The sequence below is a fragment of the Lissotriton helveticus genome, chromosome 7, assembly GCF_964261635.1.
Source record: "Lissotriton helveticus chromosome 7, aLisHel1.1, whole genome shotgun sequence".
Classification (NCBI taxonomy): Eukaryota; Metazoa; Chordata; class Amphibia; order Caudata; family Salamandridae; genus Lissotriton; species Lissotriton helveticus.
This window is the reverse complement of record NC_136068.1, coordinates 1,461,073,948-1,461,362,305: the sequence shown is the minus strand read 5'-3', so window position 1 is coordinate 1,461,362,305 and position 288,358 is coordinate 1,461,073,948. Positions and strand designations below refer to the sequence as shown.

Below are 288,358 nucleotides of genomic sequence, written 5' to 3'. Positions count from 1 at the left end.
GATGGACAACTTGGGTTTCGCTCCCAAGTTAATATAGTACTGGGTATCTGTTTCACCTTACTGCGTATGTTGCGTAACATTTTATATTTTCTGTCCTTTACCGCAAGACAATAAGTGGTTCAAGCCCTGATCACAGTGTATTTGGATTACAGGAATGGACTTTATTCAGGCCTTCCGAACTATCTGATTGATAGACTGCAAGTGATTCAGAACGCAGCTCCATGAACAATTTTTGGGCTTCTCCGCAGTGCCCACGTATCGTGGTTTCTTCTCGATGTTCCCTGGCTTTCGATCAGGATTAGAATCAGTTTTAAGATCTTGCTTCTTACTCAAAAAGTATTGCATTGAACTGGCCCAGGCTACCTGCATGCTAGAGTTGAGTTCTACGTGCCCCATAGAAACCTTCGTTCTGCCAACTTATGTCTTGCAAAAGTCCAGCGGTTTAGGAAGGCAAGGTCAGGGGGCAGATCCTTCTCTGTCTAAGGCCCTTCTCGCTGGAATAAACTTCCCTTGGAGTTTAGATGCATCGGAAAACCCCCCTCTTTTGGAAAAAACGAAAAACGCGGCTCTTCCCTAAATCGTATGCCCGTATGTCTCTTCATCCTTTGGCTTTCCCCTCCTTCTGCATTAGCATTAGGACACCAATTGGAGTAACAGTTGCGCTCTATAATCACCTTCCATACATACATACATACATACATACAACAAAGCCATCCAATCATGAGCAACGGGTTAACCCAAAGCCCACTCTGAATATATTTCATGCACTGAAAACAGCACATACAGACCAATAATCCCAAAATCAGTTTATTACAAAATATACATGAAAATAATGAAAAGTGATCATCAAGAAAGAGTATCCTTTCCATCAAAACTTTTCAAACTGGGTGACTGAAAATCTGCACACCTTGCCTGGCTTCTGAAGGGGCAGCAGTTAACCAGTCGCAGTCTATCAATCCTTGCAGTACTCAAAAAATAGATTGTGACTACATAGGTGTCATACCTAAGTTTGAATATGGACCTGAGACAGTCAGTCAAAAGCAATAGCGCGCAAGTGCACTGAGAGCATGTGCTTGGGCTCGTTCATATCAGATCTCCCCTGCACATGCACAGACTTACAGCCTGATTCATCAAGCCGATTTGCGCTCGCAAAGGGCCAGAATCTGAGAATCTGGCCCTTTGCGAGCGCAATTTTTGCATTTGGGATTCATCATCCCAAATGCAAAAATCGGTAATTGCTAATTCGCTAAATTGCGAGGAATTACATTTAAGGAATCTCTATTTGAGATTCCTTAAATGCAATTCATCAACCATTTTTAAATTGCTAATTCGCAATTTCGGCCCGCTATTTACCGAGAGGTCAGACCTCTCGGTAAATAGCAAAAACGTAGAAAAATGCTTCTATAAGCATTTTTCTAAGTTGCATGTTGCACACACACATGTCCTTTGGACATGTGTGTGCGCAACACCTGTTTCAATTTGCATTTAAGGGGTGCTACAGGGTGTCCTTTGGACACCCCTGGCACCCTTTAAATCGCTATCTTATTTGCGAGTAGCAAATTGCTAATCGCAAATAAGGAATACTCCCCATTCATTCCTATGGGCCTTTTGGCCCATAGGAATGAATGGGGAGTTATTCCTTATTTGCGATTATCAATTTGCTACTCGCAAATAAGGAAGGTGTAGGAATCGCTATTTATTTAGCAATTCCTACATGAATACCGTTTTGCGAGTCCTTAATAGCGATTCGCTATGAATCGCTATTAGGGGCTCGCAAAACGGCCCGTTGATGAATAAGGCTGATACTCTTCTATGTGATAGGCTGCGCTGTTCTCACTCTAAATACACTGGTTACCTAACCGAGAACCATTCCCATTACTCACCCATACACCAAGGATAAACAGGCCCACAACAGCCACTCTTGCATCCCATTCAGACCCATAAACTCTAAGGGCCTCATTTATGAAAAGTGACGTATCGCTGCATGAAAACAGCAATGCGTCACTTTTCACTGCGCCCTCCTTGCGACACCAATGATGCGTCATATTTACAGTATGACGCATCATTGTGCAAGGAGTTACAGATACGTCAATATTTCTGACGTATCGGTAGGCGCAAAAGTGACACATTGCTGGGGCGTGTCACAAAAGTGACGCACCTCCAGCAATGTGTCCTTTCACATGGGGACATTGTGAAAAAATGGTTGGGAAGATGTATGGTCAGCTGCAACTAAAATAATGGTATGAAATCGTGCTTCATAAACCATTAAAACCATCAGTCACTTTGATTAAAAAATGGAGTCTGGTGGATGGCAAAGGGAAACATTCAGGTTCGGACTCAACCCCCTGCATCATAGGTATCCTGCCTGACCCACAGATTGCCCAATGCTTGAACAAGTATTGACCATCTTGTCTTTAATTTACCACAAGGTAACTGATAATGGAGAGTGATTGTAACACTTAGTTCAACCATGTGTTAGCGTAATATGTCAGTCTTACTATGTACTGCCCCTGGGAGAGATGACTTTCAGGGAATTCTGAAAGATCAAGCTCAACTTGAGCCCTAATATCTAGCAAATCCTCTTAATGTTTAAGACATATTCTACTCACCTCCTCATTTCTTCCCCATGTCTACTTCACAATAATGTTACACCACAAAAGCAACACAGCACTCCTCTCACTGTCAAACACCATCTCCAACACATACACATGCAGACCCATCAAAATGCCTTCTTAGCATGCTGGATGAGGAACACGATACAGAACAGTGAGGGATAAAAGTTAGATTTCCCCTACACGAGGAGTATCAGACATATATATAGTATGTTAGCATGATGTATCTACATATCCTCTTATGTTTAATATTCACATTGCATTACCTCTATCTGTTTTAGCTAGTAGGAAAAGGTTTATTCTGTCCATTTGTTCTATATTAATAGAGTAGGCCGAGAATCATACAGACGCCATCTTTTCTTTGCCTGTGTCAGACACGAACTATGATCACGTGTTACTCTGCAGTAGTTGTCCGGTACCAGTTCACTGATAGCAGCTGAAAGTAAACTGTTCTCCCTCTGTCCTGGGACTCAAGGTCGCATCTGGCTTTGGGTGCGATAAGCACATTCCTGAGGTGCCTTGCCTACTCTCCCGGGCACCAGGACGAAAGGGAGCCACCCCTCCTGACCTCCCCAGTAATAACTTAGCAAGGCTTTGAACTAATCATGTGTGCTATATATTGTCCTTCCTCGGGGCCCAAGAGCCAAGTGGTGTTTTTTCCATTTACAGTGACTTCATGTGTTGAACTGGAAGTATATATATGTAGTTTTGAATGTGAACCAGCAGTCGTCTTCGCGCGCCTGATGGGTGAGGGTTGGAGAGGCTCCTCTATAGAGTATTTTACATAATAAACTAATGAACTTTCTTTACTACCAACTGACTGGTTATTTGGTAAAGGTACTGGGGCTATTGGTAGGTGTAGCTCCTTATGTTATTTTTATGGTATGTCAGTTGGTGACTCCGGTGGGACTCCGCGATAGGGTCGTCCTCCTTTAAACGGGTAGAAAGGACAAAGAAAGGGGACCTCTGGTCGAGTGGGTGGACTGACCGAAAATTCTGACTTACTCCGCATTCGCGATCAGGGAGCTCCAGCAGCTAGTGACCCTTCGCCGGAGTCCTATGGGCGTAACCCGGGAGATGACCGTGTTGGTCTTCAGGAGTTGGCAGTGGAGAATACCCAATTGTATCTGCGTGCACCAGGTGAGTGAATTGTTTTTCTGTGGCACGCGCTGTTGAGCAGTGCTTTTTTGAAACAGTTAACTGTATTGGATTTGGTGGTCGGTGTACCATGGAGAACTTTGGGGGTCTGACAGGGCAGCTTTGTGGCTGCACGGGTAGATGTTCCACGGACTTGTTTTGTGAATATTAGAGACATCGATCGGACGCCTTGGTGTGGCTTGTGTGGTCTCAGAAAGGCCCGTGGTTGAACCTGGGTAGCATTTGGGACATATCTGAAGTGACGCTAAGGCAGCTGGTTTAGCCAGAATAGTCCTGAGGGTGAACCAGGAAGGCTTTGGGATGGTCTGTAGGACAGTCTGTTGTTAATACCTGTCCTACGGTCTCTTGGTAGTCTTTTGGACTGCTTGATTTTGTTATCTGTTGGTCTGGAATCTGAATTGATTAGTTCTCCATGAACGGGTGTCAACGGGCTCCGTTCCTTTGTTTGGAAAAGGCATGTCGTTGTATGTATTGTTTCGCCCGCGTTTGATTATGAGAATGAGTGAAAATTTTGAGAGTGTATGAACATGGCCATGTTTGAAAGACTGTTTTCCTGAATGAGACCTCACTGTTAACAATAATTATTTAATGTTTAACTAAATTATGTTTCGGATGTTGTTGTCGCCGAAAGGGCACACGTTTGGATGAAAGTCAGCCTGCCCCGCCTGAGGGCAGCCCAAGTTATGATATGTATGTTAAACATGGTATTTCAATTCTATTTGTTAGGGCGTGGTAATGCACTCACTGTTCAGTAAATTGTATATTTAGTTTCTCCTTATTTCATATGTGTCGTTGGTGCATAGGTAGGTACCCTACTGAGCTGATTAGGGTATATGAATACAATGTCAGACATGCGTTTCCTGTGTACACAGAAATCACTCCTGCCTTGCACTCCTTTACTTTTCATTCAATTATTACTCCATAGTTTCAAACCGCTGTTTGTAAATTTTATTGTCATTTGCAAACTTTTTCTTTGTAGCGAGTTATTTTCAATTAGTACTTTTCATAATCCTTGTTTTATACAATTTCTTTTGGTTTTATATTAAGTCCCAATGCATTTCAAGCAATCTGCTCTTCATCAGGGGATTATTTTTCTGAAAATATAATACATCGTATTGAGTACTAGGTCGTTATACCATCTATATTCTGAAACAAAAACAAATATTTGTGCATGTACTTGCTCATGTCCATTATATCATCCACATTAATAAACAGTATTCCAAAAAAACAATGTTCAAATATCCCATTGTGTGTAAATTTCATGTGTGTAGCACCTTATATCCCTTCCCATTTAAATGCATGTGTTGCACTAACCTCGATGAATTCATTTTGAAGTCTCAAACTGTCAACTGTGAAAGGGAATAAAAACCTTCAGTAAATCGCTCCTTCACTGTAAGTCTAACCTGAATCAATTCACAGAGTTTAAAAACCCTGTCCTTACCCGGTACGTGGTGCGTGTGTTCCCTCCTCGCTACCTCGGCGTTCGTCGTTCTATCTATTCGTTTCTATGGTCTCTATCTATGCTCCCGCTCACGTCACAACGTGACTGTGCGTATGTTGTTTACACAAATTTAAAGGGACCCCTCTGTTGTCACTGCGCTACCTGCGTGTACTCTTGGGGTAAAAAATATAATAAATAACGTACTATATAAATGAATGTATGTAGAGTGTGAACTAAATAAAACCATTACTTAAAGTTGAAAACTGGGTAAGTTTCACGTATTAATGCAAATATACACGTATTAATGCAAATATACATATCAAATTCGGACCCCAGATTAATAGTTACTTTGGAATGTCTTTATAGAAAACAATTCAAATCAATCCGTTCATTTAGTCCTTTTGGCTGCATGATGGATAAAAAATTAATCTAAAATACTTCCCTTCGTAACAAATGGGCGTTGTTATCTCTTGCTGGAATGGTACCAACTGTTTCAAGTATGCAATATTTCAACTGGCTTGCGTTGTGATTGGCTTGATTGAAGTGGACCGCCACCCATTCTGTTTAATGCGCTATGGCATAAATATACTAAAGACAATGTGGAACTACAATGGCCCTTAAGCGGGTCCTTTGATGAGAAAAAGATACATTTCTTACAGGATCGATTATTTTCTAAGCGATGTCGGCAGGCAATGTTTGATTCTTTAAACATGTGGCAGAAGGAAGCGAAGCGTAGACGTATCAGGGAGGAAAAGTTATGTAAAATGAAAGGAGGTCAGCTGACCCTACTCCCTCCCGTGATCTGGGGGATCTTGGCGCACAAAGGTTATTTACTCGTTCAGCGGTAGGACTAGAAGAAAAACAGATGATTGCGAATCAGTCATCCCAGTTGATGCGCAATCCTGTCTGAACTTTAGCTGATGTATGGAGTTCACTTCGAGATTATGAGCCCATCATACAGCAGCATGCCCTAGAGCACATGGCCATACATCTTATTTCTCTATGGGAGCAGTGTTTTCGGAAGGGAAGGCCCCACAAGTGATGTATGATATACAGGACCGGGCTCATAAGTCTGAATTAGGACTACAGGAAGTGTACAGGAACGTCAAGGTTTTATTGTATTATCGAGGACAGATGCACTTGAAATGTCCAACCTGGGACTCCCAGCACCCTATGTGGGAAGTCCATCCTATCTTCCATCCTGAAATACCGGAATTAAGAAACAATCAGAATGTAGTAACTAGACCTCGTGTGGAGGCACGATTTCAAGAGCAATGGGTTTATACCCCTTGGAAAAGGAGCGAAGTCCTTTCGCTAAAATCACAACTGCCCGACCCCTGAAAAAACCCTACGGCTTACTACAAAGAGCTTACAGAAGCGGCCTCCTCAGCTGTTATGACCCTAGCTGACATAGAGCTATTTTTGGGTTACTAGTCCCCGTTGGCGTGTGTCGTCAGGTGCATTAATTTTATATTTTTATTTTACCGTTAATAACCTCACTGTGACACATTACTTATTTATTATTATTTTTTTTTGTTGCATGTAAACTTTCATCACGTTCACTTTTGCCCACGTCGTCTAAAATAGAGTCACCCAGCGTCGTCATACCACCGACCCACAGCTACCTTGACATCACACTTGGTTAAGTCTTAGATTGTATGAAGAGGTTTTCAGAGAGAAGATCGATTCTGATCTTGGAAGTAATACAGTGAGCAGTTGATTGGTCCAATACGCGGGAATCGTTCACGTGACCCGAGAGGAGAGAGGAAGTTCAACCGCATTTGTTGTGCCTGTCACGCTCTAGTTGTTGACCGCCGGTAAGACAGGAAAGCTACACCCCGATTGGTTAAAACACTGAGTTCACGATACGTAAAGACGACAGTCTCGTCCGTGTACACAAACTTTTGGCAATAGCAGCGTGAGTTGATACGGCAGAGGAGTCAGTCGGAGGAGCATTTAAGGTATGTGTTGAGTTTAGCGGTTTGTCGATTAGTATTGTGTGAGAATAGATTCACTCAGTTCATGTTTTTGATGTTTCTTGTAGAAACGACAAAGTTCAGCATTTTTCAACGAGGGTGAGTTCAGCCGCCTTTAATTACCATGAGCATCATTTTTTTAGTTTGTTTTTCTGCATTAGCACGATGTCGGTCTATACATATTCTTTGTATTCTAGAAAACGGTTTGAGCCACGATACGTGGAGGGTAAGCGCCATTGATATTCACATTAACCACGTGATAAGAGGTGGAGGTTTTAAGTTTGAGCACCTACACGCAAAATTCAAACCTGTTGGTCCCCCATTTGCCGGATTGTTTTCTAAAACACCTGTTTGATCTGTTTAGATTTCAAGCCCCGGCATTCAATTGAAAAATGAAATTAATAATCTGTTATGTCTGCTTATTATTCTAACTCTGCTGTCAGATGTGTAAATAGTTGAAATAACCCAGAATGATGTTTTCAATGTATTGAATTGAAATAATGTGTTAAACTTTACTTGATTTTGAAAAAGAAATTTGAATAAGAATTGAAAATTAAAAACTAAAACAGTTTTGCAACAGTGCACAGTGGTCGGGTGTGATTTCACTCGAGGTAGGTAGGTTCAGTTTCTGGCATGTGAGGACAAACGAGCTACCACTGTTGCACGCAGAGAATATTTGGAAAAGTTAAAAAACTGAACATTTAAAAAGCTTTAAATTCAATGTGTGCTTCTCCGCAATATTCATCATTGTCAGGTGCATGACCAGGACCATGCCGCAGAGTTGGGCGGGACTTGGAATCAGATTAAAGATTGGGATAAGGATTGAAAGCCTAGTGATAAACCGAAACCAGTACTATTGGCTTTACCTGGTCGGATTATTACCTACATGCATTCCTTAATTCAACCCCGTAAGGTAGATTGGAACAAATTGACAGCATGTAAGCAGAAGAAGGACGAAAGTGTTTCGGATTTCGTCACTAGATTTGAGGGTGTATTCATTGACTTTAGTGGGCTAGATTTGTCAGTGGAGGGTGGTATACGATTATTTGTTAATCGTTTCGTGACAAATCTGATGCCAGAAGTCTCCGCGCGGCTACAAGCCACTGAGAGTACTTGGACTACTTCTACACCTTCGGTCATACTTATACAAGGATGCGTCCTGGCACCCATACTTTTTAACTTATTTTTATCAGACTTTCCTGAAGCCTTAAATAAGGTAAACTCTCATGCCCCCAAATTAGCTGGGTTCCTGCTGACAAATCTTCTTTACACCGATGACGTGGTTCTTCTAAGTAAAACAAAGATTGGCCTGCAAAGACTCCTGGACGCTACCTCCGAATATTCAAATAAGAACGAGCTTCTGATACATAACAAGAAAACAAAAACCTTGGCGGTACGTTCAGGAAGGCCAAGGAAGCCGGCTTGGGTCCTAAATCATGAAAGTATTGTAGAATCCAACTGCCACAAGTACCTAGGTGTTCTCTTCAACAACGGAAGATACAAAACCCACTTAGAAGAACCAAAAAAAAGAAGGGTGCTGCGCTGGCTTTTGCAATTAATTCTATTCATAAGAAGTTACTCAGCCCAACTTTTGCTCCAACAATGCAGGCAGCACAGGCAAAAGTAATTCCTACACTAACTTACGGGAGTGAGGTCCTAAAAGGATTGGATAGTGGCCAATTAGACAAAATTATTGCAAAAATCTATAGAACAGTGTTCAAGCTACCCACACAAACGTCACCAGCCCAAATTAGGCTGGAACTGGGCATTTGTAACAAATCACTGGCCAGATCAATGAGTTTCTTAATGTACTGTCACAAATTGAGGTCGTCGAAGGAAGGCAGCCTAGCGCAACATCTATGGTCTTGCCTTAACACGAAACTATGCCATGCAGTGGATGAATACCAGGCAAGAGGTCCAAAAACTCTAGACTTGAATGAAGTTTGAAACTTTCAAATCAGTCATAATGAATTTAAAAGGCTAGCAAAAATAAGCGTAAAAAAACTCTCTTAACTGGAAGACAAGGCACGTCTAGCAAAAAGAAGCCACGGCTGGATAACCCTGCAATCATACATCCAGCTGACACCTCAGAGGTACCTAACCCTGCCCTTTACAGCACGTACCAAATTAAGTTTTTTTAAATTGAAAATGGGAGTTATCAACTTGTCGTGTCATCTGCCTAAATGAAAAAGAGACCATGGCCAGGAACCCTGTCGACTTTGTGGAAACCATAAGGAAGACATAATACATATCCTATGCCTTTGTCCAAACCTGTTGAAGGAAAGACGGTCCCTCTTACGGAAAGGCTGGAACTTCAACGAGGTCAGATCATGCAGAGCCGCAGTATTGGCCTGCTTTGACCCACGGAACACCAATTTAAACTGTGCTTTAGTAAAGTTTATGGATCGAGCTGTAACAAAACTAGGGGAGGGGACCCAAGCATAGGATCCTTCATAAGAACAACAGTTTGGCAAGCCCCCCCTGCAGTCACCCAGAAAAGGACAACCTGTTAGAGCCATCATAACAACTGAATAAAGGGGCTGGGCACCCAGGCTGGACTACTATAGGACAAAAAAAAGGGGGGGGCTGAGGTTTTTACTACAAGAACTTGGTCTTCCACTTTCTTTTAATACGTACATTTCAATCTTTTGTAACTTGCAAAGGTTTTTTAAGTCATGCAATAAAGTTTCTATAACTTCGGTCATACTGAGTATGGCTCAGTATTACGAACATAGGGAAAAAGAGAGTAAGGATAAGACAGAAAAGAAAGCAAAGGATCTTAAGACACGAGTGTTGTTACAGCAAGTCATCAGGGGATGAGGCAGAGAGAGAGGAGGTAGAGGGTTCGTCCCGAGGGGGGTGGGAACTGGACGAGGCAGAGGACCAGCTGTTGCTTTGGGAATACACCAATACGCTTACTGTAAACAGGAAGAGCATTGGCGATCTAAGTGTCCACTATTGTTGGCTCAGAATGGGGCAGTAAGAGGGAGAGGAAGAGGTCGAGGTGGTGTGGATCGAAGTGATATGCGGAGAGAGGAGGCAAGGCATGGCGAATCCGAGAAGAATTATTTTAATAATCCGAGAGTTAGGCAGTACTATAACGAAGACTGTGTTATTAATGGGACCGAAGGGTATGCTTACACATAGGACAGCCAAGGACAGAGTGGGGACCAGGTGTCAGTGCCCATTGATCAGCAGGGCCCTTATGTGCAAGGGTGATTGATGGGGACATCTGAACATTTTCTAGTTTATACGGGTGCGATGAATGGTTCTATTTCTCGTTCACTGGTCCCAGGTGCTGCACTGTCCGGGCAGAATAATGTTTCGCAGGATTTTCTGGAATTCCGGTGGCGAGCCCCATTTCTAAACCTATGCCGTTTACAATTGGTCCAGTCACTGTGGACTCTCCGTTTTTGTTGACTTCACATTGCGGGGAAAATCTATTAGGGTTGGATTTGTTAAAGAAGTTGCATGCAAAGATTCATTGTTCCCCTGACGGTGTTTATCGTACTATACAACCCCCTGGTAAACACACGTTGCAGTGTTTTGCTAAAAATGAACCCCTCCCTCCTGAGCTTGCTGCTATCCCAGCGACACTGTGGGCCACCGGAGATACAGATGTAGGATTATTAAAAGATTCCGTCTGATTCTAATACTTTGAAACAAAATGCTCGTTTACCACGTATACCTCAATACAAAATTTCACCGGCTGGTGAGAAGGCTCTACTCTCTATTATACAAGATTTGATCGACAAGGGTGTGGTGGAAGAAACCGCTGCCAATGTATGCAACAGTCCCATTCTGCCGATTTTGAAAAAGGCCCCTGTTGGAAGCGACCCTGACCATGTTGATGCTTACCGTTTTGTAATTGACCTGCGAGAAAGTAATAAAATAGTGGTGTCGCAGTACCCTTTGGTTTCTGACATCACTACTATTCTCACTATGATCCCTCCCACTGCTAAGTATTTCTCCGTTATTGATTTGAAGAATACTTTCTTTAGCATTCCGATTCACCCTGATAGCTGTCATATTTTCGGCTTCTCCTTATCTGGTCGCAGCTTCCGGTTTTGTCGCGCTCCCCAGGGGAACACCGAGAGTCCTAGTATTTATAGTCAGGCTTTGAAAGCATTGTTGGATGATTTGACCCTGTCCCCTGGTAATGTGCTCTTACAGTACGTTGATGATCTGTTGGTGGCTTCTGAGACTGAAGAGGGTTGTAAGGGCGCCACTGTTAAATTATTGTCTCATTTGGCTGTAATATTGTCGACAGGAGGTGACCTACCTTGGTCATCTACTGTCGAAAGAGGGGAGGAGACTAACCCCTGAGCGTGTGACTACCATTTCTAAGATGTCTGTACCTCTTATTCAGGGTGATGTTCGTGAATTTCTCGGCATACCTTCTTACTGTCGCCAATGGATTCCTAATTTCTCTCTTCTAACTAAACCTCTCCTGTACTTAACCACTAAAGATGTGTATGAACCTCTACTGATGAGTGTCAGAAAGCTTTTGATTCTTTAAATTCTGCGCTTTGCTCTGCACCCGTGCTGGGTACTCCTGACTACCAAAAACCTTTTGTGCTTTATGTGCACAAGGTGGACGGTTGCTCGCTTTCTGTATTAATACAAGGATTTGATGGTAAGCAAAGACCTTGTGCCTATTTCTCGGCGGTGTTGGATAACGTCGCCAGAGCGCTTCCTAGCTGTTTAAGGGCAACTGCTGCAGTCACAGTGGCCATTCGACTGTCGGAAGGGCTCGTTCTGAATACTGACCTCAAAGTGATGGTACTACACGCTGTGGATACATTACTGAACAAAACGAAGACCCAGTACCTTACGAGTGCGCGTCTTACAGGGTACGAATTGACTTTGTTTGCTCCCCATATTACAATTAAGCGGTGTGCCACTCTGAATCATGCAACGTTACTACGAATAATAATGTACATGATTGTATATTTCGGACAGAGGAAGAGACCAAGGGATGGGTAGACCTCACAGACATTCCTCTATCTGACCCCCAAGGGGAATTGTATGTGGATGGCTCTTGTTTCAAGTTACCAGATCAAGACCACAGCTGCATATGCGATTACGACTCTCTGCACTGTAGTTGAGGCTTCTCGAGTACCTTATCAGTCAGCACAGGCAGCTGAGTTGGTAGCATTGCTCCGGGCCCGTGAGTTAAGTGAAGGATTGAGAGTAAATATTTACACAGATAGCCAATACGCTTTTGGCGTGGCTCATAGTTTTAGCCGGCTGTGGGCGGAGAGGGGTTTTCTTACTTCCCATGGTCAGAGAATACAACATGGCCCTTTGATTCTACAATTATTGACCGCATAGACTAGATGAGATCATGTTCTCTTTGAATCAAATCAAAGAAGAACCCCAAGCACTCAATGATCGTTTTGCGAGACAACCATGGGGAACTAAAGCTATAAGACACCCCAAATCTGGCTGGCCCAGGAGCCAACCCACAACTAATACGACTCTCCATTGCCCCTTTTGGTCCTCAGTCCCCTCCTACAATAACTCATCCCGACCAATTAGAAGCACCAATCCGCTTTCAGAGAGTGAATTACTCTCCCTGTTGAGCACTTATGAACCCACCCACATGAAGACACCCACACCCGCATCATCGTTGATCCCTACTATTCCCCCCATCCCCATAGGACCATTAAACCTAACTCTAGAGGGGTTTGAAACAGCAACCTTAGAAGAATCCCTATCACTCAGGAACCCTCCTCAACCATCAGCACGCCCAAACTCAAAAGTATTCTCCTAAACTGCAGATCTGCCGTTAGACATGCAGCGGACATAGCTGATCTCATCCTCACACGTGAACCAGACCTGATAATGCTAACTGAAACCTGGCTGAAGGAATCCTCCGCACCAATCATTGACATTTTAGTACCACCCAATTACAACATCATCAGACTAGACCGAGACAGAGCTGACAAGTCGGGGGAAGGCATTGCCTGCATTCATCGTAACAATATCTCAATAAACAGAGCCATTTACCCATCATTCCAGTCTTGCGAATACATGTGCCTTTACGTCACTAGCAAGGGCAATCCTGTCTGCTCTCTGCACATCATCTATCACCCACCAGGCGAGAACCCCACCATCACCGAGCACCTCATGGACATGGTATCCTCAAACACTGGGCGACAAAATACCCAAATTTTGCTCGGAGACTTCAATCTCCATAGGGATTATCTAAACGATACAGCGGTGAACAGTCTCAAGAATTTCCTAGATGACCTAGACCTAACGCAATTCTGCAACATCCCAACACACGACAAAGGTTCGATCCTGAACTTAATAATCTCTAAAACAGACTCCATTCAGCTAGAATTGACCCAACCTTGCGACTGGTCAGACCATCACATCATCAACTTCTCCATTAATGAAACGGTGAAACTGATCTCAGCTCAATCCACAAGACCAAAGGTGTGGAAAAAAGACCTGAAAAAACTCAACCCTAACACCTTGCCTCCCTCATGTCACAACTTACTGTTGCCCCCCGCAGGATCTGCCAAAGTACATGATCTCACCGATCACTACCTCTCGGCCATGACATCAATAATAAACGAGGTAATACCTCTGCAAGTAAAAAGAGTCTCTACGAAAGATTCAAAACCTTGGTACAACGGTATTCTCAACGAGGACAGGCGTTCACTCAGAACTTCAGAACGTGCCTGGAGGTCGATATCATCTGCCAACCACCTCAAGATTCTCAGAACAAAGAGAAACGCATATTACCGAAAGATCAAGCGCACCAAAGCCGACTTTTTCAGCCTTCAACTTGACCAGGCAAGAAATCGTCCCAAAAAACACGTTGAACTGATCAAAACCCAATCCAAGGAGACACCTCATCGTCCAGAAGGTATAGAATGCCCGCAGCCAAATTGTGAAGAATTCTCCACCTTCTTCACCGTGAAGACTGACACCATCAGGAACGACCTCCTTAAGGATCTAACCTTATACGCGAGACCGAATGCCCAAACCCCTCCGACGTCCCGAACCGCGTCATGCCAAAGCCCATCAAAGACCAACCCAAAAAATAATGCAGACTGGTCATCATTTACCTCTTACTCTGAAGATGCCATAGGCAATATACTCTGTGCATTGAATCCCGCTTACCACTTCTCTGACCCGCTTCCAGCAAACGCAGTCAAAGACCTTACTCCACTGCTGCTACCGCTTTGATCCAAGATCATTAACAGTTCACTTCAACAGGGGTGCATCCCAGATACCCTCAAAGTAGGCCAGGTTTCACCCATTCTAAAGAAACCCACGGCAGACCCCGCGGATCTAAACAACTACCGCCCCATCTCCAATATCCCTACCTTAGTCAAGTTGCTGGAAAAATGTGTGCATCTTCAGCTAACTAATCATATTGATCACTTTAACCTTCTCAACAAACACCAATCAGGTTTCCGGGTAGGCCATAGTACGGAATCAGCCATGACACACATTATTGACGATACGCTGCAAATACTTGATCAAAACAGATCATGTTTACTCATCCTACTTGACCTCTCCTCTGCCTTCGATACTGTCAAGCATGAGAACCTGCTAGACCTCCTGAAACACAGAATGGGCATATCTGGGACAGTGCTAAGCTGGTTCACTTCATTTCTCCAAAATCGGACACAACAATTCAAAGTCAATAACACCCTGTCCAAGCCTGTCCCAGTATCTTTGGGAGTCACGCAAGGATCGGCACTATCCCCAACATTGTTTAATCTCTTCTTGGAACCTCTCACCGAAATTCTACAATCCTCTAACGTGCAATATCACATGTATGCAGACGACACACAACTATACCTCAAGATCCACACCCTAGAGGATATCAAACAACTTTATACAGCGCTTACGATTACCCAAACCAGACTGGCAGAAAATCATCTCAAATTGAATGCCCTAAAGACTGAATTCTTACTAATAGCTCCTGCGGCCCAAATCCCCAAAATGCAAGAATGGATCAAACATATTACGGCATTCAATGTTCAACCTACCACCGTGGACTCAGCTAAGACATTAGGAATAACCTTAGACAGTAACCTCAACATGCAAAAACATATCAGCAGTGCCACAAAGGGAGCAAACATCCAGATAAACACACTGAGAAAACTGAAACCCTTCCTACCACACAATGAATTCAAGCAAGCAGTACAGGCTCTGGTTATTCCTAGAGTGGAATACGGATGTGTCTCTCTCTGTGGCCTACCCAAAGCATCAACTGCACCACTAAGGGCATCGATCAACACCGCAGCAAGACTCATAACTGTGTCTCAATGCAGCTCCCCCATCTCCCCGCACCTACAATCCCTGAACTGGCTACCCACGGAGGCTAGAATTCAACTGAAAATTGTGTGCATGACGCACAGAGCCATGCATCAAAAGACACCAAGCTACCTGGCACAGATATTGACGATCTCTGGTGGATCCATATCTTCAAGAAATGCAGAAAAATTACTACTGAAACCACAAAAATTACATAAGAAAAAAACTTATAACAGATGCTTCTCTGGGATGGCGCCCGGAATATGGAAGCCTTACCCCCAGAAACCAGACTTAACCTATCCACTACCTCTTTTAAAAAGGAAGTAAAATCCATCCTCCTGGCCAAATTCACATGAATATGGTCTTTTGAAACCCTGTGACGAGATACACAAGCGCACTCAACCACAAGACATTTGGATGATACATCTTACTATGCCGCTTTTACAATATGTTTTGTACATATGTGTGGATATGTTATATTTCATGTATAAGTAACTTTTAATGGTTGTATAGCACTCTGATATCCGTCAGGATCTTGTTCGCGCTCTATAAAACTTTCAAAATAAAATAAATAAAATAAAATAAAATAAAATAAAAATTGACATTACCAGAAAAGGTGGCTGTAGTTAAATGCAGTGCACATAAGACAGTGGTGGATGCAGTAGGTGAGGGTAATGCTTTTGCTGATCAGATAGCTAAAGAAACTGCAAAATCTAAAATGTCTTCAATGTTCGTAACCACTTCTGCGCTAGGTGGGTGGTGGAGAGGGAGATGTTTGACAACACTATGCAGAGTGTCCGGGAGATACAGAAAGAAGCTACTCCTGCTGAACTGGCTCTTTGGGAAAAAGTGGGGAGATTAGATGAAAATGCTTGCTGGGTTGACTTAACTGAGAAACAGCGGTGGTTGTTGCCCAATGCATTAGTGAACGCTGTAGTGACCATGGCACATGGCTCAGCACAGATTGGGGCGAAGGGCATTTGTTCACTTTTAGACCCTGTGTGGAATAACCCTAATCTCCCGAGGACTGCTGCTCATTTGGTTCAATACTGCATGGTTTGTTTACGACATAATCCCGGGGGCAGGGAACCTGTTCTTAGTGGAAATTTTGCACCGCCCTCTCTACCTTTCCAGGTGCTCCATATGGATTATATCCAACTAGAACGTGTGAATAATCTAAAGTATGTTCTGGTTGTGGTGTGTGCCTTCAGTAAATGGGTGGAGGCCTACCCGACTAAAGAAAACATGCTCTGGCAACAGCAAAGGCTCTGATAAAGGAGTACTTCCCATGCTACGGATTGCCTTGGGTGATCTGGAGTGATAACGGGGTGCACTTTAATGCAGATCTTATCAGTCATGTTTGTAATGGGTTGCAAATTAAGCAGAAATTCCATGCGGCTCGACACCCTCAGGCTGCTGGACTGGTTGAGAAGTATAATGGAATACTGAAATTAAAGCTGGCAAAGATTCAAGAGAGTACTGGGTTAAGGTGGCCAGATGCTTTACCATTAGCATTGATGTCAATACGAGTTACCCTTCATTCCCGATCTGGCTTGTCCCCTTATGAAGTCATCTTTGGGTGCCCTGCCAATGTTTGGGGTGTCCCGAGACCCAGACCGTTTCATGATATTGAATATCCTATGATGACAGATTATCTGTATGCTTTGACTAAAGATCTTCGTTCCATTCATCAACAGGGTTCAGCAGTATTGCAGCCCCTGCCGGAGGGTCTCGGACATCGTTTGGTGCCAGGACAGTGGGTCCTGGTCCGCAATTATCAGCAGAAATCCAGCTTGGACCCTCGTTGGCCCCATCAGATTCTACTGGTTACGCGGACAGCAGTGAAGGTGTACGGAAAGAGGCATTGGATCCATGTCTCTCACGTCAAAAAGCTGCTCCTCCCGCTTCCTTATGATCAGCAAAACCAGGAAGGAATTTTGACCCAGGAGAGTGAAAGAGCCCCTCGCTTTGTCCCTTTTTCAAATGCCCTGGGAGTTGGAGAAGGGCAAGGAGAAGGAGCACTGGGCTCGGAAGGGGTTTTGTCATTTGCATCAGTGATCGCCCCAGATTCTGTTGCCCCTACAGTTGAACGAAAGGCTTGTGATATTCCTGTGGCAACGGATTCACCATCCTCTGTTTTGTTCTCTGATCAGGAAACATCTGGCCATGTTCGATTTAATCTGCGGCCCAGAAAACGACACGGTACCCCAAGTGAAGATGGTAGGAGATAAGGAGGAGTAATAGGGTTTGTCAGAAACATTTCTGGGGTACTAAGCAAGACACTGGACTGAACACATTGAGATCTGGTAATCTTATTGTATCTGATGCACAATGTGAAGAGTTGGCCTGTTTCTTTGTAGACAAAGTCAAAGGGATCTATAATTCCCTAATGTCAGATGGACCTATTGCAAATTCCAATCTGGCGGGTCCTGCTGACTTACCTTTTGCACTACAATGTTTACCATCTATTGAGCAAACTGAGATGGACTCCCTGATAAAAAAAATAAAGTCAGGCTCCCCGGAAGATCCTACCAAGCCAGAATTGTTCAGACTATTCCAGGATCCTATTTTGCGGGAAGGACTGAAATTAATTAACAACTCACTTCAGTCGGCCATCATTCCTTCATCCTGGAAACATGCTAAAGTGGTTCCCCTTTTAAAAAAACCTTCATTAGACTCCACCAGACCGGACAGCTATAGACCCATCTCCTTGCTTCCCTACCTTTCCAAGGTGATGGAGGCCCATGTAAACTCCATTCTGACTACATATTTAGAGTCGAATGGAGTTCTGGATGAATCCCAGAATGGATTTCGTGCTAAACATAGCACGGAGTCTGCTCTGTTAGCTGTCACGGAACATCTGAGGGAGGGGCAGGACCAGGGTATGACATCGGCCCTGGTCCTGCTGGATTTGAGTGCGGCCTTTGATACGGTCTCCCACAGGATCCTGCTTGCAAGACTGTGGGAGATCGGAGTCAGGTAGAGAGCCTTGGAATGGTTCGCGTCGTTTTTATCTGACCGCTCCTTCCAAGTGCATGCCCCGCCGTACTCATCCAGCATACATCCCCTGGAGTGTGGAGTCCCGCAGGGCTCCGCGCTCAGCCCCACACTGTTTAATGTGTATGTCCGCCCCCTGGCCATGTTGGCTCGGGATCGTAACATCAAATTACAGTCTTACGCGGATGACGCACAACTCATCTTCACCTTTTCTAAGAACATAGGGGCCGACCAAGCGAAGTTCCAGGAAGACATCTTGGCCATATCGAATTGGTTGGCACAGAATTATCTCCAGCTAAACTCTTCTAAAACGGAGATACTTCTGGTAGGTAAAGACACTCAGAAATGGGATGAACACTGGTGGCCTCCAACTTTGGGCCTCCCCTCTGCCCCCAAAGAGGTTGTCAAAAACCTGGGCGTGATGTTGGACAACTCACTCTCCATGAAAATCCACGCTAAGAGAGTGGCAGGCACCTGCTATGGTCGCCTACGCTCTCTGAAACCTATTCTTGGCTTCTTTGAGCCCTGTATCCGTCAGATTATAATCCAGGCTTTAGTCTTATCCCATCTAGACTACTGCAATGTTCTTATGCTGGGTCCTAATCAGGCAGTGAAACACAGGTTGCAGAGAGCGCAGAATGCCGCAGCTCGCATTCTATTTGGGCTACCAAAAAAATGCCATATCTCGCCTATTCTTCACCGGCTACATTGGTTACCGGTTAAACAACTCATCCAGTTTAAGAGCCTATGTCTTACCCATAAAATCTTGTATGGCACTGGTCCGCAAACCCTGCAGGGACTCTGTTCCTTTTATGTCCCTACGCGTGCCCTCAGATCGGCTGATCTATCTCTGGCACGCATGATCAAGATCCATAGATGCAGAGCAGGCGGTCGCGCTTTTAGGTATTTGGCGCCGAAGCTGTGGAACTCGATCCCGTTTAGGGTTCGGGCCACTTCTAACCACTTTCTGTTCCGCAAACAAATTAAAACCTGGCTGTTCTCCTCCATTTAACTTTTCCTCTGTTGTGCTGCTTGGTCTCTAGGTATGTCCGCAGCGCTGGAACGCCCCATTGCTGGGGTAGCCATGCGCTATACAAGCAGATTTAACATAACATAACAGTCGCGAACATTTGTTTGCTCTGTTCAGAAAGAAAGACTGAATTTCCTGTTAAAAAGGGCCCAGATTGTGTTTTCTTCAAGGGTTTTGTGAAACCATAACTCCAACGTGAAAATCTGCTTTGGTTTTTCTTTGTAATGAACGATAGGAGCCTGCCTGTGAGGCTCTAGACGGACACAGGAAAGAAGCACCCTCTGGCAGGTTGGACTGCATTGCCCAAGTTTATTTTTGGACTTTTAGCTAGTATTGCACCACGTTATTACCCAGTGTATATGCCTGTCTTTTCCAGTTGGACACAGCACGTTAAAATTGCGTTTGTGGTCACGATAGCTATTTTGTTTATAATATTAATGAGTGTGTTTATATATTTATAATTTCGCCACCCTATGCATACTGTCTTATGTACCACTGTCCCGCCTCCAGAACATATATTCTATACCTTAGCCCCACATAAGGAAAGACACCATCAGACTTATACGAAGAATGTATTTGTTGAAATGCTTCATCAAACACACAGTGCTACGAATACTACGAGCTGTTGGGTTTGTGGCCTTCTGCCCTCTGGTATGCACAAACATGATCTATTTATCTCTTTGCCCCTGTCTTATTTAGGAAGTTGTGAAGCACGGTTTAAGTTACTCTCTATGATCTATATGCATTATACAGTGGACACTCAAAGAACTCTGAGGACTACCAGATGATTTTAGCATATATAGAGGTACACCAAGGATTTGACCCGAAGGGAAATGATGGGGAGGGGTTCTTAGGTACGAATGCGTGTATCAATTTGTATATTGAACATGAAAATAATCTCCTGGTTAAAAAATGAAATCCTGGATTTGGTAGAATTCAATTTCACCCTGTATTTTCAACAATTTAAGGAAAGAAATGTTACAGATGATAGAGCAATTCCAGTGCCTATATTAAACAGTACCTCTGCATTTTGTGTTCAGGGAGCAGGGTACATATCGGTAGGAGAAAGTTGTTGTAATTACACCTATCGGTTACGTACTTTTAGTAGCCCCCCATTGTTGACTCCCCTAATGTATATTTTGTCTGTGGAGAAAATGCTTATACCTGGCTTCCTCGCGGCTTGGTCAGCCGTTGTTATTTGTCTTTCTTGTATCCTCCAGTTTATAGAGCCCCTTCTAATTATCACAAGGATCATCAATTAGACAAACGGAATCTGCCACTCGCCAGGAATAAGAGAGAGATAGATACAACTGACAAAGATCAAACAGATACTCCTGAACAGCATTTTATTGACATTGTAAAAGGGGTATTTCCTATTTGGGGACCTATCATCACTAGTAAGGAAGTACGGCGCCTGTCCAGAGTAGTCGAAAGAGTGATCAATACCACTGCAGCTATATCGACCAATTTAACTGTAGAGATTCAAGCGACGAGACTCGTTTTGCTTCGGAATTGAATGGTTTTAGACATCATTCTGTCTGACCGAGGAGGAGCTTGCCGCGTGATTGGCAGTTCCTGTTGTGTATATATCCCTGACTCTGCCCCCTCTGTTCATCTGGCCATTCAAAATTTACATTGTTTGGCATCTGAAGTACACGCAGAGACTGGTACCTGGTAACTATCTGGTTGGTTTTGTGTTGTCCAACTGGGGATAGAAAATTCTGATGGTACTGGCGGGTATAGTCGGTATCATATTCACCTGTTGCCTTTGCATTCAATGTGGGCCTGCATGCTGCTCTTACTGTGCTACTAAACTCACCTCCTCTGTGACTAGCCCTTCCCCAGCAGCGGTAAAAGCCCAATTAGTTCAATAAGAAATAAAAGATATGATGCAGTTTGATAAAGGGATCTTTGAAGATTGAAACAATTTCTAGTTAGCTACATCATGCTAAAAGGGCTGTTCTGAGGGATAAAAGTTAGATTTCCCCTACACGAGGAGTATCAGGCATATATATATTGTGTTAGCATGATGTATCTATATATCCTCTTATGTTTAATATTCACATTGCATAACCTCTATCTGTTTTAGCTAGTAGGAAAAGTTTTATTCTGTCTGTTTGTTCAATATTAATAGAGTAGGCCGAGAATCATACAGACGCCATCTTTTCTTTGCCTGTGTCAGACACGAGCTGTGATCATGTGTTACTCTGCAGTAGTTGTCGGGTACCAGTTCATTTGAGTTACTGAGAGCAACTGAAAGTAAACTGCTCTCCCTCTGACCTGGGACTCAAAGTCGCATCTGGCTTTGGGTGCAATAAGCGCATTCCTGGAGATGCCGTGCCTACTCTCCCGGGCACCAGGACGAAAGGGAGTCACCCCTCCTGACCTTCCCAGTAATAACTTAGCAAGGCTTTGAACTAATCATGTGTGCCATATGTGGTACTTCCTCGGGGCCCAAGAGCCAAGAGGTGTTTTTCCCTTTACAGTGACTTCATGTGTTGAACTGAAAGTATATATGTGTAGTTTTGAATGTGAGCTAGCAGTCGTCTCCGCGCACCTGATGGGTGAGGGTTGGAGAGGCTCCTCTATAGAGTATTTTGCATAATAAACGATTGAACTTTCTTCACTGCCAACTGACTGGTTATTTGGTAATGGTATTGGGGCTATTGGTAGGTATAGCTCCCTATGTTATTTTTATGGTACGTCAACAGCTACACGATTGCTATCCTAATACAGCTAATAACAGCACTAAAAACACACCTGCTACAAACCCACACAATACTGATCACTCTCCTACCAAACAAAGTCCCACTATCACCAAAGGCCACTCACTAAACTGTCTACTAATAAATGCTCGATCCCTCTCTAAAAACAAGCATCACATCTACGACCTTCTCACCGATGCAAAACCAGACATACTATTCATAACCTAATCATGGTTGGGAGAAGATATGGCTCCAGTTCTGCATGAAGACATTCCTCTAGGCTATCAGATAATCACCCAAAATCGTAGAGCCAAAAAAGGAGGTGGTCTAGCTGTTGTATTCAGGCAAACAATACATATCACTAAAATTGACAACATCTCCATAAAGAATTGTGAGGCTCTTCTAACAAGATGCAATCCTACACCGTCTTCCTCCTGTAACTTCCTGCTCCTTTAGAGACCTCCACCTAGCAAGGCAACATTCCCAGACGCACTTCTAGACACAGTTTAAAACCTGATAACAATATACTCCAACCTATGCGTTCTGGGTGACCTTAACATTTGGTTTGATAAACCCAATATGGCCCATCAAAAAACTATAATCACTGGCCTAGACGCATTGAACCTGCATCAGATTGTCCACAATCCGACACACACCGGAGGACATATCCTAGATGTAATTTTTGCTAATACTGAACTAGTTACCTTTCAAACTATAACTCCAGTCACATGGTCAGACCACCACTTGCTTGCCTTCCAACATAAAACGCTAAGCGACTCACCTAAAACTACCTTACATCCATCCACCTATCGGCCGTGGAACAAACTCAATTTGGAACACTTGGAAACACAACTAACATCCAGTACAAATCACGAAAGCATAAATTCTGTTCAAAATATATATGAGTGGCTACAGGAAGCTTTTGACATCCTGATACCACTCAAAATCACGCAACAGAAAAAAAGAAAAAAAGCACCTTGGAGAAACATAGAAATAAAAGACATAAAACAACAAATTAGAAAGCTGCAACGTGCCTGGCTCAAAGCAAACGCCAAACAAGACAAACTTCACCTACAGAAAATTAACAGATTATACAAGTCTGCAATCAAAAAAGCTAAGAAAAGGTACTATTCAGACAGAATTCAAAACGCTAAATGTGCAAATAAAGAATTCTATAAAATACTCAATGAATTTCACAAACCAAATTGCCTAGAAGGAACTCATCCTGTTACTCAAGATTTCACAGACAAACTGGCAAATCATTACACGGACAAAGCAGGCACATTGGAATCGTTCTTAAAACAGACACAAAGCACTAGCAATAACCCTTGTACAAAACAACTATCCAAGAATGCTCTAATCAACCCTCTACATTCCTTCCAACACATCTCACACGATGAATTTATGGACCTGGTCAAAGCAAGCAGGCCTGCCGGCAGCCCTTCTGACAGGGGTCATAAACTTTCAAGACAATTCTTTTAACAACCTCTGCTGCCACTCCAGTAAGAAGAATCATCAACGATTCCTTAACTACTGGAATTTTTCCAGCAGAACTCAAAAAGTCATACATACGCCCTTTACTGAAGAAAACAAACTTGGACCTGCTGAACCCTAACAACTACAGACCCATTACAAATGGACCGTTCCTGGGCAAACTGATAGAAAGAGCGGCGTTCGCCCAGATGTCACAATTCATTGAAGAGAATTACATACTTTCAGACTTCCAAACAGGATTCCGTTTGGGAAGAGGCACTGAATCTGCCCTCCTTGCCATCTGGGAGGACCTAAAGAATACAGTTGACCGCAACGGAGTTTCTGCGCTACTCCTCTTGGACCTCTCAGCTGCCTTTGACACGGTTGACCATGACACTCTGAAACAAAGACTCTATGAAGCCGGCATAGAGAGAACTGCTTTAGACTGTATAGTGTCCTACCTTCGAAACAGAACTAATGTCATCCATACCCCACCTTTCTCGTCCAAACCATACTCCACAAAAGCAGGGGTCCCTCAAGGTACTATCATCTCGCCCATGCTTTTCTACATCTAAATTAAGTCATTACCAGTACTGATCAATAAATTTCACCTCACGTACTATAACTATGCAGATGACACACAAATACTCCTTCAACTGGAATGCCCCAAAGACATTGGAAAATCACCAATTTTCAGCTGTCTCAGAGTACTGGATCAGTGGATGACCTGGAGCCATCTCAAATTGAATGCTTCAAAAACTGAAATACTCATGTGTGGCGATTGGAAACATTACAACCCGCTTGCCACATGGCCTGATGAACTGGGATCCCTGCCTAAGGTATCGAAGGATGTAAGAAACCTCGGAATGACCATGGACTCCAAGCTGTCGATGAATGTCCAAGTGGATAAACTAGCAAGATCATGCTTTGCTACTATAAAAACGCTGCAACGAATTTTCCCTCATTTGGGATTTCCACACAAGGTCCAAGCTACCATCTCCCTTGTTCTGTCCAAACTCGATTACGCCAATAGCGTCTACCACGGATCACCTTTAACGACCCTGAAAAGACGACAACTGATTCAGAACTCGGCTGCCAGACTACACTTGCATATCAAACCGTGAGACCACATCTCCCCTGCCTTGAAAGCCCTGCATTGGTTACCCATTGCCAGAAGATCCACGTTCAAGCTGGTTCAAGCGGCTTTGTATCGCCCACAAAGCAATACATGGAATGGGACCGCTCTTCATCAGGAATAAAATCACAAAACTCATTCAACAAAGGAACCTCCGCTCTAAATGAGAATCTCACCTCAAAATACCACCATACAAGAAAAAACCATGGGTGGCACATCCTTCTCTGTTCAAGCAGCCAAACTATGGAACTCTTTACCCCCCAACAAAAGGTACACCGACAACCACCTTATCTTCAGAAAACTACTCAAGATTTGCCTCTTCCCCACATAAGCACCATAAGCAAACAGAAATTTACAGCATATCCCTCTGTATACAAGCAGTTTTTTTTCACTATAGATATGTACCTATCTTTGTGTATTACTTTGCATAAACATGTAAAATAATTATGTTGGTGAGAGAAAAATAATAGTAAATAAATAAAAATCATCTTTGGTCTACATGTACATACCTCCAATGTGAATCTATGTACCTTCCATGTACTTGGTTCTGTGTGTCTGTTACTTTTCTCCTGAAAAAGCATATCCAACGCACTACCCTATTTCTCATTCTGTGCCTCTATCAATATCTTTAATCTACATATACTTACCTCCTTTATGTATCTATATACTTTCAATGTAATGATGGCTCTATATATTTATCACTTTCTTCTAATTTAGCATTTCCAATGCACTACCGTATTTCTCAGGGTATAGTTCGCTCAATATATCTTCTAGCCCAACCTTCTGACTCATCTCAAACTTCTTCTACTACTTCTTCTAATGCACTACCCTATCTTTCATCCTATACTTCTATCAATATATCCTCTACATCCACTCTCTGAGTTATCCCAAACCCCATACCACTACTATGTTTGCCAAAAGAACCCTTTCTAAACTCTCTCCTACTCTACCCCTCCTTACATCATCTGACACCTCTTTTACTATACTGATCCCCTAAAACAAACCTTTCTAAACTCTTTCCTCTGAGTCATCCCCTCCAAAACTACGTTTTACTCATCCAAAAGCCTCCTCCTATATGTAAGACCTAAAAAAATAAAAAAATAAAAATCTTTCACTCTTTTATCCCTCCACTATCCTTTTCAAATGAAATTAACAGACTAACGTGTTCACTTCTCAAATTCCATATTAAATTATACTAATATACTACCTCAATAACTGAATAACATATCCACTACTCAAATTACTTCATTTTTTTTTACTATACTAATTTTCAACAGTAATCCTTTATGGGTTCCGGCACGGCGTGCTACTCGCCATGAAAGCGATTCAACACACATCAGGGGTAACAAGTGCTATATGAATGCAAACCTTTCTTCCCCTTTTATCCCTCCACTATCCTTCTCACTCCAAGTAACTGACTAATATACACCACTGAAATTAATTCATATTTCACCATATTAATTCACCACTAATCCTTTGTAGGCTTCCTGAATAGCGTGCGTCAACAAGCTCTATACAAATACAAACCTTTGTCCTCCTCTATCCTTCTGCTATCATTCCAAATCCAAATAACTGACTAACCTATCCACCACTTAAAATGTACTTGCATGGTTCACTATACTAATTCAACACTAATCCTCTATGGGTCCCGGAGTAGCGTGCTACTCGCCGAAAAAGCGCTTCGACACCTCATCAGGGGTAGTAAGCACTATATAAATGCAATTACAATACAAATACAATACAATCTGTTTCGAACATGTTACTGATCAATTAAACAACAGTAAAACTTTAACCCATTACCCTCTCAAAATGACCCACAAGCCCTAGAAATTGTGTTGATGCATTACACTATTGAGTATGCCAGAAATAAAAGTGCATGTCTTACTGTGACTCTGTGGGGTACCTACAAAGTCTCATAGTAGAGATAATCTAAGTTTCATCCATCAAGAGACAGAAGGAAAAGAACATTCCATAAATTGCTTTGTAAAGAAGCAATCCCCAGAAAAGGACATCGAAACCAACTTGAATATTGTACTAAAAAATCTAAAGAAATTAAACGTTGAATTCAACAAACTGTGTACTTTGACCATCCTGTTCTCAAAATAAATGCAAAATACCAGGAATCAGATCAGTCTGACTCTCTGTGAACTGCGTAAAGACTGATAAAATTAGATCAACCTGTCTTTGATCAAGGATAAGCAGACACCCCACTGTTGAGAGATCAGGATATTATATTTTTTTAGAGTTCTATAAGGATCTGTACACCAGTGACCATGTAAATAATGGCAAGATAATCCTCTGTATTCCTTTCATCTTAACTCATTGGGTAGATCTTTAAGAGTATCCAATCAAGAACAGATTAAATCTGGATTTCTATGGTCTGTCAACACCGATCACAACCTGAGAAATCCTATCTAAGCTGAAGAACATGAAGAAAGGTCACCCTTCTACTTCCGATTACAATGCAACAGAATTCTGCGTCATGTTTTAGAATATTCTTCTTCTTTATACAGCCATAAAATTGACCTAATTTTACAAAAAATACCATAAATATGCTTATACGAAGATGAACTGCTCAGTCAAAACTAACATCTTATATCTCTAATCAATTTTTACCACAAAAAATGTCTTCACACCCAAAGCCTGTCTAGCATGACCAGACCAAACAGGTTTTGGAGAGCCTAGCGCCAAATCATGCACAATCAGCAATTACACCCTTTGTAACCAGGATACAATATCTCCCATGCTCAGCCTGACTTCTTGGCAGCATGGTGGTCTGCACCATACAATACCTAACTTTAGTGTAAAAGAAAACAGAGGTCCATTCTTAAACACAAAGTAAAAGAACCAATCCCTGCACTCAGTGCTACCCCTCCTGCTCCTCCAGTTGTTGCCATATAGTTCTGGAGGGGAGACTGACTCAAAAATATTTAGCTAAGGGGGTTTCAGAGAAAAAGGTTTGAAGATCTCTGATGTAAGTGATTCCATTACCTGTGTCAGTCTTTTTCTCCCATCTTGTCACATCGCATTTAGAGACGTTTTAAGGCATGGACAAAGTGGACTCTGGCCCAGGGCCCCTGCCTTTAAGGTGGCCCCCTCATGGAGCCAAGTCTGTTCTGTGAGTCTTTCCCTGATGACCTTGAATACTACTTAAATAGATTGTTTTAAATACTGTTTCCTTTAACTCATTTTTAAAGTGGTTAATGTGTGGGAGTCATAACAGCCATTTTACAGAGAAATGTTGTTTTTATGTGTTATGTAATATGAATTAAAAAGTTTAATTTTGACCAAAAAAGGACCTTACATATGAGAAATTAAAGGGCATCACAGAGATTATTTGCAGTAGTATAATAATCACTGAATGTATATAATAATAACTTCCCTTAAGATAATGGTTACAAGGTAATCCCACACCGTACTAACAAAGGTGTGAGTTCACTTTAGACCAAGGACTCAATGTACCAATATAACAGAAAGGAATACCACAGCACTCTATAACAAAATTGTTAGACCTGACATCATTGGCGTGAGACTCCCTTCTATTTTTGATGGATTGCCTCCTCTGTTTTTATATGTTTTTGGTTTTATGTTTTGGGCACTGTGCCACTGCTAATCAGTGCCACAGTGCAAGTGCTCCCTATGTTAAATTTATGTACTAATTGGTTATTCCATGATTGGGTTATTTGATTTATCTGTCAGCCCCTAGTATAGTGCACCATGTGTGCTCAGGGCTTGTAAATCAAATGCTGCTGGTGGGCTTGCAGCACTGGTTGTGCCACCCACAGAAGCAGCTTGTAAAATGTGTCTCACGCCTGCCATTGCAAGGCCTGTGTGCAGTCTAGCACTACCATGTCGACTTGGCCAAGTACACCCACTTGCCAGTCCCTAAACCTTCCCTTTGCTTCATATTAGACACCCCTATGGTAGGCCCTAGGGCATGGGTTTTGTAAGTATAAGGTAGAACATGCTCTGATGTGTGTAGCATGTTCTAACAGTGAACTACAGCCATTTTCGTTTCTCACTATTGAAGGCTACCTGTTCTCATAGGCCAGAATGGGCAGTTAGATTATTACATTCTTATAATCCTAACTTACCCAGGGAACATGGTAGAAATTCGACTTTAATATGCCTGAACTCAGAATAATGAAATACATATTTTAGTAAAGTTTGTTTTAATATTCTGTGTTTGAAAATACCACTTTTAGAAAGTAGGTATTTTCTTGCCTATCTATCCAGGCCTGCCTCTGCTGGGTTATGTATTCCTTGTCTGGGTTTGTGAGTGACAGGGCTGGGGGATTCCAGGAGACAGGCTGGGGCAGCCCGGTGGTGAATAGAGAGATCTGCATCTAGATGGGATGGAGGAGTTGCACCTGGGACTTGAATAGGGCTGGGTCTTCCCTCTATAATGCTGGCTCCACCCCCTTTGGCTTGTCTGATGTCTCTGCCCTGCACTGTGAAAGGAGAAGAGGAATCATGTCAACAGAGTGCTCCAGAGCTGTATCTTCCCTCCCCTGTGCTGGCTCCACTTCCTGTGGGGCGGCTGATGTCTCTGACCTGCACAGTAAAAGGTAGAAGAGAGTCATGTAAACAAAGTGCCCAGGAACTGGTTTGGACTAGGCAGAGGCCTCTCTGCCTTCAGAGAACAAGGGATTTTGGGGTATAAATATTGGGACCCTGATCCCAAGAAATTAGATCCCTTCTGGAACAAGAAACCTTTCTGCCAAGGAGAAGAACCAACAAAGCTGCAGGAGTTTGGACTGCCCCTCTGCCAGTGTGCTGTTTGCTTGGTTGGCCTGCAGTGGTTGCTTCATTGCCAAGGGAAAGGAGAAGGAACTTTGTAAGGACTCTCATCTACAGAATATTCTCCAAGGGCTTGAACTGTGCTTGCATCCTGCTGAAGTCTCAGGGACAAAAGACTTCACCTCCAGCTCACTCCTGAATTTCCTTGCTGGGAATTCTGACTCCAGTCACTTGTGTGCCACTGGGAGCTGGAAGCGCAACACATCGAGAAGAAGCGTGTTGTGGCCGCAGCTGAAATCGTCACATCGCCGGAGAAGCGAGTCTTCGCCTGCATCTCCCTGGAAGCGTGTGTTCATCGAAGCTGCCTGCTGTCGCATCACCGGAGAAGTGTGACGCCATCATGAGAGTCGCCATTGCATCACCGGAGAAGCGTGTCGCAGGGCCTGTCGCGGCTCCAAAGTACAGAGTCGTCGCAAGGCTGCCAGGGCGGCATCACATCGTCATCGCCGCGTCAAGGGCGCCATCTTCTCGCATCGCAACCGGATCATTGCATCACATCAAGGCGCCATCTTAGGCACCGCAACGGGCCCGTAGGCCAAGAATCCACACATCACCTCCACCGGTAAGGCTCATGGCGAGTCCCCTATTCTGCGCAAGCATTGTGGCAGGACGCAACCGTTCCCCCGGATCATGGAACCGACGCATCTCCCCTTTTGCGAGCCTTTTGTTTACTTTGCATTACGCATCCAGGTACTTTGTTGAGAACTTTGTCGCATTTAACAGCAACTTGAACTAAGCAACTTTAATCATCTTTTAAGTAATCTTAAGTGTAGTATTGTGGATTTTTGGCGTTTGTGGTCTTGTGTTAAGTCTATATAAAGAATACTTATTTTTATAAAACCTGTGTTGTGTCCATCTGTAGTGTTATCACTGTATTACTGTGTTATATTCACAAATGCTTAACATACTGCCTCTGAGATAAGCCTGTCTGCCCGTGCCAAGCTACCAAGTGGGTGAGCAGGGGTTATTAAGGAGTGTAATCCCCTTATCCTGACTTAGAGTAAGGGTCCCTATTTGGACAAAGGTGAATACCAATGCCAACTAGAGACCCCCACATCTAACATTGGTGGTCAGCGGTGAGGATTTGTACTTTGCATTTGTGTTTCATATACAAAGATTGGTGTACACTACTAGTGAGTGCAGACCAAACGCGACTACATACTTTTTTTTAAGAATATTTTTCCTTGGACTGTTAGTTTTTCCTGAAAACTCCCAATTCTTACTACCATGAGTAAAACAGTATCTTTTGCATCTATGGATCTTGATTTTGAGGAAGAGAGGTTGGAAACCTACACTGTGAAACAGTTCAAGTATCTCTGCAGGAAATTGAAAGTTGCTACACCAGGCATTTCTAAAAAGGAAGACTACCAAGAGGCGCTGAGGGCCTGGGTAAAAGCAAGAAATGTCCCTGATCTTGTGGTGGAGCCAGTTGGGGATGCAGATGGGCAAATTGATAGGCCAGTGTTTCCAGCCAGGGGAGGGGTGCCGTCCCCTCCTGGCAGCAGCATCTCTTCCAAAGACCTGTCCCCCAGACAGCTGGAAGACAGGGAGAGAAATAGGACACTGAAGCTGGAGTTGGCTAAGCTTAAGATGGAGGGTCAGAGGGAAACAGAGAATAACACGTTGTCTTTGGAAAGAGAGAAAATTAGAATGGAGCATGAAAGGATGTTGAGGGAGTGTGAGATCAAGGCCAAGGGTTTAGAAATCCATCCCTCTGCTGGCAGCGCACCATCTGTGCCTTCAGAAGGCAGGGTACATATTCCCAAGGATGTCATCAAAGATTTTCACAAAGGTGAAGATATTGGTCAGTGGTTTGCAGCCTATGAGATAGCAATGTTGGCCCACCGGGTCCCTGAGAAGGATTGGGGTGCGGGGTTGTGGGGCCGCTTTCTGACTGAGGGGAGGGATACTTTGTTAGACCTCCCCAGTGAGCATAGGATGTTTTATCACCACATGAAAGCAGCACTGATAGCTAGGTAAGGTTTAACTCCAGAGCTCTGTAGACAGAGGTTCAGAAATTGTAAGAAACTGGAGGGAACCACTTGGGTAGAATATGTGTCTTTCTTTTGCAGCACTATGGATGGTTGGGTGAGGGGTAGCAATGTGGATAATTTTCAAGCTCTCAATGATTTGATTGATAGGGAGAACTTATCCGCTAATTGTTTTCCAGAGCTACACCAGCACCTTATTGATAGCAAGTTGACTAACCCTAGAAAACTTGCTGAGGAGGTGGACCGCTGGATCAGTACCAGGGTCCACAAGGGTATTGTGGGAGACTCCGCCAAAGGTGGGCAGGGTCCCCAGCAGAAGAGTGCGGGGGACAAGGGTAAACAGAGGGAGTTCCAGAAAGGGTCCCAAAGTAATTCCCAAGGGAACCAAGGTAAGGGTTCCCAGCCTCCCCCTGAGAAGAAGTCAGGACCCCCGACAGGTAAACCTGTTCATAGGGGGCCTGTTACCTTCTTTCAGTGTAAGAAGGTAGGACACTGTTGGTATGATCCCCAGTGTCCCCAAAAGGGACAGTATGTACCACCCCGTGCACTACCCCGTCAGATGGCCAGTGTAGCCCTGGGTGGGGAGGAGATGGTTGCCCAAGGTGGGTGGGGTCCCGCAGAAATGTCCCTTGACTCACTAGGAGACTTTGAGATGGTCCCTAAAACTCAGCTGCCTGAGAACACTAACAAATACAGGCAGTGGGTGACCATCAATGGCCATAGAGTGGAGGTTCTGAGAGACACAGGAGCAAGTGTGACAGCTGTCAAGTGTCACTTGGTATCTGAAGAGCAGACAGTCCCACATGCATTCTTCCCAGGTGTTGCCGCTGACAACATAGAGAGCCATTGCAAGGTGGCTCAAGTTCCCTTTGAGTGGGGGGGTTTCTGGTACTCTTCAAGTAGCTGTGAGGTCATCCATGCCTGTTGATTGTATGTTAGGCAATGATTTAGAAAGTTTCCCTTGGGTTAAGGTGGAGAGGAAGGCGCATTTAGAGATGTTGGGTCTGCCTGAGTGGGCTTGTGTGACCACTCGGTCTATGGCATCTAAGGGTGTTCAAGAGACCCTGGAGCCTGAAAGTATGGCCCAGGGACCTGCCTTAAAGAGAAGAGGTAGGGGCAGCCGGAAACCAGCCCCCATTTTTCCGACAGTCCAGGAGGTGGCAGACCTTGAGGGGGCTGTCCTGGAACCCACTGGTGAGCAACTTTCTGAACTGGGGAACCTACCTGAGCTGACTCATTGGCAGCAAGAGGGGGGTCCCTCCAGGGAGGAATTTTGTGAAGAGCAGAAGAAGTGCCCTTCTCTTGTAGGTTTGAGGCAACAGGCCACAAACCAGGCAGCAGGTGATCAGTCTGGATCAGATTGGATCTACTGGGAGAATGGTCTCCTGTATAGCGAGCCTAAGGTGCTGAGCCTGGGTCAGCCCGTGTGCTAGTGGTACCCCAGCGCTTCAGAGCCTTCCTACTGGGTTTGGCTCATGATGTTCCTTTAGCTGGTCATCTGGGGCAGAACAAGACCTTTGACAGGCTTGTCTCCCACTTTTATTGGCCCCAGATGCGGAAGAGTTCAGATACCCACTGTAGGACCTGTCAAACTTGCCAGGCATGTGGGAAAAGTGGAAGGAGGCACAAGGCCCCTCTCCAACCTTCCCCTGTCGTCAGTATCCCCTTTGAACGGGTGGGCATTGACATTGTGGGGCCACTGGACCCCAAGACAGCCGTGAGCAACAGGCTTATCCTGGTCTTGGTGGACCATGCTACCCGGTACCCGGAAGCCATTTCACTCAGGACAGTGATGGCCCCCATGGTGGGACGTGCTCTGATGGGGATCTTCTCCCGTGTGGGGTTCCCGAGAGAGGTTGTGTCTGACCGAGGTACAAACTTAATTTGCAATTATATGAAGTCTCTGTGGAAGGAGTGTGGTGTTACCTACAAGTTCACCACTCCTTACCACCCCCACGGTAATGGGCTGGTTGAAAGATTCAACCGGACCCTTAAGGGCATGATCATGGGTCTTGAAGAACCAATGAGGCGTAAGTGGGACGTCCTCTTGCCATACCTTCTGTTAGCCTACCGCGAGGTGCCACAAAAGTCTCTAGGGTTCAGCCCCTTTGAGCTTTTGTGTGGTCACCAAGAGGACCATTGAGCTTGGTCAAGGAAGGCTGGGAGCAATCTCCCAGGAAACCTCCCCAGGATGTATATAGTAACATGCTTGCTTTCAGGAACCAGACTCGGCGTTTCAGAGATCTCGCTCAGGAGAATCTGGAAGCCAGGCAGGAAGAGATGAAGCGGTGGTACGATCAGAATGTCACTCTGATTGAGCTTCAACCTGGACAGAAAGTTTTTGTCATGGCCCCTGTGGAGCCTTGTGCGCTCCAGGACAGGTGGACCGGTCCATATGAGGTGGTGGAGCGCAAGAGTGATGTCATCTATCGGGTGAACTTGTAGTCTCCCAGGAACCCCTTGAAGGTCCTGCATGTTAACTGCCTGAAGCCCCACTTAGAAAGGTCCGAGGTTGGCATGCTCGTATCGACAGATGATGGAATGGAGGAGGAGACCAAGCCTCTTCCTGACCTCCTGTCTGCAACAGAGCTAGATGGGTCAATGGATGGTGTCAGCCTCTCTGCCACACTGACCCCTGATCAGCAGCAAGATTGTCGGCAGCTGTTGGGGCAATTCTCTGATCTATTTTCCTTGGTTCCTGGTGTCACAGAGTGGTGCGTCCACTGGAGACAATCCTCCTGTGAAGCCAAGGCTTACAGAGTGACTGACCAGGTTAGGGCTTACATTAAGGAGGAAATCTCCAAGATGCTTGCTTTGTGGGTCATTGAGACCTCCAACAGTCCTTGGGCAAGCCCAGTGGTCTTGGCCCCAAAGGCTGCCTCTCCTGTGGCCACACCTGAACTCCGGTTCTGTGTGGACTGCATAGGGCTCAATTCAGTCATCAGGACTGATGCACAACCCATCCCCAGAGCTCATGAGCTCATTGATCGGTTAGGGGCTGCACGGTACCTCAGCACGTTTGATTTGACATCTGGGTACTGGCAGATCGCCTTGACTGATGGGGCTAATGTGAGGACGGCATTCTCGACACCAGATGGGCACTACCAATTCCGGGTTATGCCCTTTGGGAAGAAGAATGCCCCTGCCACCTTTCAGAGGTTGGTCAACCAGGTGTTGGCTGGACTGGAGGATTTCAGTGCCGCCTACCTGGATGACATTGCAGTGTTCAGCGCCAGTTGAGAAGAACATTTGCAGCACCTCTGGGAAGTGTTGATGGCACTGCGCAAAGCAGGCCTCACTATCAAGGCGAGTAAGTGCCAGATCGGGCAGGGTTCCATGGTGTACTTGGGTCACCAAGTAGGAAGCGTCCAGGTGGCGCCCCTACAACCCAAGATTGATACCATCCTGGCATGGGAACCTCCAAAGACTCAGGCACAGGTGAGAGCCTTTTTAGGACTCACGGGGTACTACAGGAGGTTTGCCAAGGGGTATGGCAACATTGCAGCCATAGAAAGTGAACTGGACTGACATCTGTCAGAAGGCTTTTGACGCCCTGAAAACTGCCATGTGCACAGTACCCGTGCTTCAGGCGCCCAACTTCTCAAAATAATTCATTGTACAGACAGACGCTTCAGAGCATGGTGTGGGGGCTGTTCTATCACAGATTAATGAAGAGGACCAAGACCAACCTGTAGCCTTCATCATTATGTGGTTACTTCCACAGGAACAGAGGTGGAGTACAATTGAGCGTGAGGCATTTTCTGTGGTTTGGGCACTGAAGAAGTTGAGACTATACTTTTTGGGACTCACTTCTGGGTTCAGACCTACCACAGGCCCCTCAGATGGCTGATGCAGATGAGGGGTGAGACCCAAAGTTGTTGAGGTGGTCCATCTCCCTACAGGGTATGGACTTTACAATGGAACACTGCCCTGGAACAACGCTGAGGGTCTGTCCAGATTTTTCCACCTTAGTGAAGAGAACTCCTAAGGGCAAGGGTAGTTCTCCCCACATTTCAGTTGGAGGGGACACGTGTTAGACCTGACATCATTGGCGTGTGTCTCCCTTCCATTTTTGACGGATTGCCTCCTCTGTTTTGATATGTTTTTGCTGGTTTTATGTTTTGGGCACTGTACCACTGCTAATCAGTGCCACAGTGCAAGTGCTCCCTATGTTAAATGTATGTACTAATTGGTTATTCCATGATTGGGTTATTTGATTTATCTGTCAGCCCCTAGTATAGTGCACCATCGGTCTATATGAGCCTAAATCCTCCACTGGTTTGCCCTTTTTAGGCAAAACAACAATATTAGTTCTGTTCCACGATGTGGGCGCATCCCCTCCCTGCATTATTCCATTAATTAGTTCAAGAAGTACTGGAGTCAATACATCCCTGAATATTTTATAAAACTCAAGCGGGATGGTGTACTCATCCACTGCTTTGCCGCTGGGCAAAGCCCCGATTGCTACGTTTAATTCCTCAAGATCAGCATTACTTTCTAGCCCCAAAGTTTGAGACACATCCAGAGCATGTAGTACGCTCTCTTGTAAATAATCCATAGCCATTTTTTGATTAAAACTTTCTGATTCCTTTTATAGATTGGCATAAAAGACCCTAAATTACTCTACTATGTCTTGAGGTTTCATATAGGTTACACCATCCACGCCATTGATTTTCTTGATATGAGACTTAGCCCTCTGGTCAGCAAGTTGGTAAACCAATACTCGTCCCACCATCTCTCCATACTCATACTGTTTCGATCTGGATTTAAGATAATTATTAGCGACTTTGTCCTTCAGCCTTCTACTAAGCTTCGCTCTTACATCAATAATTTGAGCATATATAAGCTGTTCACCAGTATCCTTCAAAGCTATTGCACAAGCTTGTTGCTGTTCTAGCTCGATATATAGCCTATGTTCATTTCTGAACTGGCTACTATTAAATCGATTCTGCTTAACTATATACTGAAAAGTAGCCCCTCTCACACATGCTTTTAAGCAGTCCCATACCATTGCAAGAGATGCAGTGTGGAGATTATTTACTATGTATTCCTTCAGGACCTCTTGCATATAAATTACAAAATCAGGATTGCTTAGAAGATGCCTAGGAAGTGAGAATTCCCTAGCTTGCTCTTCCCTAGACAACCCAAGGTGTACAGTAAGCATAATGGGATTGTGGTCCAAAGTTACCTTAGGACATAAAACCATAGAAGCATTAGCCAACAACACAAGATTAGTAAAAATCATGTCAATTCTAGAGTATTGTTTGTGGGGATGAGAGAAAAAAGTAAACCCAGGCGTTGTAGGGAACAATGTCCTCCAAGCATCCTCCAGCTGATGAATATGCAATAAGTCTCGTATGGCTGCCCTCACCTGAACCATTCTATCTCTAACAGATGTATTTGTAGTGTCAATTTTTTTGTGTAGGATGCAATTGCTATCTCACATTACAATAAGATCACCAGCCCATTCAAGCAGTTCAGAATTTAAGTAAGAAATAACCTCAGGGCAATCAACATTAGGACCATAGACCATACATACTGTCACCTTACATCCAAGAATTGAAAGCTGAGCAATTGCCCATCTACCCCTGCAGTTGGCACGCGTACATAAAACCGTATTTTTGGAATATTTATCCTTCAGAAACGCAACCCCACATATAGATGCCATCTGCGATGTGCAGACAATCAAATCGTAGCCAAGCTGTTTAATAATTTCTATCTTTACAGGTCATGTGAGTTTCAGCCAGTCCTATTATTTGGGGCTTAAATCCTTTAAGCTCTTCGGCTACCAATCGCCTTTTACTGGCCGGATTCAGTCCACAAACATTCCAACTCATAATTTTACACTTGACATTACACAAATTCTTAACTGCCGAGTCGTACTCTATCCATAAACACAAAAGTAATTTTTCCCCAAGTCTATGCTCACTACTATGTTTATACCATTTCTGTGCTATTTGGACTGTGCGTGACTAATCAGTCCCCTCCTTCCCCCCAAAACAACCACCCCACCCGTTTCTTGGAAAAGGAATCACCCCCTTATAGGCTGTCCTAGGCTGACAGCAAGCGAAGGACGTCATGACCACCCCCCCAGAAACCCTCACCAAGCCCCCACACCATGCCACCTCCATCCAACCCCACCCGGTAAACAGAGAAGAAACCTCCTCTAGAAAGAACAAAGTATTTGCCCACTATAAAACGCCAAAAAACCGAGAGAGAAAAAAAGCAACACTACACTATAGGTCAAAAGAAGAAACATTTTTCTCACATCCCGAATGGCATTGTCTGTCAACCCCCCATACACATCAAGCCAAGATGGTGTACAGGCCAAGCATCAGGGGTTGATTGCCAATTAGCCAGTGCCTTTTTTTCCTCCTGCTCATTAACAAAAAAATATGAGCGACCATCTTTAATAATTTCAAGCCGAGCAGGCTCCTGTAAAAAAAACTATGTGCAAACAGACTTAAATGAGTCCATGAGTTGGCGAAACTGCCATTGCTTAGCCATGGTTGACTTACAAAGATCAGACATCACATAAATTGATATAGAATCTACTTTAACAGGAGCCGTCGGCCGAGCCTTAAAAAAAAATAGCCTGACGGAGCAGGAAATTGACAAAAATACCAGGATAGGCCAAGCAAAATTTGCTTTAGCTTGAGAGCTCAGTGAAAGAAATAATGGAAGACGATGTGCACTTTGGACTTGTGTGTCCACATCCCAGTCTTCTAAGTGAGGGAAGGCCTTCTGTAACAGGTCAATGACAAATGCTCGGGGGACGGAGCCTTACTTTCCTTCAGGGACCCCAAAAATCCTCAGATTTTGGTGGCGCTGCCGATTTTCAAGATCATCGATTTTATACTGCATAGTGGCCAACTGTGACTCCTGTGAAGTAACCATCTTGACCGTATGAGTATTGCCTCCTCCACGAATGATGCCCGTTGTTGCAGGTCAGAGACCTCAGCTGCTAAGTGGGAGACCTTGGCAGTTACCTCGGAAAGTGCTTGTTTGATTTCGGTACAATCCACCCTTGCCTGTTGATAGTAAGCTTGTGCTTCAGCTCTCTGGACATTGAGAGCCTGCATAATACTGGAAAGTGATGGCTCGTTGCCCTCTCCGTCCCTTCCCATCAAGTGATTCAGCTCAGAATTAGGCCCTAATCCAGCTTCTTCAGTAGGCAATTTTCCATAGGTGGAAGAAAGAGGCCCAAACGCTACAGGTGGAGTACTAAATACAGCGGGTAACAATCCCCTAGGATAGGGACGCTCCTCACACAAAGACTTTTGACCAGAGTCAGTACCTGCTCCAGGAGCCAAGATTTGCACGCTGTCCGAATTGTGCAAGCCAGCAAAGGCCATATCAGGATTTCTAGTTGGCTGAGGGGCTGTGGGGGTAGTAGCTGAAGTAGTAGCCATCAAATCTGGCGAGGCGGAGACTGCCACAGCCCCCTGTGTACCCGTATTGGATAATTTAGAGACAATTGATCTTACTTCGCCCTTTGCTGACACCCATTTCCGTAGCGGGCTCACCCCGGGCCGATCTTAGTAGAGCTTGATGCTCCCTTCAATCGTCCCAGTGCCTCTGAAATCTGAGCCTTTGTGCCGACGCCATTCCCACGGCCTCTGCCACCCTTTCCAGTTTGACCTGATTTAGGGCCTTTTCCTTTTGGTGTTCTCCCCCCTCAGGAGTATTATCCCTGGGACTACACGCAGCGTCATTGTTGTTGCTGAAACTAAAATTAACACTGTCCTGACCTGATGAAAGGTAGTTGATAGGGGAGTCCGAGCCATTCCCTGGCTCCATTGTTAAACATTGCAGGGATTTGTTAGCATAAGCTTAAAGCCATTTTGTATTTCTGGCAGCCATCTTGTTTGCCATGTGCTGCCACGTGCTCGCCATGTGCTCTGTCCTCCCTCAGTGTTGACTGCTCTTGTAATCTGCCTAGAAACGAACTATATTTAGCATCTTCCACCTTCGCACATGCTCAGTAGGGCCTAGCTAGTAGAATGCACCTGCTCTTCTTGTAGAACTGTCAGGCTATTTTTGCTGCTGTATGGAGAAGTAACTCTCCTCCCACTTTGTTGAGCAAGCAGATCTTGTGTACCCATATTAGGCATTTTGCATACTTACATGTGCCAGGACTGCCCCTTGGTCTTATTCTGACTATGTAACCCTAAGCATATATAAGACCTCTATTTTCTGTACTCCTCAGACTGCCTCATTCAGTTGCTAAGGCTCAGACTGCCTCATTCAGTTGCTAAGGCTTCTGTGTGACGTAGTCTCCCTCATTTGAGGTTAATAAAGATGTTACTTTTATATTTCAGCTTCAGTGCCAATTTCTTCTTTGTTGGTTTAAAAGGACCAAGTATCAGTGGGACCCCTGAGAAGGTTTCTATTTTCTACACCATCACTGCGTTCATCACCCCCTTGCCGCTGCCGGTTTCATCGCCTATCAAACCGCTACCATTCTCGCCCAAACCAGTCTCCTGCAGGGTGCTATTTGAACGGACAGGAGAGCCTTCATTGTTCACCCCCTTGGATTGCAAAATACAGTCTGAATGGATTGCGAAATACAGTCTGAAATAGGAAGAGGTAAAGGGCCAGCTGAGTCGCCATCGACACCGGGTAGGAGGGGTAGAGGTTTATCAGAAACAAAATCCACCAGGCTCACTGCCACAGAAGAGGCACCCGATGTAGGACTGATGACAGAGTCCTCTGTGTCCCCCTAGCCCTCATTAACTGCAGAATTAAGAACTTCAGCCATCTGGGCGCGGGGGATAGCTGACTCTGATCCACAGGAGCGGAGCAGGGCTGTAGCCTTCCCTGAGCGTAGCAATTTTAGAATATGCTTCTCCACCTGAGGGTCGATTAGACAGCCAGACGTATTGTTGCTTATTGGAGCTCTCCTAAGCATTGCACCATCATTGACAGCCGCATCAGTTTCAGAAATGTTCTGACCGTCCACCAGTTCCACTATTTCTGGAAGACCTCCACCTTCTTCCTGAGCCTCAACCCGCCCCCGGCGAGTACCTCGTGGAGGAGCTATCACTTTAATCTTTACCTTGGACTGAGATGCAGTTCCCAGCACCCAATTGATTTCTACCTCGCCAGTAACACCGCTGCGAGAGTCCCCAGAATAGCGAGAGTGCCCGTATCTGCAGAGGTGCCCTGGCTGTAAGTCACCTTGCTATGCGGCCGCTGTAAACCGCACAGCTGACGCGGGTAAACCGACACATCCGTCATTTACGAGGCACGGAGAGGAGGTGGGTACAGCTGAGTGACGGCGTACATGCCCAACCCCAGGTAATTTCTCCGCCTTCGTCTTGCTTCAATACTCTGCATTTCACTTTTCAAACACATTTTTTTAGTCGATAATGTGTTCGCGCTGCCGTCCGTCACAGCTTCTTTACCGCCGGGGTGAGAGGAGAGGCATTAAGGCGGACAGGTGGAGACCTTAGGAGAGAGCAGAAAGACGCCCTTCAGTGGCGGAGGCAATCCGCCATCTGCGGCTGGCAGAGGCACCCACAGGGGGCCACTAGAGAGGTCAGCTCTCTAGTGTCGCCTGGGCACCCCATACCCCCTGCCCCCTCAGGGGCAGGGACTCTGGTTGGAGTCCCCCCCCTCCAGCCTCGTAGCGGTGCATAGGGGGCATCACTTCCTGGGCGCTTCGGACTTGGGGGAGGGTATATATCCCTCCCCCACCATTTTGGCGATCTCTTTGATCGCTGTACACGCCGTCTTCGGGTCGTGCTGCGCTGTGCCTTTGGGTCATGCCCTGTATATTGCAAGCAAGGTTAGCGCTGCCCTACCCTTTCCCTCTGCCCCCGCCCTCCATCAGTGTCCCCGATGCCGGCCAGGGCTTGTAGGGAACACCGTCCCGGTATCCCAAACCGGATGAGGCCCTCAGAGTTAAGCACACTGGTGGGGTTGCTGTGAGGGACCTCAATGAGAGCAGAGTTGGAGAGGGGGTTACATGCGTTCTGCGGCAGGCCGGGCAGCCTGGTCCCAGCCAGCCTTGGAGCATTCAAGCTCCGCTTGCTTCCATCCAGGTCAGGCCCAGCCTCGGCATCCGTATGACCACAGTGGCCGTCTGGCCAGGGGCAGCTGGCAGACAACGGGCCTGGTGGGAGGCGGCTCACTCCAGCTACCCCAGCGTCGAAGCAGGACTACCCCCCTCTCACCGCACATGCCTCGGCTATCATTATCGGCCAAGCGAGCGGCGCTAGACCAGGGTGTGGGCGCTGTATGCCAGCCAGGTCTGCAGGGCAATTCAGTTAGAGGCTGCGTCTTCTCTCGGATTAGGTCCTGCAGGTATTGGTGGCTGCTTGCTTACATGCACCATTACAGGTGGATTAGGTGCAGGTCAGGCGGGTGCCACAGCTGGCTCCTCCCCTGATACGGAGGACCTTCGGCCCTGGGAACAGGCCGTGCAGCACACCACCAATCGCAAAGCATTTAGCAGGAGGGGGGGCAGCATCACAATGGCTTGGGCCCTCTGGGATGCCGCCACCACTTGGGAGTTGTGCTGAGTTGGAGGGCGAGTGGGGCATGCGAGGGGGAGGGTGGCAAGGGCGTGGCTCTCCTTCTCCCCCCGTGCGGCTATCACTGACTGGTGATACTCGATGTGTCCTCAAGCTGCGGGGGGGGGGCCTCTCGCAGCACCAGAGGCTCGAGTTTTTGTACGGGTGGGCCTGAGGTGTGTCACGGCGGGCGTGGGAGGCTAGTGCCAGTGCTCGGTTATTGGCGGTAGCGGAGCGAAGTGCGACGGTTTTCGTGTGGGGATGGTGGCGCTGAAGGACCCCAGGGTGACCGAGGCGCTGCAGCTTCTGGGAGAGGCGGGCCGCGGCCCGATCTCAAGGTAAGGCCGCCGCGGCACGCTGCCAACGGCGCCGCAGCAGCGGTACTGGCCTGTGAGCCGCCGCGGTCTCGACCGTGGCTGGCTCCAAGTAGCGGGAGGGGGGAGCGGAGGAGCCAGGGGCGGGGGGGCACGTGGTAAGGATGCGTGGCGGAAGAAGGCACGAGGAGGGGCTGAGGGAACAGGCGAGGGGGCCCAAAGAAGGCACTTGTTTTTGTGGAGGGGCGGGAGGGAGGGGGGAGGCTTCTGGGGGGACCGGGGGAGAGAGGATGGCCCAATATTTGGATCCAGGGGTGGGAGGGTAAAGGGGGGGATGCGGGCCCTGGGGGTCAGGAGATGGCGGTGGAGTGGGGTGTGGTAGGTGGCGGCATGGTACTGGGGGCAGGGGGAGGTGCTGGGGCAGCTGGTGGGGGGTCGGGCGCTGAGGGAGAAGTAGTGGTCCCCCGGGAGGAGCAGGGGGGGTCCTAGGCGGGGGGGAAGGAGGACGTTGGGGGGGGCGGCTCCCCGCGGTTAATTGAGGAGTCTGAGCCGGAGGAGGTGGGTGGTGGGTGGGTGGAGGGGGGAGGGTGGGGACACCGAGCTGGACTGTGGGTCGTCTTCATCAGAGGAGGGAGGGGGCGTAGTGGGCCCGAGCAGGTCTCCGTCGCCGGGGCGGGCGCTGATGGGGAGGGGTGGTGGGAGGAGCCAGGCCGGGAGGTGCGGGGGTGGTGTTCCAGGGGGGAGTGGCGGAGAAGGGTGGGGAGACGGGGGAGTGGCAGGGGGAGCTGGCGTGGGCACGGGGGGTGTGGGGCCTAGTTGGGGGGTGGGTGGGCCGGTGGGCTGGGACTGGGAGGGGGGATGGGGTCATGTGGGCGTGGGGATCCCGGCGCGGCGAGGTGGTCACTCGGCGGGATGGGGGCGGGGGGCACCGTGGGGATGGGGGGGTGGTATGGCGTGGGGAGGGGGGTGCGTGGGGGGGAGTGCGGGTTTTTCCACCCCGGCATGCTAGACTCCACCTTTTGTCCTTGGCAGGAGCTGTTAGCGAGGCGCTCGGGTGAGCAGCATGCTGCTCCGCACCACCGAGAGGATGGGCCGACTCTGCCTAGTACGGGCAGTCGAGCTCCAGCGAGGGACCTGGCAGGTGACCGCAACGGACGGATGCGGGAGATGTCTCCGCCGCCCCCCCCCGAAGGGTTGCTACGGCCGCCGGGGGCAGAGGGATGCTTGTGGATGCGCATACTTCTTCTTTTGGTGCGAGTGTGGCAGATGGGCAAGGGGGGAGTGGATTTGGTTGACTTGATGCGGGTGTGTAGGGAGAAGGCGAGGTTGAGCCACCAGGAACCCCTTGGGGGTGGCCGTGGGTGCGTGGATGGTGGCGACGGGGAGTCTGAGGAGGAGGGGGAGATCCGGGAGGAGGGGGGTGAGTAATTTTGTTGGCAGTGTGTTACAGTTGCCGGCACGGCAGGACGCGCCCAGAGGGACGGCCCCCTCAGCTCCTCTGGTTAGGCAGCGGGATCCGGTGAGGACGCCGACCTTGATGCCAGGTAAGGTGGGAAACGGAGCGGGGAGTGGCAAGCGGCGCTGCGTGCAGGTTTCGGTGGGGACAGGTTCAGGGGGGAAAGACGGGTGGCGGCTAGTGAGAGGTAGGTAGTACGTGCAGGACGCATGAGTAGGTACAGACGGCGCGGCGGTTGGTGGCGACCGATCAGGCGTGTTTGGCAGGTCAGTGGCAGTCGGCACAAAAGACACGACGGGAGGGGGGAAGGAGAGTTGTGTTGTGCCGGTGCGTAAGTTGCCGTACATGGAGCTGACTAAGCCGCTGGGAGCGCACCTTTCGCTAGCGACGAAGGAGAAGATATGGAAAGGGGAGTACATCGACATCCTGAAGCTACTGCACAGGGAGTTGACGTCAAAGGAGGGGTCTAAGGAGGAGGAGGAGGAATTGGCTAGACGTCCGAAGGTGCCCCTGATGCTGGACAACTGGTCGGCGGCTTTCCTCATATACGCAAGTGTGTATTGTGAGAAGTTTCCGGATCGGTCAGTCACGCTTTTCAAATACATGGATGTGCTGCGGAGAGCACAGGTGACCTACGGCGGGTTCGCGTGGTCACACTATGACGAGGATTTCCGGGCGCACATGGCAGCCGACCTGGAGGCGCAATGGGGGGAGCTGGACTCGGACTTATACCAGCAGACGAAGGGCGGGGCCAAGTTCGGCCACACCATCAATAATGCCAGCGGTTTGCCACTGGTGCCGACCCCCTTTGCGGCCCGCCCCACCTGTGGGGGGGTGGGGCAGGGTGAGTCTAGCGGCCAGGCCACGGTCGGGGCTTGCTGGGACTTCAATAAAGGAACGTGCGGGCGGTCGGTGTGCCGTTTCCGGCACGAGTGCTCAAAATGCAGGCGGCGTCACCCAGTGGTGCGTTGCTGGGGGGTCGGGGGCCCCCCGGGGCAGCAGTCTGCCCAAGGAAGTGCACAATCTAGGGGGGGCAAGATGGCGGGCGGGGGGGAGGCAGAGAGGTGGAGCCGGAGCTTTGGGAAAGGCTTGTACGCCGGTTAAGCTAGAGCGGATGGAGCCCTGGTTGGCGGCATATCCGCGGGCGGAGGATGCTGCGGTGCTGCGGCGCGGTTTTCGGGAGTGCTTTCGGTTGGGCTATGAGGACCCCCGGATTCCTCGCTGGGCGGACAATCTGAAGTCAGTGAATGCGCACAAGGACATCGTGCGGGAGAAGCTGTTCAAGGAGGTCAGGGAGGGCAGGATGGCGGGCCCCTTCTCGGAGCCACCGCTGCCGGGCTTGATCATCTCCCCCATTGGGGTGTTGCCCAAGAAGGAGGCGGGGCAATTCCGGCTGATACAACACCTGTCTTGGCCGGAGGGGGAGTGGGTGAACGACTACATTTCAGCAGACTTGTCATCGGTAAACTACTCGTCGGTTGATGTGGCGCGGATGCTCGTGTCAGCGGCGGGGAGGGGCACTCTGATGGCAAAATGTGATGTCAAGTCGGCTTTCCGATTACTCCCGGTCCACCCAGCAGATCACCAGTTACTGGTGATTCAGTTTGATGGTCTCATTTTCGTGGGCAAGGTGCTGCCTATGGGGTGCTCCATCTCGTGTGCGTTGTTTGAGCGCTTCAGTTCCTTCCTGCAGTGGGTTTTTTCCAGGCGCACAGGTTCGGAGTCAGTGATGCACTACCTGGATGACTTTTTCCTGGTGGGGCGGCCGGGTGCGGCGGACTGCCAGCGGCAGCTGGACGGTTTGGCCAGGCTGATGGGGGATTTTGGTGTTCCCCTGGCGCCAGAGAAGACGCACGGTCCCAGTACGGTGTTGTCCTTTCTCGGTATTGAGCTCGACTCGGTCGCCATGGAAGCACGCCTACCGGAGGATAAGAGGTCGGCTATGTTGGCCTTAGTGGATGGAATGCTGGCAAAGAGGAAGTGACGGTGCGGGAGGTGCAGGTGTTGTTGGGGCATCTGAATTTTGCTTGTCGAGAGGTACGGGCGTGCCGAACGTTCTGCCGGCGGTTGGGTTTGGCGTTGTCCGGTTTGACCTTACCTCATTACCATGTGCGCCTGTCGGTGGGGATGAAGAAGGATCTGTGCATGTGGTAAGCGTTCCTGGGACATTTCCAGGGGGTGCCCATGGCACCGGCGGAGGACTGGGAGTGGGACGTCACCCTGTACTCTGATGCGCGGGCGGCGGTGGTTTCGGTCTGTACTGGGATGGAAAATGGTGCGCGGAGTAGTGGCCGGCGCAGTGGCAAGCGGGGGGCGGAGCATTGCCTTTTTGGAATTGTTTCCGTGGTGGTGGCGGTGTCGGTATGGTCGGCGGAGATGGCGCACAAGCGAGTGTTGTTTCGGGTGGACAACATGTCCGTCGTGCAGGTTGTGAACAGACAGTCGGCACGGGACCCGTAGGTGCTGAAGTTGATGAGGGTGTTTGTGCTGCGTTGTTTGGAGAATGACATCCTGTTTCATGCGCGCCACGTCCCCGGGGTGGACAATGACATTGTGGATGTTTTGTCTCGTTCACAGTGGCAGAGATTCCATGGGCTAGCCACGGCAGCGGAAGAAGTCAAGACGCCGGTCCCTGTGGTCGGTGGGCGAGGCCGGGTCTTTCAGCTTGTGAAGGCGTCGGTAGCAGTCTCTACTTGGAAGGCATATGAGCAAGCCTGGGAGGAATTCCTTCTGTCTGGCACGGTAAGGTGAGGGGACCGGTGGCAGCACGAGGAGCAGGTTGTGAGGTTCCTGTTGGCGCTTATGGCCAAGGGTTTGTCGCAGGTGACGATTGCGGGCAAGCTGTCGCCGGTGGCGTTCATGGGGAAGCTGTGGTGGGGGTACCCCCCGTCGGCGGGGGAACTGGGGACCCAATTGCTGGAGGGGTGGGAGAGGGGTGCAAAAGTGCTGTTGCGGCGACCCATCACGGTGGTTTTACTGGAGGGGGTCATTGGTGCGTTGCCAGCGGTGTGTAAGGATGGGGGCGAGACAGTGTTGTTTTCCACCCTGATGTCCTGGCTGTTTTTTGGAGCGTTCCGAGTGTCGGAGTTGGTGGGCGAGAGAGGGGGGCAGGGGGTGTTGTGGGAGGATGTGGAATTGCGAGCGCGGGAGGTGGCGGTGCACTTGCGTCGCTCTAAGACGGACCAACAGGGGGTGGGGACTTGGGTGGTGTTGGGCCCAGGCGGTCAGGAGGGGGTGTGTCCCGCGGCGTGGGGGAGGAGGCTGGTGGCGAGCCGGTGTGTAGGGGATGGGGAGGTTTTTGGTTGAGGTATGTATGTATGTATGTATGTATAGATATTTTTGTATAGCGCTTGCTGTCACCCAACGGGCATCCTGGCGCTCAGATAATCATGACATACAAGATGTTACCAGCCTCCGAAAAAAAATCTAGTGCAGTATTCTGGGAAATAAGTGGGTTTTCAGGTTTTTCTTAAAGGAGGAAAGATCAGTCATTGACCTCAGGTCGAGAGGGAGAGAGTTCCACAGATTTGCTGCGGTAAACCTGAAAGCCCGACCTCCCATCCTGGAGCGCCTGATCTTAGGAACTGATACCAAGTAGGCAGAGGCTGACCGAAGTGGTCTGCCTGGAATGTACCAGGAAAAGAGATTCTGCAGTGGGAGTGGGTCTTGACCATGAAGAGCCCGAAACACCAAACACAGGGCTTTAAAATCAATACGCTGCAGAACTGGCAGCCAGTGCAAGTCTTTGAGCGCCTCAGCAGAAGAGTCCAGACGGCGGCGTGACAGTGCAAGTTTTGCAGCAAAGTTCTGCACACGTTGTAGTTTCCCCAGTAAAGTGACAGGTGCCCCCAAAAGCAGTGCGTTGCAGTAGTCGAGACGGCTTAATATAATGCTTCGCACTACTTCTGGTCTGGCATGAGAAGGAAGCAAGGGTAGAATCTTCCGCAGCGAGCAGAGCAGTGCCATACAAGTGGCTACTGTTTTGTTCACTGCTACCTCTAGTTGTAAGTTAGAGCTGAACATTACACCCAGATTACGTACTGACTCAGCAGGGGAGTCAGTTCCTTGGAAATCAGGGGGCCAGAAGTCCGATGGTAGAGGCCTGGGGGTGCGGTCCAAAGAGCAGTGTAACACCTTAGTTTTCATGCTGTTGATTTGCAGGGAGTTGTTACCTAGCCATGCTGCCGCGGTACTCATACATCGATGAAACACCTCCTGGGAAACCGCCTTCTTGCCTTCAAAAGAGAAGACAAGCTGTGTGTCGTCTGCATAGTTGGTGACCGTTATGCCAAAAGATGTTATTAACGAGATCAGGGGACGGAGGTAAAGATTAAATAAAATGGACTGATGGAAGACCCCTGTGGTACACCTTGCCCCACCTTCCTGCTATTAGAATTGAAAGGTGGCAGGGATACCATCTGGTACCTATGATCGAGATAGGATACCAACCACTGTAGGGCAAGTCCAGAAACTCCAACCTCCGCCAACCTCCTGATCAGGATTGTATGGCTAACCGTGTCGAACGCGGCCGACATGTCAAGCAGCACTAAAAAGGCTGATTGACCCTGGTCGGCCCGCGTTCGCAGGTCATCAAGAACGGTCACCAGAGCCGACTCTGTCCCATGCGCTGGTCTGAAGCCAAACTGGGCCATATCCAAGCGCTCGGTGGACTCAAAAAAATTAGAAAGGTGCCTTGTGGCCAGTTTCTCCAGAATTTTAACTGGGAAAGGCAGTAGGGAGATCGGCCTGTAGTTTACTGGTGGCGGCGGCAGAGTGATGGCGACTCAGGCATTGTGGGTTCTGCGGCACGCCCTGCAATACATGGGTGAGGACCCACTGGCTTTCGGGACGCATTCCTTTGGATCGGGGCAGCGACGGAGGTGGCACGGAGGGGGTGGGGGAAGGAGGAGATACAGAGGCTGGGGAGATGGAAGTCGGACTGCTACTTGACGTAAGTGAGGATGCGGAAGGCAGATGGGGGGGGTTTGAATTGACTTTCACCTTCTGATATGTGTGTCTTTGCAGGTGCTGTGGCGGGGCCGGAGGTGGCAGTTTTGAATGTGTACATTGTGGGACACTCATTTGTCAAACGGGCAGAACAGGCTGAGTGGGACAGACATCGGAAACTCAATTTGGGACGGGATGAAAGATTGTATCGTTGTCATTGGAGGGGAAAGGGGGGTAGGCGTTGGCATGAGTTAATGCCTTTGTTGAATACAATGGTCAGGGGGGGTGTGTGCCCGGATGTGGTGGTGATACATTCGGGCGAAAATGACCTGGTGCAATGTAAGGGGCTGACATTGGTCAAGCAAATGAAGAGGGACCTGAGGAAAATCAAAAAGCAATGGCCGGGCTGCTACGTGATTTGGTCCGAGTTTATCCCCAGGCGGGTGTGGAGGGGAGCAGAGCGCCCAGGGGCTATTAACAGGGCTAGTAGGAAAATTAACAGGGGGATGAAGGGATTTCTGTGCCAAGGAAGGGGTAGGTAGGATGGAGCACCGGAGTGAGTTACGGGGCGGTCTATTTTTTCAGGGAGGATGGGGTTCTCCTATCTAGGTATGGCATGGAATTGTACATAGTGCAGTTGAAGGAGGCGTTGGATGGAGCGTAGGGGGTGCTCAGGTACCCTAAGGGGCAGGAGTCCTATGGGGGGTCGAAAGTCGTTAAGCGGCTTTCGAGTGGCGCTTTCCTAATAAGAAAGGGGGGTATTTGCAGGAGGCCTGGGGCTGTATCGGTAGGTGGGGGTTGAGGTCATTGAGGTCACTGAGGTCATTGCAGTTTGGTGTGTAGGGGGGTAGGTTGCAGAGTGGATGTTTGTATTTCGGTTGCAATGTTGGGGATCCATTTAGGGGTGGGGGCGGGGGGCTGTCAGGCAGTTGTTATTAGTGAGCATTAGTTTTGTTCGGCACAGGCCAGGTGCGTGTTGTTCAGGGTGCACCTGATTCCAATAAAGCGGCCTTTATCACACTATTCTGGTGTCTGTGTCAGTGCTTCCCCCCACCCCCCACCTACTGGTGTGTCCCAACGGGGATTCGGGGGGCAGCCGACCAGCGGGAGGCTTGCCCTCCCGTGGAAGTTTGGGGCAGTGGGGGGGGGGGTCTGAGGAGCACTGCGGGCTTTACGTTTTTGGGCTGGTTGGGCTGGGTGGGCTGGTTGGGCTCCTTGTTGGGCTCGTTTTGGGCTGGTCCGCTATATAACCGGACATTTTGTGTCACTGCCCACCGTTTGTGGTACAGTGACACAGCAGCCGGGTGCATTAAGGCTCGAGTTTTTGTCCCTCCCTCCCTCCCTCCCTGGGTTTTTTGGGGGGGTTTTTTGCAGGGGGTTTTCTGTTGGGATTGGTCTGATGGGGGGTTTTGTTGGCTGATGGTGCACTGGGACGGTAAGGTGTCAGGAGTTGTGGTGTCGCTAGAACAGGTGCTGGTACTTGGTGGCGCTTTCCTAATAAGAAAGGGGGGTATTTGCAGGAGGCCTGGGGCTGTATCGGTAGGTGGGGGTTGAGGTCATTGAGGTCACTGAGGTCATTGCAGTTTGGTGTGTAGGGGGGTAGGTTGCAGAGTGGATGTTTGTATTTCAGTTGCAATGTTGGGGATCCATTTAGGGGTGGGGGTGGGGGGCTGTCAGGCAGTTGTTATTAGTGAGCATTAGTTTTGTTCGGCACAGGCCAGGTGGGTGTTGTTCAGGGTGCACCTGATTCCAATAAAGTGGCCTTTATCACACTATTCTGGTGTCTGTGTCAGTGCTCCCCCCCCCCCACCTACTGGTGTGCCCCAATACACAATTGAGGCTCCGTGCGGCATTCGGTGCCTGCGCGTGGGGCAGGGTTGCGACTCTTGAGCCGAGCCCCCCAATTGTTCACGCTCAGGCTAGGTGTGCTGGGCCTCGATCTTCACATTTAAATGCTTGTTACTTCTGCCAGCAACACACGGACAGAGCATTTGGGCTGGCGCTCATTTGCATTGCATACCGGGCTTGCACATGTGGGATAAATTATGATCATAAAGCCTTTTATAATGGTCACCATTTTCCACTTGAATGGCTGGTGTTGTATTGCAAAAAAAAAAAGAAAAATCTAGACATTTCAGTGATGGCTATGCTTTCCGGTCCTTCCTTGGCCCGGGTGCCCTGGCCGCCGATTGCAGGCAGGCACCTGGGACGCCACATGCCCCAAACCCGGTCCTCTTTGGGGTTTGATTTTTTAGCGGGGGTCTGGCGGAGAAGAGACAAGTCTGCGTTGTGTATCTGCCTCCCCCACGGCACTTGGTGCATGGAGCTTCCCTGCAAGTAGGTGTCTGCCAGGATGTGTCCCCCCGGGCGCCCTGCTGCGGCGAACAGACAGCAGAGGGTGTGCACACTGCGGAATGTGCCTGGCATCGGCAGGAGTCGGGGGGGTGTGAATCAGGGTTGGTTACAGCGGCGGTGGGACCGATTGATCTCCCCTCTTCCTGCAACGCTCCCACTGCCACTGATCAGGAACAGATTCACACATGCAGGGATGTGATGTGAACAAAGGGTTTGGCACAAGACAAGACACATGTTGTAGCCGGAGTCAGGATTGCATCCCAATTCGAGCGATGCCTATTTGTCCATGCTATCACCATCCATTGACAAAGCCAACAGTCCTGACTAGTTGTATGTATGTTTTTCCCTGTTAAATCTTACCGGGATGCGATGAAAGAAACAGCCACATACAAGTAGGGCGGCACACTAGCCAAGCACAGACTCGTAGTTCATGAGTTCTACGCCACGCCTGTTTGTACATTGGCCACGCCCCCCTTAAGAGACCCCCCCTGTGTTTTCATTCCACTAAACCCTGAGCTGCACTAATAATTACATAAACAGCAAGAGGGAACAGTTAGCTCCTTACCTGCCGGTCGGGTTAGCGCAACCAAAACTGAGACAGCTAATGTTGCTCTGCCTATCGGTGAGGATCCTTCCATTCCTCTCACTCAGCAGTGTCGGTCTGGCCTCACCAGCAGTGCCGGGGGTAGGACATGCCCACTCATGGGTCACTTGCGCCAGTAGTTTTCATGCAGTCAGTGCGCTAATTTTACATAAGTAATGGCAAGTTTATCAATTTGGCAGAGGGTACATCGTCATTGAGGGATATTTGCACAAGTTTCCAGGCCTCCCGTGCCATGCTTCCAGTGCGGTCCAAACGGCAAGGGAGGGGGGGGGCCAGGCAATAGTTTGCAGTGGTGAGTATGGATGAATAATGTATGAATGAATAAATAAATGCGCCCTGGGTGGGTCACCCGGGACTAGAGCATTTGTGCCACAGTATTTGCGGTATGGCTCACAGTAGCCCTGGCAAATTTTCGTCAGGTCAACACTTCCCATTCCCACCACAGTGTTTGGAATTCACCAGTCGCCTCTGAGTCAGGGGCTCTTGTTTGGTAGTCTACAGCAGCCTCTGTAATGGATATCGATTAACAGTGTGAGCCTGGCCCGCCCCTATCCAATCCACATCTCCAGCTCATGCAACTTGTGCTCCTGGGCAGTGTCTCAAATTGGATCTGCCTGGCCTGCCCACCAGCTCTATAGCAGATGTACCTTACACTCCTGGGCAGCTTCTAGATGGGAGAGCATCGTGTGCTGCTTGTGATCATGCGACACGCTGCATCCCACACAAATGGGCTCCTGCTCATCTTCTCAGAACACTTTCAGTGTTCTTCGTGTTTTCTGCACAGGTGCTGCAACATGGAATTCTTGAAAAAAGTGCTCTTACAAGAGCACCTTTAATATATCTCCCAGCAGGCATGATGGCTCCGGGAGAGGGATCCTTGGAATGCCCGGGGCATGCCGCGCTGTTACAAGGGAGAATGCAGTTGTCAGCCAGGACCAGGCATCGCCCGCATACGTGGTCCCAGGGGGCTCGTGCTGTTCCACAGCACTGGAGGTGCCTTAGTGAGGTTGCACTTCCCAATAATATAACATTTATGGAATAGGTGCATGGATGCATCAGATCATTGCTCGGTGGTACAGTTAAATAGTGTTTTAGTAGAGCTTCATACTACACTGCCATAATTTCTTTGTGTTGCTCTCTCAATTAAAACAACTCTATTCAGTAAACTTGGCAAATTGGAAGGCTGAGCCACCCCAAGCTCCCCAGTTAAGAAATCTTGAGTGTACTGAATGATAAGCGTAAGGTTACTTTTCGAGCGCCACTGCTTTTCGATGCAGACGCCTCAACTGTAATTCATTGTTCCGGCAGATGGGGCCAGGGTTTTAGGTTAGCTCTGCACATGGCCGCCAGCCCTGACCTCCGGTCGTTGCGCCGCAGGCAGCTGCTTTCATTGATAACAGAAGTGCGCACATATTACAAATTAGGTTTGAACACGGGCAGCACTCTCGCATCCATATCCAGCCTAGTGTTATTTTCTAATGGTTCTGGGGCGTAGTTCGTTAACATCTTCCAAGCAGACTTTGCTAAACCACGTCCTGAGAGGTTTTGCCCCAGTAATTTTGGGGCACGCCTGATCCGGTATTTACATGGGGGTACAAAGAGCAGCGCGGTCCCAGAGCTATGGCTCCAGATCTGGGTGGTCTACCTGCTATTGTGTTGAAGGGTGCCTGGGTTCTGGAAGAGCATGAATGCTGCACTGTGACACAGACCCATTTATCTTGACGCCTACCTCATGACGGCTCGATGGGTCTTGGCTAAATATTCCCTACGGTGGACCGCTGTAATTTAAGGTCTATTACACCTGCCTCCAGCTGTAGGATGAGTTATAAGATGTGTCATTTACACATTTACTAAGGGTGTACTCACGGTGATGGGTTTAGGTGTCATCATCTGAATTTATCTTATAAGGCATTTAACACTTTGGACTTCACAGGCTCGATCAGTTGGAAGCGGCTGAGCGTAAGGATAGCCAAATTTTGAAGTGTATGCTTGGGTATGTCTGCTATATGCAGGCCCGATAAGTTTTGTTGAATATACATTTAGGCCAGCATTGGGCTGAGTTGACTACCACTTGCATTGGGCGTCGCAAACGGAAACTAATTAACAGCATTTTTTAGTCAAGAATTTATTAAGCCTATTTGGTGTTGTAGCCAGCGTTTTTGTGCGCGTGTTTTGGACCACGACTGCTGTTTTGGGCGGGGCGGCCAGTTTAAACCGCTGTAGGCACCAGCTGCAACATGGAATGATGACTAGGTCAAGTAAGTTCAATGTTTTAATCCTTCCATCTGCTTAACATGAGCTCAAGAATCATACCAAGTTTAGCCAGTGTTTTCTTCGCAAGTCAAGTTGGGCATCATCCTGTATATGGAAGTGAAGGTTGCGAGGCTGATTGATTAAGCGACTGTGTGCTTGGGTGTATGCAAGCTCCAAATTTGACAACTCCTTCCCGGTCCCGGGGGTACCAGTTAGCCCTGGGCTTAGGGTTGTCGCTCAAATACGTGCAGCAAGGGCCCGGTAATGCGCCAGCTTCCCATAGCACAACAGCTCAAACAGTTTTCAGTGTGTTGCCTCTGTAAGTTATTATCAGTCACAATTCCAAGGCTTTCCCCGGTAGTGAGAAATCCACACCTACACCATCCACAGCATTAGAGTACCTCCCCTACACCAGGTATAGGTGCACGGCCTGGGGTGCCATTCCTTTGGGGTTGGGATGTTCAGTGTAAACCTCGGTGTCCTGTTTGGCGCCTGAGTGGCGTGCGCTGTGAGAAGTCTGTTTCGTATTATTGCATTGAGCGAAGATTTCGCTGCTTGGCCAACAAGGTCCTTTGGCGACCAGGCGTTATGCATGTGGCCCTTCTCAATGTCTATTGATGAATGTGCTACTGATGACAAATGGCAAAATGGTTGTCGGTTCTGGCCGGGGTTCTGCAAGCATGGTTTCATTTTCCTCACCTAATACTTGTGCATTATCAGCCATGAAGATAAGTATACTTCAAGGTGCTCTGCTCACACTAAAGTGGGCCAAGATCACACAAGGCACAGGATGAGTGCGGTGTCAGTCATACATGGCAAACTATGGGAAATATGCCAGAGGTAGAGAATATGACATCACAGACTTGATCAGTGATATCATGGTTCATCTTTTGTCCCAATATAGACAAAAGTTATGGGCAGGCTCTGTTTTGCAAAGTATAGTTATTTTGTCTCCGCATGTGCCTCTTTCGCCGTACAACAAGGTCAATTTTGTCTCCAACGCTGGGGTTGTGCGCCGCTATTTCGTTTACAAAGGGCTCCCGCTTTCTGGTTTCAGCATCTGGCTTATGAGCAGGTGACCTGTCTGGCTGTTGCGGAAGTGGATTAGTGTAGTGGTCCCAATTGCGGTTTAGCTTCCCACTTATTGAAGGGAGACACTTAATGCAATGTTCAACATGTTAAGGTGACAGTCCCACCAGTTCAGAATGGATGCATTTTCAATATGCTACGCAGCAAAGCTAGAATTGTGGCTTCCGTTATCTTATGCAACTAACTAACATTGTGAAAGCCTATGGTAATGGAGCCAGAAGTAGGTGTACTGTGGTTTTGTAGTATATATCCAGAGGCAATGTCAGAAGCCACAAAGTAGCAGTCAGCCTTTGACACTAGAGTATTGAGTCCACAGTCCTTAGGAATCATTCAGCATTCCTTCAATCCAAATAAGTGCTGTTGGCAATACATCAGCGAGTGGGTAACATACACTGGTTACCAGCGACAGCATGCCCTGGGGGCACGCATGCTTTACAAAAACACAGCTGCAACGAGTGGGGTATCAAGTTGCAAAAACCAGTAAATAGGTTGAATATCTGTCTTTCTGGACCTACAGCTGGGTGGTGCCGGTCTCATTGAGGGGTACGCCCAGGTGAAAATTGTGTGCTTCTTAAGGTTCTCATGACCAATACGATTTGGGGTAGCACACCAAGGTGATTGCTTAATGTCATCCTGGGCCTCATTTACACAGCCCAGTAGGAGCGTTACAGCTGGATGGAGCCAGTCCCATTTAGAGGAACACCCGGGGGAAAATGGTGTTCTCCTTAAGGTTCCCATGACCTAGGCGGAGTGTGGCATCTCCCACATCAAATGCTAGGCACCATATTACAGACAGTGCACCATGTATCGAATCATACAGATTCTCTAAGCGGGTACGACTAGGGGGCTTCACCAGAGGGAGCAGAGCGGGCAAAATTCCCATAAGGAATAAGGGATGCAGGGCAAGTGCTGGAGGGCAGCCTTGCTCATTGTCTCATACACCTACTTATGGACATTCCTGTGCACCTTGATTTAGCGAGCAAAGGGACTGTGCCAAGGTTAAGTATAATCCTTTTCTCCCTAATAGCCGAATTAGCCAAGCGGGGGTAGGAGCGGTCTCCTAGCCGGTGAGCTGCTGTCCCAGAGATGGGAGACACGTGTCCAGACACACACAGTGCTAGAAGGACGGCAGCTAGTATGATCAGCAAATAGGTGGGGCATTGTGACCCAGGGTGTCTGAAACTGTCCCGCCCAGAGTTGCGGCGGGGCTGAGTCATGTGACGCAGTGGAACTTTCCCGCGTGCGGTGAATAGTGCTTGGCACAATTTCATGGGCCAAAAGGGCTTTTTGTTTCATCAGACACTAGCTGATCCAAGTGAACATCAAGGGCGCAATGCTTAAATCAGACAGATTCTCTAAGCTGGTATGCCTAGGGGGTTCCACCATTGAGGGAACAGAACTGGCAAATTCCCATAAGGAATAAGGGATACATGGCAAGGCAAAGTGCTACAATGACTGCAGCTAGGTGAGATCAGCACATAGATGGGGCAATGTGAGCCATGATGTCTGTATTCGTCCCGTCCAGAGTTGGCACGGGGCTGAGGCATGTGATGCAGTGAACTTTCCTGCATGAGGGTGAAGACTTCTTGGCACAACTTCACAGGCCAGAAGTGCCTTTTGTTTCATCAGACACTAGCTGACCCTGGCTAACGTCAAGGGCTATTGGGATATAGATGGGGTCATCTGTAACCAGTAGGGATGGTTCTCTTTCATCTAGATTTGCAGGAGGCTATAGACAGGAGAGGTTGCGGGTAAGACTATAGCTGTTTTGGAGAGGGGCTCTGGCGGCGACGGTGGCTGCCTCCAGAGCTGTGGCGGAGTTACAGGGCGATCTGCAAGCAAAGGGGTACAGAAGGGTACCTCTGCGCGGCACCATGGTGGGTGCCAGAGCCAAATGCGAGGAGACTCATGGGAGGGTCCTTGAAGCCGTGTCGGTGCCCCGCTAGACGTTCGGGCAGTTGTGGGCCTGAACAACCGGGGGGTTTGCTATGTGACACTATGCCCTGAAAGGGGCGTGAGTAATGTACCAACGGTCACGTGATCCGGGAGAGGATCACTAGTAAGGGCAGCATAGGCGGGGTTCGCCCCAGTGCTGCCTGGCTCATCAGGCAGGCAGGTGGCCCAGTTGCTTGCCTGCCCTTGAATCACCTGTAAGATAACCCACCTATTACATAATGGTGTATGTAATAAACCTGCAGCCACTTTACCCAAGCCAAAAATGTGTTGTGTGTTTATTTATGGGAAATGTATATTATGTTGGGAAGGTGGAAAAGGATGCCAATGGCGATACTATGCAGCTGGCCGAGGCACCCACAGGGGGCCACTGGAGAGTTTAGCTCTCTAGTGTCACCTGGGAACCCCATACCCCCGCCCCCTTCAGGGGCAGGGACTCTCGTTGGAGTCCCCCTCCTCTCCAGCCTTGTAGCGGGGCACAGGGGGCGTCATTTCCTGGGCGCCCAGGACTTGTGGGAGGGTATATATCCCTCCCCCATCATTTTGGCGATCTCTTTGATCGCTGTACACGCCGTCTCCCTCCCTACCGCTTACCCAGCGTGGTGGTGGCAGGAAGGGGGCAGAGAATATTGTAATGTTTTCCTTTTTCATTGCAGGCGGAGTTATAGGGCGATCTGGAAGCAAAGGGGTACAGAAGGGTACCTCTGCGCGGCACTATGGTGGGTGCCAGAGCCAAATTCAAGAAGCCTCATGGGAGGGTCCTTGAAACCGTGTCGGCGCCCCGCTAGTCCTTTGGGCGGTTGTGGGCCTGAACAACCGGGGGGTTTGCTATGTGACGCTATGCCCTGAAAGGGGCGTGAGTAATGTACCAACGGTCACGTGATCTGGGAGAGGATCACTAGTAAGGGCAGCATAGGCGGGGTTCGCCCCAGTGCTGCCTGGCTCATCAGGCGGGCAGGCAGCCCAGTTGGTTGCCTGCCCTTGGATCGTCCATAACGGTGTATGTAATAAACCTGCAGCCACTTTACCCAAACCAAAAATGTGTTGTGTGTTTATTTATGGGAAATGTAATTATGTTGGGGTGGTGGAAAAGGATGCCAATGGCGATACTATTCCCTATCCCTAAATACATTAGATGTAAATACATTTAGAATTAGGACCCGTGTGCCAGTGCACTGTGACCCGGCCAAAGAGGGCATGAAAGAGCTAAAATTGGATTACACACTCTTCAGAGACGATGTGGCCTAAGGGTCAGACTTGCAAACTTTATATCTGGGGAACCATGTTCGAGTCTAGGGTCGGCTCAACAGCTGATGATTCTGGGCAAATCACTTAAGCTCCCCGTGCCTATCAAATAATGAATGTGCGCTTGTGTAACGTAACTGGTGCTCATGTAAAGTGCTCCAATACCTTCGGGTCGAGTTCCGCTATATAAATATGCAAAAGAAAAGCTTTTTCGAACAAGGGCCCCTAAAATACATTTGGCCCAAGACCTCCACAATCCTTACAATGTCCCTGATCTTCCCTTTGAGGGCTGAGTTTACCACAAATAGGACTGTGATTTGACTCAGACTCGCAGTTACCCGCTGATTCATGGACGCAATTATAAACCTCATCTAACAGACATTGGGGCATATTATCAACAAATAGCGATATTTATCGCTAAGTAGGGTTAGCGGCAAGTTTTTTATCGCCGCGCATCACGGAATTTTATCGCTGAGATAACGTGCTATTAGCAACGTTTCTCTCAAAAGCGATAAAATTCCCAGCGATAGCGGCAAAATCCGTGAATATCGCTGAGAATACAGCGATATTCACGCATTACCGCTAACAGGGTCTTAGCCATTATATCCACCTCCCATTGGATATAATGGCTAAGAACTGGTCTGAGCAGGTGTTGGTTTTTGGAGATATTCGCGCTTAGCGCAAATATTTCCATCGCTACGCCTGTGTTGGTAATAGGTGTTAGCAATGTTAGCGACTGCTTTCAGTCGCTAACAGGTTGGGTACGCCCACTTTGCATGTCATTACCGATAAATATCGCTGACATGCAAAGTGGGCCCCAAACCGCTCGCTATCGCCTACAAGCTGTCGGTAACTACTGTTAGCGCCAGCTTGCTAATAGGGCGATAGTATTATCGCCACTTAGCGGCAGAAAACGCCCGCCAAAGCGGCAAAAATTGCCTATCGCCCCCCTTGATAATATGCCCCTGAGTCCCAACTGCATCATTCTCCTGGCTCAGAGGATGGTGAATGGTTATCAGCCCCTGTGTGTTTTCACTTGCGTAACTCCATGGTTTTAGATTTATACTCGTTTTCATTCTCTTTTGGGAAATACTAAAACAAACTATAAAGACAACAGCTTTAAACTATTTTTGCAGAAGTGATTGAACAAAAAAATTCTCAAGTTGGGTACACGCAGGAGTGTTGGAATATTCATCAGTCCTACAGCCTGTTTGGAAACACTCACAATCCGCTACTAACTTTAGCTGAGAGAAAAGGGGATGTTGGAGCCGTGACCTCCGCTGCAGCTCCTCATTTTAAAATGTTAATTTCGTATTTCGCAATTGCCTGACGTGAGAAGAACTAACTCCCCACCCCCGTTGGGTGCTTTGTTTAGGGGGTTGTGTCATTCATATACAGCCTGGTACTCAGCCGCAGGAGCGAGAATTGGTGTCTCATGTACAGACGCGTGTAAGGGTCAATCTCTGCTGCATTACAGCGCAGCCGAACCTCCGTTTGGAAGATGTCGAGCGGTTCCATGTACGATAACTTGCAGTACAAAGACACGAGTATCTACTCTGTCGTGGATGAATCGGTAGCCAAGAAGGCGGAAAAAGGTAAGATACTGCTGTTTCTATTATTTTATTGTTACTTTTCTTTACTTCTCCTAGTTTAAATTATGCTAATAAATTGTCTAAGAATAAGAAGCAAAAGATAACATACACAACAAAACATAACAATAGACTTAAACACAACAAAACACAATGCATGGCTGGGCAATAAGAGGACATGGAAAAGCACGGTGCATGGAGGTAATTATTAAAACAGTTTTTCAATGGCAAAAAAACTAGGCAGGAGCCGAGTTGAGCTTGCTGCACATATTGATGTCAGGGGATCTGACAGGGCTTTTGAGTGATACCTAAAAGGAATGAGGTGTATCAAATATCTACCACAGCACTGGTGAAGGTCGTAGTAGTTGGTGGTGTGACTAACAGTTTTGCCACTCCCAGGCCAACACCATTATTCAGGTATTTCAAATGTAGCTGTGTTACTGATTGAAATGTTCCCTACCTGGCAGACAACCCTGTACCCCTGCCCGGATTAACCCAACTACTTGTGATACTAGTGCCCTGATTTTTGTTGGCCCAGTCAGCACGTTAATCTAGTGAGTGCACTGAGGCGAGGTCAGTCCATAGTGATTCCAAAGTCTAGAACCTGTTCTATGGCCTTGAAAGGACCCACCATGGGGGCCTGTATTTCTGACATGGGACTAAAGACAAGGCCTTAGTAGTGGCAGTATGTCAATCGTTTTGTGAATTGATAGTGCTGAGCAGACCTATTTCTGTTTCAGGGGGAGTGCAGCCTACTGGCACTACTCATGTAAACTTCGGCTGAGATGTTCCACCCAGATCCTTGCGTTGGCATTCCTTATATCTGTTGAGTGTTTATATGTAAAGTGCGGATGCAGTAAAACTCCATGTTATTGTGAGAGTCGAATTACTGGGACCACCGTGAGCCTTTTTGGATTCCGCTTGGTGTGGCATGGCACAATATGGAGGAAGGGATAAAGTTCCCCAGACAGTGAAAGTGTAATGCCTATATTCCTGCAGCTGAAGAGAGGAGCCCCAGACAATGAAGTGAGGAAGTATGGAGACAGGGCTACGCTTAGATATTCTATGAGGACCTTTTAGCAATGAATTGCTGAATAGTTCTCCCTAATTATTGCCATTTGGTGGATGATAACGTGGGGATGAGAGGGTGAGGGGTACAGCAGATTCTGTTAAAGATAAGGAAGTTTCTAAGCAGGGAATTGCCCTTTTGTCTTTCCCTTATTGATGCTTCAGGAAAGCTAAAGATATCCAGGTGCAGGGTTTTCATACTTAATTCTGCTCATGTTTGGGAATACTCTTGCCTGGATCCACCTCATCATTACCTGCTGTGAGGGACATCACCCTGCACAAAGGCTGCCTCTAGTATAGCTAGAAAATAAAATACATATATATATATTGGCCCCACAACTTCAGACAGTGTATATACATCCCCTGTCTGGAAAATTATTATAAAGTTGATGTTCAAACCATCCCACCTTTGGCCAGTCCAAGGTCTTCTTTACCAAATGACTGCTCCGCTACACAGAGTATCCGAAGAGCGGCTGTGATACAGGGCTCATGCCTGCATAAGAACCATTCTCCAGAGGTGAGGCAGCACCACTTGAAGTCTGTATAACTCGTTGGAGAAGCTTGGGGCCTGTCTAGTGCTTAGAGGCATGCCCGGAGAGTGAAGGAGAGTGCTTGGTCCTTCAGCAGGATTTCCTGTCTAGGAGGATAAAACGAGTGATGTTTTTGGTGTGTGGAATGGTGCACAGTCAAAATATCGAATTTTTAATATCGAATAGCAATAATATCGAGTAAAAAATATAGAATAGACATAATATCGACTAGACAGAATATAGACTACCAAAATATCGAATAGAATAGTATTAATATCGAATAGAATAGCATTAATATCGAATCAAAAATATAGAACGGACAAAATATCGAATGGACAGAATATAGACAACAAAATTATCGAATTTTAGGTAAGTAAGTTATTATTATTTTTATTTCTTGTGTTATATAATTCTGTAGCGGGTTTTGGGTTTATAGGGGAATAGGGTGGGAAGTAATTTAATTATAATTAATTAAATATATTATTTTATTTATTGGTATTTGTTTTGAATTAATTGTTAATTAATTATTAATTGGTAATTAATTAAAATATAATTGGTAATTATTTTTAATTGATTAATTGTTAAATATGTTAATGTTAGTAATTTATTTTCTGTAGCGGGTTGTGGGTTTATAGAGGAATAGGGTGGGAAGTAATTTAATTATAATTAATTAAATATGTTAATTTATTTATTGGTATATATTTTGTATTAATTGTTAATTAACAGGTAATTAATTAATTAATTAATAAAAAAATATAATTGGTAATTAATTTTAACTGATTAATTGATAAATATGTTATTTTTTGTAATTTATTTTCAGTAGACTACCAAAATATCGAATAGAATAGTATTAATATCGAATAGAATAGCATTAATATCGAATCAAAAATATAGAATGGACAAAATATCGAATGGACAGAATATAGACAGCAAAAATATAGAATTTTAGGTAAGTAAGTTATTATTATTTTTAATTTTTGTGTAATATAATTCTGTAGCGGGTTGTAGGTTTATAGAGGAATAGGGTGGAAAGTAATTTTATTGTGATTAATTAAATATGTTAATTTCTTTATTGGTATTTATTTTGAATTAATTGTTAATTAATTATTATTTGGTAATTAATTAAAATATAATTGGTAATTAATTTTAATTGATTATTTGATCAATGTGTTAATTGTAGTCATTTATTTTTTGTAGCAGGTTGTGGGTTTAGAGCGGAATAGGGTGGGTAGTAATTTAATTATAATTAGTTAAATATGTTAATTTATTTATTGGTATTTATTTTGAATGAATTGTTAATTAATTATTAATTGGTAATTAATTAAAATATAATTGTTAATTAATTTTAAATAATTGATTAATTGATAATTATGTTAATTTATTTAATTTATTTTCTGTAGTGGGTTGTGGGTTTATAGGGGAATAGGGTGGGAAGTAATTTAATTGTAAGTAATTACATTTTTTAATTTTTTTTATCTAATTGTTAATTATTTTTAAATTGTTAATTAATTTAATGTTAATTGGTAAATAATTTGTATTAGTAGGTAAATATTAATAAAAAATAAATTTTATTTTTATTTATAATTGATTAATTAATATAATATATAAAAATGTTAATTATTTTAATTAATTTGTAATTGGTATTAATATTTATTATATTTTTATTTGTATATGAAATATTTACTTTCCCTAATGTTGCATTCCTTACTGTTGGACTCTCTGGAGTGGGAATAGTAATTTTTACCCCTACGCTATCCAACGCTTTCCCTTCTGTTGTACTCACTGGAGTGGGAATAGTAATTTAAACCCCTACGCTATCCAACGCTTTCCCTACTATTGCACTCACTGGACTGGAAATAGTAATTTTTACCCCTACACTATCCAACGCTTTCCCTACTGTTGCGCTCTCTGGAGTGTGAATAGTAATTTTTACCCCTACGCTATCCAACGTTTTCCCTACTGTTGCACTCTCTGGAGTGGGAATGGTAATTTAAACCCCTACGCTATCCAGCGCTTTCCCTACTGTTGCACTCACTGGAGTGGGACTAGTCTTTTAAACCCCTACGCTATCCAACGTTTTCCCTACTGTTGCACTCACTGGAGTGGAAATAGTAATTTAAACCCCTACGCTATCCAACGCTTTCCCTACTGTTGCACTCTCTGGAGTGGGAATAGTAATTTTTACCCCTACGCTAGCCAACGCTTTCCCTACTGTTGCACTCTCTGGAGTGGGAATAGTAATTTTTACCCCTACGCTATCCAACGCTTTCCCTACTGTTGCACTTACTGGAGTGGTAATAGTAAATGTAACCCTCTCGCTATCCTACGGTAAAAATATTGTATATGTTTTGTTAATAATATGTATATATATATATATATATATATATAAAGCTCAGCCTCAAAAGTAATCCAACTCCAAAGAACTGCACTCGTGGAACCAAACAGCTTAGCAGTGCTCACGCCAAATTTTAATCACAAATCGTTAACAGACGCGTTTCAGCTTACGCCTTCCTCAGTGTCAACTGCTCTGTGAGGACGCGCCGTGGATATAGCAGAAAACAATCATCAACATAGTTGATGGACTCGCTCAAAAATAACGGGCGCGCCATCTTGGAACATGTTAAATACAGTTCAACATTAGGTACTGTTTGCCCATGTGGAAACAAAACAAAACAACATCTATCTCGCCGTGGATCGGCGTGGTACCCCGTCTATGCACATCCGGGGTTGATGTTTAGTGCTCAAAAATAAGCCCCAAATTAAAGTTTCCAGAGTCCATCCTACCATGCATTGGTAAATCTCATGTTCAAAGAATCTCCGGTGCCCAATATATATACAGTGTCCCCAAGAAAATGCCAAACCAAACCCAGACCCAACGCTGCTGTATATACAAAGTTTCCAGTATGTCTATATGTTTCATCTTATTTACTTTCCCAAATGGACCGCCAATTCCTCCCCATGGTTCAATCCCCTGGGGGCCTTTGTCATAAGGTCGATTATGTACCTTGACTCCAAACGTCTCAATGTCCTTAATCTATCCCCTCCTCTTGGATTCTCAGGTACAAAATCCAGGCCAAAATATTGTAATTTGGTCCTGTCCCTTTGGTGAACCTGGTCAAAATGTCTCGCCACCGGATATGCGGGATCCACTTTCTCTATGGCCCTTTGATGCTCGAGTACCCTGATCTTAAGTTGGTGAATCGTGCTTCCAATATATTTCAATCCGCAAGGGCAGATTAGGCAATACACTGCATAGTTAGTACTGCAGGTTAGAAATCTTTTGATGGACTTGGTAATGCCTGCTCCTGGGATGTCATATGTGCGTACTCTCTTGCATCCCACGCAGGCCTTGCATTTACCGCAAGGGAAAAACCCCCCCATCTCTGCAATTTTGCCTGTTCTCGGTGTCACACTTTTAAGATGGCTTCTCACCAAGGAGTCTCGCAGTGATCTTGCTTTCCGGTACGTGATCAGGGGTTTTGTTGGGATATCATCTTTGAGTATTGGGTCTGTCCCCAGAATATGCCAGTTCTTTTGCATAATCTTTCTCAATTCCATGGAGTCACTGGTGTATGGAGTGATTAGGCGGAATTTGCCCTCCTTTTTAGTTTGGTCATTTGGTGCTTTTGTTTTCAGGAGATCTTCCCTTTTCATTTTTCTCACTCTTTTCAGATTTTTCTCCAGAGTTGCTGGATCGTATCCTCTCCTGGTGAACCTTTCTACGCAACCTGCTGCTGCCGTCTCAAAGTCAATTTCTCTGCTGCTGTTTCTCTTCATCCTAAGCAATTCCCCGTACGGGATGCTCTGTATTAGCCTCTTTGGATGATTGCTGTCGGCTCGCAGGATGGAGTTGCCTGCTGTTACCTTGCGGTACAGTGACGTGTGCAACTCGTTATTCATTATTTCCACCCTCAGGTCCAGATACTCAGCTGTAGTCGGGCTTATGGTCCCTGAGAGGTGTAGGTTGCAGTTATTGTCGTTCAGGATTGTTATATATTGTTGTGCCCCCTCCATCGTCCCTTGCCACACGATGTCTGATAAGTTAACTACAGTGAGGTCGTCCACAGTGGTTTTGTTCATTTTTTGCTGGGTTTCCTTCTGTTCTTCCACTTCTGTGCTTTTCCTCTTCCCGCCTCCCCCTGCTCTCCTTGTTCTTCTCCTCCCCCGGTTTCTGGTGGCTTGTTCTTGCCGCCCCACAGCTTAAATCCTATGTGAAGGATACCAAAGACTTTCTAACTAAAGTAACTGAAGTCTCATGGGATCCAACATACCTAATGATTGTGTTAGATATAACTAGTTTATACACTAATATCAAGCACGATCTAGGGTTGGTGGCAATGGAACATTTTCTGAACAAGAGACCAGCTAGATTTGCTCTGCACAATCGCATGTTGCTGGAATTCATAGAACTGTGCTTAACGAGCAACAATTTTCTGTTTAAAGATCAGCTGTATACCCAAGTCTCGGGGACCGCGATGGGCACCTGCTTTGCTCCCAGCTACGCGAACTTGTTCGTGGGCTGGTGGGAGGAGCGGGTGCCCATGGTCCTTCAGATTGAGGGGCAGGAAATGGAGAGAGTAATACGGTGGTTCAGGTACATCGATGACCTCTTCATCGTGTGGCAAGGGACGATGGAGGGGGCACAACAATATATAACAATCCTGAACGACAATAACTGCAACCTACACCTCTCAGGGACCATAAGCCCGACTACAGCTGAGTATCTGGACCTGAGGGTGGAAATAATGAATAACGAGTTGCACACGTCACTGTACCGCAAGGTAACAGCAGGCAACTCTATCCTGCGAGCCGACAGCAATCATCCAAAGAGGCTAATACAGAGCATCCCGTACGGGGAATTGCTTAGGATGAAGAGAAACAGCAGCAGAGAAATTGACTTTGAGACGGCAGCAGCAGGTTGCGTAGAAAGGTTCACCAGGAGAGGATACGATCCAGCAACTCTGGAGAAAAATCTGAAAAGAGTGAGAAAAATGAAAAGGGAAGATCTCCTGAAAACAAAAGCACCAAATGACCAAACTAAAAAGGAGGGCAAATTCCGCCTAATCACTCCATACACCAGTGACTCCATGGAATTGAGAAAGATTATGCAAAAGAACTGGCATATTCTGGGGACAGACCCAATACTCAAAGATGATATCCCAACAAAACCCCTGATCACGTACCGGAAAGCAAGATCACTGCGAGACTCCTTGGTGAGAAGCCATCTTAAAAGTGTGACACCGAGAACAGGCAAAATTGCAGAGATGGGGGGTTTTTTCCCTTGCGGTAAATGCAAGGCCTGCGTGGGATGCAAGAGAGTACGCACATATGACATCCCAGGAGCAGGCATTACCAAGTCCATCAAAAGATTTCTAACCTGCAGTACTAACTATGCAGTGTATTGCCTAATCTGCCCTTGCGGATTGAAATATATTGGAAGCACGATTCACCAACTTAAGATCAGGGTACTCGAGCATCAAAGGGCCATAGAGAAAGTGGATCCCGCATATCCGGTGGCGAGACATTTTGACCAGGTTCACCAAAGGGACAGGACCAAATTACAATATTTTGGCCTGGATTTTGTACCTGAGAATCCAAGAGGAGGGGATAGATTAAGGACATTGAGACGTTTGGAGTCAAGGTACATAATCGACCTTATGACAAAGGCCCCCAGGGGATTGAACCATGGGGAGGAATTGGCGGTCCATTTGGGAAAGTAAATAAGATGAAACATATAGACATACTGGAAACTTTGTATATACAGCAGCGTTGGGTCTGGGTTTGGTTTGGCATTTTCTTGGGGACACTGTATATATATTGGGCACCGGAGATTCTTTGAACATGAGATTTACCAATGCATGGTAGGATGGACTCTGGAAACTTTAATTTGGGGCTTATTTTTGAGCACTAAACATCAACCCCGGATGTGCATAGACGGGGTACCACGCCGATCCACGGCGAGATAGATGTTGTTTTGTTTTGTTTCCACATGGGCAAACAGTACCTAATGTTGAACTGTATTTAACATGTTCCAAGATGGCGCGCCCGTTATTTTTGAGCGAGTCCATCAACTATGTTGATGATTGTTTTCTGCTATATCCACGGCGCGTCCTCACAGAGCAGTTGACACTGAGGAAGGCGTAAGCTGAAACGCGTCTGTTAACGATTTGTGATTAAAATTTGGCGTGAGCACTGCTAAGCTGTTTGGTTCCACGAGTGCAGTTCTTTGGAGTTGGATTACTTTTGAGGCTGAGCTTTATGTGAATGCGGGTACCCATTACCGCATACTGCACCCGCCCGCGAGTGCCCCGACTTTCCAGTGGGACAGGGAGCGCCATATATATATATATATATATATATATATTTAAAAAAAAATTAAGTTACATTAATTCTTTATTAATTTTAGGTTTATTTAAGTATTTTAAGTATGTTTAAATTAATTATATTTATTATTATATTAATTTTAAATTACTTTTAAGACATTTAAAAAATTGGATATTTTGACTGTCTATATTTTTTACAATCGATATTTTGGAGTCGATATTTTTGTACTTACCTGTTTGTAGATAGGAAGTCGATATTCTGGCATTCTATATTTTCTCCACGATATTTTGGCAGGTCGATATTTTGCTCCTCGATATTCTGTCAGTGATCCCAAGTTGAATGGAATCACTCAGCTTGCTATTTGTAGTTCATGGGGAAACAACCTCAGAATTGCCAGCCTGACACTCATCATCTTCACTGTGAACTAGGAGACTTGTTCTGTCATAGTCGAGCTGTGGACTGAGACGTCATCAACACTGTATCAGGGGAAGCCCCACCGATGTTCCACCGCTGCAACTGCCTAAGACAGATGGCTGCTGAACTGGCCCTGCCATGCTCTTTTTTTCAGCAATGTGAATTGAGAGACACACGTTATAGTGCAAGGTTGGTCCTGCTGACAGAGATGGAACTTGAGTGCCCACAAAGGATGCTCTGAACAGACAGGGAAATCACAAATGAGAGACAGAGATTGTGTTTGACACTGGAACCGCACATTGCGAGATGTAATTATTGACAATACATACTCTAGCAAGATACACACTGAACTGACCTACGGGTCCTCAACTTGAGAGATTGTCCACCTAAAGCCAAATAGTGAGCTTTCATCTGGGCTGATTATTTCCCTAGATTTCCTTGCATTATGAGTTCACAGTAGTAGGTTGCGTGTTGAAGCCATTGGCTGTGCTATATAGCTCAGAAGAGTTGGAACTGCCAACACTGAATTAAGACACTATGATTGATGCAGGAACTAGAACCATTGGTTTTAGCCCATTTTTTTTCTAACATCAACACTGGCTGTACAATGTGATATTGAATATCTTGTTTGACTGTTGAGTTCTGAGTCTTTGCTGCCATTCAACTTCCCTGAAAAGCTCTTGACATCTCGCCATTGCTACCTTAAGAGTTAAGTGTGTAAATGGTGTACTTGACCCAGTTTGCAGATCCATAATAGGAGACACTCCAGGACACCAGTGGCACACAACCCATCGCCATAGCTGTCACCCAGTAGCCCCAGCCTACAGTGTGGACCCCCTTTGGGGTCTGACACAGATAGATGACAAAGGCGTTTTGCAAACTATAGAGACACAAAACCCTGGCAACTCACACAGATGATGCGAGCAATACTCTTCCATACAGAACTCCACTTCCCAAGGTTCACTGGTGGTCCCATACACATAAAAAGAGGCAAAGGCTTTACTGCTCATCTCAAGAAAACCCAAACTAGCACTCTCGTAAAGCAAGAAAACGCAAGCACTCTTGTACCAGCTAACTCTCATAAAATCACATACAAGTCTCAATTACCTTTTCCACATCAAATGTTTTCAGTCCACCTTCAATTGTTTATGCCATAATAGATCTGCAGCCAGATGCTGCATTGAAATTGCATGTTTTTTCTCCAGTCTCACAACATTGACTTTCTATGCCTGACAACAACTTGGCTTTCTGACTCTGACAAGCCTGTACATGACTCCAGATGCCCTTTTTTTTTTGCCATTCTCGATGATCTGGAAATTAAATGAGGTGGAAGGGTTGAAATTACAGGCTGTCTTCAACTGAGGGATTCTGAGTGACATCAAACAAAAAACAAGAGCAAAGCTGAAGCTGTCTATGATGTCACTCAAAACCCTGAGGTCATAAACATGCCTATAAATCACTTTTCATCCATCTATATTTTTTTGTCATATAAAGCCCCCAAATTCATCTGCCCTTCTTTTTGGCTGCTACACAGGGACATAGTAGTAAAGAAGGAGCCATCCAAAACATGGCCTCTCTACCATTTCTCCAAAAAGTACCTAGTCTCCTGCCACTCACCCACCACTCTCTGTGTTCTCTCTTCAGATGCTTTCTAGTGCTGCTCTGACAGACTCATGCCCACTCAGAGTTGCCTGGGATCCCTTCATCACATAGCAACGATTAGTAACAGTTTTTGTTAACAACTGTGGCTATGTCATAGCAGTGAGTTACAGGATTTGAATCAGTTATTCAGACTAGCGGCTCTCTACCAGAGCAATACATACCAACTCCTTTAACTTCTTCCTGGGTGACTTCAACTTACATTGGAGAGATGAGTCTTTTTCTGCGGTGTCACATTCATCCCTCTTACTGATCAACAAACTCCTACAAAATGTGGTCTACACTGGCACAGGAGACGGGCTCTATCCTCACTCTCCGCATAAGCAGGAAACGACTCATCTAGAATCATCCTCTGATACTAGGTTTACCACTTTCTAGTTGGTTTCTCACTGTTCTACACCGGAACGTCCAGCTGCAGGTAAACAAAGAAACCTAGGTTCTGGGTCAGGAATTTCTTCCATATTGACAAATCCCTACTAAGAAGGAAAGCAACCTCAAAGCTAATGCACTCACAGAATGATACTGACACTACCTAGCTAGCAGAGAACTGCAACTCAGGCATGTTGAATTTGCAAATGAACGCTCCCACCTTAAAATAAAAAAACTAAACGTGTCGTCAAATAATTCACAAGGCTATGCATGAGGGCTCTGCAACATTCCCAGCATTCAAACCAATCATCTCCAGAGGCTCCCGCTTTCTCTAAAGTACAGACTATCTACAACTGGAAACTCCATCATTCAGAAAAGTCTGAAACCGGGCAGAAAGCTTTCTCAGGGAAAGCTTCCAAAATAAGGAATGCAGTTTATATCTCTCTAATGAGTCCTTCAAAACAGACCTAAATGTTTATCTCTTCCAACATAATCTCCCTTTATAATGGATGCTTACCCGTTACACAGAACATTGTCAGAAATGGTCCATTTAAACTTCCATCTGAAAGCTAACAGTGTTTTGTTTATCTCTAGTGTTCACACTATTGTCTTTCATGCTCGCATTAATTATATGGGCTGTGTTGCTGATGTAATGTACTACGGTACAGTGTTATGACTATATTGCTTATGTTGTCTACATTTCTGTTACTGTTCCCGTGATGCATATGTAAAACACTCTGATGCCCAGGGGGGCCTTGTTGGCACTATACATGTATTCACAAATAAATAAATATTAGATGTTGGATAATGATGCCTTAAAATATTTTCCATAGATGCTAAAGAATACAAAAGGAAGATTGTTATCTGGAAGGTAGCCACAACCATTGCATCCTTTTTCGTTATTCTGCTTATCATACTTGGATTTACCTTCTACTTCATAAAATGTAAGTACCTACCAAGCAGTTCTAAAGTAAATAATTCAAAATGTAGCATGCCATCTCTCGTAAGCAAAAACTACTGGTTTTATCTAGTCCGGCTCTGCCACTAACTATACGTTTACATCAGTTGCCAGCCCTCTCGGTTAATGAAACGCTAACTCTAGCGCTGGCAAAAGCTGCACATTTTGCACATCACGCATTTTAATGGAACAGTTAGGTACGAACTTTAAATCGGTTGCCTATATCTTATTTATTTTTTTATAAACCATTGCCATTTTTGCACACTCAACTTGTGGGGTTGAATGTAATGCCCCACAGAACAGAGAACAAGAACTATGGGGCTCATTAAAAGTAACTTTATTTAAGTTATAATTATCAAGGGGAGAGTCTGTCTACTCGGCAGTCTCTCGTTAGCGCCGCTTTGCTCACGCACCGCGCGTTACGCCCCCATCGCGATACCTCGCCTGGGTCTCTTGACTACGGGGAGCTATACAGCATACTACACATCTTCCCTCTTAACAATAATGAACAACTGAAGCTGTGCCCACAGGCGTGGGGGAAGAACAAGAAAGAGAGAGCGAGAGAGAGAGAGAGAGAGAAAGAGAGAGAGAGAAAGTGAGAGAGAAAGAGAGAGAAAGAAAGAGATGGCTTCACAACTGAAAGTCACTGATGTGTTTCGGTAGCTTCACCACACAACCCCTTCGGGTGTGCATTCTGGTCTCTTGCTCTTTTCTTCCGCAGGGTCCGTATGGCCCTATGTCTTCTTCTTCATCTCTCTGGCAGGTGTTAAGTTGTCTCACCCAGGATGCACCTATCATCGGCGTCCTGGCTGGGCAGATCCGGTGTTGTTTGTCCAGGTGCTTGTCCCTCCATGCTGGCTGGTCCGGTCTCACTCATATGGTCTGTAGGGGGTGCAGCCGCTCCCGTTACGTTGGGGCTTTCCTCCGCTTTGCTGTCGCCCATGCCCCATGCAGGATCTTGTTGCACTTGGCCATTCCAGATTGGGACCAGACCTTACCATCATTCAACAAGGCAGAGCAGGTGTAAGCTTCCACCACCCGCAGGGGCTCACTGAGTTTGCTGTCTCCTTTGAGTCCTGATTGACCCTTCTTGACTCGGACCCATTCTCCTTCTGCCAATGAGGTGTCCCGCACCTGGTTCCTTTTGTCATAATGTGCTTTGTAGATGCTTTGTGCCTTCGCTATGTTGCTGCGGACAATGACTGGAGACCATTTGCTCTGAAGTCTCATTGTCATCCATGCTGTGTTGTCCCTGGTGAAGGGTTCTCTGCCTCTTAAGATCTTAGCTGTAGCCTGTCAAGGTGGGAGTGATGTGGTATGCCCATACTGTGCTCCTGACCTCGGATTCCCAGTTCTTTCCAGCGCCTATGGCAGCTTGGATCAAGCTCATTATTACATGGTTGAAACGTTCCACTTGGCTGTTACCCGCTGGGTGGTAACCGGGGTGTGCTTCGTCCGGATTCCATTTCGATTGGTGAAGGCCGTCCATTTGGTCGACGTGAACTGGGAACCATTGCTGCTGGTGATGGACTTTTGGATGCCCTCCCTCAGGAAGATGTTGGCGAGGAAGGTGATGATGGCATCGGAGTCTACTGAGTTGCAAATCTCCACTTCTGGCAACTTGGAATAGCGGTCCACGATGACAATGAGGTGTTTTGGTGTCCCCCAGGTGTCCAGTATAGGGCCAACAATGTTGATGGATAGGTCATCCCAGGGGTTGTTGGGAGTGGAGAACTCTCCCATGGGGGGCCTCATGGTGACCAGGGTTTTGTCCGCTTTGGCGCAGTTGTCGCAGTCCCTCACAAACCTTTCCACTTGTATGTCCATGGCTGGCCACCAGTAAAGTGGTTTTATCTACCTTTTGGCTTTCATGATGCCCAGTTAGCCTTCATGGTTGATGTGCAGAATGCGGTCGTGCAGCGCCTTCGGGGGCACCACCTTGTCCCCTCGTAGCAGGAAAACTGAATCTTCCAATGGAGAGTTTGTCGCGGCGTTCCCAGTATTTTCTGAGGTTCCTCTCGATGTGCCTCTTTTCCGGCCAGCCTTGTGTGACATATGTCTTGACCCGGGAGAGTTCCGTATCTTGCTTGTTGGCTTCTGCCCAGTCTTGGGCACAGACGTGTGCTCATGATCCGTCATGAAGGCGACACTGTACTCTTCCCACTTCGATGACATGACGGGGGCTTCCCTAGCTGCTGCTCAACTCAGAAAGTCCGCCACTCTGTTCTGCGGGCCCGGGATGTATTCCACATCATAGACAAAGTCCAACAGACCCGATGTCAATTTAGCGATGCGTGTTGTCGCAGGCACATTGCCGCTGGATGTAAGAACCTTAATCAGGGGTTTGTGATCGGTGGCGAGTGTGAATTTTGACCCCCAGAGATAATTTCTCCATTGCCCAGATGACTGCTAGCATTTCCTTCTCAATGACACTGTACTTCTCTTCACTGGGGGTGAGGGATCGTGACGCATACCCCACAGTTGTCTCGGGCCATCGGACGCCTTCTGGGAGAAGACCACTCCCAGCCCTTTGTCACTAGCGTCCGTGGCGAGGATGCTGGACGCAGCACCGTCGAACCAATGTAAAGGAACAGCCCGGCAGATGTCCTGTTTGATGGCTGAGAATTCTGCTTCCGTTTCCTCCGACCAGACGAAATTGTTCCTTTCCTTGAGCAGTTGGCGGAGGTTGTGTGTCTTCTTCGTAAAGTTCCTGACAAACTTACCATAGAACTCCGCCAGGCCCAGGAATGAGCGAACGTTGTCGTTGGTTGTCGGAGATGGGGCTGAAATGATGGTCTCCACATTCGCTGATTTGGGGTGATGCCCGTGTCGCTGATTTCGTGCCACAGATATGTGACCTTGCGGAGACCGAATTTGCATTTCTCTAATTTGGCCGTGGGGCATTTGCTGCCAGCGTGTGTAAAACGGTGTGTAGAATGTCGTCGTGTTCAGCTTTGAATTTCCCCATGACGAGGATTTCGTCTTGAAAGTAGAGGACACCGTAGACCCCTTGGAACAGATTGTGCATACGTTTTTGGAAGACAGCCACTGCAGAGGCAAGCCCGAAGGGCATGCTTCTGAACCTGTAGCACCAAAGGGTGTAATGAAGGATGTAAGTTTTCGGCATGTCGGGTGGAGTGACACTTGGTGGTAAGCGGCTTTGAGGTCGATGGTAGAGAACCATTTGATACCTTTGGTCTGGGCGAGCAATTCGTTGATTTTTGGTAACGGAAATTCTTCCACAATGACATTCTTATTTTGTTCGTGAACAACGATACAGAGGCGGATCTTCCCGCTTGGTTTGCGCGCCACCAGAGAGGTGCGAGCCATTCGGTGCATTCTATCGGTTTGATGATGCCGCTGTCTTCTAGGTGCTTGAGTTCTAGATGTACCACTTCACGGAAGTTAAACTGGATGTTCCGGACTTTGTGGGCGACAGGTATCGCTCCTTCTTCTAGGACGATCTTGTGGGAGAACTTGCACATCTTCCCAATCTGCTCGCTGAAGACAGGGGGGAACTCTGCTTGGAGTGAGGATGACGTGAGTGTGTCATCATCAGAAGCATTTGCGTGTCGCTGCCGGGGTTGAGCTGAATCCCAAGAGCCTCCTGGGCACCCCAACCTAGGACTGACGGGCCCTTTTTAGCCATGTACAATTTCGCTGTGGTGTGCTGTCCTTTGAATTCAAACGGGAGCTGCCGAAAACCTACCACGGGGATGCTTTCCCCTGTGTAAGTGACTGGATGGACATCCGTGGGTGCAGATGATCGCCCACCACTCGTCGCGAAGTCTCAATCCCAAATCTGTTTCTGGATGATGGTGGAGGGCGAGCCTGAATCCACCACCATGACAACGTAGACGCCACCTATGGACAATTTCCAGGAGGGTTCCTTCCATGTAGGACCACCCCCTAGGCCCAGAATGTGGTCTTCGATACACAGGATATTATCCGGGTCTGATGGCTCCGCCCCCTCCTGGTCATCAGAGATGTCTTGGATGTATATGACCGCTGAGTTTCTGGGCCTCTGACGGCAAACCTTGCAGAAGTGTCCTGTGATGTTGCAGAAGGAGCACTTGATGTGGAACGCCGGGCATATTTTGTCGTTACCCAAGTGGGAGTGCCTGCCGCATCTGTAACAGGCACCTTGTTTCCCCGGAGGGGCGCAACTGGGACCTCTGTTCCTGGACGTAGATTGGCTGGGGGAGACTGAGTCCTCGCGGTCTTCGGCGAAGGAACCTTGCGGTCGGAGATCTTGCACACTGTGGCTTGTGGTGCAGTGTCTTTCTTGGCTGCAAGTGCGCATCGTTTGGATAATTCCGCACGTTTCACGATCGCGATGATCTCAGGAAGGGGTGCTTCGTCGCTTACCCAGAGCTTTTCCTGGACACTCGTGTGGGTGGAGTGCATGATTGTTTGATCCCGTATGAGGTCATCGTGCAGGTTGCCGAACTTGCAGTTAATGGCTGGCTTCTTGAGGGCCACCACATAGTCCTCCACTGACTCTCCTTCAGCCTGCTTCCGTTGGAAGAAGTTGTAACGGTCTAGGGCCGTGCATATCATGGGCTGGTAATGGCTGTCCAGATCTTGGAGGGCATGTTGGTATACATCGTTGTCGGTGGAGGCCCTGGTCTTTTTTACCAGCTGTAAACACGCAATCCCTCTGGTCCCAAATTATGTAGTAGGATCTTCTTCCTCCGCTTGCTTGAGAATTCCTCTTCGCCCTCGTCCTCCAACACTGAGAGGTAATTCATGAAGTACCCCTTCCAATCGGTCCGCTTTATGGCTGGTTCCCCGGGCTTAGGCAGGAAGGACACGGGGTTGGTTAAGGAGAAGGTCAGGGCACACATGGTGCATGTGAAGAGGACTGCAGTGGTGCTTAACAGCACCTGTAGGGCCCGGATGACACAACTGGCGGTCCTGAGGGCGGGGCGGCCCTGTGTGGGCTTGGAGGGCGCTGCTACCAGGGTCGCAGGCTGGCACGTGTCAGTGCGGGAGACCACGGTGAGGCTTTGTGGTTCCTGGCCGCAAGAAGGGAGATCTGGATCCTATAGGGTGAGTGTCCCATGTTTGATGCTGCCCGCCAATGGTGCACCGTGAGGGTGGCGCACGCCAATCTGTCCACAGGTGAGGGGGGAAGCACGTGAAAGCAGACCTGGGGGCAGGCTCACTGCACACGGCCTCAAAATGCAGCTGTGGCTCCCTTGGTACTGCAGCCTATAGGTGGCTGCCTGTGGCGATTGTGCTGTGAGGTGCAGAGGCAGGTATCCTGTCAGCACGGGCTCAGTGGTGACTGCCCTTGGGCGCATGGCCTTGTAATGACCTACTCTTCCGTATGTTTTGGTGCTTCTGTCAGTCACCAGGCCATTACTTACCACATCCTTTCTCAGGATCCAGAAAGACACCACATTTCACAATACTTACCCAAGAAAGGAATAAACTCTGACAACAAAAAGACCATTGCAGAGTAGCTCGCAAATAACAACAACTCACAACACCTCCCCATCCGAGAGGGTATGCAGCAAATCACAACACCTCCCCATCCGAGAAGGTACACAGCGCATGCTCCTCCTAGCAATGTATTGAATAGAATAATTAGAATTTAGACATCCCTGCTGGGAGCCAATTTCCCTTCCGTATCAACAATTACCCATTAGAGGGGAATCCCCCATCCCTCTGTAAGTACTTGGTAAAAAAGGGGCCTGACCTTCCTTCACAAGGAATAAAGACAAATTATATACTCCAAGGATCCTTTATTACATGATAATAGAATGACAAGGAAGAATACATAACTAAATATCACAGTAAACATTTGTAGCAATCACCAACACATACATATAGAACCTGAAAATAAAAGCATAGTTAGATAAAGTTAGATATACATGGAACACCTCACCATGATCTTAGGCATCTTTTCATCTGAAAGTCAATAGAACACCAGTGCACCTCCAAGATTGTCACTTTGATCCTTTCGCTATTTATAGCGTTTTACTGTTAGTCCATATCCTTGAAAGAACAACGGTGGGTGTTCCGTCTGGGCACTCATACCGATGGCCTGAATGATGATGTCCCCTGGGGCCAACTGACCAGTTAATTACAATGCCCCCACAGTAATTCATCGACCCTTATAATTAATAGGCCCCTAGCAATAATCAAGCGGCCGACTGACATGCCCCCCCAACTCCTTGGATCTCGTCCAGCTGGTTTAAACCTTAACTAATTGCAAATAGCGTTACTAACCCAGCCTTCTTAAATTTCGGAAGGATCTGAAAACTTACCTTTTCAACTAATCTTTTCTCCTTTCTCCTTAGTATGACGGTACATAGCGCTACGAGGCCTCCGGGTTGTTTGCGCTTTATAAAACCCGATTAATAATAATAATAATAATAAATAAGAGCACGTTATAGGCCCTCATATCGCGACTCAAGTCCTTATAACGATCATTTTGAAATACATCACTGCCCAACCACACTTGGTAGAATTATTCCAATACGCATGCCTTTTGAAATACACAGCGCAGCATGCAGCTCCAGAATGCAGACACCTCACAAACGCGCATGCGCTTCCCAAACGACTAGAACGCTGTAAACTCCAGCTACCGCATGCATGCGCAAGCCACGGATCTTTTGCGCATGCGCCCTCCAACGACAAGAACGCTGTAAACCCCAGCTACCGCACGCATGCGCAAGCCACAGATCTTTCGCGCATGCGTCCTCTAATCCTTGACAGCCACACCTGGCATTTCTCCTACGCTATCCGCATCACCGGACATACCATATATGGTGTGTCTACTAATTGAACGGATTACCCATGTATGGGCATTAGGTATGTCCGACAATTAGCCTATGACTACAGAACCATTTAGGGAATCGTAGCATAAATAGCGCGCGGCAGCCATCCCTAGTCAATACCAGCGGAGCAGCGTGTGGGGTAGCACGGAGGCGAACTTGTCCCGAGTCTGTGAGTATTGGTTAACAGAAACACCATTTCCCATCCAAAAAAGTGAGTAAAAAACTGAAAACGATCCTTTGTCCCTTTAGATTGCAAAAATAGCAATCAACCCCAGACGTCCCAGAATGCTCATGAAGCAAGACATCATTTCACAATGAGTATGACCAACATGTTTCAAACAACTTTTTGTGTGTTCATCTATGTTGTGTGTTTTGTCTGTCTTTTTCCTTTACAGGGCTAATATGCAATGTGGTGCTCCAGGTGACTGCACCTGTATGAGCCACCCTACTGAGGGTAACCATATTAATTTTCCTCTTTGTAGGTCATGCAAATGCATGGTCACAAACCGCTGTAGGCACATCATAGCCTTTATTTTAGTATTAAGTCACTGTATATAGTCTCGCACTTTTTGGTTATTTACACAATTTATAGAAATACGTGAGTAAGGTGGGAAAGTTGTGCCCTTGTCCTGAAGAAGGAGCACACGCTCCGAAACATGTCGACGCACACCAGAGGTACTGTCCATAGTCACGACAGTTAGCTACCTCACTCTGCACTTCTTTTAATAGTACCAGCCCAGGGTTGTGAATAAAGTTTTTTCCTATACACCCACGAGCCAGGTACTTTTTAAACCTTCACCATACCCCACCACTCACATTTAAATACCCCTACCACTTGCATCACACACACCACACATAGTCCAACCTTTAGTGCTCCCACGTAGTCGTAGGTCGCAGCACGCCGCATCCCGTTAGAGGGGTGCGAAGACCCCGATGATGAAGCATGACACCAAGGGGCCTGTTGGTGTGTGAGGGGTATTTTACAAAACACTGTGTGTCCCCACACTTGTGGTAGACACCCTTCCCTTTCCACTGTGAGTAGGATTCCTTTTGTTTATGTAACAGTCCATATCCTTGGTCAGAAGCCACTTCCAAAAACCACACGGTGTAGGAACTTCAAGCTTTTATTTTTCAAATGCTATGATCCACAGCCGACGCGCATTTCGCCCCCTTCGGGCTTTCTCAAGGCTTTTTATGGTATCATATCTTATGTCAATTCCTGTATCAATGCAAGGTTTGTACAAAACCCACTAATAAGTCTTTGTCCAGTTAATCTTAGCCTGAACAGTCGTGATGTAATTGCACAATCTCTTTAATCATTTCAGTTACATAGTGTGGCCAGTCTGTTTTCCAGTAACAACATTATTATTCTGGAGCCATGATAAGTTCCCAGTTAATCTCAATATTCACAGAAGTCCGTCCTGAATACCGTCCCTGCAATCCGGCGGCACCAACTTCAGCGTTTCCTATCTCTGTTCCACAAACACAACTGCACGTCTGCACCGTGATGTATCATCAGACCGCCAAAACCACCAGACCAGCATCTCATCCTCTCTCGGCCCCCCTTTCTCTAATATAAATGTAAATGTAAATGTCATGGTACTTATAGAGCGCACTGTCACCAGACGGTCACCTATTCGGCTTCCTGGTGCTGATACTCACACCGCTGTGGAACCCCTCCTGGCTTTCCCTGTGAAGTGTCCACTCCTGGGCACCCCCAGGGTGAAGCCAGGCATCCTTAGCGCTGTTGGGGCCGGTGTGGAGGCTAAGCAAGCTATTGCCCAGAGTTGCAGTGTGGGGCCCGTGATTAGAATAGGCACCGAGGCGAGAATTAACAGGTCCGGGTAAATTGAGCCTGAGACCCCACCGAGGCAGGAATCGAACCCTGGTCCCTGGCCAGAACTCTGCATCAGGGTCTGCCGCTCTAACCATTGAGCCACACTCCTCCACACAATATAGAATGCAGCTCTCCATCGAAGTTTCTAGCAAACTCGGCCTACCGTTCTCACTGGATTCCTGTACCACCTCGTACCAAGACAGCACAACAAGCAGCTGGCCAAGCATTTTGCAATGAATCCGGCATCGAGTGAGCACATTCCTCTGATAAGGACCGGTCCTCTCTGGTTCACTGCTGGTGAACAACACAAGGAAACTAAAATATAACCTTTCACCTAAAGAGGCGCAGAAGATGGCTGCAGTTTAGAATATGGAGTTGCCCAAGCATAGGCCTCTACTACGTGGAAAATAGAGTGATATTAGACCACGTCAAAGCCATAGGCTAAAGTCATAATTCACCTAACTCAAATAACACTATGCACTTAATCCCTCAGTATCCACTATGGAGCACATGTGTGCACCATCACCTACAACACTGCAGCTCGACAACCCATACCTTCTATTCTTTGGCAAGATTATTCTACTGAAAAACAGCAAGAGTATAGAACCGAAGAGAAATAGGCATATGCAAGACCATCCTACATTAAGGCTAAGGTAACATAGCACACTAAAGCCAGTACACAATGGTGATTGAGGGTCATCACAGGACATCAGACCACTAAAGTGGCTCATTCACTACAGGCTTGCAGTATGAGTATGGCGTGGGTCACGTGGTGTCCACCGTGCGCCGAGATGCATGCCGAGATTGAAGCGCCGAACAGGGCACCGCACTGGAAGGAGCGCTGCAGCATCTCAGCAGGGGGAAGCCGCTATGAGCGGGGACACTGAGGAGCGCGCCAGTAGCACTCAGCCTCGCCTGAAGTGAGCACCGGCTCTCCCCTACCTGTCCGCCGCCGGGCCGTAACCCTGGCAGCCTCGCCACTGTGGGGTTGGATGTAATGCCCCACGGAACAGAGAACAAGAACTATGGGACTCATTAAACATAACTTTATTTAAGTTATAATTATCAAGGGGAGAGTCGGTCTACTCGGCAGTCTCTCGTAATCGCCGTTCTGCTAACGCCCCCGCGTCACGCCCCCATCGTGATACCTCGCTTGGGTCACGTGACTACGGGGAGCTAGACCGCATACTACACAACTCCCTCTAATATTCTAAGCGTCACAAAAGAATGTGTGAGTTTCATCCAGTATATATGCACAACTAAAAAAGAAGAGTGGGTAAGGACCCCTAGCAGGTTTTCTCTGCTCTTGGCCATCGAATCATCCCTGCACTTGGCACTTTCCACGGCACACCCCTGCACCTGTCCTTCCCTGGTCGGAATCACTTTGCTGCGAAGTATGCAACCAATTAGGTCAATTATGTTTGTTCAGCAACTAATCTCATGCCTTTAAATTACCAGTTTAATTTTTTTTATTCAGAATGGTTTTAGGGGGCTATGCTTTATGTCTGTCTGTATTTCAAACCGTGATTTTTATCTTGATTTAAACTGTCACCACAAAAATGTGTTTTGTGACATACATTTGTAATGGTTTTAATAAACTGTACAAAAAAACATTTACTTACTTACTTTACTTATTGGGTTTATCATGCTTTAAAAATGTAGGACTTGGGAATCAATTTCTCTGATGACCGGCATGGTTACAATGGCCAATTAATGGGACTGTTATGGTATAAAATATTCTAGGAATTTGGCACCTTCACATGAGCATGTTAGCTTATTTGATGCCTTTACCCAATAAATCAGAGCATTGACAGTATTAAAAATACTCACGAATGCTATTAGAGTCGGTTTCCTTCAGCTATTGGAACATTTATCTTGTGACAGTCTATGTGGTCTTTCTCAATGAAAGATATTGAAATTAGATACTATTCTCTCTACCACTTTGACTGGCGGCCCCCGAGTCTGGTGTCCTTGACAAGCCAAGGAACTCTTGTATTTGAGCAGGAGTTCAGGCAGGGTTTTGTCGATTAAATGGAAGCCTAGGCGATTAAGAAGATTTGCAATATAATCAAGCTTTTCGCAAAGTAAGAGAGGGCATTAAGCTATGAAAAGAATGCCATCTAGGCAGCTAACAAGCTGAAACCTGCGGGTGCAGAGATGGTCTAAGCATGGAGGCAACAGAGAATGGAAGGAAACAGAACTGTCTTATCTACTAAGCGCAAAATGTAAGAAATATTTTGATCAGGACTGAGAAAGGTTCAAATAGCACAGAAATGCGACATATTTACAATAGTATGTTGCATTCCTGTGCTCTCCCCTGCACTGGCGCGCAAACAGCTGCCAATGCGCCGGTGCATGCACCCTTGCACCATGGTGCAAGGATGCCCGAGTCATGGGGAGATTGTTGTTGTGCAGGAAGCGGCACCTTCCAGCACAAAAACAATCACTACAGGCATTTTTTCTCTGTCAATGCATGCTGTAGAATGCAGCACGCATTGAAAGTGGAACAAGCATTGGCATAGCCAATTGGACTCGCTTTTGGGACCTTATAAGTATTTAGTTATGCAGCACAATATCCTCGGTGCAACAACATCAAATGTTGCATGGCTAAACACTTATAAGGTCCCAAAGGCGAGACCTATTGGCTAGGCCAATGCTTGTTTCTGTCTCTCACCACCAAGCTTATCCTAGCAGTAATGGACAGAAAAAAACATAACACACTGTCTTCTGCAGAGTGGGCGGTGTGATGGCTTTACCTCTATTCTGTCAAAGTAAGCTTTCCGTCAAAGGAGCCAATGGAGACACCGTCAACGGAAAGCTTACCGTTTGCCCATCTCAAAATTAGGCAGGACAAGAGTTTGGCAGACGTTTGCAATGGAGTACCCCATCTGCCAAATTCTAAATCAGCCCCTAAGTGACAAACAAGGAGAATCTGCATTTTTCATAATTATAGCCATTACCTTTGCTATGCAGAGTAGCCTGGTCAACTCTGCAGGTTTCCAGTAAATAATTTTACATAAGGCACTCCTCGTTTTTATTGACATCAGTAGTAGTCCTGTGAGGTCAACCTTTGTAAATTTACCATGAAACTGAGCCCAGGCACTAATTATAAGCCTAACAAAAATCAGCTGAGCAGACTGGTGCAGGCAGACTGATATTAGGTGCTAACCCCAACAACATGTTTCCCTGGATCCAGATACAGTTCATAGGTTACTGTACTGTTATGCTGCAGTTGTATAGTATACAGTCAATAGGAGGCCAGTGCAGTGCCCTTAGGTAGTCCAGGTTATAATTTTTCAAATGTTTCCATTCCAGATCATAGTTCCTCTTTCAGATCTTTTTAACTAATGAACAGAGGGGTAGCTGAAGATGGCAGAGCTGTATGAGAGGTTAGCAACGAAAGGGCAATCCAGTGTAGAAAAAAAAGTCCAGCCCTGCATCACTGAGAATCACTTAGAATAGGGATTTAAGAACATTGCTTTGTTTGATGTCAGCTAGCGTTTTGAGATGCATTGAGACATCATTCACTGGAGAGCCCCTTGAAGTTCTTTGACAGTCTTGAAGTCTTTAGTTCTTTACTTTAGAACAAAGGTCTTCAAACTGTGGGGGGCCCCCCCCTGGGGTGGGTGTGTGGGGGGCGTGGATGGGTTCCCAGGGGGGCGCGAATACCTCTGCAGATGCATGTAAATGAAGATGGCCTGGAAGTGTGGCAATCTTTAAATGCCGCATTTCCAGGCAGTCTTCATTTATTCCAGAGTACAGTGAGGGCAGGGGTCGGTGAATGTGCTGGCAGGGTCAAGGAGGTTTCCTAAAAAGAAATCTGGTGAGTGCGAGGCACAGTGCACGCAGTGCGCGCCACTTATCAAGTCATCCCTGATGGCTCTGAGGCGCACAGATTTTATCGCAGACAGGTGCCGTGGTTCAGTCAAAGCCCTCTGCCCTGGTAACACTGCAATGCATACCATTGTATGCATCGTATTTCCAGTTGAGGATCATATAGCAGTGACCGGTCTTGCAAGCTGTTGGGACAGAATGTTGAGCTATGTCAGTCAAGCTATGAATTCAGAAATGTGATAGACAGAAACCCCCACGATACAGGGTTCAGGCACCACTCAAACAGCAAAACAGCTCAAATGGGGATTATCACTGGCGTCTTTTGTATACGAGAGGAGCCATGTGCAAGTGGGCGCTGCTGCATGGGAGTTTCTGTCAGATGTTTGCATTTCATACACATAAGAACAGATGTAAGTAAGTGTTTTGTGTTTTCCCAGTAAAGGTCAGGCATTTGAAAAAGTTAAAGCTATTGGCCTCATAAATTGTAATGTTTGCTATTTACTTTTTGGGTCGGTAGTGAAGTGATTGTTTAAGGAACAAAGTGCATGTGATTCTATATTATTAGAATTAGTTGGGGCCTTAAGGAGTTGGGGGGTGGAGGGCTATGAAGACAGGAAGAGGAGGAAGGTGGACAGAGGTTTAGGTGGAAAAAGATGAGGCATGAGGTAGAATAGTAAGATGAATTGAACATGTTATGGATGGGAAAGGAAAATAGAAAATTGCAAGAGGTTATGGAAATCAAAAATGGAAGACGGTTGGTAGGTATGTCATATGTACACTATGAGAGCAACAGGGGAATAAATGAGCGAATGTGGGGTTAATGCAGATAAATGTCCATGCAGCATAGACCTGTACATTATTATTATTATTATTTGTGCAGTTTTATATAGCGCGTAGTTACCCTGGAGCATCCCAGCGCTTTTCAGAACAGAAGTAGTGGTCGCGAGCAATCAGGGTCAGCAGTTAACAAAAAGGTGTGTTTTCAAATGCTTGCGAAAATGAAGGAGGCAGGTTTCAGAACGCAAGCTTAGGGGGAGTGAGTTCCAGAGCACGGCGATATTCACAGAAAATCTTATTCCCCCTGTGAGGGCCTTTTTAACTTTCGGGGTCTTAAGCAGGTGTTTTTGATCCGAACGTAGGGTTCTGCTGGCCTTATAAGGTGTAACTAAACTTTACAGGACAGGAGGACCTGTACCCTGCAAACTTTTGTGCGCAAGACAAAGGGATTTAAATTTCACCCTTTCGCGCACTGGTAATCAGTGCAAAGCCCTCAATGCCGGTTTTGCCGACCGTGACATGGGGATGTTTTTAAGTACTCGTGCTGCAGCATTTTTAATTTGTTGTAGTTTATTCAAAGTTGCCTCCGGGGCACCCAGATAAATAGCATTGCTATAATCCAGTCTTGATATAATCAGCCCCTGAATTAAAAGCTTCTGAGATAGCGAAGGAAGAAGGGGCAGCACTTTGCGCACAGACCGGAGAAGGCCAAAGCAGACACCTGCCATTTTAGTAGCCTGGGTCCTGAAGGAGAGATCTTGCTCCAACCAGATCCCCAGACTCTTAATCACCTCCTTAGGATTCGGAGGTGAGCCCAAACAGCTGGGCCAGACCGTCGCGGGGAGTGGGGATCCTTTATGCCCCAACAGCATAATTTCGGTCTTTGAGCCGTTCAGCTTTAATGCTGACTCACCCATCCATGTGTGAACTTTGGACAGGCAGGAGTACAGCTGGTCGGGACTTTCAGTGGCCTGGGAAAGGGCAAACAACAACTGCGTATCGTCGGTGTAACTCACGATTTTGATGTTATAAGGAGCAACCACATCCTCCAAGGGGGCCATATACACATTAAACAATGTGGGACTCAAGGAGGAGCCCTGCAGTACCCCACAATGGAGGTGGATAGATGCCGAACGTGCGCTACCTTCCCATACCTGATAGGTCCGGTCACTGAGAAAAGATCGAAGCCATTTCAGTGCCTTCCCCGTCACCCCGACCTCTGACACTCGCTGAAGTAGCACTTGATGATTAACAGTGTCAAAGGCTGCACTGAGGTCCAGGAGGATCACGGCCACTGATCCTCCTGAATCTAAAATGCTCCTTGCTTCCTCAACGACTGCCAGTAGGGCGGTGTCCGTGCCTTGGCCTGGACGAAATCCAGTTTGCGAACTTCTCAGTAGGCCATTGGACTCCAGAAAGTTGGATAGGTGAAAATTCACCAACTTTTCCGTGATTTTGCTAAGCCAAGGCAGTAGAGAGATGGGCCTATAGTTCGCCATGTCAAGGCGATCTAGGTTGGGGTTTTTTAGGAGAGCTTTTACTACTGCTTCCTTCCAGCTCGGCGGAACCACACCAGACCCCAATGAGGCATTGACTAAATCGGTTAAAGGTTTAGCAATGGAGGAGGCGACCTGTTTTAAAATCCTCATGGGAACTAAATCCCGAGGAGAACCACTCTTGACAGACGCCAAGGCTTTAAGAACCTCATCCATCGATACTGGTCCAAAAGTTTCTAGACTGTCCGGGGGTCTCCCTACCAAACTGCTAGGCTCTGCTCTCATGGTAATCTGGGGCAGGGTATTTAAAATCTTTACTATTTTTGTATGAAAATAGTCTGCCAAGTCTTTACATTTTCCTTCTACATGTGTGTTTCTCAAAAGGAACAACTACAAGAAATCATCTTTAGTAGTCTACTGGCCTTAATGTTACTTTCAATGTCCCCATGTTGTTAGTTTGCTTGTTAAAGTTGCTGACGTCAAAGGATGTTGTTTTCTTTTCCTTGTCCCTACTGTTTCAGTGGGGACACTTTGCTCATTTTTTATTATGTTCAGTGAATCAAGTGTTTCATGTGTCTGTTATTGTGCACTAAGGAAATTGATATATTTTCTCAAAAACACATATGGTGGACATATTCGTGACTCATTGTGGACAGCATTAATTGCATCTGGCGGCTAATTAGGTCTTTCAGTATTTTAATTTTTTTCTGAATGGTACCTAGGAGTGCCATTATTTTGTTAGAGTTCCAGTACCTACTGAGGCACAAGTGTTGTAAATACTGTTTATTTAGCCCTGTGATTAATTGTTTGCGGGGGAGGGTGTCTGCCCCTAAACATAGCCATGTCCCTCCCGCTCCCCCAAATTCATAAACAAAGTTTTGGAGGGGGGCCCGACCTCAAAACATTTTGCTTAAGGGGGGTTCAGAGCAAAAATGTTTGAAGACCTCTGCTTTAGAATAACACCCAACATGAAAGACCAACCACAGTAGAAGCAACTTAACCTTAAAGCAGCCACCTAAACAGTCCTCATCAGGAACATGGCACTTCCCCAAAGAAGGCAACAAGCACCGCAGGAGTTTCAACTTACTCCTGCTGTTGTCTGTAGGAGTTGGGCACATGATATGCATTGAACACCTATTTTACCCTACTCTCAATTAGGAAGAAAGTTCATTGCTACATGGAATCAGCCATTCTAACAATCGCCTGAGGGGTTAAACTCCAGAACTTGCCTGATGGACACATGACCTGTTGGAGTTAAGACTTAAAGCCACCATTGCCTGTGGTAGTCCAGCCTATCACCGAAGGAGGCACCCATGATAGTTCTCACCTGTAGTAGGTTAGCCCACTACTATCCATTCTTGCCTGCCGTTTTGGGACGGAAGTTCATTTCTGGTATGAAGCGCCAACTGCTGTTCTCAAATGCAGCACACTAGAAAAAACGCTTTCCACACCACGTCTAGAGAAAATGTGCATATTCCTTGAACAACAAAACACTCACTTCAACCTTCATTTACATGAAACTCGCCATCCTTTGTGCAAAAAATTACAACTTCATCTACAGAAGATTGGCACATACTTTAAGACGAAAAAAACACTCCAACTTTCACCAATAGGCAGTGCTTGAAATGGAAAAACAGAAGTGCAGGTACTCTGTGCCAGAGTACCTGCTTGTTTCTGATTAGTTCAGGTACTCTCAAATTAAAAGTATTGCATTATTATTGAGAAGCGCAGGTACTCTCCCTCTCAAAATAAAAAAAGTGCTGGTACTTAGTACCGGATAGTACCGGCCCATTAAAAGCACTGCCAATAGGAGACAAATATCAACTGGAGGAAAATACTCTCCATGTCTTCACTGTAGGAGGCAAGAGTATACATTGGGGGAAGCACCCACTCTATCTCTTGATGGTAGCAAGACCGTTAGAGAATCATTCAGTTCATCCCAGGCTTCTCAGATGTTTTTTGTGAGACATGGAGCAAAACGTGACGTGACCTCTTTTAGCACTTCTGTTTTGCAATGTGCCAGAGCACCTGTTTCTAGCGATTAAAAACAAAAAGTACTCAAGACAAAGAGAAAACATAGTCTTTGCCGCCATTCAGTTAACGGGCCACGTAAGCTACCTCTTTATCATTAAAAGCGGCACGCTTGCAATCAGCTAAAAAGCTTAAAAAACTGTAAATACCTCTTTCTGCAGCAGCGGAGTACCCTAGAAAGGGGGGATGGCATAGCATAATGTAACCCATCCTCCTCTCCCACTGTGACACACCAGCATCATCCTCAAGTGAACGAGTCAAACAGAATTCAAAAATAACTGTAGGTGAGAAGGTTGAGGGTGACTGATGAAAGATCTATCAAACACAATCTACACTCATGCCTCATCATCACTTACTCACTTGCATGATAATGATTGGTTTGGCAGTGGTGAGTACTGCTCAATGCTTGTCTAAAACAGGAGGGATGCAGAAAGGAAGACAACGATATTTTTCAATCCCTCCAATCTAACAGGTACGCTAATGACATCATTGTATGACAGCAACCTAAAGCAATGCACACCTCTATATCCCGTAGGTAAATAGCCTACGTCAAGTTTTGCAAACTGGATGAGGAAATAAAACCTGGAATCTCGAGTAGGGTTAAAGAATAAACACCTAATTCCGGAAGAAAAGAAAATCATTCAGAAACAGAAAATGAAAGGCGTCCCCAGCTGCTGGTCTTCGGCTCACAGTCCCTCGCGCCGACCTCTCCTTGGAACAAATCCAGTATAATCTGTAATCTAGAGCAGTCGGAAGGGGAAAGAGCGGCGCTCGGTGAGAAACACTGCCTTCTGACCCGGGGAGCCAGGCGCGGCAGAAGTGACCCTGGCTCGAGCATGCAGTCTGGGGGAGCCGGACAGACAAGTCAATAGAAGAAGGAAAGGTATCTTATCACTGCCAAGCCGCAGTTCACCGGGCCATCTGCACATCTCTAGCATCTCCAAATAAAAGACCACGGCTTCCACTCAGGCGTGTGGGAGCTGAGGCGGATGTGTGTGGTGTGGAGTACAGATCGCTCCTCGGTTAGAGCTGTAACTGCTGCTCGGGGGAACAGGATTCAAGTCACAGAATAGAAAACACTGACCGCGCGACGACCCCGTGCTTGTCATCAAAGACGGCCGGGGCGTCAGCTGTTCACGGAACCATGCGCTTACAGGGGCTCGTTCCGAGCCTGCTGTCCGACTGCAGCGGGCACCTGGCCTTCGGCGTTCCTCTGGCTTTCACAGGGATCACCCCGCTACCACTGACCCACCACTGAATAAAATAACAAGCTGATGGGCACGAATGGGTGTTGTGTGCGAGTGTGTGAAAGTTGAAAGTGAAAGAGATCAGGAACAACATTGGAGAGGTGGAGCGAGGCGCGTGTGCTTGTGCGCCTAATAGCAAGCTGGTGGCCGCCTTTGGTAGCACTTTATAAACCAGCTTACTAAATGTCTCGCCAGACCAGCGCATGCACTGGCTCTAGAGAGACCTAAAAAATGAGGAGAAATTAAAACATTTCTCCTCGTTGCGCCTAGCTACGCCACCCCTAGGATAGCGTAGAATTCTAACACATTTCCAGATTTACGATTCCTCGTAAACCTGGAAATGTGTCAGGTTTCATGGGTTTTGCATAGGAACACTCACAGCAACACCCATGGAACGCCCTTTCACGCAAAGTGTTACATGTAAAGGGATTTACAAGGACAGGAAAAGTCACGCATGGTAGCTTTTCCTGTCCTTGTACATATGGGGCAGTGAAATGCGCCACCGATGAGTCCCGAAAAGTGAACCACTGGTGGCACAAGGGACCAGGCACACAACACCCATTGGACTCAAAGGGCTTTAGACCCACACCCCTTCCCCCCCCCCCGTTGTGTGTGGCAGTCCGGGATGAGACAGCTTCCCGGGCACACACACAGCCACACCCGAGCACTTCACAGGACTTTAAAAGACCATTTGCATGTTAACGAGGTCTTGCTGTTGTTTCACCCCTTCTAAGAGCCCCTGCAGCTCCACTCTGCATGTTGCTTAAAGATTCAGCCCTCCTCCCGCGAAATTTGGCTCTAGTTGCGCCTCTGAAAGGGATTTGTATTTCTGCCCCAAAGTGTTTAGTATCAATTATATCATCAGTGATATGTAATTTTCTATTGCTGGTTGCATTTAAAAGGGAATTGTCATATAACATGCATTTCTGGGTCTTCATCAAAACCCACCCTTCAGTAAGAAACGATGCACACACCTATAACAAAGATCATTGGTGTATGTGTGCTTAGGTTTAGCTTACACACATAAACAGCCTTTTTATGTGTGCATCATCACTTTTTGAATTTACAGCAGTAAACACAACGATATTTCTGTACTTTGGATTGCCCTGTGAGTTTGTGGGATTCACCACTGGGACACATATTAAGTCTCTGCGCAAAGTCGAAGTTTAAAAGTTAGCAAGTGTGTTTGCATCTGCTTGGTGATTTTTGTGTGAACAAATATACACATACGCAAATGGAATTCACAAATTTCCAGGGGTGCCATTCGAAACCTACCATTGCCAAATGTATCGAGAGTAAACCTATTAAACCTTTGATAATTCCATAAATTCTTCAATGTACTGCCATGCAAGGCTGCAAATATCCAGACGTCAATGTATGCATTTTCTTGTGACTCGGACCCACAGACACATATGTTTCTAATTATATAACATGCAAAGAGCACAGGAGGAGAACTTCAAAAAAAGTGCTGAAGGTAAATATTCAGCGTCTTTACTGAAGAGCTGTTAGACTTGACATTCTCAGGTGCTAAAGGGCTTGTACTCTCGCCCTAAAACATGGCACTATTTGCCTGCATCTATTTGGCATATTTAATTTACATGCAAGTCTCTAATAAATGGTACATCATGTACCTAGGGCCTGTAAACTAAAAGCCATTAGTGGGCCTTCAGCACTCCTTGTGCCACCCACTAAAGTGCTGGTAAAACATGTCTCAGGCCTGCCTCCACAGCCTGTGGTGTAGTTTTAAATTACCATTTAATTTTGTCCTAGCAAAATAAGCCTCTTGGCAGGCCTAAACCTTCCTGTTTATTACTTCTAAGTCTCCCCTATGGGCAGGGTGCATGGAAATTAAAAAGAAGGACATGCACTTAGGTTTTACATGTTCTGGCATTGAAACCCCCCCAAAATCGTTTGCCCTGTGGCAAAGCTGGCTGTCCCCTAGAAAGGCACTGTGTCAAATCATAACACCATATAATGCTTAACCTCTGTTTGGAAGTAGCTAGAAAATGTGTTCAAGAACTCATTTAAATAGAAACCTAAAAATCCAACTTAGTTAAGTTGGATTTTGCATTAGTATTTTAAAAATGGCACTTTTAGGAAGATGTAATTTTCCTGCCTAATACAAAATGTCTTTCTGCTAGTGTTCAGTGCCACCTGCCTCCTGTGGTGGGATGTGTATTACTCCCAGCCAGTGGACAGAGGGCTTGAGTGTGGGGGGGAGGATTGTTACATGGACAGGATGGCCTGGCCTGGTTGTGTCCATTCCTTCCCTGAGCTTCAAATATAGTCTACCCTGCTACTGGGCGATGTGGCTCGCACCTAAGGCTGTCTTCCTTTTTTCTTCATAACCAGCCTGCCTCCAAAATCAGTGGGATGGGGAGCAACACAAGAACTGGTTTGAAGTGCCCACAAGCTAGGGTATGCCCATTATCATAGAAACATCTGTGGGTGGGCACAAGAAGCTGTGCACAGGGGAAGAAAGGTTCTGCCATTTTGGCTTTAGGTAGAGAGGGGAACTGTGGGATAGTTTATAGTACAACACACAGGAGGATTTGCAAAAGGTGGTAGGGTCAACCCTAGGAACTTTTAACCTATTGGCTATAGAGTGGCCAACAGTTTCCCCTCACCCAAAGGCTAGTTTTGGGCAGAAATGTGGCACCCCAGTATCCGCTTCAGAACACCTCTCGATGTGCTGAAGACAGAAGGACTGCATATGCTGTTGTGACATGTGAGGAGACCTCTGGGGGCTAAACCTACACTTACTTGTATCCAGGACTGATATGTGGACTTCAAGGGTCAGTTGCAGGGCCGGACTGGCTACTGTGCGTTTTTTGCTGGGATGGCAGTGTGGGGTCAAGTTTCACTGCGGAGGGGCTCATTTTGTTGCTGGGGAGCTGCCCACGCTTCTAAATAAACAATGCAAAACAGATAGTTTTAAATCATACTTTTTTAACATTTCTTTTGCATTGTTAATTAAGGAAAGCCCAGTAGCCAGTCTAGCCCTAGCCAGTTGGCTGATCTCCTGTTGAGCTGTAAGTACACAAAATCTGCAGGAACACCTCTTTCCTAAAGAGTCCATCTGACCAGTTCTAACTGGACCTCCCATGGATCCTTCTTGTGGCTTTTATTGGGGTGAGTCCTCAATCCTACATAGTGTCCCTAAGGTACTTAGGTCTTAGATAAGTGTGGCAATATTGCTGCTAGGATTCAACCTGCTGGTCCGCACCACTAAAAGAGACATGACTTTCAGAAAAGATTCTAAGTCCGAACAAAGAGGGCATCACCGAGAGCAACACCGAGTCGAAGCCAATCGAAGTCGAGTTTTTCCTGGGCATGAATGCTGGACTTCATTAACATGGAGCTTTCCAGCCTCGTCAAACCGCTGTAGTTGAACTTCAACTCGGCTCCAGCTTCCAGCTTGCTACACCAACAACTCATCAGGGACCACCATGGCCCTGGAAAAATTTCTACGTATGAATGTAACTCTTTCACATGGTTCGACCTGCGCTACATCGCAGTTGGCCTTTATGTTTGACCTTATAACGGTCTAGCACGACAAGTTGCCCATGATTAACGCTTTCTGCTTTTTTGGCTCCAAAATTTAATTCAACCTTTTAAAATTCATTTCTCAGGTACCCCTATTAACTTTATGTTGTTTTGGTCTCTTTTTGAACATTAAAATATTCTAAATTTTTATAAATTGGAGTAAGGTTTTTATTGAGTTTTATTTTCTAGTTTTTAACTGCTTTGATACACTTAAATGCCTTACACATTTTCTTGAGTTACGCCTGTCTGGTGTATGCCATATCTACTAAGGGCAGAGGCTCTACAAAGGGCAGAGCTCAGGTTTAAATTACCGAAACCTTTCTCAGAAATCTTTACTGGAGCTAACAAGAATAGTGACATTATTAGTTGAGGAAGATTATCATCCACCCCAATTATAATCCACTTTGCCACAGTGTGCCATTCACATTGTTCTTGGGACAGTGGGTCAGCACACTTCAGCCATTTACTTACTTCACTATGAGTGTTGGCTTCTTTACTTTCACAAGAACACATCAACACACAAAGCAGTTCCCTTCATTCAAACATTTTTGTGTTTTAAGCTTTTTTCTGCATGATAAGGGCGCCACAGCTTCCCCAACAATAGAGTTTTATATAAACCATGCCAAAGCATGACAGCGCCAAAAGGCTGGCGGCAGACACCAGATCGATTGGCTTTGACAATGCTTGTTGTCTATATTTCCCTCTCTCTGTGCCTTTCCCAATTTTAATTCTTATATTATTGTTTCCTGCAGTGTGCATGCCAGCCCATGGCCCTCATCCTATTTCCTGGCACTCTTCTTTATAAGGAGTGTGTCTGCAGGCCTGTACACAGAGGAGGAGCATAAAAAACGAGCTGGTGTTTAACTAAAACGAGCTGGTGTTTAACTAGAACCCAGTTCACCAGCCCATCGGTCCTTGTCAGCCACCGCTTAAGCTGCTGGAGTGGGGGGTTTCCGGCTCAACTTTACTACGCAGCTTGTTTCACAGCCCCCTCACTCACGCTGCCCACCATGGGATGTGATCACAGCCACAGGAAGCGGTTCAATGCATCGTGCCTCGGTTCTATGTGCTAGCACGAGACACACTGATTGCTCAACAGGCAGTGGCGAGATGTGTTGTAATCGGCTGTTTTCAGGAATTTGCAGGCGCTTTTCTTGTGATCTGCAAACCCAACCTTTTTTTTACAGTTTTGACGGTTTCACAATAGTGATGTAAAACTCGTTAGGCATTATGCTAAAAAAAACTGCCCCAGGGTGCTTGATAAGACCAATTAAGGGTGCGGCGTTGACGTATTGGTTAAATAAATGTGGGGACTGTTTTACATGGGTAAGTACTAAGGGGCAGATTTATGAAGGCCTTGCGCCGCCGGTGCGTCATTTTTAACATGGGAAAAAGTGACGCACCGGCGGCGCAAGGCCTTCATAAATCTGCCCCTAAGTATCTTCATTTCTATAAAATCGAAGAGCATTTGAACTTCTCAACGAGGATAAAATACCTTCAACGAGAAAGTACCTGTATTTTTAGTTGCAGTCAGGGATTGTGAGCACCTGTATTTTTATTTCCATTTCAAGCACTGACTGTCGGGACAAGATGGCGGCTGCGTGGGCTGGAGATCTGCACGTTAGGATGGCCGCACCTCTTAGAATCACGCGAAATATTTAAAACTCATTAGGAGCGGAACATCTCAAGAAGGCAGTTTATATTTCCTTTTGGTTCTCTTCAGTGAAACGGGTCATCTGTTGAATGTTTCACAACTGGAGCGCAAGATGTAAGCCTACTTACTTGCCTCTGATGAACCATTCTGAGAAATCATAAGGGCTTCCAGTCGCTGTGCCCATTCAATCCTTAGCCTCTCCATTGAGGGATCAACATGGAGTGCAGGCTCTTCACACTGTCTGATAAATCCTTGGGTTCGCTAATTTACCAACGTATTGACTGTTTGTTTATATAATAAGTTAGGACCCCTCTGAGGAATGAGACTGTGATCAATGAGTTTAAATCACTCACCTCTGTCGAGGGGGTCAAAGTTCAAAGAATGAAAGTTCAGGCTGCTGTATTCCTGTTCACTCAAACCCTGGCCTCTCTGTTCAGAGCTCCCTAGTCTCTAAGGAATCAGAGTAGAGATAGGATCGGCACCATCCAGTCACTGGCCTGTGGGTTGAGAGCTGTCGCCTTTCTGAATGACCAAAGTGCAGTATAGGATCTGTGCTACTTCACTCCCTAACATGTCTCTTGCCAAAGACAACACCTCTAAGGGATCACAGTAGAGTCCAGCCTGTATGTCCAATTAATTGAAAGGCACTCTGCCCATGTAATCATTGGTCCCTCTGTTCAGATGCATCTTATCTTCAGATGATCATAGTGGAGTTCAGGTTCTGTGCACATTAACTGCCTTACCTCTAATCAATCCTTGGACAATAATGCATTTTAAGGTAGAGTATAGATAAATACCAGGAATTACCTATGAACTATTCAGCAATATGTATTGTACAGAAATCAACGGGATGAACTTGTAAGTTCACTCTCTGGTATTCAAACCTATAGGTTACCTACACAATCCTGAAGGAAGCTCTTAAAGTGGTGGATGAGATGGTGAGAACTCTAACAAAACAATGGAAGTTCATACATCAGGACCCTTGCATCCCCCAGCATCATTGCACAGACTTCTATCAACAGCTGTACAAATTAAGTCTTTTATTACTTTATGGTTCCTTTGGTGTTGCATTTGTACCACATGCATTTCTATTAAGAAAGCCTTGCTGCCTAAGCCACGTTACCAAGGGGTAAGAAAAGTAAACCTCACTGAAACCCTACTCTTTCCCCATTAGCTTTACAATCAGATGTCCCACAGTCAGCACAAGATTTGTTTACAATGCAGTTAATGAGTCACATATTTTTATATAAGCGGCCTTTTTGAGAGTTAAATAATATGAGAAGGCCAAATCAAAAACTCTGCAAAGCTCTAATTTTCTACTCTCTAAATCAGGAGCATCGCTTGTAGGAGTCTAATTTGCAAACGGTGTCTTTTTCTACGAGACTGAGGGCCCGATGTACGACCGTTTTTTGCAGTTGCAAAGAACATTTTAGCCCCTTTGCGACAGCAAAATATGTCAGACCAATGTACCAAACCTATTTTGTGAGTCGCTAATCAATTAGTAACTCGCAAAATAGAGTTAGCGACTCGCTGTAAGGAAGGGGCGAGCCGAAGGAGTCCCCTCCTAATAGCGACTCCAAAACCTATGTATGAATGCTTTGCAACCACTCTTGCGGTCGCAAAACACTCGCAGTTTACTAACCTCCTCAGAAGGGTGGTAATCCACTCGCAAACAAAAGGGGTTCCCAGGGGCCCTTTCCCCTTTGGGAATGGATGCTCAAATATTTTTTTAAGAGCAGGCAGTGATCCCAGGGACCACTGCCTGGCCTTAAAAAATTAACCAAAATGTTTCATTTTTATTTTTTAAATGCATCCCGTTTTCCTTTAACCCCTTCGGCGCTGATGACGAGTTGCGCCGCTCGCACGCTGATGACGTGCTGAGCTCGTCATGTAACGCGGCTTTTGAAAAAAAGCCGCGTAGCGCAAAAATTGCCGCAGCGGTCATGCGGTTAAGGAAAACTGGCTGCATTTAAAAAAAAAAAAACCTGCTTTATTTACAAAGCAGTCCCAGACATGGTGGTCTGCTGACCCCAACAGGCCACCATCCCTGGGAGTGCCAGTCATTCCCAAATGGGTCGCAAATTGTGACAGCCTCATTAATATTCATGAGGCATGCAAATTGCGACCCCATTGGGAATCGCAAACAGTGTCTGGGACACTGTTGTACATTGGAATTTGCGACCCATGAATTGCGACTCACAATTTGCCGCAATTTGCGAGTCATAAATTCCAATGGTCGTACATCTGGCCCTGAATGCTTTTCTCACAAATCAATTAACTATGTCATGAATTGAATTATATTTGTAACATACATTTTTTTATAAAAACTGCAAAAAAATCTACTTTCTTGTCAAAATGCATATGTTAAAAATCTCTAGTTTTAATTTTTGAACGAATGCATTTTCCTAAGCCTGTGCCACTGTTATGCACCAACGTATAACCCATCACCTGGGCCTTGTATTACAGAAGGGCGGCAGTTCCCAGGTCTGTGCTGTGGCACACCTTTAAGTGGGTGTGCTATTTACAGACTGGAACAGTTTGCCCGTCCTCATATTTTAAGTGGGGGCAGGGATCCTGATGCAGGCAGGTGCTCTGAGTAACTGAACCCACCTGCAGAGGGATGCCACCAGTGTCCGTAGGACTCCTATACTTCCCTTCCAAAAAGACTGTGCATTACCTCTATGTTGCAAACAGTTATTGTGCCTCCCGATAGCTCCTTTGCATCCGTAATATAACATGGGTGTAAGGGAAAAGTGTACCCTCATTTGCATGGGGCCCCACCACCATAAAATTGCGGAATACCCACTCATCACTATTGAGCTAGATAAAAATGTAGAATGGCACACTCCATATTATAGAAGGAGTTGCACAAGCATTTGTGGCCCTTCACTAATATCAAAGTGCCTCAGGGGCACCTAAAGTATGATTAGACACTCATTGTGCCCGCTGGGCACGTTTTTTTTCAACACAGCCTCTCACAAGGACTAAAAAGTTTGACCAGATGTCTTTTGAATATAAACTACAGATATTATATTTGCTGTCACAATCTGCTTCATAAAGTATATGAACATATTCTGTCTCTGTAGGCAAGAAGTCGGACCGCACAGGAATACAAGAGTTAAATGTGGATATTTGTATCAAGACTGGCATCCAAAATGGTAACTGACTGGTAATTTACTAACTAATTAACTGTTTGTTTATATAATATGTTAGGACTGCTCTGTCAACTTCCCAGCCCCAGAACTCACATTGTCTTTTCTGCTCAAAACTTTAAGAAAGTAGTTGTTGTCTTTGCCTATTGTCACATACTATGAATTCTTACAACCTGACAGTCTTGATGCCACATTTTATGCCTGCCATGTTTCTCACAGTCTCCAACTTTCTATGCAGATTTACACTCATCTTACATACACCTGCTTACGAATATCTCATTTCTTGACACATTGTACAGCACAAATCCTGCTGCCAGTAACCAGTGCAGCTTCTGCACTCACTACATTATTTTATGTTATGTTAATTCGATTTGTAGAGCATACCATCACCCTAGAGGTAATACTTGCGCTGAGCAGGTGTGAGTCGTATCAAACCCAGGGCCTAATGGGACTACTCAAAAGTCAGGTCTTCAGCTTCCGGCGGTATTCAAGAAGTAAAGAGGAGGCTGTTATGTGTAGTGGCAGGTTGTTCCACACTTTAGGAGCGATGGAGGAGAAGGTTAGACCACTGGATCTGTTTTTCTGTATGTGTGAGATGTGCACATGAAAGAGACAGTCCATAGAAGGTGTCTGGAAGGTTTGTGAATGTAGATATGATTGTTGAGGTAGATTGAAACTCAGTACAGTTACGGGGACGACTGCCACGGAGAACCACGTCTCCGGGTAGTCACAGGTGACTCATGGTCCTGCCCCCAGGAATAGCGGAGTGTACCTGACGGCGTTTCCGGCTGACGGCGTTCTTGCTGCTCTGAAGTGTTCTGGCGTTCTGGCTGCTCCGAGTCCGTGTCCTCCCGGTTTTTTGAGGGCATACTGGCATGCTATGTTGGTGGCGGGACTCCACGTGGCGGCTCTGTAGAGCGGAGATGACTGAGGAGAGTTCTCGGACAGCGTCTTTTCATTTGCTTTGCGGGCCTGTTTCGCGCTAACGAAATCGGACACAGCTGGCGGAGCAGGTCCAATAGAGACAAGGCATTTTGGCCCCTCGCGGAACCCTTCAGGCAAAATTGGAGTTATCGGAGCACAGTGTTGGAGAGGTGGTGCCCGGTGCCTGAAAGGAGGATTCGGAGGAGGTAGAGGTGAGGAGGCAGCGATAGAATTGTGAACAAAAATCTGCGGGCGAAAAACAGGTAGGCAGGCAGACCCTTTTCAACCTTTCACAGCCAGGGTTGGGAAGCCGGAGTTGGAGACGGAGGTAGTGGAGGCTGAGAGCTGGTTGGGGGAAAAAACGGGCAGAGAATAAAATGGAGGGGCGAGTTGGTCGGTGGCCCTACAATCAAGCAGACCAAGCAATATAAGCTCCCAATTGGCCATTTATATGCCGGAGACTCCAGAGATGGGGAAGCTGCAGAACACTCGCCTCGCCAAGGCTAAGGCGTGGCGGCTCTTAGCAAAAGAGGCAAGAGAGGCTAAGAAAGCAGCCCGCTCAGCTGGACTAGAAACCACCCCCGCTTCATATTATGGACTTTACAGCTGAGAGCTCCGAGGGAGAAGTGGAGAATGAGAGCCCAGACGCAATCACTCAGCAGTCAATACTCCCGGAGAAGAATTTCAGTAAAGGTTCAAGTAAAGTCCCAATCACTATGAACGATCCAGAGGTTAAGAAATTCCCACTGTTTTTAGAAAAAACCTACTCTGCAAGCTTCCCCGTCTAGTTCTAACTTGGCTACTCAGATTACTAAGAGCACTCTGAAAGATAAAGAAAATGGTGGTGCGGCAGTGAGACAAGAGAGTCCGAGCTCAAGTCCAAAAGGGGTAATAGACAATTCGGATTGTGTTATCCATACTGTTTCTCCCAATCAGCTGGCCTCTCGCAACCTAAATAAAGAGACTGCCCGTATTTCTATTAATCAAAGTGGGGAGCTTGGGGTCAGTCTGTCGAATTCAGGGCATGGGCAACTTAGTGAGCAACAGGCCGACTCTAGGAAGAATTATGGGTCTGCCCCGACAACTTTAAACCAGCTATTGTCCCGCCAGCAGGAGGATGCAGCAGTAGAGGAATTGAGAACTCCGCCTTCTGCCATGCCTCTGCCTCTACCTCTGCCTTTGTCTACCCTTAATGCCAATACTGATTCCAATATATTACTGGACTCTACGGGAGACTTTCAAATGGGTGTTGAGGATATGCTCAACTTGATCCTAGATGAGGTACGGGACTTGAAAAGGACTCAGAAAGCTGAATTGGCCTCCCTTAGCCTACGGTTGGAGAAACTCGAAAATACAATGGGGAGTTTCCCTATTAAGCTTCAAGAGGCTGAGGAGCGAATCTCTGCCTTAGAGGATCAATTATCGGCTGTAATGAGAGAGGTCAAAATCGCCACTGAAAGTAAGCGGGCATTGGAAGGCAAAATGGAAGACTAGGAGAACCATTCTCGAAGATCAAATCTCTGCTTAGTTGGGGTACCCGAGGGTCTGGAAGGGTCTCAAACCCTGAGCTGGGTTAATACTTTCATAAAACAAAGGGTCATTCCGGACTTTCAAGGAGACCTCACGATTACAAGAGCCCACCGTGTCCCAGCTCAACCCTTTCCTAATTCAACACTTCCGCGGATGATTTTGATCAATTTTGCAGATTTCGCATCAAAGAGGCAGTTTTAACAAAAGCTATCCAACAAAGGCAATTCCCGGTTAATGAGACCTGCAAATGTCGAATTTTCTCTGACATGTCTGCCTCTGCGGCTCGCCGCCGCAAAGAATTTGTTAAAATGTTGCAATTATTCAAGGTGAAGGGGGCGCAAGCGTCAATCGCTCAACAATCTAAGTTGAGAGTCCTGGTGAAGGGGAAGTTTTTTATGTTCACAGAGGTAACCGAGGCACAGGGGCTTCTGGATGAGATTTCTCTGAACACTAAAGGCTAGAATAGTTAAGCACCAGGACAATACGTTTACTCAGCCTGTTTAAAATCCCGGGGATGGTGGTAAAGGTGATATGGCCCCCCGTTCTAGAGATATATGAAATAGATATGGTTTGTCTAGGTATTAGGTCGGGTAGACTGAGTAGTAGTTCGGATTGTTAGATCAGCATGTTAAGTGTCAAGGGGAGCAGGTGGCCTACATTTCTGGGGGGGACTGGAGTTGAGATCACCAGGGTGTAACAACATGACACCCGAATTGAGTGGGGGGAGGGGAAAGTGGAAGGTGTGGTGGAGGGTTGGAAGACCACTTTTCTGGGGGCGGGGTGGTGTGCCAAAGGGGGTGAGAAGGGTAGGGAGTGTTTTGCAAAAGGGGAAAAATGAAACTGGTTGTTTGCTAATATTCTATTGATTTTTCTCATTTGTGTCGTTAGGAGAGTCACTAGTGTTCATATATGGCTAATATGTCAGCTTTGAAAATTATATCTTTTAATGTTAACGGGCTCAATAACAAAAGAAAGATGCGTGCAATTGAAGCATGGTTAAAAACAGAAAATCCAGGGGTAATTCTTTTGCAAGAAACCCATATCTCAACCATAAAAAATTCTGAATTCTCCATGTTTAGAACATGGGCAGCCTGTAGGGGGGTTTCATCTTCTTCAGCCTCCCATCGAGGGACCGCTATATTTATAAATAAGAGCCTACAAGCAGAATATATTGATTCGGGAAAGGATCCATCAGGGAGGTGGTGTTGGGCCTCCTATTCATTTAGATCAAACCCGTGTCCTCTCACATTTGTCAGCTTTTATGCACCAGTTGAGGATAATCCGAAAGCTTATGAGGAACTTTTTTTAGCAGTGGCTAAAATACCGGGAGACCTAATTGTAGGAGGGGATTTTAATATTTTGATGAATCCTCGGATAGATTCCACAGTACAGGGGAAGAGGCAGGCAAAGCCAAGATCTCTTAAAATCCTGAAGAATTATGAAGCTTTATTAAATATACAGGATCCATGGCGATCAGTATTTCCTACTCAACGGAAATATACGTGTGGATCTGGTCGGTTTTGTTCTTCCTCCCGTATTGATTTTTTTTTTGGTCTCTCAGGGGTTAGATTTTTTTCAACAAAAATTTTTCGTCAATGCATTTTTGGATCATGCTATGTTGACACTAGAAATCCATCTGGGGTAGGTCAAAGGTCACCCACACGCTGGTTCTTTAATAAGTTATATCTAACAGATAAGGAGTGGGTGAAGTTTATGGATGCTGAGATTAGACAATTCTTAATCCAGAACACTCTGTCTGCTGCCCCTCATATCGTTTGGGACTCTCTCAAAGCATATGTACGGGGCTAATAATAGGTAGAGACGCGGCCATATCAAAGAAAGCTAGGCTGGAGAAGTTAAAACTTGAAGACAAGATTCATGCCGTTAACGAGATATTTTTAAGGGATCCCTCTGTCTCTAGTAAAAACATCTTGAACAGGCCAAACGTGAGCTTTGCTCCGTGTACAACACTCAGAATGAGATATTTTTTCAACCCTTTCAACAGAAAGTGTATGAGGAAAACAATTTCACTGGTAGGCTGCTGGCTTGGCAAGCTAAAGAGCAGGTTGCCGCAAATCAAATTAAGGCATTGAAATGCCCTTTGACAGCAGTTCCTACGGAAGATCCAGGAAAAATTGGGGCCATTATGATGTCCCACTATGAGTCTATTTACGGCAAACTCCGAAGGGTCGATGATCAACTACTCGCAAATTTCCTTCGGGAAAATCCATCTCCCACTTTGTCAGAAACCGATAAAGAATCTATGGCAAGTACTTTTTCATTGATAGAATTGGAGGAAGTTGTAAAGAGTTTGGCGAATGGTAAGGCCTGTGGTCCAGATGGACTACCCGCAGAATTTTTTAAGGTTTTCTTTGACGCATTGGCATAATTTTTTTTAGCCCTAATTAATTCTTTAGTAGAGGGAGGGCTAGTCCCAGAATCTTTTAGGCAGGGGAATATTGTCAGCTTTCCAAAGAAAGGCAAGGATAAGATGAACTCTAATTCGTACCGTCCAATTACGTTGTTGAATTCGGATTATAAAATTGTCACAAAATTGTTATCTCTAAGGTTTAATAGACAACCACCACAGTTGACCCACAACTACCAAAACGGGTTTTTGGCTGGTGGACAATTGGCCACCTATACGCACTTTCTTGTAGAAGCTCTGGACTATTTTGAGGTTCAGAAGCTCCCGGCACTCGGGCTATTATTAGACGCTGAGAAAGCCTTTGACCTGGTGGTCTGGGAGACATTATTCCAGATTCTACATTCTTTTAATATCCCACGGTCATTGATTCTTCTTATTCAGAGCTTGTACGACAATGCGGTGGCCAATGTCATTATTAATTCCGAAGTGGTAGGGTCGATAAAGATCAAGCGAGGCACAAGGCAAGGGTTCCCCTTGTCGCCCGTGTTATTTGCTTTTTTTATCGAACCCCTTGCAATAGCCATTCGGAACTGTGCTGATATCCACCCTCCAATTCCAGCAATGCTCCACGCAGATGACATCATGCTTTTAATTAAGCCAGCCGTAGAGGTACAAACTAAGGTCTTCAAATTGTTTGAGGACTTTGAAGCTTTAGGGGGATACCGAATAAACAGAGCCAAGACAGAAGTGATACAATGTGGGATGGCGTCTACAAATATGCACCCCGATATTCAGTGCTCTCTTAATTCCAACCCAAAGAGATACTTGGGGATATTTTTCTCCAATTTGATAGACGATTTATATAAATTGAACTTTGTCCCTCTAATGAAGAAAGTGGAAGGGCTGTTCTCCCAATGGAACCTGCTCCCTTTGTCCATAGTGGGACGTGTGGCCTTAATTAAAATGTCAGTTTTACCGTTATTTAATTTTCTTTTTGCTTCAACTCCGTGCACTTTAACAGGCTCTTTCTTTTCTCAGGTTGAGTCAATGTTTACAGCCTTTATTTGGGCAAAAAAAAAACACGCCTAGCACTTAGCACTTTATATGAAGATTTGGACTATGGTGGCTTAGCACTCCCCAATCTTAAAAGTTATTATGATGCGTACTTTGCACAATATTTATCTAGGTTTAAGCCCCCACTGCAAGTACATTTTTTTTGTAATATTTTTATGAATTTTATATGTAATGAGAGCCAAATTCACTCTCCTCTGCTAATGGTTGGATCACCAAAGTTGGTTCGATATAAGAGTTTGCAATGGCTTCATAAACGACGTCAGGCTTTTAAAAAAAATATTCAATTCCAGTGATTAACTCAGCATCCTCATTTGAAGAAATCCTTCCCCGTCGAGGTGTTAGACAACCTACACACCTGGCATCAAAATGGGCGGCAGCGGGGTATGTTAGAATCTCAGATTTTGTAAGGAATGGTAACTGGGTGTCCGTAGAAGAAATACGTCAATTATTGGTTAATGATTTTATTCTGATAAATTCCTATGGCACTTTATATAAATACTTTGTTGAAATAAATGTTACCTCCCTTATGGCCCCAAATCAACCGATGGAGGATCTTCTAGTTATAGCATCAGATAGGAAGCCAGGTGCCTGGAAGAAATATATAGCCTCTCTAAGGGGGTTAGATCTTGAACCCAAAGCCATTAGGAAATGGTTAGAGCATGAGAACTGTGAAATCTCCCCCCATATTTGGTCCACCATCAATAGACTAAATTTTAGTTCGCTAAGAGGGGCAAATTGGCGCAGGATGCTATTTTTCAGTAAATGGCTGTTATATCGAACCCCTGCCGCCATTGCAAAAATGTACACCCTCAGTCCTCTCAATGCTTTCGTTGCTTGGATTATCCATCTGCCAACTGGTCACATATCATGCTCTGTTGCCCAAAAATCAATGTTTATTGGGCAGAGGTGTTTCTTTATTTGGATAAAGAATGTAATATACAGCTGGAAGTAAACAACAGATTAATTTTATTTGGCTTTGATCCAGATCTCCCTTTTACAGATTCGATGACTAGATTTCTATATATAGCTATGGCAATCGCAAGGTCACTGATATTGCAAAAATGGCGTTCAGACTCAATTCCGTTAGACTTGGAGTGGGGTCAGAAGATGAGATGGGTGAAGAAAAGTGAATACACCTATGCGGCAAGAATTGTGGGGACTTAGGAAATTAAATAAAGTATGGGGGAATAACTTTGATTAATAGCCGAGGTGATGTTTGAATATGTTGCTATATTGCGGTGGGCGGAAAGAGATTTTAGATCATCAGGTCATTAGAGTATTGTGTTAATGTTTACAGGGGAGTTTTTTTTTAGTGTGGTGTATTACATGCTGCTTCTGGCTAAACTTTTTTATGGAATGTTAAATAGGTTTAGGTTTAGGATGTGGGGAATTTATAGTGACTGTGCTTCTGATGTATATTCTTAAAATAGATTTTTATTACTGTTTTTTGTATGATATGATAACGCAATATGTGAATGTTTATGTCTGACAAACTCCAGCTTCAATAAAAATAATTTATAAAAAAGAAAATGATTGTTGAGGTATGCTGGACCAGTGTTACATAGTGCCTTAATAGTGTGGGTGAGAAGTTTGAATTGTGCTCATTTCTGCATTGGGATCCAGTGTAGCTCCTTCAGGTATGGTGTGATGTGATTGTGACGTCGGATGTTGACAGTGATTCTAGCCACTGAGTTCTGAATGATGTGCAGCGTTCTGGTGAGTTTTTTGTTGATCACGCCATAGGGGGTGTTCCCACAGTCCAGCTAGCTTGCTACCAAGGCATGTGTAACGGTTTTCCGCATCTTCAGCATCTTCAGGGAATGGAAGTGTGAGGCGGTGACAGCGTTGACTTGGGCCTTCATGTTGAGTCTACATTCAATGATATTCCTAAAGTTGTTGTCATGGGTGGTTGGGGTGGTGGTCGGTCCTGGCTTTGGTGGCCACCAGTTGGAGTCTCACAGTGAAGTGCTCTTCCTGAAGATCACAATTTCGTCTCATCAGTGTTTACCTTCAGACAGTTGGTGTTCATCCAGTGGGCAATTTCAGTCAAGCAGACATTGAATTGATCCAGGTACTGAGAATCTTGTTCATGAGGGAGAGAATGAGGTGCATGTCTTCAGTGTAGGAGAGGACAGTGATAATGTAAAAGTGGATGAGGTTGGCTAGGTCATGTATGCATTGAAGAATTTAGGCACATGGAGGATCCTGGTGGAACCCGGCAGAGGAGGCTGCGGTCGTCCGAGGTGTACAGTGCCAGGCTGATTGATTGGGACCTTTCAGGAAGGAACAGGTCCATCCAAGTGTGTGTTCTTGCATTCAAATAGTGTTTAGACATTGTTTAGGATGGGGTGGGAGACCATGTCAAATGCTGCGGAGAGATCCAGGAGTATGAGGGACACTGTGTCTCCTTCATCCAGAGTCATGTAGATGTCATCTGTAGTGGCCATGAGGGCAACTTTCATGCTGTGGTTAGGTCTGAAACCAAACTGAGTGGTGTTGAGGAGTTGTTGGTCACTGAGTTATTCAGTAAGGCACCTGTTGATGGCTTTCTCTAAGGTCTTCTTGCCTGGGAATTGTAGCAGGGAGAACAGTCTGTAGTTGATGAGTGTTTAATAGTCTGCAAATGGTTTCTTCAGCAGTGGGAGGACAGCTGTGTGTTTCCAAGCATCTGGAAAGGTTGCTGAACAGGTGGAGGCATTAATAATGGGTGTGAGCTGATGAGTTTCAGTCCTCTGGAGTAGGCATGATTGGGGCAGGGTTCCAATGGGGCCTCTGAGGGGATGGACATAACAGTAGACGTTGTTTCTTCTGTGGTGATTATGGGCCATGTTGTAAGCAGTGGTTCTTTGGATGAGATCGGGAGGTCGGGTCTGGCTGTGGGTCGAAGTTGCTGTAATGTCGGCAAATTTGTTCCTGAAGAATTGATAGAGATTGTGATCAAGTTGAAAGCGGTCGCTAGTGAGATGAGGGCCTTCACGATGGTGAAGTTTTCTTTGCTTCTGTTGGTGCTGCTATCAATGCATTCTGCCAAAGTGGTAAGTTTGGTGGTCCGAATCATTGGGTAGTAGTGTCTCAGGGTGGATTTGAACTTCCTCCTGTCTGCATTGTCCTGGCTCATCCCCATTTGCACTCCAGTTCTTTGCAGGGGTGTTTCATCAGACTGACTTCATCCATGCACCAAATGGCCTCGGGTCTAGATCTTGTTGTATTCCTGTGTTTGAGGGGAGCCAAGAAGGAGGTGTTCCAATTTTTGAATTTCTTGATGGATTTGGGGAGGATGGTGCTGTGTTAAGGTCAATAGATGTTGAGAGCGGTGTTACAGTTCTTGTCAGTAATGCTGTTCTACTTTCTGTGGACTGGTCTGGGGATAGTGAAAGTGCATAGAACTTGATGAGCACGTGGTCTGTCCAGGAGCCTGGTGTGGGCTGGTTTATTTGGATGCTCTTAAATGTGGTGAAAATAAGTGCAGGAGAACTACAATCGTCTCTTGGATACCACCCCATCCAGAGCACACACCTCAAAGAGACGTCAACTAGTCATCTTTAGCATTGTCCAGAGCCCCCTCACGCATCTCCATTCTACTATTGACTCTTGTACATGTTTGTACTCTCAGCGACTGTGAGATTGCTTTATAATAGAGAAATCGTAGAGAAAACAGAATAGACTGTCTTTATGTTACAAGCATAGAAATTTCTTCCACCTATATTTCCTACTATTTGTGGGAAAGTCATTGTTTATGAGACATAGATTCATGTAATCTCTGAATATGTGTTATATTATATATTTTAACAAAGTGCTTCATGCTAACTCTCTCATTACGACGAGTGGATGCTCAAACACCTGTCCGTGCAGGTGTTGCAATTATAATAAGAGATGATTAAAGTTATTTATCTACCACAAAATATACCAGTCCATTGTCATTTATTAGGCTGATAAATAACATATTGCTCACAAAGCAATTTGTAAATATGGCCTAGGTGTTTAGCTTCATTTTTTCATCAATTTATGGCAGCTTTAGGAAGTGGTGTATAAGGAACAATAGTAATTTTCTCTTGTTCATGCAGTGTTAGGCAAGTGGGGAAAGTCAGACTGGAACACACATGACTTTGCCCAGGCAACTCACCTACCTGATCACATTAGCAGGCTGTCTGTGTTCTTGTATGACATGCTAAAAGACAGAAACTGTGCTCATTGACACCTGACTGCCATTCAGGAGAAGCCAAAGGTACCACATGCTACTCCTTTTTTGCTCTTTTGCTCTTGAGTATCCCTGGTGTATGACTCTGGGATTATGAGAGCAGGGGGATATAAAGCAAACATGACTCTAAAAGGTGTGATTACTTGCTACATTTCCACTGATTCCTCCTCTCAAAGCCAATCATCAGCAAATTTGAGGGTACTGAGGTGCTAAGAGTGAGGCAAGGATCAATCAAGTGATGTCATCAGTGGTAAAATAGTGTGTGATGTCACTCACTACCTCTGGGTTTTTGATTAATCAAGAAGGTACATATTCATGTGGTATTTCTATAGCACATACCAGATCAAAGGCAACGGAATACTGGACAGGGTGAAAGTAAAACAGAAAATCAATGAGCAGTTGTGGACAGTTGATGTATTGTTATGTCGTGCTCTCTAAGGAGGTGGATTTTTAAGGCTTTCCTAAATTGGCGCAGGATTGGGCTGGTCCTGATGCATTTGGGATGTTGTTTCAGATCCTGGAATCATAGATGGAAAAGGCATACTGCCTTGTATTTTTCTTTTTAAACTTCTTAGCCTGCAATCTGATGATGTCATGGCTGTTGGTGTGCCAAGAACCAACAGAGCCTGGGTGTCTGTCTGAAAGATATTTCATGATGGCTGCTAGTTTTGGGTTTGGTGCAGGCTGGAAAAGTACGCCGATTGACGTCCTTCTCAGTGGTCTTGGTAGAGACTTAAATAACATAACATAATGTAGATTTGTAAAGTGCACAACTTATTTAGAAGCCGAGGAATCAATGTTTTTGCGATGGTGGAGCCTTGGCTGTGTCGCCCATCAAAAAAAACTGCCCCAGAGGCATACTGACATACCAGCTTCAGAGGCCTACAGGTAGTTTAAAGGCTTGCTCTATTTAGAAATTTAGTAAAAGGGCTGCCTTTGACGCAGCGTAACTCCATAAAATACCTAGAAATCATCACCACACTTCCCTATATACACCTGCAGTTTGTCGATATTACCATGGTTTTATTTCAAGAAACATTTAAAACACCCCACCATTTGTTGTTAATGGATCCACTAGTAAAAGTTAACTAATGGACAACAAGACCAGCTTAATTCTCCATTTATTTCATTTTTATCTTTAGATTTAAATCTCCTAGCATGATCTCACTTTTTCAAAGTCCTTGCACCATAGGAAAGTCTGGCAGCATGTCGGGGTGAAAAGATAAAATCGGAAAGCAAGCATCTTTTCATACTTCGAAACGTTCTCTTTTATACCCTTTTTCACTAACTTATCTATCTAAAAATTGAAACTTTTGTGGTTTTGGACTTCTCTGATTGGTCAAATCACAGGGTGGATGAGTATAATCTCATCACCTTATTGTTAGCTTCTCCGCAAAATCATCGTTATAATAGAAAAATAATTGTCTCTTAGAAACTTCTTCCACTTGTAAATGTAAATATCCTTTAAGTAGTTAGTTGTACTGATTTTCTCACATACACGATGCTGACATTCAAATTTGCTGGCACCAACTCAAGGACCATGCCACATTGTCCTTGACCCTTTCTGCACAGGCTGGTCTCGCTTTCTAGAGTTCAGTCACGCATGCGTACATCATCGCAAACTCGGAGTCGCAGACAACTTCCAGTTTCAAGTAGGCCGCATAGACAACAATGGGAACTATTACAGAAACAAACACAAATAAACGTTAATATTCAAAATATAGCCCTTCTGTTTAATCCCCTCCCATTCTAAAGTAACCCAATTAGTTATTACCTAGCAAATTAAGAAACATATAAGCATGGTTTACTCACCATTCTCCATCATTTATGCCACAATTAGACAAACTAAAAGCACATTCATGCAATTCTTGGGTAAATTATAACAAATACGCATCAATTAATATGGCGACTTCACTTAATTAGTAAGTTATGATTCGCAACATAAGCAAATTATTATCCGACATGTATTTGTGAGTGTGCATTCTATTCTATGTTGGTTATTTTTAAAACCACACAATTAATTCATGTTACTGTTATGAAGAAGCAATTTCACAAGGGGTATACACATTTTTTTGTTGTTTTTTTTTGTTTCCAACCTCGCTCCATCAACTCCCTCCTTTGGTGATTTATCACCAAATAATTCAAAAAATGTTGTCAATTTTTATCTCAACCTGTTTCAAATTCTTTTAGTTAGTATAAGTTACACTATAGTTTCCTCTATCTTCTTTCTGTCTTGGTAAAGTTTCTCTTTGTACTCTTCCATTTCAATATCACCTTTTTCACGTTCCCTTTCTTGTTTTTCTTCAATCACTTCCTTTAAAGATCTTTTGATATTCCTCCTTTTTATAAGTTTACAACCTAATCTTAAAACTAAAGTCACTACTATTATCATTGTTACTGGAATTAGTATTTTCCCTATAATAGATCTACCTATTTCATAAAACCAATTTTTAACTGCTGAAAACATTCTACTAAGTTTCTCAAGAACACCATCAACCTCCAGTGGTTCAATTTCTTTATGCAACTCTGTAAGATTTGTAATTTATCTTTCAATGTTTTGACTTTTGTCTTGAATATAAGTACAACCATCTTGTACCTTTAAAATTCTGCAAACTCCTCCTTCTTTTGCCAAAATTATGTCAAGAGCAAGTCGATTTTGCATCACCATAGCTCCCATGGCAACCATTTCAGCGTTTACCATTAAAAATCCACCAGCTGTATCCATTGATAAAGGATCCACTATCGTTGACAATTTCCGAATTCTGTTTGCATTAAAGGCTATACCCAATATCAATGCTCCAAAAACATCACCTATTATTTCTAACACTCTTTCTCTTCTTCTACGACTTAAAGATTTACCTATCTCGTGAATTCTATTAGTTCCTCTATCTACATGGAATATTTTAGGAAAGACCAGGCCAACATAACATGAACCAGTGATCGGCCAACTTACAATATGCTCTATTCCCACACACAAAATAGATACCAGGATTAACTGGGCCATTACCTCCTTTAAATCCCCAACCCCCTTTTATAATATATGTATCTTCGCATTGACTTGCTCCCACAAAATAGTTATCATACACAGTTTTATCTCTTCGAATACATAATTTCCCTAACAATGGTGTATCTATTTCTATAGCCACATTCACATTATGTCCTTCTATATTTTCATCCTCAAATGTCCACATTGTAGATTTAGTTTGCTTTACTTTTTCTCTTCTTTTGTACTGATTTCTCCTTTCCTCAACCATGTCCAAAAAGGCTTTCTCATTATTTCTCATTTTACAAGTCAAATTATGTTTAAACGCATAATCATGAGTTAATTCTTGCATTTCCAAAAAATATTCTCCAAAAACCTTTGCTTGTTTAATTTGATTTAAAACCACTTGGATGCTAAGGTACCTGATAATCTTCCATGTAATTTCCATTGAAATCAATGGAAACTCCATGACGAGTTACCCTTGTCATTAGCATCCAAGTGGTTAACTCAGGTACAATTTTCAATTTTGCAAATACATAATCAGAATTTGAATAATAATAATTTTCCCCGCTCTCCCGTTTTGTCTCTGTGCGGAGCTACAGGGGTTTGGTTTGGCGCTGACCCGGCTGTCACCACCAGTTCTTTCCGGTCCCGGTCGGCCAGCTGAGCAGGGGGCACAAGCATTGCAAAGACAGTTGCGGGCAGGCAGAGCACCGGAGTTGGAGCAAGCCCGAGCCGAGCACTCCTAGGCCGCCTAAGTTCGAGCCGGTCAACAAAAGAAGGTTTTGGGTCCTATCACTGACCAGCCTGGACCTCAACAATCGCTAAACAGAACACAGTGGCTAGTCAGGTTTGCTTTGTAACTTATTTAGACCCCACCCAGCCTATCTGTGCTGCGTGAGCCACAAGTTTGTTCAGAAATTATTTTTTTTCCTTTTTGATATTAGTTTCATTGATTTTTCATATGACATGAAAGGCACATTTATCAAACAGTTAAATCAACATACAGACATTAATGTGCGCAATATATACAAGTGAAGAATTAATTCAAGTGACAAAATGATTCACAATAGATGCTCCAAATTCAAGACACCAAGAGCAAGGTTACTATATACAATGCATATTGAAACATACAAAACATTTCATAAAAAGAAACAGTCCTTTGAATTGTATACCAATGGATAGGCGGGAACAGAAATATAATTCAAACTGCCTGCCTATCTCCAAAGACCTGTGGTGAGGTGTTTTAAGGATTGGACAGCTGGGGCAAAAACAGTGGTGTTACTTATTCCCCAGCTGCACCCTTCTTCCTTATCACAGGCTCGAGCCGGAGCAGAGTCAGGGCGTGCCTTGCTGCGACCGCCCATTGCTTCATCGTCTCAGGTTGAACCAGCGGCGGTATCAGGCGAGCAGGCAGCAGGTGGTGAGAGTGTGAGTACCTGGTAGTTTCGCAGAGGCACGGTGACCTGCCTTGCACGCCGTGCAAGCCTTGCACTATCTTTCATCTTTCCTTTCATCTTGCCGCCAGCTCTGCTGAACCACCAGCTCCCTGCCAACCGCCCCCCTGAATTCCATCATGAGGCGGAATTAACTACACTACAGGGGGGATTGCGCATAAGTACGCCCAAGGCCCGAAGCACGACCAAGACACAAGACACATGGCGGCCTACAGGGCAAACCTTTAAGGCTGTAAAGGCGCCAATCCAACTGCCTCCCGTGATCAAAGAACAAACCAAAGATAAACAAAGGGAGTCTCTGCAATTGTGCAACTCTAATGGGGTTCTTTTGCTGCCTTTGTTGGGGACTTACCTGCCGCCACTGCCTCTCCTGACCAGGTCTGAGTGGACTTCAACGCCAAACCTGCACCATACGCTGCTCCCGCCCCCAGGACTACACTTCCCAGCATTCCCTGTTTGGCGCACGTTCACACGTCACAGGGTAGAGCTAGGAGGCACCCGTTAGAGACAGGAGGAGGCAGGGCTGGGCCACCCCCCCTTTATGTGATATTTTGAACTTCTCTGGCCTACTTGGGACATGGTCAGTCGTTTTTTGACTTTATATTTTATTTTGTAGTGTTCCACATATTTATAATTTTGTGTTCTATAACTTACCAAGCTGCCATGAGTAAAGGTTATCGCAAGGGGGCAGGTGTTCCGGGAGTCGTAGGTACCTTGGACGCGTTTCTCACGCCAGCCGAGTCAGTTTTAATACATGAGATAGAGCTTACGGAATGGAGTCTCTCTTTAGATCCCAGCTGCGCCTCTTCCAAAGCCCTTCTACCAGGCCCTTTACTTATTGAAGTTATACCATCTGTCTCTGCTTTGCCAGTAGTTTCTGAGTCTTCACCTTCCCAACCTAATGATATATCTAATACACCACCTCCTCTACCCCCCCGTGCTAAGATTATCACGCGCCAACAAAGATCTGTGCAAACAAAGGATGGGGAGGGCACAAAACCAAACAAAAAAAGGAAAGCGTGTGCATTGCCTCAAACTACACACCAGGCTAGCAAAGTGGTTAAAACCAGAGGGACAGCTTGGGGTAATAAGGGTAGTCCCCATATAGCTATGGCCTAAGGGGATGTATGACGTTACAACGCAGGCTATTACAAAGCCTGCCTTTACAACGCGGTTTTTACATCGCAATCCATTACCAACGCATAGCGCTTTGGGGTGCTGGATAGTGAAAAGTTTAATTTACTATTCCAACACCAGTCCCCGTGGACACTAGGGAAGGTGTTGGATAGTAAATTAAACTTATTCCCTATCCTATAGCGCCCCCCAGCACAATGCGTTGTAATGGTTTGCGTTGTAATGACCGCGTTGTAATGGTAGTGCGTTGTAAAAGTTTCGTTGTAAAGGTTGTTCACCGGCCTCAGGTACTCTGAGTTCAGCAGGTGGTAGCAACCAGTCTAACATTCGACAGATGCCTAATGATTTTGAGGATTGCATTATAGCAAAATTTGAAGAGAAATTTGCAGCCTTGCTTTATCCCTTAATTACTAAACTGTCTGGCATTGATCTAAGACTGCCCAAGATAGAGCAGCACCTTCTTTCCCTGAAGCCCCCATTGCCTAATGGAAACTCTGGCGGTCTAACCGAACCAGGATCAGCAATGAAGCTCACAACAAATTTGCCCATTGAGACTGGCCGCTGAGCAAATGCTGTAGTGTCGGCTCCTGCCGTTAATGTTTGTAGTGTACTGACTACTACAGCTAAGTCTGGCCCCAGGAGGGAATTTGAAGGGCGACAAAATCAGGGAATGCCACAGGGCGGCTTAGTGAGCCCGAGTGATTCCCTAAATTTACTGCCCGAAGCCACGCCTTACACAATTATACTATCCAACATGCCAGTCCTTCTTCTGGGGGATGAGGAGCATTGGTCTTCTCTTAGGAGACTGATACTCCTGAGGCGGAAAGCCGGGAGCACGAATCTTGTGTGTTTTAAAATTTGAGTGTCACATTATTCTCTGTTTTTTAATCACTTACCCTCTGCTCCCTTAAAGCTGTTGCTTGCAGACTTTCACTCGCCCAGACTACGCCGCGCAGCGGATTTAGCGTTGCCACGGCTGCTAGTACCTGGACACTCTTGGCGCCATTTCCGGCGCTTGCCGTGACCACGCCCCTTTTCGAGGCCACGCCCCCTTCTGAGCCCCTTTAAAGGCGCTGATTTCGAACGCCTGGGCAGATAGACTGATACTCCTGAGGCGGAAAGCCGGGAGCACGAATCTTGTGTGTTTTAAAATTTGAGTGTCACATTATTCTCTGTTTTTTTAATCACTTACCCTCTGCTCCCTTAAAGCTGTTGCTTGCAGACTTTCACTCGCCCAGACTACGCCGCGCAGCGGATTTAGCGTTGCCACGGCTGCTAGTACCGGGACACTCTTGGCGCCATTTCCGGCGCTTGTCGTGACCAGGCCCCTTTTCGAGGCCACGCCCCCTTCTGAGCCCCTTTAAAGGCGCTGACTTCGAACGCCTGGGCAGATAGACTGATACTCCTGAGGCGGAAAGCCGGGAGCACGAATCTTGTGTGTTTTAAAATTTGAGTGTCACATTATTCTCTGTTTTTTAATCACTTACCCTCTGCTCCCTTAAAGCTGTTGCTTGCAGACTTTCACTCGCCCAGACTACGCCGCGCAGCGGATTTAGCGTTGCCACGGCTGCTAGTACCGGGACACTCTTGGCGCCATTTCCGGCGCTTGCCGTGACCACGCCCCTTTTCGAGGCCACGCCCCCTTCTGAGCCCCTTTAAAGGCGCTGATTTCGAACGCCTGGGCAGATAGACTGATACTCCTGAGGCGGAAAGCCGGGAGCACGAATCTTGTGTGTTTTAAAATTTGAGTGTCACATTATTCTCTGTTTTTTTAATCACTTACCCTCTGCTCCCTTAAAGCTGTTGCTTGCAGACTTTCACTCGCCCAGACTACGCCGCACAGCGGATTTAGCGTTGCACGGCTGCTAGTACCGGGACACTCTTGGCGCCATTTCCGGCGCTTGTCGTGACCACGCCCCTTTTCGAGACCACGCCCCCTTCCGAGCCCCTTTAAAGGCGCTGACTTCGAACGCCTGGGCAGATAGACTGATACTCCTGAGGCGGAAAGCCGGGAGCACGAATCTTGTGTGTTTTAAAATTTGAGTGTCACATTATTCTCTGTTTTTTTAATCACTTACCCTCTGCTCCCTTAAAGCTGTTGCTTGCAGACTTTCACTCGCCCAGACTACGCCGCGCAGCGGATTTAGCGTTGCCACGGCTGCTAGTACCGGGACACTCTTGGCGCCATTTCCGGCGCTTGTCGTGACCACGCCCCTTTTCGAGGCCACGCCCCCTTCTGAGCCCCTTTAAAGGCGCTGACTTCGAACGCCTGGGCAGATAGACTGATACTCCTGAGGTGGAAAGCCGGGAGCACGAATCTTGTGTGTTTTAAAATTTGAGTGTCACATTATTCTCTGTTTTTTAATCACTTACCCTCTGCTCCCTTAAAGCTGTTGCTTGCAGACTTTCACTCGCCCAGACTACGCCGCGCAGCGGATTTAGCGTTGCCACGGCTGCTAGTACCGGGACACTCTTGGCGCCATTTCCGGCGCTTGCTGTGACCACGCCCCTTTTCGAGGCCACGCCCCCTCCCTCCCAGCCCCCTCCCACAGATCCATAAACCATGTGCAGATTTCGGACGCGCAGCGGACGAGCGCAGCGGGAGCGCCTAAGGCAAGCCCGTCTGCGCTCGTCCGCGCCTCGGCAGCGCCCAGTGCCAGCTATGCTGCATGTTTTGCCCCCTCAGACCTGAAGACTCCCCCCTCTGGCCCTCCTTACTCCAGAGAGATGCTTTTACAACTTGGTAGGTCGCACGCTGACAAAGGAACCCTCATTTTGCTTGACTCAGCTCTACCTCGAGCTGATTTCCTGGATAACAAACTGTTGAAATGTGGACTTCTGAATGTTAGGTCCCTGCCTAAACATAGCACTGAAATCCAACTTCTCATTGAATCTCACAAACTCGATGTCCTTTTTATGACCGAAACATGGACGCGCTCTGACTGCATGGTCGACCCGGGTTTCACCTGTCCTCCTGGGTTCAAATTCTTACATACCCCCAGACCCAATGGTAGAGGAGGAGGGGTTGGTGTGATCTTCACTGCAGCATGTAACATTAAGTCTTGCGCTCTAGATTCGATCGAAGGAACTGAACTTCTAGGACTATCTATTCAGACTCAGTCCGGATTCATTGTTACCGGGATTGTCTGCTATCGGCCACCGGGTGCGTTCAGCCTTCAACATCAACAGGCGCTCTGTAACTTTATAACTAATTTTGCACTTTCGCATCACAAACTGCTCATTCTGGGCGGCTTCAATCTGTGGCATAACGGCTGCCTCGACTCCGGTCTACGCAACCTCCTTAAATCCTGCGACAGCCTTGGACTCTCGCAGCTGGTCACAGGACCTACCCACAGGGGTGGACACCTCCTAGATCTATTGCTCGCAGGTCCCCAGTTAATAACAATGGGAGAAATCCTAGCCATGGACTGGACAGACCACTCACTTATCAAGTTCTTCTTAGACCTTAAGAGTGACTACTCCAAAGATTCTGGGCCGCCCAATAAAACCAAGTGCAGAGACTGGAAAGCCCTTACTCATCTGCACTCCACAGGGGAAGTGTTTCACTTACATCAACTCTTTGACGAGTTTAAACCTATTGATGACAATTACTCCTCTCTTTGCTCAAAGATTACCACTATCCTTGATGTTCATGCCCCATTAAAAACCCGCAAATGCAGGAGCGTCAACTCTGCGCCCTGGTTTAATGACAGCCTAAAAGATATGAAGCAAAACTGTAAACAGGCTGAGAGAAGGTGGAGACGAAACTACACTGAAACCACCAAAGAACTTTGGAAAAATAAAGTGCGGGAATACAAGAACTCAATTAAAAAATCCAAAGCTGACTACTACTCCTCTATGATCTGCAATTCCCCTAACAGCTCTAGAAATATCTTCAATATACTGAATAGTATCACCAACCCGGAATGTGCCAAAAACACCATCACCCCGTCTCAAGATCTTTGTGACAATCTTGCTGCGTTTTTCAAAAATAAAATTGATCTCATCATTAAGGACCTTGATGCCCCCCCGGACTCCACCCTTCACCTTGATCTTAATCCGAGCTCTCCCATGAACCAGCCAGTAGTGCCACCACTGGCCTCTAATGAACTCCTACTTGAGTTCCCTCCTATCTCGTACGAGGCCTTTGTTAAATTAGCCAGCAAGATCTCCTCTGGGTCACCTTTAGACCCTGTCCCTCACAAAGTTTGGAAAGAATTTGGGTTGGAACTCCTCCCCTCATTGCACGCCATCTGTAATCAATCTCTCGCAACCGGAACAGTTCCTGCTCAGTGGAAGCAGGCATTAGTTTCCCCTCTGCTAAAAAAACCCTCTCTTGACCCAGACTGTTCCAAAAACTACCGTCCCATATCACTGCTGCCCTTCCCAGCCAAAATTGTTGAAAGCTGGATTAGTAACACTCTCTCCACCCATCTGGAACGACATCAGCTCCTTGACTCTGATCAATTTGGTTTCAGGCCCACTCACGGAACCGAGACCGCCCTGATCACAGCGATGGACGAACTTCAGAGGCGTGCAGACAGAAGACAGGCAGTGTTCCTTATCCTGCTTGACATGTCTGCCGCCTTTGACACTGTGAATCACGATATCCTGCTGAAACGACTGTCGGAGGCAGGAATAAGAGGCTCGGCATTACAATGGTTCCACTCGTTCCTCCTGGATAGACAACAAGCGGTTTCCATTCCCCCTTTTCAGTCGGCGTTCACTCTGGTCCCACATGGGGTTCCCCAGGGCTCAGCAATCAGCCCTATTCTCTTTAATCTTTATCTTAGACCTCTGATCACGCTTATCAAAAGCTATAACATCAAAACCATCAACTACGCGGACGATACGCAGTTGATACTCTCTCTGGAGGGAGAAGATTCCATCTCTATTGAGACTTTTCACAACTGTCTACGTGACACTTCTCATTGGCTAAAAACCAACTCCCTCCAATTCAACGCAGAGAAAACGGAAGTACTTTTCAGCACTAGTACTAAGATTCCGCGACCCTTCCCAGACAATTTCTGGCCACCTGAATCTGGGACCACTGTGCGCCCAGTAGCCACGATCCGCAACCGCGGGGTCATGCTGAATCAGGACCGCAGTATGGAGACGCACATCCAAAAGACCTCTGCATGTTGTTTCGCTATCCTCCGTTCCCTAAGGAAGATACTGCCTCTCCTCCCTACTCTTGCACGGGCCCAAGTGGTACGCTGTACCATACTTAGTCGTATTGACTATTGCAACGCCTTGTTGCTGGAATCCCCTGGGTTCTTACTGGACAGACTCCAAAGAGTCCAGTCTGCCGCAGCAAAACTGGCACTGGGGCTCCCCAGAAGAGCAAGTGCAACCTCCTCACTGAGCAAGCTCCACTGGCTTCCGGTGAGGCAGAGGGTCCAGTTTAAAGCCCTATGTATCGTGTTTAGAGCATTACACGCAATAGGCCCTGCCTCCCTCCAATCCAAATTTGCGTGGTATACTCCAGCCAGGCAGCTTTGCTCTTCTGACGCCAAACTGGCACTGGTTCCTAAATTCAAAAGGGTCAGATCCGGAGGCAGATCATTTAACGTGGCAGCTGCCAAGCTTTGGAATTCGCTCCCATCAGACATTAGACACATTTCCGAATTTCTACCCTTTAGGAAAAGAATCAAAACCTGGCTTTTTCCCAAGGCCTCTGTCCACTAATTTCCTGCCCCCTCTGTTTTCCAACCTCTCCCTACCCCATTAGTCTCAGTCAGCGCCAGGATGCCTGCCATGGTGATAGTGCGCTCTACAAATGTTTTAAATAAATAAATAAATAAATTAGGAACAAGGCACTTCATTTGTTGAACTCCAGAACTGGGTTGGGCAATCATTTATTTCAGGAATTTAACATGATACGCAGAGTTCCATGGGTAGAGAAATCTTTGAAATCCTCTAGCGGTAACTGTGTTGTGTTGAATTTGGGGTCACCACCGATAGTTAAAACCATTTTGGACAGGGCGGGGGCCAGGTACCAGAGTAGGGACACCATCAGTATTCTGCCTCTGTTTTTTTTTTATCACAACACCCTAATGCAAGCAATACTAAGGGATGGACCCAGGAACGTAGGTCAAGCACAAGGCCCCTATGATTATAATGTACCAACTCACAATAGATTTGAGCTCTTCTCCAACTTGGAGGATATAGACTGACTGAGTAGTTCATTAGTCTCTGCTCTGATCTTGCCTCCAATAGTTGAGTCGGTAGAGGGCAATGGGCTCAGGGGCTCTAATAACGCAGGCAGTTCCACTCTATCCATATTAAACGGACAAAACATTGATATGCCTCCTGGTCCACATAGGAGTGCTATGGGGTGGGACTGCTGTCCAGAAACAGGAGTCGTCCAATCGTTTGAAGGGGTCATTTCTCCTTTGGTGAAGTGTGGCTCAAGTCAGCAGTTAGGTTACAGCTCTAATCTGTGTGACATAGTAGATACTAAACTAGTGTCATGAAACATTGCGGGGCTCTCACAGAAAATAGCCTCTGTAGATCGGTCCACATTTATCGAGGAGCAAGATATATTGTTCTTCCAAGAGACTTGGACTGTGGACCAAGTATTCCGCCATGGTTACTTAAATTTTTCCAAAGCAGCGGACCAGGGGCAGCGAGGTAGACCGAAAGGGGGACTGACCACTTGGATAAGATTATGTGATCAGTTTAAGTCAGAGGAGATCTATATTGATTCAGAGGACATTCTTATAATAAGGTTGCAGCTTGCCTATACCCCAGACCTGCTATTTATTAATGTCTACTCAAGGGGCTTGCATGGTGGTAAAGCCCCCCTACGGTGGCACTCTTAGATTTTTTGTTTTTGTAGAACACAGAGGAGACCAACACCTAATAATAGCAGTTGATTTTAATTGTACTTTTGAACCCCTGGACTTTCACGATTTAGATTTTAATGAAGAGGAGGACGCCGAGTGGTCTCTTCCTCGGCTGGATCTTCCTGTAATAAAAAGATGGACAAGATGCCATCGCTAATGGAGCACCTATTCCCGCCACCTGGGCAGGAGCAACAATCCTCCCCATCCACAAAAAAGGGGATTTCTCCCTACCTGGGAACAACAGGCCAATAAGCCTTATTGATTGCATTCAAAAGGTATCAGCAAGGCCGGTATTGAGTAGAATCCAGGAATGGTTGGAAGAACGTGTAATCCTATCCCATCTGAAGGCGGGGTTCCGGCCCTGCACCAGCACTGTAGATCAGGTGCTAAGGCTCATCCTCATATACTGGCGTACTCTAGTACTAGGGAGAGGTACAATCTATGCAACATTTGTCAACCTCAAGTCGGCATTTGACCTCGTCCCCCGCACTAAGATGTGGTGCAGTTTCTTGAAGATTGGTATGCCGCTGGATATTTTGGCTTTAATGATTAAGTTGCACACTGACAATTTTGCGCAGGGGAGATGGGATGCGCGGGGCAATATTACTGAAAAGTTTCCAGTCGAGAAGGGGGTGAGACAAGGGTGCGTCCTGGCACCCACCCTCTTTTCAATATATATTAGTGGGCTAGTGCAGTACTTTGAGAACTTTCCTACGGATGCACCATCGCTGGCTGGATCTAAGATCCCCCTATTAATGTTTGCTGACGACACCCTTATTCTTTCTAAGAATAGACAGGGCATCCAAAGTGCCCTCACAAGGTTTGAGGAGTTTTGTGAGGATCATGATCTCAATGTTAATGTGAATAAAACAAAATATATGGTCCTACAAAACAATAAGAATACTGTGGGTGCTGTCAAAATGAAGGGGGAAACTTTAGAGCAAACGGAGACCTTTTCTTATTTAGGGGTTACAATTGATAAAAAATTTAGCTGGAAACCCCAAATAGACCTGCTCACTGTTAAGCACGCACAACTGTCAGGTGCTCTGCTGAAGGAGCAGAGATTATCAGACACCAAACCAATTGCTCCTGTGCTACACATTTATACCTCCAAAATTGGCGCCTCGATCCTATATGGGGCACAATTGTGGTGTTATGCCAACCTGGAACATTTGGTGGTAGCGCAGAATAAATTTTTGAGGTCCATAATTGGCCTCCCGCAGTCTACCCCACTACTACCCCATGACATAGTAGATACTAAACTAGTGTCATGGAACATTGCGGGGCACTCACAGAAAATAGCCTCTGTAGATTGGTCCACATTTATCGAGGAGCAAGATATATTGTTCTTCCAAGAGACTTGGGCTGTTGACCAAGTATTCCGCCATGGTTACTTAAATTTTTCCAAAGCAGCGGAGCAGGGGCAGCGAGGTAGACCGAAAGGGGGACTGACCTCTTGGATAAGACATTCTTATAATAAGGTTGCAGCGGGCCTATACCCCAGACCTGCTATTAATTAATGTCTACTCAAAGGGCTTGCAAGGTGGTAAAACCTCCCCTACGGTGGCACTCTTAGATTTTTTTTTAGTAGAACACAGAGGAGACCAACACGTAATATTAGCAGGTGATTTTAATTGTACTTTTGAACCCCTGGGCTTTCACAATTTAAATTTTAATGAAGAGGAGGACGCCGAGTGGTCTGTTCCTCCACTGGATCTTCCTGTAATAAAAAGAAGGACAAGTGGGGCACTTCAGCAAAAAATGTTCTGCCTGGAACAAGGGGTTAGGGCTGTTAACGGGAGATCAGTCTCCGGCAAACATGTACGCCTACCTTTAGCTTTGGGTAGAGTACCAGCCGAATATACTTTTTATTACTAAATATGGAGTTCTGGCCAAATTTAAAAGATATGATGGTCTGCGAACGACCCGAAAGTGACCACACCCACTAATTCTCTCCCTATGTCCATTGTTTTCACCCTATGGAACAAGGCTAGTACCACCTACAGATCATGTTGAGGCTCAATTGGCAAACGACTCCAGACGAAATCTGCAAATGTGAGTATAAAGGTAGAGCATATGGAACAAATGAGTAGCTTGGTTGGCAAAGCCCTAGGTACCCTACAGACTTGTGCTACCCAGGAAGAGCTTAATTCTATTGTTGTCCAGGTCCATGAGGATCTTTTTTTTAAGTTTAAAAGCTATTTAATTACAAAAAGTAAGAAACCCATGATCAATTCGGGTGACAAAGCTGCCACCTGGTATAATAGTTCCTGCCGTAAGGCTTATAGGAGCTTAGCAGTGGCAGTTCCACATTCTACACCATTTTCTAAAAACTGTACATTTTGATTTAGTAACATATTAGTAGCCATTTTTTTTTACACAAAGTTTTCTACAATCTTTTCTGCCCTTATAGTGTCCCTTTACACTTTTTCTTTGCACTTACAGTGTCCTTTATCACCAAAAATTTCAAAATTCGAGTTTCTTTTCCTCTTTTCTCTTTCACAATTTCCCAATTTAGGTACGTCTTTCTTTTCTTTTCAGTTACAGTTCACTAATTTCCTTTTTCTTCACTTTGGCAACTCATATTTTCTTGGCTGCTATTTACTTCATTTATTGGAGGCAAAATCATATAAGTTCATTCAGGTGACCTGTGTTTTTGATTTGGTCTTCTCACTCTTTTTGGCCTTTGCACAACTTCAATCTTTTTACTCAACAACTCTTTTTGACTGGTTATCTCATTAACTTGATCTTCTGGTACTTTTGCTTTATTAACCAGCTTAATTTTCAGTCCATCAATTTCTTTAGGCCAATTATCTCCTTTACGAGATCTTATGGTTTCAGGTTCAACAGTATTTTGTTCCACTCTCCAAGCTCTTTTTCTTGAACCTCTTCTTAAATGAGTTTCATCATCGCTATCATCAGTCTCAGTTTCAGACTTTTCAACAGTTTCATTTATGGTGAACTTTATAATGTCTGTTTCTTTCACAGAATTTGTTTTCTCTTTAGTCAGTTCTTTCACTCTGTTAGGAACTTCTCCATAGCTGGTTCTTGGAAGCTCATCCTCATTGTGAGTTATTTCCTTTCCACCAGTTTCGAGATTTTGGTTCCTGCTTTCAGAGCTTTCAGACTGTCCTTCAGGTATTTCTTGACTACCAGTTTTATCTTTATCTTGCTCAGTGTCTTTACTGATATCTGTTCCTACCAAATCTCGACTTACAGGCTTCACTTTTTCCTTCAGACGCGGAACTAGCATCTGATATCCCCAGATGTCGACGAACAGGTCGAGCTTCAATATCTGGATCTTTCTCTTGTTCACCTTAAGAGTCTGAGTCAGTTGTACTTTCTGCTTCGTCCTGTGGATTTTCAGGTTCTGGTACACGGATGGTGTGACTAGCGTGCACCCATCTCTTTATTCCAGCACATTTAACTGCAGTTGTGCTAACCAATATAACTTGTCTGGGCTTCTGCCAACGAGGATCTAAACAGTTTCTTCTCCTGTGTACCTTTATCCGAACCCAATCTCCAGGGACTAGATCATGAGCTGGATGTTTTTCTTTCGAGTTTGCCTCAGTTCCCTCCTGATGGAACACAGAAGTTACCATGTCAGACAGATTTTTGCAGTAATCCAGTATGATATCATCATTAAAAGTCAACAGTTTATCAACGGGCACAAATGCTTGTCTCATCACTCTTCCCATCAGAATCTCATGTGAACATAGTCCTGTCTTTTTATCTGGTATGCTCCGTAAGGTCTTCAGAACAAGTGGTAAAGCATTAGGCCACTTGAGTCCAGTAGCCAAACACAATTTTGCAATTCTGTTTTTTATTGTTCCATTCACTTGCTCAACTACCCCAGAAGCCTCTGGTCTGTAAGCACAATGCAATTTTTGGCGAATGTCCAAAGCTTCACAGATCATTTGCATTAGTACATTGTGAAAATGTGTTCCACGATCTGTTTCAATTGTTACTGGGAAACCGTAGCGTGGAATGATTTCTCTCAACAACAGTTTTTCTACAGTCATTCCATCATTCCTTCTTGTTGGAAAAGCCTCCACCCACCGGGAAAATAAGAAAATTATCACAAGTACATATCGAAGTCTGTTACAAGGTGGTAGCTCGATAAAGTCCAACTGCATTCGTGTGAATGGATCTCCCCCCCCGTCCTTTGGTTCCCAAACTCACAACTGTTTTTCTTCTTGTATTAAATTGTTGACATACAAGACATCTCAGACATAGGCTTTCAGCAATCATCCTAAACTTAGAATTATACCATGTCTGTCTGAACGTCCTGATCATGGCATCTCTTCCAATATGAGCTTGACCATGGTACATTCGGGCCATGTTTGAAATCATGTTGTCAGGCATTATTGGTCTTTCAACTTTATAAACCCAAATTTCATCCTCTTCTCTTTGCCTACATCCTGATTTTAACCAGATGTCTTTCTCTTCCTCACTAGCTTCTTCTTACATTTGTCTCACCTCCTGCCATGTCTCAACTACTGTGGTTAGCATCAAAGGACTTGAAACATGTTCAGTTTGTCTGTCCCGATTGATAGATGCAACATTTTTAGCACAGTATTTTGCAATTGAATTAACATACCGGTTACCTCTGGTGACATAGTCATCTCCTTTCTTGTGAGCTGCACATTTCACAACAGCAATTTTATCAGGTAATTGAATTGCATCAATCAACATTCTCACAAATTCAGCATTTCTAATGGGGGATCCAGCGGAAGTCAATAACCTTTTTGGGACCACAGTTGGCCATAATCATGGACAACTCCAAACCCATATTGGCTATCAGTCACTATTGTGACCCTTATCTCTTTTCCCAGTTCACATGCTCGAATCAAAGCAATCAATTCTGCTATTTGAGCAGAACGAATTCCTTTCAGACAAGAAGCTTCTAGAACATCTGCCACTGTACATACAGCATATGCAGCACTCAGAGCACCTTCATCTGTTCTCAAGCATGAACCATCAACAAACATCACATAATCAGACTCAGGCAATGGCTCATCATTGATGTCAGGCCTTGGTTTGGTACAATATTCAAGAACATCCAGACATTTGTGATCAACCTCATTTCTCACTTCAGCATCCACAATATCAGGTAACAGTGTAGATGGATTTATATTCACACACCGTGAAATTGTCACATTATCTGCACCTAGAATTGTCTTTTCATATTTTGTCATCCTGTTATTGGTAAGCTACTGTGTCTTTGTCCTAGTAAGAAGCATCTCCACTGAATGAGGTACATATACTCTTAAAGGAAATCCCATCACTATACCTTCACTTTGTTCCAGACTTACACTTGTGGCAGCTACTGCATTTATAGAAACATGCGTTATTTCCCTTAGGGGTAACGTCTCCAATTTGGCACTCCGTTTAGTGATTTCATATATTTTCAATAACATTCTCTCCAACAATTTCAATTGTAGTGTTTTTTATTCTTTCGTAATCTTGATACTATTCACTCCAAAGTATGTCGTTTAACAATTCGACATACGAAACAAAGTATCTCTACAGTGTCTATTGAATAGACGCATCGTTTAAATGCTGTGAAAAGCTGAGTAACATACACACGGAAGTTTCGAACGACAGAGCATTTTTTGCGGTGTGACTGTATGGGAGACTTATTTATACCAAATCCTTCGCTGCTACATCGGTAAGAAATGCCGAGATACGTTCGGCTTTAAACCACTTGCCCGTTCGGCTTCTAATGAGTTGGAACGAGTTTAAAACTGCTATCTAATCGCCGCGTATTGTTTTCTTTTTCCTAATAGATACTTGGTCACTACCATGCACTTTGCGGATTGTCGGTAGAACTTTTTCATTTACGCTGATTTTTATGTTCACTCACTATTGATTGAGAGCACCGGTCGGGAGTATCATTGTACATTGGGACTTTTTTTAATAAAACACAAGCACTGTGATTATTGTGTTTTGATAATTATCAGTGCACTTTATATATGATATTATGATGAATTGACATTTATAGGGTTGTTTATAATAGATAAATGGTGACTGTTCTTTTGTGATTGACCTTTGTGTCTTGCCTTTTACTAATGTAGTACCGTGAATGCTTTTGAACTGCTGCTTAAAGTTATGCCTTATGCTTTCAGAAATCAAGTACCCTGAAGAAGGGCCCCAGCCCGAAATGCATTGGGCAGATATAAATTGAAATTGAATTCAAATTGTTAAACGACATACTATGGAGTGAATAGTATAAAGATTATGAAAGAATAAAAAACACTACAATTGAAATCGTTGGAGAGAATTTTATTGAAAATATATGAAATCACTAAACGGAATGCCAAATTGGAGACGTTACTCCTAAGGGAAATAACGCGTGTTTCTATACAGTGCCTCACCCTCAGGCCCAGGAGGGTTTACCATTACGGCACCCACCGACTATCAAAAGTGTACTACACTAAGACGATAAGGGAGTGCGATAATCCATATTCCAATTGGATTATTTTTAAGCTACTGCTTTTAAACATCCTGGCAATGCCCTTGCAACTGGATCCAAAACAGCTGAGAAAAATGCAATTGGCTTCCTCAGTTTTCCATGTCTTGAATTAGAACTGACAATGCACATCCTTCTCGCTCACTGCAATATAGTTCAAACTCTTTTTCATAATCAGGAATTCCTAATGCGGGTGCTTCACATAAAATAATTTTCAATTACTCAAAAGATTCCATTTCAGCCTTATTCAGCACTATGGGATGCTTTACATCTGCTTTTGTCAATCTCTGTAAAGGTTTTGCTATTAGTGAAAATCCACTAATCCATTGTCGACAGTAACCTACCATTCCTAGAAACATTCTCACTTGTCTTTGTGTTTTTGGAGGTTACATTCCTTGAATCATTTTAATTCTCTCTATAGTGACTTGTCTGACCCCTTTAGCAATCTTGTGACCTAGATATTGTACTTTCTTCTGACAAAACTGTAGTTTTGATGGAGACACCTTATGTCCCTCTTCTGCTAAATGGTTCAGTAATGCAACAGTATCTGAAACACATGCATCTTTCATTTTTAAACTCTCCAACGATTTCTTTAACAATTGATTAAAGATAGATGGAGTGAATGAATGAATGAATGAATGAACGAATAACATTTTATTTGTGGTTACTCAAAACCATTAAAATAAGACAACAAACTACAAAAAAAAGTGCAGTGTTATAAAATAAAAGGAGGGTTAAAATGGATAAGAAGTAGACTTATTTAAAACCTAAAGTTCATTGGACCATTTGTGCTCGTCCATCAGTCTTGCCTGGTCACACTCAGAAGGGCTGGTGAGGCTTCATGGTATGCGAGTTGGTCAATGGCCTAGCTGTAGGTGACCATCAATTTCCACCGGGACTGTTGGATGAATTTGCTGAACATAGCCATATCTTTCACTGTTTCCATTGTAAATAGGTGATGAACAGCCTCCTTTATTGATCTAATCCCGCATGTCTGTAAGATTGGCTTTAGGTAGAGGTTACGCTCAGAGGACAGCGCCGGGCAGCAAAATAAGATGTGAGCAAAGCTCTCATGTTTGTATTTACATAGCCGACACTCCGGATGCTTTGTCCAGGATGTCCTCGAGGGGTAAAGTTCTTTGAGGGGGAGAGGATGTAGTCTGAGCGCTAAGATCCTATTTAACGCTTGTTTCCCCACTGCCTGGGTAAAGTGGAGTTTGGCATTCTGTACAGTATGTGGGAGTTTTAAAGACTCGTGGAATCCTCTTGTTTCCAATGATTCCAGATCTGAGATGCGCGCGCAGAGGCGAACCTGTTTTTTTATCGTGCTTTTAATGGCGGCGTACTTTATCGACTCAGGGTCCCAGTTTTCCACTGCGAGCTTCAGGGTTTCTTTGGCAGCAGTGATGCTGTTTGACCACGGATTGTCTGGTTCCAGAAAGATACTTTTTATGGTACCTTTCAGGGTGTTCTCCAGTGCCGCAGTGGCAAGGAAAAAGTATTTGCTCATTGAGGCCAGCTCTTCATATTTTTGTTGGGTAAAAGGGCAGCAGGTCCTCCTCGCTAACCCACTTTGTGAGTTCCATTAATAAGGTGCTCGGATAGGCCTTACCCTCGATGTCGAGCAGGGCGATCATGCGATAATTTTAAGGGTTAGATTTTGGCCCTTTCTTGTAAATCGGATGGAGTAGCGACCCTCTCCAAGAGTCAGGAACATTCCCCAACAGTCGACATTCAGCATATAGCATGACCAGATTGTTAGTCCAGAAGTCTAAATCTTGCCGGAAGAGAAAACCTGGCAGACCATTAAGTCCAGGCGCTCCATTTGATCTGATTTTTTTTTAAGATTGTGTTAACTGTCTTTTTTTCCGGGAGGGTCAGCTGATTCGCAGTTTTTGTTTGATTAATAGAATTGGTTAATGGAGTCGCATTGTCCAGGTCTATATTTAGTGGAGGTGAGCTGTCTTCCTCTTTGTACAAGGTTTTCACGTGAGCTGCCCAGGTATCAGAGCCAATTGTATTCTCCCTCTGGATGCCACCTTGATTTAAAGTATTAAGGTATTGCCAAAACTCTTGCGATTTGCTGGGACTCAATAGACCGAAGATCTTTAGCCATTTCTCCTCGATGTAGCCCCGTTTTGCGGCCCAAACTTTCTTAGAGTGTGATTTTGTGGTTTCATGGAGTTGACTTTTATCATAAGCTGAGCCAGTTTTCAGGTAGGCCCTTCGTTTAGTTCTTACTTGTCTCGCACTTTCTTTAATTGCAGAGATGTGCCCGAAGTTATACCTGGGATATGAAAAAGTTTTAAGTGTTATTCCTCCTTTTAGATGTAATACTAGGTTGTGGGCCAGCTGGTCCCATTCTTCTATTATGCCCCTTTTTGTTTCATGTAATGGCTCATCGGCCCATACATTTTTCCATTCTTCGAACTTGTTAACAGGCACTGCGCCCCATTTAATCCTCCTCACCAGCGTAAACAGTTCAGCACCGTTTGATGACCCTACGTGTTTTAACGTGTAGTGATTATCTGCTGTAGAGTTTAAGTTGATTATTAATGCAGCATGGTCGCTTTCCTTACGTTGTTCAACTTTGTAGCCTTTCATTAGCTTCTGTAGATGACTGCTTACTAGGATATAATCAATAGTGGTATGATTGTTATACGTGGGCGAGCATAGGGTACCTGGATTGTCCCTTAGGAATAGGGAATGGGCTGATGCCAGCTGATAAGAGAACATAAGGGAATTGAAGGCCTCTGTGGCTGAAGAGTTGTTACTTACAGATGACCTAACCCCAATGTTGTGAGTATTGAAGTCGCCGAGGATTATTGATTCCAAGATAGATGGACTTTCAGTATACCCTTGAGGGATTCGGCACCATGCAAAAATACGGTCTCCAAACCGGAATGGAAATACTGGCTGGCTATCAGGATGTAATGGAACTGTAAAGAACGCATTACACAGATCAATGACTGTATACCATTCTGCATCATGTGGAATTTGGTACAGAATTACTGCTGGATTTGGCACAATCGGACAGCATGGGACAACAGTTTTATTGACTTTTCTCAAATCCTGTACTATCCTGAATGTTCCATTAGGCTTTTTCAATCCCATTATAGGTGAATTACAAGGACTACTTTCTATCTCTTTCAAAATCCCTTGTGTAATCATTTATTTATCACTGGTGTTATTCCTTCAATTATTTCAGCTGTCATTTTATACTGAGGAATATTGGGTAATTCACTCCTTCTTTCACAGAAACTTTTACAGGATCTAAATTTTTCATCAATCCAATATCTTCTCCTCCCGGTATTTCTCTCATAGGCAATTCCTTTGCTACAGATTCTTTTCCTCTTACTGTGAATGCTAATTTTGTTTTATCATTGCTTTCTTCTCTTTTCTTTGTCCATTTCATTTTCCACTTATCAACATCTCCCCATTTTCTCAATAATACAATTAACTCTTTTATTTGCGCTAATCTTCCAGCGGTATTCATATTTTCGATGTCCTTTTCAGTAAAATCTACTCGGTAACTTTTTTGTAACACGTTATGCTTTACAAAATCTACCTTTAACTCATTTTCCAATCCTTCTAATCGATCATGTATAGTTTTCGCTTTCCAAGTAATACTTTTACACATAAACATTAATTCATCATCTTGGTATGTCTTTAACCTGTCTGTTCCAATTGTTCCAATTATTAATTCCTCCATGTCAATTTTTAATCTAGCCACATCTAATACTTTAGGTTTATGTTCTTTCGCTTTCAAAGTTTTAATCCAATCACTTAATTCCTGTTCTGTCGGACCTGCTGGGGTTTGTGACAAATCTATTTTCTCTATACTTTTCTCAGGATTTACTGAATCAGATTCCGCACCAGTTGGGAACCTATACGGAAGACTTTGGTTAAAAGTCAAGTCAGGCGGTGTCATATGGCTAGTTGTTAAGGAAGGTTCTTTAATTTTCTGATTTTCGAACACTGGGATCACAGGGCCTATTGTTACTGGGACAGTTACAGCTTCTATACTTTTAGTAAGTTCTTGTATTTTTGTAGTTAATTCATTTGTAGAGGGTATATATTCAGAAGTACTTGGTTGTTCCTCAATTCGCCTCTCTACTCTAGCCATACTTCCTCTAGTGTCATCATTTTGTTTAGGGGTACCAGTAGGTCTTGTTTCTATTAATGGGGCGTTTGAATTATATCTCATTTCTACACTTTCTGGAAGATCCCTTAAATTCGGAAATTGTCCTGGGGTTTCAGCAAACCTATCCTCCATTGGTGGAGCATTTGGGGTTCAACTTACTGAACTTGTTGATATGGTGGTGGTCTTCTATTTAATATCTCTTCCAGGACTGTATCCTCCGTTTCACAATCCTCATAACTTTTCTTATCTGATTCCACATTATTTCTTTTCTCCATGCATTTCCGTCCCACCAGTTCATCAACCATTCTAACCGGATACATTCCAACACACATATCAACATTTCTCCATCTCCACATTCTACTCCCATAAGTGTCCTTCCTTAATCTACAAAATCTGCCTCTTGGTCCTCTAAACTCCTCAAACCTTTCTCACTCCAATTCATGCATCTCATCTTCCCACTCAGCTAATACTTCAAATTGAGTTGGTCTAGGTCTTGGTTCAAGCTTCATTATCTTTTCTCTTAAATTTCGTAATACCGTAAGACTAAAAGATCCTATTTCTGGGAAAGCTAACACATCATCAGTCTTGGTATATCTAGCCCAATTTTCTAACCATATGCATGTATGGTAGCCACATTTTGTCATCATGTACGATGCAAGTGTTTTAGGCGGAGGAAGCAATTTTCCCTCTCTTGTCACTATTGCCTTGTCCTTTTTAAATGTATTCTTCAATTTCTGAAAACATGTAGGTTTTTCTTTTTCTCCTCCGTAATAATAATCCATTTTTCTCATGCTCCTTTTGACTTTCAAAACAATCAAGCACTTTTTCGCAAACTGCTTCATTATTCTAACCTTTCACAGCGCGGTTCACACTAACGCACCAATTAGAATGAGATACGTTTCACTTGTGTAAAACCAATAATTTCACTGCCCTGTTTGATGCACCAATCAGTTCCTACTCCAACTCATTCACGCGGACCTATCCCAGCGTGACACTTTTGATGTCAGTCCTACTCCGGTTTCTGCAGCTTCAACTGACCCCTTCCTTACAAAATTTATCGGCACATAGTATTTACACTTTTATACAACTAAAATCTGTTAGTAAGCACATAAAACAACTCCATTCATCTGTTTCGCTAAAACCAAAGTGATAGTTTCTTCATTCACACAAGTATTCTGTATTTCCAGTAGACAGCACTTACCTCTTCTCTGCCACAGAATTTACTCTCGCCGATAAAGTAGCACTTCCCTCTACCTTACACTCAAGCTTAGGTTAAGCTCTATTACTCTCTTAGCAATAAGTTTTAATCGGAAAATCCATTCCTTTGCCTAAGGCCAAGATTTTATAGACTGCCTTCGCTATACATTTACCCTTTCACACGTAAAGGTCCCTAAACTTGTAACATACGACGATGTTACCACTTTGAAACAGACTATGTGATGTGCGACTCACATGCGGCACTTCCTCTGCCTGCAGACAAAGTGACCAGTTTCCTTCTTGCCAGAAGCCTTTTCCGGACTACATATAACGTAACACAGACTCAACATATAGGGGTCCATTATGATGTCGGGCGGATTGCCTCCGCCAGGCTGGCGGTAGCCACTGCCGGCCTGGCGGAGGCAATCCGCCCGACACCTATGCCCGGATTCCCCCCGCCGTATTAGGATGGCGGGGGGGAGCGCGGCGGACGGAAAGACCGTCCGCCGCTTTACCGCCGTGGTCGCCTTGCGACCGCGGCGGTAATGGAATAATATGGTGGCGGTGTCCAATGGACACAACCAGCCATATTACAATGGCCACATATAGGTGCCTTTCCGCGGGTCCCCCAGGTGATGCCGGTTTAGGGGGAGGACAGGGGGAGTACCTATGGTACCCCCCCACATTTGCATGTGCAAAGCGGCAGGCACCGCGCGGTGCCTGCCGCTTTGCACATGCAAATGGGTTCATGAGTGTTTTGCATTGTGGCAGGCGGTGCAGAGTGCACCGCCGGCCACAATGCAAAACATGGAGGACGTGCCCGCCACAGTGGCGGCACATCCTAATTCCCCCTACGGGACCCCCGCCCTTATGGCGGGCGATCCCGTTCTCCGTTAGGGTGTTGTCCGCCCGCCATCCTAATGAGCCCCATAGTGTTAGTTACATATTCTGTACATCAAAATTCTGTATACATTACCCTATACTTTATATCCTAGTTAATCTATAGCAACCAATGCTCTGCTACCAAGAAATACTGATGCAGCACAACTCCAGAAAACACCTAGAAATCATCACCATACTTCCCTAGGATCTATTCACACATTACTCATCAGTAGGGACCATCTATCAGGCACCTGGGATAAGACACTTGTTTCATTGTTGAATAGGAGCAGAGCTGTTAAGGCAGTTGTTGTGTTTGAGCTAATGGAACTCAGTAACATCCCACTCACAACATATAATGTTGGCGTTCTTATATTAATTTTGATAATGAGGTGTCACTGTAATGTCTCAACCACAGTTACAGAAATTGCGACCCCGTACTCTGTCTCTTGATGTCAGTGATATCTTTGATGCTGCCACACACTATCCCACTTTTAAAAAGGACCCAGCCGCAGTTCCCTCCTGTAATGTAATGTCTCATCTTCAGATGAGTAGTGCAGATCCGAGTCACCAGACTCAGATATTTCTGTTACTTGGAGGCCACAATATGATGGTTAAAGAAACCCTTGTCCTTTCTCCCATTAACATTCTCACATGGTCTATTGGCACTACCGGCTCTAGGTTTAAAGAAGTACTGCAAATCTAGGGTCCACGGAAGTACCTCAAATCTTTCACAAGAATTACATGATTCTGAGGAATACATTTTTATCATGGTCCAATCTGGACTCAATAACCCCCTCCCATTATCACACAGATTATTAGCTTCATTGTCCAGAGAGGAATCACTGATATAATATCGGAATCAGAAATGTCATGTGCACGGAATATCATGTCAAAAATGTCGAGGAACAAAATATCAAGAAAGTAATTGCAAATAGGTATGTATAGATGTACTACTCTAAACTCCACATCTACGTACCTTGAAGATATATGTATATACATCTTCAAGGTACGTAGATGTAGAGTTATATTTAGTAAAACCTTATTTACCCATAGAAACTCACCTTCACAATACTTTTATCTTCAATATTCATGGCACAATATTTTGTCCCACGATATTTTTGGTTCTAATATTCTGTGTACACACCCCCAGAAAGAGAACTTATATTACTTTGATCCTCATTTCTATGACAACTCATCTGAGGTACCCAGACCCAGCGAGAGGGAGAGTCCTCTTCAAGACTGCATATCCGCTATTGTCCACTACCACCTAGAGCACAAATCCCAAGGCATCTGCTACCACCTCGAGCATAAAACCGGAGTCACCTGTTACCACCTTAAGCAAGAACCCTGAACCAGCTGCTACCACATGGAGCATGAATTCTGAACTACGGAACATGAATCCTTAGCCACCTGTTACCACCTTGAGCATGAATTATGAGCCACCTGGAGCATGATTCCAGAGTTTCGTGAAGAGGAAAAGAATCAAGAATTACAAGGAATTCTGGGGTTATAGCAAACATGGCATCCTCAAATTAAAACAGCTGTTGCCCACTGACTGTAATCTGGTATATATCCTCACTTACATCTGCATCTTTGAGATCGCAGCCCTGCCGCTCTTAAGTTACAACAACCATCAACTGCAGAGACCTTTTGAGCTGGGGGTTCCACCCCTTCAGGGTGGCTCAGCTCCTGAAGCGTGTTCATAGATGAGACCAGGCCTAGCGCACTGTGAGAGTACATTGGGTGCAGCCACCAGAGGTAATGCCAGAGGACCACCATAAGCAGAACCATAACCCAGTCCTGGCAAGAGGGGAGCCGCCGGACACAATGTGAAGAGGCTGGTGGAGGATGCAGACCTCCCCACGCACCTGTAGCAACAGGACCTTCTTGTGAGCGATTGGGACTCATCTGCATGCAAGGTGCCAGCCAGCCGGGTGCTGGTAATGTCCGAGGCTGGTCAGCGCCAATCTGTGATGAGGCTCCTGGATCCTATGATGGACTCTGGAGCTCTGTCCCCACCTTTCTAGTGCCCGCACCACCATCCCGACTAATGTAACACACCAGGAGTGAATCTGTTTGTCCAAGACAGCGAAGAAAGATCAATGGCTGCCCCGCCGCAAAGTTGTGATTTGCAAGGCAGTCAGTGGACCATGTGTATTGTAGGGCCCTTCCACCCTCTTTCACAACATTTTAGCTTTTCTGACTCTCCATAAAAGACAGCTGGACATTGGTGGGGAAAGGGCGTCACAGGTGTGCATTTGGAGAGTTCTGCCCTTTCTTGAGCTAGACAAGACAGTTATCCACCTGGCTAGATGTCAGGGTCAAGGTAAAGACTTCAGAGCTAGGACATCACATCAAAATAGACAAGTTCACCTGGCCCTTGGCCTTGACCGGCAGGACACAACCCCCTTTCCCCCCTTAGGAATAGGAGGAGACAGTCCCACCTGAAACTATCCTACAGACCATTCAGGCTACCTGAGCGGTACTGGAAGACCTGATTGGGGGTTGCAGAGGAGGTGTCTCTGCTACGCCAAGATCTGTAAAATCTTGCTGACTGCACCAAGAAAGTGGAGGAACGCATCACATCCACGGAGAATTAGCTCTGCGTTCTTACAGCAGATCTTCTTAAACTTCAACTACTTACACACAGTAGGAATGGTGGGTAGAGGACACAAAAGCTAGATCACGTTGGATCAGTCTCAGGAGTGTGGAAATGCCAAGGGACAAAAGGGCCCCCACCTGACTACATTTCTGTCACATTGGTTCAAATCCTTGGGTCTCCGCCCAGACCCTGACCCATGTTTCATCATCATGGAATAGGCACACTTTGCATTGTGCCTAAGCCGCCTCCCAGTCCATCCCCCAATGATTGTGTGAGTGCTTAATTATGCTGACAGAGACATAATCCTAAGGGAGGCCCAAGAGCGGAGAAAAGTAATCTGCAGCTCCTCCTAGGCAGTGGTTCATTAACTTTTTTTCGGGGACACCCACTTAATCATTACTCGAATCCAGGGACCCCCACCAAATCATTGTAAGACTCTGTGGACCTCAACAGAGTCATTACTGGAAGCCAGGGACCCCAGCTTAAGCAATTTTTATGACTTGATCCATAAAACAATACACTAAAATGCAGAAACAAGCATTATTCAAACAAATATACAAATTATGACATATTTTGTTCAATTCCCAAATATAAAAAGGAAAAAAAAAATTATATTAATGGGAGGTTGGGGCTTTTATAAATTCAACTTAGGCCACCCATGGTCAAAATATATTTTTTTAATGCATTTTCTCTGCTCCCACAAACCAATTTGAGGACATCAACTAATTTTTAGCTTCCAATTTCAAATTCCTTCACATTTGACAGAACGTTTTTATATTTTACATTTTACATTTCGCTTCTCAACTAATATGCAATTTATTCATCTGTTCATATTATTTCATTTTCTAAGTTTTCGTGGCCCCTGGTGTAGGTGTCATAGACCCCAAAGGGGTCCCCGGACCACAGGTTGAGAACCGCTGCTCTAAGGTATTAATCTTCCCTGATTACTCCACCATGGTACAGCAGCAACAAAGGTCCTTTCAAGAGGTGAAACAAAAGCTGAGAGTCATGGCGCTCCAGTATATGCTGCTCTACCCTGCAAAATTGAAAGTTATTCACCAAGGGAAGACAAACGTTTGGAACTGGGTGGAGAAGAGAGTAATGTCAGAGAACTCTTGTGAAATAAGAGGACTAGAGACTGTGAGGCCGGCGAAACAGTGAGGGCGAGACAGCCTAGATCTCCCTGGTCTGAGAATCAAAGACAGCAATGACTGTGATTGAGGCCACAAAGTACTGCTGGAGGATGGGAGTCCCCTTACAGACTCTAGTGGGTAAAGGAGCCAGGGACTGGGGGGGTGAGGTGCAGAGGGGGATAAGGAAGTTCTGTCCTATGAAGAAAATATAGACATGGAAGTTCTTGAGACACTGATGCTTGGCTGCTGGTACTCTCACATTATTAGCGTCATGGATGGGTGATGGGCTGGGTCCTTGACCAGAGGAAAGTCACACAGTTGGAGATGATGGGCAACAGATGCTTCATCTTAGATATGATGTGTGGGGTTGTTCATGGGTCTGAGGTTTTGTTGATGTTAGTTAGAAGACAGTACCAGACCAACCAAATTGGTGCTGGGGAGTGCAAAACTCTTTTGCCGGACTGGACTTTCACATTGAAGCTGACTGATATATGGAGGCTGCACCACCCACATACAAGACTTAAAATGTTCTACTCTGGCGCTCATTAATCACATTTTAAACTGGACTCTATTCAATCCAGCGTCTGACTTGGATAGTGCTGGAGTCAAACATTCCCCCTATATTCCTTTCTGACCACTCCCTGGTGGAGTGATGGTTACAGGCCTTTTCCCGAAGGGGGGAGATCAATGGCGCCTGAACTCCTATAATGAGTTAGAAGGCCAATTTGAAGACTGTGTCTGCAGGGGTATTGAGGACTTTTGAACTTTTAACAGGGCCTCCACCCCTTTTGCTCTAACACTGTGGGAAACATTAAAGACCACCACTCGGGAACACATCAACTCCTGTACAGCAGGATACCGAAGGGCTGAAGATAGTGACATATAGGATCAGAGTACCAAACTCTACTGGAGTCAAAACTCCAAATACACAGGGATGAGGAATCCCTCAGAAACTTTGAAGCAATCAGAAAGTCCCTAAAAGAAAAGCCACTGGGAAGGGCTTGTGACAGTGGGCTACCTCCCAACATCAAGTTTATAATATGGGGGATAATACTTGCATAATTACCTATTGGCTTGCTAAGCAGGAATGGGAGAGCAGGGTGATCGCTCGGGTCGGAGACTCATCCTGACGGTTAGTCACCACATGGGCCGCAATGGTATTCACTGATTACTATAGCAGACTTTACAGAAACTTAACTATCCCTCTGGCTGAATTGGACAACCCCATTATGCAAGACTTCCAGTTCCCTCAATACATACTGTAGACAAGACAGCCCTGGATTTGCTGATATCCATAGAAGAAATATATGCCCTGATTAGCACCATTACATTGGAGAAAACCCCATTGGTTTCCCCCTGAAGTTTTGGAAGAAATATGCTAGTCTTTTGGTAAACCAAATAAATAGCGAGGCTGTCCGTATTCATCAGTGTCCACGAGACCTGGATGGGACGACAATTGCAGTCATCATAAACACAAAAAGGACTCCATTGACTGCGCTTCATATCGACCCATTTGCCTTATTAACACAGAAGCTAGAATAATGACCAAGGTCCTTATCATCAGATTGACCTGGGGTGATTTGAACATTATTTTGCCCAGGTCAAAACAGCCTTGTTAGATCTGTCAGCCTTAAGGTAGTCTTTTCTCAAACTTTTTGCCTTCAATCGATGTTTGTCTTGTTTTTGCTGACCTTGGGGCTCTGCAAGCTTTACCACTGCTGATCAGTACTAACGTGCATGTGCTCACTCCTTAAAACATGGTAAAATGTTCTTATGCCCAATTGACATATTTAAGCAACTTATAAGTCCCTAGTAAAGTGGTGCTACATGTACCCAGGGCCTGTAAATGAAATGGTACTAGTGGGCATGTTCCACCCACTTATGGAGCCCATTTAAACATGTCTCAGGCCTTCCATTGCAGCCAGCGTGTGCTGTTTGTGAACTGCCATTTTGACTCGGCTCGTGCGTCTCCGTCCCTGAGACTTCTAACTGGAGGCAAAGCAGCAAGCCCTTGGAATGATTTTGGTTCTGGGGTATACAGATGCAGGTCGAGTCCTTCTCACTCCCAGGCAAGGAGAGCAGCAGACAGCAGGTCAGCACATCAGGGAGGGAGTCCAGAAGAGTCCATCAGAGTGAGAGTCCTTACAGCAGCACAACAGTCCTTCTCCTGGCATAGTATCCACAGGTCCAGAGGTCAACTGAGTTGGTGGTGTCAGAGATCCAGTACTTATAGCCAGTTGTGCCTTTGAAATAGGAGAAACTTTAAAAAGAGGCCTTTGAAGTGCACAGAGCCCCGGCCCTTCCTGCCCTGGCTCCAGACTCACTACAGGGGGTACATGTGTTTCCAGAGACACCAAATTTAGGGATCCCCTCTCTTCCCAACAGATATTTACACCTATACGACGCAATAAGGTAATCCCAATTTTAACCTGTGAAAAAATATGCCTTGCAGTAGTGAAAAACAAATTGAAGAGTTTTTCACCACTAGGACATGTATAACTTAAAAGTACATGTCTTACCTTTTAAATGCACTGCACTCTGCCCTTCGGCTGTTCAGGGTCTGCCTTAGGGGTAACTTCTATGTATTAAAAAGGTAGGTTTTGGTCTGGCAAGAGGGTGAACTTGCCAGGTTGACATGACAGTTGAAAATTGCAAACACAGGCTCTGCAATGGAAGGCCTGAGACATGTTTAAAGGGCTACTGAAGGGGGTGGCACAGTTAGTGCTGCAGACCCACTATTAGCGTTTAATTTACTGGCCCTGGGCACATGTAGTACACTTCACTAGGGTCTTATAAGTACATTTAATATGCCAATTCGGGATAAGCCACTGTTACCGTGTTTAAAGTAGTGGGTACATACACTTATGCACTGGTTTGCAGTGGTATTGTGCCCCGAATCCTAAAGCCAGTAAAAACAAAGTCAGCAACACACTAGGTCAGGAGGTAGAACGTATGGGGGAATCATGCGAAGGATGCCCATTCTAACAGTGCCTGCAGCCTGTACCTGGGCCACATGACCTGTGTAGCTGAGAGTTGGGTTTTGTGTATTCCAACTAGCCCTGCACACACAATATCAATCAATCAGGGTTTTGTAGAGAACAACTACTCACCCGTAAGGGTCCCAAGGTGCTGTCGGGGGGGGGGGCTACTGTTCAGTGAAAGAGCCAGGTCTTGAGGTCATTCCTGAATTGAGGCAGAGTTGCTGATTGCCTGAGATGCAGGGAGTTCTCCAGGTCCTTGCAGTGAGGTAGTGAGATGAGAGAAGGATCTTCCTCCACTGGTGGTCCTGCGGATCAATGGGATGGTGCCCAGGGCTTGATGGGCAAAGTGGAGATGTCTGGTGAGATTGCAGAAGGAGAGGTGGTGGTTGAGGTATATGGGTCTGGCATTGTGGAAGGCTTTGGATGCATGAGTGAGGAGCTTTTAGGTGATCCTTGTGTTGACCGGGAGCCAGTTCAGGTCGGTAATGTGGCTGCAGCGAGGGATGTTCAGAATATGTGAGCAGCTGTTTGTTGGCACTCTGTAGTTACCCCAGGGGCTTCTGACTTGCTATGGCAGCTCGACCCTCCACCACAGACCCAGGAGAGTCGTACTCGGGCCAGTGATTTGGGTAGCCTGTCTTAGTGCCAGCTTGGTGTCGGTGCCTCCTTGCCACTGTCCATCTGCCGGAGTCCTGGCTGTGGCCGAGAGCTCAAGATGGCAGCCGCACTGGGTCTTGGCTTACATGCTGCCCGGGAGCTCTTTAATTGTCAAACTATGGTGCTGTTGACTGAGGGCTTGCTGCAGCCGCAAGGCATCTGGCCTCGCCCCACCTACCTTCACATTCCATCCCAGGCCCATTGTGGGCCTGGGACCTTCCTGCCCCGCCAAGGATCCGCTACATGTGATGAGGCCTCTACTGGGTCTGAGTGCCTTGACATCAGCTACCCCTGGCCTGGTCCTTTATGGCCCGCTGCAAAGAGATTCTCCTCTCCCCATCTGGATCAAGGAGTATGCCACTTGCCCTCGCCTCCTTCATCAAGGTGCCGACTTAGAGGTGTACCCTCAGGATGTGCCACTTGAGGTCGTGACCCTAGGTGATTAGCTTGAAGCCTACAACCAAAAAATGTCTTGCTGAGTGCTGCCCCACTTTGGATATGTGGCCCAGATGACCAGACTTATTGCTGTTGCCCCAAACCCACTGCACGGAGGGGGGACCCAAATCCGCCCCCACTTTATACACCAGTTGCCCCTACTATCATTGCTCAACTGGTACCACAGTGGCGGCCTGCCTCCTTGGGTTGCATAGTGGCCCTACATAACTATGACCATGGCCCGCCACCACAACTGCTCCTGCACTAGCACTTTAGTATCTGCTTCCACTACTTTGGCACCATACCGAATTGCACCTTTTCCCCAGTGGCACCTGAAACGTCCACTTGAGGGGGGCACCCTTTCTTGCTTGCCTCCCCCTTTGTGTCCCATGCCATCTACCATCACCTATTATCATGGGGCGCATGTACAAGGCGAGGGAGGGCTCCCCACCCCCATCCACTCCTGGGAGCCTCACACTCTCTTTGCAGCCAACTGGAACCCCCAGAGAAATGCACCCTGGTTCTGAGGACAAACTTGACATCATATTGGCAGTGATTCGTTCAAAAAGGGAAGCCCTGCAATCCAAAATTGATTCCTAGGTGGTGGATCTGAGTCTCTTGCATGATGACCATTGCAAAATGGCCTAATAGAGTCCATATTGTTGAAACCACTACAAAGAAGAACACATCTCAACTGGAAGATTTGGTGGGCCACATGAAAGCACTTAAAGCTAGGATCAAAGATCAAGAGGATAGAGCCCAATGTAATAACATAGATGTCATGAAATAAAATTTAATGAAAGATTGATTTATAGAGCACATACAAATACCCAAAGGTGTCTGTCTAGGTGCTAGTTCGCAGAGCAACTGACCTGTGAGACCTGTCTCGATGGATTAGCAATTAAACAACCAGGTTTTTAAGGCTGTCCTGAGGACCAACAGCTGGGTTTCCCTTTTTAAGGCTAGGGGAAGAGGGTTCCAAAGTCTGGCTGTACCTACCAAAAAACGTCTGCCACCCCAGGTGGATTTCCTAAACCTGACGATCACTAGATTATGGGCATGGGCAGAGTGAAGATGCAGATTGGGAACATATCGCTGGAATTTCCTTTTGAAAAAGATAGGTCTTTTCACAGGGAGCCAATGAAGTTGTCTAGGTGCAATTGCAGCAAATTTATGCTTGGGAATATCCAGCAAAATGCGAGCTGCTGCGTTCGTACAATCTGCAATTATGTGATAAATTTTGTCCTAAGGTTAATGAAAAGGCCATTACAGTAATTGGCTCTGGACAAGACCAGAGCTGAGATGACTAGTTTGCATAGATTGGAGGGTATAAATGGAAAGATTTTTCTGAGCAGTTTTAATGTATAGAAGGATGTATAGGTGATATTATTCACATGGCCTTCGAATGAAAGCTTGGAGTCTGAGGTGACTAGGTTTTCACTTTGTTTGTTGGGGTAGGTAAAGAACTTAATCAGGCGGCTAAAAAGCAGGAGACCAAAAGGAAATGTTACCACCGAAGAGCAGGACCTCGGTTAGTTAGCGGCCATCCATAGTCCAGCCTGAAGGAGACAAGCATGAAACTGTGAGGCTGTGTCAGAAGGATTTCTTAATACAGACACAAAAATGTGGATATCGTCGGCATAAGAGATTGCTGAGGAGCTCAAAGATAGGATTAACTGAGCCAGAGGGGCCACGTAGATATTAAAAAGGGTGGGACTTAGTGACGAACCCTGGGGTACCCCACATGGCAGAGTACAATTGGCCGATTTGAACTCAGAGAGAGCAAACTGTTCTCGATCAGACAAAAATGACCCAAATAATGAGAGAGCTTTCCCCGTTATGCCCATCCCCTCAAGGTAGTGCAGCAGTTTTTTGTGGTTGATGGTATGAAACGTGGCAGAAAGGTCAAGCAGCACCAGTGCTGCATTGCCCCCCCGTCGACCATCTTCCTGATCAGTTCTGACCACCCTCAGAGGAACACTCATCTACAGACCCCCCAGACCCTTGGCTCAGTTCTGTGACTCCATCGCCGACCTCGCCAGCACCCACGCACTCGCCTCCATGGACTACATCCTCCTCAGGGACCTGAACTTCCACCTCGAGAACAACAACTCCTCCAACTCCGCCACCCTGATCGACAACCTCGACCTCAGACAACGTGTCACCCCACCCACCCACGCCGCCGGCCATACACTGGATCCCATCTTCCCCACAGGCTCCCACATCGCCTTCGACCACACCACCAAACTCCACTGGACCGACCACCACTGCATCCATCTCACCAAGGACCCACACACTGCCAAAACCAACCTCCACGTGGGAATGAAGGCCGTCGCCGACTGGATGAGGAGCAGCCATCTGAAGCTGGTCCTCTACCTGAGACCCACCCCTTCAGCCTGGGACGACTCCTGGTGGCCGACCACACTGGGAACAGCACCAACACACACCGACCATGCACGCAATCTAGGATTCATCCTCGACTCCTCCCTCTCCATGTCTAAGCAGGTCAACGCCGTCTCCTCCTCTTGCTACAACACCCTCCGCATGCTCCGCAGGATCTACAAGTGGATCCCGACCGAAACAAGAAGAACGGTGACACAGGCCCTCGTCAGCAGCAGACTGGACTACGGTAACGCACTGTACCCAGGAATCCCAGCCAAACAACTACGACGACTACAACCCATCCAAAACGCCTCCGTCCGAATGATCGTCAACGTCCCCCACCGCAGCCACATCACCCCCCACCTGAGAGACCTACACTGGCTCCCCGTCGACAAGAGGATCACCTTCAAGCTCCTCACCCACGCACACAAAGCACTCCACAACGCCGGACCAGCCTACCTGAACAGCAGACTCAGCTTCCACACCCCCACCCGCCAGCTCCGCTCCGCCAGCCTCGCCCTCGCCGCTGTCCTCCGCACCCAACGAACAACCTCCGATGGCAAATCCTTCTCCTACCTCGCCGCCAAGACCTGGAACACCCTCCCTACCCACATACGGCAGACCCAAGACCAACTCACCTTCAGAAGACTCCTCAAAACCTGGCTCTTCGAGCAGTAGCAGCACCGCCCTCTCTCCTCAGCGCCTTGGAACCCTCACAGGTAAGTAGCGCGCTTTACTAGTACTCTGATTGATTGATTGATTGATTGATTGATTGATGCAGAGATCAGTGCCAGTTCTGTACTATGATGCTTTCTGAAGCCATACTGGGTGGCATGCAGGTATGCATGCTCCTCAATACAATCTGAGATCACCATGTTCATGGACTTTTCAGCCATTTTAGCGGGCAGTGGGAGCTTTGAAATAGGGTGATAGTTGTTTGGGTCGGGTCTATTTAGATTAGGTGGCTTCCGCTGGCCCGGAGGATGCGGGAAAACCGCGATCCTAATGAGCCCCTAGGTCTTGAGTATTGTACCACCTCCCATGGCCATACTAAAAGCCACCAACAAGGTGCTCACTTCAAATGTCTGTGTACTCAGTTCTCTTTGTAAGCATTACAGAGTGCAAAAGTACCTTAAGAAACTGGGGATACAGGTGGCATTCCTCCAAGGGACCCATCTTAGAAGCCGAAAGCCATGATTTGCAGAAGCCCTGGAGGGAGAGGGTCAATACCTCCACCTATTCCTCTTTTCCTACAGGAGTTTTAATATGATTGCTTCTGGGAGTCCTCTTCCTTCTGCAAGTGGAGAAAGTACACCCGGAAGGCCACTTTATAGTGCTGGGGAGTAAACTGGTTGGTAGCGACATTGCCTTTCTCAATGTAGGCGCCCGAACACCGACCAACCCTCGCTCTTACTCTCAGTAGCTTCTTATATTGCCAAAGTGTTGAAAATTGGGTTTCTGGTTGGCAGAGGTATGCACCCTGTCCTAGCAGGAGCCACAGATCTAGTTAGGGTAAGCCACAAGTGCATCCTAAATTAACCCTTGCTCACCCCCTGGTAGCTTGGCAAAGATATATCATGATTAACTTAAGAGGCAATATGTAAAGTATTTGTACAACACTTCAAACACTAAAACAGTGAAAACACCACAAAAAGAGATACCACACCTGGTTAGAAAAATAGAGCTTAATTAATGAGAAAAACAAACCCAAATGAAAAAGATCCAATAAGTATAAACTGAGTTATGATTTTTTAAAGAATAATCTGCAATATAGTGCTTTAAAGCATAAAGCGCCAACCAGGGCTATTTAGTTGGGCTAGACCAGGTCAAATCCAAGTTAGGCTGACTGCGATGGATTGGCTTGTTTCTATTCTTGCAGCAGCAGTGATGCGTCATCGTCAATGTAGATGTGCGGTTGGGGACCGCCAAATGGCGCTGATGCGTGAATTTTAGCTGGAGCTGCACTTTATGCTCACTTCCAAGGGTCCAGGACTGGATGGGCACCACTCGGCAGGGCCAGACACTCTGATGGCAGAGTCCATGTGTTTTAGCAAGGTGGATTGGAAGTTTTTGATGTTCCTGAGACTTCAAAACAGAAGGCAAGCTAGTAATCCCTTGGAGTCACTCTGTGTTGGAGAGATGCAGGTACATTTCTTCTCACTCCAAGCCAAGGAGGGTAATGGCAGCAGGTCAGCACAGCAGTGCAGGAGTTCAGCAGAGTACTAGTCCAGCAGAGTGGCAGCTGCACAACAGTACTTCTTCCTGGCAAAATATCCACAGGTCCAGTAGTGTACTGAAGTTATGATGTCAGAGCTCTAAGTACTTATACCCAGTTGTGCCTTTTAAGTGAGGGAGACTTTAAAGAAAGCTTTGAAGTGCACAAAGGATCTCCTTTCTGCCATGTTTGCAGACTCACTCCAGAGGGCAATGCCTATTTAGGTGCAAATGTGAAGCTGTGACCAGCTCCATGCTCCCATCACGGCCAATCAAGACACACCTAAGATTACTTTGTGTGGGTCTGTCTAGAGAGAATACACAAAACCCAGCTGTCACCCAGAGACTGAACAGAGACATGCAGCAGGTACAAAATGACTAAAGTAAGTAAAAGTCCCATGTGCTGAACTATAACTTAAGATCCAACTTCACCATAAGCTTTAATTTTAAACTGTGAGTCATGTGACTATAACTTGAAAAGTCTACATGTTTACAATTGGGAATAAGGTACTCCCAACATTATCCTATGGGAGAGGTAGGTCAGGCAGCAGTGGAAAATTAAATTGGGAGTTTTTCACTACCAAGAAATGCAGAACTTACAAGTACATGTCCTGCCATTTAACTTCATTGCACCCCACCCTGTGTGTCACACGTGGCCTACCTTACGGATGACCTATATGTATTAAAAGGGAAGGTTTACCCTGGCAAGAGATTTATCTTGCCAGGTTGAAATGTTAGTGTAACTGCACATACAGGCTCTGCAATGGCAGGCCTGGGACATGATTAGATGGCTACATAAGTGGGTGGCACAAGCACTGCTGAAGGCCGACTAGTAGCATTTAATTTACCGGCCCTGGGCATGTGTAGTGCACTTTACTAGGGACTCATAAGTAAATTTAATATGGCAGTTTTGTATGAGCCAATGTTTACATCATTTAGAGTAGAGAGCACACGCACCTTAGCACTTACTAGCAGTGTTAAAGTGCTCAGAGTTCTATGGCCAGCAAAAACGAAGTCTGAAAAAGTAGAGGAGGAAGGCAAAATGCTTGGAGGTTACCTTGCAGAGAGGGCCATTTCCAACACAAGGTCATCCAATTCCCACTGCTGGTTTTGGGGGGCTTAAATTGCCCTTTTGATGTCACTCTCAACAGATCTTAACCCCCACCCCCTCCTCCCCCACCATGTGTCAAATTTGCAACACTGCCCAACTCTTCCACACTTGGATTGCACATTGGGGCCTAGTTGACACCTGGTGGGCCCCCCACCTGCTGGGCTCCTCTTATTTGTATTTTTCTGGCCTTCATCACCTTTCTGTTCATTTAGACATATTCTTCTGCTCCGCCAAGTCACGAGTGCAGAACAACTTGCTAACACAGTGGAAATGGAGATATGCAGGTTTAAAGTTTTTTTGTTGTTGCAAGAAACCTTATTGTAATTGTTTAAATGATAGCCAACACAGTGTGAACTTATCCTGTGTATCTTACAAAATTGTTGATTCACCCACGCTTAATTAAGACAAAAAAACAGTCTAACTGTTTTTTAAATTAGGAGGTAACATACATACAAAGAAGCTATGATATCCCTTCTGGTAGCGCAAAGAAAGACCAAGAGTGAGTCCCAGCAAACAAAGGGAATCATGACCGAAGAGAAGGGGACAAAAGTAGGGTAAAATGGCTAAACAAGCAAATCAACATGGTGAACAAAGAGGCCACGATATTGCCGGTGCACCAATAGGGACTTCAGTTGGAGAGGCCGTAATGCCGCAGAGCATGCAGCTGAGGGGCCAGGGGCAATATGTATGAGGGTTACACAGGCGTGTCATTATATAAAGTTACAGTGTAAGTGGGATGGGTGATCCCTAATTAGACCGGGATGGCTTCAATCTTGTCAGACAGGACCTCATCTGGAGTGGGAAGTAGGCGGCAGCTGTCAGTGGGCTGCCCCAAAGCAGGAGGCCCTATGCCTGCCCATGTTTTGGACTATGTTGCCCTCTTTATGCAAAGCAAACACAAGGAGATGATGGTTGGAGCGGTGAAACTTTTGAGACACTCACCCCCAGTCACAGATCTGGGTTGAATCCATCATAGTTCTTTAGCTCACTTTGCCACCCAAGTTCAGACAGAGCTATATCCAAATCAGTCTTGACCCTGTGCCTCAAGGGAACAGTCCAGGCTGAACTGCCAAGCCATGTCTTCCCTGGACCGGAAAAGCACAACCTGGGACTAGTTTCGGGCTAACATCCCTCATTAGTCAGGCTTGCTTGAATCCAGTGGCAAAGTGAGCAAGGGACCCAGGTCTGGGCATACCCTGCCAACTTAGGGCGAACAAAGCAAACACAAGGAGATGATGAATGGAGCGCTGAGACTTTTTAGACACTCACCCCCAGTCACAGATTTGGGTTGAATCCATCATGGTTCTTTAGCTCACTTTGCCACCCCAGTTCAGACACAGCTATATTTAAAAAAAATAATTTCGTTTGTGCATATATCATGCTTTCGGGTTCAAATGACACTTTCACAAAGACAGCTCTTTGGTAATCGCACGCTCTATAAAATATTTTAACATAAGATGAGGTTCAAGCAAAAGGGTAGATTTACAAACTCAATAGGTTCTTAAGGTTTCTCTAAATACAATCTTCTCTCTGGGTCCTTCAAACTTACACTATCTGTAACAAGATAACATACATGGTCTATTCTGCATAATAACAGTGTCTCTTGATTGTTCTATAGATTAAGACAACATTTCATAATAATTAGAAAGAAAATACATAATTTCTTCACATGGGAAAGAAGAAAAAAGAATATTGTTTTCAACAGCATTAGAACTTCCAATTCACTAGAAATAAAATCTTCATGTCACAAAGCAAAGATAGCAACCAACATTAAACATTTTGAAATTCAGGCATACATTAGCTATAAGAAACTCTAAACATGAATAAACATAATTTTCTCCTCAAATAATATTAGCATGACTATGAGTTAATGTCATGCCAATGCCAGCCATTTAATATATATGAAACTTTCTCAAATCTCTCCTTCTTGTGATTCTTAGAATGACCACAAATCACATTTTCATTATCTGAATCCTCCCATTACACAGGCGTTGTAGATTTTCACGGCTTGCATCTGGATTCCTGCAAACCCTTGAGTTCGCAGAACACCTTGTCTTGGATATCATTCATTTCAATCTCTTCCATCAGCTACATAGTTGCAACATTGCTGAATATAAAGCATTTGACAAACTCTGTCCTCTTTTGCTATCAGGCTAAAACAAGTCTATTCTTCAAAACAATAGATTGTATGGCCATAAGCTCTTTATTTACTGCGGTTAGAGCACCATCCGTGATAATAGCTAAACAATCTACCAAGGTAGACAGCTTTGTAATCTTCACATCATTTAAACGTACACCAGAGGAAGGCTTCTGCTATATCTCCTACCATGCGTGAAGCACTACGTTTAGTTTTTCTGAAAACCTTTACACTCCTATCAGTTAGGTAATCTATATGATATACCTTAGGAAGCACTAAAGCTAAATAGCAACTCCCTATCTAATTCAGTGGAAGTAGAAAATAGGCGTTCTATCCGCACACATTGTAAACTCCACTAATAATAGGTTCCTCCCCTGAGAGAACTGCATCATTAGTTCTAAACCCTTGCACACAAACATTACAACCCACCATCTCTGCCATTTGAAAATATATTTCTCACCTAACACAAATGTATTCCTCATCTTTTTTCCGCGGTAGAAGTGGCGTCCGCACCCCACGGGTGTGTGCTACCCCGCTGTGGTGCCCCACTGATCTAGCCGCCAGAAGAAACGCCCGGTGGATCCCAGGAGCCGTCGAGCCTTCATGTGTTCTGCCTGGTGAAGACTGGCTGCCCCGTCTCTAGCAAAATGGGTGCGATTGCTGCGGAGGCAGTGCCCACCCGAACATTGCCTGCCATGCCTGCCATGCCTGGGGCGGTGTCGACGAGCCCCTGCTTGCGCGCACACGAGAGGAGCGTGCTGAGGAACCGTGGTGGGATGCAATGTACATGCCTGCTGCCTGCCACAGAGGTGAGGAGAGTGATAGGCCTGGGTGCATGCCCAGCAGATGTTCACATTGGCAAATAACAAGGGGCTGCCAGCCAAGGAGACATTGAGAGGCAAAAGGAAAAGAAAATATTAAAACACACAAAAGGGAGGAGCAGGTAAAGTCACAGCAGGACAGTGAAGGGTTGTAAATAAGGGAAAACAGGAGAAATCATTGACAAAAGACACATTTCCTCACATCAAGAGGTGGAAAGTGGAAATAAAAGGGAACAATACAGGATCATACCACACCACTGATGCAGCACACTAGAGAAAGGGTTAAGTGAGCACCCACGCAAGAGAGGACACAGCGGGGGACACTCTCAAGGTACAGAAAAAGGCACCTACTAACAGACAGCATGGGCAATGAAGATCATGCCCGACAAGGATTCCCAGTGAAACACACACTCACTGGGGTACTGCCACCCTTCAGTGAACTAGAAGACCCGGCCACAGCATACACGAGGTGGAAGATCTGGATCGAATGCCTGAACAACTATTTAGTAGCCACAAGGGGGACCAACGGAACGGTAAAGATGTCAAACGGTAAAGATGTCACTACTTCTCCACTACGCTGGAGATGAAATATTCAAGCTATTCAAACACTGACCAAATACAGGCATTGCAACGGACTACAACGCGGCGGTTGCGGCTTTAGATGTGCATATCAACCCCCAACTGAATCCCGATTTTGAACGATTCCAACTGCGCCAGGCCCGCCAAAGGGAAGGAGAGTTGATAGATGCATTTTACGCCTGCCTGCGCAAACTGGCCAGAACATGTACAGAGGATGATTACCGGAGCACCCACACTGTACCACACTACAGACCCCTTGGTCCCTCATGGTCAAAGGGCCATGGAGAGACTTGATCCCTACATATCCAGGATCCTCATGCACGCGATGGACGCAGAGATGGAGGTCATTTGATTGTGTTAAGCTGAAAATAAACACTGTTAGAAAGACAGACAACAGAGACAAACAGAGAATAGAAGACACCACTGGAAAATAGTTACGTGGGTGTCCCCCCTATATGCTTTCTCGATTAAGAAGAAATCGACAATATGTGATTTAAGGAATTGGCTACTCGAAATATACGTGGCATTGGTGGTAATTTGGATGGACCTCCATACGTTTTTTTGAAAAAGTGGTTACTCTGAAGACCAAGTACTGATGAGGCCCGGAGGTTGATGGGCTGAAATGCGTCAACAATATAGTTGAAGACACTCATAAAATTTAATTACATAAATAAATTTAGGAGCATTTTTGAAAAAATAAGGACAGAAGTTTAGAACCTAAAATGCTCGATTGACAGAGTGATCTTTTATATAAGGAATGCTCAGTAGGGAATTTTGTGTATAGAGCATCCTTCTTGAATGATAGGGCTACGAGAGACAATTAGTAAGGTGAATATCCTTTGGTTTTTGTTTATGTTGATTTTGTATATATATGTCTATTGTGATAAATGTTTGCACATATATATGTAAATATATTGTTTATGTGAGTCTTTACCCAAAAAAATATACAGAAGAAAAAGAGAAAAGTGATAAAATATATATACTTTGTGTTCTAAAAATATTCAACATCTGTTTTTTTAGCTAAACCTTTGGTCAGTGATTCCTCTAAATCGTTAGATTTGTTCTAAAGATTCATACTAGTAGGGAGAGGTAATTCAAGTATCTCTTCTTCGTATTTTTGTTTGGTTATTTGTCCCGTGGCATTATCTTTTTTGGTATATACATGTCCAGGATGGACACCCCACCCCAGGACATCGAGGAAACCCAGGAAAGGCGGGAACGCAGAAGCACCGGGTAAGCGCCCAACGCCACGCAGCACCGCGGTCACTCCGACCGGGTGCCACAGTCCTACTAAAAGACCACTGACCAGGAGGAAAGTTCTGGCAATCCAAGAACCAGGCACCTGGACAGTTGTTACCAGTAACTGAACCATGATAACCGCCCAAAGAGGGAGTGGGGAAATATCTTGCAATATCTCCTGGTTCAAGGAGGTCCCAGCAGAGTTCCCGAGCCTGACCCTCGACACCCACCAAGCTCGGCAGGGACACTCCAGACTGAGGAGAAGACAATGACGACACTCCTGGGACTGCCTCCCCCGGACTCCTGCCTCCAAGCTCACCTCAGAACAGACAGCCACCAAGTAAGCCATTCATCCGAGGCCAGCAACATCCTTACAGCCTCCGGCCTAATCCTCGCCCTAACCGACGTCTTCAGGACTTTGCGTGTTGGGACTCTAAAGACTTTTGCGAGAGTAATGTAATGTTTAGCAGTCCTGTGCTTTGGCTCGATAGCCGGAACTGTTACCACGTCATCTGCAGGCCAGGTGTGGCCTGCGGGGTTAAATAAAAGGGGGGAGCCCTCCCTGGGTCATCCCCCGATACAACTCGATACCAAGTGTGTGTGTGCCATTATTTGCTGCTCTGGGCCTTACCTGGCTACTGTCTCCGCCAGGCACTACAAATGGCAGCCAGTGCTGTATTATCTGTGAGCCCATATGCATGGTATGGATTTGGAAGGGGAAATGTGAACATTACAGCATTGAGACCTGCTCACAAAACCTCAGCAATTGAGTAAAAAAAATTATCACAGTGAAGCCTCAGGATATCCTTAAATGACATACATCATTAAAGATATTCAAACCTTATGTCGTACACAATAAGTAATAAAAATTGAACTCATTGAAAATCTCATTTGTCAATCAATCAATCAGAGAACTTGTAAAGCGCACTACTTACCAGTGAGGGTCTCAAGGCGCTCAGGGGTGGGGGTTGCTGCTACTGCTCGAAGAGCCAGGTCTTGAGGAGCCTCCTGAAGGTGAGCAGGTCTTGGGCCTGCCGCAGATGGGTGGGGAGGGTGTTCCAGGTCTTGGCGAGGAAGGAGAAGGATCTGCCGCCGGAGGATGTTCGTTGGATGCGCAGGACGGCGGCGATAGAGAGGCTGGCGGAGCGGAGCGGGCGGGGCTGTAGAAGTTGAGTCTGTTGTTCAGGTAGGCTGGTCCGGTGTTGTGGAGAGCTTTGTGTGTGTGGGTGAGGAGCTTGAAGGTGATCCTCTTGTTCACGGGGAGCCAGTATAGGTCTCTCAGGTGGAAGGAGGTGTGGCAGCGGCTGGGGATGTTGAGGATCAGCCGGGCGGAGGCGTTTTGGATGCATTGTAGTCGTCGCAGGTGCTTGTCGGGGATACCTGCGTAGAGCGCCTTGCAGTAGTCCAGCCTGCTGCTGATGAGGGCTTGGGTCATCGTTCTTCTGGTTTCGGTCGGAATCTACTTGTACATTCTGCGAAGCATGCGGAGGGTGTTGTAGCAGCAGGAGGAGATGGCGTTGACCTGTTTTGACATGGAGAGGGAGGAGTCACTAACTTTATGTTCAACAAAGCTCTTGTGGTGTGATGGTCATACTGGTGTTATGCTCATTGCATCTCTATGTCTCTTTATGAATGGCTATCTATTTAATTACTGCGTGTTTGCGTTCTAATGCCATTCTTATCACGCTAGAATGTTTGTAAGAGCCTTATTCCATGACCGGCAGAGCAATGGTGAGATTCTGGTGGATCAGTTGCCTCTCTGGTCGTGGGCCTCTGGAATAGGATTAAAGCTCAATTTTATTTATACCCTACTTCGTATTGTGCTCCTTTTGACCTCCTTTTAACTACAAATACGTTTTGTTTCCACAATTCATCGACTGCTTTCTAAGTTCATTATCTAAATGCTTTACCCTCTGATTTAAAGTTTGGAGGGTGCAGAAGTGCGGCGATAGAGACCCCACTGCAGTCAGCCGACTTGCTGGCCAGACGTAAAGTTCTCTGCCACAGTGATTGGGAATTTTGAATGAAGGGGCAGCAGCCAACATGGTGTAAATGAAATGGTGGGCGGCCATCAAGTTTTCCCACTTGTTGCTCAAAGTAGGGTGTTGTTTACCATCAAAAAAAGAATTGAACATTTTTGCATTTTCCTCGTTTGCAAACAACATCCATTTAATGGCAGTTGTGAAAAGGAAAGAGCTGGGCAGCCCAGCCGCAATATACCATATCTTCACAAGCTATTTAGCTGGCAGCCATGTGCAGCAGATCTGTCTTCAGCAAAGTGTTTCATAAAAACGACCAAGCTGAGGCCCGCCGCCAAAAGCGCAGCCATTTTTCAATTTACATTTGGTGGGGAACCAGGAGGTGAGAAGAAGGGACATCTACGGATTTAAATCAGGTTCTTTTGCTTTTTAATCGTGGCTTGTTCCATTGTTTTTATTCTATTGTTCATTCGTGCATTCCTGGAGGTCTTGGAACATTTACATACAAGGTCCCTCTTTTAAATTTCAGTGTGTTGAAGATTATCGGTTCCACTAACAATCTGATTTTAGAGAAGCATTACATTAGATGGATCGTGATCAAGTGCAAATTTTGGTTGGATTTCTGCATCCCCAATGTTAAAATGAGAACTAAAATGTCATCTCAGTCTTGAGTATCTGAAATCACTTTTTTAACGAGAACAAAACGGTGGCCTTCGAACCCATGCGCTTACTTACCTGTGCTGACCAAAACATGAAGTAGTGGTAATGATTGTCGTTGCTAATTTGTCTTATTCACCTTTTGCCCCCCTCTTGCTTGAGAATGCAGGCAAAATTAAATACATTTTTCTCAATTGTAAGAATTACTCAGACCATTTTTTTCTTTCCTGTTGACAGAGTTGAGCTGCAGCTACTGTGACAAAAATTGGATCTTCTACGCTGGAAATTGTTATTTACTTTCCACGCAAGAGTTGAACTGGGTGAACAGCCAAAAGAACTGTAAAAATATGAGTTCACTCCTTGTGGTTGTTAAAAACGCTAAAGAAGAGGTAAAGGAAAACATATTTAAGCCTAGAGTATGGACACCGGTTTCTAGAACTACTGTGAGCTGTACATTGTGATGAAAAGTTTGTCTATCACTGTTTTTGCTTCCCCACAACATGCTTCATCTCCAGCCTTCACTTCATACACTGAACAACAAATGATCAATTTCAAACTCGCTTTTAATTCCGGTCTTCAATCACAGAAAAGCAAATACTCACTACACTGAACCATTGGCTTTCCAGCAGCCTCATCATTCTTCACTCCATTATTACAGGAATGCACTCACACCAGCACCAAGTAAGACGACCTAAGAGGTGTGCTCTGCTGTCCTCTAGAGCATCATTTGCCCGACCATCTACCTTCCATTCAGTTCTCGCTGGCAACTTATCATTAATGGCACCGTTTCTATGTCAAAAGCAACTTCACAGCCCCCATCTCTAGGATCTCTAACACCCAATCCCTTAGTCAATCCAACCTCTAACTGTTTGTGCTGAATATTTTAACCACAAACATCGACCTCTGCCACCCTTATGAATTCAAGCTATCTTTTGTATCCCAAGCGCAGTGGGGTGTGGGCTTGTGTTTTGACCCCCTGGAGCATGGTGGTATTACTGAAGGGGCCACAGATGCTTGTTTACCCCTTTAGTTAATACCGGTAGCTCTGACACACGTGTAGCACCACCGACACACTGAGAGGACATGCCCTCATTTTGCGACAAACGTAGTAAGGGGTCGGAATTGACTGAGCTACAACAATGGTTTTTTGTAAAAAAGAGGGTACAATTTTATTCACAAATTATTAAGACACAATAAAAATAATCATAATACATATTCACAATTTATAATTAACACATATAACTCAATGAATTGAGAATACACAACAACATTGTTAAAAAACGAAATAGTTCAATGAAATAAATGGGGGTACATAAAATAAACACGATTTTTGGAGAGAGTGTGGCTAATTTAATCTCTACGCGCGTTTCGGCGAACCAGCGCCTTCTTCTGGAGCAGCCACGATAATATCTAAAAGAGGGAAATGTCACATAGGAAAACATTATACACAATATTGTATCACTCTTAATATGTAATACATAAAAACTTAAAAAACTTGAAAAACCAATGCTGTTATAGTAGTCTCAGACTCTCCATATATTGTGACCCAAATTCCTAACAATACAACATTTCTTTTAAGAATTTCATTTCCTTGCCCTAATGGTAATCATGAATAAGCGACTGTAATAGACCAATGAACCCAGGCTCTTTTATCTGTAGTATTGATCACAGAGAAAGAAGGTATATTATTATACTAGAATGACAATTCCCAAAATTGGAAGTGAGGGGGTTCTTGGATGGATAAGTATTGCAGGGAATCTCAGATAAAAGTTTCTGTAGTCGGTCATATAGCTCTCCTAGACGATAATATAACTGGAGATGGTAACAGCCTTCAAGAGATTATCCTAGCTAGACCTATATATGGTATACTGTGCTTTTACGTCATGGATAAGGAGTGGATAAGGTCACTTACTTTAAAAGTACGGCGTATATTATGGTAGCTTGATGACGCAATCTGGCTTATATGTACAAGAAAAGTCCTTTCTTTATTTTTGTGACACAGATACTCTAAACCATAAAGAGACAATAAGTAAACAAGTAGGAGTTATAACTAGGTCTATGATTTCTTCAGAACAAAAGTTTATTAAAAAGACATGATTGATGTTTACCTAGTATACTTGGAGTTCACAGATGGATATTCCGTTAACAGTAGTGTTGTTGGTTGGTCTCAGGTGTTGATATTTAATATATCTATTACCTAAAGAAATTATTAAATCTTTCAGTTTCTAGTAATTTATATTGACTAAGGAGTTATAGCATACAGATTCTCAACATTATTACTTTGGAAGATGAAAGTACCTGAATTCGAAAGGTTAAGTTCGTTTAGACCCGCCGTCCGGAAATAAAACGTGGTGGCCACAGTAATGTGTATTTATATAATGCCACAAAGATAAAATCCTCCTGATGTGGGGATATTTATTGGCGATGATTCCCTATAATTTAGATGAAAAATATTCTGACATAAGCATCTGTGGAATAGAAGTTATCAGATGGCAACTTGCTAACTAAATCTCTAAAATAAGAATAATGGTTACCTTTTTGCTTCTACTCAAAAGCAGTCGATTCAACTGGTTAAAATAACTCCCTGTCTGAAAATTAGAGAAAATAAGGAAGTCATGTTAACCGCTGTTCACTAAAAATAGCGAGTCAGCTAAAGAGCGACTAGGTTTACAGGTATCGCGCTTAGGGCTTTCCATAGTCTTACCCAATAGATATCAACAGGGCTCCAAGATTCCGGCGGCGGGACACGGGGGTTCTATGCTCCTTCCACGAACTATGGCGTTTTGAGGCATTTTGGACCGCTGTTTATATACCCTACTTAATTGGGGAATTGAATACAGCTGACCTATGTAAGGAGATAAAAAAAGGACCAAAATGTAGAAGGAAATAAATAAAAATAAAAAGAGGACTAGGCTCTGAAAACGGGAGGTCGCAATGGCTCCCAAAGGAAAAGATGTTTGGAGTAACATAAATGGCGGTATGGAACGCAGTGATCCGCCCAACCAGTCAGCAAAATAAACGAGGGGACTAGGCTCAAAAACGGGAGGTCGCAATGGCTCCCAGAGGAAAGGCTGTTTGTAGTAACATAGATGACGCTGTGAAACACAGTAATCGGCCCAACCAGTCAACAAAATAAAATAAAATAAAAAAGGGGCACTACCTTATGAATGGACACTAAAATGGACTACACCTATTGATTATTACCGATACTGGGGCAAATTGTAAAAATATCAATAATATACGAAAGATAATGGCGGGATTGCCACCAGACTCGTTATGTATGTAATAGCAATCTGCACAATATCGAATGAATGAATGAAAAATATTGATAGGCTCTGGAACGGGAGGTCGCAATGGCTCCCAAAGGAAAAGATGTTTGGAGTAACATAAACGACGGTATGGAACACATTGATCCGCCCAACCAGTCAGCAAAATAAACGAGGGGACTAGGCTCTAAGGCGGGAGGTCGCAATGGTTCCCAGTGGGAGGGCTGTTTGTAATAACATAGACGACGGTGTGAAACGCAGTGATTGGCCCAACCAGTCAACAAAATAAAAAAGGGGACTACATTATGAATGGACACTAAAATAGACTACACCTATTGATCAATACCGATACTGGAGCAAATTGTAAAAATATCAATAATATACGAAAGATAATGGCGAGATTGCCACCAGACTCGTTATGTATGTAATAACAAACTGCGCAATATCGAATGAATAAAAAATTTTGATAAATAAGGAGAAGAAATCTCGCACAGATATGAATTACATTTAACAAAACAATGTATGTAAACTTGATGAAAGTCCATACCATTTATAATTTTATACCATTTGTGGAGCTGACGGTTTAATAGAAAAATAATAATGACTAAAAACAATATATATATAATAACTGGGAGAGGAATGGAAACAGTGTAAGGTATAATTCTCGATACCTCACAAGAGGCGATACTGTGAGAGTTATCGGTAATTATTTTGGGGATATGGACAAACTCTAAGTGACTGCCAACCTGTGGGTAGGACAGTAATGCAGCATTAAATTAAAGGAAGCGAAAACAAATTTAGATACAGTGTGAAGAATCTAAGGGAGTGATCTTATTCTAGCAAATAGCGTGTTCCCAGGGCAATTCGCTATTCATTCCCTCCCGGAAGGTGTTAAAGACAAATATCCAAAATACCTCCCTCTTTTTTCTGATAGCACAGCCACCATTTGTATCTGGAGTATGGATTTTTTCCAACACTCTCCATTTTAAGTCTTCTGCTTGGTGTCCCTTTTCTAAGAAATGTTTCACCATTGGGGCAGCAATTTTCTGGGTTCTAATCGCAGAACGATGTTCATTTAACCGTGTCTGTATTGCACGGGATGTTTCTCCTATATACCCGAGGAGACACGGACACTGTATGAAGTAGATCAAATTTGATGATCTACAATTCCACATTTCTTTTGCCACTGTTGTGTGGCCATTATGCGTGAATTCTTCGCCTCTTATGATATTGCTACAAGAGGAACAAGAGGAACAAGGAAAGGTTCCTTTCACTGGATTACCTGATACAATCGACCTTTGGGCAGAATAATTTCTGACTGATGTCGTTTGAAAGCGTGAGTGAACGATATGTTCCTTAATATTTTTGTTCCTTTTGTAAGCAAAAAGTGGCTTAGCTAGTTTCATTTCTGCGGTGCAGTTGCTGTTTAAAATGTGCCAATTCGAATTTATGATTTGTTTGATTTTGGTATCTAGGGTAGAGTGTTTAGTTACACAGACCACCTGATCAGTTGTTTTAGCAGGCTTGGGTTGGAGCAAATGATCACGGTAATAATAGCGGGCACGCTTATAAGAGTGTCTCACTAATCGGTGAGGGTAACCTCTCTCGATAAATTTACTTCTCATTAGCAGAGCTTGTCTATCGAAATCTGCAAGGCTTGTGCAGTTGCGTCTGACCCTTAAAAACTGAGAGAATGGGATTGAGTCTTTTTGTGATCTGGGATGAAAGCTGCTGTAATGCAGTAGGGTGTTTCTAGCTGTGGGTTTTATATGTAAATCGACCTTTAAAATGCCCACATCATTAATAATTTCAATTTCCAAGAATTCCACCTTATGATCGCTGATATGCGACGTAAAATGGAGATTGGAGTCTGCTTCATTTATCCAAGAGATGAACTCATCCAACGCATCCCTCCCATTGGTCCAGACAAAGAAAATATCATCTATGTATCTGGACCAATGGGAGACAGACTCGAAGAAGGGAGCCATTTCATTGTGTATATTCTTTGCTTCAAAAGCCGCCATATATATATTCGCAATCGAAGGCGCAACTGATGCGCCCATACTTACGCCCTTGATTTGGCGATAAGTATTTGATCCAAATTCAAAAAAATTGTCGGTTAGGACAATTTCCAGACATGCCAGTACGAATGATTTGGGGCAAGGGATGTTATGTGAATCAATGAACCAAGATGTAGCTTTCATTGCTGCTGTTAGAGGAATATTACTATATAGAGACTCCACGTCCATTGTGACTAAAAGGTCTCTTCCAGAATTAAAGACTAAACCTTCTGTTTTTTGTATCATGTCACCTGTGTCACGCACATATGACTTGATTTTAGATACAAATGGACGTAGGTAATTATCTATATATTTAGATAGGGGCTCAGTAGCTGTGCCTATAGTAGACACTATAGGTCGATATGGTGGATCGGATGAGTTTTTATGAATCTTAGGGAGCCCGTATATGCAAGCAGTTTTACCAAGATTGTGGTTTAAAAATTCGAATTCCCTAGGGTTAATGTAGCCATCTTCCAAGGCTGTTTTCGTCAAGGATCTTATCTTTTTGGATAAATTCAGAGAGGATTATGTTTGAATGGGGATGTAGAAAGACTTGTCATCCAACATTTTTAACATGTTCAGTTCATATTGGGCAGTGTCGATGAGAACAATCCCACCTCCCTTGTCACAACTCTTAATAGTGAGGTCTTTGCGAAACTGCAAAAGAATTAGCAGCAGAAGTAAGATCAGATATAGACGAACTTGAAGACAAAATCAAAAAAATGGGAAATATAGAGGATGCAATGAAAAAAATTGCAGATTGCAATAAAGAATTAGAGTCGTTCTCCAGCTATCTGGATAAAAGAAAAAACGATAAACTGCTTAAAGACAAACAGTATGCCACAATTGAAAACACCTACCCCTACCTAAAAGTAGATTTTTATAAACAGAACCATTTCACTGCAGACAATAGTGATGAACAACAACGGGTAAACACCTTTTCTCAAAGTTCCGACTCAGAGAATGACAATGAAGGGTATTACGAACCAGAACCCAATCATAACTACAATTCAGGTAGAGGGGCACGTAGACAGCCTTTTTTGGGGAACAGAGGGATGGGACGAGGACGCCCCAGAGTTCACTTTCAGGGACAACCGAGAGGGAACTACAAACCCCAACACCATCAGCAACAACAGGAGGAACCCCAATTTATACGGGAAACAAGAAACAGGCAGTACTGGAAGCAGGGAATGTAATTCCTATTTTTAATCTTTCAAAAACTGATCTAGATTCTTCAAGTATTGCCTTGTTATCCAAGGGTCTTTCCTTTGTACCTCACTCTACCCCAAACTTGTTTGAATTATATTGTGATATAATTTCCTTTTTCCGGAAGGTTCGTTTAAAAAGATTTTTTTCAACTAATGATGGCAATGTAGAAGAATCCACCAATATTAAATTGCTAAGTCTTCCATCGACCTTTAGTCCTTCTTTGGAACAGCTAGGACCCGAAGTGGCCACTTTTGAGCTAGTTGTTTTAAAGAAATTGGACCATGCCTTGAGATATATCCCAAAACCCATCTATAATATAGATAAAGAAGAACATCTAGCTCTATCGACTATTTCCTCTAATAAAGACCTCACTATTAAGAGTTGTGACAAGGGAGGTGGGATTGTTCTCATCGACACTGCCCAATATGAACTGAACATGTTAAAAATGTTGGATGACAAGTCTTTCTACATCCCCATTCAAACATACTCCTCTCTGAATTTATCCAAAAAGATAAGATCCTTGACGAAAACAGCCTTGGAAGATGGCTACATTAACCCTAGGGAATTCGAATTTTTAAACCACAATCTTGGTAAAACTGCTTGCATATACGGGCTCCCTAAGATTCATAAAAACTCATCCGATCCACCATATCGACCTATAGTGTCTACTATAGGCACAGCTACTGAGCCCCTATCTAAATATATAGATAATTACCTACGTCCATTTGTATCTAAAATCAAGTCATATGTGCGTGACACAGGTGACATGATACAAAAAACAGAAGGTTTAGTCTTTAATTCTGGAAGAGACCTTTTAGTCACAATGGACGTGGAGTCTCTATATAGTAATATTCCTCTAACAGAAGCAATGAAAGCTACATCTTGGTTCATTGATTCACATAACATCCCTTGCCCCAAATCATTCCTACTGGCATGTCTGGAAATTGTCCTAACCGACAATTTTTTTGAATTTGGATCAAATACTTATCGCCAAATCAAGGGCGTAAGTATGAGCGCATCAGTTGCGCCTTCGATTGCGAATATATATATGGCGGCTTTTGAAGCAAAGAATATACACAATGAAATGGCTCCCTTCTTCGAGTCTGTCTCCCATTGGTCCAGATACATAGATGATATTTTCTTTGTCTGGACCAATGGGAGGGATGCGTTGGATGAGTTCATCTCTTGGATAAATGAAGCAGACTCCAATCTCCATTTTACGTCGCATATCAGCGATCATAAGGTGGAATTCTTGGACATTGAAATTATTAATGATGTGGGCATTTTAAAGGTCGATTTACATATAAAACCCACAGCTAGAAACACCCTACTGCATTACAGCAGCTTTCATCCCAGATCACAAAAAGACTCAATCCCATTCTCTCAGTTTTTAAGGGTCAGACGCAACTGCACAAGCCTTGCAGATTTCGATAGACAAGCTCTGCTAATGAGAAGTAAATTTATCGAGAGAGGTTACCCTCACCGATTAGTGAGACACTCTTATAAGCGTGCCCGCTACTATGACCGTGATCATTTGCTCCAACCCAAGCCTGCTAAAACAACTGATCAGGTAGTCTGTGTAACTAAACACTCTACCCTAGATACCAAAATCAAACAAATCATAAATTCGAATTGGCACATTTTAAACAGCAACTGCACCGCAGAAATGAAACTAGCTAAGCCACTTTTTGCTTACAAAAGGAACAAAAATATTAAGGAACATATCGTTCACTCACGCTTTCAAACAACATCAGTCAGAAATTATTCTGCCCAAAGGTCGATTGTATCAGGTAATCCAGTGAAAGGAACCTTTCCTTGTTCCTCTTGTTCCTCTTGTAGCAATATCATAAGAGGCAAAGAATTCACGCATAATGGCCACACAACAGTGGCAAAAGAAATGTGGAATTGTAGATCATCAAATTTGATCTACTTCATACAGTGTCCGTGTCTCCTCGGGTATATAGGAGAAACATCCCGTGCAATACAGACACGGTTAAATGAACATCGTTCTGCGATTAGAACCCAGAAAATTGCTGCCCCAATGGTGAAACATTTCTTAGAAAAGGGACACCAAGCAGAAGACTTAAAATGGAGAGTGTTGGAAAAAATCCATACTCCAGATACAAATGGTGGCTGTGCTATCAGAAAAAAGAGGGAGGTATTTTGGATATTTGTCTTTAACACCTTCCGGGAGGGAATGAATAGCGAATTGCCCTGGGAACACGCTATTTGCTAGAATAAGATCACTCCCTTAGATTCTTCACACTGTATCTAAATTTGTTTTCGCTTCCTTTAATTTAATGCTGCATTACTGTCCTACCCACAGGTTGGCAGTCACTTAGAGTTTGTCCATATCCCCAAAATAATTACCGATAACTCTCACAGTATCGCCTCTTGTGAGGTATCGAGAATTATACCTTACACTGTTTCCATTCCTCTCCCAGTTATTATATATATATTGTTTTTAGTCATTATTATTTTTCTATTAAACCGTCAGCTCCACAAATGGTATAAAATTATAAATGGTATGGACTTTCATCAAGTTTACATACATTGTTTTGTTAAATGTAATTCATATCTGTGCAAGATTTCTTCTCCTTATTTATCAACATTTTTTATTCATTCGATATTGCGCAGTTTGTTATTACATACATAACGAGTCTGGTGGCAATCTCGCCATTATCTTTCGTATATTATTGATATTTTTACAATTTGCTCCAGTATCGGTATTGATCAATAGGTGTAGTCTATTTTAGTGTCCATTCATAATGTAGTCCCCTTTTTTATTTTGTTGACTGGTTGGGCCAATCACTGCGTTTCACACCGTCGTCTATGTTATTACAAACAGACCTCCCACTGGGAACCATTGCGACCTCCCGCCTTAGAGCCTAGTCCCCTCGTTTATTTTGCTGACTGGTTGGGCGGATCAATGTGTTCCATACCGTCGTTTATGTTACTCCAAACATCTTTTCCTTTGGGAGCCATTGCGACCTCCCGTTCCAGAGCCTATCAATATTTTTCATTCATTCATTCGATATTGTGCAGATTGCTATTACATACATAACGAGTCTGGTGGCAATCCCGCCATTATCTTTCGTATATTATTGATATTTTTACAATTTGCCCCAGTATCGGTAATAATCAATAGGTGTAGTCCATTTTAGTGTCCATTCATAAGGTAGTGCCCCTTTTTTATTTTATTTTATTTTGTTGACTGGTTGGGCCGATTACTGCGTTTCACAGCGTCATCTATGTTACTACAAACAGCCTTTCCTCTGGGAGCCATTGCGACCTCCCGTTTTTGAGCCTAGTCCCCTCGTTTATTTTGCTGACTGGTTGGGCGGATCACTGCGTTCCATACCGTCATTTATGTTACTCCAAACATCTTTTCCTTTGGGAGCCATTGCGACCTCCCGTTTTCAGAGCCTAGTCCTCTTTTTATTTTTATTTATTTCCTTCTACATTTTGGTCCTTTTTTTATCTCCTTACATAGGTCAGCTGTATTCAATTCCCCAATTAAATAGGGTATATAAACAGCGGTCCAAAATGCTTCAAAACGCCATAGTTCGTGGAAGGAGCATAGAACCCCCGTGTCCCGCCGCCGGAATCTTGGAGCCCTGTTGATATCTATTGGGTAAGACTATGGAAAGCCCTAAGCGCGATACCTGTAAACCTAGTCGCTCTTTAGCTGACTCGCTATTTTTAGTGAACAGCGGTTAACATGACTTCCTTATTTTCTCTAATTTTCAGACAGGGAGTTATTTTAACCAGTTGAATCGACTGCTTTTGAGTAGAAGCAAAAAGGTAACCATTATTCTTATTTTAGAGATTTAGTTAGCAAGTTGCCATCTGATAACTTCTATTCCACAGATGCTTATGTCAGAATATTTTTCATCTAAATTATAGGGAATCATCGCCAATAAATATCCCCACATCAGGAGGATTTTATCTTTGTGGCATTATATAAATACACATTACTGTGGCCACCACGTTTTATTTCCGGATGGCGGGTCTAAACTAACTTAACCTTTCAAATTCAGGTACTTTCATCTTCCAAAGTAATAATGTTGAGAATCTGTATGCTATAACTCCTTAGTCAATATAAATTACTAGAAACTGAAAGATTTAATAATTTCTTTAGGTAATAGATATATTAAATATCAACACCTGAGACCAACCAACAACACTACTGTTAACGGAATATCCATCTGTGAACTCCAAGTATACTAGGTAAACATCAATCATGTCTTTTTAATAAACTTTTGTTCTGAAGAAATCATAGACCTAGTTATAACTCCTACTTGTTTACTTATTGTCTCTTTATGGTTTAGAGTATCTGTGTCACAAAAATAAAGAAAGGACTTTTCTTGTACATATAAGCCAGATTGCGTCATCAAGCTACCATAATATACGCCGTACTTTTAAAGTAAGTGACCTTATCCACTCCTTATCCATGACGTAAAAGCACAGTATACCATATATAGGTCTAGCTAGGATAATCTCTTGAAGGCTGTTACCATCTCCAGTTATATTATCGTCTAGGAGAGCTATATGACCGACTACAGAAACTTTTATCTGAGATTCCCTGCAATACTTATCCATCCAAGAACCCCCTCACTTCCAATTTTGGGAATTGTCATTCTAGTATAATAATATACCTTCTTTCTCTGTGATCAATACTACAGATAAAAGAGCCTGGGTTCATTGGTCTATTACAGTCGCTTATTCATGATTACCATTAGGGCAAGGAAATGAAATTCTTAAAAGAAATGTTGTATTGTTAGGAATTTGGGTCACAATATATGGAGAGTCTGAGACTACTATAACAGCATTGGTTTTTCAAGTTTTTTAAGTTTTTATGTATTACATATTAAGAGTGATACAATATTGTGTATAATGTTTTCCTATGTGACATTTCCCTCTTTTAGATATTATCGTGGCTGCTCCAGAAGAAGGCGCTGGTTCGCCGAAACGCGCGTAGAGATTAAATTAGCCACACTCTCTCCAAAAATCGTGTTTATTTTATGTACCCCCATTTATTTCATTGAACTATTTCGTTTTTTAACAATGTTGTTGTGTATTCTCAATTCATTGAGTTATATGTGTTAATTATAAATTGTGAATATGTATTATGATTATTTTTATTGTGTCTTAATAATTTGTGAATAAAATTGTACCCTCTTTTTTACAAAAAACCATTGTTGTAGCTCAGTCAATTCCGACCCCTTACTACGTTTGTTGCTTAGATTGATATATATCATTCACTTGCTTTTCCCTGGTCTAGGAACTGTATTTCCATGTACTCAGGGGGTCCTTGATAAATATTTACGCATGCTCTCATTTTGCAACTGAGGGAATTACTTTGCCTTTGCACCCTAGTCGTATTACTGACTCAAGCCCAGAGGCAAAGATGCTCATAGGAGGAGGGTTGCAGTGTGCCACAAAAAGGTAGTGCACTGTCAGTACGCCCCCTAAACGTAGCCCTTTTGAAGGGTGAAATGGGGTCCCATAGACTCAACCAACATTTACCCAGAGGCAGGTGCAGTTAATCGCTGCACTGCCTGCAGGGGCATCTCCAACCACTCTTTTAAGTGAAGGTGGACTGCTGCCTGCACAGAGAAACATGAAGCAGCTTTGAAGCAGCAGCTCTGTATTTAACTGAATGCAATGCGCTGTGGGTAGTGTGAGTTTGGGGTTGCCCTGAAGGCAGCGTATTCATTTTAATAGGACAAATCTCCCTGGTTGCACCTGGTGCGTCTGCTTAAAGGTGCGCTTCAGTGCAAACAAGGATAGAACTCCATGCATGTAATACGGGCCAGACCTTCCTCAATGCATTTACAAATCTTCTTGCCTAGGCCATCTGAGAAGAGCAAATTATGGTATTTCTGAAGTAGTAGTCCAAACTCCACCTGCCTTCAGATTTTATGTTTACATTGATGTTCTCAATCTTTTTCCTCTTTCAAAAGCCTTTTAAAAGGGAGAATTCTGTATTCATCTCTTCCGGTCCAGCAATATCAAAGGCATGTTCTCAACTCCCCTCTATGCCGTGATCAAGCTCTCCATCTTGACACTCAACATCAACAGAAAGTACTAACAGGACACTTTTTGTGAGAAGTTGGCCTGGCATATGCTGTGCACTATTCTAGGGGGCACTGATGCAGCGCTACTCCAAAAATAATTTCGGAAACCATATCACTTATCCCTGAAACACCAGAACATACATTCACTCACCAGTGGGGCCCATATCACTGTGAGTTTCGTACACACAAGTTCTATCTCACTCTTGGGATCAGTGAATCTCAATGGAGAGCTGCTGTATCATAGCGAAATGTCTACATTAACTAAACGTTTATATTATATACAACTGCAGTTTTTGCAAGTTTCTCTGGTTTTATTATCAGAAAATATACATTTAGACATATCGCCATAAGGGTCGATGGGTCTGCTAGTAAAAAATTAGGCGTAGGAAAACTCGAGACCTGCTTTAATTTCCCATTTATCTAATTTTTGTTAAAGCAATTTTAACATGTCTAAAACTTTCTTCTCTTTATTTATTTATGTAATCTTCAAATGGCATTTAAACGAAAGCTTAGTTCAAAACAGTTAATTTCATTTATTTTAGAGAATTTAAAAAATAACGTTGACATTTTAAGTTCAGAACGCAAGTATAAGCAAAAGACAGATAGTTTCCAAAGTCCATTCTCCTAACTCCCTAACTAAAATCCCTCACTAAAGTGCCATTTCTGCAAAGAAACATCATAAGTCGAGAAAAAGAGTCTTACATCACAGGAACATCAACAATCCGACAGCATCTCTGGTAGAAAATCAAAAGAGGTTTTTTACTCTGTAATATCAGCACTTTTTAATCCTTTTACACTAGCTCTATCTATCTAAAAGAGTAACTTTTAAAGAAAAGTCGAGACCTCATTGGTCAGTTCGGGGATGGATGAGCATAACCTCATCTCCACATTATACAGTTTCTTCCTGTCAGGATTTTTTTAATGCCCCATTGTTTTTTAAAGTCCGGCCTAGTCGAGTTTCCTTAATTCGCAACTTCAAGTAAAGTTCTCACGTTCAGAACCATTGCTCTCATCATTTGGCAGACATCTAGACTTCCAGGCCATGTCGGGCTTGAACTGCCTTCCGCACAGGCCCAAGCAGCTCGCATTCATTCTCATCTCTCCGGCTGCGCAGGCGCTCTGCCATTGGCTGTCACAGTAAACCAATGACTCCATTTTGTCACAGGCCTCTCGAGTCAGAATGGGAACTATCATAGAAACAAACACAAATAAACGTTAATTTTAGAAAAATAGCCTTTCTGTTTACCTCCCCCCTTACTAAGGTTTTTCCCTATTAGTATTTACCTAGCAAATAAACGACACTTATGCATAATATACTTACTTAGGTCCAATCTTCTGGCCACAAATACATAGACAAAAGCACATTTATGCTTCATTCCGTTATATCAATGCAGCATATTAGTATAGGACACGACAAAATTACATAGGTAGTTAGTTATAATTGCAACATAAGCAGAGATTAGTTCCCACGTATGTGTATGTTCAAGTTTTTATTCTAGGTTGATTATTCTCATGCACCACTCTATTAGTTCAGATTACATGTTATCGAAGTGTGACTTCACAAGGGGTGTACAGAATTTTGTTTTTCCACCTTGCTCCATCAGCACCTTGCACCCATCCAAACGACCCCTTATTGATGGTAGGTTAAAGACAATCTTATAGAAAGCTATCCTAGTGGTAGTTGTGGAGAGCAGCCTTCAGACTAAGTCTTGAAGGAATGTAAAGAAGCTTGTTTTACCAGTCTATAATCTCGTGAATGACCAAATGAAAGGAGAACCACACCAGGTATATATATAAAATGGTAACAAGACAAAATATCAAATTCAAAATATAGAATTACCAAAATATCGAAGTCAAAATATAGAATGGACAAAATATCGAATGGACAGAATATAGTGGTCAAGAATATCGAATTGAAGGTAAGTAATATAATATCGATTTTTTCAAATATAGAAAGTCAAAATATCGAAGTATATAACATAGCCCTGATAGCTCCTGAGGCGGAAGCCGGGAGACACTAGCCTGAAACCTAAGCACTGTATTTTTTAATCTGCTTTTAAACCTGTGTGAAATCACCTTGGACTAGAGCACTCCCCCCCTCCTACAATCATCGTACTCGCACCGCGCAGCCGACTTGAACACTGCCGCGGCGCTTTGAAAAGTTATTGCCGCCATTAGAGGGAAGTGAGGCCACGCCCACTTTCCAGAGGCCACGCCCCTCCACCGCTATATAAGCCGCGCCGCGCCTCTGCTCGCATTAGCCCTGATAGCTCCTGAGGCGGAAGCCGGGAGACACTAGCCTAAAACCTAAGCACTGTATTTTTTAATCTGCTTTTAAACCTGTGTGAAATCACCTTGGACTAGATTACTCCCCCCCTCCTACAATCACCGTAGTCGCACCGCGCAGCCGACTTGAACCCTGCCGCGGCGCTTTGAAAAGTTATTGCCGCCATTGGAGGGAAGTGAGGCCACGCCCACTTTTCAGAGGCCACGCCCCCCTCCACCGCTATATAAGCCGCGCCGCGCCTCTGCTCGCATTAGCCCTGATAGCTCCTGAGGCGGAAGCCGGGAGACACTAGCCTAAAACCTAAGCACTGTATTTTTTAATCTGCTTTTAAACTTGTGTGAAATCACCTTGGACTAGAGCACTCCCCCCCTCCTACAATCACCGTAGTCGCACCGCGCAGCCGACTTGAACGTTGCCGCGGTGCTTTGAAAAGTTATTGCCGCCATTAGAGGGAAGTGAGGCCATGCCCACTTATCAGAGGCCACGCCCCCTCCACCACTATGTAAGCCGCGCCTCTGCTCGCATTAGCCCTGATAGCTCCTGAGGCGGAAGCCGGGAGACACTAGCCTAAAACCTAAGCACTGTATTTTTTAATCTGCTTTTAAACCTGTGTGAAATCACCATAGACTAGAGCACTCCCCCCTCCTACAATCACCGTAGTCGCACCTCGCAGCCGACTTGAACTTGAAAAGTTATTGCCGCCATTAGAGGGAAGTGAGGCCACGCCCACTTTTCAGAGGCCACGCCCCCCTCCACCGCTATATAAGCCGCGCCACGCCTCTGCTCGCATTAGCCCTGATAGCTCCTGAGGCGGAAGCCGGGAGACACTAGCCTAAAACCTAAGCACTGTATTTTTTAATCTGCTTTTAAACCTGTGTGAAATCACCATGGACTAGAGCACTCCCCCCTCCTACAATCACCGTAGTCGCACCTCGCAGCCGACTTGAACTTGAAAAGTTCTTGCCGCCATTAGAGGGAAATGAGGCCACGCCCACTTTTCAGAGGCCACGCCCCCCTCCACCGCTATATAAGCCGTGCCTCTGCTCGCATTAGCCCTGATAGCTCCTGAGGCGGAAGCCGGGAGACACTAGCCTAAAACCTAAGCACTGTATTTTTTAATCTGCTTTTAAACCTGTGTGAAATCACCTTGACTAGAGCACTCCCCCCCCTCCTACAATCACCGTAGTCGCACCGCGCAGCCGACTTGAACGCTGCCGTGGCGCTTTGAAAAGTTATTGCCGCCATTAGAGGGAAGTGAGGCCACGCCCACTTTTCAGAGGCCACGCCCCCTCCACCGCTATCTAAGCCGCGCCGCGCCTCTGCTCGCATTAGCCCTGATAGCTCCTGAGGCGGAAGCCGGGAGACACTAGCCTAAAACCTAAGCACTGTATTTTTTAATCTGCTTTTAAACCTGTGTGAAATCACCTTGGACTAGAGCACTCCCCCCCTCCTACAATCACCGTAGTCGCACCGCACAGCCGACTTAAACGCTGCCGTGGCGCTTTGAAAAGTTATTGGCGCCATTAGAGGGAAGTGAGTCCACGCCCACTTTTCAGAGGCCACGCCTCTCCTTCCACCACTATATAAGCCGCGCCGCACCTCTGCTCGCATTAGCCCTGATAGCTCCTGAGGCAGAAGCCGGGAGACAATAGCCTAAAACCTAAGCACTGTATTTTTTAATCTGCTTTTAAACCTGTGTGAAATCACCTTGGACTAGAGCACTCCCCCCCTCCTAAAATCACCGTAGTCGCACAGCGCAGCCGACTTGAACTTGAAAAGTTATTGCCGCCATTAGAGGGAATGAGGCCATGCCCACTTTTCAGAGGCCACGCCCCCCTCCACCGCTATATAAGCCACGCCGCGCCTCTGCTCGCATTAGCCCTGATAGCTCCTGAGACGGAAGCCGGGAGACACTAGCCTAAAACCTAAGCACTGTATTTTTTAATCTGCTTTTAAACCTGTGTGAAATCACCTTGGACTAGAGCACTCCCCCCTCCTACAATCACCGTAGTCGCACCGCGCAGCCGACTTAAACGCTGCCGCGGCGCTTTGAAAAGTTATTGTCGCTATTAGAGGGAAGTGAGGCCATGCCCACTTTTCAGAGGCCACGCCCCCCTCCACCGCTATATAAGCCGCGCCGCGCCTCTGCTCGCATCAGCCCTGATAGCTCCTTTGGCGGAAGCCGGGAGACACTAGCCTAAAACCTAAGCACTGTATTTTTATAATCTGCTTTTAAACCTGTGTGAAATCACCTTGGACTAGAGCACTCCCCCCACTCCTACAATCACCGTAGTCGCACCGCACTGCCGACTTGAACGCTGCCGCGGCGCTTTGAAAAGTTATCGCCGCCATTAGTGGGAAGTGAGGCCACGCCCACTTTTCAGAGGCCACGCCTCCACTCCACCGCTATATAAGCCGCGCCGCGCCTCTGCTCGTATTAGCCCTGATAGCTCCTGAGGCGGAAGCCGGGAGACACTAGCCTAAAACCTAAGCACTGTATTTTTTAATCTTCTTTTAAACTTGTGTGAAATCACCTTGGACTAGAGCACTCCCCCCCTCCTACAATCACCGTAGTCGCACCGCGCAGCCGACTTGAACGCTGCCGCGGCGCTTTGAAAAGTTATTGCCGTCATTAGAGGGAAGTGAGGCCATGCCCACTTTTCAGAGGCCACGCCCCCCCTCCACCGCTACATAAGCCGCGCCGCGCCTCTGCTCGCATTAGCCCTGCTAGCTCCTGAGGCGGAAGCCGGGAGACACTAGCCTAAAACCTAAGCACTGTATTTTTTAATCTGCTTTTAAACCTGTGTGAAATCACCTTGGACTAGAGCCCTCCCCCCCTCCTACAATCACCGTAGTCGCACGGCGCAGCCGACTTGAACGCTGCCGCGGCACTTTGAAAAGTTATTGCCGCCATTAGAGGGAAGTGAGGCCACGCCCACTTTTCAGAGGCCACGCCCCCTCCACCACTATATAAGCCGCGCCACGCCTCTGCTCGCATTAGCCCTGATAGCTCCTGAGGCGGAAGCCGGGAGACACTAGCCTAAAACCTAAGCACTGTATTTTTTAATCTGCTTTTAAACCTGTGTGAAATCACCTTGGACTAGAGCACTCCTCCCCTCCTACAATCACCGTAGTCGCACCTCGCAGCCGACTTGAACTTGAAAAGTTATTGCCGCCATTAGAGGGAAATGAGGCCACGCCCAATTTTCAGAGGCCATGCCCCCTCCACCGCTATATAAGCCGCGCCGCTCCTCTGCTCGCATTAGCCCTGATAGCTCCTGAGGCGGAAGCCGGGAGACACTAGCCTAAAACCTAAGCACTGTATTTTTTAATCTGCTTTTAAACCTGTGTGAAATCACCTTGGACTAGAGCACTCCCCCCCTCCTACAATCACCGTAGTCGCACCGCGCAGCCGACTTGAACGCTGCCGCGGCGCTTTGAAAAGTTATTGCCGCCATTAGAGGGAAGTGAGGCCACGCCCACTTTTCAGAGGCCACGCCCCCTCCACCACTATATAAGCCGCGCCGCGCCTCTGCTCGCATTAGCCCTGATAGCTCCTGAGGCGGAAGCCGGGAGACACTAGCCTAAAACCTAAGCACTGTATTTTTTAATCTGCTTTTAAACCTGTGTGAAATCACCTTGGACTAGAGCACGCCCCCCCCCTCCTACAATCACCGTAGTCGCACCGCGCAGCCGACTTAAACGCTGCCGCGGCGCTTTGAAAAGTTATTGCCGCCATTAGAGGGAAGTGAGGCCACGCCCACTTTTCAGAGGCCATGCCTCTCCTTCCACCACTATATAAGCCGCGCCGCACCTCTGCTCGCATTAGCCCTGATAGCTCCTGAGGCAGAAGCCGGGAGACACTAGCCTAAAACCTAAGCACTGTATTTTTTAATCTGCTTTTAAACCTGTGTGAAATCACCTTGGACTAGAGCACTCCCCCCCTCCTAAAATCACCGTAGTCGCACAGCGCAGCCGACTTGAACTTGAAAAGTTATTGCCGCCATTAGAGGGAATGAGGCCATGCCCACTTTTCAGAGGCCACGCCCCCCTCCACCGCTATATAAGCCACGCCGCGCCTCTGCTCGCATTAGCCCTGATAGCTCCTGAGACGGAAGCCGGGAGACACTAGCCTAAAACCTAAGCACTGTATTTTTTAATCTGCTTTTAAACCTGTGTGAAATCACCTTGGACTAGAGCACTCCCCCCTCCTACAATCACCGTAGTCGCACCGCGCAGCCGACTTGAACGCTGCCGCGGCGCTTTGAAAAGTTATTGCCGCTATTAGAGGGAAGTGAGGCCATGCCCACTTTTCAGAGGCCACGCCCCCCTCCACCGCTATATAAGCCGCGCCACGCCTCTGCTCGCATCAGCCCTGATAGCTCCTTTGGCGGAAGCCGGGAGACACTAGCCTAAAACCTAAGCACTGTATTTTTATAATCTGCTTTTAAACCTGTGTGAAATCACCTTGGACTAGAGCACTCCCCCCCCTCCTACAATCACCGTAGTCGCACCGCACTGCCGACTTGAATGCTGCCGCGGCGCTTTGAAAAGTTATCGCCGCCATTAGTGGGAAGTGAGGCCACGCCCACTTTTCAGAGGCCACGCCTCCCCTCCACCGCTATATAAGCCGCGCCGCGCCTCTGCTCGTATTAGCCCTGATAGCTCCTGAGGCGGAAGCCGGGAGACACTAGCCTAAAACCTAAGCACTGTATTTTTTAATCTTCTTTTAAACTTGTGTGAAATCACCTTGGACTAGAGCACTCCCCCCCCTCCTACAATCACCGTAGTCGCACCGCGCAGCCGACTTGAACGCTGCCGCGGCGCTTTGAAAAGTTATTGCCGCCATTAGAGGGAAGTGAGGCCATGCCCACTTTTCAGAGGCCACGCCCCCCCTCCACCGCTATATAAGCCGCGCCGCGCCTCTGCTCGCATTAGCCCTGCTAGCTCCTGAGGCGGAAGCCGGGAGACACTAGCCTAAAACCTGAGCACTGTATTTTTTAATCTGCTTTTAAACCTGTGTGAAATCACCTTGGACTAGAGTCCTCCCCCCCTCCTACAATCACCGTAGTCGCACGGCGCAGCCGACTTGAACGCTGCCGCGGCACTTTGAAAAGTTATTGCCGCCATTAGAGGGAAGTGAGGCCACGCCCACTTTTCAGAGGCCACGCCCTCTCCACCACTATATAAGCCGCGCCACGCCTCTGCTCGCATTAGCCCTGATAGCTCCTGAGGCGGAAGCCGGGAGACACTAGCCTAAAACCTAAGCACTGTATTTTTTAATCTGCTTTTAAACCTGTGTGAAATCACCTTGGATTAGAGCACTCCTCCCCTCCTACAATCACCGTAGTCGCACCTCGCAGCCGACTTGAACTTGAAAAGTTATTGCCGCCATTAGAGGGAAATGAGGCCACGCCCACTTTTCAGAGGCCATGCCCCCTCCACCGCTATATAAGCCGCGCCGCTCCTCTGCTCGCATTAGCCCTGATAGCTCCTGAGGCGGAAGCCGGGAGACACTAGCCTAAAACCTAAGCACTATATTTTTTAATCTGCTTTTAAACCTGTGTGAAATCACCTTGGACTAGAGCACTCCCCCCCTCCTACAATCACCGTAGTCGCACCGCGCAGCCGACTTGAACGCTGCCGCGGCGCTTTGAAAAGTTATTGCCGCCATTAGAAGGAAGTGAGGCCACGCCCACTTTTCAGAGGCCACGCCCCCTCCACCGCTATATAAGCCGCGCCGCGCCTCTGCTCGCATTAGCCCTGATAGCTCCTGAGGCGGAAGCCGGGAGACACTAGCCTAAAACCTAAGCACTGTATTTTTTAATCTGCTTCTAAACCTGTGTGAAATCACCTTGGACTAGAGCACGCCCCCCCTCCTACAATCACCGTAGTCGCACCGCGCAGCCGACTTGAACTTGAAAAGTTATTGCCGCCATTAGAGGGAAATCAGACCACGCCCACTCTTCAGAGGCCACGCCCCCCTCCACCGCTATATAAGCCGCGCCTCTGCTCGCATTAGCCCTGATAGCTCCTGAGGCGGAAGCCGGGAGACACTAGCCTAAAACCTAAGCACTGTATTTTTTAATCTGCTTTTAAACCTGTGTGAAATAACCTTGGACTAGAACACTCCCCCCCCCCTCCTACAATCACCGTAGTCGCACCGCGCAGCCGACTTGAACGCTGCCCCGGCACTTTGAAAAGTTATTGCCGACATTAGAGGGAAGTGAGGCCACGCCCACTTTTCAGAGGCCACGCCCCTCCACCGCTATATAAGCCGCGCCGCGCCTCTGCTCGCATTAGCCCTGATAGCTCCTTAGGCGGAAGCCGGGAGACACTAGCCTAAAACCTAAGCACTGTATTTTTATAATGAGCTTTTAAACCTGTGTGAAATCACCTTGGACTAGAGCACTCCCCCCCTCCTACAATCACCGTAGTCGTACCGCACAGCCGACTTGAACGCTGCCGCGGCGCTTTGAAAAGTTATCGCCGCTATTAGAGAGAAGTGAGGCCAGGCCCACTTTTCAGAGGCCACGCCTCCCCTCCACCGCTATATAAGCCGCGCCGCGCCTCTGCTCGCATTAGCCCTGATAGCTCCTGAGGCGGAAGCCGGGAGACACTAGCCTAAAACCTAATCACTGTATTTTTGAATCTGCTTTTAAACTTGTGTGAAATCACCTTGGACTAGAGCACTCCCCCCCTCCTACAATCACCGTAGTCGCACCGCGCAGCCGACTTGAACGCTGCCGCGACGCTTTGAAAAGTTATTGCCGCCATTAGATGGAAGTGAGGCCATGCCCACTTTTCAGAGGCCACGCCCCCTCCACCGCTATATAAGCCGCGCCGCGCCTCTGCTCGCATTAGCCCTGATAGCTACTGAGGCGGAAGCCGGGAGACACTAGCCTAAAACCTAAGCACTGTATTTTTTAATCTGCTTTTAAACCTATGTGAAATCACCTTGAACTAGAGCACTCCCCCCTCCTACAATCACCGTAGTCTCACCGCGCAGCCGACTTGAACGCTGCAGCGGCACTTTGAAAAGTTATTGCCGCCATTAGAGGGAAGTGAGGCCACGCCCACTTTTCAGAGGCCACGCCCCCTCTGCACAAAATGTGCCTGAACCGGACGCGCAGCGGACGCGCCCAGCGGGCGCGCCGTCAGTGCGCCAAAGGCAAGCCCGTCTGGGCCCATCCGGGCCCAGCCGGCCCTAGGCCCAGATTTTATGCCCAATCCCACCAGTGATCGTTATTGCTACACCCAAGGAGACCTTTTGGCACTCAATCCCACGAAAAACGCTAACTGCCACTACATCTACAAAGGAGAGAAATCCTTTATTAACTGCGATCTCTGCAGCCCAGTCCACACCATGGTTGGACACCACGCCCTAGACCTGGGACTCCTGAATTGCAGGTCCCTCCCGAAACACTCCCTAGAGATTAACCTCCTTATACAGGATCACAAGACTGACATTCAGTTCCTCACGGAAACATGGCTAACCGCCAACTCAGAATCCGACATCGTTAGTGCCCTCCCCCAAGGATTCCTAAGCCACTCTCAGAACAGACCCATCAGCAGAGGAGGTGGCCTTGCAATAATATATAGGGAACAATTCGTTTGTAGAGCAAAAAACGGGGGCATCGAAGACTGTGAGAGCTGTCACTTCGCTCTACAAATCTCATCCACAGTCTCTCTCTCCGGCCTACTCATCTACTGCCCACCCGGAGTCCCCACTAAGTTCTCCAGTGCCCTCATAGAAACCGTCACTACACTGGCAGTCTCAACCCCTAACTTCATGATCCTGGGAGATCTCAATCTCCACTTCTGTGACCCCCAGGACTTGACAGCGTCCGATCTCCTACTCGACCTTGCCTCATATGATCTGAAACTAGTGAACTCAGAGGCTACACACAACAAAGGGCACCTTCTTGACCCTATTTTCACCAACATCAACGAGCTGAGAACCATACCCCCCCTCCCACTCCCGGGGACAGACCACTTCCTGGTACCTCTATCCTGGCAAATCGACGCCCCGACACCTCAACCCCTCAAAACGCGAGTTATGGACAGAACCTGGTCCAAACTCTCGACTGAAGAATGGTCCTCCATGCTTAAACAGTCCTACCCTGCCCCTGCAACAGACCCTGTAATTGCAGATATGCAATTCAAAAACTGGCTCTCTGACTCACTCGATTCCATCCTCCCCAAAAAAAGCACCCTGAAAAAGGCTAAAAGAGCTAACCTCGCCCCTTGGTACACACCAGAGTTAAAACTATTACGGAAAGAATGCAAAAAACTGGAGCGTTCCTGGAGGAAAGATGGAACGAAATCCAGAAAAGACGCATTTCGGTCCTCCATGAGAACTTACAAAATGGCCCTGCGTGACACCAAGAGCCAATTCTTCGATGAGAGAATTAAAAAGTCTTCCAACTCGGCTAGAGAAACCTTCCTCACTATGAAAGAACTGCTCAAAGTGCCTGACCCTCCCCCAGTTCTTGACACCTCGGAGGATAAATGCCATAAATTAGCAAAATATTTTGACGAAAAAATTCAAAACATTCTTGCCACCTTGCCCCAAGTTAACCCGAGAGCAGACACGATCTGTCAAGCCAATCCAAGAACGGACCCGAATTCTCAGCCGGGCAAACCAGCTATTCACCTGGACACCTTCGGCCTAGTAACAGTGGAAGAAGTTCTCAAAACGCTAGCCATTATAAAAAGTGGGTCTCCCAGCGACCCGGTACCCATACGCATCCTAAAAACGGTTGCATCCATAATCGCCACTCCTTTAACTGATCTCATTAACTCCTCGCTGCTTCAGGGAACAGTCCCTCCTGGCTGGAAGGCTGCCATCGTTAAAGCCCTTCTCAAAAAGCCTCTACTAGACCCCTCGGATTTGGCCAACTACAGGCCAATCTCCCTTCTCCCCGGAATCAGCAAGGTACGGAAAAACTAGTTAACAAAAAACTCTCCCATTTCTTGGAGTCTAACAACCTTCTACGGAAGTCGCAGACTGGATTCCGCCCTGGTCAGGGTACGGATACCGCCCTCCTGGCAGTGGGTGAGGAGGCCAGATGCATGTTGGACTCAGGAGGATCAGTGGCAGTGGTCCTCCTGGACCTCAGTGCGGCCTTCGGCACTGTGAACCATCAGGCCCTCATCCAGCGACTCAATGACATAGGGGTGGTGGGAACTGCTCTTTCATTGCTCACGTCATTTCTTAGCAATCGCACCTTCCAGGTCTGGGAGAATAGCACCCGCTCTACGACGATTCCCCTCCAGTGCGAAGTACCGCAGGGCTCCTCCCTTAGCCCAACTCTATTTAATGTCTACATGTCCCCACTGGAGGAGGTGGTCGCCCCGCTTGGAGTCAAAATCGTGAGCTATGCCGACGACTCCCAATTGGTCGTCTCCCTTTCCCAACCTGACCAAGGACCACTCAATCTCCACACCTGCCTATCTGAAATTTTCAACTGGATGGGTAAATCAGCCCTAAAACTTAATGGGTCCAAGACGGAGATCATGCTACTTGGACACAAAGGATCCACCCTTCCCCCGAACATCTGGCCCACATGTCTGGGAGAGCCCCCCTCTCCTAAAAAGGAGATCAAAAGTCTTGGGGTCTGGATAGAAAAGGACCTATCCTTTCAAACCCAAGCAAACCAAACAGCGGGAATCTGCTTAGGCCTCCTCAGATCGGTCCGGAAAATCCTGCCCCTTCTCCCGCAATCCTCCCGCAAGCTGCTCATCCAAGGACTTATCCTGTCTAGACTGGATCATAGCAACGCCATCTTCCTTGGAGCGCCTGAATCCACCCTCAACAAACTTCAACAAATTCAGAACGCCGCAGCTCGACTTCTCACAGACACCCCGACCAGAACATCTGCCAAACCAGCGCTGAAACTGCTGCACTGGCTCCCAATAAGAGAAAGGATAAAGTTCAAGTCCCTCTGTTTGGCACATAAACTTCTACAGGACAAGGGACCCCCCATCCTAAAAAACCGAGTCATGCCCTACAAAGCCAACAGGCCACTCCGCTCTGATCATGAACATCTAATCACAGTGAACAGAGTAAAAAAGGCACGCACAGGAGGTCGGCGATTCTCGGTGAACACTGCCAAACCGTGGAACGCCCTACCTCTTAAACTCAGGAGCAAACCCTGTCATCTCCGATTCTGAAAACTCCTGAAAACCCACCTTTTCCCCTAATCCTCTTTCTCTGGGTCACCTCCTCTGAATCGGCTGTCTTGGTTTCAGCGCTGGGATGCTTCCCGGTTACTACGCGCTCTATAAACCCACATTCATTCATTCATAGGTATTAAAATATATCAAATTTTTTATATATCATTTTTAAAGCATTTTGTATGTTAGTATGTGTGTGAAAAGTGTATATTATTTTTGTAATTTATTTTAAGTAATGAATTTTATGTTATTTAATTTTTGCGTAAATTAATTCTGTAGTGAGTTGTGGGTTTATAGTGAATAGAGTGGGAAGTAATTTAATTATATTAGATTAAATATTCATTTCTAGAAATTACTCATTTTTTTAAATTTAATTTTGCGTTTTAGTTCTGTAGCGGGTTGTGGGTTTATAGGGGAATAGGGTGGGAAGTAATTTAATTGTAATTAATTAAATATTTTTAGTTATTCATTGGTATTCATTTTGAATTAATTGTTAATTAGTTTTTAACTGGTAATTAATTTTTATTAATTGATTAATTGATAATTATGTTAATTGTATTAACTTATTTTCTGTAGTTGGTTGTTGGTTTATAGGGGAATAGGGTGGGAAGTAATTTAATTGTAATTAAGTAAATAATTTTTATTTATTTATTGGTATTGATTTTTTATTTATTGTTAATTAATTGGTAATTGATAAATAATTTTTATTAATTGGTAATTAATTTGTATTAATTTATTAATTGATAATTACGATAATTGTATTAATTTATGTTCTGTAGTGGATTGTGGCTTTATAGGGGAATAGGTTGGGAAGTAATGTAATCGTAATTAATTACATCTTAACAATAATTTATGTGTATTGATAATTAATTTACGGTTAATTAATTATTAATTGGTATTACATTTTATTATTAATTATTTTTTGTCATTGAAAATTAATTAGTTGTTACTTAATTATGAATAGGTAATTATTTTAATAACTAATATTTATTTGTATTTATAATTAAATATTACATAATATTAAATTGGCAATTAATTTTAATTAATGTTTTATTGGTATTGATATTTCATTTATTGTTATTAAATCATGACTTTCCCTACTGTTAAATTCACTAGAGTGGGAATAGTAATTTTTACCCCTATGCTATCCAACGCTTTCCCTACTGTTGCACTCTCTGGAGTGGGAATAGTAATTTTTACCCCTACGCTATCCAACACTTTCTCTACTGTTGCACTCTCTGGAGTGGGAATAGTAATTTTTACCTTCCCGCTATCCAATGCTTTTCCTACTGTTGCACTCTCTGGAGTGGGAATAGTAATTTTACCCCTACGCTATCCAACGCTTTCCCTACTGTTGCACTCTCTGGAGTAGGAATAGTAATTTTTACCCCTATGCTATCCAACGCTTTCCCCACTGTTGCACTCTCTGGAGTGGGAATAGTAATTTTTACCCTCCTGCTATCCAACGCTTTCCCTACTGTTGCACTCTCTGGAGTGGGAATAGTAATTTTTACCCTCCCGCTATCCAACGCTTTCCCTACTGTTGCACTCACTGGAGTGGGAATAGTAATTTTTACTCTCTCGCTATCCAACGCTTTCCCTACTGTTGCACTGCCTGAGTGGGAATAATAATTTTTACCCCTACGCTATCCAACGCTTTCTCTACTGTTGCACTCACTGGAGTGGGAATAGTAATTTTTACCCCTACACTATCCAACGTTTTCCCTAGTAAATGTTACCCTCCAGTTATCCTACGGTAATAATATTGTATATTTTTTATTAATATTATGTTAAAATATATATATATATATATATATATATATATATACATCACTTTCTCTCCGTCCGACGCCACAGCATCCCAGTCACGATATCCAGCTGGTTTAAAGACGAACAAGTGAGACCCAATTCTTTGTGCAACAGCGCAATTTATTTTAAAGTTACACCCAAGCAAGCCGCATGACGCGTTTCGCCTCTAGCCAGAGGCTTGATCACATGATACGTTGCTAAACATAGTGAAAGGGTTAAATAGCAATGGCGAGTTGAAATGGGAGGCACCCTATAGTTAGTACTCCACCCCTTTAAAAAGACACAAGGCTGTTTTTTGCCAGTATCTTCTCAGCAGCATAATTGTGCATTCCTTAAAGTTCATCATTGGACAAGTGTCCATATTGTGTATAACAGAGGCACTGATTAAGAGAAACACCGTTAAGCATAGACACTATATATAGAAAAATATACAACAAATCTTTGCATTATTCATTTCATAATATATACAGTATTTACAATATTTACAGAATAAAAGACATAGGGCCAGATGTAGGTAGGATTGATTTACCACTTCTTAAATACCGAATTTTACCGATTCGGTATTTAAGATGTGGTAAATATGAAGGGGGGAGATGTAGGTATTTCCAGATGTGGAAATACCGAATCGTTAAGATTCGGTATTTACCAAATCTGGAAATACCGAATCGGTATTTCCTATTGATTCCTATGGGCTGTGAAGCCCATAGGAATCAATGGGCAAAACCGATTCTGTAATTACAGAATCGGTAAATACCGATTTTAGCAAGGGTGCGGGGGGTGTCACTTTGACACCCTCTGGCACCCCAAAAATAGGCATGTGCGCCATGTGGCAAACAGACATGCCCTTAGGGCATGTATGTCTGTCACATGGCTAGGTGTGCATGCACACATGTGCATGCACACCTGGATTCGGTATTTTAACACCCAATTGGATTGGGTGTTAAAATACCGAATTTGTAGGGCCTTTGGGACTCTGAAGAGTCCCACCTACATATGGATTTACAGAATCAGTATATTTACCGATTTAGTAAAATACCGAAGTGGTAAATTTACCGATTCGGTAAATATACCGATTCTGTAAATTCTGACCCACCTACATCTCAAAAGCCGAATACCGGTCGGTAACGGCCGAATTCGGTCGTTACCGACCGGTATTTGGCTACCTACATCTGGCCCATAGTGTCTAATTTCCAAAATAGCTTAACTCCTTTCCCAATCATAAATCCACAACACAATTTAAATGTTGGGAAATCGCTGCATTGGATTTTATCCAAAAAAAAGGGAGCGGGGGGCAAGGGGGGGAAAAAAGAGAGAGCGGTGGGTGGGAGAAGGGGAGGGGTGGGGGGGGAGAGAGGAGGGGTTTTGAGGGGGGGGGAGGGGGAAATAAGGGGGTGACAAAAGGCCTCATAAATTCACTAAGTGAACTTTCGATATCACATCTACTTACTTCTTGAATACATTTTTGTGTTAACGTTTACTACGTATCAAAATTTCCAAAGAAGCAAGCATTTATTGTGTATATCAATTATTAAATTTCGCTCACCAAATTGCACATCACCCTTAAAAACAATCTTAGAACCCTTAAGAAAAAAGTGCATAACCGTGTAATTTGTTCACTTACTCATTACTTTCATCATTATTTTTTTCAATATATTTTCTTCATTTTCTTATGGATCATTTCATTTATTCAATAAGTGGAAAGAAGGCTGCATATCTATTCATTATGTAACGCTGCAACGCACCTGTCCTAGTTGTGATGGACAGTCAATCATAACCTCTAAGTCAAAATATTAAACTTACAGAAAAACACATTGGAAAGCAAACATTATCACAGAAATAAAATATCACACATTGCCGCAATAATAACTGAAAAACCCAGAGATGTTATCTATATTGGTTTTTCACAAACAAGTATATAAATCTTCACTAGCATTAAGGCCCCGTGGGGCCTTACTGTCAAGTTCGATAATGTATCTTGTTTCTAATAATCGCAGTTTGGCATCTCTGTCGCCACCTCTTTTCATTGGGAGTACACAATCTATTGTGAAATACTGCAGGCCTGCAGGATCACTGTTGTGCACTTTCTCGAAATGGCGAGCCACCGGGTAAGTTTGGTCTTTGCCGGAGATTGCCCTTATATGTTGCAGCACTCGCTTGTGTACTTGTAAACATGTGCTGCCCACATAACGTAAGTCACATGGGCATTGCAACACGTAGACTGCAAAATCAGTTTTGCACGACATGCGCTTTTTGATCTTAACTGGTTCATCCCTAAAAGGCACATTGTATTGGGTTTTATTACAGCCATTTTTGCATGCTTTGCATATTGTGCATTTTTTAAAACCCCCTCCAAGCGCACCCCATGATCCTGAAATGGGCTTTTCCAAAAAGTTGCTGACCAATCTGTCGGACATAGACATAGATTTTCTGAACGTGATGTCTGGTTTATTTGGAACATATTTACCAATAACGGGATCCCCCGTAATTAAGTTCTAATTTTTATAGAAGATTCGTCGTATCTCCCTGTGCTGCTTACTGTAAGTCGTGATGACTCTAGTCTTAATAGTAGTTTCAATGGCCTGTAGGCCGCTTGGTTTCACCCTACATTTGAGTGCCTCTTCTCTTGTAATTGCTAGGGATCTATTGATTGCTCGTTGTATGATTTTAAGAGAATAACCACGAGCCAAAAAGGGAGCCTTGCTTTCCTCTTGTATTTTCTGACATTCAACTTCAGAGCTACAGATACGTCTAATTCGCAGCATTTCCCCGAAGGGGATGCTGCTGAGTAGGTGAAAGGGGTGTTGGCTAGAGGCATGTAGCACAGTGTTACCCGCAGTGGGCTTCCTGTGCATTCTTGTTGATAATTTATTGTCAGTAATATATACCTCAGTATCTAAAAATATCACCCTCTCATTGTCAATGTGTGACGTGAATTGTAAATTTAAGTTGTTCTTATTTAATTCATTCACAAATGATTCCGCTTCTTGTTTTGAACCCCGCCAGACTAAGAATAGGTCATCTATATATCTCAAATATAGTGGGACATGATCTTGCATTAATCTCATTAATGTGCCCCCCAAGACCTGCTCTTCCCAGAGTCCCATATGGAGGCATGCCAGACTTGGAGAAAAGCATGACCCCATTGCGACCCCTCGAACCTGCTGGTATATTTGGTTATTAAACAGAAAATAATTCTGTTCTAAGCAAACACGGATCATTGGCAAAAGCATTTTGTTGTGAGCAGAAAAATTCATGGGTCGTTTGTTTAAATAAAATTCTACTGCCCGTATCCCGTCAGAGTGTTTGATCGAAGTATACAGTGAAGTAACATCTAGAGTTATTAGTAGGCAGTCAGAACCCCAACATACAACGTTCAGTTTTCTGATAAAATCAGCAGTGTCTTGTACATAGGATTTGAGACCTTTCACCCATTCCTGCAAGAAAAAATCAATATAGCGGGAAATGTTTTCAGTAGAGCTGTTTATGGCCGATATTATCGGGCGTCCAGGTGGTACTGCAATGTCCTTATGTACCTTTGGGATCAGATAGAAGCTTGGTACAACTGGGTGTTCTTTTTTCAAAAATTTATATTCATTATCCGACAAAAGTTTAGCACTTTTCCAAGCTGTTAGTTTCAGGTTTTGATCTTGCCATGCTGCTTTCAGAGCTAATAAATTGCTTTTCCTATAACACGCCACATCCTGGAGCTGTTTTTCTGCCTCCAATATGTACATGTCCCGTGGCCAGAGAACAATGTTCCCACCTTTGTCCGCCTGGCGGACAAATAAATTCTTATCTGATTCCAGTTTTTTTATCAGATTATGGTAGCATTGGTTCTTTTTGTTGACAGCCCCAAATCTTTTATTGGTGTCAGTGTATAGTTGTTTTAACTCTTTTATCACAAGATCATGGTATACATCAATGTTATCGTTAGTAGAAATTGGCCGAAAAGTTGATTTAGGCTTGAAAGGAGTGGCGCTGGCCGCTCTGTCTTCCGCTGAGACAAACAGGGGTAAATCTTCTGTAGTTGTCCCCTCCTGCTGTAGGCTCCAAATTTCATCAAATGAAGGTCGGTCTGCTGAATCCAACAGAGAAGGGCTATCTGGCGCCCGTGAAACATCTTTCTTTTTAGGCTGGAGGAGGAAATGTTTGCTCAGTTTTAGTTTCCTCACAAAGCGGTATGAGTCCATTCTTGTGTCAGCATAATTAAAGTTCGAGGGGGGACAATAGGATAATCCAAGTCCCAAAATCATTTCATCCTCCGATGTTAAAGTAACATTGGTGAGGTTGATTATTGAATTGCGATTGCTAATGCAGTTTAATTCTTGGCTGCTCTTTTCTTGGTTTTGTTCCACCTACCCCTGGCCGATTGACTTTTGTTGGTTTGATTTGAACCAGCGACATTTTCTCCTTGCGCGACGTTTCTGGTTGTCCCTGAGCTGCTTGCTTGTGTTTTTCCAGGTAATCTTGGCCTCAAGGTGTCGCGTCGTTCCTGACATAGGCAGCTTACTTCCTGTGCTAGTGAGAGCTTTACCGATCCTACCGTGGAGGATCCCGCAGCCTCGTTTTCCGCTTCGCTGCCCGATGTCAAACTGGCATCCGTTGAGGAAATTGAAGGAGTTTTATTACCCATCACAGTCAATCGTGTTTTTCTTGCCCGAACCTTCACGCTGTCATATTTTTTGGCATACGTGAATATCTGACCATTTTGATAGTCTAAGCGGTCACGCTCAAACTTGAATGTTTTTCTCTTTTTTATTATTTCCTCATCTTTTTTTACTCTTTGCATCATTTCCGTTTGTAACTTGTCAGTTTGTTCACTTGGACCTAAATTTGCAATTTCAGCTTCCAATTGCTCGATCTCAGCCTGAATTTTTAAACGATCACTTTCAGCAAATTCTACTAGTATTACCATTAATTTGCCCGAACATTCCAAATTCGTTTCCGCCCATCTGGTAAGCATTAAGGGATCCGGCATCTCAAAGCTAGGGGCCAATGATATTCTTAGCCCTCTAAGCACTCTGCCCACTTCCAAGTATCGAGATAGAGATTTATTCTCCCACCACTTGGATTGCTCTCTCTTTTTCAGTTTTTCCAATTTCCTGAACATGTCTTTCAACGAAGGGTTGGCATTGATTGCGTTGCTGGACGATGATGGTCACTGTATGCTTAAGTCCCCAGCCGGAGACTTATCAAACATGCTTTGCGCTGCCTCCTCCCTCCCGCCCAACGTATCTGCGGACATCGTTGCTTGCAACAGTTCAACGTTGCTAAAATTAGGGTAATAATGATTGCTTGCACTGTAACTGTTAACGCGGCTTTTCCTTGAAACACAAGTTAGTTTGCGCGTATAACAGATTCGCACTACTCCCCACTGGTCACTCCAAAGCGTCCTACCTTTAGAAGGGCTGTCCTTAGAACGTCGTTGGTTCTTCACCGTTTCCCGACGTGTCTCGGCTCCCGTAACAAAGCAGGTTTTTCTCCTGGAGACCAGGGGCTTTCCGCGGTATTCTCCTCGTCGGAGCAAAGTAGTTTAGCAGTTCCGGGTTAGGGAACCAACTGCTTCCTGCCGCCAAGCCGTTCCAAAAAAGAGGGAGGGGTCCCGCTTACACCATAGAAGCCGTTCTGGTGTTAATATATATATATATAAATTCGATTGCAGGTAACACCCTTTGCACGAAGGCCACAGGAAGACTGTTCAGTATCACTTCTATTTATTACCAGCATGCAAACACAGGACTTCACAGCATTTCCCTTCCATTTCCCTTCCAGTCAATTGTTCGCCTGACGCGTTTGAGGAATAAACTCTCCCTTTTTCAAAGGCGCATTTTCTTCTGGCTTAGATGTCATCATTTCCGCATTCGCACTCTTTTATTTCTCACCTGCCCCGTGGGTGTGGCCAAAGTGCTCGGCTTTCTGGGTGCTGTAGTGCTTTGCTTATTCTCTCCAAATGCACTAGATGTACACATCCACTTGGAGAGAATAAGCAAAGCACTACAGCACCCAGAAAGCCGAGCACTTTGGCCACGCCCACGGGGCAGGTGAGAAATAAAAGAGTGCGAATGCGGAAATGATGACATCTAAGCCAGAAGAAAATGCGCCTTTGAAAAAGGGAGAGTTTATTCCTGAAACGCGTCAGGCGAACAATTGACTGGAAGGGAAATGCTGTAAAGTCCTGTGTTTGCATGCTGGTAATAAATAGAAGTGATACTGAACAGTCTTCCTGTGGCCTTCGTGCAAAGGGTGTTACCTGCAATCGAATTTATTATTGACGGCTTGAAACAGTCGGGCACAGAGGCCCACCGCAGTTCAGCGGATCTTTTCATAGCACCGAGTTAAGCTGTGATTACAAGAAGGAAGCAAGGCAGCATTTTGCGGGAAAGTGCTTGCCTTTCATTTTGCCAGAAGGAAAGCGGAGCACAGGACTGCAGTATTCCGCTACTAACCCATTTGGGTAGAAACAAGATGTTAATAATGGACTAGATGTACACATCCACTTGGAGAGAATAAGCAAAGCACTACAGCACCCAGAAAGCCGAGCACTTTGGCCACGCCCACGGGGCAGGTGAGAAATAAAAGAGTGCGAATGCGGAAATGATGACATCTAAGCCAGAGGAAAATGCGCCTTTGAAAAAGGGAGAGTTTATTCCTGAAACGCGTCAGGCGAACAATCGACTGGAAGGGAAATGCTTTGAAGTCCTGTGTTTGCATGCTGGTAATAAATAGAAGTGATACTGAACAGTCTTCCTGTGGCCTTCGTGCAAAGGGTGTTACCTGCAATCGAATTTATATATATATTCACTGAAAAAACCATAGGTTATAGACCATATATAGTTAGGAATTAGCATTTAAAAAACCTTATTTTACTCACACAAAACCATTGAAATTCCATATATAGTTAGTTGCACTAACTATATATCGCGCACCTGCAATCCACTGCTGATCATGTCACATATTACATCATTCATGACATGGTCAGTGACATCACTGATGACATCACTGATGACATCTCAAATGACATCACTGATGACATCACTGATGACATCTCATTTGACATCATTCTTGTGCTAATACGATAAACCTCTTCAGACTCTAATATAACCTTAGATACACTCAGTGTATACAGACACTCACACACTTCCACTCATCCATGGAGTTACTCACACACCCAGTCAGTCATGCAAAGAAACAATCTCATCTCCATTTCTTCAACTATACAGTTAAACACACCTTACTTATTGAAACATATACTAACACATATTTACTCTCTTATACAATCCCTGATACAAGTTCACAATGATCGATACAACCACTCACTCATTCGGTGGCTCTCATGCACAGTTATTTATATATGCCAACTCTCACATGTACTGTGTTTTACATATGTACTTACTATGACATGTAGCATTGAGATATCCATTCACTCATCAATACACTCATGCACACAGTCAACTGCCCATGTAGCTGTTTCCACATGCACTCTTGAACTCATACACCTAGTGAATAAAACTGTTCACACATCTATGCATAGAGTCACACACCTTCCAGCCACCCCCACACAAACTCAATCTCCCATAGAAATACTTGGGCAAGCAATTAATAACACATATAGCCTCTCGTATAGCTAATGATCAACACATGCAGCAGTTTACAGAACAACAGACATAATGATGCACAAATTAAGACAGTTTAGTCACTAACCCATGCATTCAGTGAGACACATTTAATCACTCACTCATACAGTCAGTCACGCACCTACTAAATCCTTCATCCAGACACTTATACATCCACTCATTCTTCAATATGTAAGATATATTTTAACTTTACAGAAACATACAGTCACTGGATGTTGTCATCAGTGATGTCATCAGTGATGTCATTTGAGATGTCATCAGTGATGTCATCAGTGATGTCACTGACCATGTCATGAATGATGTAATATGTGACATGATCAGCAGTGGATTGCAGGTGCGCGATATATAGTTAGTGCAACTAACTATATAATGGAATTTCAATGGTTTTTGTGTGAGTAAAATAAGGTTTTTTAAATGCTAATTCCTAACTATATATGGTCTATAACCTATGGTTTTTCAGTGAATTTTCAAGGTTTTGTAAATGCTAATTCCTAACTATATATGGTCTATAACCTATGGTTTTTTCAGTGAATTTCAATGGTTTTTTAATAGCAAATATCATAAGCTGTCGAATGTCAAGTACGTGGTAAGTGAAAAAAATTTCGTGTTTATGCACACTGATCTGCTTTGAATGGTGCCCCCCCCCCCCTCATTTCTATTAGGAGTACTCTCTCTTTGCAGATAGTGAAAGGTAGTTAACGCAGGTCTTTGCCCCCATTGTAATCCGTCGTGCCTGCTTCTCTCTCCATTTGATTGATTGTTATCCAAGTATTTACTGTTTTAGAATTAGTTCTCTTTGGTTCATTCTCTATTTACAAACAAACACAGAGTCGCAATACTCTGTTCAGTCTTTGCAGATAACGAAAAATCGTGTAAAAAAAAAAGAAAAGGAATCGAGCAAAATCAGTAGGCCACTAATGGGATCTCTTTTTGACCTCGCTAAAATAGAAACATTAGGAACAACCCCTCATGACAAATACAAAACTAGTGAGATGAACTGAACTCCACACAATGATGGCTGCAAAACAACTCGGCTCCGCCACCCACCCCGCCCAAAATAACGATAAAGAACGGCTGCCATGATTGGTTGCGGAATGACCACGACGGAGCTACGAAATGGTGCTGCTCTCATGCTAACCCCAGCTTTAGTCTGAAACATCCAGAAACACTGTAGACTACCAATTCGATCAGTTCCGGTAGCGCCCCAATGTAACCCGGTAGAGAAGAACTAGCTCTCCCCTCTTTGACTGATGGTTCTTGTTGCCTGTCCCTTCTGTTGTCATTTAACAGAACTATTTAGCCTGCTGAAAGGGGTTGTGTTCCGACCGCTGGTTGGTGGAGACATTTTGACTATATTCTGTACCTGCGTTGTCGCGTAATGCGTCATATGACGCGCCGCGTTAGCGCATCCGGAAGTCATCCGGGGCGCGCAGCGCGTAACGTAAGCATAACAAGTCATGTGACTTGTTAATAAAACTTTTCATTGGTTCATTTTACTTTTCTTATTGTAATGATGAAAGGCTTGGTCATATGACCTAAAAATTACGCTTTTCATTACTTCCGAACATTATTTTTTCTTAAATATATGTTATAATGTTCCAGGCTAATGTACTTTCCCGGAAATTTTACAACTGTCCTGCAAGTAAAATATATTCTTTTTTCGAGAAAAAGAGCGTTTCTTCGTCCCATGACGGAGCCGTTTGAGCAAAAGAGGGTCGACCTGCTGTCTTAGTCGCCGATACGCCTGAATATGAGATTCTTATCGATCACTTTATGTTGCAGGAATAGAAAACACAACAGCCCTTGACCATTTATCTTTACTGCGTTCCTTCGTATTATACCTTTTACCCTTCATGTAATTGGTCTGCTTTATTTCACTTGCCTTTTAATGATTCTAAAACAGTCACTATTATTAAAAACTTTACCAATGTATATACTACTACCATGTTTTCTTTTAAAAACCTTTATTGAGAAAATTTCATTATACAAATACAAGCCTATAACCACGTGGGCCTGCCACAGAGCAAACTGTAATCGTATATGATGAATAGACATTTACACTGTAGAGGAACGTAACGGGCGGGCCATTAGGTTGCAAGAAACTAAGGTGTCTAACAGTTACGGAATCGGTGGACGTACATTTTATAATTAAAATACGACAGGGCCAGTTACAATAAAATTATCTAGATATACATTTGCGGGCAAGTACCATGGGTGACGTTAATTCGAACTTTCAACAGTACAGTAATCAATAACACATCAGAACTTAATATCAATAGGGATGTCGAAATATTCAATCAATTCTCGTCCCCGCCCGCCATGTGCTTCAAAACTGCATACGTATCTCGTGATTTCAAGGTTCTGCAACCAGTACACAACAAGGAGTTACGAGTCCCATTTATTCTGGCGCCATTTTGGGCGAGGACGGGCAGGTCCAGGATATAGTCAAAATGTCTCTACCAACCATCGACTATGATGATCTTCATATGCTGTATTTATTAGAGTAACACTCATCTGTCCACATGAAATTAATTTGCCACAATCTAAACATGTCATTTTAATCTTTCCAAAGTTCTTCTAAATATTTGGGACCGTTTCCCTTGCCTCTGAAGCTCTCAGTGCCACTTCTTTGATGAATGTACTAGCAGGTCAGGGGTTCTCCTCCAAATCTCTCTTTTATGCAGCACTATAATTAATTGGTGCCACCTCTCCATATGACGATGCATGGTATAGTTACCACAACTATATTTTTTTTCGGTTCCTCTGGAGAGTTCATCGTGGCAGATGAAGCGTGTAACGTACCGGGCATTTACCTTTTTTTGCATGTACAGGAAAGGAAAAAAAAATCGAGCGTCCGAGTTCTAAGGTGTCCCAGGGCCATTTTGGTGGACCAGGCCCAAATCCAAAGAACAGCCATCTCACAGGCTAATGGGGCGACCCACGCCGAGTTTCAGCATTGTAGGATGACCACACAAGTACAGCAACTTGCTAGACATCACCTCGGTGCCATCCGGATCTCGGCGCCCCACTGCAGATGAAGTGCCTCTCAACTATGAAACCACCACGGTGACATCCGGATCTTGGCGCGTTGTGCTGCCTTCGGCCTATTCGCACATCGGTCCGCTACTGACGCCATCTCACAGGCTAATGGGGCGACCCACGCCGAGTTTCAGCATTGTAGGATGACCACACCAGTACAGCAACTTGCTAGACATCACCTCAGTGCCATCCGAATCTTGGCATCTCAACGCCTAGTAGTATCTTCCATACAAAAAATATTGTTACGCTGCCTTTGGCCCCATTCGCACATCAGTCCGCAACTTAGACACCACCTCGGTGCCATCCGGATCTTGGAATGTCAGCACCTTTTGGTGTCTTCTCGTCAGAAAATATTGTTGCGCTGCCTTTGGCCCCATTCGCACATCAGTCCGCTACTGACGCCATCTCACAGGCTAATGGGGCGCCCCACGCCGACTTTCAGCATTGTAGAATAACCACACCAGTACAGCAACTTGCTAGACATCACCTCGGTGCCATCCGGATCTCGGCGCCCCACTGCAGATGAAGTGCCTCTCAACTATGAAACCACCACGGTGACATCCGGATCTTGGCGCGTTGTGCTGCCTTCGGCCTATTCGCACATCGGTCCGCTACTGACGCCATCTCACAGGCTAATGGGGCGACCCACGCCGAGTTTCAGCATTGTAGGATGACCACACCAACTTGCTAGGCATCACCTCAGTGCCATCCGAATCTTGGCATCTCAACGCCTAGTGGTATCTTCCATACAAAAAATATTGTTACGCTGCCTTTGGCCCCATTCGCACATCAGTCCGCAACTTAGACATCACCTCGGTGCCATCCGGATCTTGGCATCTCAGCGCCTTGTGGTGTCAGTCAGAAAATATTGTTGTGCTGCCTTCGGCCTATTCGCACATCGGTCCGCTACTGACGCCATCTCACAGGCCAACGGGGCGCCCCACGCCGACTTTCAGCATTGTAGGATGGCCACACCAGTGCGGCAACTTGCTACACACCACCTCGGTGCCATCCGGATCTTGGCATCTCAGCGCCTTGTGGTGTCTTCTACTCCGGAAATATAGTAGAAAATATTGTTGCGCTGCCTTTGGCCCCATTCACACATCAGTCCGCTACTGACACCATCTCACAGGCCAACGGGGCGCCCCACGCCGACTTTCAACATTGTAGGATGGCCACAGAAGTGCGACAACTTACTAGACACCACCTCGGTGCCATCCGGATCTTGGCGCGTTGTGCTGCCTTCGGCCTATTCGCACATCGGTCCGCTACTGACGCAAACTCACAGGCCAACGGGGCGCCCCACGCCGACTTTCAGCATTGTAGGATGGCCACACCAGTGCGGCAACTTGCTACACACCACCTCGGTGCCATCCGGATCTTGGCGCGTAGTGAAGCTGCAGCAGCTGCAAATAAGCTTCAGACAGTGTTACAACCGCTGCTCAGAACTCTCAACTATGACACCACCTCGGTGCCATCCGGATCTTGGCGCGTTGTATTGCCTTCGGCCTATTCGCACATCGGTCCGCTACTGACGCCGCCTCACGTGCAAACGTATTTTCTCCGCATTTTATACCCTATGCCGCATAACAGGTCATGTGACTTGTTTATAAAACTTTTCATTGGTTCATTTTACTTTTGGTTTCCTAATGATGGAAGGCTTGATCATATGACCTAAAAACAACACTTTTCATTGGATGAAAACTTTTTTTTCCCCCAAACGATGAAAGCCCCACCTTGTTTCTGGATGTTTCAGACTAAACTGGCGTCACCATGAGAGCACCACCATCTCGTAGCTCCGTCGTGGTCATTCCGCGAGCAATCATGGCAGCCGCTCCCCACCAGAAGCCTGCAGGAGTCGGGCCCCCAAAACTTTTGATGAATTCTCAAGGCGGAGGGGACGCTTTCGAGAATGGGGTCCAAGACCTAGCAGACAAGCGTCCGATTTCCAAGGTGTCCCAGGGCCATTTCAGTGGACCACGCCCAAAAAGGAAAGAGCCTGCCGCCATTTTGAGAGTCCTGTGGCAGCCGCCTATCGCTGCACCGCAAGAGTGGGCGCAACTCAGCTGAATGGCGGATTTTGACACAGTGGACCAAAAGCGGACGGAATGGCAACTGAAACGGTAAAGGGGCGCCCCACTAAAACAGATGAGACTCCACCTGGAGAGGCCCGTTCACGCCGCCTCCCCCGGGGCGCTCCACGCCGTTATTCGGAGCAGCATTGTAGGATACCAAAACCAGTGCGGCAACTTACTGGACATCACCTTGGTGCCATCGTTCTGCTGCCTTGGAACTATTCGCACAACAGTTTGCTACTGATGACCCACCCCCCGCGACGCCCCACGCCGTTATTTGCTGGGTGGCAACTTACTAGACATCACTTTCGTGTCATCTAGATTTCGGCGCGTTCTGCTGCCTTGGAACTATTCGCACAACAGTTTGCTACTGATGACCCACCCCCCGCGACGCCCCACGCCGGAAATCTGGACGTTGTGCTGCGTTGGGACTATTCGCACAGCCGACCGCTACTTCGTTGTTTTTCTCTAAAAATGTTTATATGTTATTACTATTTTTGTTTTCTTGTATATATTTATAAATTATTAAAGTTTTATAATCTTACTACTTTGTCGGAGTGCTATATATTTTTAATGTGACACATAATTGTAAAAACTTTGATGTACAAAGAGTCATCCCTGGAATCTTCCGCTTCACGCTCGGTCCCCTCCCCAATCACAATACAGGATGGTTTTCAGATAATAGCAACGCTTCTGCTGTGACGGATCTCATCGAGTGTGGGCCTTGATCTACTATAACTCCTTTGAAGAGGGGTGATTCTTTACAGCTGTGGCCATAAACTACATCTGCAGGGCTAGCTGATAGCCTAGGACCGGCCTGGACAATCGGACACAGAGGAAAAGGAGTGTCAGAGGGTGCGGTAGTGAATAGGGCGAAAGGGAGGTGTCGGGCGGGCACAGGGTGTGATTCTCAGGGAAGAGCAGCGCAGATGGGGGGAGGTTTATTACCCATGCATAAGACAGAGAGCGGGGGTGACCACTGCCTGGGTGAGATGCTTGCGAGGGTGGGGAGCCATGCTAAGGATCGACAGCGTGCACAGAGTGGGTCTGGTCACAAGGCATCTAAAATGGCTGCCGTGCACGACAAAAGTGTGGCATTTGAAAAAAGACAAGATGGCGCACACAATGTTTTTCAACAATTCCTGATTTCCTTCGAATCGAACGTTAACAGACGTTGGGGCATATTACCAAAGTTAAGCGATATTTATCCCTAACGATGCATTGCAAAGATTTTTTTACCGTCAGAAATTATCGCAGATAAACCTTGCTATTATCAAGGTTTATCGCAAATACGATAAAAAACGAGCGCAATGCATTAATATCGCTGAAAACTCCGCGATATTCATGCATTACCGAGCTAATGCTCTTAGCCATGTTATCCACCTCCCATTGGATAACATGGCTAAGAACTGCTCAGGGCAGCTGTTACTTTTTGGAGATATTCGCGCTTATCTCGAATATTTCCAAAAGTTGATAATAGGAGATAGCGATGTTAGCGACTGTTTCCAGTCGCTAACATCTTGGCATGCCCACTTTGCATGTCATTAGTGATAAATATCACTCACATGCAAAGTGGGACCCAAGATGGTCGCTATCTCCTACTAGCCGTCGCTAACTGGTGTTAGCAACACCTAGGTAATACAGATATATATCTTGTTTTTGAACGTTAATTTCTCAAAATGCACTGAAGCACATATATTGAGACATAGCAAAGGCACATCGGGCTACCAGTCCCTAATATTTTACCAAGTTTCGTGCAAATCCATTCAGCCGTTCGATTATTATTATTATTTTTTTTTTTTGCCCCGCGGGGCCCTTTTAAAACCTCCACATCAAACCTAGGGGGTCAGCGAGGATCTACTATGCCCCCTTATGGTCATTTGCCCCTTCGCTTTGGCCTCCTCTTGTCTCTCGATCCTACCGAGAGACAAGATGGCGGCCGCTACGTACTGTTTGGAATGTTTACAGACACCGGAGAGCCAATCAGCTTCGCTTCGCAAAGCTCCGTAACGCGAAAAGTACGCGAAGCGGTGCGCTGTTACAGATATATATCTTTTTTTGAACGTTAATTTCTCAAAATCCACTGAAGCACATATATTGAGACCTAGCAAAGGCACATCGGGCTACCAGTCCCTACAATTTTGCCAAGTTTCGTGCAAATCCATTCAGCCGTTCGATTATTATTATTATTATTTTTTTTTGCCCCGCGGGGCCCTTTTAAAACCTCCACATCAAACCTAGGGGGTCAGCGAGGATCTACTATGCCCCCTTATGGTCATTTGCCCCTTCGCTTTGGCCTCCTCTTGTCTCTCGATCCTACCGAGAGACAAGATGGCGGCCGCTACGTACTGTTTGGAATGTTTACAGACACCGGAGAGCCAATCAGCTTCGCTTCGCAAAGCTCCGTAACGCGAAAAGTACGCGAAGCGGTGCGCTGTTACAGATATATATCTTTTTTTAAACGTTAATTTCTCAAAATCCACTGGAGCACATATATTGAGACCTACAAAAGGCACATCGGGCTACCAGTCCCTACAATTTTGCCAAGTTTCGTGCAAATCCATTCAGCCGTTCGGGCTAAAAGTGAGGCCAACCGCCCTATGGAAAACTCAATGTTAAAAACACATTTTGGGACCCCCCTTTTTTCTCGGCCCCCACTGGACGAACCCCCCCCAAATTTTCAAGGGCTGCTCAGAAACAAAATGTGCCATTTTCCTGAAAATTTCAGCCGATTCCGTCCACAAACGCCAAAGTTATTAGACATAGAATTTTCAAAAAACCCATAGAGAAAAAATCCTAACTATATATACCTACTGGCGACCGCCAGTAGGTAATATATATATATACTGAGGGGAATTCAAATCTCAGACTCTCTGACCTTGTACGTGTCACATTACCTCATGATGCCTCTGTTCACCAAACTGGTATTTGTTGAGATGTTTTATAGTAGGTATATATAGTTAGGATTTTTTCTCTATGGGTTTTTTGAAAATTCTATGTCTAATAACTTTGGCGTTTGTGGACGGAATCGGCTGAAATTTTCAGGAAAATGGCACATTTTGTTTCTGAGCAGCCCTTGAAAATTTGGGGGGGGTTCGTCCAGTGGGGGCCGAGAAAAAAGGGGGGTCCCAAAACGTGTTTTTAACATTGAGTTTTCCATAGGGCGGTTGGCCTCACTTTTAGCCCGAACGGCTGAATGGATTTGCACGAAACTTGGCAAAATTGTAGGGACTGGTAGCCCGATGTGCCTTTTGTAGGTCTCAATATATGTGCTCCAGTGGATTTTGAGAAATTAACGTTTAAAAAAAGATATATATCTGTAACAGCGGACCGGTTAGCGCTCTGGTTCGCGGACTTTTCGCGCAACGGAGCTTTGTGAAGCGAAGCTGATTGGTTCTCCGGCGTCTGTCAACATTCCAAACAGTCCGTAGCGGCCGCCATCTTGTCTCTCGGTAGGATCGAGAGACAAGAGGAGGTCAAAACAAAGGGGGAAATAACTATAAGGGGGCATAGTAGATCCTCGCTGACCCCCTAGGTTTGATGTGGAGGTTTTAAAAGGGCCCCGCGGGGCAAAAAAAAAACAAAATAATAATAATCGAACGGCTGAATGGATTTGCACGAAACTTGGCAAAATATTAGGGACTGGTAGCCCGATGTGCCTTTGCTAGGTCTCAATATATGTGCTCCAGTGGATTTTGAGAAATTAACGTTGAAAAAAAGATATATATCTGTAACAGCGCTCCGCTTCGCGTACTTTTCGCGTTACGGAGCTTTGCGAAGCTGATTGGTTCTCCGGCGTCTGTCAACATTCCAAACAGTCCGTAGCGGCCGCCATCTTGTCCCTCGGTAGGATTGAGAGACAAGAGGAGGCCAAAGCGAAGGGGGAAATGACCATAAGGGGGCATAGTAGATCCTTCCTGACCTCTTAGGTTTGATGTACCATTTTGCCAAGTTTGGTGTAATTCCGTTCAGCCATTCAGGCTGTAGACGTATGTAAATGTCCTATGGAAAATTGCATGGGGAAAACACATTTGAAAGTGTTGAAATTTAGAACCAATTAAAATGTTACTTTGGTTTTGTATTTGTGTGTGATGAAAGTTAATTGGTTATGTATATATGTCAAATGAGAGGAAACCACAGCCATTTTGTGATACTACTGTCTGAGGTACATTTGTGAGGAATTTTTGGTGGTGAATTTCTGGTGTTTGATTTACACAGTACTAACACTTCTGCTACTTTTAAAAAGGTGAGTTGTTAATTTGTATGGGGAACTATGTTGTACACTTGAAGATAATTTGAAAAATGTTTTCTGTTATTTATTTGCAGTCCTTCTGTTATACTAAATACTTGATAAAGTTAGTTTTATATTATGTATTACTAAAGACGATAAATGAAAGTGATTATTTTTTTCTGCAATTTACAGCAAGCAATTTCAAAATAAAATGGCTCACAATGAAGAGACCGTGGCAATTTCTTTTGAATTGTCCAACACATTGATTGAAATTGAGAGCACCAATAATGAAATATTGTCACAAGGAGGACATGACTTGTATGATTCCATTAGATTGATTGAAATGGACAGCACCAAGAATGAAATATTGTCACAAGGAGATGACTTGAATGATTCCACTACATTGATTGAAATTGAGAGCACCAATAATGAAATATTGTCACAAGGAGGAGATGGCTTGTATGATTCCATTAGATTGATTGAAATGGACAGCACCAATAATGAAATATTGTCACAAGGAGGAGATGACTTGAATGATTCCACTACATTGATTGAAATTGAGAGCACCAATAATGAAATATTGTCACGAGGAGATGACTTGAATGATTCCACTACATTGATTGAAATTGACAGCACCAATAATGAAATATTGTCAGAAGGAGGAGATGACTTGAATGATTTTTTTGATCAATCTCTTGATGGCGAATTTATCGAGTGTTTGGAGACCATAGAGTTACAAGAATCATCATTGGAGACTTTTAATGAGGACATTGCTGATGAGGACATGTTACTAGTTCTTTCAAATTTAGAAAATTCTGAAGAATAAATTTATATTTAGAAATCAAAAATTGTTTGAGACATTATTCATTTTTATTTTTAATTTATGAGGTTGTAGCGAAGTGATTGTAGTATAAAATGAGACTTATAGTATAGAGTGCAACATTTTTATGTTACATGGTAAGTTTACTCATATTTACTTCCCTTCTGCCACTATATTATCTCCAATGTGTATTTGACATGTCTTCTTCATCTCCGGCCTCCTTTCTCTCACTGTGTGTCTCCGATGCATCTTATCGCTGGTATTTTGTGTAATTACAGAAGAGAGTAAAATAAAATAGTTCGGAACGTGAAAAGGGGGCAAAGTAGAGTACTCCTCACCCCCTAGGCCTTTTTAGGCGGTCCCAAAAGGATCAGTTTCTGCTTTCCTGAGAGATTATGGTATGAGTTCCATATACCACAATAACTTGCATTACAACATGCAAGATATCTATCTCCTATTACCAACTTTTGGAGATATTCGCGCTAAGCGCGAATATCTCCAAAAAGTAACACCTGCCCTGAGCAGTTCTTAGCCATGTTATCCAATGGGAGGTGGATAACATGGCTAAGAGTATTAGCTCGGTAATGCATGAATATCGCTGAGTTTTTAGCGATATTCATGCATTGCGGCCGTTTATTATCGCATTTGCGATAAACCTTGATAATAGTAAGGTTTATCTTCGATAATTTCTGACGATGCTTAGTAGTAAAAAATTGGTTGGTAAGCATCGTTAGCGATAAATATCGCTTAACTTTGGTAATATGCTCCAACGTCTGTTAACGTTCGATTCGAAGGAAATGAGGAAGTGTTGAAAAACATTGTCTGCGCCATCTTGCCTTTTTTGAAATGCCACACTTTTGTCGTGCACGGCAGCCATTTTAGATGTCTTGACCAGACCCACTCTCTGCACGCTGTCGATTCGTAGCATGGCTCCTCACCCTCGTAAGCATCTCCCCCAGGCACTGGTCACCACCGCTCTCTGTCTTATGCATGGGCAATAAACCTTCCCCCATCTGCGCTGCTCTTCCCTGAGAATCACACTCTGTGCCCGCCCGACACCTCCCTTTCGCCCTATTCACTACCGCACCCTCTGACACTCCTCTTCCTCTGTGTCCGAATGTCCAGGCCGGTCCTAGGCTATCAGCTAGCCCTGCAGATGTAGTTTATGGCCCCAGCTGTAAAGAATCACCCCTCTTCAAAGGAGTTATAGTAGATCAAGGCCCACACCCGATGTGATCCGTCACAGCACACGCGTTCCTACTATCTGAAAACCATCCTGTATTGTGATTGGGGAGGGGACCGAGCCTGAAGCGGAAGATTCCAGGAATGACTCTTTGTACATCAAAGTTTTTACAATTATGTGTCACATTAAAAATATATAGCACTCCAACAAAGTAGTAGGAATATAAAACTTTAATAACATATAAATATATACAACAAAACAAAAACAGTAAAAACATTTAAACAACGAAGAGACCGTGGCAATTTCTTTTTAATTATCCAATAGATTTATTGAAATTGACAGCACCAATAATGAAATATTCTTGTCAGTAGCGGTCTGTTGTGCGAATAGTTCCAAGGCAGCAGAACGCGCTGAAATCTAGATGGCACGAAAGTGATGTCTAGTAAGTTGCCGCCCAGCAAAAAACGGCGTGGGGCGCCGCGGGGGTGAGTGAGTCCAGTAGGCACCACAGCTATTCTTACCGGCATTGCAGAATTACTGCTGGGGACAATGCCTGTGCTGTAGCAGGGTCACAGCAGAAACAAAAAGGATTCTGTTGAAGATGTTGTTGGTTTTCAATTTGAAAACAGTTCTGGTGTCAACTGCTATGCTAATGTAGTGGTTAATGTTTTGTTTTCTCTAGAAAATGTAAAAGAGGGGGAGGCAGTCCAAAGTTCCGTTAAAAGGGCAAAGGAAAGGATCGGTGGTTTGAACTATCAGTCAAAAAGGGGAGGGGGTGCAATAATTTTTCCTACCGGGTCACACTGTGCTTTCACCGGAAGTGAGGTCTGCAGGATTGTAGTAATTCAAAGTGAGGCTGGCGCCAGCATGGGAGCGCCGACGTCCCGCGGATACAGTTTTGTCACTCCACGGGCGATCATGGCAGTCATTCCCCATCGGGGGTCGGAGACTCCCGCGGCTCCTCTAGAATCTTCAAGGTCGTGGAGGACTACGGTGGTGGAGTCAACCAGTGACCGGGCCATTTCTTTATGTTTGGCCCGCTCTTGCCAGGTCGACCGCCATTTTGAGAGTTCGGCAGCTACCGGCGATCGCGGGGTCACATGAGCGGACGGGCTCCACCCTGCCGGGCGAGACGTTGCAGCATGGCCACAGTGGAAGAACCGTTATCTAGGTCGTTCCGAAACTGTGCAGCACTGTAGTTGTTAGGATGCCACCGCCTGGAGCGCTGAGGGTGCAGCTGGGAAGCCTCCACCTGGGGAGGCGGGAGAGGCCTGTTCGCACCGTCTCTCCCTCCCAGTGCACCCCACGGCGTCTCGCTTGAGATTTGTTATGGCCGGACCAGGCGATGAGGACGAGGGGGGGGTCGGAGGCATGTGCAAGACATCCCCCTCCAGTGTTGTCGCAGCCATTATAAAAGAAAGAAGTGTCCCGTCCGTCTTCGGGCCGGGCTTCCGGTGGATGTCGGCCGGACGCCCCTGGCTCTGGCCCCATGAACGGGTTTCTTGGTTTATCGGCTGCAGCCGGATCCCGTCGGCCTCGGCCCCCCGACCGTTGGTGGTCGGACCGGAAGAGCATGTGGCGGGACTACCTGCAACTCTCAAGGGCCACCGCGGCCGGACTGGGAGAGAGAGGGGAGGGTCGAGGAGACATTCCCCCCCCCTGCAACTGTTCAGCGTTGTAAAGGCAATCCCCTGGCCGGGTCCCGCTCGTCTCGGCCTCTCCTCCGGCTACACCCTACGTTAGGATCTCCTGGCCGAGGCGTGGCAGCAGGACCTGCCTTATATGGGCTGCTCCCGGCTGGGCGTAGCCGGAACCCTGCCCCACCTTGGAAGTTTCCAGAGTGGGGGTGGATGTTCTACTGACTTGCATTTTCCCTAGTCTATCGATTTTTTTGGCGTGGCAGGCGGTGGGACAGCGAGGGGTGATTTGGTTTCTCTTACTGTTTTTCTGGTCTCTCACCACTGGCATATTTTAACGTTTTCTTGTTTCTAGGACATTAATAGGTTTTATCATTACGTTATGTTATCGTTTCTTTGTTCGTTGTTTAATAAAAGTTCATGTTCATCAGTGGCCTACTGATTTTCGTTTTCCTATTTTTTTCTTTCCAGGTTGTTTCATGGTAAAGTTTCTGTTAACAGGATACAGTGATCACTTCGTTATTATTGCATATGTCCTTTTCACTAGGGGTGCTCTCTGGTCGGGCCAGATGACGTATCTCTAGTAAATGGTCCGGGTGAAAAAGGTGCATCAATCAGTGGGGAGTAGATAGGCATGACAGATTACAACGGGGGAGAACGGTCCGCATTACGTACCCTTTCACTACTTGCAAAGATTTTCCTACGTTTATTTGCAAACAGGGAATACCTCCAAAAAGAACTAATTCCCAAACAGTCAATGTTCGGACAATCAATCAATCAATGAGGAATGAAATAGGTACGACGTGTTAAAGGCTTGCGTTACCTACCCTTCACTATCTGCAAAGGGAGATAGAATATTCCTATTCTTCCTCGTTTGCAGGTAGAGAAGATCGTTAAGAGAATTAACTTCGAACAATTCAATGCTCGATTGAAACAATCAACAAGGGGTACTGTGAACACAAATGAACGCCGCTTATATACATACGCATTGCTATTTTCAACAGGTTGTTCCTAATGTTTCTATTTTAGCGAGGTCAAAAGAGATCCCATTAGTGGCCTACTGATTTTGCTCGATTCCTTTTGTTTTTTTACACGATTTTTCGCTATCTGCAAAGACTAAACAGAGTATTGCGACTCTGTGCTTGTTTGTAAATAGAGAATGAACCAAAGAGAACAATCAATCAAATGGAGAGAGAAGCAGGCACGACGGATTACAAAGGGGGAAAGGGCTGCGTTAACTACCCTTCACTATCTGCAAAGAGAGAGTACTCCTAATAGAAATGAGGGGTGGGGGGCAGCAATCAAAGCAGATCAGTGTGCATAAACACGAAAAAAAAAATTCTTACCACGTACTTGACATTCGACAGCTTATGATATTTGCTATTAAAAAACCATTGAAATTCACTGAAAAAACCATAGGTTATAGACCATATATAGTTAGGAATTAGCATTTACAAAACCTTGAAAATTCACTGAAAAAACCATAGGTTATAGACCATATATAGTTAGGAATTAGCATTTAAAAAACCTTATTTTACTCACACAAAACCATTGAAATTCCATATATAGTTAGTTGCACTAACTATATATTGCGCACCCGCAATCCACTGCTGATGATGTCACATATTACATCATTCATGACATGGTCAGTGACATCACTGATGACATCACTGATGACATCTCAAATGACATCACTGATGACATCACTGATGACATCTCATTTGACATCAATGACCACATCACTGATGATATCATTCATGTGACAATACAATGCATCTCCTCACATTTTAATATAACCTCTGTTTCACCCAGTGTTAAAAACAGAGTATAATTTTTGAAACCATTGACACACCAATACTAGTTACTACATACGTACTCACTGATTCCTACGTCTACACACACATTCACTCATTCACCCATACAATCATTCATACATACAATCACTCATGTTTACAACACAATCATATGCACTCATACACCTATACAGACACTCACACTCTGCCACTCATCCATGGAGTTACTCACACACCTAGTCAGTCCTGTAAAGAATCAATCACACTTCCATTTTCTACTCTATACAGTTAAACATAGAGCACCTTACGTTTTCAACCATATACTAACACATACTTACTCTCTTATACAATCATTGATACAAGTACACATTGATCTGTACAGAGTCACACACCTCCCATCCAGCCACACACACACTCAGTCTCCCATGCAAATACTTGGGCAATCAATCAATAACCCATATAGTTACTCATATAGCTACTGATCAACACATGCAGCAGTTTACAGAACAACAGACATAATGATGCACAAATTAAGACAGTTTAGTCACTAACCCATGCACTCAGTGAGACACATTTAATCACTCACTCATACATTCAGTCATGCACCTACTAAATCCTTCGTCCAGACACTTATACATCCACTCATTCTTCAATATGTAAGACATATTTTAACTTTACAGAAACATAGTCACTGGATGTTGTCATCAGTGATGTCATCAGTGATGTCATTTGAGATGTCATCAGTGATGTCATCAGTGATGTCACTGACCATGTCATGAATGATGTAATATGTGACATCATCAGCAGTGGATTGCGGGTGCGCAATATATAGTTAGTGCAACTAACTATATATGGAATTTCAATGGTTTTGTGTGAGTAAAATAAGGTTTTTTAAATGCTAATTCCTAACTATATATGGTCTATAACCTATGGTTTTTTCAGTGAATTTTCAAGGTTTTGTAAATGCTAATTCCTAACTATATATGGTCTATAACCTATGGTTTTTTCAGTGAATATATATATATATATATATATATATATATATATATATATATATATATATATAAGTATTAAAAAGTAAAAAAAATATTTTTTATAACTTAAATTAATTATTTAATAATTTTAAGGCTATTTAAGTATTTTTAAGCATGTTTTAGTTAATTATATTTATTATTTCATTAATTTGAAATTACTTTTAAGATATTTTAAAAAAAATTATATTTTGACTAACTATATTTTTTAAAACGATATTTTTGATTCGATATTTTTGTTCTTACCTCTTTGAAGATAGGAATTCGATATTTTTGCATTCTATATTTTTTCCTCGATATTTTGGTAATTCTTTATTTGTGTATTCGATATTATGTCAGTGATCCAAACTTATTTAGCACACAGTAAATTAGCACAGTAGACGTTTAGCCCTAGGGGCCTCACAAACCATATACAAGAAAGTGGTATATGAACCACGACAGAAATAGGTACAAGGCCTAGAGCCTGTAGAACCGCTGGTGCTACTAGGAACCACCCAAGGTAATGACACAGGGGGCCCACGGGTGACGCGTCCAGTGTCTAAACACAGCCGCGAATCACCATTTACTTATATGGGGAAACTTAGAAGCGGACTTGGAGCAAACCTAGGCAGTTCTAGAGTCAGTACCCAGGGAAGCCGGGTGCATAGGTGTGTTTTGTTGTCGGGTTTCGTCGTGGTGTTCAATGGCTAGCTGCGAACAAGTGCTGCAGGTGACCAAGTCGAAAGTGTCCTGATAGATCCAAGCCTGGATCGGAGGCGAGAAGAGCCTGAAAGCTGAGGGGACAGAGTCTGGGTCACTAGCCAGTGACCAGGAAGGTAAGGAGATGATGCCAACCGATGTCGGGTGATTTCAGGTGAAGAAGGTGAAGCTTGACTCTTCAGCCACGAGGACCAGGAGGTGTCGACAGCAACCAGGAGCGGGATTCAAGCTGTCCCACAAAGGATGTTGAGTGCTGCAGTGTCGGATTCCAGATGGGACCCAACAAACCTTGGTAACAGCAACCCACGCAGAAAACAGAGATTGGCTTTGGTGCAGACTAGCAAGGTCTGAGGGACTCACCCTTTGGAGGGGAGTCAGGGCACATCTGGAGCAACAGGGAAAGCCCAAGAAACAGAAGAGTTACTCTTGTGGGGATCCACCAGTTGACGGACCAGGGATCGCAAAGGAGCCTCGAGTGGGAATGCTAGAAGCGGGCCCACGGAAGACTCGTGGAGTGTAGGCCCACAATCTTCAGTGCAATAGGTGCTCGGGGCTTGGACTACGAGTAGCCCAATGCACAACATTGGGAAAGCTTGGGAAGGTGATGCACTCGCAAATGTGAACGGTGTCCAGGAGTTCTGGTCCCACGTCTCTCATGATGCCTGCGGGTCTCAGCTTTGCTGGGATCTCAGGTCGGCCTCAGAGATGTCTGGAAGTCTGTATCCTGTGTCGCAAATCCATTGGGATCCGATGGGAGCCTTGGAAGTGCAGACTGGCAAGATGCTTCTTTGGTGCCTGTTTGCAGGGGAGTCACTCCTTGACCCCAAGGGAGAATCTTCCGTCTTATGGTCAAAATAGAATGTTGAAGTTCCAGGATATATGTTGCAGAGTTTCGTCCAGGGTAATCTAAAGTCCTAAGGACTGGGTTCCCATACTTATACTAAGTTTAGGGTTGGACCTACTCTAGGGACCCACCTGTGGGTGGATCCAGGGAAAGGGTGGTTACACCCCTTTCTCTTTGTCCAATTTCGTGCCAGAGCAGAGCACCCCTGCAACCGGTTTGAACTGGGATATCCACAGGGACACCAAGTGTGCCCACAGCCCTCTCTGAAAAGCATTCACTGAATGCACCCACCCAGCCCCAATACACTAAAGCCTGTCTGGGGAGGTGGTTAAACCTCCCTGTGACAGGAAACCTATTGTCCAGGCCTCCCCTGCCGGAGTTTCGTCTAGCAGCAGGAGGTCAGACTCGTGTCTGTGGCTTCAGCATCCATTTTGTGATGCTGGGGCTTTTTAAACTATTAGCGGTCAGTTAAGTGTGCACATGTCTTCTCCCTCTAGAAGGGTGGAATTCTACCCCCGCCACCAGGACTGGCGGGGGATAGGATTCCAAAGTGTTTGACACCTAACACAACATGTTGCCATTCAGCCATTCCAAAGTTAGCATTTACCGTGAAGTTATAATGCAGTTAAGAATTTATGGTCTGGCTACATCACAAAATAGCTACAGATAATATATTCCGAAAGCTGCAGAGGGGTCCTGCTAATGCATGGGCACCCTCTCACGCAAAACCAAGCACTCTGCCATAGGAGTGACTTATAGGTTTATATGTGTCTGTGATTAAAGGTAGATATAGGTAGCCTATATCTTAGTAAGGGGTGCATGCACCACCTTACCCAGGGTACAGTAGCAGACCTGTGGTGCCATTTTGGAAGGCTTCCCAGGGGTGGCTTAATACATGCTTCAGTCCCTGGTAGGCCTCTGGGGTACCTATGCCCTTGGTACCTAAGGTACCAATTACTAGGGACTCACAAGGGTAACCCAGTAACCAATCTGGGGTGTACCTAATGTACATGCAATCAATTCAGAGAGGAAGCAGCTAGGCTGGGGTCCTGGTTAGCAGAGCCCCAGCCAGACTAAAGTCAAGAAACAGTGAAAGAGCAGCAAAAACTAGGGGTAACCATAGTAAGCAGATCCTACTCTCCTACACTTTTCACATCAATAGGCAAACACATTTAAGACTCACATTAGAACAAGTAAATAAGGCACCGAAATCCAAAAAAGATGACTCTCAGTGATGACAATGGATTGATGTCCATTGAGATAGTTCAATAAAAGACACCAGAGTTAAAACCCTAATAGAGCTGAAATGAGAGAGAATAATACATGCATATTATTATTATTATTATATTATAATATTATAATTATTATTGTTATTCATGTTGTGAGATAGGTTTGGAGAAATAAGGCTCATACAAGATTTACTATGACGGGTATGTGTGTAACAAGTTTACAGATTTTGAAATGAGGGAGCAGGTAATAATGCAATTTCTGAAGTCGGGTGGTCAAGGTGAAAGTAGCAGGAAGGTTGGTGTTGTGTCCTTTTGGAGTATGGTTTAAGAGGTGTGTGAACAATGCTGTTTTTTTAGGCAAAATACAATTCTTAGATTTTTGGACCCGGCTTTGTTCCTGAAAAAGCAGGTAGAGGATTTGATGGAAGAAGGTGCATTTTACATGCTAGATTTGATTATGTAGTTCACTCTTGTACTGTCAGGTGCTGGCAAGATTACTCTGTCATCTTTTTGATGTTTTGATATAACTGGCAGCTGTAGTCAGAGATCCCCCAAAAGTCTGGCAGGGATCTCTGTGCTGAGAAGGGTGCTGTTGTAGTTTTTCTAAATGGGTGCCATATTTAACTTGAACAGTCAGCAAACTATTTTGTTTGGACAAAACAAACTCCAAAACTGGCATTTTGTCAACTCTAAAGAAAAAAAAAATGTCCCAGACATCTGCAAGCCAGTCTTCATTTACCTTGCCTGTGTCCGCCATTCATCATATGAGTATTGTTGCCCCACCCGCAATAGGACAGGACAGGGACAGTCACTGTGACATGGTGGTTCTTTGGTCGATGCGCCGTCACATCAGGCGTAGCCAGGGAAGATTCTGCTGATGTAAACCTGGCCATTCACAGGCTCTAAACAGAGTGAGTTGGCCAGGGTGTAAGTACCACACTAAAGTCTAAACAACTCCCCTTGTGTCCACGTGAACAAATAAGGAGCAAGAGCCCAAATGTTACCATTAATAACTGTGATGCCTTCTTCAAACTGAAGAAACTGCCCTGAATATCAATAAAACTTTGTGCAGTTGCTGCTAGACCTCTATCGCCTTGAATCGTGACTAAAGAAGCTCAGTGACAGGAAGTATCCTGACATAACCACTCAGGACATTCCCACTGAAGTGAGAAGAGGATCTCTATTAAGTACACAAAGTCAGAATTATCTTTACACTTTAAACAGCTCTACCATTATCTCCAGTGTGGAAACCTTTGAGATTGTACTCTGGCCTTTGCATTACAGTTCCAATACACTAATCATGCTTCATGGCTGCGAGTTTAGTGTTACAGCCTTTTAAAATATTTTCATGAGCTAGCTGCTTAAATATCCATTAACATGTAATCATGTTACAGTTAAGAAAATGTCATGTCTAATCATCATTTGCATTAAGTTTCTGGTAATACTAATTCTCCATCTAAAGGCACACATTGCAAGGGTTGGACAGTGTAAGAGCTCGTGGAGCTGACCTGGACCGGACGGCAAGGGATCCCAGAGCAAACCCGCACTCGCCAGATGATAACACGCGGCATTGTTTACAAGGGATAGAGATCCTACTGTCGTGTATTTCTATAGGTTCTGAATCGATCCCCCTATTCCTGACCCTATTCTGGTTAAACTACCTAGCTAGTTAACTAACAGTCAGCCCATGAGGCAAGAAACCCCCCATGATGCAGATACCGTTATCTGACGCAGTCACACTACGGCACAGGAACGTGTTATCTGATTAGGTCATAACGCTTGAGATCTAATTAGACAAGCGACATTCCTCCAGCCCCTGATAAGGCATACGACGTTCTCATAACAAATCAAACCTATGACAACCTGGATAATCCGTGCGGCCATTGTTTTGATTTCACAGAGAACTTTAGTAAAGAATGTGCTAACGAGCAAGTCGTATGACATCTTTATTGACGTACCTATGTCCATCCTTACGTCAATCCCGGCACCTTTAAGGTATAAATATTGCCGACCTTGCCCTATGCAAAACACACGCGTGGTGACAAGACGGAGCAGCCATACTTGCCGAAGCCGAGAGCAGAAGCAGACCCCGCAGGCAGCAGCCCCGCCTTCCTGACGCGCTGAGAGACGCGCTGCTATCTCAAGCCGAGAGACCCAGCACCGGCGCTTCCGGGTAGCCCTCGCAGGCAGCCTGGAATATCGAGAGCAGAGAAAGAGATACCATTCCTCATTCATCCTAAATTCCAGGTACAGAACTGAATAACCCCTCCTAGAGAATTCTTTAGTTATTCACTTGGCAAAAACAAACTTAACTTAAACTGTAACTTTCTATTCCCGCCCACGCATTAGACTTAGGTCAGGTACACGGGGTAGGCGTATTTAGAAACACCAGTTGAGTACGTTTAGTCCAATGTATATGTGTATGTAAATATATTTTAATCATTTTAAAACATCATATGGCTCAGAAACCATATCAATGTTTTTACAGTATTATTTTATACTATTGCTTTTAATGTATGCACTTTACTTAACTATAAGTATTGCAATAATATCGATCCATTTCTCTTGTACGAGAAAAGAGACTGATCAATAAATAACATCTTTTATTGAACACGCCCGTCTCTTCCTTTTCTCTACATTCTGATGAGACTAAGAATGCACGTACTGACTGAGTAAAATAATTGCCTTGTGCTCACACGACTCTCGAGATTGACTCTTGATTAGGGGAGAGCAAAGTTGTCATGTTCTATGGTTGTCAGAAACTAAATCCCTTCTTGTCTAATCAGGGGAGGTAATTCTCTCTTGAACATTCGAGAAAGTTTCTAGCGAACTCTGAGCTTAGCTGGCAAACCCAAAAATTAAGTCTAGTATCGACAGTAGTAGACCTAGTTAACGTCTGGCCTAGGCCTTTACTGCTGTAGGTACTATTCCAATGCGCAGAGCCTATTGGGAAAATAGGAGCTACACTACATGGCGCCCAACGCGTTTGGAAAGGGCGATAAAACTAACGTAAGACATTTAGAGTAACTCAGTCGTGCTTTCTCACTCAGACCCCTTTTCCCAAATACTCCAAAGACGTCTGGAGTGGGTGAAAGGTTATTATATCCTCCAAAACCTCGCAGGAGGGAACTCCTATGTATGGTTCTTGGTCTAGTCAACGTTGAAGGATAAAACAGTTCCAAAATATTGTGCATCTAATCTCTGTTTCCATAAAGAAACCTGATCTGCAAATAAACATAATACCATCCTGTCAGCAAAATGGACAGCGATGAAGAACGAGAGGTTACTAGATTAGCTACTGAAATAGCAGATGCTGATGCTACCATGCAAGCAGCAGACGCGGATATAATACTCATTCCGGTCGCCAAAAGGAGATCTATAACCTTAAAACTTATAGAAAATGGACTGACACCTAGAGGTGGCACAGTCATATTCGTAATCGAGGCACACGAATATCGGCAGACAGAGGTATACTATACATGGATACATTTTCCAGCAGCTAATACTGTAACAAAGTACTTCCACTATTACAAAGTAGAGGAACCTCCTAATGAGTACACTCCTTTTGAGGAGGTGGAAGTACCACTCAAATTCCAAGAGCATTTGCTCTTATTTGATGGCGCCCTAAAACATAACAATCACATTACAAGGCTCGGTCCTTTAGGAAGACCAGGAGCAACGTGGCCGGTCCTAGCCGGATACACACCACATCCAGACATCGAAAGGATGCCTGCAGCAGAGCTGTTAATACAGCTAAAACAACTACTAAAAATTCACAGACAATTAGTTCAGTATGTAATGCGGACTTCAACAATTCAGCCAGCGATTAAACTTCCACAGCTGACCCCTCACCAGGGGAACACAAATAAAATTACACCACAGAACATCCAATCCTGCCTAGGTAAAGTCCCAGCAAAACGGGAACAAATAGCATTCTGGTTGGCACAGAAAATTACCCAAATAGAGGCGGTGTTTCCTGACACCACCCCATTAGAAAAACACAGGATTCTGACTATATGTCTCCCAATGGGAATCGCACCACACATTGAGGACTGTGACACTTGGGGTACAGTCTTTGCTTCCATCTACACAAAAACGCACGGTGTTCCATCCATTTCGGTAATACCAGATGTGCTAAAACAAATTCAAGATGAATACGGTCCAGAACCTGCTTTAACTCTTGGTATAAAATTACTGAAAGACTTCAAGCAGGTCTCGGCTATATTACTAGCCAACATAAAGGGTGAAGCAGCAAACGTGGCGATCCGCCAGAGGTTAAAAGAGACAGATATAGCAGACCAACCAGCTGAAATTGCCAGAATCATAGAAAAATCCTATGAAGAACTAGGCAGAGATAGTCTAGGTGGAATACCAGTAAAACCGCAACTGACTACAAGTCCAGAAAAAATGTTTTTTAATAATAATAATAATTCACCAAAAAAGAACTGGGATGGGAACAAACAATCCAATCCTAAAGAAAAGAAATTCCAGTCCAGAGGAAGGTCTCCTAGGCGAAGAGAGAAATCTCCAAACCCGAGACAAAGGTCACCCCAGAGTGAACCCTCTGGGAATAGATATAACCTTAGAAATAGGGATAATATTAAAAAACCTGATAGATATCAAGACATTGATACACGTCCCTCTCAATCTTTTCAGAATTCCTCGCAGAAATCGGAAAGAAGAGGACGATCAGAAGAGCACGCCAAGTCCAAAGACAAGGAACCTGCTCAACTGAAAAAGAAATCACAATTTCCAAAAAAGAAGGTAGCTAGTATCAAGGTAGTTAACAATGCCGAGAATACTGAGGACACAACTGAAAAACGGAGAGTGGGCTCAGACAATGCTAGACAGCGCAGCAGAGGTGAGCATAGCTCGCAAAGTCCTTATGAATCATCTGGAGACAGTGGACACGAATGAATACCTTCAAGTGGAAACTGCAGATACCAGAGTTAGCAAGCCCCACAAAATATACGAGATAACATTACGTATAGAGGGAGATAAGACTAGGAAAATTAGGGGACTATTTTGGGATAACCTCTCCAAAGGCTATGACATCCTTCTAGCTGAAAAAGACTGGCCACCAGAGTTTGTCAGGGAGTGCCCTCATGGCGAAGAAGTAATTATGCCTGCCTTCTCGAATCAAATACCGATTCATAAAAAATACACACTTGCTAGAAAGTGGGCAGTGGCTCTAGCTCCTGCTTTATATAAAAATCACGTGGGATGGGATGAGGATTCTCCTCCTCACAAAATCCAGTTAAAATCACAACCTACTGCACAAAGGCAGTACCCAGTTAAGCAAGAAGCTAAAAAACAAGTAAATGAAATACTAGATCAGCTAGAATACCAGGGGGTGATTGAAACTTGCACCTCACAAATGAACAATCCTTTGTTTCCGGTCTCCAAACCAGACAATTCATACCGTCTAGTTTTGGATTACAGACACCTTAACACATGTTGCAAAACTTTTGCAGTGCAAAATTCACACAGTGCTGCACTAATGAATAACATAGTGCGCAAAAAATACAAAACTACCCTGGACATCTCCAACGGATTCTTTTGTCAAAACATAGCACCAGAGAGCAGATATTTAACAGCTTTCTCAGTAAATGGCACTCAAAAACAATTCTGTCGGTTAGCCCAGGGGTACAAGAATAGCCCGGGGGTATTCTCAGCGAGAGTAACAGAATTACTACAACAATATGATGATGAAGCATTATCTTATGTCGATGACATTTACTTAACAGATGATGACTTGGAGACTCACTTGAAAAGAGTGAACACCATAATACTTGGTTTCGCTGCAGAGGGTTACAAATTCAACTTCAAAAAGTCCAGAATTGCCCATCTGACGGTCCTATTCTTAGGATATGAGTTATCAAGTGAAGGCAAAAGCCTGGCAGACAATTTCCTAGAGAAATGTGCCGTAATCCAAGCTCCTAAAACACTAAAAAACCTACAGTCAATTCTAGGCTTCCTAAATTTCGGAAGAACTTACATTGCAAATTACGCAGAAAGGGTCAAACCCCTTTACGATCTAATTAAACCAGATTTTAAAAGATCCAGTTGGACTCAAACACACACAGACATTTTGAGATCCTTACAAACAGACATGCTAATTAAGGCAAAATTAGAAACACGTAATAATACACGCAACCTTGTGATCCGAGTCATCCCAGGGAGATGCGGATTCACATACCTGACCTCTAATGAGGGAGAAAAGGTACCAATTGCATTCAAATCACACTTGTACACTAAGGCTGAAATGAAATTTAGCCCAACGGAAAAAATTCTTACAGCAACACAGACAGCTATAGCAAAAGAACGAGCCCTGGCACAAGGTAAACGAATAATAATCGTGACACCGATACCAGCCTTAGAGGCGGTAACAAAGGCAAGCATTCCAAATGCGAAAGCACTCCATCCGAGATGGATACAATGGGCTAACTCTCTTGCTGCAACAGACGTGGTGTACAAATTTGATCCTTACTTAAAAACACAAGAATTTCTACAATATGAATTCGAATGTCCTCTGCCAACCGAAATTCTGCCTCTAGACCAATACGGCTGTATAATATATACAGACGGATCAGCACAACCCGCAGTAGGGGGTAAACAAGCTTACAGTGCTGCGTGCGCGATTGTTAAAGGTCGTTGGCACGAAGGGAAATTTAAACCATCCCTAACTAAAACACAATCTCTAGGAGATTGTACAGCTCAGCGAGCTGAACTACTAGCATTCAAGATGGCGCTTGAAAATACGGATCGAGAATTCCCCACACTCATAGTGTGCGATTCGTATTATTGCGTTCAATCTTACAATGAATACTTGCAGATCTGGCTTCAAAATGGTTTCAAGGATGCGAAGGGGGGCACAATCAAGCACAAAATGCTATGGGAACAAGTAGCTCTTTTACAAAAAGAACTACCAAAGACTCACGTGATACATACACTGAGTCATCAACGTGATGGCGTTCACGTTGCAGGGAATTCATTGGCTGATGAGGCCGCGAAGGCAGCTGTGCAAACGGCTTCCGTAGCTGCCGTCACCCGGTCAAAAACAAAAATAGACAGTGAAATATTACAAGCTGTCAGCGCTTCAGAAAAGGATTCGATAGAACCACTCCCTAAAGGTTTTCCAGTAAAATACTCATACATAACTGATGCAAACAATGTTCCTTTTGCTCAAATCCCTGGAGTGGGGGATAGGGCAATTCCAAACATGGAACATAGGTTAGGACTAATAATAGCGGCACACGAAGGGCTTGCTTCTACCCATGCTGGCGTCTCAGCCACAGTATCATTATTAAAACAGAGATACTGGTGGCCACAAATGAGAAGACAAACAAGGAACTATGTTCTAGCATGTGAAATATGTCAAAAAATGAAAGTATCAACTGTGAGACGTCCAGCACAGACGCCCCTTCTAATCTCGGATAAACCATTAGCCTGTGTTTATCTAGACCACTGCGGTCCCTTACAAAGGGATGGTAACTATAAATATATCTTGGTCGCAGTGGACTCATGCACGAGATTCATATGGATGTGGCCCCAGCGAACGGCTGACGCCAGAACTGTTATAAAAGATTTGCGGGTCTTTATCGGCACATACGCAATTGGCATTCTGCATTCGGACAATGGTCCTGCTTTTAGCTCTCGGGCTTATAAGGAGGCCATGGTCAGCATGGGCGTGCAATTGCGGTACTCTTGTCCATTTCACCCTGAGGGGAACGGAATTGTTGAAAGAAAAAACCGTGACATAAAGCAATCTATAACGGCAAAGGTATTAGGTTCGGGAGCTGGGTGGGTCAAACATCTAATAAGTGTCCAACGTAGTCTAAATAACTTGCCAAGAAATTCTCTGAAGGGATTCAGTCCGTACGAATTATTATTCGGAACTAGGATGTTGATCTCTGACCTTGATAGTCAGACTTCAGTGGTAATAGAAAAAAGCTTTGATGTCAAAGACCGTTTGGCTATTTTGCAGGACTTAAACAAAACAAGAAAAGACCTGAGCAACATACAGTTGAAACAACAGCCAACAACCACTGAAGAATCACCACCTGTCCCAGCAAGACCTGTCTGGATTCCAAAAGTCGGGGATCTAGTCAGGGAGAAGATCGCGGTAAAGAAGGAATTTGGGCCTTCTTACAGAAAAGCAGTTCCTGTCTTGTCTGTCAACGGGACAAGATCAGTTGTACTACCGCCACTTGCTGGAAAAAAGGAGAACCGAGTTGTATCCATCGACCTGGTAAAACCACAACATGTGGCCGATAACAAACAGTAGGCCAAGTGGACTCCCAATAAGTAGCAGAACACCAAGGTTTGCTACCAGTACAGAGGTCCTAACAAAGAGGCTCATCACATTCGAAACGCCTACAGAAGAACAACAAGGACTATGCAACAATGCAATAGAACTAAGACCTCTGAAAACCCAAATAAAGACATTTAGCAGAGACACACCAATCTATACTGAAGTACCAAGTGAAAATGCAAGAAACAAAAATCCTGAACCAATTGGAACAATTGACAGAACTGCATCCGGTTACTTCATCAACTTCGATGATTCCTCTGAAGGTTTCAGCGAACAAAAGACACAGCCTTCATCAAAATCCTTTAAAGAAAAAGTGAAGGAACTTTTGAAACAACTAAAAGAAACATATCTGATTTCTCCATGGATTGAATTTTGGGTGGGTTTTGGTGCATTTATCCTCATACTTTGGCTCATCATGGTATTTACTTTGGGACGCTTCATTGAGGGAAAATATGCTAAAATGGACACAGCAAGTCAGAACATCAACTTGGTCCTCAAACCACACACATCTTCACACGTCGAGAAAAGAGAACTTTCTTCAGAACTTTCTTCAGCCAACTTCACAGCAATTCCAATACCTGGTGGGGTAGCCTGGGACAACACTGACTATGAAATTTATGGTCCGGTCGAGATCCTGAAATATCCACACCAAATTAAGATCTCTTTGAGTGACTTTGCAAAACCAAACTCATTTGCTGATGATTGGGACTTTGAAAGTATAAACAATATGATGTCTGACTTAGTAATGTCTGCTAAATTTACAAAACATGATTATTTGCAAGGTTCTACAAATTATGATAGTATGTATTGCTATAACCACTATGGTAACCATTTCTTGCATAAATCTGCACAACCTAGAAATGTTTTAAATTATAATCAATGGGAACATTGTGCTACACCTCCAAAAGGGAGCTCTAGAACCGTTTATGACAAATATTCATACTTTCAAGGTTTTAACACTAGTAATGCTGAAACATTTTATTATAAATTGTCAAACAAGACAGGGACCAAAACCATGATAACCAACACAAAATTGATTTATTCTGATTCATTCTTTGAAAAAATGAATACTTTTGGATTCGATTATTGGGACAAAAATGTTGATTTGAAAAGTGTTTGGGGTACAAAAGAATGGCAAGTACAGGGTATAGAAGCTTTGTTTAGAGCCTGCATGATCCCAGAACAAATGATATTTTTAAATGACACTGTTCAACAAACCACCTGTCTTGGCTTAGCCAAAATCAAAGATTTAAATAACCCGTCTATTCCAAAGCCAACAATGTTTAGCAATAACTCTGATACAGATGAAGAAATAGACATAAACCATATACTTAACCAAAACAGAACACATCCTGATTGGAAACATTGGTTGATCTGGCCCACAGATACAAATAACTGTCAAGATAGATTCCTGAATAAAACACAGGGTTTCAAAATGACCAGGCCAGACCCTAGATATCCCCAAAGACATCACCCAGGGATAATAACAACATACAGTGTGGGCAAATTATGCCTTCAATGGCTTCAAACTTCCACACTGCCTGAAATTAAGCAACACCTAACTTTACTTACTGATGGTGCTGACTTGCGTGATTTCATACTGGGACCACGCAAACAGCGTCAAAAGCGTTTCATAGCAGCCTCTGTATATGCAGCATACAATGAGGCCTGGAAGGTTACTCAAATTGAAACAGCAGAAAGAATACGTGAAATTGATCGTATTAATTTGGAAAAATCACTTTCTGTAGTGGACAATGGGTTAATGACTCTGTCCTCCAGAATTTTTTCATTGGACAGCATTGTGTCTTCAGCAATCGATATATTATCGCAAGACTTACTGTTATTACAACATGGACAGTCACAATTGCGTTCTATTGTACAGCTTGGCTGGACGTTACAAAATCTGCGTTCAGGCTATGTGCCTTGGCGTTTAATCAACACAACGTCACTATTCCAAATCTTTAACCTTACTGATAGACAAATCGGTATGGCGCAGAAGGGTGCTGATTATACAATCTTGAGCATTGAAAAACTAGAAAGATTACCAATGACAATGTCAGAACGACCTGTCAGTGAATGGATAATCCATGGAATCATAAATATTCCAATCTCAACCTTCAGGTTTCAATACTGCCAAAAATATATACAGGCTGGCATGTACGAGAAATTGGGAAAGGGGTACCTTAAAACAACTTGGAACCTGCCCTATTCACATGCATGTGTCAGTAACAAAGGACAGAAAGTGTTTCTTAGTGGCAGCAATTGTGCTATGTCACTAAGCGGCACACTTCTGTGTAACGGTATTAGTTTGCACGGAGCCTGTGAAGGGAATTCATACAACCTTTCATGTCACCAGCAAGGCGCACCTGCAACTGAAATAGAACCATTCTTTCAAAGACTCTATAATGGGAGTTACATTCTTATTGTAGACCGCAGATGTTGTAGTCTTATGCCCGGGACTCCTTATCTCGTCACTACGACGGCGAAGGTCAAGTGCTGTGGACGTTCTTTGTTCCCCAGCTCCTTTCCAGACAGGGAGGCAAGGGCATGGCCCGGTTTGAAAATTACTTCTATTCGAATAGATACTTTAAGCAGAATGAAAACAGTGCTTCTTCAGACGCCTACAAGGCTCACGTCATCTAAAGAAACGTATGATCTACAAGTCGCAAGGACGACTGCAGAGATACATACATTATTATCAACTAATTCCCCCGTACATTTCGCGGAAATCCTGAGCGAAATCTTAAATATTTCTGATACCACTGGGGTCTCAAAGGTATTTAAGACAGTATTTTCGATGGCATTAACACCATTCAAAGCCATACTGGGTATTTTTCCAGATTTCGTCCATTCGATTTTTGGCGGACTTCCCCTGATCCTAGGACTTATTGCAGGAATCCTATTCCTAGTCCTTATTTTTCGTTATGGCAACCCATGTCACAGATCAAACTCTCGCGACAATGGAAGATACGATCCTAGCCATTGGATACCGGGACCGGATATCAAAAATCCTGGGACTCTCCCGGCTTAGAGACCTAAACATGACTTGGTTTCTATCATTTCGACCAATGTGGCAAAGGTGTGTTTTACCTGTACTAAGGTGTCTGCTATGCGGAGAAGAATGCGTGTTAGACACCTGTCTGACGCTACAATCGGATGCGCCGGTGGATGCAGATACACTGCTGGTTCCTACCAAGGTTCACGCTTTGTGCTGCCCTCAAAGGCTGCCAATTCTGATGACGGCATTCCTGGAATCTTCACCACTGCGATTGAAGAGTAGTGAAGTTCAAGATGAAAGCAACATCGAACAGGTACGACCTTCTGTCAGCAATGCAAATCAGAATGTCAATGCAGACAATCATGCGCATGAATGCATGGTTACCCCCATTTCCGACTTAGTGGAACTTTCCCATGAAGCTGTTGACAGTTTTTTCGAAAGCCTGAATGATATGATGTTCTCTCCGGAACAGAAATAGAGACTTTTGAGTAAACTCGCACACGGCGTTCCCTGAATTCGGCCTTCAACTTTAAAAATAAAGTCACATGAACAATTACAATCCAGTTCACGGACAGCAACCTTTTTCAGCAAGCCCTTAAAATATTTTTCTATATATTTTTGCCCCGGGACACTGATCTTCTGCTTAAGGTAAGAAACTATTCCTAGAGAACTAAGATTTCTATTTTTTTTTAGATACTTTATAGACTTTATATAGACTTTAGCTGCCCGCTGGTATGTTCACAATATATTTTATGTGTTGAAATGGTTTCGACTTTTTTTTCTGTATAGCCATATTAAGAGCCATTTCATGTGTACTTCTCATATACCAAAAAGCAATAATGCATAAAATGCGTGCTTACTTTTGCATTTAATTCATAGCTTAAGTGCATACAATATATATGACTGCAATTTTTCAGTATATTTGAAAATTTCAAAATGCATTTATGTATTTTGGGGTGGTAAGGTATACACTATACTCTATAGTATGTTGTACTATGTTATACTATGCATAGATTAGTAGATATGACCATAGTTAGCGTGGAGTGGGTGTCGTGTATTTCTATAGGTTCTGAATCGATCCCCCTATTCCTGACCCTATTCTGGTTAAACTACCTAGCTAGTTAACTAACAGTCAGCCCATGAGGCAAGAAACCCCCCATGATGCAGATACCGTTATCTGACGCAGTCACACTACGGCACAGGAACGTGTTATCTGATTAGGTCATAACGCTTGAGATCTAATTAGACAAGCGACATTCCTCCAGCCCCTGATAAGGCATACGACGTTCTCATAACAAATCAAACCTATGACAACCTGGATAATCCGTGCGGCCATTGTTTTGATTTCACAGAGAACTTTAGTAAAGAATGTGCTAACGAGCAAGTCGTATGACATCTTTATTGACGTACCTATGTCCATCCTTACGTCAATCCCGGCACCTTTAAGGTATAAATATTGCCGACCTTGCCCTATGCAAAACACACGCGTGGTGACAAGACGGAGCAGCCATACTTGCCGAAGCCGAGAGCAGAAGCAGACCCCGCAGGCAGCAGCCCCGCCTTCCTGACGTGCTGAGAGACGCGCTGCTATCTCAAGCCGAGAGACCCAGCACCGGCGCTTCCGGGTAGCCCTCGCAGGCAGCCTGGAATATCGAGAGCAGAGAAAGAGATACCATTCCTCATTCATCCTAAATTCCAGGTACAGAACTGAATAACCCCTCCTAGAGAATTCTTTAGTTATTCACTTGGCAAAAACAAACTTAACTTAAACTGTAACTTTCTATTCCCGCCCACGCATTAGACTTAGGTCAGGTACACGGGGTAGGCGTATTTAGAAACACCAGTTGAGTACGTTTAGTCCAATGTATATGTGTATGTAAATATATTTTAATCATTTTAAAACATCATATGGCTCAGAAACCATATCAATGTTTTTACAGTATTATTTTATACTATTGCTTTTAATGTATGCACTTTACTTAACTATAAGTATTGCAATAATATCGATCCATTTCTCTTGTACGAGAAAAGAGACTGATCAATAAATAACATCTTTTATTGAACACGCCCGTCTCTTCCTTTTCTCTACATTCTGATGAGACTAAGAATGCACGTACTGACTGAGTAAAATAATTGCCTTGTGCTCACACGACTCTCGAGATTGACTCTTGATTAGGGGAGAGCAAAGTTGTCATGTTCTATGGTTGTCAGAAACTAAATCCCTTCTTGTCTAATCAGGGGAGGTAATTCTCTCTTGAACATTCGAGAAAGTTTCTAGCGAACTCTGAGCTTAGCTGGCAAACCCAAAAATTAAGTCTAGTATCGACAGTAGTAGACCTAGTTAACGTCTGGCCTAGGCCTTTACTGCTGTAGGTACTATTCCAATGCGCAGAGCCTATTGGGAAAATAGGAGCTACACTACACTACATAAAAGAAAAGTGCAGCCTAAATTATAGGGAGTTATTCTCAGGGTGTGAATCTCGTGCCTTAAAGTTGTCTCGCTTTTCTTTCTTTTCTAGTCCTACATTTAGAAGCACAGTCTCTCGCTGGACAGGAGTCTCACTTCTTGAAGCAGCATCTCACAGCAGTAGATGGACCCTGTCCTCTCTTAGAATGCAACAGTTGCTTCTCCCCTCCTTCTTGTTAACATTCACTGATTGTATTTTTCACCCTGCACAGTGGTCCTTTGTCGCGGCTAAGCTTACTCTGTACAAATACCCACGTACAAGCACAAATTGTCACTGACTGAGTGTCACTCTTACATCTAGAAGCACAGTCTCAATCATTTTGTTGGAATGAATCTCATACATTGATACACAGTTTCTCACACTGTAATGTCATGCTTTTCTGCAAAATGTCAGCTACTGTTTGGATGTTTTATGTCTTGGAGCAGAGTCTCACTCACTTGGTGGGTGTATTGCGCAATAGTTTCTCTCGTGTTGTGAGTTTTCAGTCCCATACCTGAAATCATGTTCATGTATATCCTGTATCTAGGACTATAGTATTACCCAGTGAAGCAAAAAGACCCTTATTAGGGCATAATCTTGCTCCTGGCTATGCTTATTGACCCCGCCAATGCTCCCACTGACTTTAACACAGCCAAGCACCATAGAGTTTCGACCCAAAGCAACTCTAGTCTCACGCTGGCTTACCCTTGGCCTTGCGATTTCTGATGCTGCACTGCCAAGGAGCCAGATGACAATGAGTTTACAAGTAGAAAGAGAAGGCAACAATCTGCTGAGGGATTCTGGTCAGGATTTCAAATGACCCTTCTGCTCAGAGTGACCAATGCACAATAGGGCTCTTCTACTAAGAACCGTAGTAGTCCCTGACATTAATGGGACCCTCTTTGGGTGTGGATGCTCTCCTTATGGGAATGGCTGAAGTGGGCTCACCCCCTGCCTCATAATACATGCCCAAGTGGGTGGAAGAAAACTGTGACAGACTAATGGATGAAGTCTGGCTGCAAACCCCTATAAGTAACTATGTTTTGCACATCATTTTAGTAAAATCAAAAATGAAGAGACCTGAAAAAGCCCATCGGTATGGTGTTGGCTGCCATCTATTGCTTTGTTGCAATGTTTTTGTACATCTTTATTACAAATAGATAGAGAAGGTTGAAACAGAGGTACATAGAGAGGCTTGCAAAGACAACCAGATAGCAAGGGTTGTACAGATAAATAGTTTTCCATGGATGGATATTGTTGCATAGATGGATATTTAGGTAGTGTTGCATATATAGCTGGGGTTGCAAACATAGATAGATAGATCGATAGACAGATAGGTTGCAAAGACAGAGTTGCAAAGAGATAGAGTTGCAAAGAGATAGAGTTGCAAAGAGATAGAGTTTCAAAGATAGATACATCAACCAATAAAGTGTGATGATGGATAGATGGATAGATAGATAGATAGATAGATAGATAGATAGATAGATAGATAGATAGATAGATAGATAGATAGATAGATAGATAGATAGATAGATAGATAGGCATACAGGTCAATAGATAGTCAGACTGATAGATAGAAGGACAGACTGATAGGTAGGTACATAGGCTGACAGACAGATAGGTAGACAGGCAGATAGACAGGTAGTTAGACTGATAGATATAGAGATAAGGTTGCATAGATAGATAGCTAGAGAGAGAGAGAGAGATAGATAGATAGATAGATAGATAGATAGATAGATAGATAGATAGATAGATAGATAGATAGATAGATAGATAGATAGATAGATAGATAGATAGATAGATAGATAGATAGATAGATAGATAGATAGATAGATAGATAGATAGATAGATAGATAGATAGATAGATAGGCATACAGGTCAATAGATAGTCAGACTGATAGATAGAAGGACAGACTGATAGGTAGGTACATAGGCTGACAGACAGATAGGTAGACAGGCAGATAGACAGGTAGTTAGACTGATAGATATAGAGATAAGGTTGCATAGATAGATAGCTAGAGAGAGAGAGATAGATAGATAGATAGATAGATAGATAGATAGATAGATAGATAGATAGATAGATAGATAGATAGATAGATAGATAGATAGATAGATAGATAGATAGATAGATAGATAGATAGATAGTTTGCAGTGGCCAGACTTCTCTCTGGGGACATAACTCGCACACTTAACCCCTTTATTGCTAGGCCCACACCCCCCTCCGACCCCCGCCAGTGCTAAGCCTTTTTTTGGCTATTTGGGGTACTTAGACCCCTTCAACTTTTTGACCACATAGGGTATCCATGCCAAATTTGCGTCCTTTTTTCCCAACATCTTGGGGATTCTAAAGGTACCAAGAATTTGTGGATTCCCTTGGAGGGGACCCAGAAATTAGCCAAAATTCAGCAAATCTTTTTTTGGGGGGGAAACATTGGAAAAAGGGCTACAGATGAAAGCGTATTTTTTTTCCAGCAAATGGTATACAAAAGAGGGTTGTGGTGCTAAAATGAACACCTTCACATCATTCAGGGACAAGCAGACTTTTGTCAGAAAACCAACATTTACACAGTTTTGGCATTTTTCTGGGACATAGCCTATTTTTGCTATTTTTTGTGCTTTCAACTTTCTTTTAGTTAATGGTAGAAATAGGTGTAAAAGCAATAATTGATCCTGGAAAGCTATACATATTAAATAAGTAAACAAAATTCTGAATTCAAGGGGTCATTTATGTAGATCCTTCAAGGTTTCTTTATAGAAACTAACAGTTAAAAATAGGGAAAATTGAAAATTAGCTGAAAAAAACCAGCCATTTGAGTCAACATTTTCACCTGTAACTTCTTCTAATTATGACAACTGTTTGAAAGCAATATACTGTTACATCTGGTGGACCTTTCAGATTGTGGGGATATATAGGACTTGTAGGTTCATCAAGAACCCGACGAACCCAGAGCCAATGACTGAGCAGTGACTTGCAATGGTTTATTATTATGTACCGGGTATATAGCAATTATTCTTTGAAAATGTATACATGGACAAATCAGTATCAAAGACACCTATGTATTTCTGAAATGGGAACAGAATATAGAGTTTAGAAACAGTAGATATTTGCACATTTCCGAAATTAGGAATACCCATACAAGCATGAGAATTATAGGTCATTTTTCAAAATGACTTATTTTTTATACAAAGTCTTTCATTTGGAAGGCAGAAATTCATCGAAAGTCAATAGGTAATAACAGTTGCTCTACAATTCTGTGTTACCCTAAGTCTCCCAATAAAAATGGTACCTCACTTGTGTGGATAGGCCTAGTGCTCACGAAAGGAAACGGCTCAAAACGCAACATTGACACACCACATTTTCACAATGAGAAACTACCCTTTTTTCGCAAAGTGCCTAGCTGTAGTATTTGAACCCTAGCTCTGCCGGCACCTAGGGACACCTAGCAAACCTATACATTTTTTAATACTAGACACCCAGGGGAATCCGGGATGGGGTGATTGGACTGGCTCTCACCAGGTTCTGTTACCCAGAATCCCTTGCAAACCTTACAAATTGTCAAAAAAACACATTTTCCTCACATTTCTATGGTGGAAAGTTCTGGAATCTGTGTGGATCCACAAAGTTCTACCCACCCCGCGATCCCCCAGGTCTTCCAAAAAAATGGTACCTCACTTGTGTGGGAAGGCCTAGTGCCCCGAACAGTAAACAGCGCAAAACGCAACCAGGACTCACCACATTTTCACAGTGAAAAATGACCCTTTTTTTACAATGTGCCTAGCTGTAGTTTTTTAACCCTAGCTCTGCCGGCACCTAGGGGAACCAAGAAAACCTATACATTTTTTAAAACTAGACACCCAGGGAAATCCAGGATGGGGTGACTTGACTGGCTCTCACCAGGTTCTGTTACCCAAAATCCCTTGCAAACTTAAAACATTTGTCAAAAAAACACATTTTCCTCACATTTCTGTGGTAGAAAATTCTGGAATCTGCGTGGATCCACAAAATTCCACCCACCCTGCATTCCCCAAAGTCTTCAGAGAAAAATGGTACCTCACTTGTGTGAGTAGCCCTAGAGCCCGCAACAGGAAATGGCCCAAAACGCAACATGGGCACACCACATTTTCACAGTGAAAAATTGCCCTTTTTTTAATGTGTCTAGCTGTAGTTTTTTAACCCTAGCTCTGTAGGCACCTAGGGAAACCTAGCAAACCTATACATTTTTTAAAACTAGACACCCAGGGAAATCTAGGATGGGGTGACTTGACTGGCTCTCACCAGGTTCTATTACCCAGAATCCCTTGCAAACCTAAAAAATTGTCAAACAAAACACATTTTCCTCACATTTCTGTGGTAGAAAGTTTTTAAATCTGCGTGGATCCACAAAATTCCACCCACCCCACATTCACCAAAGTCTTCCACAAAAAGGTACCCAAATTGTGTGGGTATGCCTAGTGCCCGCGACAGGAAATGGCGCAAAACGCAACGTGGACACACCACATTTTCACAGTGAAAAATGACCCTTTTTTTGCAAAGTGCCTAGCTGTAGATTTTGAACCCTAGCTCTGCGTGCACCTAGAGAAACCTAGTAAACCTATACATTCACCCAGGGAAATCCAGGATCCTTGACCTACTCACACAAGTGAGGTGCCATTTTTATCGAGAGACCTGGGGGAACGCTGGGTGGGAGGACATTTTTGGATCCACGCAGATTCCAGAACATTCCCACACAGAAATTTGAGAAAAAAGTGATTTTTTTCAGTAAAATGTGAGGTTGCACGGGATTCTGTGAAGGAGAATTTTGGGGGACCCATGCAAGCCATACCTTGCTTGACTCCCCCGGGTGTCTAATTTCCAGAAATGTGTGGGTTTGGTAGGTTTCCCTAGATGGCCATCGAGCCCTGGGCCAAAAACTCATGGGACCCCCCTTGCAAAACCAGGTTGGTTTGTGACAGGTAATTTTGATGTTGCTCAATAGGTTTTGGGCCCTTGCCTGTCGTGGGTCCTTGACCCACCCACGCAAGTGAGGTACCATTTTGTATCGGGAGACCTGGGGGAAAGCTGGGTGGGAGGAAATTTGTGTATCCACGCAGATTCCAGAACTTTCCCACACAGAAATTTGAGAATAAAGTGATTTTTTCAGTGAAGCTTGAGGTTTGCAGGCGATTCTCAATAGGAGAATGTTGGGGGACCCAAGTAAGCCATACCTCGCTGGACTCCCCTGGGTGTCTAATTTCCAGAAATGTGTGGGTTTGGGGCCAAAAACTTATGGGACCCGCCTTGCAAAACCATGATAATTTGTGAAAGGTAATTTTTATGTCGCCTCAATAGGTTTTGGGCCCTTGCTTGTCGCGGGTCCACATTTTTATCGGGAGACCTGGGGGAACGCTGGGTGGTAGGAAATTTGTGGATCCACGTAGATTCCAGAACTTTCGCAGACAGAAATTTGAGAAAAAAAGTCATTATTTCAGCTAAATTTGAGGTTTGCAGGAGAATCTTGGTAGCAAAACGTTGGGGGACCCATGCAGGGTGTCTAGTTTTCAGAAATGTGTGGGTTTAGTAGTTTCCCAAGATGGCCGCCGAGCCCAGGGCCAAAAACCCAGATGACCCCCTTGCAAAACCAGGTTGTTTTGTAATAGGTAATTTTGATGTTTCCTCAATAAGTTTTGGGCCCTTCCCTATCGTGGGTACTTGACCCACCCACTCAGGTGGGGTATCATTTTTATCGGGAGACCTGGGGGAATGCTGGGTGGATCCACGTAGATTCCAGAACTTTCCCAGACAGAAATGTGAGGAAAATATGTTTTTTATACAAATTTGAGGTTTGCGAGGGATTCTGGGTAACAGAACCTGGTGAGAGCCAGACAAGTCACCCCATCCTGGATTCCCCTGGGTGCATAGTTTTAAAAAAATGTATAGGTTTGCTGGGTTTCACTAGGTGCCGGTAGAGCTAGGGTTCAAAATCTATAGCTAGGCACCCTGCAAAAAAAGGGTACATTTTCATTGAGAAAATGTGGTGAGTCCACGTTGCGTTTTGGACCGTTTCCTCTCACGGGCACTAGGCCTTCCCACTGAAACTAGGTTTCAGTTTCATTTTCATTGCAATGACGACAGCGCGCCATGCGGCGATCGCCATTGCAATGAAAATGCAAATTGGCCTCGGGAGGTTGGGGAAGATCTTCCCCAACCTCCCGAGGCCAATAAAAAAAGGGAAATCCCTCTGCTGTCTGCAGCATAGGGATTTCATGCCCCTGTCCTCATGACAGATGGTGACCACAGGAGCACCGGTGCTCATGACGGAACCATTCCGTCATCAGCATCGAAGGGGTTAAGCAACTCACCTGGCTACCAATTGAAGCAAGAAGCATTTTCACAACAGCTTGCATAACACTCAACGTTATTTGCACAGAAAAATCAAACTACCACCCAAACAAACTATTAAAAACTGTCCGAAAGAGGCCCTATAAATTCTAACACTCTACAGATTCCTCCACATTTAAAAAATGGAAAATCACTTTCCTGTTCCTTCTCTGAGAATGCACCTAGAATTTGGAATACCCTACCCCAGGATATTCGTGACAATCAATAATTTTTCTACTTCAGAAACAAAACATACATTATTTCTTCTCAACAAATACCTGAGTACACCCTCCTGAAATCCTCATGTACGCATTCTCTCTCTGAACAACTTTAACCCAACCATCACTCCAATCTGGAAATAACTGATCATTTATTCATCCTTCTACTGAAAACACCTAGCATCTCTACCTCTGGAAATCATTCATCTTCTATTCCACTGTTTATTGTATACTGTAACCTCTTATTGTAGGTTATTACATTAAAAATTGATGTGCATACAAAAGTTGTAAAGTGCTCCAATACCCTCAGGTCAAGTTTGCGATATATAAAACTAGAAAAAATAAAATAAACAAAATTGATAGATAGATAGATAGATAGATAGATAGATAGATAGATAGATAGATAGATAGATAGATAGATAGATAGATAGCTAAATAGATCATTTGAATAAATGGCACAGCTTTAAATAATAATGTAATAGTTAAATGTCTATATACGCACGACATACAAGAGTGCTGAAAGCAAACCAGAAAGGCATACAGACAGAACTTGCAGACTAAATTGGTTTACAAGTAGAACTGTAGATCTCAATTAAAATACATACCAGCATGGCATTCAGGAGTGTAGCTTTGCATGCACTTCCTTGCATACATCCTAAAAGAGCCTGACTTTATAAAGACCAGTTTCAAATAGGCACAATCCGGTATGCTGTGAAAAAGTAGCAGTTCAATGAATCAATCTTTATTCGATCATGCCAAAGTAGATCATAAAAGATAAACATACACAAAATGCATAGTGTTAAAAACAATGATTATAATTTTTTTAGAAAAAGACATGCCACAATGAAATATAACGTCAATAAATATATAATATTTACTTTAGAATAGGAGGAAACAGTCTATAAAAGCATGACAATACCAATATCATATAATACATCCTCATTTAAAACAATATTGCCTTCCTTCGGCTTAAAATACATTTCAGAAAACAGCCAACTGCATGACAGGTCTCAAAGTCATGAAGCTTTTGGAGGAAGAGAAAAGTCCCTAAACCTTCCCTTTTCTACATGTTAGCCACCCCTAAGGTAGGCCCTAGGACAGGGTGCATTGTAAGTGAAAGGTAGGACATGCCCTGATGTGTCTGGCATGTCCTGATAGTGAATTACAGCCATTTTCGTTTTTCACTATTGCAAGGCTACCTCTCCCCATAGGTCAGAATGGGCAGTTTGATTAAAAACACCTATAATCCTAACTGACCCAGGGAACATGGTAGAAATTCGAGTTTAGTATGCCTGAACTCAGAATGATAAAATACTTCGTTTAGTGAAGTTAGTTTTAACATTCTGTGTTTGAAAATACCACTTATAGAAAGTAGGTATTTTCTTCCCTAACTATCCAAGCCTGCCTCTGCTAGGTTGTGTATTCCATGTCTGGTTTCTGAGTGAGAGGAGCTAGGGGGCTCCAGGATACAGGGTGAGTCAGCACATGGCTGAATAGACCTATCTGCATGTAGAGTGGTGGGAGGAGTTGCACCCGGGCCTGAATAGGGCTGTGCCTGCCTTCCACAATGCTGGCTCCACCTCCTGTGGTGTGTCTGATGACCCTGGCCCACACTATCAAAGGAAAGAGGGAGTCCTGTAAACAAAGTGCTCCAGGACTGCACAGAACTGGTTTAGTCGAGGTACAGACACGTTTTGCCTTCAGAGACAAAGGATTTGTGTGTATAACAAGCATTGGAAATGCAATAGGTCTCGCATTAGAAAAGTTGGATCTATTGGTTTTGTAAATGACAATTTTTTTTATGTGTTGGTCTTGAAAATAGCAAAATTAATAGCTTTGTCATTTACAATGCCAATACTTTTAACTTTTGCAAATGTGACACCTATAGCATTTGTAATGCAACATGTTTTGTATGTACGTGACTTATATGTATTCATATTACAAATACAAATGGCTTTTAATTTTTTTAAAGAATTAATACTTAAATAAAATGTCTTGTAATTTATAATAGCAATAGCTTAAAGTATTGTAAATAACTTTTGTGAAGATTATGTTCAGTGTATTTTATTGTGACGAAAATCCAAGAACAGAGGTGAAATATTAACATATTTTTGTGACAATTGTAATAAAGCTTGAAACATTGAGAGAAAATATTTGAACCAGTTGTTGTTGAATGGTTGCACAGAGTGATGCTGTGAGGGTGATAGATAGAGTGAGTGGCGATAGATAGATAGATATATAGATAGATAGAGTGAGTGGCGATACATAGATAGAGTGAGTGGCGATAGATAGATAGATAGATAGAGTGAGTGGCGATAGATAGAGTGAGTGGCGATAGATAGATAGATAGATAGATAGATATAGTGAGGGCGATGGATAGATGGATAGATAGATAGATAGATAGATAGATAGATAGATAGATAGATAGATAGATAGATAGATAGATAGATAGATAGAGTCCGATAGATAGAGTCAGATAGATAGATAGATAGATAGATAGATAGATAGATAGATAGATAGATAGATAGATAGATAGATAGATAGATACATAGATAGATAGATAGATAGATAGATAGATAGAGTGAGGGCGATAGATAGATAGAGTGAGGGCGATAGATAGATAGAGTGAGGGCGATAGATAGATAGATAGATAGATAGATAGATAGATAGATAGATAGATAGATAGATAGACAGATAGACAGATAGAGTGAGGGCGATAGATAGATAGATAGAGTGAGGGCGATAGATAGATAGATAGAGTGAGGGCGATAGATAGATAGAGTGAGGGAGATAGATAGATAGAGTGAGGGCGATAGATAGATAGATAGATAGACAGATAGAGTGAGGGCGATAGATAAATAGATAGAGTGAGGGCGATAGATAGAGTGAGGGCGATAGATAGATGTCTGTTGTTCCTGTCTGTGAGATGCGCCCCCTGTTGGTCCTGTGTGTGTGAGTTGTGCCCCCTGTTCCTGCCTGTGTGAGATGCGCCCCCTGTTCCTGTCTATGTGAGATGCGCCCCTTGTTGTTCCTGTCTGTGAGATGCTCCCTCTGTTGCTCCTGTCTGTGTGAGAAGCATCCTCTGTTCCTGTCTGTGTGAGATGTGGCCCCTGTTCCTGTCTGTGTGAGATGCGCCCTCTGTTGTACCTGTATGTAAGAAGCGCCCACTGTTGGTCCTGTCAAGTGTGGGAATGAGTGAGAGAAAAGAGAGCAAGAGGAAAAAGAATAAAGGTGAGAGAGAGTGAATGAAGGGGAGTCAAAGAGAGAGAGAGAATAAGGGGAGATAGAGTAAATGAAGGGAAGCGAAAGAGATAGAGAGAGAGAGAGAGAGTTATGGGAGGGAGAGAGAGAGAGAAAGAGAAAGAGAGAGAAGGGAGAGAGAGAGAGAGAGAGAGAGAGAGAGAGAGTTATGGGAGGGAGAGAGAGAGAGAGAGAGAGAGTAATGGGAGGGAGAGAGAGAGAGAGAGAACAAGTGATACAAAAAAAGTAAGCCATGCACGAGTGATTAACGAATGCTGATATTTTTAAGCCCACAGCAAATGTTACTTTGCCCAGTGTGAGAATATAAAAAATTGTTTGTAAAAAATTGACAGAGTGCGCAAACCACAGAGTTAATGGCCAATAAAAATAAATCCAAGAGCGAGCCGTGCACGAGTGAATAAGTACTGCTGATATTTTTAAGCACACATCTAATGGTACTTTGCCCAGTGGTAGAATAAAAAACAAATTGACAGAGTGTGCAAACAACAGTGTCAATGGGCAATAAGAAACCAGGAGCAAAACTCCGAACTGTGCTCTATTACCTGTCAGCCTCATAAACACGATGTTTTGTGCGCAAAGAATTCTGGAGGTATGTATGGTAATTAGCATTTCCTGTTCACGGCTGGAGAAAAAATTCCTTTAGATGATCGATTCTTGCTCTACACATTTTCTTCTCATTTAATACCTTAAAATAAGAGAGAGAAGTCCACTCTGTCGTAGCCCATCACCCCCCAAAAAATGAACAGCAAACAATAACTACCAGATGGGAGAATTATCACAGCTGTTAATTGGAAAAATCCAGGCACTAATAAAGTAACCAAACGTAGCATTTGTCCCAACTCCACAACCTCAAACGCAGTAGCTAATGTAGTGTAGTTTGTCGAATGTTTGGTACCGTCCTGCGAATTTGAGCACAATCAGCTCTTAAAGTGCCCTGATACTGAGTCCACTGTACTGTATCACTACACAAAAAAGCCACTGTGCACAGACACTCGCTCTCACGTAAATGACATAACTTACTATTAATAATATTCAACTGATTGTGTGGAACTGGACAGACCGGGATTACTTGTACAGGAGCAACACAGGAAGCAGAACCCCCGGTTTTCGCTCGGAAAAAATAGTCTGTGTTTTTATGGTGGGGAGTGAGTGGGAAGAAGCACAAATGTTAATAAAAGAGCAAAATGGGGAGAGTGTCAAAACAAACTATATAAAGCATTGCTACAAATTAAGCACAGAGCGGATGTTCTTACCTACAGCACTAAGTGTCCAAAATGTGTGTGTGTGTGTGTGTGTGTGTGTATATATATATATATACACACACACACACACACACACATAGATACACGAATACGCCATTTAGAACTACCTATTTCCTCCCCAACTGAAGGCGCAGCATCACAAATGCTTTTTTTTTGGGGGGGGGGGGGTCGGGTCGGGTCTATCAGGGCAATCTAGTTTGATTCCCACGAGGAGATGTGCGTTTTCCAATGAGTGTGTATTGGAGAAGGGGTAGCGTAGCCATCCATCCACGGCCACCACCGCTAAACACCCCTTAAGCATAACAAGGCGCCGGAATAGCACTGCAGATCTGACTCGGTGCAAGGAACGCAGTTCATCATGGACTAAAAAGGGATGTTGTGAACACTTTTTTGGGGTTGGTGATAAAATATAACCAACATGGGAGGCTAAAGAATAGCATAGAATAAGAGATTAACTGGGGGGAGGGGGTCATACGATTTATACAGTCCACAGAAAAGTGGGGGTGGGGCTGAAGAAAACCTGTAACTATACAAAGGTACTGTTGTCTCGCCAGTGCGAGGCGATGGGCCAGTTCTGGCATGTTGTAAGGCTTCAGGGTTCAAAGGCTCCTCGAGACACAGCACAGGAGCTACATTTTTAAAAATGTCTGGACGGCAACGGAAAGGGCAAATGAATAAAATTTCAAACTGCAGGAAAGGGAATATGGGCGCAGCTCGCTTAGGGGGTGGGGCCGCCGAGGAAAACAAGAGAACGGCTGTAACTCTCCGATGATGGCAGGGAGACGGGGACGTTCTTTGGAAAGGGGGCGCACAAAGATACCACAGAACGGTTTGAAACATGTCGGTTCTCGCAGTTGGACGTACCCGGATGGCTCACAGGCTTTCAAGCATGAAATGGAGTTCCCACCATGGTGCAGGCCGAAGGGGACCCAGATCTCTCACTCAAAAAAAATCAAATACCTAGCTAAAACATTCTATTTCCCGCATAATGGACTGCGAGAGGGTCGTTCCAGTTCAGAAGTACCGTTTATGCCAAGGAGTCCAGGGTGCCATGCTGTATATTACGAGCTTGCACAGCGTTTGCTACCAGGGTTAGGTCTCGCAGTGCTTTCACCCTCTAAGAGCCCTTTTCAGGCGTAGAATTCTAGGAAATTCTGAGACAACAAACATGTCAATACCCACTCAAGAGTGTTCTGAGTACGTGGGGTGGGTGTGCGCAATCAGTTTCCAAAAGAGAGCAGAAAATGCTACTTTTGCAAGAATCCGATTGTTGTGGAATGACTATAAGTCTTACAAACTCTATGCCATGAGATGTGGTGATGTAAAGGGGGCTTTACGTTTGGATTCCAGGGCCTCAAGAGAAACTGTCGACCCAAAAAGGGGACTGTTTGGAGCGGTTTCGTTTTGAGCCCGGTTCTTTTATTTTTGGGCTGAGTACTTCAAGTCCTTGATGTAGAACACTTGCTTTGCATTGGGGGGACCCGTTCGGTAGGGGTGCGATTCTTTAACATGCTTTTTCGTGGAGCAATGTCTGCCTATAGAGGGGGGCGTGTAGGAACAAACTGCAAAGTCAGACTGTGCCGGGAAGAGGGCGACCACATATCTGTTAACTACAATCTACTACTTAAGCAGCGCTAGAGGGAAAGGTAGTTTTACACGGCGGGCAGGGGAGGGGGCCGAGCAGGGAGAGCGACCTTATCACTATGAGGGAAGGCAGAGAAGGGGAGGGGGGAGGAGAAATGCGACACGGCGGGCAGGGGAGGGGGCCGAGCGGGGAGAGCGGCGATGAGGGTGTTAAGCAGCAGGAGCCTTTGAAGTGCTTCACTTCAAAGGTGTGGGAGGAGTGCTGCTGGGGATCAGATGGCGATTTGATGATGTGCACGCGCATTTTAGGTCAATGCGCTTGCGCATTGACCTAAAAGCGCACGGACACAGCACCAAATCGCCAGTTGGGATACTAGTTGGGTAAAGTCTGTTTAAGTCGCTTTAGTCTCGCTTCTCTCAATGCGCATGCGCATTGATAGGTCACGAGACCTAAAAAAGGGGACTCAGAACCCAAAACTACCCAGACCCCAAAACTTTATATCACTTCTGGGAATCAAGACAAACCTTTGCTGAGGAGAAGAAGCAAGAAGCTGAAGGAGGGGACTACTCATGTGCTGTGTGTTTGGGGGTTGGCCTGCAGTGGTTGCTTCATTGCCAAAGAACGGAGAAGGGGACTGAGTGTGCTTTTCATCAACTTGAAGAAGACTCTCCAAGGGCTTGAACTTGTGCTTACCTCCTGCCTGAAGTCTCAGGGATGCAAGACTTCACCAACCAGCTCCCTCCTGAATTTCCTTGTTGGTAATTGAAGTGCCTGCTGTTGTGCTGGCCCTCTGAGAGACTGCGTGTTGCTGGGAGCTGGAAGCGCAATTCAACAACGAGAAGCGTGTCGCCGCAGCAGCAGTTGCATCACCAAGGAAGTGTGCCGACACTGCTGCTGTCGCCATCTCATCGCCAAAGCGCGGCGCATCACCGGAGAAGCGTATGGCTGCCGCAGTGGTCACCGTCGCATCACCGTAGAAGCGTGTCGCAGGGCCTGTCGCGGCTCCAGAGATCATCGAGTCGCTGCAAGGCCGTTGGGCGTGCAATCATCGCATCAACTTTGTCGCATCATAATCAAGCCGCCATTTTGTCGCATCGCCACGGAGAAGAGTATCCCATCGAGGTGCCATCCTGTCGCAATGTACCGGAGAGCATTAAGAAACCAACACATCATCTCCCCACACAGTAAGGAAGCGAGCATCAACTCCCCTGCGCAGCAGTAAGGAATCAACGCATCTACTCCACTGAGTGTAAGGAACCGACGCATCACCTTCCCTGCGACCCTTTTGTTTGTTCTGCATTACGCATCCAAGGTACATTGAGAATAAATTGTTGCATTTACAACTTGAGAGAACTGAGCTATTTCCTACCATTTTAAAGTCTATTTTTGGGTACAGTATTGTGGATTGTTGTGGTTTGGTCTTGTGATAAGTCTATATAAAAATACTTATTTTTATAATACAACCTGTGTGGTGTACCTCTGTACTGTTGTCAGTGTATTACTGTATGTGTTCACAAATGCTTTACACACTGCCTGAGATAAGCCTGCCTGCTCGTGCCAAGCTACCACGGTGGTGGGCAGGGGTTATTTTAGGAGTGTAGCCTCTTACCCTGACTAGACGCAAGGGTCCCTATTTGGTCAAAGGTACCTACCTCTGCCAACTAGAGACCCCCAAAGCTAACATGCAGTATAAGCACGACCTCTACATCCAGCTCCCCTTCTGTTGATTGGGCCTGGGGCACGCCCCGCATGCGCCCCATGCAGCAGGAAGCTGGAGGCCAAGAAGTTCCGTCCAAAGGCCTCTCCCACTCACGATGCATGCAGGGGGAAGTAGTCCCACCACAGTACATGCAGAAAATAAACTAGTGCGGGCGGGTTGTGCAGACAAGTGACTGCCAATGAAAGCTTCTGTGCAGCGGGAAGCTCGATGCCAAGAAGTACTGTCCAAAGACCTTTCCCACTCACGATTCACATGGGGGGACAAAGGAATCTACAACAGCATTAGTAGGAGACAAGAACTGTTAAGGCTGGAATGTGCCTTGGGCTCACATCAAAACCAACATAGAGTTGAAAGAAAAATACCTGCCACCACATCAGGCTATAATCACAAATCAACATTAAAGTAATAATAAAGTAAAAACATAACCACTGGCACTGAAGGGAACTACATCGTGCAAATGTGCTCCTTGAGATAGAGCAAAATGCAGTCACTCAAAATGAAGTTAGTCAATGGCTGAATTAGCTTGACCCATTACGCCATGCTGTATGCTGTAGTGGTCGAAGGCAACCTTTTAATGACACAACAGACCAATGGATAATGAAAGCTGGTTGAAAGCCCCTTTGGGAAAGTATATTATTCATATAATTCTAGTAAAATCAAGAGTGTTTGGTTAAAGTGAGACCTAGAAATAGTAAAGGAAAAGAGGGGAAAAATAAGTGAGACATGGAGGGCAGGAAGAAAAAATATTATAATAATGTGATTATGTGCAGACAGAATGAGAAATATGCCTTCGTAAAAGGCACCACAAACTTTCAAGTCGCTGGCCAGGATCATGGCCTGGAAGTCAGTACTTAGGGAGCGATGGGAATCATCACAAGGCAGGCATATGGCTGAAAGTAAGTCAACTGCAGACAAAGTGGTATGGTAGAGAAAGAGGGATAGTGGGATAAGGAGACACAAGTGCCTCGAGGCTCCCCTTCACAAGTGGCCCTTGGGAAACTGATCTTTTTCTTTATTTCACCTATTTTTTAATAGCTTAAGTGCTTTTACTTTCTCACTCTCCTACCTTTCACTCTCTCTCCACCTCGTGTCATCCTGACAATTGTGGGGCTCCTGAGCAAGGCGTATTTCAACTGTTTTTGTGTGACCCCCACTTCTAAAACTTTAAGTATAATTTATTATTATATGGTATAATGTAGGTTAGAATGTACAGCTAATCTGTAATAAAATGAAAAGTTGTTTCAAACAAGGGACCACCGAAATGTTTAATATGACACTGAGAACAAAATGGCACATGTAATATGCAGAACAGGAGAAGCCCAATCTATGTGAAAGAGGCAAGGATCGGTCAAACACAACCCTTGACCTTCAGCATAAAATGGGGGGCCATTTTCTTTAATGAAAGGGGGAGAACAACTTTTGTATAGGATAGTCGATTACAGACTAAGGGGTCGATTAGGATGGCGGACGGATTGCCACCGCCGGGCTGGCGGTAGCCACCGCCGGCCCGGTGGGGGCAATCCGTCCACCATCCTCACTCAATTGACCCCCAGCCACATCAGGATGGCTGGGGGGTCGCGGTCACCTTGCGACCGTGGCGGAAAAGGTCTAATATGGTGGCGTCTATCAGACACGGCCAGCCATATTAGGATGGGCTTTGGGGAATGCCTTTCCGTGGTTGCAATGCCGCCACGGAAAGGCATATTTCTTTGCTTTGGGGACCCATTGTGGGCCCCTGGGGTGAAGGGGTGAAGGGGGGTGGGGGGTTCACATGGGGGGTACCTATGGCACCCCCCTGCGTTTCAAAGTACAACATGGCAGGCACTGCGCAGTGCCTGTCATTTTCTGCTTTGAAATGCACAACATGCATTTTTAGCAATGCGGCGGGCGGTGGGATGTACCCGCCACCGTTGTGGGTGCATCCTAATTCGACGCACGGGACCTCTGCAATTATGGCGGACGGTCCCTTGCCACGACAGGATGGCGGACGGAAAAAGTCCGTCCGCCATCCTAATCGACCCCTAAGTGAGACAGGCGGAAAAGAGGCACACAGGCAAAAGACACATTTGGGACAACATTGTGGCACTAGTGTTCAAGAAGAGGCAGGGGCAGCATATAAAAGGCATCCAGAATAGGTGTGTGGAAGGAGACAGAAGATGGGAGGTAAAAGGACACTGGTGCAGGAACAACATACTGTATGTGTGATGCAAGCGACAACATTTTGAACTTTAATGTTTCTGTCAATTGACCTTCCTGCACATGTAGATGCTTTATAAATGTGTGATTTTTTTTTGCCAGAGGTTTGTCGAAGGGCTTGTCCAGCAAAAGACTTGGATTGGGCTTTCCAAGAAAGACAATGATGAATGGATCTGGGAAGATGGGTCCATATTGGAAGGCAATGGGTATGTAAGAACCAACTGACATACATGAAAGAGAAGGAGAGATAATGTGTGTGTTTTGTCAATTTGTTTTGCTTTGTTTCAGAATCTATGCATTTAATATAGGAAAGAGAATGATCAGAACAAAATTATAAATACTGTGAGCCTAGAGTTATCCCTCTACATGAAACGCCCACATACTAAGTTAATGTTAATAATGAATTTGTTTACTTTTGTAATAACATATACACACAGACAAACACATATCAATAAGCAGCATTACAGAACATTTTAGGGTAATTTGGGTGGGAAAGCCCATATGGAAATAGCTGTCTAACCCAATTTTAGACTACATATCATATATCTCAAAGACTCACATTGAGAGTATAGAGCAGGAGTGAGACATGTTTTTTTGTAATCTATGAACCATGTAAGAGTTTGCTTTGTTGCATAGCATGTAAATGGTAGAGGGTAGATGCATTTTTAGGTAAGCAAAAATGCCTCAATGTATACTGTCTATGGAGCTACTGATAACTTTCCAGGATGAAGTTTGCAGGTATATTTTTCTAAAGGCCAAGATGAACATTCTAGTGCCATACATTCATATGGAGGTGGAGCTTTATGGGATGTAAAAAAGAATGTGTAAGAGCTTCTATAATAAGAAAAGCATCTGTGATCACTGTTTTTGTGTGCACATTTAAAGTGAGTCAGAATCCAATTAAACATCCAGGGCCTTATTTATGAAGGCCTTGCGCCGCCGGTGCGCCACTTTTAAAATGGGAAAAAGTGACGCACCGGCGGCGCAAGGCCTTCATAAATAAGGCCCCCAATATTTTGACCCCCTAAGAGGAGTACACTTAGGGCCAGATCTATTGAGATTTCATAAAGCGCAGCACAAAGCAGCAAAACAACTTGCTGAACAGCGCTGAATGAAGAGAGTAGGAATACGCCATATTTACAGTGGCTGCTCCTCCACTAAGGTAGAGGAGCGGCACCCCACTGCTCTGTGAGCAGGTCAAAAAGAAAGAATAAAATTATAATTACCCATTGTTAGTATAATTTTATTTTTCCGTGGCTCAGCTGGTTAGGGGCGGGGCCTGGGTTGAGCTGTTACAGAGGAGCCGGTGGGGAGTAGTGAGCCCTCTCTTAAATGTGCTTGATGGTTTGGCCGGCCGTCTTGGGCCTGCCAAACAGTCATGCGCACTTTGCATGTTCTCCGCCTGGCTGTACTGTACAGCCTATGTAGGGAAAATGCACAACCTTCCAGTCCCTCTCTGAGAGCCAAACAACGGCGCTCAGACCACTCACAACGTTGATGTAACACAGCGTTCTGAGTGGCTAGTGGAGCCTGGAAGCCTGTGTGTTTCCGGCTTCCTGCCCCTGGAATCCAGCAGTTGACTGAAGAGCCGAAGAGGACCAAGAGGCGGCTGGCCCTTGGGTAAGTGATGTAAAAAAATGTTTTTCATTCCCTCACCTCCCCTCACCCATGACCTGCCAACCCACCGCTGGTAAGTAGCAGCTGCCACTGCATGTTTACTAACGTATGGCTCATTCCTGCTCTCCATCTGCGCTAGTGCACTGTCTGCTGCCTATTGCCAACCCAGAATGCAGCACACTTAGAAAGAGAAAAAAAATCAGAGAAATGAAGATATTACAGAATTACATTTCTTGGGAAATCTGGGAATGTGCAAAAATGCATCGGTGAATGCATGGGAACACCAACTCCCCACTCATGTAGCACTTTCCTGGCACAGAGTATTGCAGGGCAGAGCCTTGCGTTACTTCAGACTTACCAAAACATGCAGGGCCACACAAGGTGGCTTTGCGTGGCTTACTAAATCTGACTTAAGGATTGCATTGCTCTTACACCACCTTGCATGAACCAATGGCAATGCAATCCTTTGGTACTTCTGGCCCTTATTGTCCTAAAAGGGTTTGATGAGTGGGAGTATATTGTTTTAGCATGTTGTAGTGTGTTATTCTATTTCTATCCTATTCAATTTAAGGCTGTTCATCCTCATTCAGTCTGTTAGGTGACTGAGTCATTCAGTCATACACAAGTTATTCACCTATAGTCAACTAATTCAGAGTGAGATTGGTTTGAAAGACAAACTTGATTGAAGAAAAAAGTATTAAGCATCAATATTGCCTCTACCCTTTAAATGGATTCTCCAATTATCCCAAAAACCTTGGTCCTGATTTTGAGTTGGCAGATTGGTTACCTCATAACAAAAGTGACAGATAGCTTATCTGCCTTATTAGAAGTGTAGAAAGAACAATTGCTGGACAGAATGCTGAACAATGTCAAATATTCACCCCCATGGCCTAGATCCATATTTGTTTTGCTCACCATGCCACTCCAGTTTGAACCCAGCCATATGCAAATCATTCATGATCCTTTGACCCATGGGAACAGTCCAGCCTGAACTGCCAGGCCAGGTCATCCCTGGACCTGAAACAAACATCCTGGGGCCAGTTTCAGGGTATCACTCATCATCGGCCAGACTAGCTTGACTCCAGTGTGGGGAGCATGGAACCGACATCTGGGGATACCCCTCCCACTCAGGGTGACGAATGCAAACAGAACAATTGATTGACGGAATGCTGAACGATGTCAAACATTCACTCACAGTACAGAGATTTGCGCCAAAATCCATTGTTTTTTTGCTCATCATGCCATTCCAGCTTGAACCCAGCCATATGCAAATTAGTTTTGATCCTGCCCCCCATGGAAATTACAAGCAGCAAACGATCTAAGGCAAACAGAATATACATCACATTTGTGATAGAGAAACCTGCCTGATAACTCTAAATCCGACCCTAATCCTCTCATTATTATTTATACCTTGCAAAAGGATTAGTCAGCTTAAAGTCTTAAGAGGATTTTCACCCTGCTGGCCGGATTTGGAACCTAATAAATCACTAAAATCAAGTAATGACTATTTTAAATTCATTCAATCAATCAATAAAGAGTTTGTAATGCATGGCTACTTACCCATGAGGGTCTCACGGCACTGAGAGAGAGGAGAGGGGGGCTGCTGTTCCTTCTGGGCGTGGAGGTTCAGTTGAAGAGCCAAGTCTTGAGATCCTTCCTGAATTGGGTCAGAGATAGGGATCGCCTGAGGTGGAGGGCAGGGTGTTCCAGGTCTCAGAGGTGATCTAGGAAAAGATTCTTCCTCCAGTTCTGGTCTTGTGAATCCATGGGAAGTTGGATGGAGCAAAGTTGTCTGGTGGGTAGATGGAATGAGAGGTGGTGGCTCAGGTATACTGGTCCTACGTTGTGAAGAGCTTTATAGGCACGTGTGAGGAACTTGAAGGTGATTATCTTGTTGACCGGAAACCAGTGGAGTGTTTGGAGGTGTTCTGTGACGTGGCTACAGAGAGGAGTGTCAAGGACCAGTCTGGCTGCGGCATTTTGAACATTCTGTAGTTTCCTCAGCTGTTTCTGGGTGACGCCGGCATAGAATGCATTGCAGTAGTTGAATCTGCTGGTGATGAGTGCGGGTTTGCCTGACTTTCTGGATTCTGTGGCAATATATCTGAATGTCTTTCGAAGCAGGTGGAGTGTGTGGAAGACACATTACATAAACAAAACAAAGCAACCATAGATAGAGCTGTTATAGTAGCCAACGATGATTATGGTGTAAGTCCTAGAAAACCTGCTTATCATGTTTAAGTCTTAAAAAAGAATGCAGCGAGTGGGGATTAAAATTTACCTAAGTTACCCCCTCCAGCCCTTCCATTAGGAGGTTTCAGGATATTTCTGTGAGAGAATAAAGTACGACTGAGATGCTGGCACTGGCTAATGGCCAAATATAGCAAGCCTTGTAACTTTCTGCAGAATAGTTTTTGCTTATACAGACATGGGAGTAATTTTTGTTCCTGTAATAAGCTAACATTTATCATTCCTACGGCTTTCAATGCGCCAATGTTACAGAAGTAACGTAAATATTATTTCAAACCATATAAATCCTACTTACGTCCCAAGAAGTGATACCAAATGACCATTGACCGTGATTAAATCATCATTGTGAATCTATATTTCAGTCTGGAAGCAGTAAGTTTAGGCAGTCCCTTGGTAAGGAATATGATTCATTTGGCCAACTAGGGCAGTTGGGGCCCACAAACAGAAGTGGTGGTATAAGCATAAATGTAGTACAAAAGTACCAACTCATGAAAGTCCAGTGTAGAAAATTTGACTCTGACTGTGGAAGCCTCTGCAACTACAATCATGGGATTGGAGCAATGCATGCCTCAAATGTGTGCCACAGAGAGAGCGAAGGTGAGTCTGTGGAGGCCAAGGAGAGTCTAAATCACCTAAAACAAAACTGTTGCTTTGCAAACTGGTCATATCTCACAGAATTTTACCCAGATATATCGCCTGGTGCACAATGACATGTGATCACGATTCTAGAGTTTTTCTCGCTTTTTATAGAGAATTCTAAATGGCACTGAAGGCACCGGGGATTTCTATGTCAAATATGTTTATATGCATTGTTGGGTGTTCGATACTTCACTAGAAGAATTCAAATATATGTTTTGTATAAAAAGCTTTGCCCATAAAACATTATTAAATCAAGGTGATCCACTAAAAAAGCAGAAGGTGAAGCAGCTATTTGAGGGAGCGAAGAATGTTTCACTTTATTTAAGCTCATTTGTAATGATAAAGTGATTGAGGCCATACTTTGCTCACCTTGGACTTCATCTATTGTAGTTGCTAAAAGAAATAACTGGTGTGCAACATCTATGTGTGGAGCGTAGTTCTTCCAAACCAACATTTGAATGAACAGCCATCATTTTCCCGAGCTCTAAGAGATAATGGAAACATTAGTTGAAATCAATTTTTGTTCTACCCTAGATTTACATGCCATTCATCAGCAAGTACACATTTAAGCAGTGACTTTCAATATTTACAGTTGCTATTTGGGCTGGGCTGTGAACCACAGGCTCAGATTTTGAGAAATGAATGGATATGTTATTTCTTAGGATGTCCACTGATATTTGAAGAGTCATTTACAAAAGAAAATGAAAATCTCATGTTTTAAAAGCTTTGAGAATCTGCAACACTTCCTGGGCAAATAAGGGATTCAATCTGCCACAAACCCCAATTGTACGAAATAGCAATGTTTTGTATTTTAGGGCTTTGTAAGTACTAGCCAAGGTCCATTCTTATTTTGAAGCTGTCACAGAAATGCTAATGAGGGTGGTATACAATTGAGCTATCTTTGCATAGGATATGGAACAACAGACAGACTTTCGTAACGTGAAGCTACCAGTAATCGACATTCGTGTCCTGATGATTCTAAATGCCATTAGTTAGCATTGAATTGTCAACATTATTGCTAATGTCACTTGCAGTAAAGCTGTTTTATTTTGGCTGGTCTGTCTACGAAACTAAAATGACAGCTACATTTTCTTTGGGAACGCAGTGGGCCACAGCCTTACTCTAGTGTAGAATAAGAGGTCTATGTATGTGTTTGGGTCATAAATTATTTAGAAATTCCATATAATGTTTTACTTTGCACCTCCAATAAACCTCTTGTTCATATTCCACCCAGTGATAGATCAGTGCTAAGCACATAAGAGTCATGTTTAAGATATAGAGGTGTACTTTCATTCTAGATTCCATCTCTGAAGGAAAGAAGTTCAAGTTTAGATTTGGTTTATCAGCAGGGGAATGTGATAGTAATTTGTAAATGGCCGAAGCTCCAAAGGGAATAGTAAAGTCAGGCAGGGAAGCCAGAGAAAGTGTGACAGTGGAAGAGGGAATGTTCTGAAAAATGAGAGAAGATAGAGTATGTGTAAGTGAGGTAAAATGAGCAGAATGTGCATGAGAGAAGTTAAAGGAGTCTCGTAAATCCTGAAAAGTTCTCAAAGAGTTATCTTTGAGCAAGTGGTCATAGGTAATGATTCCTTTATCAATCCATTCCTTCCAAAAAAGGGCTCTATTGTTGAGTTTCAGAAATGTATTGTACCAAATGGGAGTCAACACATGAAGGCTAGAAGAAGAGAGGAAAGAGCGGAAAAATGTAAGAGCTAGTGCCTTAGAGTGCTTAAAGACAGGAGTGAGGAATCGTATTGGAGGTTGAGATAGGCGAGTGGCTGTAAGGAATGAGAAGGGAGCGAGTTGTGCAAATTCTAGAGAGCTCCAGGCTGTTAAAGGAGGGGAAGAAGAATCATTGAGGAACGGCCAAATCTGTTTGAGTGTGAAAGCAGAATGAAAACGAGATATGTTAGGAAAATTAACCCCACCTAAACTCTTGGGTTGCTGGAGACGGAAAAGGAAAACCATAGCTTTGCGATTATTCCATAGAAATTTCACTAAGAGACGATTAATGGTTGTAAAGAAAGTAGTGGGGAAGGGTTATAGGAAGCATAGAAAGATAGAAATTAATAATAGGGAGTAGCATCATTTTAATGGTTGCCATACAGCCCCACCAGGAAAAAAAAGGAGGGACCAGCCTTCAATGAGAGAAGAGATTTTTTTAAGTATGTCTGAATGGTTAATTTTAATGGTATCTCTATTAGTATTAGCATATAGAATACCTAAACATTTAACAAACCCAGGGTTCCATTCAAAGACAGATCCTGCAAACATGTGAGAGAGACAAAACTTGTTAAGGGGAAGGACTTTGGATTTGTCAATATTCAGTTTATAACCGGAAACTAAGGAATAATCATGGAGCAAAGAAAAAAGTGCAGGTAGTGAAACAGTCGGATTGGAGATGTAAAGTAAAATATCATCCGCATATGCTGTGAATTTGATTTTTCTACACCCCTATGAACGAATCCGGAATAGGAGGAAGAAGTTCATGGTTTTTCCAAGAAGGGTTCTAAGGCAAGGATAAATAGAAGATTAGAAAGAGGGCAACCTTGCCTGGTTCCTCTATGAAGGGAAAAGTAATCTGATTGTGCGCCGTTGACCCAAATAGAAGTCTTAGGATCCGAGTATAACAATTGAATATATCTAATGATGTGGGGACTAAAACCATGCCATCTAAGCGCACCAAATATAAAGTCCCAATTAACTCGACCAAAAGCTTTCTCAGCGTCTAGAGTAATTGCTGCAACGGGAGAATCCATCTTGGCAGCAACATGTATAATATTAAGAAGGGTTCGTGAATTATCAGTGATGGACCTACCTTTGACAAAGCCAGATTGGTATATGTTCACTAAGTCAGGGATAACCTTGTTAATGCGAATAGCTAACATTTTTGCATAAATTTTACAATCAGCATTTATAAGAGAAATTAGCCTATAGTTTTTGCAGAGGGAAAGATCCTTGTCCTTTTTAGGGAGTAGGCAAAGCATTGCTTGCGTGAAGGAACCTCTGGATTCACCTGTGGCAAGGAAGTGATTAATTAAAGTGAGTAAGTATGGTACAAGAACTGTTTTAATATGAAGAAAAAAGCGCACTGTAAAACCGTCTGGACCTGGGGGTTTGTCTTTAGGAAGAAGAGTAATCGCATTAACGATCTCCTTCTCCGAAATAGGATCATCAAGGGAGGAAAGATCTACAAGTTTATCGGGTGATCTAGGGATAGATTGAAAGAAAGAATCAAGTTGCTCAGGAGAAGGGGTGGATTCAGGTGTGTAAAGGGAAGAGTAGTATTGAACAAAACAATCAAGAATTTTAGCATCAGAGGACTGCGAAACCCCCTGAGAATCTTTAATGACAACAATCTTGGATTTCTGTTTTTTAATTTTAATATAGTTTTCAAGCGATTTGCCAGCTTTATTACGTCCACCGTAAATTTTGGCATTAAATTTAAGGAGTTGATTAGAAGCCAAATCCCAGGAGTGTTTATTATATTGCATTTTAGCTTTGATGAGGGAGGATAATGTGTCAGGGGAATTAGAAGTAAAATAAAGGTGCTCAAGGTCCTTAGATTATTACCAAAAAATTCATCCATAAAAAGCACGAAGTGATCAGTAAAATGGGGGTCAAGGAGTAGTGAATTATTAAAACGCCAACGACGAGAGGCAGAAATAGGTGAAGGGTAGTCCATGTCTAAGATAACTGGGGCATGATCTGAAATGAGAATGGAACCAATTTCAGAGTTAGTCATAAATTGAAAGGCGTGGCGTGAGAGAAAAATGTAATCAATGCAGGAGTGTGTTGCATGTACTGGAGAAAAGAAAGAAAATTCTAGGGAATCAGGATGGGATATTCTCCATGAATCTATGAGACCTCTGGAGGAGATAGATTTGTGAAATGATTTTTGCATTTTATTTGGAACATATCGGGCTTGTGACTTACCGTCCAGAAAAGGATCCATAAGTTGATTACAATCACCACCCACAATCAAGTCGTCAGTCGCTTGAGAGGAGAGAAGTAAAGAGAAGTCGTTCCAAAAAGTCAAATCAACGCCATTGGGACCATAAACATTACAAAAAGATAAATGAACATTATTTACAATACTATCTAGAAACAACCATCTGCCATTAGCGTCAGAAATTTCCTTTTGTATTTGAACAGACAACGATTTATGAAATAAAATGACAATGCCATTCTTGTTGTTAACAGCTAAAGAGCAAAAGGCTTCTCCTACCCATTGTTTACGTAGTGAAGAAATATCCTGTGAAGAAAGATGTGTTTCTTGCAACAAAGCCACTTGACATTTCAAATGAGCCAAATGAGACAAAATACGTTGCTTTTTGATAGGGTTTCGAGGACCCTTTAACATTCCATGAAATGATTCTAAGATCATTCATAATGAAAAATGAAAAAAAAAAGATAGGAGAAAAAGCACAGACCAGTTAAGATAGGAAAAGAGAACATGGAAAAAGTAAGAGTAAGCGATTAAAGAGATAAAAATACTCAGAGCATCAAAGAGACAGAGCGGAGACATTAGTAGCTACCACAACAGCAAGATCGAAAGTAAAACCAGAAAGCAATAACAATCAAAGAAACACAGTACCAAGAAAAAAGAAGAAAATAGGAAAAGGTAAATAGAAAAAAAGTTGCTGATCAAAGAGAAATAGAGGGAAGTAAAATTTATATAAATTTTCCCTAATGAGATAAAGTGAGAGAAACGGGAGTAAAAACTCCCAAAAGAGTAAAAACAGAGTAGATGACAAAAAGCCAGGGGGCTTCAGCCATCACACGTAAAAAAAGGAAGAACAAACAATGAAAGGGGAGGGGGGGCGGAAAAAAAAGGACCAAGACAACCGTATCGCCGGAAGGGAAAAAAACAGAGTCAACAATAAATTGCAGGATAATAGGAAGGAAGGAAATATACAGACGTGGCAGGCAAAACAAGCCAGGCTATAAGACATTATGAAAAGGGGACTTACCAGGGTAAAAGGGTGAACATCAACGGAGTGTGTCAAACATGCAATGATACGAATGGAATACACAAGGATCCACGACCATGACAAGTATCAAACCTAGAAAGAGGAGAAAACATAAACCAGTTAACCGAAATACAGAACAAAACATGCACCAAAGGGAGAGAACAGAAGGAAGCCAAAAAAATGAAACAGAAAAATGCAATTAATGTTTGCTCAGTTCCATCTGCTCTTCTCGATGAGTATGGATAAACTTCCGGAGGTCCTCAGGATCGTCGAATGAGAAAGTTCTGTCCTTATAAGTTACTTTAAAGAAGCAAGGATGTATAAGGCCATAACAAGCGTTCATTGACTTCAAAGCTGGCCGGAGATCTAGGAATTCTTTGTGTCTGGCAGCACTTTGCTTGGAGACATCTTGTCTGAAAAAAATCTTATGTCCAGACCAAAACATCTGCTTATGTTGTTTAGCCGCATTGAGAATAGCCATTAAATCAGAATACAACAAAAAATAGGCTATGATACCTCTTGGTTTAGGAGCAGATGAGGCATTTTGAGGACCCAGCCTCTGAGCTCTCTGGATATTGAAATCAACAGTCTTTGGGAGACCAAGAATCGGTAAGACCTGAGTTTTCAGAAAAGTAATCATGTCGGAACCTTCTGGAATACCATAAATTCGTAAATTATTGCGGCAATTTCGATTTTCCAAATCCTCTGTAACTTTTACCAGAAGATGGACTTCCTTGGTGAGAGCAGCAACTTTTGCAGTGACATCCTGAGCATCGCTGTTTTTTTGTTCAACATCCGATATTCTTAAGTCCAAGCCAGACCATTTGTCTTCAATTCTTTGAAGGGTGGTTGTGGTATCTGACATAAATGGACGGATAAGGCGTAGTTCATCCATAATATCCTCTAACGTAATAGGAAGAGGAGATTTAGTTGGAGACGAAGGATCTTTTTTCTGTCGCTTGCCAGTATTAATTGAAGGCTCCTTACGACCCCCACGAACAGCTCCAGAAGAACCATGTGATTTATTCGTTTGCGTAAGATCCATGGTGGATTGATAGGTATAGTCACAGTAAGAGCACACAAAAAGAAATCTCTAGGAGCACCTGTAACCGTAAATTAAGGCGTTATACGGCCAGGTGTAAGCTTAGTGAAAGAGAAATCCGCTAATGTGTAGGTACAGCTGTGCATCAATCCAGGAAGAGAGTAGCGTGGCATATAATAGTATCTACTACAATGAGCTCCAAGGACATAAGATAATATGGCTGGTAAAAGGAATAAAAACGACTTTCCATTAACAGCATGAGGAGATTGGTGTAGGTAGGGTCAGCAGCATAGTGGATGAAAAAAGCATTGAAAGAGCCGCAGACTACAACAAATTATGGGCGCATTGGGCAGTAAAACAGAAAATGTGAAGGGTCAGACATGCGCCTGCCCAGGAACAAGATAGCTCAGTTTACCAGCGCATCACTGATAAAATATGAAGTCAGTCAAAAGTACGCCATATCATTGAGAAAAGAGAGCTTCCGCTGCCATAAAAATGAAGAAAAAGTAAAAAGAATAAAGTCCATGAAGTATTGCCTAATAAAGCCCCATTTGTGAGGAGAACAAATATTTGCGCCATCTGAAAGCTCTAAAATGGCGGCCGCGAGAGAAATGCTGAATCGTGGTAATGAGGAGAACACACCTGTTTCTGAATTCCTGTGGTCAAAAAACACACCAAAGTGTTCCAGGCATGTTCCGATGTCGATAGCAGCAGCCAAAAGCAGGAACTAAGTCCGGTAGCAGTTCCTTCGCTGGAAGAGGAAAGCCGACTCTGCGGAGCCCTCTCAGGTCGCGGCCATCTTGCCGCCGCGCGCTCATTGAGGATATTTTGAAATAAGAAACCTGTCTGATGGATCTGTATTGGTGGAGTTGATCAAGTTGAAGTATACATTAACTCATGAGTTGACTTTAAGCTATTAGACAAACACTTGGAGACACCTAGCACTCCACTCAACTGGATGAGTAGCCTTAGAAAATGTTTGCTTTCAATTTCTTTAGTTCATTGAAAGAGTTCGTGAGGTGCATGCAGTACTGACTGTTGCTCATTGAATACTTTACAAAAGTGCATTTAATCGATTTTGTTTTTCAATTACCAAAGGGCAATATATTGAGTGTTCACTGATACATGAGTTGTCTGCTTAGGATAACACTTCAAGAGAAATGAGGTTAATACAACCTAAAATGCTCTTTGGACCTGTGAAGGTTTATATCCAGGAGGACCAACTAGAGAATGATGACTATATAAGTATGGACTGGCAGGTTTTTTATTATACCTGTTTAGGTTGGTGAATTCTGCCAATTTTACACTTTCTTTAGACATGTGATATTTTCATGGTTTGCCTAACACAACCAACATGAACTGTTGACACTGTAGCACTGATCAGCTTTTTTGCACCTTTGAAAGGTTTTGCCTGCTTTGAAGTTAGCGAATCTGGTGAAACATTTGAGAAAAATGTGAAAAGTTACTACCAGTGAAGCATTACAACTTGTATAGCTCTAAATATACCAAGAGTGCAAGTGGATTTTGTGACATTCTACTAAAAGATCCATTAAACAGACTCAATGTGTTGTGAATCAATGAAGCACATTTGTTTTGTAACTTTTATCTACATAAATATTAGTGCTGTTGTTGTGGAGTGGGAAGATGTAACCAATTGTTCTTTTCCCGGCTTATGAATGTCCTGACTCTGTATGTCTTGAGTGTTTCCAGTCCCATATATGTCCACAAATTATATCTGGATCCTATATGGTGTTGGCCTTCATGGTGGTTGAGCTGGGTCTTTACAGAAAACACAATTCCTTGCTGGTCTTTGCTAACCACTCTAGACACTCATTCAGCACAATTCACAGCCTCGACACTCCTGTGATCTATGGATTGAATGCTGTATGATCATAACCTTTGAATCTAGATACATCGTGTTGGGGAAGACGTGGGTGTGTTTGTTCTTGTTCTGAGTGTCGATCGTGTAATAACTATAACATCTCATGTACAGTTGGGGTGCTCTTTTGGTACCAAAAGGCATGCAGTAAAGATGCTGTGTGATGGACTCTGCATCCTTTCTAAAGGGCTCTGTAAATAGGGATAGATATGATAGATAGATATTTGCTAGTTGATGCTGCAGACACCTCTGGCTTACTGGGATGGTAACTCATTTGGCTGCCCTGTCTTATACTACTAAGACATCAAAAAAATAGTAAACTGGATATGGATTAAATGCCTTGGAGTCATATAGGAATTCTATTGCTACATGAGACCAATCTCAGTCAATCAGAGGGTGGCAGGGGAGGAAATTACCTATCCTGATTTCTCAATGGCTGTGACAATGATGTTGTCTGTACGGCGTACAGAATAAAAATTTTAAAAATCAGAATATACTTAGATGCTATAGGCAGATTTTGTGAAGCAAAAGGGTCTCTGGTTGTTAATGAATGCCTAATCTCCTAAAATAGATAAGTGGATGGATGCATATTCTCTGCAATGAGCATGGAGCAAGGAGGAGTACAGGATACTCACAGATGAGCACTGTAAGTGAGAGACATTGATTTTATTGGACGCAGAGAAAGCGTTTGACTGCGTGCAATGGGACTATATGTGGCAACTGCTGGCTAAAATCGGTTTTGGTAAAAAATGTATTGTAGCTTTGCAGGCACTATTTAGTGCCCCCACTGCCAAAATATCTGTCATGGGTTTGTTATCAGATGCTGTGATTATAACTAGGGGCACTCGGCAGGGCTGCCCTTGTTCTCCTCTTTTATTTGCCCTTTATATTAATCCTTTTATAGAACAATTATCTCATAATATTTGCATTCCTCCATTTCGGGTTTTCGATTATGAATTTTCTCCTTTTGCTTATGCGGACGACATAGCCGTGACCACGGTGAATCCTTCTCGTGCGATCAAGGAGATTGAGCTATTAGCCAAAGAATTTGTCTTGATCGCTGGGTATAAACTTAATGAGTCGAAAACGCAAATTGTATGCGTGATAGTATATTATTGATGGATGAGCAAATAGTTAAAGAGGTGACCTATTTGGGTATACAAATTCGAGCCTCTATGTCTGAATTGATGGATGCGAATTGGAATCTGCTTATCCATAAAGTGATAGCTTCTTGGATAGGTGGGGTTGTTTGTACTTTACAATAATTGGGCGCTGTAATAATATTAAAATGAATGTCCTGCCCAAGGTCCTTTATCCATTCCGCTCAATACCCCTGGAAGTTTCAAAGGCTAGATTACAACATCTGAAATCAATTTGTGTACAATTTATATGGAGCCCAGGGAGGCCCAGGCGTGCGATGAGATGTATGACCTTGCCTCTTGAGAGAGGGGGTCTTGCGGTAACTGATTTTGCATTATATTTTGTTATATGTTTTTGTTGAAAATGTGGGTGTTAATTACAGGGGAAGGAGCTGTTAATAGCGCCACGGCACCTACAATCTTTGAAATTCTCATTGGCCTAATTGCCAGACAATGTTTATTTATAGAAGTGGATGGCAGTTACTTCAAACGAACACGATTTAAAGTTCTGAACAGTGCTTTTAATGTGTGGAAACATATCTGTAAGTTGAATTCATTGGGGAAAATATCATGCTACACACCTCTGAATGCAATAAAACTTTTACCAGGAATATTTGGGGATAATATTTCTCACGGTTTGTTAAATTTTGGATATGATTTTATTACAATTTTAGGTGCAGGATATGGGGGTTTATAGGAGTACAGGGTGAAAAGTAAACTAATTCTAATCACTGAATAATTTGCTGTTAATTAACAATAATTATTTAATTGATAATTAATTATGTTAATTGGTGAATGACTTTTTTATGTGTTGCTTGTGTGATTTGTCGGGAGACAGGGTTAGAAGTAAATTAACTATAAGTAATTAATATTTAGGGATCAATTCAGATGCGGTTAGGATGGCTCCAACCATCGGTCGGATCCATCCTTACTGCATCGGATGTGCCTGTTTGGATTCCTTTCCGACCGAGCCATTCCGATGGGATTGGTCAGAAAGGAATCCAACTCGGGTTTCTGGATGGCTTCCGACAGGCTCGGAGAGCCAGTCTGCCATTCAGAAACCCTTCAGTACTACCTCGGCTGGCTCTTTCTGGCAGAGGGAGTACGATAGCAGTTCCCCACTGCCTTTCTGTGCCAGCCTTTCTGACACAGAAAGTCATTGTGAAACTGTTTTTAGGGACCCCAGCAGGGCCCCCAAGGGTGCTAGGCCTCCGAATGGTGGCCTAGGGTGCAACTATGGTGCCCCTCTGTTGATCCCTACACCCCGTGCAGGCACTCAAAGGTGCCTGCCACAGGGTGCAGGGATGAACTGCACCTCTGTTCTTTCAATTAGAGCATGCATTCCGTTCAGAAGTCATGCACTCATTTAAAGGTAAAGGCATGCAACCAAATAGGGTTCGGTCGCATCCTACTTTCATCCGTCCGACATCGGAATCGGACCCTTAGTATTTAGTTAATAATAATTATTTAGTTGATAATGAGTTTGTTTTACTTACATTTTAGGTGTGGTATGTGGTTTTTGTAAGGAAGGAAGTAAATTAATTGCAATTAATTTATAAGTCTTTTTAATTTATATTATTTATAAATTGATAATTAATTATGTTATGTGTGTAGTTAATTTTTTGTTAAGTTAAATTTTAGTAGTGTGTTGTATGTTTTGTGGAGGTTTATTATGTGAAGTAAATTGTAATTTAGTAATAAGACATTTTTCATTAATGATAATTAGTTTATGGATCAATATTTATGTTAATAGTTAAATAATGTGTTTCTTGAGTTAAGTTTTAGGTGTGGGTTGTGAGTTGTGTAGGAGTATAGGGTGAGAAGTAACTAAAGTAAAATTAGTTAATAAATATGTTTTGGTTCTCAACTATTTTTTTTAATACAATTATTTATTTCAATGAAGGCTATTTTTTCTTTTAATTATAATAATATTTGTAGTTATTTATGATATGTATTTAACATTGTAATATGTGTTTATTTTATTTACTTTTCAATATAAAACATATTTGTATTTTTTCATATTTATATTTTTATTTGTTTACTTTGTTTTTGCAATTATTTTATTGTGGTGAAGAGAATTAGTTTGCTTCTAATGTTGCACTAACTGGAACGGGAATGGTAAATGTTGCCCTTCCAACACTGTTGTACTGACTGGAGTGGGACAAGTAAATTGTACCCCTCCTTACTCCAACACTTTCCCCACTGTTGAAGTTATTGTAGTTGGAATAGTACATTTACCCCTTCGCAATCTAACACTTACCCTACTGTTGCACTGGCTGGATTGGAAACAGTAAATGTTGCCCCTCCACAATCCAACAATGTACCCACTGTTGCATTGACTGGAGTGGGACTAGTAAATGTGACCCCTCTGCAATACAACAGTTTCTATACTGTTGCACTGACTCGAGAGGGAATAGTAAATTGTACCCCTACGCAATTCAACATTTTCCCTAGTGTTGCACTGACTGAAGTGAGAATAGTAATTTGACCCCGCAATCCAACAATTTACCTACTGTGGCATTGACTGAAGTGGGACTAGAAAATGTGACTCCTCTGCAATCCAACACTTTCCCTACTGTTACATTGACTGGAGTGGGAATAGTAAATGTTATCCCTCCGCAATCCAACATTTTCCCTAATGCTGCACTGACTGCACTGACTGGAGTGGGAATAGTATTTCGACCCCTATACAAGCCAACTTTTTCTCTATTGCTGTATTGACTAGAGTGGGAATAGTAAATGTTACCCCTGTGTGATGTAACAGTTTTCCTACAGTTGTGTTGCGTGAAGTGGGAGTAGTAAATGTTATACATCTTTTGTAGAACACATTGCCTACTTTTCTATAAATTGTACTGGGAATAGTATATGTATTTAGGGCCTCATTATGATGTCGGTCGCTAAGCAATACGAGCGACTCCTTGTCGGAATCAGTTCTGACGACTCACGTTTCTGCGCATCCGACCGACCGATTACAGTGGTTCCGAACACCGTTTGGAAATTCTCCCATTGATTTCAATGGGAGCCTGTCTTCCGACCGTCAACACATGCTCCTATTGATAAAAAGGGAGGTTGCGGAAAATCCTTGCACCCTGTCGCAGGCACCCCATGGTGCCTGTCACACTATGCATGGTTTTAAATGTAAATGTAAATGTAAATGTAAATGTATTGTATTTATATAGCGCACTTCTACCCAGAGGCCTCGTAGCGCTGTATTCATACCGCTGTGGAACCCATCCTGGTTTTCCTGTGAAATGTCCACTCCTGGGCACCCCCAAGGTGAAGCCAGGCATCCACAGCGCTGCGGGGGCCTTTGTGGAGATTAAGCAAGCTATTGCCCAGAGTCACAGAGTGGGACCCATGATTAGACTAGGCACCGAGGCGAGAATTATCAGGCCCGGGGAAATTGAGTCCAAGAGCCGCCGAGGCGGGAATTGAACCCTGGTCCCGGGCCAGACCTCTGCATCAGGGTTTGCCGCTCTAACCATTGAGCCACGCTTCTCCACTAAAAGGGGGGGTCCCTTGAGTATCCCCATGGGCCCCAACCAGAGGCCTCAGGTTTAAGGGGGGGCCTCCTACAGGTCCCCAAAGTCAGTTTCCGACAGCCGTTCCTTGTCGGACAGATCGATTTGAAAAGGCGGCTTGAATCCAACATCATAATACATTGTTCGGAAACATGGTCCGTAGAGCTGTGCGATTCTGCTTTGACTGACTCAGAGTCTCCGAATGCTGGTGGGAACCGATTCGGGCTGACTGAACGGGTACCTGTCCATCGTAATGGGCCGGTCGGAAATGTTTGAAAAGCGTGGAGGCAGCACCAATCGTAAAGTAAATCTCAAGTGTCCAGAATTGTGCAAAAAATGGATTTTTCTTTTTATTTTCATTTTTTCAAAGTGCACAAGACAGCCAACGCGTTTCGCTCCCCAACCACGGGAGCTTCGTCAGGGCAAATTTAATAGATGTTTTTCCTCTATCAGTGCAGTAAAAATGAAGAAAGTGCTGCACCACTGTAATGGTACAAGTACTCCTCACCTAGTAAAAGGTTCAGAATTGCAAGAGTGTATCCAGAAACGTAGGGGGCCGTGTAGTGTGTCGCGCAAAACACATAACGTCAAAATATCCTCATTAGGTTAATTTTAGTGTCCATTAAGGTATCGCGAAACGAAGAGACGTATAGGCAGTCCTTGATAAGCTGCTATCGCGCACGTACTTATTGAAGTTATACAAACGCGACGACCCCCGTTGGTCGGAAACATAGAATACAACACGGTTTAGAAAAATCTGACTGCTGTTGAGAGCCTTTCTGTCCGACATCGTAATGAAGCCTTAAGTGTAAACTTATATAATTTATTTTTTATTGTTACAACTTATATTATTATATTTTGTATTTATTTATTTAATGAGTTTTATATAGCGCTGGTTAGACCCGTAGGTATCAGAGCGCTTTACATTGGGTTGCATATTGTTACAGAAACATAATGAAAAATTACACATTACATCAAAATAGGTAACACAGTGAAAAAAGAAAAGAAAGGTGAAAGGTGAAACAAATAGAGCAGGAGGGGGAAGGTGGTGGTGTAAAGGGAGAGGATGACGGTAGGAGAGACGAAGAGAAGCCTTCCCAGTGACGGACTGGGTAGGTGACGGCCGAGGAGGGAATCCACAGCCCGTCTTCGCTATAGCTATCAAGGTAGCTCCATCGGGCAATGGTCAGATAGCTAGGTCTCTACAGACAAGGGAAAATTCACAGAGAGGACAAGAGCTGGAAAGAGGAAAAGAGGAGAAGAGTAGAGCAGATAGGGGTAGGGTGCGTGGGGGCGGATAGAGTTGAAATCAGGAGAGACGAAGTAGAGCTTTCCCAAAGACCGGCTGGGCAGGTGATGGCCGAGGAGGGAATCCATGGCCCATCTCTCCTACAGCTAGCGGGGTAGCTCCACTGGGCATCAGTCAAAATAGATAAGTCTCAACTGCTCAAGAGGAGTTCATCGAATAAAAGTCATGGTGTGACGATAGGACCAGGGTATAATTGAGGGCTGAACGAGATCAGGACGATGACCAGTTATTATGAATCAGAAGAGATAGAGTATCAAGGAGGGTTTCACTGGGACGGCCATCTTGAAGCCAGGCAAGGGGGATGAGTCCTTGATGATCAATTAAGTCGGTCCACATTGTTTCTCTGTTACCCAAAAGAAAATGGGGTGCGAGCAAGCCGAGGATAGGCAAAAGGAACAGGGCCAGGGGCTGTAGGTCAATAGAGGGGGTACAAGATGATTGAATAATGTCCCCCAGTGGGAGAGACGGCCGCCATTAGCAGGTCAGGCAGGGTGCCTCTGGTGTCTTTCTCACTTAATACGTAGCGCTGAACGGGGACGTCCCAATGGTCCGAGCAGGAGAATGTAGACTCCGATCGCTTACAATGCCTATATGGTATTAGTGGAAATGAGGGGGGGGGGGGCTCACATAGGTGTAACCTCGATCCCTACCGACGATCAACTGGGGGCGCAATTTTGTAGTCAGGCGCGGAACAAAAGAGGCATTCTATTAAAATTGAAATGCTCGAAAGGACTTAAGGAGGATTTGGTCATGAGCCCAGTCTCCCGGGCTTACTGTCTGGACTCATCAGTGCTCCCGGCGATATCAATGAGGTCTTTGCCCATCGTCCTCCGTCTCGCGGTGAGCCTAGGAAATGGCGGGTGGGATCCTCAAGGGATCGGTGTTACCTCCTCACCGCTTTTTGACCGTCACCCAACCTACCGGCAGGCATCTCGCTGTGCTTCCGTCGTCGGTCTCCTTGGTGGGCTGCTGCACAGCCAATTGTGTTTGTGCTTGTTTAAAATTATAATGTTTTTAATTATTAATATTCTTAATGTGTGAATTTGTTTTATAAAATGATAAGAAATGTATGTTGTTTACTTTTTATTTTATTTAAAATGGTTTATTTTTTAAATATTTCATGTCATTGGTATATGTGTGTGTATATATATTACCTACTGGCGGTCGCCAGTAGGTATATATAGTTAGGATTTTTTCTCTATGGGATTTTTGAAAATTCTATGTCTAATAACTTTGGCGTTTGTGGACGGAATTGGCTGAACATTTTGTTCCTGAGCAGCCCCTGAAAATTTGGGGGGGTTTCATCAAGGGGGGGCCGAGAAAAAAGGGGGGTCCCAAAACGCGTTTTTCCCATGTTAATTTCCATAGGGCGGTTGGCCTCACTTTTAGCTCGAACGGCTGAATGGATTTGCACGAAACTTGGCAAAATTGTAGGGACTGGTAGCCCGATGCGCCTTTGCTAGGTCTCAATATATGTGCTCCAGTGGATTTTGATAAATTAACGTTCAAAAAAATATATATATCTGTAACAGCGCTCCGGGTAGCGCTCCGGTTCGCGTACTTGACGCGTAACGGAACTTCGCGAAGGGAAGCTGATTGGCTCTCCGGTGTCTGTCAACATTCTAAACAGTCCGGAGCAGCCGCCATCTTGTCTCTCGGTAGGATCGAGAGACAAGAGGAGGCCAAAACAAAGAGGGAAATGACCATAAGGGGGCATAGTAGTTCCTCCCTGACCCCCTAGGTTTGATGTGGAGGCTTTAAAAGGGCCCCACGGGGCAAAAAAAATAAAATACATCGTTTTTTTTGCCTGGGGAGCGCCCGGTACGCTTTTGTGCAATGGGCGGTGGTAATCTAAATGATGAGGGGGCGGGGGGGGCAGCGTTCAAAGCACATCAGCGTGCATAAACACGAAAATGTTTTTATCTACCACGTACTTGACTTATCTCTCTGAGATGCATTCCCTTGTGTTTCGGCAATGGTAGTCTGTTCATTACATAGATCGCCCGAGGGCAGTAGTACAGACCGCGCGTAGGAAAGGGTATAGGGTTGTCCGTATTCCTAGTCAGTACCCTTCCCCGCCCGCCATGTGCACAAAGACCGCATACATCCCCCATAACGTCAAGGCTAAGTAACTAGAACGTCATAAGGAGTTGCAAGTCGCTCCCATACTGGCGCCATTTTGGTCGAGGCCAGGCAGGTCCAGAGTATAGTTCAATGTCTCCAATAAGTAGCAGCAGGAGCAGAATCCCTTTCGGCAGTTCTGGCTTCGTCATTACGAGCACTAGAAAACAAGACATTCTGGGCAATACCACCCTTGACGCAGCCCTTTATTCTACAAGATGGTGTTTTCAAAAGCCAGGGGTATAGGAGTATGTAACAAGCGAGCCATTTAATTGAAAAAACTAAACGTGACAAACGGTTGCAGAATCAGTGAAGGTTGATTTTTTAATTGAAAGTATAACAGGATCAGTTACAATAAAATCGTCCATACGCACACCATGGGCGAGTTTCATGGGTAACATTACTTCGAAGCTTTATTAATACAATAATCAATAATGAAAAATCGACATCAATAGGGTTGTCCGTATTCCCAGTCAGTACCCTTCCCCGCCCGCCATGTGCACAAAGACCGCATACATCCCCCATAACGTCAAGGCTAAGTAACTAGAACGTCATAAGGAGTTGCAATTCGCTCCCATACTGGCGCCATTTTGGTCGAGGCCAGGCAGGTCCAGAGTATAGTTCAATGTCTCCAATAAGTAGCAGCAGGACCAGAATCCCTTTCGGCAGTTCTGGCTTCGTCATTACGAGCACTAGAAAACAAGACATTCTGGGCAATACAACCCTTGACGCAGCCCTTTATTCTACAAGATGGTGTCTTTCAAAAGCCAGGGGTATAGGAGTATGTAACAAGCGAGCCATTTAATTGAAAAAACTAAACGTGACAAACGGTTGCAGGATCAGTGAAGGTTGATTTTATAATTGAAAGTATAACAGGATCAGTTACAATAAAATCGTCCATACGCACACCATGGGCGAGTATCATGGGTAACATTATTTCGAAACTTTATTAGTACAATAATCAATAATGAAAAATCGACATCAATAGGGTTGTCCGTATTCCTAGTCAGTACCCTTCCCCGCCCGCCATGTGCACAAAGACCGCATACATCCCCCATAACGTCAAGGCTAAGTAACTAGAACGTCATAAGGAGTTGCAAGTCGCTCCCATACTGGCACCATTTTGGTCGAGGCCAGGCAGGTCCAGAGTATAGTTCAATGTCTCCAATAAGTAGCGGCAGGAGCAGAATCCCTTTCGGCAGTTCTGGCTTCCTCATTACGAGCACTAGAAAACAAGACATTCTGGGCAATACCACCCTTGAAGCAGCCCTTTATGCTACAAGATGGTGTCTTCCATTCAGAAAATATTGTTGGCAGCATTTTGAAAGGAAAGATAAACGGCCGTTCTCCTAGTGAGTCTCACATTGTTACATTTATGAAGAATGTTGAAGAGTAGTATGTTGAAAATCTGAAGCCATCGTTTTACAAACTCTCAACCAGCCTTGGATGGAAAAATCCTGAAGAATGTACAAACTGAAAACCAGTTTTTGTCTGCATAGCATCAGCAGCAACACTTGAGTCAGCTTTGTGTGAAGCCGCCATCTTGATCGAATCAATACCGTCCCCCTGCACACATTCAGGGACCAGGCCGCATTGCGAGGGCACCGCAAGACGTGTCTTCAGGTCAAACGGATTGTGGGACAAGGTCCAGAATGAAGAGTCACCAAAAGGCAAAAAGTTCCGCCGGACCCCGGGAGGCGGCCGCCTATGTCGGGGGCGATCTCAGGCCACACCAGGGCAACAAGACTTGGGGAGGGGGCAGGAGCCAAGCGCTCCCACCCAGTCCGCGCCACCACACCGCCCCTCGGGGGCCTCCGTCAAGCGGTTCAGGGAGGCACCGCAGGCAGCGGTTCTTCAGATCAGTGGCTCTCACCGGCAAGGCTCCCCTCCGTCAGCAGCGATCGTTGGCGCTGTGGTTGCGGCCGGAGGCCCCGCCTAGTCAACGCCCCGGCCTCTCCATGTCGTAGGCCGCAAGAGTGGGCGCAACTCAGCTGGATGGCGGGTGAGACGCTGTAGCCGCAAGAGTAGGCGAAACTCAATCGGCCGAGTGAGGCACTGTGCCGCAAGAGCGGGCGGAACTCAGCTGGCCGAGCGAGACTTGGGGAGGGGGCAGGAGCCAAGCGCCCCCTCCCAGTCCGCGCCACCACACCGCTCCTCGGGGGCCTCCGTCAAGCGGTTCAGGGAGGCACCGCAGGCAGCGGTTCTTCAGATCAGTGGCTCTCACCGGCAAGGCTCCCCTCCGTCAGCAGCGATCGTTGGCGCTGTGGTTGCGGCCGGAGGCCCCGCCTAGTCAACGCCCCAGCCTCTCCATGTCGTAGGCCGCAACAGTGGGCGCAACTCAGCTGGCCGAGCGAGACTTGGGGAGGGGGCAGGAGCCAAGCGCCCCCTCCCAGTCCGCGCCACCACACCGCCCCTCGGGGGCCTCCGTCAAGCGGTTCTGGGAGGCACCGCAGGCAGCAGTTCTTCAGATCACAACAGAGTCTCATGCTCGATCGATTGAGCTGGCCGAATCAGGCAACAAGAAGGTGGGGGGGGCACCTCTTGCTCAACTACCACTTGAGGAGGTGGTACTCTCTTCCTAGGAGGTGGTGGTGGTGGTGGTGGGGATGCACCAGCTGAAGCTACAACACTTGCCATTGCTAAGTGATGAAAAAAGGTCTTCCTCTCACAAAGATGAAAGTCAGAGTGAGGAAACAAGGAGGGGTTTTCATCATTTGGGACAAAAAATAGTTCTAAACCAATGAAAAGTGTTATTTTTAGGTCACATGACCTAGCCTTACATCATTAGGAACCCAAAAGTGAAATGAACCAATGAAAAGTTTTATTAACAAGTCACAAAACCTGTTATGCTTACGTTACGCGCTCCGCGCCGCGCCCCGGATCGCTTCCGGGAAGCTGCGCTTCGCGCCTCGCGCCTCGCGCATCGGAGCACTTCCGGGTGCGCTAACGCGGCTCATCATATGACGCATTACGCGACAACGCGATATGTCGCGGTTACGCGTCGCGTCACGATGTTGTTTTCTAACGCGGCAGTTGCGCAAACAGAACGTTTATCGGCCGGGCATATGGAATACATACACATTCATACCATACAATCAGGGCATGTACGCTCAGTCACACCATACAATTTTTCACGTTCACAGTGATGGTCTGCACTCCATGCAATATCTCACAGCGCTTGTCTATGTCTTTCCCTACATGGAGCACGGTGCGGTCCATGTCCACTCCATTCTTCAGTCGGAACTCCGATGTAACCTACAGAGGAGAAAAGAAAGGGGGGGGGATACAGCATTCAGAGGATGTCAGCGCGCGCAAACACAAAAAAGCTTCTACTTACCATGTATCAGACTAGCTGCAGGAACGTGTGATACAACAGATCTTGGCTATCCCTTTCGCATTATTGTTCTGTGTAACATATCCTCCCCTTCTTATGATGCCAAAAAATGTTTCATTTTGTTTGTCTCTAAATTCGAGTTCCCTCTTCGTGTATTTGTTTCTCAATTAGTCTTATTTTATGGGAGAAAATACCACACCTTACATTCGGCAGATACCTTAAGCTACGGTCGACCATTTTCTAACAATTCTGGAAAAAGGGCAGGTGTGACGGATACAAATTTCAATCAATCCAAAATTCAGGCAAAGGGTCTGCATTATCTGTCTTCTATTGTTTGGGAATAACAGCCATTATTCTAAAATCCTACCAACCTAGACGATTGTTATGACGCTGATTCCATACTTCCTTCGAAAACTTTTTTTTTGCAAAAATGTCAGTATACAAATACGGGCCTACAACCACGTGGGCCGGCCACGGAGCAAACTGGAATCGTATATGATGAGGGGACCTTTACACTGTAGAAAAACGTAACGGGCGGGCCATTAGGTTGCAGGAATTAAGGTGTTTAACAGTTGCGGAATCGGTGGACGTTAATTTTATAATGAAAGTACGACAGGACCAGTTACAATGAAATTATCTAGATATACATTTGCGGGCAAGTACCATGAGTACCGTTAATTCGAACTTTCAATAGTACAGTAATGAATAATACATCAGAACTTAATATCAATAGGGATGTCCAAATGTTCAATCAGTACCCATCCCCGCCTGCCATGTGCTCCAAAACTGCATACATATCTCGTGATATCAAGGCTGAGCAACCAGTACACATCAAGGAGTTGCGAGTCTCATTTATACCGACGCCATTTTGGGTGATGCCGGGCAGGTCCAGAATATAGTCAAAATGTCTCCACCAACCAGCAGTCGGAACAGAACCCCTTTCAGCAGTCCAAAAAGTTCCGTTAAATGACAACAGAAGGGACAGGCAACAAGAACCATCAGTCAAAGAGGGGAGGGCAAGTTCTTCTCTACCGGGTCACGTTGGGGCTCCACCGGAACTGATCGAATTGGTAGTCTACAGTGTTTCTGGATGTTTCAGACTGAAGCTGGCGTCAGCATGAGAGCACCCCGTGGCTACGTCGTGGCCATTCCGCGAGCAATCATGGCAGTCGCTCCCCACCGGAAGTCTGCGGGAGTCGGGGGCCCCGGTGACTCTTGTAGAATCTTCAAGGCTGAGGGGACGCTTTTGGGAATGGGGCCCATGCCCTAGCAGTCAAGTGTCCGAGTTCCAGGGTTGCCCAGAGCCATCCTTGCAGGCCAGGCCCAAGTCTGTGGAGCCGACCGCCATTTCGTGAGCTCCGTGGCAGCCGCCTGTCGCTGTACCACAAGAGTGGGTGCAATTCAGCCGGATGTCGGGTGAGACGCTGTAATAGCAAGAGCAGGCGAAACTCAGGTGGCCGAGCGACGCACTGTGCCGCAAGAGCGGGCGCAATTCAGGTGGCCGAGTGAAGCGCTGGGGTGCAGCTGAGAAACCTCCACCTGGGGAGGTGGGGGAGGCTCGTTCGCGCCGCCTCTCCCTTCCAGTGCACCCCACGCCGTCTCCTGGCGCAGGTATATGTGATGGTCGGACCAGGGCACCGCAGGACGTGTCTTCAGGTCAAACGGATTGTGGGACAAGGTCCAGAATGGAAGAGTCACCAAAAGGCAAAAAGTTCCGCCGGACCCCGGGAGCCGGCCGTCTATGTCGGGGGCGATCTCAGGCCACACCAGGGCAACAAGACTTGGGGAGGGGGCAGGAGCCAAGCGCCCCCTCCGAGTCCGCGCCACCACACCGCCCCTCGGGGGCCTCCGTCAAGCGGCTCAGGGAGGCACCGCAGGCAGCGGTTCTTCAGATCAGTGGTCTCAACGGCAAGGCTCCCCTCCGTTGGCACTGTGGTTGCGGCCGGAGGCCCCGCCTAGTCAACGCCCCCGCCTCTCCATCTCGTAGGCCGCAGAGTAGTCGGGAGAAATACCGGGAACGGCGGCATGTATTTGGATCGATGTTGCAGCAGGCTGCCATGTAAATAGTTATTTAATAAAACGTTTTACCCTGTTACTTTGCTGGTGTGTTGTATATATTTATAATATTTGCATAGGGTTTGTCGTTATTTTGGGCAGGGTGGGCGGCGGAGCCGAGCTGTCTTGCAGCCATCATGGCGTCGAGCTCGGTTCCTCTCACTAGTTTCATATTTCTCATGAGGGGTTGTTCCTAATGTTTCTATTTTAGCGAGGTCAAAAAGAGATCCCATTAGTGGTCTACTGATTTTGCTTGATTCCTTTTGTTTTTTCTAACGATTTTCACTATCTGCAAAGACTAAACAGAGTATTGCGATCTGTGCTTGTTTGTAAATAGAGAATGAACCAAAGAGAAGCAATTCCAAAACAGTAAATGCTTGGATAACAATCAATCAAATGGAGAGGGAAGCAGGCACGACGGATTACAACGGGGGCAAAGGCCTGTGTTACCTACCCTTCACTATCTGCAAAGAGAGAATACTCCTAAAAGAAAAGAGGGGGGGGGCAGCGTTCAAAGCACATCAGCGTGCATAAACACGAAAATGTTTTTACCTACCACGTACTTGACATTTTAAAGCTTTTGATATTTCCTAATAAAAAAACATTGAAAGTCACTGAAAAAACCATAGGTTATAGACCATATATAGTTAGGAATTAGCATTTACAAAACCTTGAAAATTCACTGAAAAAACCATGGGTTATAGACCATATATAGTTAGGAATTAGCATTTACAAAACCTTATTTTACTCACACAAAACCATTGAAATTCCATATATAGTTAGTTGCACTAACTATATATCGCGCACCCGCAATCCACTGCTGATGATGTCACATATTACATCATTCATGACATGGTCAGTGACATCACTGATGACATCACTGATGACATCTCAAATGACATCACTGATGACATCACTGATGGCATCTCAAATGACATCACTGATGACATCACTGATGACATCTCAAATGACATCACGGATAACATCTCAAATGACATCACTGATGACATCTCAAATGACATCACTGATGACATCTCATTTGACATCAATGGTCACATCACTGATGATATCATTCATGTGACAATACAATGCATCTCCTCACACTTTAATATAACCTCTGTTACACCCAGTGTTAAATACAGAATATACTTTTTTAAATCATTGACACACCAATACTAGTTACTACATACGCACTCACTGATCCCTACGTCTACACACACATTCACTCATTCACCCATACAATCATTCATACATACAATCACTCATCTTTACAACACTATCATATGCTCTCATACACCTATACAGACACTCACACTCTGCCACTCATCCATGGAGTTACTCACACACCTAGTCAGTCCTGTAAAGAATCAATCGCACTTCAATTTTCTAATCTATACAGTTAAACATAGAGTACCTTACATTTTCAAACATATACTAACACATTCTTACTCTCTTATACAATCATTGATACAAGAATACATTGATCTGCACAGAGTCACATATCTCCCAGCCAGCCACACACACACTCAGTCTCCCATACAAATACTTGGACAATCAATCAATAACCCATATAGTTACTCATATAGCTACTGATCAACACATGCAGCAGTTTACAGAACAACAGACATAATGATGCACAAATTAAGACAGTTTAGTCACTAACCCATGCACTCAGTGAGACACATTTAATCACTCACTCATACAGTCAGTCACACACCTACTAAATCCTTCATCCAGACACTTCTACATCTACTCATTCTTCAATATGTAAAACATATTTAAACTTTACAGAAACACACAGTCACTGGATGATGTCATCAGTGATGTCATCAGTGATGTCATTTGAGATGTCATCAGTGATGTCACTGACCATGTCATGAATGATGTAATATGTGACATCATCAGCAGTGGATTGCGGGTGCGCGATATATAGTTAGTGCAACTAACTATATATGGAATATGTATATACATATATACACACACATTACCTACTGGCGGTCGCCAGTAGGTATATATAGTTAGGATTTTTTCTCTATGGGATGTTTGAAAATTCTATGTCTAATAACTTTGGCGTTTGTGGACGGAATAGGCTGAAATTTTCAGGAAAATGGCACATTTCGTTTCTGAGCAGCCCTTGAAAATTTGGGGGGGGTTCGTCAAGGGGGGGCCGAGAAAAAAGGGGGGTCCCAAAACGTGTTTTTAACATTGAGTTTTCCATAGGGCGGTTGGCCTCACTTTTAGCCCGAACGGCTGAATGGATTTGCACGAAACTTGGCAAAATTGTAGGGACTGGTAGCCCGATGTGCCTTTGCTAGGTCTCAATATATGTGCTTCAGTGGATTTTGAGAAATTAACGTTCAAAAAAAGATATACATCTGTAACAGCGGACCGGGCAGCGCTCCGGTTCGCGGACTTTACGCGTTACGGAGCTTTGTGAAGCGAAGCTGATTGGTTCTCTGGCGTCTGTGAACATTCCAAACAGTCCGTAGCGGCCGCCATCTTGTCTCTCGGTAGGATCGAGAGACAAGCGGAGGCCAAAGCGAGGGGGCAAATGACCATAAGGGGGCATAGTAGATCCTCCCTGACCCTCTAGGTTTGATGTGGAGGTTTTAAAAGGGCCCCGCGGGGCAAAAAAAAAAATAATAATAATAATCGAACGGCTGAATGGATTTGCACGAAACTTGGTAAAATATTAGGGACTGGTAGCCCGATGTGCCGTTGCTAGGTCTCAATATATGTGCCCCAGTGGATTTTGAGAAATTAACGTTCAAAAAAAGATATATATCTGTAACAGCGCTTCGCTTCGCGTAACGGAGGCTTGCGGAGCTGATTGGTTCTCCGGCGTCTGTAAACATTGCAAACAGTCCGTAGTGGCCGCCATCTTGTCTCTCGGTAGGATCGAGAGACAAGAGGAGGCCAAAGCGAAGGGGCAAATGACCATAAGGGGGCATAGTAGATCCTCCTTGACCTCTTAGGTTTGATGTGGAGGTTTTAAAAGGGCCCCGCGGGGCAAAATAAATAAATAATAATAATAATAATCGAACGGCTGAATGGATTTGCACGAAACTTGGCAAAATTGTAGGGACTGGTAGCTCGATGTGCCTTTGCTAGGTCTCAATATATGTGCTTCAGTGGATTTTGAGAAATTAACGTTCAAAAACAAGATATATATCTGTAACAGCGCTCCGCTTAGCGGAGATAAAATTATCTCTGTATTACCTAGCTGTTGCTAACACCAGTTAGCGACGGCTAGTAGGAGATAGCGACCATCTTGGGACCCACTTTGCATGTGAGTGATATTTATCACTAATGACATGCAAAGTGGGCATGCCAAGATGTTAGCGACTGGAAACAGTCGCTAACATCGCTATCTCCTATTACCAACTTTTGGAAATATTCGCGATAAGCGCGAATATCTCCAAAAGAATATCTCCAAAAGCTACCACCTGCCCTGAGCAGTTCTTAGCCATGTTATCCAATGGGAGGTGGATAACATGGCTAAGAGCATTAGCTCGGTAATGCATGAATATCGCTGAGTTTTCAGCGATATTAATGCATTGCGGTCGTTTTTTATCGTATTTGCGATAAACCTTGATAATAGCAAGGTTTATCTGCGATAATTTCTGAAGATGCTTAGCGGTAAAAAATTTGTTGCTCAGCATCGTTAGGGATAAATATCGCTTAACTTTGGTAATATGCCCCAACGTCTGTTAACGTTCGATTGGAAGGAAATCAGGAAGTGTTGAAAAACATTGTCTGCGCCATCTTGCCTTTTTTCAAATGCCACACTTTTGTCGTGCACGGCAGTCATTTTAGATGCCTTGACCAGACGCACACTCTGCACGCTGTCGATCCTTAGCATGGCTCCCCACCCTTGCAAGCATCTCCCCCAGGCAGTGGTCACCCCCGCTCTCTGTCTTATGCACGGGTAATAAACCACCCCCCATCTGCGCTGCTCTTCCCTGAGAATCACACCCTGTGCCCGCCCGACACCTCCCTTTCGCCCTATTCACTACCGCACCCTCTGACACTCCTTTTCCTCTGTGTCCGATTGTCCAGGCCGGTCCTAGGCTATCAACTAGCCCTGCAGATGTAGTTTATGGCCCCAGCTGTAAAGAATCACCCCTCTTCAAAGGAGTTATAGTAGATCAAGGCCCACACTCGATGAGATCCGTCACAGCAGACGCGTTCCTATTATCTGAAAACCATCCTGTATTGTGATTGGGGAGGGGACCGAGCCTGAAGCGGAAGATTCCAGGGATGACTCTTTGTACATCAAAGTTTTTACAATTATGTGTCACATTAAAAATATATAGCACTCCAACAAAGTAGTAAGATTATAAAACTTTAATAACTTATAAATATATACAAGAAAACAAAAACAGTAATAACATATAAACATTTTTAGGGAAAAACAACGAAGTAGCGGTCGGCTGTGCGAATAGTCCCAACGCAGCACAACGCCCAGATTTCACTGATTTCGGATTCCGGCGTGGGGCGTCGCGGGGGGTGGGTCATCAGTAGCAAACTGTTGTGCGAATAGTTCCAAGGCAGCAGAACGATGGCACCAAGGTGATGTCCAGTAAGTTGCCGCACTGGTTTTGGTATCCTACAATGCTGCTCCGAATAACGGCGTGGGGCGCCCCGGGGGAGGCGGCGTGAACGGGCCTCTCCAGGTGGAGTCTCATCTGTTGTAGTTGGGCGCCCCTTTATCGTTTCAGTTGCCATTCCGTCCGCTTTTGGTCCACTGTGTCAAAAGCCGCAATTCAGCTGAGTTGCGCCCACTCTTGCGGTGCAGCGATAGGCGGCTGTCACAGGACTCTCAAAATGGCGGCAGGCTGTTTCCTTTTTGGGCCTGGTCCACTGAAATGGCCCTGGGACACCTTGGAAATCGGACGCTTGTCTGCTAGGTCTTGGACCCCATTCTCGAAAGCGTCCCCTCCGCCTTGAGGATTCATCAAAAGTTTTGGGGGCCCCCGACTCCTGCAGGCTTCTGGTGGGGAGCGGCTGCCATGATTGCTCGCGGAATGACTACGACGGTGCCACGAGATGGTGGTGCTTTCATGGTGACGCCAGCTTCAGTCTGAAACATCCAGAAACAAGGTGGGGCTTTCATCGTTTGGGGAAAAAAAAAGTTTTCATCCAATGAAAAGTGTTGTTTTTAGGTCATATGATCAAGCCTTCCATCATTAGGAAACCAAAAGTAAAATGAACCAATGAAAAGTTTTATAAACAAGTCACATGACCTGTTATGCGGCATAGGGTATAAAATGCGGAGAAAATACGTTGGCACGTGAGGCGGAGTCAGTAGCGGACCGATGTGCGAATAGGCCGAAGGCAACACAACGCGCCAAGATCCGGATGGCACCGAGGTGGTGTCCAGCAAGTTGCAGCACTGGTGTGGCCATCCTACAATGCTGAAAGTCGGCGTGGGGCGCCCTGTTGGCCTGTGAGTTCGCGTCAGTAGCGGACCGATGTGCGAATAGGCCGAAGGCAGCACAACGCGCCAAGATCCGGATGGCACCGAGGTGGTGTCTAGTAAGGTGCACTGGTGTGGCCATCCTACAATGTTGAAAGTCGGCGTGGGGCGCCCCGTTGGCCTGTGAGATGGCGTCAGTAGCGGACCGATGTGTGAATGGGGCCAAAGGCAGCGCAACAATGTTTTCTGAATAGAAGACACCACAAGGCGCTGAGATGCCAAGATCCGGATGGCACCGAGGTGGTGTCTAGCAAGTTGTGGCACTGGTGTGGCCATCCTACAATGGTAAAAGTCGGCGTGGGGCGCCCTGTTGGCCTGTGAGATGGCGTCAGTAGCGGACCGATGTGCGAATGGGGCCAAAGGCAGCGCAACAAAATTTTCTGTATGGAAGATACCACTAGGCGTTGAGATGCCAAGATCCGGATGGCACCGAGGTGATGTCTAGCAAGTTGCCGCACTGGTGTGGCCATCCTACAATGCTGAAAGTCGGCGTGGGGCGCCCCGTTGGCCTGTGAGATGGCGTCAGTAGCGGACCGATGTGTGAATAGGCCGGAACCAGCACAAGGCGCCAAGATCCGGATGGCACCGTGGTGGTTTCATAGTTGAGAGGCACTTCATCTGCAGTGGGGCGCCGAGATCCGGATGGCACCGAGGTGATGTCTAGCAAGTTGCTGTACTGGTGTGGTCATCCTACAATGCTGAAACTCGGCGTGGGGCGCCCCATTAGCCTGTGAGATGGCGTCAGTAGCGGACCGATGTGCGAATGGGGCAAAGGTAGCGCAAGAATATTTTCTGAAGAGAAGACACCAGAAGGCGCTGAGATTCGGTTACCACCGAGGTGATGTCTAGCAAGTTGCTGCACTGGTGTGGCCATCCTACAATACTGCTCCGAATAACGGCGTGGGGTGCCCGAAGGGGGGGGGGGAGCCGGCTTGAACGGGCCTTCCTAGGTGGAGGCTCGTCTGCTGTAGTGGGGCGCCCCTTTACCGTTTCAGTTGCCATTCAGCTGAGTTTCGGCCGCTCTTGATGCTACAGCGACAGGCGGCTGCAACAGGACTCTCAAAATGGCGGCCTGTTCTTTGGATTTGGGCCTGGTGTACTAAAATGGCCCTGGGACACTTTAGAACTCGGACGCTCAATTTTTTTTTTCCTTTCCTGTACATGCAAAAAAAGGTAAATTCCCGGTACGTTACACGCTTCATCTGCCACGATGTACTCTCCAGAGGAACCGAAAAAAAATATAGTTATGGTAACTATACCATGCATCGTCATATGGAGAGGTGGCACCAATTAATTATAGTGCTGCATGAAAGAGAGATTTGGAGGAGAACCCCCGACCTGCCAGTACATTCATCAAAGAAGTGGCACTGACAGCATCAGAGGCAAGGGAAATGGTCCCAAATATTTAGAACTTTGGAAAGATTAAAATGACATGTTTAGATTGTGGCAAATTAATTTCATGTGGACAGATGAGTGTTACTCTAATAAATACAGCATATGAACATCATCATAGTCGATGGTTGGTAGAGACATTTTGACTATATCCTGGACCTGCCCGTCCTCGCCCAAAATGGCGCCGAATAAATGGGACTCGTAACTCCTTGTTGTGTACTGGTTGCAGAACCTTGAAATCACGAGATACGTATGCAGTTTTGAAGCATATGGCGGGCGGGGACGAGAATTGATTGAATATTTCGACATCCCTATTGATATTAAGTTCTGATGTGTTATTGATTACTGTACTATTGAAAGTTCGAATTAACGTCACCCATGGTACTTGCCCGCAAATGTATATCTAGATAATTTTATTGTAACTGGCCCTGTCGTATTTTAATTATAAAATGTACGTCCACCGATTCCGCAACTGTTAGACACCTTAGTTCTTGCAACCTAATGGCCCGCCCGTTACGTTCCTCTACAGTGTAAATGTCTACTCATCATATACGATTACAGTTTGCTCCGTGGCCGGCCCACGTGGTTATAGGCTCGTATTTGTATAATGAAATTTTCACAATAAAGATTTTTAAAAGAAAACATGGTAGTAGTATATACATTGGTAAAGTTTTTAATAATAGTCACTGTTTTAGAATCATTAAAAGGCAAGTGAAATAAAGCAGACCAATTACATGAAGGGTAAAAGGTATAATACGCAGGAACGCAGTAAAGATAAATGGTCAAGGGCTGTTGTGTTTTCTACTCCTGCAACATAAAGTGATCGATAAGAATCTCATATTCAGGCGTATCGGCGACTAAGACAGCAGGTCGACCCTCTTTTGCTCAACGGCTCCGTCATGGGACGAAGAAACGCTCTTTTTCTCGAAAAAAGAATATATTTTACTTGCAGGACAGTTGTAAATTTTCCGGGAAAGTACATTAGCCTGGAACATTATAACATATATTTAAGAAAAAATAATGTTCGGAAGTAATAAAAAGCGTAATTTTTAGGTCATATGACCAAGCCTTTCATCATTAGAATAAGAAAAGTAAAATGAACCAATGAAAAGTTTTATTAACAAGTCACATGACCTGTTATGCTTACGTTACGCGCTGCGCGTCGCGCCCCGGATGACTTCCGGATGCGCTCACGCGGCGCGTCATATGACGCATTACGCGACAACGCAGGTCCAGAATATAGTCAAAATGTCTCCACCAACCAGCGGTCGGAACACAACCCCTTTCAGCAGGCTAAATAGTTCTGTTAAATGACAACAGAAGGGACAGGCAACAAGAACCATCAGTCAAAGAGGGGAGGGCTAGTTCTTCTCTACCGGGTTACATTGGGGCGCTACCGGAACTGATCGAATTGGTAGTCTACAGTGTTTCTGGATGTTTCAGACTGAAGCTGGCGTTAGCATGAGAGCACCACCATTTCGTAGCTCCGTCGTGGCCATTCCGCGAGCAATCATGGCAGCCGCTCTTTATCGTTATTTTGGGCGGGGTGGGTGGCGGAGCCGAGCTGTATTGCAGCCATCATGGTGTGGAGTTCAGTTCATCTCACTAGTTTCGTATTTGTCATGAGGGGTTGTTCTTAATGTTTCTATTTTAGCGAGGTCAAAAAGAGATCCCATTAGTGGCCTACTGATTTTGCTCGATTCCTTTTGTTTTTTTACACGATTTTTCGTTATCTGCAAAGACTAAACAGAGTATTGCGACTCTGTGTTTGTTTGTAAATAGAGAATGAACCAAAGAGAACCAATTCTAAAACAGTAAATGCTTGGATAACAATCAATCAAATGGAGAGAGAAGCAGGCACGACGTATTACAACGGGGGCAAAGGCCTGCGTTAACTACCTTTCACTATCTGCAAAGAGAGAGTACTCCTAATAGAAATGAGGGGCGGGGGGCATCATTCAAAGCAGATCAGTGTGCATAAACACGAAAATGTTTTTACTTACCACGTACTTGACATTCGACACCTTATGATATTTGCTATTAAAAAAACATTGAAATTCACTGAAAAAACCATAGGTTATAGACCATATATAGTTAGGAATTAGCATTTACAAAACCTTGAAAATTCACTGAAAAAACTATAGGTTATAGACCATATATAGTTAGGAATTAGCATTTAAAAAACCTTATTTTACTCACACAAAACCATTGAAATTCCATATATAGTTAGTTGCACTAACTATATATCGCGCACCCGCAATCCACTGCTGATGATGTCACATATTACATCATTCATGACATGGTCAGTGACATCACTGATGACATCACTGATGACATCTCAAATGACATCACTGATGACATCACTGATGACATCTCATTTGACATCAATGACCACATCACTGATGATATCATTCATGTGACAATACAATGCATCTCCTCACATTTTAATATAACCTCTGTTTCACCCAGTGTTAAATACAGAGTATAATTTTTGAAACCATTGACACACCAATACTAGTTACTACATACGCACTCACTGATTCCTACGTCTACACACACCTTCACTCATTCACCCATACAATCATTCATACATACAATCACTCATCTTTACAACACTATCATATGCACTCATACACCTATACAGACACTCACAGTCTGCCACTCATCCATGGAGTTACTCACACACCTAGTCAGTCCTGTAAAGAATCAATGACACTTCCATCTTCTTGTCTATACAGTTAAACATAGAGCACCTTACATTTTCAAACATATACTAACACATACTTACCTTCTTATACAATCATTGATACAAGTACACATTGATCTGCACAGAGTCATACACCTCCCAGCCAGCCACACACACACTCAGTCTCTCATACAAATACTTGGGCAATCAATCAATAACCCATATAGTTACTCATATAGCTACTGATCAACACATGCAGCAGTTTATAGAACAACAGACATAATGATGCACAAATTAAGACAGTTTAGTCACTAACCCATGCACTCAGTGAGACACATTTAATCACTCAGTCATACAGTCAGTCATGCATCTACTAAATCCTTCGTCCAGACACTTACACATCCACTCATTCTTCAATATGTAAGACATATTTAAACTTTACAGAAACAAAAAATCACTGGATGTTGTTATCAGTTCATCAGTGATGTCATTTGAGATGTCATCAGTGATGTCATCAGTGATGTCACTGACCATGTCATGAATGATGTAATATGTGACATCATCAGCAGTGGATTGCGGGTGCGCGATATATAGTTAGTGCAACTAACTATATATGGAATTTCAATGGTTTTGTGTGAGTAAAATAAGGTTTTTTAAATGCTAATTCCTAACTATATATGGTCTATAACCTATGGTTTTTTCAGTGAATATATATATACACACACGCACACATATATATATATTTATTTGTTATAATATTACATTATGTGTCAAATTCTTAAATTATGATATAAATATAAATTATTAGTTAAATATTCATTTTTGTATTTGGTATATTTGTTGAACTATATATTAACACCTTAGGAGCTTCGTAAACATACCTCCCCAGTGCTGCGCTGTCCATTATCCAGTGCTGAACTGGACGTCCAACGGTCGCACGCAGCACTGGGGAGGTAGTGCCCGTGACGACCGTTGGCCGACGGCAGCACTTAAAGGGTTAGACTAGTATATTTTTATTAAATTAATGTTACTATTTAATTTATGTAATATTTAATTGTATGTATATTTAAAAACTATATTTAATGCAACAATATTAATGATAACTAAATGTTTTTTAATACGATTTTACTTACCATTATAAGTATATAATAAGACGATGGATCTCTTTGTTAGATTTATGATACATATGTTCTTTGATAAACATAGAAACCAGGGATAGTGAAAGTAGTTTGGCTAAGAGACTTACATTCTGTGTGGCAGATCTCATCCATTTATAAGACAATACTATGAAATTAATAGGGATACTGGTGAGATCTTGCATCATTTAAGTAGGGTGGATGGTCATTAAGAAAGATGTTGATCCTAAGTTTTTGCAGTCCTCATTGTAAATAATGACGTCAGTGCCTCCATTTTGAAAGATTTTACTATGAACACTCCATTAGAACTTAGCGACAGTAGTACTTGAACCACTTTTTCAATACCATTAAATCTTGTTAAGACTCTGGGCCATATTATCAAGAACGGCGATAACATTATCGCCGATTTAGCGGCAGGAAACTGCTACTAAAGGGGCCTGATAATATGCCCTTGAGAATTCCAATAGAAGCCCAGGTTTGATGTCCTTCACACCAGAACCTGGTCTTCTTTTGGAATTATCAAGGGCATATTATCAAGCCCCTTATCGCCGATATCAGCAGTTTCCTGCCGCTGAATCGGCGATAATGTTATCGCCGTTTTTGATAATATGGCTCTACATTCTAAAATGTGAAGCTTTCAGAATTTACTCTATGGACTGAGGTGTGAAGTTAGAGGGGGTAGGGGAAGGTACTGCTGAGACGTGGTTTAATGTTTACATCTTGAATACGTTATCTCAGGCAATCTATTTTAAAAAGTAATTTTAGTTTGATCCATGTTGTAACTTGAACTACACTCCTGGGAAAGAATAACCTAAAGCATTTGTTCGGGAATGCATGTTCTACTTGATTTAAAATGTGTCTAGACAGCTAGATAATCACAGATGTTTGTGTGCTGTGCCTACAGGAATAAGAATGATGGACACACGATCTGTAGTTTGCTCTCTGCAGTTGGTTACGTTTTACAGAAGTATACATATTTTCCAGCTGCCTAAGAAACATGTTGTAGGTAGGAGAGGTAGGAGAGGAGGTTCAAGGCAGGATGACTCCTCTCCTTTAGACTTAGTAGTGTCTTTCTTGATATTTTTGTTTAGTTCTCTTTATTAGCATTTGGTGTCAAGTAGATGCTTTGGATGACATTTTTTTCAGACTGCCGTTTATTCCGGTTACCTCTTCCCCGCCGCATGCTGTTTTGAAATGTCAACTAGCTTCTCAAGAGTATAGTTCACCCCTAGCTCCAGTCATCACCTGGGTATCCTGTGCATGCACTGGGAAGCTTAAGTGGTGCTTCCAAATAATTCAAGCCACAGGTTACACACACATTAAAATGGGGTGCGCAGTTCTCGGTACACTTCTCCCAATCTTGAATTTTTGGGAGAAAAATACCACCTTTTGCATGAAAATTGCCACATGAAAATTGTGTGTACGAATTATTTTGTGCAAATTATTTCAAGGAAATTGCGTTTTTTCTTGTCCTTCCACGGTGAGGTTTCAGAGGGTGCAGAAAGTGACCCAATACCTGTCCGATGGAATCAACATCTATTTCCATTTCTCAAGGCGATCAGAGAGATGTATGCTGTTTTATACACTCCTTTTCTAAGCCCACAGCACAGGATTTGTTACCCGGTTTTGGAAGAAGCCTAAATGACCATTTTCTTTCTCCTCTCCTTCTCAAATTACTATGAAGTTGCGTCTTCATGTACAATATTTCGAACTACATAATTTCTAAAGTCAGTATAATTTAATTTAATTAAACCAGGACGATACTGGCATGCTCCTGTGTGATGTTTTATCCATTTGGTTTCTTTACAGATTTTGGTTGTTTGGTGAGCCTAACAATGAAAATGGACTCGAAGGGTGTGCGGAATTATCTCCTATTTACACCATAAACGGATGGAACGACGAAAACTGCAACTCAGCAAGGATGAGCATCTGCCAACGACCAGCTGACGCATTTAGAATGTTTCTTTTTAATTAGGCTACTTCTACAGTGTGGTCGCAACCCCCAGCAGCAGAGTTGTATTATGACAAGTGGGTATCGAATTCTCTGGTTTCCAAGGGTCACCCAGTTTAGGATTTTTCTTAACGTTCTAGGACTAGTAGTCCATGATTTATAATGGGATCAAAATTACTATAAATCCCAGTAAGCTAAAAAAAAAACCCTCGCTGGCTGAGCTCTGCACAAATGGAACTGGAAAGCATGAGAGCTCTGCGCTTCTCACTTCTACTATAGAGAAACAGCATAATTATCATAGATAACTCAGACGGGACAGATAGGGGGTCAGGAATGACCTTTTACCTGGTCATTACACTGAAGTGTACAAATAAGTGACGGATGGAATGCTTCATTCACCTCAACCACTGATAATTACTCAGACACACATCCAAGTCTACGGTTATGTTGCTTACCATGCCAACTCAGTTTGGACCCGGTCGTGTTTAAATCAGTCTTGACCCTGCTCCAATGGGAACAGTCCAGCCCGAACTGCCAGGCCAGGTCCTCCCTGAACTGGAACACCAACAACCCAAGACCTGTTTTGCCCTGTCTGGAGCTCATCAATCGGGGGAAGCTAGGTTCCGGTGGTACAGTAAGCACAGAACCCACGTCTGGGTGTGCACATCGTACTTAAGGCGTCACACATAAGAATACAAACAAGCATTGGCATAGCCAATAGGTCTCGCCTTTGGAACATTATAAGTGTTTAGCCATGCAACAGTTGATGTTGTTGTACCAAGGATATTGTGCTGGATAAGTTAACACTTATAAGTTCCCAGAGGCGACACCTATTGGCTATGCCATTGTTTGTTATATTGAGTCAGTGGCTCTCGAGGCAGGCCGGGGCTGGCCAGATCAGGGAGAGGAGTGGTTTACACTGCTCAACTGGGCATGACTGCTTTGCCAGCCCTCTCGGGCTGGCCAAACAGTCCCGTGCAATTTTCATCTTCCCTACCAGGCTTGCTTTAAACAACCTGGCGAGAAACATGCAAAGCCTCCCATTACCCGTCTGAGTGCCGATCCACAGTGCTCAGAGCAATCACAACGCTGCAGTGCAGCATTGTGATTGGCTATGGGGAGCTTGGAAACCCGGGTGCTTTTTGTTGCCGGCGGACACAGGAAGAAGAGGATGGAGGAAGGAGACGGCAGCCAGCCGGCTCAAGTAAAACATTTTTTCCTTCTCCCCACCCCAGCCCCGCCCCCCACTTCCATCAGGTAGCAGATGCTAGTGCCTTTGAACCCAGCTTTCCTGTGGTTTCCGTCTGCCCACCACACTCATGTGCAAAGATCTAAGATAAAGCTTTGACCTTAGAGAGAGTCAACTAGTACCTGAAGTGCACAGTCTGATGAGTAAACCTGAGATCCATCCCGACTTCCCCGCTTTACCAAACCATGTGAACCTAAGAAAGTAATTCATTTCACCGAGCCTCCTTTTTCTTCATTATCAGGTATGAGACAACCTTCAAATACGCAAGTTCAGGATGTGCGCTGTACAAAAACCTCAGTTTGATTTAACACACTATAATGTTGATCCACCTGTAATAAGAATCTGGGCCACAGAAGGGTGTCATGAACCCCCCCCGCCCCACACGCACACTTTAGTAGCATTAAAAACAAAAAAACACTCGCATATTTACCCTGACCTAAAATCCCTGAACTGGCTGCCTTTTGAAGCCAGAATACATCTGAAAATTGCCTGCATGACACATAGGGCTGTACACCACAACTCACCCGGCTACCTCACTCAGAAGCTGACAATATCTGGTGGCTCAAGAACCACTAGAAGTACAAAAAATCTTCTTCTGAAACCTCGAAGATTCCGGAAGGAAAAAACATATTTTCAGGAATGGCACCCAGGATCTGGTATTCACTCCCTCCAGAAACCAGGCTTATCTCCTCCACTACATTTTTAAAGAAAAAAGTAAAAGCTATCCTCATGGCTAAATTCACCTGAACTTTTACTTTGGATCTATTTGAGACTCTCCACCTATTTGTACTATTCGTTTATCTGATTGTCTATTTGTATTATTGGTTTAGCTGATTGACTATGCTCCCTCATGTACCTACCCTATTTTGCTACTCATTTATTACCTACAACTATTCTGTGCTCAAAAGTCTGTTAATCACTCTCTTGTTTTCTTACCCCTTCTTTTTTAAAGCGCTCTGATATCTGCAAAGATCTTGTTCGCGCTATATAAAAATTTCAAAATAAATAAAAAAATAAAAGTGCCACTTATCATTTCTGACTAACAAAGAAAACATTAAACTTCTGTTTATAGCTCCTTTTTCTTTGATCAGATCATTGGCCTCCAAACAGAAGCTCATAAATACAAGAGTAAGAGCATAGAATGATGAAGTTCTGAGAAGTGGAATCAAAAGGAACAAAAAAGTTTGGAAAGGAGGAAGGAATGAGACAAAGATGAATGGCTGGAAGAATGGATTTATTGGCTTTTGGATGGACGGTGAGATGGAAGGCAGCGTTGATGGCTGAATGCAGAGATGGATGAGGGATGGATAGTTCGAGAGAATGATTAGATGGATGATGGGAGGGTGCAGAGTATGGATGGACAGAAGAGTTGATTGATGGAGAGAAGAGTAGGCAGATGCAGAGAAGAATGAATTGATTAAGGGTAGAGGTGTAGCTCCGCGACCAGGGCGACTAATGGTGGAATCTGGTGATCATGGTTCGATCCCCGGCGCTGGCGATAGATTAGCCCAGCACCATGTGACTGGGCAATAGCTTGCTTAATCTTCCTGATGGCCACAGTACCTGGTGACCCTTACGGGTGATTGTTCCCGCTTCACAAATGTGGATTATTGTTATTAAGAGAAGGATAGATGGACTGATTTTAAAGACAGGAAGGAACATGGATGATGTTTGTACTGATGAATGTATGGATGGAGAGAAGGAAGAACCGAAGGATGTTTATGTATGTATGGATAAAAGGAGAAAGAAAGAAAGGAAAAACACACAAAAAAGAATAGAGAGAATAAAGGCTGTATTCAAGAAGGATGGCTGGAATGAAAGATGGATGAAAGGTTGGAAAAGGCCAGAAAGATGAAAGAAGGAAGGAAAGTAATAACAAAAAAGACAATGCAGGGTGGAGGGAAAAAAGGAGATTTCATAATCCGTCAGGGTGAGCAATCCTCTGAATACCTCATCGCACTCACTCACTTAGTGACATTTGCAATATGGTTTAAAGTGTAAAATAATTTATTTTTCTGGCTTCTCCCTGAAGGTCAGGCGTAGGGTACATATGACATATGACTTGTCCTCTGAGTTCATTAATGGGACTGTCATCAGGGCTTGGGTGGGGGACAGGAATGTTTCTCAGTGCCTGTTAAAAAAACAATCACTTTTAATCAATGCCCATCAATGCAGTATTTTGTTCTGATGTACTAATGTGACACTCTTTCGTGTTTAGGAAATAGACTTTATTGAAATTTGAAGAAGTGTGGAAAAGTCAGCCCATAACGCTCCTGATGCCCAGGCTGCTGGCGCTAGACGCCTCTTAGTTCCCATCTTGAACAATTACCAAATAAAGAGACGGGCGCTGGAGGCAGGAAAACAAGAACAGAGTTTTATTTCTCATGAGGAGAGCCTGTCATTTCGGACACTCCCATAGTGTCTTCAGGAGGTGCTCTAACTAGCCTCTCTGAGGCCTGGTCTTTTATACACTGGTTTAAGACATGTGAACGCTCTGTATTACAATAAAGACATTGTGAAGTATGAAGATGACATCCCCGGCACCCCCCAGTTCCGGCTCATTCCAACACGTGGCTACAGTAGAGGCCCTTACCCTCCATGCAATAGGAGGGGGCTGTCACGCAGCTGAGTGTTCTGCTGATTCCTTTGGAATGTGAGCGCCTGATCGAATCCCAGGGGGTGGGAAGGTCATGATCAATAGTAGCTCCTTTGAAGAGGGGCGAGTGCATACAGTAGTGGGCAATAAACTGTATCCTCGGGCTAAGGGATGACCAGCGGTCCGTGCAAACAATCGGGCTCAGAGGAAGGGGGTCATCAAAGGAGAGATATTCATGAAAGGAAGGATCTGCGTGGACAATCGAGCGTAGAGGAAGGGTTTATCAAAAGAGGGGTATTCATGGAAGGAAAGGAGGTGTTGGTCAGGCGCGGGGTGTGATTCCCAGTGACAGCGTCATGCAGAAGGAGAAGGGTTCATGACTTGTGCATGTGAGAGTGGGGGCGGTCGGGGTGCATGGGGGAAGCTTGCAGGGTCAGGGAAGGGCGCTGATGATCGATCGCAAACAGAGAGACCATGGTACCTAAAAATGGCTGTTGTATATATGTGTGCATGGGTCTATGCTGGCGGGATAACACAGTCAGTGTTTTGCAATACCCATTCTGCTTACGACAAGAGGTACAGTGAACACAAATGAACGCCGCTTATGTGTATATACGTTGCCAATTTCAACAGTCGCCGCTTTTTAACATACGCTAGTACATTTGTGTTTACCCCAACTGATGGAGTGTACATATAGTTATGTGTGGCCAATGAAATAGCGTTCGTCAAATGCTAGCAAATTGCATATAACCATATATAGTCGCTACGATTGGCGAGATGTTGTACGTATGAATTTACATTTGTTGGGTTACTTATATCGGCATAATACTTTTAGTCAGGGTCAATCAAAAAAAAACGTTCCGACACATCATAGAATCTGGTTCTGACTTTCTCTCTGGTGACATCAACATACAGTAAAAGTGTTCTGATACCTTTGGGTTTTGTCAGCGCTATAAGAGACTTTTGGAAAACTAAATACATGAGTGACCGATGAAAAAATGGCTGAGGGAGGAATACAGCTTGATACAAGCAATTAGTCAAGGGGTGGGTAGAAAGTTCAGGAAGGGGGGTCTTAGTAAAAATGTCTTTTCGACGATGAGCCACCACTGGTAGACTCTGGTAGTCCGTTTTCTTTTCGTTGGCGCTTTTGAGCACCGGCGGTGGAGCTATAAGTCCAGCTCGGAATCATCCTTACGCGTTGCAGGGTGCGATCTGTCCTCTGCTGTTAGATCACAGTCCTGTTTCCTAACTGATCTTCTTAGGGGTGCCTTATGCTGGGCACATGCGTGTCTTTCTTCTTCCGTGGCAAAACCTAATTCTATAGTCAAAACTTATATGAAAGAGTTTGTTGAATAATCGAGGGAAGAGAGGGCGGAGTGGGGCCAGATTCTTCGAACACACCAAGGGACCAAGGGAGCAAAGGACAACAAGCAGGCAGGCCCATCAGTCGGACTCAAAAGGGGACGGGGACTTCAGGCACGAGTGGGTCAGCAAGTCGAGGGCTTCAAGGCAGCCCTTCATTCCTTCATCTGCCGAGTTTGAGAGTTGTGCCTCGTCCCGCGTCTCGTTGCTCTGCGGCTCCACCTTTGGTTGTGGTCACATGTGCTTCATGATCTGTGGCCCGGCTGTGCGTCACGTCCAGCTCCTCTCCTCCGGTGATTGTATCTTTGAATGGGTACAAAACAAGTTTTTAGAAAAACTGGCAGGAGAAGACATTTATACATCTCAATTCCGTCCCCAACCCTAAGTAGGTAGGGAATAAGTTCATCGGTCACAGTCAGAAGTCACCACTTATGGAGTATGTAGGAGGACATTTCCACTGAATTCGTACTTTCTATCTGGCGTTCATTCATGACATACGCGGAGAGAAGTCGGATTCCCATCGACAGTGTATTCTATCAAACTCAAAATCGAGTCCTTAACCCAAGTACTAACGATCTTACATCTCCCTTCGGGGTCGGCTAACTCTCGCAAGCAGGAGGTGTTGTCATCATGTGGGGGGGGGCAAAGACCAAACATGCTTTTCTTGGGGAGTGACGGTTAATCAAGGTTATTAATTGTGCTTCGGGGATAGCTGATATGGAGCCGGGGTCAATCGGGAGAAGCGAGGACACTTTGGACATCCGCACTTAAGTGCAGAGGGGTGGGACAATCTGGGCATTGGGGATCGCATTTCTGACGAACTGAAAAACAGAAGACCATTGACGTTATAGTCCCCCTATAAAAAGGCCAGATTAGGGGACATCAGTCGTCTGACCTGTCCTTTCCTTCATTACCAACTCGGGTTCTATCGTTTTGCAGAAAGGAGAGGTAGTAATATGGCAAGTTACAATCGTTTTAGTTCCTGTCAATTTTGCCGAACACCTTTGTGTTCGAAGAGACCCAATTAGGTTCGTGCCGGTGGGGCACAACGTTCTTGCACAAGGGGGGAACAGGGGGACCCTCAGAGAGAGAGAGAGAGAGAGTCGCCCACACTCTAAACGAACCATTTGGTACATGTATGACGTGGAGAGAGAGAGAGAGAGAGAGAGAGAGAGAAACGTGTACAATAATGGTCCATTCAGTGCGCACACAACACAGAACAGCAGGGGTTAAGTAATACGGAAACACAGGCAGAGGGATGACGTAGATCCATGCATCACGTATACACAAACTCAGACGGGGGAGACAGTACATGTATTATGTACAAAAATCCAAGACAAAACATAAAACAGTTATTGGCCAAAATTATCTTTTCCTGTATGCTGTGCATCCTTAGCATCCTAAGCTCTTTTTACCTTTTTTCTTCTCTTTTATTCGCCGGCTGCCTTTACTGGTGGCTTTGATTGTACACACTTATGCCTTTGGCAATTGGTCATGATCTAACCTGGTCGGGCTAATGCTCACGGTGGTATTTTCGAGTCATTTTAGCAAATGTGTTTCCAGGCTGAGACAACAGTTGGTGTCAATTTGGAGAATAATGGGGCAGCTTTGAGTTACATGTCTATGAGGATGCGAAAAAAGGAGGTAGTAGGTTTTTAAATATTGGCAATATTCCTAGTCCTCCCGGCGGAGGATACTTGTGTAAACCTTACCTCGGAATATTCCTTAAACTTTCCCTATTTAGTTAAACGTAGGAATGTATTCATTATTGTATGTCATTTTTGGTTGCATTATTCGGGGTTTGCCGCGGTTAGATACCATAATCAAACCATCTTTCCCGTCTCTTCGTCCGCTAAATCACCATTTTCGTACATTAATCGACATTCCGATGTGACCTGCAGAGAGAGGGAAAAAGAAGGGGGCAGGGGCTACATATATAGACACATTAGCGCGCATAAACCCAGAAAGGCTTTTACTTACTGCATACTCGGCCTATCTCCACGGAATGCAGTCCCTGTCAACTGGGCGTTCAAGCCCAGGTGGACCGTTAGTGTGACTTTCCTTATGCAGGTAGCATATAAAGTATAAGCTAAATACTAGGATCTTTAGCGGTTGCTTTTGGCTGTACAAAAAGGGAAAAATACACAACTAAAACTTGGACCCTTCATATCTGCAATATCTCTATATATTACATCTTTTAACTCTTAACTAATCGAGCTGAGTCATTTCACCTGTATTTTAGTTATATCGGAAATAATGATCATTTATTTGAAACTTATCAATCTACGCGTGACAACTACGTTCGCTTTTCCCAAAAATCTGTAATAAGAATATCGGTGCACAAATACAGGCCTACAACCCCGTGGGCCGGCCACGGAGCAGGCTGGAACTGTAGATGTGGGGATACTTTATTAGTGAAAACCCTAATGGAGTCGGGGGGTGTTTATTTTAAAATAAAGTACGACAAGTGCAATAAAAACATGTCGAGAATTCAGTGTGAGCGAGTATCATAAGTGTTGAGATTCGAACTTGCAACAATCATGAGGCGCCAAACCTTAACAACAATTCATTGTCCGAATGTTCAATCGGTACCCATCTCATGTCAATTCATTGTCCTTCATTGTCCGAACACATAATCAGTACCCATCCCATATCAATTCATTGTCCGAACTGACAGTATACATCCTATATCAATCCATTGTCCGAACACATAATCATTACACATCCTATATCAATCCATATGTTTAAAAACTACATACATATCCCATGACACCAAGGCTGAGCAATCGGGGTACAACAAGGAGTTGAAAGTTTCATTTGCATCGGCGCCATTTTGGGTGCAGTCAAGCAGATCCAGGCATAGTCTAAATCTCCACTAACTCGTGGTTGGCCCAGAGCTTCTTTCGGTAGTCCAAAAGTTCCGTTAAAGGGCAAAAGAGAAAGGATCGGTGGTCTGAACCATCAGTCAAAGGGGGAGGGAGGCAACAATTTTCCTACCGGGTCATACTGGGTTTTCACCGGAACTGATCCGAACTGTAGTCTGCAGGATTCTAGTCATTCTAACTGAGGCTGGCGCCAGCATGGGAGCGACAACGTCCTGCGGCTACAGTTTCATCGTTCCACGGGCAATCATGGCAGTCATTCCCCATCGGGGGTGTCTGCGGGGGTCGGGGACTCCCGCGGCTCCTCTAGAATCTTCAAGGTCTTGGAGAACTTTTATGATGGTGGAGTCAACAAGTGACCGGGCCATTCCTTCATGCTGGGCCCGCTCTTACAGGGTCGACCGCCATTTTGAGAGTTCGGCAGCCACCGGCAATCGCGGGGTCAAATGAGCAGGCGGGCTCCAACCTGCCGGGCGAGGCGTCGCAGCATCGCCACAGTGGACGAACCCTTTGCTGGGTGCGAGGAGCGTTGGGGGTGCAGCTGGGGAGCCTTCACCTGGGGAGGTGGGAGAGGCTCGTTCGCGCCGTCTCTCCCTCCCGGTGCACCCCACGGCGTCTCGCTTGACATTTGTTATGGTCGGACCAGGCGATGAGAACGAGGGGGGGGGTCGGAGGCATGTGCAAGACATCCCCCCCCAGGGTTGTCGTAGCCATTATAGAAGAAGTGGCGCCTAGTACATTTCGGGCCGGGCCTCCGGTTGATGGCGGCCGGATGCTCTTCGCCACGGCCCCAGGAACGGGTCCTTTGGTTCATCCTGGGGACAGACCTTGGCGCGTAGTGCCGCCTTCGGGCTATTCGCGTAGTGGCCTCTCCACCCCCAGGCCTCTTATGGAAGTCGGCCCAGGCTGTCTAAGAGAGGGGGGGTCGGGGACATGGACATTCCCCCCTGCAACTCTCCAGTGTTGTCGCAGCCGCCACCGCGGCTGGATCCCGTCGGCCTCAGCCTCTCCTCAGGCCCACCTCATGTGGTGATCTCCGGTTAACGGCTGGCAGCAGGACCCGCCCTACATGTGTTGAAGATCTCGTCTTCCGGCTGGGCATAGCCGCAAACCTGTTGCACTTTGGGAGTTTCCAGAATGGGGGCGGATGTCTGCTGACTTGTATCTTTCCCAGGTTGCCGTTATTGGGGCGTGGCAGGCGGTGGGACAGACACGTTTGGAGCAGTGAGGGGCGATGAAGCCTTGTTGCCTCGTGGCCGTCGCAATGTCAAGCTTGGCTTCTCTTATCATTTTCATGTTTCTCATTACGGGCTTATTTCTAACGTTTCTTGTTTCTAAGACAATCATATGTTTTATCATTAAGCATTGTTGTTGTTTCCTTATTCGTTATTTAATAAAAATTTCATCAGTGGCCTACTGATTTCGTTTTCCTATTCCTTTCTTTCTAGTTTGTTTCGTGCTAAAGTTTCTGTTAACAGGATACAGTGATCACTTTGTTATTATTGCATATGTCCTTTTCACTAGGGGTGCTCTCCGGTCGGGCCAGATGACCTACCTCTAGTAAATGGTCCGGGTGGAACTGGTTTATCAATCAGTGGGGAGTAGATAGGCATGACAGATTACAACGGGGGACAAAAGTCCGCATTACCTACCCTTCACTACTTGCAACGACTAGACAGAGTATTTCTTTTCTATGTTATTTGCAAACAGAGAATACCTCCAAAAAGAACAAATTCCAAACAGTCAATGTTCGGACAACCAATCAATCAATGAGGAACGAAATAGGCACGACAGGTTACAATGGGGGCAAAAGCCTGCGTTACCTTCCCTTCACTATCTGCAAAGGGAGAGAGAATATTCCTATTCTTCCCCGTTTGTAGGCAGAGAAGATCCTTAAGAGAACCAACTTCGAACAATTCAATGTTCGATCAAACAATCAATCAATGGGGAGAAAAAAATAGGTATGACGGATTACAATGGGGGACAAAAGTCCGCATTACCTATCCTTCACTATTTGCAAAGAGAGAGAGACGTTCCTATCTGTCGCTGTTTGCAAACAGAGAATGTCTCCAAGAGAACCAATACTTCAAGTAGCACTCAAGGCTAAATGAACCAATCAATGAACAATACCAGTATCTAAATACCGTTTCCAATATCAATAATCAATCAATCAATCAGATGGATCAAGCCATCCTACCAATCAGATGTAAAAACGTCCTACTTAACCTTACCCGGACCGTGTGGACAGTTCTTCGCCTTCCTTTTTCCAGCGCCCGATCGTTCTCTTTCTCCATGTTTTTACCGCAGCATTCCTGTGGGATTCCAGTCAGGACAATAGGTCACTTGAGAGAGGTCCGTTCGGAATCGGTGAAGTTCATTCAATCGGCAGCTGGACGAGGGCCCTCTCAAGGCAGGTATACTCCAATCATTTAGATGTTCACCCCATCGTCTGGACCTCTCTTACCGGACCTTATGTCGCTGATGGACCCCGCGTTGGGACGCCAATTGTGGAAAAGTCGCTCCTGATGCCCAGGCTGCTGGCGCTAGACCCCTCTTAGTTCCCATCTTGAACAATTACCAAATAAAGAGACGGGCGCTGAAGGCAGGAAAACAAGAACAGAGTTTTATTTCTCATGAGGAGAGCCTGTCATTTCGGACACTCCCATAGTGTCTTCAGGAGGTGCTCTAACTAGCCTCTCTGAGGCCTGGTCTTTTATACACTGGTTTAAGACATGTGAACGCTCTGTATTACAATAAAGACATTGTGAAGTATGAAGATGACATCCCCGGCACCCCCCCAGTTCCGGCTCATTCCAACACGTGGCTACAGTAGAGGCCCTTACCCTCCATGCAATAGGAGGGGGCTGTCACGCAGCTGAGTGTTCTGCTGATTCCTTTGGAATGTGTGCGCCTGATCAAATCCCAGGGGGTGGGAAGGTCATGATCAATAGTAGCTCCTTTGAAGAGGGGCGAGTGCATACAGTAGTGGGCAATAAACTGTATCCTCGGGTTAAGGGATGACCAGCGGTCCATGCAAACAATCGGGCTCAGAGGAAGGGGGTCATCAAAGGAGAGATATTCATGAAAGGAAGGATCAGCGTGGACAATCGAGCGTAGAGGAAGGGTTTATCAAAAGAGGGGTATTCATGGAAGGAAAGGAGGTGTTGGTCAGGCGCGGGTGTGATTCCCAGTGACAGCGTCATGCAGAAGGAAAAGGGTTCATGACTTGTGCATGTGAGAGTGGGGGCGGTCGGGGTGCATGGGGGAAGCTTGCAGGGTCAGGGAAGGGCGCTGATGATCGATCGCAAACAGAGAGACCCTGGACCTAAAAATGGCTGTTGTATATATGTGTGCATGGGTCTATGCTGGCGGGATAACACAGTCAGTGTTTTGCAATACCCATTCTGCTTACGACAAGAGGTACAGTGAACACAAATGAACGCCGCTTATGTGTATATACGTTGCCAATTTCAACAGAAGCTGTATCATATTTTCTCACGGATTTGAGCATGATTTACATGCCAAATATTGCCACGGCTCTGCTCGCGCACAGGGTCTTAACTCAGCTGTCCCTGTTCATTTTGGGGCTTGCCCACCTCTAGGATCCTGTAGAGATCCACTAAAGAAAAGCTCTGAAGATGTCTCAAGGCCATTTCAATCGGCAGTTTGAAGCAGGGACCCAAAGTTAACTTATTGGACAAGCCAGATGAACGTCGTCTTTAGTATGTTATGAATGGTGATCGTATTTCTTAGCAGCGGTGGGGTGCTACACGTGGTCTCCGGGGCTAATGCTAATGGCAATAAACATAATATTTACCTTTACAAGACATCAAAACGATTTGAAAGGAGAATACGACCCGCAGAGCCGAACGCGCCTGGCGTCGTACCTACTGCCCTCTCCTCAAGGCTAGTTACTGCTTGTCTCTGAAAGATTACAAACGTGACATATTAAAAGCCAAAACGGAGTATTTCTCTGGTAGAATCTTGGCAGCAGAAAACCAACCCAAGGAGATATTCAACACTATCCACGAGTTGGCTGCCTCCGACAGGGCGATCTCTAAAATTCCCCCGTCCCAAACACTTTGTAATTCCCTCAACTCTTTTTTCTTTGAGAAGATTGCCCTCATTAGGGCCAACATTCCCCCCCCACCCACGGTACCTTCTGCTGTTCCCCCACCCCCCCCTGCCCCCTCCTTCACTCAGTTTCCTCCCCTCACCCGAGACTCTTTGCTTCCTCTTCTGGCCCGGATCAAATCAGGCTCCCCTCGGGACATCGGCCCTGCTTTTGTTCTAAAAGAGCTCTTTTCCAACTGCTATTCTCCACCACTTACCTTCATCAATCACTCCCTTAACTCTGGCATTGTCCCCCTCGCCCATAAGTCGGCAGTCATCATCCCTATCTTGAAAAAGCCTGGCATCGATCCTTCTGTGCCCGCCAATTACCGCCCTATCTCCCTCCTTCCATACCTCGCAAAGGTCTCAGAGGCTCATATCACCAGGTCCCTGAGCTCCTTCGTGGAATCCACAGGCTGCCTTG

The 288,358-nt window shown here is 44.7% G+C and overlaps 1 protein-coding gene across 1 annotated transcript; it reads left to right on the top strand.

Moving 5' to 3' along the window:
- The first annotated feature begins 59,707 nt into the window (after nucleotides 1-59,707).
- LOC144770367 (CD209 antigen-like protein C) lies at nucleotides 59,708-278,060 on the top strand. Its single transcript, XM_078654833.1, has 6 exons — nucleotides 59,708-59,929; nucleotides 71,121-71,231; nucleotides 97,542-97,613; nucleotides 153,983-154,134; nucleotides 237,312-237,415; nucleotides 275,591-278,060. Exons 1-6 carry the CDS (start codon nucleotides 59,836-59,838, stop codon nucleotides 275,754-275,756), a joined length of 699 nt encoding a protein of 232 aa, XP_078510959.1. The 5' UTR covers nucleotides 59,708-59,835; the 3' UTR covers nucleotides 275,757-278,060.
- Nucleotides 278,061-288,358: the final 10,298 nt, after the last annotated feature.

Excerpts from the sequence above, each read along its gene's own strand:
- LOC144770367 (XM_078654833.1), top strand. The coding sequence starts at position 59,836 with ATGTCGAGCGGTTCCATGTACGATAACTTGCAGTACAAAGACACGAGT. Across the intron at positions 59,930-71,120 it reads AGCCAAGAAGGCGGAAAAAG|ATGCTAAAGAATACAAAAGG; the intron begins GTAAGATACTGC and ends TATTTTCCATAG. Across the intron at positions 237,416-275,590 it reads TCCATATTGGAAGGCAATGG|ATTTTGGTTGTTTGGTGAGC; the intron begins GTATGTAAGAAC and ends GTTTCTTTACAG.